This window comes from Syngnathus floridae, chromosome 3, assembly GCF_059516105.1.
Source record: "Syngnathus floridae isolate MCC-2025c chromosome 3, RoL_Sflo_1.0, whole genome shotgun sequence".
NCBI lineage: Eukaryota > Metazoa > Chordata > Actinopteri > Syngnathiformes > Syngnathidae > Syngnathus > Syngnathus floridae.
The window spans coordinates 5,834,166-6,107,435 of record NC_142415.1 but is presented as its reverse complement, the minus strand read 5'-3'; the positions used below and the strand labels follow the sequence as shown (position 1 = coordinate 6,107,435).

The 273,270-nt window shown below is 41.4% G+C and overlaps 15 protein-coding genes, 5 long non-coding RNA genes and 2 other non-coding genes across 42 annotated transcripts; 17 read left to right on the top strand and 5 right to left on the bottom strand.

Annotated features, from left to right (window-relative positions):
- Window positions 1–10,661: 10,661 nt before the first annotated feature.
- On the top strand, window positions 10,662–14,607 carry LOC148400193 (beta-1,3-galactosyltransferase 1). The gene is made up of 2 exons (XM_088371236.1): window positions 10,662–10,916; window positions 12,732–14,607. Exons 1-2 carry the CDS (start codon window positions 10,882–10,884, stop codon window positions 13,921–13,923), a joined length of 1,227 nt encoding a protein of 408 aa, XP_088227362.1. The 5' UTR covers window positions 10,662–10,881; the 3' UTR covers window positions 13,924–14,607.
- A 771-nt stretch (window positions 14,608–15,378) lies between these two features.
- LOC148400192 (uncharacterized) lies at window positions 15,379–22,424 on the top strand. The gene is made up of 3 exons (XM_088371023.1): window positions 15,379–15,389; window positions 15,474–19,029; window positions 19,124–22,424. Exons 1-2 carry the CDS (start codon window positions 15,379–15,381, stop codon window positions 16,873–16,875), a joined length of 1,413 nt encoding a protein of 470 aa, XP_088227149.1. The 3' UTR covers window positions 16,876–19,029; window positions 19,124–22,424.
- A 227-nt stretch (window positions 22,425–22,651) lies between these two features.
- On the top strand, window positions 22,652–29,088 carry nqo1 (NAD(P)H dehydrogenase, quinone 1). Of its 2 annotated transcripts, XM_088371237.1 has the most exons (6): window positions 22,652–22,896; window positions 26,144–26,311; window positions 27,444–27,574; window positions 27,849–27,962; window positions 28,334–28,435; window positions 28,605–29,088. In XM_088371237.1, the coding sequence occupies exons 1-6, from the start codon at window positions 22,806–22,808 to the stop codon at window positions 28,971–28,973; spliced, it is 975 nt and encodes a 324-aa protein (XP_088227363.1). In that variant the 5' UTR covers window positions 22,652–22,805; the 3' UTR covers window positions 28,974–29,088. The 2 variants fall into 2 exon arrangements, with proteins under 2 accessions (XP_088227363.1, XP_088227365.1); XM_088371239.1 differs by lacking the exon at window positions 27,849–27,962.
- Window positions 29,089–38,081: 8,993 nt separating this feature from the next.
- Window positions 38,082–41,021, top strand: gabarapl2 (GABA(A) receptor-associated protein like 2). Its single transcript, XM_088371264.1, has 4 exons — window positions 38,082–38,297; window positions 39,426–39,481; window positions 39,570–39,742; window positions 40,512–41,021. Exons 1-4 carry the CDS (start codon window positions 38,264–38,266, stop codon window positions 40,600–40,602), a joined length of 354 nt encoding a protein of 117 aa, XP_088227390.1. The 5' UTR covers window positions 38,082–38,263; the 3' UTR covers window positions 40,603–41,021.
- Window positions 41,022–48,240: 7,219 nt separating this feature from the next.
- kcng4b (potassium voltage-gated channel, subfamily G, member 4b) lies at window positions 48,241–53,189 on the bottom strand. Its single transcript, XM_088371263.1, has 3 exons — window positions 52,783–53,189; window positions 51,549–52,386; window positions 48,241–51,444 (listed from the first exon to the last, which is right to left on the bottom strand). Exons 2-3 carry the CDS (start codon window positions 52,305–52,307, stop codon window positions 50,626–50,628), a joined length of 1,578 nt encoding a protein of 525 aa, XP_088227389.1. The 5' UTR covers window positions 52,308–52,386; window positions 52,783–53,189; the 3' UTR covers window positions 48,241–50,625.
- Window positions 52,863–61,333, top strand: LOC148400188 (uncharacterized). The gene is made up of 3 exons (XR_015857536.1): window positions 52,863–53,251; window positions 58,738–58,800; window positions 60,316–61,333. It is a non-coding gene; the product is annotated as an uncharacterized LOC148400188 (long non-coding RNA).
- Window positions 61,334–63,383: 2,050 nt separating this feature from the next.
- On the top strand, window positions 63,384–65,774 carry rpl12 (ribosomal protein L12). 2 transcript variants are annotated; one of them, XM_088371974.1, is made up of 6 exons: window positions 63,384–63,549; window positions 64,263–64,336; window positions 64,657–64,755; window positions 64,868–64,949; window positions 65,245–65,331; window positions 65,637–65,774. In XM_088371974.1, the coding sequence occupies exons 1-6, from the start codon at window positions 63,513–63,515 to the stop codon at window positions 65,753–65,755; spliced, it is 498 nt and encodes a 165-aa protein (XP_088228100.1). In that variant the 5' UTR covers window positions 63,384–63,512; the 3' UTR covers window positions 65,756–65,774. The 2 variants fall into 2 exon arrangements, with proteins under 2 accessions (XP_088228100.1, XP_088228102.1); XM_088371976.1 differs by having other exon boundaries at window positions 63,500–63,647.
- Window positions 64,377–64,502, top strand: LOC148400187 (small nucleolar RNA SNORA65). The gene has a single exon (XR_015857801.1). It is a non-coding gene; the product is annotated as a small nucleolar RNA SNORA65 (small nucleolar RNA).
- On the top strand, window positions 65,408–65,535 carry LOC148400186 (small nucleolar RNA SNORA65). The gene has a single exon (XR_015857802.1). It is a non-coding gene; the product is annotated as a small nucleolar RNA SNORA65 (small nucleolar RNA).
- A 12,476-nt stretch (window positions 65,775–78,250) lies between the features above and the next one.
- pole3 (polymerase (DNA directed), epsilon 3 (p17 subunit)) lies at window positions 78,251–81,351 on the bottom strand. 2 transcript variants are annotated; one of them, XM_088371146.1, is made up of 4 exons: window positions 81,002–81,351; window positions 79,908–79,993; window positions 79,397–79,515; window positions 78,251–79,256 (listed from the first exon to the last, which is right to left on the bottom strand). In XM_088371146.1, the coding sequence occupies exons 1-4, from the start codon at window positions 81,065–81,067 to the stop codon at window positions 79,081–79,083; spliced, it is 447 nt and encodes a 148-aa protein (XP_088227272.1). In that variant the 5' UTR covers window positions 81,068–81,351; the 3' UTR covers window positions 78,251–79,080. The 2 variants fall into 2 exon arrangements, with proteins under 2 accessions (XP_088227272.1, XP_088227273.1); XM_088371147.1 differs by having other exon boundaries at window positions 79,397–79,528; window positions 81,002–81,020.
- A 31-nt stretch (window positions 81,352–81,382) lies between these two features.
- On the top strand, window positions 81,383–95,401 carry kmt5b (lysine methyltransferase 5B). 8 transcript variants are annotated; one of them, XM_088371138.1, is made up of 11 exons: window positions 81,383–81,565; window positions 81,840–81,978; window positions 87,600–87,857; window positions 87,936–88,083; window positions 88,294–88,459; window positions 88,545–88,654; window positions 88,751–88,917; window positions 89,452–89,471; window positions 89,585–89,721; window positions 90,012–90,211; window positions 90,398–95,401. In XM_088371138.1, exons 3-11 carry the CDS (start codon window positions 87,689–87,691, stop codon window positions 91,861–91,863), a joined length of 2,583 nt encoding a protein of 860 aa, XP_088227264.1. In that variant the 5' UTR covers window positions 81,383–81,565; window positions 81,840–81,978; window positions 87,600–87,688; the 3' UTR covers window positions 91,864–95,401. The 8 variants fall into 8 exon arrangements, with proteins under 8 accessions (XP_088227264.1, XP_088227269.1, XP_088227268.1 ...); XM_088371143.1 differs by lacking the exon at window positions 81,840–81,978; XM_088371142.1 differs by lacking the exons at window positions 81,383–81,565; window positions 81,840–81,978 and adding an exon at window positions 85,383–85,517.
- A 1,458-nt stretch (window positions 95,402–96,859) lies between these two features.
- On the top strand, window positions 96,860–99,976 carry ccnb2 (cyclin B2). Of its 2 annotated transcripts, none has more exons than XM_088371940.1 (8): window positions 96,860–97,026; window positions 97,131–97,241; window positions 98,306–98,572; window positions 98,654–98,812; window positions 98,882–99,118; window positions 99,234–99,374; window positions 99,494–99,604; window positions 99,679–99,976. In XM_088371940.1, the coding sequence occupies exons 1-8, from the start codon at window positions 96,985–96,987 to the stop codon at window positions 99,784–99,786; spliced, it is 1,176 nt and encodes a 391-aa protein (XP_088228066.1). In that variant the 5' UTR covers window positions 96,860–96,984; the 3' UTR covers window positions 99,787–99,976. The 2 variants fall into 2 exon arrangements, with proteins under 2 accessions (XP_088228066.1, XP_088228065.1); XM_088371939.1 differs by having other exon boundaries at window positions 96,861–97,026; window positions 97,128–97,241.
- A 2,834-nt stretch (window positions 99,977–102,810) lies between these two features.
- On the top strand, window positions 102,811–130,004 carry LOC148400181 (CD82 antigen-like). The gene is made up of 9 exons (XM_088371647.1): window positions 102,811–103,037; window positions 117,748–117,820; window positions 119,379–119,451; window positions 125,737–125,858; window positions 126,070–126,144; window positions 127,974–128,072; window positions 128,317–128,490; window positions 128,561–128,644; window positions 128,764–130,004. The coding sequence occupies exons 2-9, from the start codon at window positions 117,758–117,760 to the stop codon at window positions 128,839–128,841; spliced, it is 768 nt and encodes a 255-aa protein (XP_088227773.1). The 5' UTR covers window positions 102,811–103,037; window positions 117,748–117,757; the 3' UTR covers window positions 128,842–130,004.
- A 966-nt stretch (window positions 130,005–130,970) lies between these two features.
- LOC148400179 (uncharacterized) lies at window positions 130,971–153,691 on the bottom strand. The gene is made up of 3 exons (XR_015857696.1): window positions 153,599–153,691; window positions 131,576–131,634; window positions 130,971–131,268 (listed from the first exon to the last, which is right to left on the bottom strand). It is a non-coding gene; the product is annotated as an uncharacterized LOC148400179 (long non-coding RNA).
- Window positions 131,117–147,151, top strand: LOC148400180 (tetraspanin-18B-like). Of its 2 annotated transcripts, none has more exons than XM_088371840.1 (6): window positions 131,117–131,285; window positions 142,976–143,166; window positions 144,021–144,119; window positions 144,275–144,451; window positions 145,183–145,266; window positions 145,523–147,151. In XM_088371840.1, the coding sequence occupies exons 1-6, from the start codon at window positions 131,177–131,179 to the stop codon at window positions 145,568–145,570; spliced, it is 708 nt and encodes a 235-aa protein (XP_088227966.1). In that variant the 5' UTR covers window positions 131,117–131,176; the 3' UTR covers window positions 145,571–147,151. The 2 variants fall into 2 exon arrangements, with proteins under 2 accessions (XP_088227966.1, XP_088227967.1); XM_088371841.1 differs by lacking the exon at window positions 131,117–131,285 and adding an exon at window positions 142,810–142,907 and having other exon boundaries at window positions 145,523–147,150.
- On the top strand, window positions 152,849–163,076 carry LOC148400178 (uncharacterized). Of its 4 annotated transcripts, none has more exons than XM_088371839.1 (6): window positions 152,849–153,236; window positions 154,913–155,201; window positions 156,505–156,580; window positions 156,851–156,929; window positions 159,078–159,186; window positions 161,110–163,076. In XM_088371839.1, the coding sequence occupies exons 2-6, from the start codon at window positions 154,953–154,955 to the stop codon at window positions 161,524–161,526; spliced, it is 930 nt and encodes a 309-aa protein (XP_088227965.1). In that variant the 5' UTR covers window positions 152,849–153,236; window positions 154,913–154,952; the 3' UTR covers window positions 161,527–163,076. The 4 variants fall into 4 exon arrangements, with proteins under 4 accessions (XP_088227965.1, XP_088227964.1, XP_088227961.1 ...); XM_088371838.1 differs by having other exon boundaries at window positions 152,852–153,236; window positions 154,913–155,348; window positions 161,113–163,075; XM_088371835.1 differs by having other exon boundaries at window positions 152,854–153,236; window positions 154,913–155,348; window positions 161,110–163,074.
- A 2,693-nt stretch (window positions 163,077–165,769) lies between these two features.
- On the bottom strand, window positions 165,770–254,309 carry herc1 (HECT and RLD domain containing E3 ubiquitin protein ligase family member 1). 5 transcript variants are annotated; one of them, XM_088372257.1, is made up of 79 exons: window positions 254,107–254,309; window positions 250,170–251,146; window positions 248,274–248,369; window positions 243,840–244,034; window positions 242,564–242,875; window positions 242,175–242,271; window positions 241,421–241,564; window positions 240,547–240,674; window positions 240,019–240,163; window positions 239,693–239,864; window positions 238,870–239,004; window positions 238,444–238,609; window positions 237,776–237,901; window positions 237,427–237,648; window positions 236,352–236,504; window positions 235,184–235,316; window positions 233,870–234,061; window positions 232,506–232,730; window positions 232,183–232,356; window positions 230,749–230,863; window positions 230,560–230,680; window positions 228,541–228,712; window positions 227,005–227,347; window positions 225,753–225,873; window positions 225,146–225,197; window positions 222,133–222,404; window positions 220,518–220,733; window positions 220,234–220,354; window positions 218,918–219,155; window positions 218,655–218,827; window positions 217,098–217,253; window positions 216,920–217,026; window positions 216,564–216,674; window positions 216,317–216,487; window positions 214,507–214,746; window positions 212,413–212,496; window positions 211,566–212,104; window positions 207,087–207,690; window positions 206,602–206,869; window positions 205,476–205,686; window positions 203,401–203,567; window positions 202,544–202,660; window positions 202,169–202,412; window positions 201,886–202,010; window positions 201,564–201,793; window positions 200,039–200,307; window positions 197,496–197,548; window positions 196,715–196,915; window positions 196,202–196,376; window positions 195,741–196,008; window positions 195,269–195,482; window positions 194,610–194,866; window positions 194,420–194,547; window positions 193,849–193,985; window positions 191,284–191,484; window positions 191,019–191,149; window positions 190,714–190,931; window positions 189,142–189,262; window positions 188,916–189,062; window positions 188,573–188,674; window positions 187,666–187,839; window positions 187,018–187,317; window positions 186,863–186,928; window positions 186,640–186,765; window positions 185,040–185,178; window positions 184,641–184,822; window positions 181,790–181,945; window positions 181,593–181,715; window positions 181,388–181,490; window positions 181,074–181,243; window positions 180,771–180,909; window positions 180,246–180,415; window positions 179,964–180,133; window positions 179,712–179,877; window positions 179,554–179,630; window positions 178,174–178,426; window positions 169,481–169,633; window positions 169,045–169,350; window positions 165,770–166,450 (listed from the first exon to the last, which is right to left on the bottom strand). In XM_088372257.1, exons 2-79 carry the CDS (start codon window positions 251,118–251,120, stop codon window positions 166,265–166,267), a joined length of 14,865 nt encoding a protein of 4,954 aa, XP_088228383.1. In that variant the 5' UTR covers window positions 251,121–251,146; window positions 254,107–254,309; the 3' UTR covers window positions 165,770–166,264. The 5 variants fall into 5 exon arrangements, with proteins under 5 accessions (XP_088228383.1, XP_088228386.1, XP_088228385.1 ...); XM_088372260.1 differs by having other exon boundaries at window positions 194,610–194,815; XM_088372259.1 differs by having other exon boundaries at window positions 201,585–201,793.
- Window positions 184,149–186,503, top strand: LOC148400177 (uncharacterized). The gene is made up of 2 exons (XR_015857794.1): window positions 184,149–184,593; window positions 184,665–186,503. It is a non-coding gene; the product is annotated as an uncharacterized LOC148400177 (long non-coding RNA).
- Window positions 195,669–196,402, top strand: LOC148400176 (uncharacterized). The gene is made up of 3 exons (XR_015857795.1): window positions 195,669–195,815; window positions 195,972–196,052; window positions 196,209–196,402. It is a non-coding gene; the product is annotated as an uncharacterized LOC148400176 (long non-coding RNA).
- Window positions 253,938–257,543, top strand: LOC148400174 (uncharacterized). The gene is made up of 3 exons (XR_015857793.1): window positions 253,938–254,699; window positions 255,146–255,285; window positions 256,394–257,543. It is a non-coding gene; the product is annotated as an uncharacterized LOC148400174 (long non-coding RNA).
- Window positions 256,262–261,210, bottom strand: dapk2a (death-associated protein kinase 2a). The gene is made up of 8 exons (XM_088372262.1): window positions 260,831–261,210; window positions 259,131–259,352; window positions 258,566–258,704; window positions 257,874–258,003; window positions 257,712–257,787; window positions 257,234–257,386; window positions 257,103–257,148; window positions 256,262–256,983 (listed from the first exon to the last, which is right to left on the bottom strand). The coding sequence occupies exons 1-8, from the start codon at window positions 260,890–260,892 to the stop codon at window positions 256,330–256,332; spliced, it is 1,482 nt and encodes a 493-aa protein (XP_088228388.1). The 5' UTR covers window positions 260,893–261,210; the 3' UTR covers window positions 256,262–256,329.
- Window positions 260,321–268,546, top strand: sh2d7 (SH2 domain containing 7). 2 transcript variants are annotated; one of them, XM_088372263.1, is made up of 7 exons: window positions 260,321–260,391; window positions 261,946–262,099; window positions 264,856–264,945; window positions 265,313–265,478; window positions 267,173–267,415; window positions 267,693–268,301; window positions 268,382–268,546. In XM_088372263.1, the coding sequence occupies exons 1-7, from the start codon at window positions 260,355–260,357 to the stop codon at window positions 268,421–268,423; spliced, it is 1,341 nt and encodes a 446-aa protein (XP_088228389.1). In that variant the 5' UTR covers window positions 260,321–260,354; the 3' UTR covers window positions 268,424–268,546. The 2 variants fall into 2 exon arrangements, with proteins under 2 accessions (XP_088228389.1, XP_088228390.1); XM_088372264.1 differs by lacking the exon at window positions 260,321–260,391 and having other exon boundaries at window positions 261,906–262,099.
- Window positions 268,547–273,270: the final 4,724 nt, after the last annotated feature.

The following is a 273,270-nucleotide window of genomic DNA, read 5'->3' as shown; positions in this document are numbered from 1 at the left end:
CGTCGCAGGCAGTGTTTGGAAAGAAATGTTAAGGTATGTTATTAAAGCTTTAAAAAAAACTTTCTGTGTCCAGTCTTTCTTTGCTAATAACTCGCGTGCACACTTTCGCGTTGCTGCGGTACTACTGCTGCGTCACAGGCAATGTTTAGAAAGACATGTTCAAGTATGTTATTAAAACGTTAAAAAGGCTTTCTATGTACTGTCTTTCTTTGTAAAAAAAACTCGTGTGCAAGTGCGGCTTATAGTCCGGTGCGGCTTATGTAAGAAAAAAAATGAAATATCCCTGAATTTTAGCTAGTGCGGCTTATAATCCGGTGCGGCTTATAGTCCGGCAATTACGGTATATTCACATATTATATTAAATAAATAAAAGAAACATTTTAAGCATATAATTATACCTACACATCAAATCAATAAAGAAGACATAACTAGACATTTTTGATAAGTGGTGATGAGAAAGGTTTTTATAACTTTATGATCTGATATATTTCTGAGCACTTTGAAATAACAAATGACTTTTGATATATTGCCTAAATAGCTTAATGACCCTTAAGGAACTGTGTAATGCATGCCTGATGTTTTTTCTCTGAATCATGGACACGGCCAGAGTCGTCTTGACCGTTCAGTACTTGATTGTATCTTATGTTTTGACTAATGCTAGACGCCAGTTTTTGATTACTACTGAACGTTCTGCACAGAGGGAAATAGTTTGCCTAACAAAGAAAAGATAACGGTTGGAAGCATGATTAAACTAAGAATAAGCAAAGACATGATGTATCAAAAGAACAGCAATAGATTAATGATGTCACAGCCAAAAGCTAACATAATTTCGTACAAAATGACAAAATTAAAAGAATGAGGTACGACAGTGTATGTCCAAGATTGGAGAAGAATGTTCACAGGAAGGTCACGTAGCGATAAAACCAGCAGGTGCCAGAAGGAGCCACCCAAAGACTCGGCCAAAGATGATCGCCAAGGCCAAAAGACGGGAGGGAAGACAACAGCCCCCACCCGAGAACTCGGCCAAAGATGATCGCCAAGGCCGAAAGACGGGATGGAAGACAACAGCCCCCCTCCACACACACACACCAACAGCCCCCCACCTACACACCGAATCGCCCATAACCAGCACCACTCCCATGGAAGCAGACTCTCCTTCGAACTTGCCCCACCCCGAAGACTCATCACCCATCAATCTCGGCCCACAATGTGCTACTGAATATAAAACTGATCTAACAACCTTGGACTTTGCCTTTTCTGAATGGAGACTTTCTGCTCTTGAAGGGCCCAGCGCTGTATTGTACTTTCCTGAAAACAGAGCTTTTTTGAACAAGAATTGTGATTGAATTCAACCAATCTGTGTAAGTCTAATTTCTGCTTCAGTGTCTTTGCATTTTCCTAAATCTGAAGAAATCAAACGAGCACACAGTGAGTAAATTGGATAACAGGTGATTGGCAAAGGCTTTTGCCGTGAGGCGCAGATAACGCGCTCCCTAAATTGTGGAAAGAATCCAGCAGTACACATCTCCAATTCACAGGATGCAACAATGAGGAGAAGATTGACTGTAAATGAAGCTTTGGATAACATCTTTGCTGCAAATGAGGGGGAGGACACAGGATTTTAGCGATGGAGATGAGCAGATCTCTGAGGATGAAGATGATGTGGAGTACCAATTGTTCCTCCTGATGTGCATGGAAGGACAGCTGCTGGAAACATCATCGAAATGACCCCAGGGGTCACGAGGTTTGCTGTGACAAGAGTAAGTGACATCAAGACGTGCTTTGATCTTTTTTTGCCATTGTCACTAAAAAAAGTCATAAAGACGTGCTTTGATCTTTTTTTGCCATTGTCTATAAAAAAAGTCATAATTGCTATGACAAACCTTGAGGGGGAAAAAGTCTATGGCAACACGTGGAAAGACATTGATGAGATGTTCCTGGATGCCTACATTGGTGTTCTTCTCCTTGCTGGAGTTTACAGATCCAGCAATGAGGCAACTGAGAGTCTCTGGGATATATCAACGGGCAGAAATATTTTCCGGGCAACAAAGTCTCTTCAGACCTTTCACATGATCTCAAGAGTCCTCAGATTTGACAATCGAGACATCAGAGCAAAATCTGACAAGCTTGCTCCCATCAGGGATGTTTGGGAGAGATGGGTGCAACTCCTTCCACTGATGTTCAACCCAGGGCCAGAGGTGACAGTGGATGAATGTTTTCTCCTTTTCCGAGGAAAATGCCCATTCCAGCAATACATGCCCAGCAAGCCAGGCAAATATGGCATAAAAATCTGGGCAGCCTGTGATGCTAAAACAAGCTATCTGTGGAACCTACAGATTTACACAGGCAAATCTGCAAGCGGCATCCCTGAAAAAAAAACAAGGAAAACGTGTAGTCCTCGATTTGACTACTGGACTGCAGGGTCACAACATCACTTGTGACAATTTTTTTACCAGCTATGACCTTGGACAAGAACTTCTCAGGAGGAAACTCACCATGGTGGGCACAGTAAAAAAAAAAAACCTGAGCTGCCTGCTGAAATGTTGCCGGTGAAGGACAGGGCTCCACTTTCCTCCAAATTTGTTTTCACAGATACCACCACTGTTGTTGCATATTGTCCAAAAAAACAACGGAATGTGATACTGATGTCCACTCTTCACAAAGATGCGGCTGTGTCATCAGGAAGAGACTGAAGGAATAGGGTCGAAATACAAAAAGTCCTGCCTAGCTACAAAAACAGATATGCTCAAACCTCATTGAATAAAGTACATACCGTATTTGCCGGTGTATTGGTCGACCTTTTTCGATCCAAAATCGACCGAAAAAAATCGACCTCGACTTATACACCGAGTCATAAAATTTAACTTCGTATTCATCGCTTCAAATGTGATGGTAACCAAGGCCGTTTCTCATGCATCTCATTGTGCGTTGCACTTAGAAAATTTGAACCGGGCGGCATGCGCGAGTGCGCGGCCCGCTGGAAGTCGAATGAGGCTCCGCGATCTCCTCCGCAGTGCTTATAAACAGCCGATCCGCTCGGCGGGGGCTATTTTCGGCCACTTGGCGCGTGCGCACGGCCTCCCGGATAATGCATGCCTGATGTTTTTCTCTAAATCTCATGGACACGGCCAGAGTCGTCTTGACCGTTCAGTACTTGATTATATCTTGTGTTTTAACTAAACGTCATATGTCGCCTAATGCGAGTCGGCAGCTTTTCGATTACTACTGAACGCTCTGCACAGAGGGAAATATTTTGCCTCTATATTATTTAGAAAAGATACGGTTGAAAGCATGATTAAACTAAGAATATAATGACGTAGGCAAAGACATGGAGTATCAAAAGAACAAACTTTGCATAGTCAGGGAACGGTAATAGATTAATGATGTCACAGCCAAAAGCTCACATAATTTCGTACAAAATGACAAAATTGAAAGAATGATGAAAGCATGAGGTGAGACAGTGTATGTGCAAGAATGGAGGAGAATGTTTACAGGAAGGTCACTTGGAGATAAAAACCAGCAGGTGCCAGAGGGAGCCAGCCAAGGACTCGGCCAAAGATGATTGCCAAGGCCGAAAGCCGCGATGGAAGACAACAACCCCCACACACACCGAATCGCCCATAACCAGCACCACTCCCATGGAATCAGAATCGCCTGCGAACTTGCCACACCCCCTGACTCATCTCCCATCAAACTCGGCCCACACTGGCATGTGCAAATGAATATAAGCTGACCTTGAATGTTGCCTTTTCTGAATGGAGACTTTCTGCTCTTGAAAGGCCCAGCGCTGTACTGTACTTTCCTGAAAACAGAGCTTTCTTGACAAGAATTGTGATTGAACTCAACCAACCTGTGTAAGTCTAATTTCTGCTTCAGTGTCTTAGCATTTTCCTAAATCTGAAGAAATCAAACGAGCACGCAGAGAGTAAATTGGATAACAGGTGATTGGCAATGGCTTTTGCCGTGAGGCGCAGATAGCGCACTCCCTAAATTGTGGACAAAATCCAACAAGACAAAAAGCCCATCATCCTGGACTACATCAAAAACAAAGGAGGAGCAACAGCCACAATGCCAGTGAGACCACCTTGCTCAAAAAGAAAGAGGTTTTCAGGTCTGCCCTAGCAGTATGGACAGAAAAACCTACATAGTGTGCTTCACCTGCAAGAAATACATCTGCAAAGAACACACTAAAAGTGTCACTTTTTGCAACACATGCATCTAAACACACACAAGCACGCGCGCCCACACACACACCTACACACACACACACACACACACACACACACACACACACACACACACACACAGGCATGTTCTTTGCACATAGTATTTATAGAACAAGTACTTGATTTCTTTTGGTGTGATTTTCTCGATTGGTTGTTTATGACTGTTCTGTTTTTCATATTGTTTAATATTGTATTAAAAATCTATTGTGTGGAAAAAAGAGACTTGTTTTTGCCCTTTCCTTGAAGTAAATATAAACGGGTCCAAAATGACCCGAAACACCATAGATGTTACTATATTTGATAATATTAAAATGAAAATCTTTTTTTTGTTGAACATTTAAGAAATGTATTTTCATATATCTCAGTTACACTCAGGTAACAGAACAACTGATTATTTTGTTGCCTTCTTCTCTTAAGGTTCATTTGACCACTTTTTAGACATTGAAAATGAGGGGTATGCTGTTAAAACAAAGGCCCAGGGGGCCACAAAAAATATTAAAACCAATCTTTTCATGGATAAGGGAGCCCAACCAGCTAAAAAAGAGTTAAGAAAAACATTGGATGATAAAAGATTGTTTTTAGGGTATTTTATGGCTGATTTAATACACGGGTCCAAAATGACCCGCTAACACCACAGATTTTAGCAGAAAGCTAACAGAATGTGAAGGTTAACTAAGGAGTTGCATTTTTGGGAACTAAGATAAAGGCCATGAAATCTGGTGGTTGTTGGGGGGGGGGGGGGCAACTGAGAGTCTCTGGGATATATCAACGGGCAGAAATATTTTCCGTTTGCCTTTTGCATTGCTAGCTAATTGTTTTGCATCAACCTCCAGCCTCTTGACAACTAATACTCTTTTAAGGACAGGTAATGTCACTCTCGCATGCTGCATTTGCTGTCCAAATAAATCCCAAGGTTAATTTTGTCACGAAAAAAGGTAAATGAGTTTGCATAGTTTGTAGCACAATGTGGTGAACCCAAATAAAGCAAAGCTGGGAGGGAAAGCAAGACAGGTCTCAAAATAATTTTGGGGGGAAAACAAAGAAAGCAATGTACTTGGAAGAATAGAACCAGTGAAGTAACAAAATCAAATTACAAAGCAAAGAAGAATCTCGTGGAAACAAAACAATACTACAAAGTACAGGGAAAACTTGTCATGACATGGGAACACAACAACGACGACTGAAACAACCACAGCATATCAAGGCACGACACGAGTGGCTGGGAGTAGCTAATTAGTTGAAACAAGAAACGGGGCGGATGAGAACAGCTAGAAATGATAAACTAACAAGCAGGATAAGGCATAGTTATGGGACACGGGATAAAACTGTCAAAACATGAAACAAATCTAAAACTAATCAAAACACAGCTCATGACAGTAGGTTCCCCATTCCTGAGTTGAACGACTTTCTGTTCCTGTTTGCCATCATGACCAATAAGCAGGCAATACCTTTTTATTATTTGTTTAGTCCTTTTGAACATGTAAAGTATTTCCATCCATTTTTTTGACCACTTCAGGGTTATGGGTGAGCTTCAAGCCTCTCCTGGCTATACCCTGGACAGGTTGGACTGGTGCCACAAGGCACATATCGCAACATCAATAATTCACTCTCATTCAAAGCTTCATTGAGTGGGAACTGAACCCACACTGCGGAAACACAAGTCAGGCAAACGTACCATCCGACCATGAGTCATGATGCACTTCCCCTTTGGAAGATTTTTTGTTTGTTATTTTATTACATTTTATTATTACTTTTTATTTTATTTTAATAAACATAGTCAGGGCCCAAGATAAGCTACTAAGCATATCATCCATCCATCCATCCATCCATCCATCCATCCATCCATCCATCCATCCATCCATCCATCCATCCATCCATCCATCCATCCATCCATCCATCCATCTTCTTCCGCTTATCCGGGGTCGGGTCGCGGGGGTAGCAGCCTCAGGGGGGACTCCCAGACTTCCCTCTCCCCAGCCACTTCATCCAGCTCATCCCGGGGGATCCCAAGGCGTTCCCAGGTCAGCTAAGAGACATAGTCTCTCTAGCGCGTCCTGGGTCGTCCCCGGGGTCTCATACCGGTGGGACATGCCCGGAACACCTCCCCAGGGAGGCGTCCAGGAGGCATCCTGATGAAAATGCCCGAGCCACCTCATCTGGCTCCTCTCTACGTGGAGGAGTAGCGACTCTACTCCGAGTCTCTCCCGGATGACCGAGCGCCTCACTCTATCTCTAAGGGAGAGCCCGGACATCCTGCGGCGAAAACTTGGTTCAGCTCTCTCTTTACCACGACGGACCGGTACAGAGTCCGCATTACTGCCGACGCTGCACCGATCCGCCTGTTGATCTCGCGCTCCATCCTCCCCTCACTCGTGAACAAGACCCCAAGATACTTAAACTCCTCCACTTGGGGCAGGATCTCGTCCCCGATCCAGAGAGGGCACTCCACCCTTTTCCGATCGAGGACCATGGACTCGGATTTGGAGGTGCTGACCCTCATCCCGACCGCTTCACACTCGGCTGCGAACCGCTCCAGTGAGAGCTGGAGATCACGGCCTGAAGAAGCCAACAGCACCACGTCGTCTGTAAAAAGCAGAGACGCAATGTTGAGGTACCCAAACCGGACCCCTTCAACGCCTCGGCTGCGCCTAGAAATTCTGTCCATAAAAATTATGAACAGAATCGGTGACAAAGGGCAGCCTTGGCGGAGTCCAACCCTCACTGGGAACGAATCCGACTTACTATCGGAAATGCAGACCCACCTCAGGCATCGGGACCAAACTGCCCTTATCAGTTGGTTCGGCACCCCGTACTCCCGAAGCACCCTCCACAGAACCTCCCGAGGGACACAGTCAAACGCCTTCTCCAAGTCCACAAAACACATGTGGACTGGTTGGGCGAACTCCTATGCACCCTCAAGGATCCTGCTGAGGGTGTAGAGCTGGTCCACTGTTCCACGGCCAGGACGAAAGCCACACTGCTCCTCCTGGATCTGAGGCTCGACCTCCCGATGGACCCTCCTCTCCAGCACCCCTGAATAGACCTTACCAGGGAGGCTGAGGAGTGTGATTTCCCTGTAATTGGAACACACCCTTCGGTTCCCCTTCTTAAAGAGGGGAACCACCACCCCAGTCCGCTAATCCAGAGGTACTGTCCCCGATGTCCATGCAATGTTGTAGAGGCGTGTCAGCCATGACAGTGCCACAACATCCAGAGCCCTTAAGAACTCCGGGCGGATGTCATCCACCCCCGGGGCCTTGCCACCGAGGAGTTTTTTAACTACCTCAGTGACTTCGACCCCGGAGTTCGAAGAGTCCGCCTCAGAGTCCCCAGGCCCTGCTTCCACAATGGAAGGCGTGTAGGTGGAATTGAGGAGTATTCTCTTCGAAGTATTCTCCCCACCGACTCACGACGTCCCGAGTCGAGGTCAGCAGCACGTCATCCCCACTGTAAACAGAGTTGACGTTCCACTGCTTCCCCCTCCCGAGACGCCGGATGGTGGACCAGAATTTCCTCGAAGCCGTCCGGAAGTCATTCTCCATGGCCTCGCCAAACTCCTCCCACACCCGGGTTTTTCAGCAACCGCCGAAGCCGCGTACCGCTTGGCCATCCGGTACCTGGGAGCTGCCTCCGGAGTCCCGCAGGCCAAAACGTCCCGATAGGACTCTTTCGTCAGCTTGACGGCATCCCTTACCGCCGGTGTCCACCAGCGGGTTCGGGGATTGCCGCCACGACAGGCACCAACGACCAAGCGGCCACAGCTCCGGTCGGCCGCCTCAACAATGGAGGCGCGGAACATGATCCACTCGGACTCAATGTCTCCCGCCTCCCCCGGGACGTGGGAAAAGCTCTGCCGGAGGTGGGAGTTGAAGCTCTTCCTGACAGGGGATTCAGCCAGACGTTCCCAGCAGACCCTCACAGAGCGTTTGGGTCTGCCAGGTCGGACCAGCATCTTCCCCCACTATCGGAACCAACCCACCACCAGGTGGTGATCAGTTGACAGCTCCGCCCCTCTCTTCGCTCGAGTGTCCAAAACATGCGGCCGCAAATCCGATGACACGACTACAGTCGATCATCGAACTGCGGCCTCGGGTGTCCTGGTGCTAACTGCACACATGGACACCCTTATGTTTGAACATGGTGTTCATTATAGAAAATCCGTGTCGAGCACAGAAGTCCAATAATAGAACACCGCTCGGGTTCAGATCGGGGGGGGGCGTTCCTCCCAATCACGCCCTTTCAGGTCTCACTGTCATTGCCCACGTGAGCATTGAAGTCACCCAGTAGAACAATGGAGTCCCCAGAAGGAGCGCTCTCCAGCACTTCCTTCAGGGACCCCAACTATATCTAGTCGGAACTTTTCTGCCTCACACACCAGTTCGGGCTCCTTTCCAGCCAGAGAGGTGACATTCCATGTCCCAAGAGCCAGCTTCTGCAGCCGGGGATCGGACCGCCAAGGTCCCTGCCTTTGGCCGCCGCCCAGCTCACAATGCACCTCACCCCTTTGGCCCCTCCCACAGGTGGTGAGCCCATAGAAAGGGGGACCCACGTTTCCTTTTCGGGTTGTGCCCGGCCGGGCCCCATGGGGAAAGGCCCGGCCACCAGACGCTCGCCTTCGAGCCCCACCTCCAGGCCTGGCTCCAGAGGGGGGCCCCGGTGACCCGCGTCCGGGCGAGGGAAATCTAAGTCCATATATGTTTTTCTTCATAAGGGGCTCTTTGAGCCGTGCTTTGTCTGGCCCCTCACCTAGGACCCTTTTGCCATGGGTGACCCTAGCAGGGGCATAAAGCCCCAGACAGCATGGCTCCTAGGATCATTGGGACACGCAAACCCCTCCACCACGATAAGGTGACGACTCACGGAGGGGTAAGCATATCATATACCAAAATATTTAACACCAAAATTGCTGCCATAAAACAGATAAGGTGTTCAGCAAAACCATCCATCCCTCCATTTTATGAACCGCTCATCCTCATGAGGTTTGCCGATGTGCTATAGCCTCCCCTTGCTGTCTCAAGACGTTAGGCGGGGTACACCCTGAACTGGTTGACAGCCAATCACAGAGCACATATGTATAGACAAACAACCATCCATACTCACAATCACACCTACAGACAATTTGGAGCGGTCAATCGGTCTACCTTGCATGTTTTTGGAATGTGGGAGGAAACCAGAGTATCCAGAGGAAACCCACACAGACATCGGAAGAGCATGCAAATCCCACACAAGAAGGCCAGAATCGAACCCCTGTACCCCTAAACTGTGAGACGGATGTGCTAACCAGTGCCCCACCGTGCCGCCCTGACACATACTAACTGGCAAACACTAATCAAAACAAATGACAAAAGATTCATTCTGTTTAACAGAGTAAAAAATGAAATGTGAATGGCCAGTTGAAGCAATGTCTTAATGTTCCTTGGTGTGCTAGATGAGAAACCAGAACCAGAGGGATAACTAATATTTAGTGTAGGAGCTGGCTGAGCATGAGAGAGCAGATAAATGACGTAGAAGTCAGGCAGAGGAATACGAATTTTATTACTTTGCAAATGAAAACACCCCAATAAAAAAGAAAGACTAGCATCAGTAACACATTGTGCAAATAGAATTGAGTCAGTGTGTTGCAGATATGGTGATAAACAGAACTCCACTCCTGAAAGTAAATAGACGCACGCCGCAGGTGCGTTATTTTAGTACACGTAACCCTTTTTGGGTTTAAAGTACATTTACTATTCAGCTTATCTCATATACAAAGTGTGGAGGAGTATCAGAGCAGCACAAGGGGAAAATCTACATATAGTTTACTATCACCTTTAAACCGTTTCCTGATTAGAGTGCATTAACGAAATTTGATTCTACCCTTAAAAATAAGAATTTAAATCATGAAAGAAATTAAGAAGTTAAGAAGATGTCTTTCCACCTGTCTTCAGCAGCACATCTACTTTAACTTGAGCATCCTACAAAAGTCACAGAAAGTGTTTTGCCCTTCTATTTGTTTTATTTTTGAAAACAATAGATGATACAGCAAAATGTATTTGTGTTTTTGTGACTTCTGGGCTGAATTGTTGTCTTTTTCTAACATGAACAAGTCTCTAAATACTGTCTAGTTAGTCCACATTGTTCCTGCGTGAGAATACTGACTAACAGTCACTTGGGCACCCTTGCGTCATCGTCAGTCTGTCCATAATTATAATATGATCATCACGTCCGTCCCCGCCTCCGCCAAACTAAAAATAAGAAATCATAGTCCAAAAGAGCCCAATTCAATTAATAGTTTGTAATAAGCCAACAAGCCGTGGTTTCGGGTGTTGCTCATGCTCTAACAAAGTAACAGTTTAACCGCAGAGTGGACTTTTTTTCCCCCCGAGAAGAGACGATGGCAATGCAGCAAGAAAGGGTGGAGCAAACAAAGGTGTGGCTTCACCAGGTTAACAAAAACCTGTGGAAGTTAGTGAGTCACGCGGACAGAAGGAATGCTTTCATTTTACAATGCTTGGTGATTACACCCTGCATGATTCACTGTCAGCAGCCTTGCTGAAAGACCTGTCCACGTGTTTGACACCATTCCATTTTTCATTTTTATCTTTCAGCGGAGATTTGTTCAGCTTCCCTTTTGGAATGGATATAGACACACCTTCATTGTGAGGAGAGGATAAAAATGATAGAGATTGACTCGACCACTTGTGGAAAAAGGTATGTATACACATTATCAGTGAAATGTTGTCCGTTGTCCTTTTGTGGAATTATGAACACGGAAAAATATAGACAGTATATTTTTAAAAAAAAGACAGGATGTAGAAGAGTACAAGTTTGGTGTAATGTGTAATGTCAGAAGATAAATAAGACAAAAATAATGATGTTGTAATCTAAATGACACATATGTTCAGTCATATCAGTGATCACTGATTATATAGCAAAAAAAAAAAGACAGGCTAGTCAGTCCGAATGACCAGAATGTAGATTTTTTTGTTTTCATTCATTTTCGATTGGTGCGTGTAGGTGGTTGCATCAGACGTAAAATATCACAATTGTCTCTTAACGCCTACCAATAGCAAATCCAAATTCGGCCCAAAGTTCCTTTGCTAGGTTTTAAAGATTTTTTACCTCATATTTACTACAGCAAGGAAAATTATGCGTACAGAGCGTAAATTACTGTTTACCGTTGAGGACAATGAGCAATTTTATAAAATTATTACTACAAGTAGATAAGGCTAAATAACAAGATTACACTGTAATACATTTACTATGCAGTATTTATTGATCATCAAATGAAATTGTGTGCCACAGATAGTTTCACCGGCTAAGTGAAAAAGAATATATAACAACATATGATATTTCAATAAGGTGCAAGAGCTGCCAGCACTAAAACTCCCACCGCCGTCATTATAACACTCCTCAACGATTAATGTTATTTCTCTGTTCTTCCTGGCCTTTTGGTTTTTTCCAACTCTGTAGTATAGTGGATAGTTGCTGCAATTTCAGAATTGCAATTTTATTGTGACGTAAAACTTATTTAAATTATGCGTACAGTACAGGAGGAAGATAGGTAGATTTAGGTGGCTTCTACGAAGCTTTTAAGCTAAATAAGACTGTGTCCAACCTCTTTTAATAAAACATGATCAATGTGACCATCTTGATTGGTGTGAAGATACTGATATGCCTCAGAGCTTTTGAGATTGATTATTGACTTACAGCTGAAGCAACGGAGTCCAGTTCAACATGTGACTGAACTGAACCTTGCTGCTGACTCCTTCTTTGTCATACATTTTTAATAGTGCTACATTAGCAGGAAGCGGGATTGAAATGTATTCTATTATAAAATGCAAGAATTGGTGTTCTCACATTGTTAAAATCTGTGGCCCTCTCTCCTCCATCTGTTATCTCGATCTACACATTTGCCCTCCCATTTTTAAGTGCTCTCAAACTAATAAGTTACCCAGATAATCTGTCTTAGCTAAATTCTTTCATAAATGAGCAACATTTCAAAATGTGCAAATAATTTGAAATCCCATCAATCTGGCTTCTGACAAGGACACGACAGTTAAAAATTACATATTACAAGTTTTGTATTACAAGATGTTTTGTTCTGCTTCACATGGGGGCTAAAGTAGCACTGTGCTAAGATGGTTTGATTATTACCTGAGTGGTCGTATGTGGCTTTGGACACTTGGACAGTACCTCATCATTGCTGGAAATTATTCAAATGTGTGACCTAATGGTAATGTGTCACTTTTGCTCTCCCTGCTCATTATTATAATCCAGAGTTAATGTTTACGTAGACGATAAGATACTGTACACGGCTACGTCATGGAGTGAAGCAATTACTGTACAAAGTCTATCATTGGCGAAGCGCAAGAATCTCTGATGGGGTCAAGTAAATGCTACAAAAACGACAGATTCTGATCCGTTCACGCTCGCCATTAGAAGTTGCTGTCAATTCATAATGGCACTACAATAGAGAGTGTAAAATACTTGGGTTTTTTAATATTTGTCTCTCTCATCCATCAGGCAGGGAATGCTGGATGGCAGGCAACACAGGCGATGTTGCTGTACTGCACGACCTCACTGCCTTCTCTTCATATTGGCTCTGGCAATAGTTTTGTTTTATTACAGTGTAAACATAAAGGACAGTGCAAGTGACTGGGGACCTCATTGGTGGATGCAATATAATGCAGGAAAATGGTGGACTGGGCTGGAAGGTCTACGCAGTGGCAACATTTCTGTCATAGGAGTTGATTGGAAAGTTTCTCCATTTGCCGCAGTTTGGGCAACTCAGAGAGAAGGCGTCAAAACTGGACTATCAAGTGAAGGAAGTCAGTTTGCAATTCAGCAGGTTGCAGAAAACCAACCGCTGGCTGAAGGCCAAATCCAATACGTCGTAGCTTACCCTTCTGAGTATCACTTTATTATAAACGAGCCAAACAAATGTGCAGAGCAGAAACCATTTGTGACACTGATGGTTCCCGTGGCGCCCCACAACAGACGTCATCGAGACGTTATCCGCAGCACCTGGGGAAGGGAAAGTGTGGTGTTGGGGAAGGTGGTCAATGTTTTCTTTCTGCTGGGGCTGCATACCGGGGAGCCTGTCAAACAACTTGAAGAAGAGTTGCAGCAAGAGAGCAAGGAACATGGAGACCTGATCCAGAGCGATTTCCTCGACTCCTACAATAATCTGACCATCAAAACCATGGTGATGCTCGAGTGGCTTAACTCCTACTGCTCCGGTGCCCCTTACGCCATGAAGATTGATTCTGACGTGTACCTCAATGTGCCAAATCTCATTTCCATGTTGTTAAATGCACCAAAAACAAGCTACATGACTGGACATGTAGCCAAAGAAGCAGAGGTTCTGCGAAATCCCACTTCCAAGTGGTATGTCCCAGTGGATCTTTACCCAAAAGCAACGTACCCACTTTATGTTCTTGGCCTAGGTTATGTTCTTTCTATGGACCTGCCTAAAAAGCTTGTGGAAGCTTCCAGATATGTGAAATCCATTTACCTTGAAGACGTGCACTTAGGATTTTGCATGGAATACCTGGGCATTTCTCCCACAGACCCTCCAGATTGGCAATACTTCCAGTTCTCTCCCGTGCCATATGATCCTTGTGTTTATTCCAGACTTATCGCCATCACCTTAGATGAACATATTGATCTCAAGTGGATTTGGAAAGATTTACAACAAGCAGGGAAGGCCTGCTGATATGATGAAGTATGACTTAAACGATTACATTCCAGAGTGGGACGTGTTTTTTGTTTTTACCTCTGTTTGCTCAACATGTGTTACATTGCGCACGTTAAAGAGGAATCGGTATTTATTATCTGTATCACCTCAATTATCTTTCCAAGAGAGATATTTACCACACTGCACTAATTGTATTGTACTATTGCCGTTTAAATTTCATTGCTGTCACTCCAAATACGGCAAACTAATTAACCTTTTACATTGCATCCACCTTCCCTCTCTTCACACCCGCCAATTCACTAACATTTGATAATTCTGTCATGAATATGCTGCATTTGCTGGTCAGATATGGAATGGCCTTGGTTTTGCCAGTCCTATTAATATCTCATTTTTTTGGATGAGTCTGGTCCCTAGTGTAGTGCAGCAAATAGTTATTGGCATGTGTGTCCTCATCGACTGAGTTAGTGATAAATTTATCCTAGAAAATAATGTCCTGACTACTTTATGTGTTGACAGTCTAAAAGTGTTCATCACAACATTTTGTGAAGAAATTTGCCAAATATGCACTTTCTATGACAAAAACGTACTGCTAACTTTGTGTGGAAATGTACAAAAGTCACTCCAATGTAGATAATGAAAATACATTCCTGTAGTGTGACTACATGTAAGTGCAGCAAAGAATAAAGGACGTTTTATTAAACACCTCTGACTTTCACTACGACAACCACAGTCCTCATGACATCGAACAAAGCAGTTTCCTTTTGTGAATTTTAAAAATGTGCTTCAACTCGTCTTTAACTTGATGAACCGGCATGTCTGTAAATCAGGCAAGAAACCTCATAACTGCCATTGCTTTGCTAACAATCACTGAGTAGCAGGCAGGTAACTATGTTGACTGTTTACATGCTGAACATGATCATCATCGCCAAGATGGGGGGAAAAAAATCACAAATGAATACGTATATTGGTCAGGAATAGTTTTTGTTTTTTTATCTTTATGTTTTTCAGCAGACAAGCAGTTCTGTTATCTGTTGGAACCTCTTGCACGTGCAACTCGACATGTTTGTTTGCATCCCATGAACAGCTATGAGGGAGGAGTGCAGCAATGAAGAAAAGCTATTTATCACTTGGCACAAAATGGGAACATCATCTATATTACTTTGCTGAATTAGAATAAAGGAGAACATAAATTTAAATGATTTAGTGTCATGGATCAGAATGGAGCAGGGTGACCAAATGCAGCTTGGACCAGGGTTTATTGAGGGAAAAGGTAGTTGGATGGGAGGCTGAAGGGAACAAGACCAACAGAACCGGCAAACTAACATAACTTAACGGACTGACTGACAGACTGACTGACAAGGACTGCAAACAGAAAACAACCAAGGTAAAAACAGAAACACAGGAACGACAAGAGACAAGAAATAATCCGACAAGGTTGTGACACGCCTACGGGATTTAAATATGCGACAGGTAATGAGAGGCAGGTGAGAATGATCACACTGATCATGGGCACACAGGAGGGGAGGGGCGAGCACACAGACACACGGACAGAAACTATGACAATACAGACATCTGCCGAGGGAATTTACCGCGATTCTGCTGGTCGCGGTATACATCCCGCCTTCCAACATCGAAGGAGACAGGATCGCGGCGCTTGGTGAACTATACCAGGCTGTCAGTGAACAGCAAACAGCGCACCCTGACGGTTTCACCATCTTCGCTGGAGACTTCAATCATGCCAACCTGAAGTCTGTTTTCCCGAGGCTTCACCAGCATGTTCCTTTTCCGACACGTGGAGACAGCTTCCTGGACCTAGTCTACTCGGCGCAAAAGGGAGCTTTCAAAGCCACCCCCCTCCCCCATCTGGGGCTTTCTGACCATCTCACCGTTTTGCTTTTGCCCGCATACAGACAATTGGTAAAGGCATCCAGGCCGGTTCGGAGGCAGGTTCGAGTGTGGCCTGAGGGTGCCTCCGATGCGCTTCGTGACTGCTTCGACACCACTGACTGGGACTTGTTTAAGCAGGCAGCCACCTACAACGATTGGACGGACATAGAGGAGTATACTGACTCTGTTACCTCTTACATCACGAAGTGCATCGATGATGTGACTTGCTCGAAATCCGTCGTCACTCGCGCGAACTGGAAGCCGTGGCTGACAGGGGCTGTCCTCAGACTGTTGAAGGCCAGGGACAAGGCTTTCAGAGCGGGGGATGAGGCTGGCTTGAGGACAGCGAGGGCCGACCTGTCCCGAGGCATCAAAGAGGCGAGGAAGGTGTTCTCGTGCAAGGTCTCCACCCACTTCAAGGACAGCAAGGACGCACGTAGCCTTTGGCGGGGCATTCAGACCATCACGGACTACAAGCCCGCGCCGAGGAGCTGTGAGGGCGACGTCCGTCTGCTGAACGATCTGAACCGCTTCTTTGCTCGCTTCGACGCCCAGAACAGCACTTGCCCGCTGAAGACCACTCCCCCCCCACACGAGCAGCCCCTGCGCCTCTCTGCCGACGGTGTGAGGAGGGCGCTTGCCGCTATTGACACCCGTAAGGCGGCGGGCCCTGACAACATCCTGGGTCGAGCGCTGAAGGACTGCGCTGGGGAGCTGTCGGGTGTCTTCACGGACATCTTTAACGTTTCCTTGCAGCAGGCCATCGTCCCCTCGTGTTTCAAGGCTGCCGCCATCGTTCCTGTGCCGAAGAAACCTGCACCGTCCTGCTTCAATGACTACCGCCCTGTGGCACTGACGCCCATCATCATGAAGTGCTTTGAGCGGCTGGTCATGGAGCACATCAAGTCCGTTCTCCCCCCCGCCATTGACCCTTTCCAGTTTGCGTACCGTGCCAAGCGGTCCTCTGAGGATGCCATCTGCTCTGCCCTCCACTCGGCCCTAACCCACCTGGAGAGAAAGGACTCATATGTGAGGTTGCTGTTTGTGGACTTCAGCTCTGCCTTCAACACCATTGTGCCGTAGCGACTCATCCGCAAACTCGACGAGCTGGGCCTCAGTACCTCCCTCTGCAACTGGATACTGGACTTCCTCTGTCAGAGGCCTCAGGTGGTGCGTGTTGGCGACAAAATCTCCGCCAGCATCACGCTGAGCACGGGGGCCCCCCAGGGCTGCGTGCTCAGTCCATTGCTCTTCACCCTGCTGACGCATGACTGCACTGCGACCTACAGCGACAACCGCATAGTGAAGTTTGCTGACGACACGACTCTGGTGGGTCTCATCACGAAGGGCGACGAGACTCGGTACAGGTCGGAAGTTGACCTTCTGACCACGTGGTGCAGGGACAACAACCTCCCGCTGAACGTCAATAAGACCAAGGAAATCATTGTTGACTTCCGGAAGGGTCGCACAACACACCTGCCGCTGATCACCGACGGTGCTGTGGTGGAGAGGGTGAGCTGCACCAAGTTCCTGGGGGTGCACATCAGTGAGGACCTCTCCTGGTCCGCAAACACCTCGTCACTGGCAAAGAAAGCTCAGCGCCGCCTGTACTTCCTGCGGAAGCTCAGGCGTGCATGTGCTCCTCAGGCAGTCCTGTCTACATTCTACCGTGGCACTATGGAGAGCGTCCTCACCAGTTGCATCGCTGTCTGGGGTGGTAACTGCACTGAACAGAACTTGAAGGCCTTGCGGCGCATAGTGAATACGGCTGGTAAGATTATTGGTGCTTCGCTCCCCTCCCTGAAGGACATTTACACCTCCCATCTCGCCCGCAAGGCAACCTCGATTGCCAGAGATGTGAGTCACCCGGCTCACTCTTTGTTTGACCTTCTGCCCTCTGGGAAGAGGTACAGGAGCCTGCGCTCCCGCACCACCAGACTCGCCAACAGCTTCTTTCTCCAGGCTGTTAGGGCCCTGAACTCGCTACCCCCTTCTGCGTAGCGTGCGGCACTGTTGCGCTATTTTCGGGAATATCTGCTGCACCCGCACTTGCTCCTTTTTTTCTGCTCCTCTTATTTATTTATTTATTTATTTATTGTTGTGTTATTTATTCATTATTTATTCAGCACGCTTTTGTTATACTTGTTTACTTGTTTGTCTGTTGTGAGCCATGTCTTGTCACCATGGGATAGGGGGGAACGAAATTTCAGTTTCTTTGTGTGTCTTTGGCATGTGGAGAAATTGACAATAAAGCTGACTTTGACTTTGACTTTGACTTTGACACAATTGGGGACGAGTCGTGACATTTAGAGCAGGGGTGTCAAACTTATTTTTGTCGCGGGCCGCGTCGTAGTCATAGTTTCCTTCCGGGGGCCATTATGACTGTCAACAAACTGATGAATAACTAAGTTTGAAACTGGAGACTAGTAAAAACTGTTCAAATATTTTTAAAAGATCAATGGTAACAAAAATTGCTAGCAATATCTGTATGTTTTAAAAGTGAAGACAATTTGTAACTTTAGTATTGAAGTTGATGCACAATTTGTCTTCGGGTCACGTAACATGGTGGGCCGTATCTGGCCCCCAGGCCTTGACTTATGAAACAGCAGTGTCATAGATAAATAGCTTAAATGGGCCTTTTGGAAAGACCCCTACCCCCCCCCTTCTTCAAGGTATTCCCTACTGTGGCGTGTCCACTGATGGCAGCAACCATGGAGCAGTAAAATTGTTCCCTCTACTGATCCAATACTACAACTGGAAGAATGGTGGTGTGCAAAGCAAATTAATCGAAATTAAAAGAACCCCAAATGAAGCAGCTGACACAATTTCTCAGTGTAGATATGTTTTTGTTATTTTACTTATGTTGTTTTGTGTTATTCGGGACAATAAATGCAATTGCTATACGGACACCCAGTCATTTGTGTCATAACATGCACAGATACACCGATTGTTAATATGTTGTATTTGATTGTGATACGCGCCATTGTCATATTCTGTTTGTTTGACACAGATGTTAAAAAAGTATTCGCTCTTGCTCTTCCCTGCCTCTGTGTCGCACAATCGCACAATCAGCCATTCACTGTCACCTGTTAGTTTTGTTAACATTGTGTATTTAAACCTTCACCCGCTTGTCACTCCCTGCCAATTCATAATGTTGTGAACAGTCATGCTCCTTTTGTGCTCCTGAGCCTCCCGTCTTTCCTGATCTACCCGCTCGTACTGGTGCTCATGCTCACGGTAGTGTGCTTTTTGATCCTGGATGGCTTAGAACTTTCTCCAGCTCAACCAGAACAAAACTGAAATTTTCATTATTGGTCCTTTTATCCCAAAGGTCAGGACACACACTCACACACACGGCAAAGCATCGTTCCAGTTGTACGGCCCCTGTTTGTGGAATAGCCTGCCGAAGAACCCCAGGCCCGCGGAGAATGTTTCGAACACTTTGTCGAAGGTACTCTTTAATGCTGAGTAATGTAAGAAAACACAAGGTACATATCTTAATTTTAAATGTTTATATGCTGTAATACTTCAGGAGTCTTAAGTCACACAGATTTATAAAATACATACCTTACATTAGATATTGGTCGATTGTTACCATGGTATTACATTAAACATGTTAGAAATATAAGATTCTTTGCTTACTGACTCTCACCATGCTAACCGCTATCGAGCCTTGATGCAAATGTTAGCCAAATTCACTGCAGTGTTGTTTAAGTCAAGCTACCAATGAAGCAACACAGTATCGGTTTGGTTTCAGCTTGTCTTTGCACACATTTGTTTGAATGGTGTAGGGCTCCTAGTTGTTTACAACCGCGGCATTGACAGTGTTGTGTCTTTGCCACTGTATCTAAAGTTACTTCATACTATGACAGCTTTCAGTTTATGTTTAGCACATCCAAGGAGATAGGAAAATTTACAACATAGCTAATATTATAATCATTAGGGCTGTATTGTAAAAACAAACATGAAAATAAACACAACTCAGTCTACTCGTCTTTCCATTTCAAGTCTGCAGTGGTCATCAGTGACGCAGTCTGGAGCTTATCCCAGCTGACTTTGGGCGAATATCACTTTAATATATAGTTTATGCTCTATCAGAACAATATACAGTATAATTATCCAATTTGATTCTATTTCAATGCAAATTGTTGTAATAGTATTCAGTTGGACTTGCAGTGGAAAACTTGGACGTGCATTGTCGTTGATTATAGCGTCGCCATGTGGACAACATCGGTAATTTTTGGCCTGACGCAGGGGTTTTCAACTAGTAGTTTTGTTCAAGGGACCACCATTATAATCAAGAAGCAACTCGGGGAGAACTGCTTTGGCAGAATACTATTTTATTTTGCACAGAAGATGCATAGACCTATTCAGGCCATTTATTTACAATCTGTATGTCTATTTTGAGTATCTCAGCTACATTTGACATAAATTGGATGGGAAAATGATTCACAAAAATAGCTGGAAAATGAATCAAGTCTAAACAATAAATCAATTTTATTTTTAAAAAGTTACAATTATTTTCCATTTCCAATTTCGCGGACAACCTGCAATAACGTCACGGACCACTAGCTAGCCGCAGACTACCGGTTGACAATCCCTGGTTTAAAGTTAAAGTTTAGGTGAGGAGTTAGCATTTTAACGTGGTTAAAAGCTCAAAAAAGCGCCGTAGAACATACTGACGTCATGACACTGCTGCAAAACACTCATTAATTTATATGTTTTTGTCATTTACACACACATTCACACCGTCACTCACACACAAATATTCGCACCGTCATACGTGGGAATCGAACTCAGTGTTGGCACACAAGACAAGCAAGTGGACCCCTGCAGCACATGTGTCAAACTCCAGGCCCGGGGGCCAGATACGGCCCGCCACATCATTTTATGTGGCCCACGAAGACAAATGGTGCATCAAATTCGTGTCATTACTGGAATTGCAAATTAATATCTTTTTTTATATATCTGACCAGTTTTTACTCGTCTGATTTGAAAATGCGTTATTTCTCAGTTTGTTTTGTAGCTTTTACTGTGTATAATGCGGTGCTCATACATTTATTTGGGTTGAAAGTCATAATGGCCCTCCGAAAGAACCTATGACTACAATGCGGCCCGCGAAAAAAAAGAGTTTGACACCCCTGCTACACCATCAGCAACTCCCCACTCATTGCATAGTGGCATATGTAACAGTGGGAAATTACAAATGCCGTATTTTCATATTGTGCAAGTGGCTTGAAACGTTTCGTTTCTGGGAGTTCGAAAATGAATCCTGACGCCAAGGTGCATCACTGTTTTGCCGACAAGAAGAATTGAAATGCCCCGATATTTTCTACTAATTGTGTGAATGGAGGCCTCTGTTGTTGTTTTCTGGATTGGAGGTTTGGATAGTGGCCATCATGAAAAGGCCATATGTATGTGGTAGTTGGTCTGTTTAGTCACAGAAGAATGTGCACAAGATGTCCCCTCCCAACCTCAGTTTTGGAACACACAAGATGTGTACGCCGATACCAGAAAACACAAAAACAGTTGTAACAAGTAGTAATTTTGGGGTTGTACAGTTTTGGCATCATCTCTGTTTTAGTTTTACAGTCTGTTTTTTGCTGTGACGGTTTCTTTTTCAGATTAATTACACAAGTGTTTTCTTCCAATTCAATGCGTAAAATCTGTGCTCTTTTAGAGTAGCTTGGTATTTTACCAAGCTGTACGGTCTTTTTTTAGGATCATTTTGTATTTTATTATGTATAATCAATTACAATCATGCCATTATCCTCTGTAGGATTCCATACATTTCTTTCTGAGGGGGAATTGTGAGCAAGGGTTGATCAGTAGATGGCAGATGTGACCAAGTAACATTCCTGCCACATTCCAGGCTGCCAGGCTAAAGGCAAATGTCTGACAGGCAGGAACCTTGACACCCAGTAACGTTGTATGAGTGGCAGCAATACAGCAGTTTTCGGAAGAAACGGAAAATACATCATGTTGAAAAATGATTAGTAGCATTTATGCCACTTGGTTATTGTCATTGTTCTTGATATTTCATAAACAAGCTTAAGAAAGCCACATGATAAGAAAATAATGTTTGTTGCACTATGATTGGCATAGGTTCACACATTACTTGAAACCGAATTTACAAATCAGAAACATAACTTTTAGATTATTTCAATGTTTGTATTCCATTATGACAACTGTAATTTACTTGAAATTTACCAAAGTGTGATGTGTTAACATCGAAAAAGGCTTTCAAATATTCATGTATATGTATTTTTGTATTATCTGTATTGTTTTAGTTGGTCATATCCTTTATTTGCGTAATGTTCTACAGAGTAACTATACTATTTTCATGAATCGATTTAGTTTGTTTGTTGGTGTGGAATGTAACATGAAATCCTCAGAAATTTAAAATATTGATCATTTCAGTGACAACTGCAGTATGGCCAAACTCAAAGTAGTTTGCCAGTTTCTGCAGACCGGTGACATTATAGAAAGCGACTTGTCTGAATTACTTCAGCTTTAGCAAACGGACACCCTTCTTCAATTTTACTTCACACAAAGTAAAATTAAGTCGGATTAAAGTCTTTCAGCCCACATGATGCCTGTCGGATAATCAATCCCTTGAAAGTGTCCCATACATTCTTTTCCAGGCCAACTGAAACCAATCTTATTTACCTGCACCAGTGACTCCACAGCCAGACTAAATTGCGCACACACACACATGCACACACACACACACACACACACACACACACACACACACACACACACACACACACACACACACACACACACGCACGCACACACACTTTAGCTTCCTCCTCCCTTAAGAATAAGAAAAAAAAACTAAACCAGTCTTGCAATGTTGTACTTTGCGCTTGTGCATGGCTCCAAGTCTGGGGTACGTTTGCTCCACCTCATCTCCAATCTGACCACATTTGGCACGCAAAGAGGGCTCGAGGGTGTATAAAAGGCACAAGAAGCTGACCCACAGGACAAACTGATCCAGCAAACACAACATGGACGTTGCCTCTGAGGAAAAGAATTTGGCGGATGAACAGAAACAAGCAGCAGAAGACGATCACGTCTTTGAAGCAGAAGCGCTTGGGCGTAAGTCATTATTACCTTTGTTGGAGCAATCGTCAATATCATTCTTCCAAACACTGAAGTTGAAAATAAGTGAAACTGATCACTTCACTGGTTCTTTTATCTCAAACAAATTAATTTAAGTTGCATTACCTGACATGTTTCGGCTTACCGTAATTGCCGGACTATAAGCCGCACCGGATTATAAGCCGCACTAGCTAAAATTCAGGGATATTTCATTTTTTTTCTTACATAAGCCGCACCGGACTATAAGCCGCACTTGCACACGAGTTTTTTTTACAAAGAAAGACAGTACATAGAAAGCCTTTTTAACGTTTTAATAACATACTTGAACATGTCTTTCTAAACATTGCCTGTGACGCAGCAGTAGTACCGCAGCAACGCGAAAGTGTGCACGCGAGTTATTAGCAAAGAAAGACTGGACACAGAAAGTTTTTTTTAAAGCTTTAATAACATACCTTAACATTTCTTTCCAAACACTGCCTGCGACGCGGCAGTAATACCACAACAACACGGAATTAACACAGCAAAGTCACTGAGACGCGGCGGTAATGGCGGCGGTTACACAGCAGCAACACGGTAGCACAGCACGAACAGGGCTGGTTAAAAAAAACATACCAGTAAAAGTACAAAAAGAGCCGTCTTCATCTTCCTCCTGTGCACTGAAACCAAGTCTTCCTCCTTAGTGTCCGATTGGAATGGCGTTAGATATCCTTCGCCTCACACTTTCTCAGTCTCTTTCGTCGTCGGTTTTATGCATTTCTTCGAGTGTGAAGAGGTTCTGTTCATGCTAATCTTATTCATGCACGAAGTGCTACATTATATTAAACTAGCGAGCGACACGTATAGATTAAAAGCGGCATCATATTCATTTATTTTATCCCCCATAATGACGGTTTATGTATAAAAGCTTCCTGTCTTTGTGTTAACGTGGGTGTGTGCGTGATGCGCGAGACGATCACGTCTTCTTCGGCGCATTATCTCTTCTTCGTCTGTCTCACTCTTGCTTCCTGCTAGAGCGCCCCCTGGAGAGCGGAGGCCGTAAAAATCCATAAGTACGCTCCAGAGTAGACACAAGATAATGTCATCAACATCGACTGCCTTTGGCTTAAAAGCTGCATCATATGCATTTATTTTGTCCCCCATGATGACGGTTTGTGTATAAAGGCTTCCTTTCAGTAATGTCCATCTTGATCGCGTGATGCGCGAAATGTAAACAAAAATTAGCACGTCTTCTTCGGCGCATTATCTCTTCTTCGCCTGTCTCGTTCTTGCTTCTTGCTAGAGCGCCTCCTGGAGGCCGGAGGCCGTAAAAATCCATAAGTACGCCGCGCCGCCGTTTAAGGTTCAAAGTAACCTTCTGAATAAAATGCATTAAAAGTTTACATTCATTACAACCTGTTTTTGGTGAGCAAAATGTCAGAAGAATTGAATTTAAATGCTGATTGATTGGGTTTTAATACAATGCAGATTACTTCACTGGTTTCTTTTATATCAAACAAGTTATTATCAAACAACTTGTTTGATTTAAAAGAAACCAGTGAAGTGATTAAAAAAAGGAAAAACAAGATGAACTTAGTACAATTACAATGCAGATTGTCCAAACAGCGCCACTGCTTTGTGTAATCTCTGAGTGATATGGCAGAGTAAGAGAAAGGGTTTAGAGCACAGGTGTCAAACTCAAGGCCCGGGGGCCAGATACGGCCCACCACATCATTCTATGTGGCCCGCGAAGACAAATTGTGCATCAAATTCGTGTGTCATTACTAGAATTGCAAATTGTCTTCACTTTTAATAATAGCTTTTTTTAGAAATATTTGACCAGTTTTTACTCGTCTGATTTGAAAGCGAGTTATTTGTCAGTTTGTTTTGTAGCTTTTACTGTATATAATAGTGTTAAAAGTAAAAGTGATCAAGTCATCACAAAAATCACGAAAAAAATCTTATATAAGCCGCACCTGACTATAAGCCGCAGGGTCCAAAATTTTGGAAAAAAGTCGCGGCTTATAGTCCGGCAATTACGGTAAGTACAAGCCGAAACATGTCAGGTAATGCAACCTAAATTAATTTGTTTGAGATAAAAGAACCAGTGAAGTGATTAACACGTAAAAACAAAATGAACTTAGTACAACTAAGTGAAACTGATCATTTTAAAAGTATGAAACTGGTATGACACAACATAAATTTTGGTTTACACGTGTTATGGTTTCAACAGAATTACTGGGCATGTTTGTGTGGGCTGGTGATACTGTGCAATAATGTCGCGCATTTTATTGTTATACTATGTCTGGTGAACACATTTTGCTTCCATGTTTTAACAACATATACTTTTTAAATACAAAAACCCAAATCAATGTGCTTGTCTTAATTAGTAAATAAAACATGTAAGAAAAATGTAGCTTTGGTGTACAGCATGATATTCAGATGTCGATCATGTGCTGTGCCCACAAAGGAATGTTTCTTCATTCTGACGCCTGTGAGATAAAACAAACGCAAAAACAAACTCAAATTAATCCTTTGGAAATGGGGCATCTGTGGGGTTTTGCTTTTGTAAACTTACTGCACAAGTAAGCCCTGCAAGTTGAGAGAGAGTTTATTTTTGTTGTTGTAGTTTGCAGTCGCCAAGAAAGGCAGCATATGATACTGGCACTTGTTCATAAAAACTCACCATTTCATGTATTTCAGCCAAAATACTGATTAAAAACTCCTCAGTATGGTGCAGTTATGCAAATCATAACCTCGATGAACTTATTCCATTTATATTGTAACTTGCCATCAGTGTCAAAATTTTCAATCAAATTTGCATGTGAAGAAAAGCTGTGCAGTTTGGATGACTCCAAAGAGGTGCAAAAAAAATCTCTAAAACAAAATGTCATATGAATTGAAATCATTAATCATTAATAAGCCTAACAAGAATAAAGGGTAACTTGAGCAAATATATATTATCTCAGAAGTGTGAATCAAATTTTGCAATAATCAGTACCCAAGTCTCAGCCTCAAAAAGGTTGCTGACCCCTGATCTGGATACACACAATATAAAGAGATAAAATATAAACCTAAGGACCAACAGAAATGATGGAAAGGTTGTTGTTTTTTGGAGGGGGGGGGGTGTATTCTACTACATTTCAGTGTCAATTTGAATTCTATTAATTGTTCAGCCCACATCCAGGGTGAAGTCCAGTTTACCGTAACCTGAAAAGAAAAAGCACTACCCAAGATGGATGCTTGTGTGTTCGTGTGTGTGTCACAGCTCAGAAAACGGTACTGATCGTGTACGCCCACCAGAGCTTGGGCTCATTCAACGAAGCAGTCCGGGATGAGACTACTAAGGAGCTATCAAAGCAAGGCTACCGGGTCATCGTATCAGACCTTTATGCCATGAACTTCAAAGCTGCTGCCACAAGGAGCGATATAATTGGTGAGCTCTCTTCAATGGAATGTCAGAGTGACAACTGTCAGTGAGCAGAAGTAAGAATTTGTCCAGCAATTCATTTAATTTTAGTCTGCAGCAAGATGTAAATTATGACCCTCAAAGTCAAAGTTCTTCTTACAGGTTGAGATAGCCTACTGCCTCTGCCCTGTTTCATTTGCACCCGAAAGATGGCACAAGGAGTGGCTTGATAATCTTTGCCATACCCCTTTCCACATCTTGCCACCTTACAACAACAATTTTTAACGTCTTATTGTAATTTTATGTGATGAACCAACACAAACCTAGCATACACACTGTAATTGTTTAGTGGAACGGATATCAAAATTTTAAAACTGTGGTGTGCATTTGTTTATGCTTTGCAAGGTCATCGTTTGCTGTCATTACAGCTGCAAATTTTTTGGGTGATGTCTCTCCCAGCTTTGTACATCTTGATACTGGGAATTTTTTGCCAGTTATTTGCAAAAAAAGAAAGTTTTAAGTTCAATGAGTTCAATGGGGTTTAGGCCTGGAGTTTGACTGGACCATTCTAACGTGCATATTCTTTGATTCTAAACCATTCCATTGTAGTTCTGGCTTTATACTTTATGTTTTGGAGATTCTCCTTGAGATGTTAAAAGCTCGAGATATTTTGGGGGAATCAAACCATGCTTTAAACTACACAACTTTATCGCTGTGCCATGAGTCCCTTGGTCGGCGTGATGCTGTTGTTCACCAGTGTCATCTAAGAAACCGGTGATGCCTTCAAAGAACAAGTGTATTCACAGAGAGAGTAAATTGCACACAAGTGGACTCTATTTACTTTTAATATGACTTTGGAAGGCAATTGATTGCAGTGAATTGTAATTAGGGGTCTCAGAGTACAAATGCACACCACACGTTTCAAATTTATATTCCTTTGAACTTTGAAAACTATAAATCATTTTTGTTGAGCTTGACTATTTTGTTTTGGAATATCACATATAAAGTATTCACGTTTTTGATAGAAAGATCAAAATTGGGAACAAGTTCAAGGGGTATGAATGCTGCTTGACACTATCGACACATTCAAAGTAATTGCAGCCAGAACAAATAAAACCTATCACTTTAATACAGTATTGACAATGATGTTATTGTGCAGGTGATTTAAAGAACTCAGAGCTTTTCCAATATGGAGAGGAGACAATGCACGCCTTCAGGGCAGGTTGCCTAAGTGACGACATCGTGGCCGAACAACGCAAAGTAGAAGCGGCTGAGCTCATCATCTTCCAGGTCAGGGGTCACTTGAAATGACTCTCACCAACTCGATCAACTATTATCACGGGGGATCTGTGGTTGTTTCATTCTTAATGGCAAGAGACAGGACCAACCCCTAAATAGGCTAATGCAGGCGAGAAAATTTGGTTTTGTTATACAACATATGAGTGCAATATTCTACTGATCTTGTAATATTTTGACAAAACATCCTGCGAAGTGTTTTAAAAAAATTTTTCTTTGAGCATTTTGCAAAAGGTAAGAAAAGTGATATTGCAATGTCTTTCTTCAGTTCCCTTTATACTGGTTCAGTGTACCTGCCATCATGAAAGGATGGATGGACCGAGTGCTAACTCAGGGCTTTGCTTTCTCCCTGGAAAAGATGTATAACAATGGTGTTTTCAAGGTGTGTCTCAGAGGAGTTACTAGAGTACTGTACATAGAATTGTGAATTTAGAATCGTACGTGTGTGCGTGTGTGTGCGTGCGTGCGTGTGTGTGTGTGCATGTGCGTGTGTGTGTGTGTACGTGCGTGTGTGTATGTGAGTGTGGAAATACATAGAGATTTTTCAAATGTCTTTTTTAATATAATTACATAACAGCATCTGTTATCAACTTTAAATCCGTTACGACAATCACATTTCGTAGCCTATTGTGATAAACTCAATAAATTAAGATGAAGATGCATTTTCATGATTTAAGTGAGTTTCTTAGAGATCTGGTCCTTGCTATCAGCGCAACTGTCTGCCAATAAACATGATTTGATGTTTCCCCTAAGAACAAGAAAGCAATGTTATCTTTTACAACTGGAGCTACAGAATCAATGTTTCGCCCCGATGGCATAAATGGAGACATTAACGTCACACTGTGGCCTCTACAGGTGAGGATGAATTGCAGTTAGTGCTACTCACACAGCATGTCAAACATAATACAGTAATTTTATATTTTTTTGTGTTTTTAGGGGAATTTTTAGGGAGTGCATAGTTATACGCACTCACCCTGGGATTCCTGTTTCTGCTTCACCTCTTTTTGTTTTATTTCCCCCCCAGAATGGCACACTGCACTTTTGTGGATTTCAGGTCCTTGCTCCTCAGATTTTCTGGGGTCCAGCTCACTGCCTTGCTGTGCATCGAACGGCGATGCTAAAAGAGTGGCGTATGCGTCTCAAAGGACTGCTGGCTGAAAAGTGTCTGACTTTTGCCCCATGTGAATGGTTTGATCTCAGCTTTGAAAAGGGGTTCTTACTTCAGTCAAAGGTGAAGGAGGAGCAAAAGTCTAATGCCTATGGAATCACCACAGGACACCATCTTGGCAAATTACTCCCACCTGACAACCAAACCAAAGCACAGCTCACAGATGAAGAGCTTGTCAGTACCTGCCTTCGCACACAAATGGCTGTAACTTCTAACAAAATGTGAATGTGCGAGAGAAACAGAATCACCCTAATCAACTTGCCGAACCATCACTGTAGTGAAACTACTTACTTCTTTTTAATATATTTCATTTGAATAAACATAATAAATGCAATTATCACCAGCTTTCACTTTTTTTTCTCAGCTCTATGAACATTTTGTATGTCTGTGAAATGTTTCATGTGAAATGTTGTTTCACGCTTTTTTAAATTGCATATTTCACTTTTTTTTAATCACTGGCCACATGGTAACTATGGCGCACTTGGTAGGCCATTCAAGAATGAAACCACAAATATAAATGTAAAGGTACAATTAATTATGTTTAGTTATGAGCGGAGTAACAGTACGCTAAAAATCCTGGATCAGTTCATATCTTGGTTTGAATTTCACAATGATTTGTATTTGGTATGGTAAAGAAATAAAATGCAAATACAACATATTTTTTAAACACTAACTTAGTATTAATGACTTAATTTTAAAGGGAACAGCATTTTTTTTTTTTCTTTTGAGGAAAGTGCAACAGTAATAGTTTGTAGCAGGGATTGTCAACCGGTGGTCAACGGCCCTGTAGTAGTCCGTGGCTGTATTGCAGATGGTCCGCGAAATTGGAAATGGAAAATCATTTCAAAATAGGATTGATTTATTATTTAGACTTGATTTATCCATCCATTTTCTATACTGCTTGTCCCCACGGGGATCGCGGGTGTACTGGATTCTATCTCAGCAGTCATCGGGCAGTAGGCCGGGATTACCCTGAACCAGTTGTCAGCCAATCGCAGGGCACGCAGAGACGAACAACCATCCGCACTCGCACTCACACCTTGGTGCAATTTGGAGTGCTCAATCAGCCTACCAAGCATGTTTTGGGGATGTGAGGAAACCAGAGTGCCCAGAGAAAACCCATGCGTGCTCAGGGAGAACACGCAAACTCTACACAGGAAGGGCCGGAGGTGGAATCAAACACGCACCTTCCTAACTATGAGGCGGACGTGCTAACAACCAGTGTGCCGCCTAGACTTGATTTAATTTCCATCTAATTTTGTGAATCATTTACCCATCCAAATTATGTCAAAGGTAGCTGAGATTCCCAAAATAGACATACAGATGCAAATAAATTACCTCTATATGTCTATCCTCATTCGGTGCAAAATAAAATAATATTCCTTCAAAGCAGTGGTCCCTGAGTTGCTTCTTGGTTATAATGGTGGTCCCTTGGACCAAACTAAATGTAAACCCCTGGTTTGAAGGATGCAGACAAGTGTTACACCACACATTACTAACAGTCCAATTAATATGCCATAAAAACACAAATACTGTATTATTTAGATGCTGCCGCTTGTACTAAACTATTTAAGCTTGACATCCACTTGCCAGAAGCTGAGCTACACTGTGTTTGTTTACGAATTGGGCGTGTGGCTACAAAGCGGAGAAATTTACATTTACCTAATCTGTTGGCTTCCGTCAGTCTCGAGAGACTATGGATTATGTGCCTTGGTGGTCATTGGTTACTGAACCTGCAGTTCCTTCTGTGACTGAAGAGTCCAATTCTGGAGCCGCATGCCCTGTTGCAGATGTCACAGCTAAAGGCAGTAGAGTTTCGGGGTAGCTGAGCATCTCTTCTGTGTCTTTGAGCCCTTTTCTCTTCCATTTTCTTCTCTCTGTTCTCTTCCGTTTTCTTGATGACTGATTTGGTAACAGCTTTCCACCCTGAGCGATCTGCGGCCAGTGTCTCAAATTGTGCTGGTGCGATGTTGCCCCCCTTCAAGCTCCGTTTACAAACATTTTTGAAGCGGAGAAGTGGTCTTCCGAGTGGTCTAGAGCCAGAGGCGAGCTCACCATACAATATGTCTTTGGGAAGTCGACCATCTTGCATACGGGATACATGGCCAATCCACCGCAGACGTCTGTTTGTAAGGATGGCAAACATGCTGGAAATTCCTGCTCTGGTCAAGACCTCTTTGTTGGAGACGTGATCCTGCCATGAGATGTTGAGGATTCTCCTTAGACAGCGCTGGTGAAAACTGTTCAACTTGCGTGCCTGATGACTATACAGCGTCCAGCTCTCGCTCCCATATAGAAGTGTATTCAGCACGCAGGCCTGATACACTGAGATCTTGGTTTTAATGGCGAGCGAGCTATTTTCCCACACCCTCTTTGCTAGGCGGGCTAGCACCGATGAGGCCTTGCCGATTCTGACATTGATCTCTTTGACGAGGCTGAGACTGTTAGAGATGTTAGAGCCAAGGTAGGTGAAATCTTCGACCACATCGAGGCAACAGTCGTCAATTGAGATGTGAGGGGTAGAGCTGACACCTTGGGCTAAGATGTTCGTCTTCTTTATGCTGATTGTCAGACCGAACTCTCTACAAGCAAGGGCGAAGGCATTTATAAGGTCTTGGAGGCCGGCTTCGGTATGTGATGTCAGTGCCGCATCATCCGCGAACAGCATTTCACGAATGAGAACTTTGCGCACGCGTGTTTTTGCTCGAAGGCGGGTAAGGTTAAATAGGCTGCCATCACTTCGGGTGTGCAGGTACACCCCTTCTTCGGATGTCTCGAAGGCATATCGTAGCAATAGTGAAAAAAAGATGCCAAAGAGAGTTGGGGCAAGGACGCAGCCTTGCTTTACCCCACTTGTAATTAGGAAGGGTTCAGATTTTAATCCATTGCACTGTACAGTACCTTTCATATCCTTGTGAAAGGAGACAATCAGTCTCAGCAATTTAGGAGGACAGCCAATTCTGTGCAGGAGTGTGAACAGACCCGTTCTACTGACCAAAATCAAAGGCTTTCGTTAGGTCTATGAAGGCGATGTACAGTGGTCGCTGTTGCTCACGACACTTCTCTTGCAGTTGCCTTAATGAGAAGATCATGTCGATGGTGGATCTCCCTGTTCTAAAGCCACACTGGGATTCTGGATAAATCCGTTCAGCCAGTGGATAGAGTCTGTTTAGTATAACTCGGGCAAATGTCTTTCCCACGACAGAGAGTAGGGATATTCCGCGATAGTTGTTGCAAACACTTCTATCGCCTTTGTTCTTGTATAGTGTGATGATCTTAGCATCTCGCATGTCTTGAGGCACGTTTCCTTCATCCCAGCACTGTAAGAGTAGCTTGTGGAGATGCACGAGGAGGCTGGTTTGTTTGGCTGCTTTGATGACCTCTGGGGGGATGCCGTCATTTCCTGGGACTTTACCGCTGGATAGGGAATCGACAGCCTTATACAGCTCCTGAATAGTGGGCGGTTCATCAAGCTCTTCCATGACAGGTAGTGGTGTTATGCCTTCCACAGCATTTACTGTGACTTCAGTTTCCCTCGTTAAAAGCTCTTGGTAATGCTCAGCCCATCTCTCCATTTGTTTGGTTCGATCTGTAATGATTGAACCAGTGCTTGACTTCAGAGGGGAAGTTTTGGTGACAGTGGGGCCGAATGCTATTTTCATCCCATCATACATTGCCCGGATATTGCCACAATCAGCAGAAGTTTGGATATTCTGGCATATACTCTGCCAGTATTTATTTGCGCACTGCCTGGCAATCTTCTGGGTGTCAGCTCTGGCTTTCCTCAGAGCTGCAAGTGTTTTGTCACTGGGATTGGCTTTGTAGTTGAGAATGGCTGATCGTTTACGTGAGATGGCCGGTTCAAGATTCATGATTCCCGCTTCAAACCAATCTGGGTTCATCTTCGTTCTTATTCCAAAGGAGTTGAGAGCAGTTGTGTATATTGCACTTCGCATGTGATTCCATTTTTCTTCTGCACTGCCAGTTGAGCATTTGTTAAGGGCTTCTTCGATGTTAACAGCAAAGCTTTTAATTAACTGAGGGTCCTGGGTCTTGGTTGTGTTTATGCGAGGCCAAAGGGCGGCTTTGATCTATGAGCTCGTTTGGGTTGGAGGCATACTTTACTGGCGACCAAAGCATGGTCTGTATCACAGTCTGCGCTGTGATAGCTGCAAGTGATGTTGACGCAGTTGAGGAAGGATCGTCGAGTGATAATGAGATCCAATTGATGCCAGTGACGAGATCTAGGGTGCCGCCATGCCACTCTGTGGCTGGGCTTTGTAAAGAAGAACGTATTTGTGATGCAGAGATCATGAAAGGAGCATAGTTCCAACAATCTTTGCCCATTTTCGTTCACCTTGCCAACTCCAAACTGGCCAATACAGCAGGGCCAAGAGGAATTGTCTGAGCCAACACGAGCATTGAAGTTTCCCAGCAGGACCAGGTGCTCAGATGCAGGTATTTCCCTGATGAAAGTCTCAAGCTCGTCGTAGAATTGGTCTTTTTCCTCTTCTGATGAGGTGAGTGTTGGGGCGTAGGCGCTCACGATGTTTACAAGGCCAGACGTGGTTTCAATGCGCATGATGAGGATGCGGGCGGTGCCCACTGTTGGGGGCGTGCAAGCAGGCAGGAGGGAGTTCCTCACTGCGAAACCTACACCATGCATACGATGTTCCCCTGGGGCCTTTCCTTGCCAGAAGAATGTGTAGTCTTTCTCTCTGATGCTGCCGTTGGATAATAGCCTGGTTTCTTGCAGTGCAGCAACGTCGATGTTCAGACGTGTCAGCTCGCGGTTGATGACAGCTGTCTTTCTAGCATCGTTTATCTGTTTCGGGTCATTGGTGATCCCTGGACATAAAGTTCTAACATTCCATGTTGCCAGTCTAAGCGCTGGCGGCTTTGATTTATTTTTATTATTGCTTGGTGCATGGATTACAGTCCGCCGTTCGGATTTTATCCTAGCTCCAAGCACCCATTGAAGCAGACGGACTGTGGCGGGTCAGCACCTAATTGGCTAGGGGCTGCCCAGCTTAGGCGGGCGGTAGCTGACCAGTGGGATGCGATGATCCCTCCCACCGTTGGAGACAACCCGTAGCGCCTGAGCTGACGCCAATTGGCTCAGGCTTAGAACTCGTAATAGCTGTCTCCCGAATTGTTTCTGTCACTAAGACAGCGACAATGAGTGACCTATCCAAGGCACAGGCCTGGGCACAGTGTATGGAGACCTTGGATTGCCCAGTCGTCACGATCCCCCTCTCGGCTTTGTTGGTGTGGTCCAGAGGAATGCAAGCAATACATTTGGCACCAACTTGGCTGCAGGAGCTGCCGGAGTCAGTGAGCGTTCTACACTGGTCCGCCTTCGGGGCCCCACTCCTGATTTGTGAGGTTTACTCCTCTACACTTGGCCGTTGGGTCTGGGACCTCCTCCGCCCTCTGGCCGTTGGCTGCTCATGTAGCTCCTCCGCCCAGTGTCGTAATGCAGTGTAGACATTCCGTAGGCTGGTTATTGGTTTGAGCGCCAATCGTTCGCTTTCGCACCTAGCTCATTTAGCGGAACCAGTGTCGCTACGAGGAGGCAGAGCTGAGGAGCTTGTCTGGCAGAGGTGATCAAGTTACACAAGCCTTATGGAGCCATTTTATAGGTCCCCGGGAGCTTATCCCCGAGAGCCCAGCTCCGGCATTACCAAACCATTTGACACCATTTACCTAATAGTTACCCCATAATTATGTAACGCCCTCATTTGTGGTCAAGAACGAGTCTTGCAAGGTGATGATCACAGCAAGTTGAGAGCTGTGTTGTAACGTTATTGAAACTTATGCTTTATTTGTATATTGATGAAGCGGACGTGAGCGATCCTGTGGTACAAAATATCAAATAAATATAAGCCATCAGGGAGAATTTATTGATTGATTGATTGATTGATTGATTGATTGATTGATTGATTGATTGATTTATATATTTTGATTGAACATATAAACATTACAAAATAAAGATATTTTCAAGAAAAGAAAGATTATCAGTAAACGTTTCAGTTCAACAGTTTACATGGTCAATGAGAGTAGGAAGAAGTACAGGAACTTATCTAGTCCTACCCCTTGTTTTCTATATATTACTGTCAGTTGTTACGCAATTAGTTATTTATGGAAAGAATGATCCAAAAATAAAAACAAACAGAAACAAATAACAAGCGTCACAAAACACACTCTTAATCACAGGTATAAGCATAGCTTGTAAATTATTTCAATTATACATGCTACATAAAGGAAAGCAAAAAAACAAAAGAATGATCAGAATTTAATTGTGATAGACTGGATTATGAGAAGAACAGTTCAAGAGGGAGATAATGGAATTAGATGGAAGCTGATATCAAAACTTGATGATTTGGACTTTGCAGATGATATAGCGTTACTCTCTATAAAACATATGCAGATTAAAACAACCCGAATGGATGCAGAAGCCAAGCGAGTAGAACTCAAGGTCAATACACAAAAGACAAAAACAATGAGGATAAATGCAAAAAAACAGGAACGAATCAAGATCAATGAGCAAGATATTGAGAATGTAGACCAGTGCACTTACTTGGGAGCAATAGTATGTGAAGAGGAAGGCGGTATGAAAGATCTGAAGAATAGGCTGTCAAAAGCAAGAGGAGCATTCATCAAACTTAAAAAGACCTGGAGCTCCAATGACATCTCAAGAAGAACCAAGCTAAAGCTTTATAAGACGCTAGTAGTGCCAGTAGTACTGTATGGATGTGAAACGTGGAAAATGAATGAAGAGGACAGCAAGGCAATTGATGTGTTCCACAACCGATGCCTATGAAGAATACTCCACATACAGACCACATCAGCAGTAAAGACCTACTAGGGAGAGCTGAAATGGAGCCATTGAGTGAAAAAGTTAGGATGCGTAAATGGAAAATGATTGGACCACAACAACGACTGCAACACAGCCATGACCTGGGCAGCAGAAGGAAAAAGAAGGAAAGGAAGACCACCTGGAGGCGTACTGTCGAGAAAGAAAGGAAAGAAGCAGGATGGAAGTCATGGTCTGAAGCGAGGACTGCAGCAGCTGACCGTGACAGGTGGAAGCGCTCTGTGAAGGCCTTATGCGCCACAAGGCGCGAAGTGAATACATAGAGATGATCAGAATCAGAATCGCCTTTATTTTCACTGTACACAGTACATGGAAATTTGAGCGCTGCTCCCTTTGGTGCAAAAAGTTAATTAAAAATAAAAGAGCATTAGAGCACACAAGATAAAATGTAAAAAGCATATAAAATATGTAGAAAAGGCAGTAGTATGTACAGGCAGTAGTATATGCATTGTTGGATTTTGTTCACAATTTAGGGAGCGCGCTATCTGCGCCTCACGGCAAAAGCCATTGCCAATCACCTGTTATCCAATTTGCTCACTGCGTGCTCATTTGATTTCTTCAGATTTAGGAAAATGCTAAGACACGGAAGCACAAATTAGACTTACACAGGTTGGTTGAGTTCAATCACAATTCTTGTTAAGAAAGCTCTGTTTTCAGGAAAGTACAATACAGCGAGCGCTGGGCCCTTTGTGCGTCCATGCTCAAGAGAGAAAGTCCCCATTCAGAAAGGCAATGTTCAAGGTTCTTTGGTCATCTTATATTCAGTTGCACATTGTGGGCCGAGTTTGATGGGTGATGAGTCTTTGGGGTGGAGCAAGTTCGCAGTAGCGTTTGATTCCATGGGAGTAGGTGCTGGTTCGGTGAGAGCTGGTTCCGTGGGGTTGGGTGCTGATTATGGGCGATTCGATGTGTGTGGGGGCTGTTGTTTTCCTTTCCGTCTTTCAGCCTTGACGATCATCTTTCCCCGGGTTCTTGGCTGTCTCCAAGTGACCTTCCTGTAAACATTCTCCTCCATTCTTGCACATACACTGTCGCACCTCATCCATTCATCATTCTTTCAATGTTGTCATTTTGAACGGAATTATGTGAGCTTTTGGCCGTGACATCATCAGTTTATTGATGTTCCCTGACTATGCAAAGTTTGTACTCACCACTTACCATGTTTTTGTTTGTTTGTTCTTTTGATACTCCATATACTTGCTTACGTCATCATATTCTTAGTTTAATAATGCTTTCAACCATATCTTTTCTTTGTTAGGCAAAATATTTTCCTCTGTCCAGAACGTTCAGTAGTAATCGAAAACTGGCGTCTAGCATTAGTCAAAACATAAGATACAATCAAGTACTGAACATTTTTAAACGACTTTGGCAGTGTCCGTGATTTAGAAAATCATCAGGCATGCATTAAACAGTTCCTTAAGGGTCATTAAGCTATTCAGGCAATATATCAAAAAACATTTGTTATTTCAAAGTGCTCAGATATACATATCAGATCATAAAGTTATAAAAACCTTTGTCATTACCCCCTATCAATAAAGGTCTAGTTATGTCTTCTTTATTGATTTGGTGTGTAGGTATAATTATATGCTAAAAATGTTTCTTTTATTCATTTAATATGTGAATATACTTGTCTGCCTATGTACTTTATTCAATGAGGTTTGAGCATATCTGTTTTTGTAGCTAGGCAGGACTTTTTGTATTTCGACCCCATTCCTTCAGCATATAGTGATATGGGAAACATGATTATTGCACAGGAAATAAAAAATATTGCACAGTATATTGCAATATTGCAAGTACTTGTGTACTTATAATTGCATCACTTATATAACAGATTCTCATAAACATGCATATTCATATTACCTTGAACTTTTTTGTAGCACCATATTTTGAGATGTCCTTTTAAACCAATCTTCGACCTAATAAAACTTCCAAACACATGTACCTCTCCTTCTCCTAACCTAGTTCTACTTTCTGCTTTCTTCGACTGGTTTCACCGATATATATATATATTTTTTGTAATTAGAAATAAAAGATAAGTTGAACTTATTTTGAGAATTTTGCACTATAGGGGCCTTTTGGCAGTTTATTTGGGGTTAAATATATACTCTGGCAGTGAAAATACATTATATGTAAGTGATGATAATGGTTCATTTTTTCACCCCTCTTTATACAGTATACCAACAAATAATCAGACGGGCATATGACGATAACAGAATGATGACGTTAGAGGTTTGCTTGGGACAAAGCAGTAGGGATTTACGATGTATTTCAAGTCAAACGTAACTTTATTTTTCCGACAAATATGAAGATAAATATAAAATTTGACTAATACTGAAAAAAAGTGCATTTAAAGTATAGTCGCCCATTCCCAACCTTCCTCCAAAAAGTACAGCCGAATGACAACCATCAGCAATTACGTCATCGTAAAGGTGGCTCCCGGTTGGCTGACAGTGAGGGGGTGGTGCTTGTTTGTTGTTTTGCTGAAGTGTTGACTTTAAATAGACGGCCGAGGACCTGCTTTACCTCTATTTCCATTTTAAACAATACTAACCAGGAACGACACTTTCCTCCCACATCTAACCTCGAGTTACCTTTACAATCATCTCTAAAGAACAGAGAGCGCCCGAAAACGGCAACCATGAAATGGATGTTCAAAGAGGATCATTCTCTGGGTAAGGGAGGAGGGAGGTGTCGTTAATTTGACAAAGGCACGGGAAATGTTTTAAAATGTCGATTCAGCTGAACCATTGAAGAAGAAATTCCATGATGTGTTCAAGTAAATGTTATTTCCGATCACTTATTTCATAACCTTGTTTTATAAAGGACGGGGAGCTTGGCCTGCCCTCAAATGGCTCGACAATCTTGGGAGGCTTAAGCTAACCCCTTCAACAGGACATACTCTAAATACCGCTGTCACAAAAATATATGTGTATACATTTCTCCAATGGATAATAATGTTGTGATCTAGTATTTGCGAGGAAAGCGTCGTGCCTTTGTTAATACGCAAACGACGATTTTAGTCAACTGGACTTGTTGGCAAAATGGTGGTGAAACGAAGAGACGCGAGACTGTCAAGTCTTCGATTTTGCACGGTTGACAAATGCATGATTTGCCTTTGAGTTCGTTAAAACAGCCTTGTGCATCCGCAAGAAATTGGAGCGCAGTGTTGTTAGCAGGGAGGAGACCGTTGTTTTGGCAGATCCTCAAGAGGCCGGGGGGGGGGGGGGGGGGGGGGTGTTAGAAATTTGCATAACAACTTCTCTGATCAAAATGGTGTTAATAGTTTCGCTGACACTGTTAAATGAAATGATTATTGCCTCTAATCGCTGGCCAAAAAACGGGGAAGACGCTCGATTATTTTATCAGAAAGCTCAACTGTATAATAACGGGAAGACTTCCATTTACACCCTTACGTCAATCAGAACAAGAATGATTTATTCAGAGTATAGTCTGGTTGTTAATAATTCATAAAAGAAAACGTTGCTATTTTAAAGTATGCCGTAAGAAGACTACATTACCCAGAAGCCTCCTCTTATCTTGCGTTATAAAATGCTGTCGTAAAAACAGTATACTACCTTTTGGTATACATCTATTGCCGTAAGTTTCCAAAAGATATTTAATTATGAGTTGTAACCCATTTTATTGCAAATATTTCAATACAAAGCAAGATGTGTTAATAAATCTACAAGTCTGTTGAATCAGTGCATCTCTCCAACTACTCTACACACAAAAATAAGTACTTTGTGAGTCAGCTTTAATTCTACAAATGAATAACACATATTTTACTTGATATCCTGCAGAACATCGGTGCATAGAATCTGCCAAAATCCGCAACAAGTACCCTGACAGGGTCCCAGTAAGTATAAAATTTTCTCAATTACTTTTCTTAATGAGCCTTTTTTTGTAACCCTGACTGTTGGCCAACTGTGCACTGTGTGTGGTAGGTAATTGTGGAGAAAGTGTCTGGGTCCCAGATAGTGGACATTGACAAGAGGAAGTACCTGGTCCCTTCTGACATCACAGTGGCTCAGTTCATGTGGATCATCAGGAAACGCATCCAGCTGCCCTCAGAGAAGGCCATCTTCCTGTTTGTGGACAAGACAGTCCCCCAGTCCAGGTCAGAGTGACAATATTTGACTGATATACTAGCTTGTCCTCAACAAGTAGTGCATGATATTTGACCAAAACTGATCACTTATCGAGATATAAATTGTTGTGTGAATGGGATTTACTGCTACCCAGATAGCAAAATATAACTGGGCTTGATATGCTATATAGATCTGGTTTGAAAAAAAAAGTCACCTGTTAAGGCCTATTGTATCCCCAAAGCTAATAGTTTTTAATTGAAAAAAAGGAAGAAAAAAAACAGCAAATTAGCCTTTTTGTGTAGATTTTTAAAATTAACATCACCTTGTTATCATGTGCCATAGAGTCCATCCTTGGTATAGAGATCACTGAATGCTATCCAATTCGAGCTGTTGCAATGTCCTTGCTTACCGTTAGATGTCACTAACTTCACACTGTTTCAGGAAGGTCTATTTTAGTATTATCATTTAGCTCGCCATCAAAAGAATGCCACAGCTTTTCTACTGTTATGAATGTGAACTAACATTAAATAAAATGATAAACTAGGTAATGACAACAGACAAAATTACATTTGCTCTCGGAATCTGTTAGAGCATTGACGTTAATACTCACTGGTTCATGTCCTTTACATATCATTCAAATCATCAATATGTATCATTCTGTTAGTTTGAGATATTTCGTTCTTTTTGGTTAAATCCACTAACCCTGACATTTAGTTGCTATTGCTAAACCTAACAAATAGGCATCGTGCGTAGCAGAGGAGCTGACAGGATTGAATGGGTGTCTATTTCATGTTTCAGCATCACAATGGGACAGCTGTATGAAAAGGAGAAAGACGAAGATGGCTTTTTATACGTGGCTTACAGCGGCGAAAACACATTTGGCTTGTAAAAGAAGAAGCCATGATAGTAAGCTGACCTTACCTGCTGACATCTAATCATAGCCCTCATTTGGCCCCTGGAGAAAGCCTCGGGAAAACCCTTTGAAAACACAGAAAGATGGACTACCTGCTCACCAGCTTGGATAACAAAACAAGTGTGCCAGTGTCTTTTTATTTTATTTTATTTTTTTGGGCCCATGTTACACCTGTCCATAACGATTCAAATATTTAGTTGTCTATTGTGTGGGAGCGTTTGTCTGTTTGTTTTCTTATCTCTTGTGATTTGAAGTTTTTCCAAACTCCTTGTGTGTGAATGACTTTAGTTTTGCTTTTGTCTTTGAAGACAATATTTATGAAATTGGAATATTTTAATTTAATTATGTGGAGGTAAGGTAGCTGGATGACCTAACCAATAAAAATGCTAAGTAAACACTGTCACGTCATCATTTTGAAACCAAATGCATGACTCGGCACCACAAACGAAGTTTAAAGTCTTTAAATAACAAATGAGTAATATGTGGGAGAATCCTTTTAATGGTTTTTACTTTTTAGATCATGCCATTTTATTTCCCATTGCTTTGCCATTTTGTCGATCTCATAATTTACTTCGACCGTGCACTGATTTGCTTGCTAACATTCATTCAGACAGATCAATTGTCACAGACAGCTGACACCATTTTGCATACTGCAATCGATGGCTCGTTGGTACAAAAGGGAAATCAACTCAAAAGTTCTCTTTATGTCCTATGCTAGCTCACTAAATATTGTGCATGTAGGATATGAATTAAGCAGCAAAATACACCCGTTTTTATCCATCTCAGGGTGAGACAGCCATTTTGCCACTTGCTGCCAACTGCCGCCGGGAAATGTCCTCTGGCGGACGCGCCGTTGTAAATGAATGGGCTTTCACACTGCATTTTCAATGAGAGGGAAGGCAATTTAGGCTGCGGTGCTGTGCACGGCCGTTGACCCCCCCCCCCCCCCGACCCAACTTCCACATTCTGTAAAGACGGTTGACAGGGAGAAAATGTCTTGATGCAAGGTCCGGAAGATCATTTGTTTGTGTGTCATGAAAGCAATCTTTCAAATTGCATCATCGCAGCATGACGGATATGAAAGTGCAATTATTAAGGGGGGGAATGCCGTTTTCATGAACTGAAAAGTGAGATGATACTTATGTCTCCAGAGGAAGATAGAGTTGCTAACAGAGTTGCCGTTTTATTTGCCTTTGCCATCTCACTGGCGACCAATCCAGGGTGTATTCCGCCTCTCGCCCAAATGTCAGCTGACGTATGCTCCAGTTTCCCACAACCTTTATGAGGACAAACGGCAGGCCAAAGGGAATGACTAGACTAATTGAATAGAATCGACTTATGAATCTGTCACAGTCGTTTTCGCTTCCTCATTTCATTTCCCTTCTCTGCTCTGCAGACTTCTCATAAACATTCTCTACTTGGTAATTGATACAACTTCTTGAATTTCAAATTCTGGGAAAGAGCTGAGGGACATTCAACATTTGAATATTTTCAGTTTCTTAATTTTTCATTCCAATGGGTAACATTACAGTCTCATACATCAATCATGTTGTTTAACGAAAAAATAGACCATTCCAAATTGTCCAAAGGTGCGATTGGGAGTGTGAATGTTTATTTGTGTATGTGTGCCCAACGATTAGCTGGTGACCAGTGTGTACCAAACCAACTGCCCATAGACTGCTGGGGTAAGCTCCGGCAGGAGCCTCGTGATTAGAAATACTACAAAAGATGAATGAATGAATGAAGCAATGAAGCAATGAATGAAGCAATGAATGAATGAATGAATGAAGCAATGAAGTAATGAAGCAATGAATGAATGAAGCAATGAAGATAGCAATGAAGGAAGCAATGAAGGAAGCAATGAAGAATGAATGACCATCATCATAATACAGGTTTACTCATACCCCAGAATATGTTCATTATGAAAGTGTAACACCGCAACCTCTGAATGAATGAATGAAGCAATGAAGCAATGAAGCAATGAATGAAGCAACGAATGAAGCAATGAATGAAGCAATGAATGAATGAATGACTATCGTCATCATAATAGAGGGTTCTCATACCCCAAAATTTGTTCATTAAGAAAATGTAACACCACAACCTCTGAATGAGTGAATAAACGAATGAGTGAATAAACGAATGAATGAAGCAAAGAATGAATGAAGCAAAGAATGAATGAATGCATGAAGCAAAGAACGAATGAAGCAATGAATAGAGGGTTTTTCATACCCCAGAATGTGTTCATTCAGAAAATCTATGAATGAATGAATGAATGAATGAATGAATGAATAAATCAGATGAATGAAGCAATGAAGCAATTAAGCAATGAATGAAGCAATGAATGAAGTAATGAATGAATGAATGATCATCATCATAATTTTTACTTAGAATGTGTTCATTAAGAATGTGTTCATTATGAAAATGTAACACCGCAACCGCTGAATGAATGCTCGTCGTCATCATCATCATAGAGGGTTTCTCATACCCCAGAATGTGTTCATTCAGAAAACCTCCGAATGAATGAATGAATGAATGAATCAATGAATCAATCAATCAATCAATCAATCAATCAATGATAATCATCATAATAAAGGGTTTCTCATACCCCAGAATGAGTTCATTAAGGAAATGTAAGGAAATGCCGCTCATAAATCTGTAATTATAGTATTTACTGTTATGCACTATTTAGAGATGACAACCTGATTGGATACAAAAGAGGAATGTGGTAGCAAAAATAAGTTTTTATGATTTGAATAATAACTTCAAAAACAAGGTTGATGTGAAATCAAAATTTATAATGCTGGTTTTTGTAGAGACTTCTTCCTAATGAATGAGATCCCCTTAATTGTGAGACATTTTTGTCAAAATTATTTGAAATTCCTCCTGATTTTATGACTTGCAACTTATGCAATCCATATTATATAAGTAGTGATTACTAAACCTATGATTATATTTTAAAAAGTACATTGATGTGGTAGAACATTTATTTTTTGTTAATAAATTGAAATTGATTTTAAATGGATTTTTAAAACGATAGAACATTGAAAAATCAAACTTTTTTACACACTTTAAGCATTAAAGTGGAAGATAGTTAAGAACATTGTAAAATACAAAACATGGAGAAAAAGGGTGTTAGATCACACACAATGGTCATTGGCCATACTTCTCACAACTGACAATAATTCTGGTTACGTGTTTGTTTGTCAAATACAGACTTTTTTTTTATTCTCTGAAATGCTCTGAGTAGAATTGTGTTCTTTTCTCAGTAGCTCAAAGCAGAAGGAAAAGAGTAGTGTGGGGCGATAGAAACCGCAGCTGCTTTCTTAAAAGGACACTGTAAAAAAGAGCAGCAATACCAGCTGCATAAAAAGAAAAGCCAGCACAGGTCACCCACACCAGAACATCCTGAAGATCAGAGGCACAGCTATCACTATGAAGACGCTTGGCCCTTTCATACTCCTCATGCTGTTCTGTATTGCCACAGGTTAGTTGCACTTCTGTTCTCAACAAAACTAATTCAGTTGTGAGTGAAATTATTTCAAGTGTGCATTTGTTTGCAGGCATGGTCAGCCAGGCGTTCATGTTTAAGGATGGGTGTTGTTCAAAGAGTTTACGCATGCTAATCCCAAAACAAAGAGTGAAACACGTGGCGACGACGCCAGATGGTTGCCATCGTAAAGCGATTGTGTAAGTATCAGACATTTTTGGAAAGTGGGTTGTTCAATTCCACGTTGTCTATATGAACATATTGACAAAATGGAAAGTATAGTTACACCATATCGACAGCCACGTAGCATATTGGCCTCATTTTGATATTTTGAGAAAACAAGAAAAAAAAATTTTTTGTAGAACATACAATGGGCATTTTTATTGGGTCCTTTTGCTTACTTGTTCAACCACCTGACTGAATTTTTCTATCAATTCAAATTTCAATGTGTGTTCTAGGAATGGATCCTAAAAATTGTTGGTATCGAGAGCATAAACAAAAATCTTTTACAAGTACAATAATTCATGATTCACGATTAGCAAACTATTCAAAACATTGTGTTTGATGATATACATAACTAGCAAGATTACAAGATTACATTTCACAATTGCATGTGGAGTATATAAAGATGCTTGCATGAAATAATGAGCCTATTTGGTGTTCCAGAGTCACAACGGTGTGTGACAAAAGATTTTGCATCGAAGGCAGATGGGATTGGGCAGAAGAACTGCTGAGACACTTTGAGACGGTTTCTGCCAACAAGACATCTGTACCTGCCCCTTTCAATCAGACCATCTGTGAAAATTATATTCAACTGACATGAGGAGAAAGTTCCTTTATCTATTTTACTATAGATTTGTACCTTTTACATTTGTCTTCTTTTTTTAGATAGCTTTTTTTGTTTGATAGTGATACCACAAATGTATGTGATATTGAAAAAAGATTTATCCATCCATCCATCATCCATCCATCTATCTATCCATCCATCCATCCATCCATCCATCCATTTTCTGAACCACTCGCTTCTTGAATGTATTTTTATTCATTTCAATTTTGAAGTCCCTATGTTGCAAATGACATGTTTATACAATATATCGTATGTTGTTAATAGCTTTCTTTTGTAGTTACAATTTTAATTACGATAAGTCAATAAATCAGCTTGACTTCCACATTCCAAAATCGTGTAATATTGCCTGGTTAATGGTTAATATTGTCTTATCCTACGTAAAACACACAATGCACAGCCTTAGTGAAAATATTGTTCAGCAATACGTGTTGATGTGCACGAGTGCCGCACATTTTTCAAAGTGAACCTGTAAGTTTTTATGTGTGGCATTGTAGAGTTTGGCATGACACGTCTGTAAAATGTGAAACTATAACGAAAATCGATGACACTCGCGGTGGATTGACACATGAGACAGTCTACAGTAAAACTCAATAAAGTGTAGGGAAAGCTTCACATCTACTTTTACAAATATTATTTTATTGGCAAAGCGTTTTCCTCACTAAACGACATAAGCTTCTGTAGTAGTGAATGCCTGTATGGAGATTGGAGAGGAAAACGCCAAATCCATAAAATCGGTAATAACGGGGCAATCCTTCTAGAATCTAGATCCTTATCATTCCTGTTTTTTGTGCTTGCACCCGTCTAATTTAAGTGCTCGCTGAGGCAGCAGCTGGAGTTGTATCTTAAAATCTTGGGCATTATTCAAATCTCCAGGAACTCGTTTTTTAAACAGTAGCTCACGCTCACACGAATGTGCAAGTAGCCACAAGGCGACGCAAATGCCCGCAATCTCTTGAAATGTCTCGCATGCAGGTCAACTTGCCGGGGAAATTGCACTTACTCGTGTTTAACAGTGTTTAACACTGTAAAAAAAAAAGATTGATTGATGGATTGATTGATTGATTGGTTGATTGGTTGATTGATTGATTGATGGATTGATTGGTTGATTGATTGGTTGATTGATTGGTTTGTTGATTGAGTGATTGATTGATTGATTGATTGATTGATTGATTGATTGATTGATTGATTGATTGATTGATTGCAGTTTTTGGATATTAGGTATAGTTTTCATACATTACACGTTAAGATGGGACCTGGCTCAGTTACAGTACAGGCACCTTTACAAATCACCATCAATTTGTGTTGTCTAGAGTAATACCTATCAATGGTTGTGACAAAGTACGCCATTCAAGGCTGGGAGCGGCAGTGCTGCGCCAATGGAATACAGTGATCCCTTGCTACTTCGCGTTTCGTTTATCGCGGCTTCACTACATTGCGGATTTTTTTTTTCCAAATGAAAAAGCAATTTAAAAGTCAAAATAAAACTTCTAAATTGAGGTTACCTAACCTTTAGGACAGTGTAGCATTGCTCCAAATGTTCGTTTACATTCCTTTAGAAGTCCGTTTTCGCGTGTTACCACGATCGCAAATTAGCATCTTTCCGCTAACTCGTTAGCCTGTCCAGTACTTCTTGTTGGTGACCGTACTTCACGGATTTCACTTATCGCGGGTGGATTTTGGAGTCAATTATCTGCGATAAAAAAGGGATTACTGTACATTGAAAAATATCTGGAACAAAATAAGGACCTGTCTGTCCGTAGGGTATTAATAATAATACTTGTTTTTAACAGAGCAGCAGGTTGGTGCCGAAGAGGTGGGAGAGAAAAGGAACAAAATGATTGCTGGAGTTTTTTTCATTGTTGTTTGAGTAAGAAAGGCTGCCAGACTTTGAATTAAATCTTTGAAACAGTCCATCTGCCTCGAAACACTCAACAAATGTTGTTTTGATGACAATTACTGAGGGAAGAAAAAGACATAAAGGGTGAAAGTATTTTTTAATGTTCATGAGAAAAAACATTATATAATGTTTTTCTTCAGGTCATCAGGTGCAAATGCAATACATGCAAATGTTTTTGAATAGGGGGAATCATTAACTCAAGGTTGACAAATATACAGTCAATTCATCATGATCACACATGACAAAGTAAAATGCCGAGCAAGGCAAGGCATTAAAATCCAGAACCCCGGGCTGGGTGACATGGTGACCTCCAGTCAAGTCATCAAAATTCACTTGCACTCTTTCTGGATGGATTTTTTTTTTTTTTTTTTTTTTTTTTACTGCACTTTTGCAATTTACCAATTGGGATTCCTACACAGGGCGGTGCGGTGGCGTACTGGTTAGCCCGCCTGACTCACAGTTCGGAGGATGCGGGTTTGATTCCACCTCCGGCCCTTCCTGTTTGGAGTTTGCATGATCTCCCCTTGCCTGCGTGGGTTTCCTTCCACATCTTAAAAACGTACGTACATGGTAGCCTAATAGGGCACTCCAAATTGCCTGTAGGTGTGAGTGCGAGTGCGGATTGTTGTTTGTCTCTGTATGCCCTGCGATTGGCTGGCAACCAGTTCAGGGTGTCCCCCGCCTACTGCTCGATGACTGCTGGGATAGGCTCCAGCCCGCCCGCGACCCATGTGGGAACAAGCGGTACAGAAAATGGATGGATGGATGGATGGATGGATGGATGGATGGATGGATGGATGGATGGATGGATGGATGGATGGATGGATGGATGGATGGATGGATTTTGTCCACAATTTAGGGAGCGCGTTATCTGCGCCTCACGGCAAAAGCCATTGCTGTTATCCAATTTACTCACTGCGTGCTCATTTGATTTCTTCAGATTTAGGAAAATGCTAAGACACTGAAGCACAAATTAGACCAGTGGTTCCCAAACCTTTTCAGGCTAGCGCCCCCTTGGCTCCCCAGTGAATTCCTAGCGCCCCCCCCCCCCGTCGACTGACTCGTCCTACCGCACATGTTGTGTACAAATCGTCGTCCCCCCCCCATCGACTGACTCGTCCTACCGCACATGTTGTGTACAAATCGTCGTCCCCCCCCCACCCCCGTCGACTGACTCGTCATACTGCACGTGTCGTCAAGCAAACGTTCGAACTTCTGACTTCGACTTCGACTTCAGACTGCTGCCCCCCTACCGCCCCCTTTGTCCTCACCGCCCCCCTACCGCCCATTTCGTCCTCACCGCCCCCCCAGATCTTTCCACCGTCCCCAGGGGGGCGGTACCGCCCACTTTGGGAACCACTGAATTAGACTTACACAGGTTGGTTGAGTTCAATCACAATTCTTGTTCAGACAGCTCTGTTTTCAGGAAAGTACAATACAGCGCTGGGCCCTTCAAGAGCGGAAAGTCTCCATTCAGAAAAGGCAACGTTCAAGGTTCTTTGGTTAGCTTATATCAGCTGCACATGCCAGTGTAGGCCGAGTTTGATGGGTGATGAGTCTTTGGGGTGGGGCAAGTTTGCCATGGGAGTGGGTGCTGGTTATGGGCGATTCAGTGTGTATGGGGGCTGTTGTCTTCCATCCCGTCTTTCGGCCTTGGCGATCATCTTTGGCCGAGTCCTTGGCTGGCTCCCTCTGGCACCTGCTGGTTTTATCTCCACGTGACCTTCCTGTGAACATTCTTCTCCAATCTTGGACATACACTGTCGTACCTCATTCTTTCTTTGTTAGGCAAAATATTTCCCTCTGTGCAGAGCCTTCAGTAGTAATCAAAAACTGGCGTCTAGCATTAGTCAAAACATAAGATACAATCAATTACTGAACGGTCAAGACGACTCTGGCCGTGTCCATGATTTAGAGAAAACATCAGGCATGCATTACACAGTTCCTTAAGGTTCATTAAGGTCATATATCAAAAGACATTTGTTATTTCAAAGTGCTCAGAAATATCTATCAGATCATAAAGTTTATAAAAACCTTCCTCATTACCACTTATCAAAAATGTCTAGTTATGTCTTCTTTATTGATTTGGTGTGTAGGTATAATTATATGCTTAAAATGTTTCTTTTATTGATTTAATATGTGAATATACTTGTCTGCTTATGTACTTTATTCAATGAGGTTTGAGCAAATCTCTTTTTGTAGCGAGGCAGGACTTTTTGTATTTTGACTCCATTCCTTCAATGGATGGATGGCTGGCTGGCTGGCTGGCTGGCTGGCTGGCTGGCTGGCTGGCTGGCTGGCTGGCTGGCTGGCTGGCTGGCTGGCTGGCTGGCTGGATGGCTGGATGGATGGATGGATGGATGGATGGATGGATGGCTGGATGGATGGATGGATGGATGGATGGATGGATGGATGGATGGATGGATGGATGGATGGATGGATGGATGGATGGATGGATGGATGGATGGATGGATGGATGGATGGATGGATGGATGGATGGATGGATGGATGGGATTCCTACACATTTTCTATTTCTTATCCAAGTGCCACCAATGTAGTGGGTTTCCTGTGATTCACAGCATCGATCCTTAAGGGTACCTTGGGGGAGTTGAACACATGAAAATGCATGTGCGGAAATCCCATTACACACTTGCCAATGTTACAGAGCAGTAGTTTGCTGTACACATACATGTCTGGAAGGTAATCGACACCAATTTGAGCATTTTAAAATATATATATATAAAAAAAAAACTTTTCCTCACCCCCCGTGGGTGGTCTCTTTTTCCCTTCAAGCTCGGGTCCTCTACCAGAGGCCTGGGAGCTTGAGGGTTCTACGCAGTATCTTTGCTGTTCCTAGTACTGCACTTTTCTGGACTGAGATGTCAGATGTTTTTCCTGGGATCTGTTTCAGCCACTCCTCCAGTTTGGGGGTTACTGCCCCTAGTGCTCCAATGACCACCATCTATCTCGCCCTATCTCGACAAATGGGCGATATATATATATATATATATATATATACATATATTTAGATGCAAGTTTCCCAAAAAAGTGGAAGCTTTAAAGACCCACACAGAAAAAGTAAAGACGGCTCCAGTGAAGGTCTGGCAAAGCGGCTCAAGGGGTGACACTCAGAATTTTTGCTTTCTTTGTGCTCTAGACTTAATACAGTCATTGGCTGCATTTAACTTTATCCAGGTATGGGGCAATATAAAATAATAGTCTTATTTATTTATTGTCATTTTTCTGCTTTAGATAATCACAATTGTGTTTGTGACTGAGGTTCTTCCACATCAAAACACATCCACATATATTGGATTAAAATGTCTACTGAATGGTTACAAATTTTACAAACGGTCAGTCCTAAATGGGTCACTAATAGATAAAGAGATGTATGATGTCCAAACTTTGGTTAGTGTCTATAACCTTGCAAATACGTAGTGCCAAATATCAGTGACATGACTAGATCCAGGTATGCACATAATAAATGTTCCCGGAAGCAATAGGCAGTTACAAGCTGTCACAAGAGACACACGGTAAGCTGACAAAAGGATCATTTATAACAGAACTGAACAGAAAAAGGCGTACAGTTTATTTCAGTCATATCTTGATACGTGACACCGGGTACTTGCTGATCTACAACTGTGATGTTCTCCAGTTGTACTTGTTCTGATTGGTTCAAAATGTGGCAGAAAGAAGAAACAATCGTCCAAACATCTGTCTTGCTAAGAGAATGTTTTTTCTCAAAGCATTTCCGAGATTACTGTTTCGTTAGAAAGCAGTACTTGGAAGAGTCGAATGATCATCTCTGTCTGTTATCAGCTCCAAATTGTGAAATAATGTCAAGTCGACCTTGGTGCATCTCTCCTCTGACTCTGCTGCTATTTCCTCGCCTCTCTCCTCCTTCCAGAGCCTCTCGTACTCCTGCTTTAGCTCCTGATAGGAGCGGGAGAAGGTGTGGAAGATGGAAGTGGCAGGGAAGGCCATGATGAGGATTCCACTCAGGATACTAGTCAATGCCACCATCTGACCAGGGATGCTGCGGGGGACCATGTCTCCATAACCAACAGTTGTCATAGAGATGATTGCCCACCAGTAAGTGGCCGGGATGCTGCTGAAGCTGTGCTGCGGATGGGTGGCGGCGTACGGCGCCAGTTCGCTCTCTGCGAGGTGGACCAAAGGTGAGAAGAGAGTAACGGCCACGCAGACAAATAGCAGGAGTAGGCCAAACTCCCTCATGCTGCGCTGCATAGTCAGCCCCAGCGTTTGCAAGCCAAGGGAGTGACGAGCTAGCCGCATAACGTACAGGATGCGCAGTGCGCGCAGCAAGCGCAGAATGAGACTCAGTTTGTCCAGGTAGCCCCTTCCAGCACCCATGACCACTTCCTCCTCGGACTCGTCTCTGACATCCACCACCAGCGACACGTAGTACGGCAGGATGGCGATGGCGTCGACGATGTTGAGGGGCCCACGAGCAAAGGCCAACTTACTCTGGGCGTTGATAAATCGCAGCACAAATTCAAACGTGAACCAGGCTACACAGATGGACTCCACCACAAACATGCTGTGACACTTCTGGGAACACTCGCCCTGCAAGACACAGTTTGGAAATTACACTCAAAACGGGGGTTCCACCAAATGCATGAACATAAAAGTGTAAAAATGTCACTGCAGTTGTGATGTTACATACGCACCCTGGTCTCTTCATCTCTGAGGTCTGGCATGGTGCTGATACACAGGCTGACCACGGTGACCAGCACCATCATGACAGAGAGGCAAGCAAAACTCTTTCCTGCCAATCCTGAGTGAGGGTTTTCCACCACTTCCCGCAGCATCCAGATCAGCTTGCAGTGACCTCTCTCCACCTCTGCTATGTTTTTCTTCAGCATCATCCTCTTCTGTCTCCATTCCTCTTCTTTGCGCTCTCGCTCGGCTACCTCCTCCACACGGGTTATCATGCGACGACGGCAGCACCGCTCCATGTGACCTGGGTCAACGCCCCAGTAGTCAAGCTCGTCATGCAGCGATACGGCACACAATTCCCTGAGTAGACGCAATTTGCCTGCTGCGAGGAAGTTTAGGATGACCCTGAAAGCTGTGGGGTTGCGGTCAAAGAAGTATTCCTTGCATGTCTCATCATAATCATCGCAGAGGTGCGCAATCTCCTCCGGGGTGGTGCAGAAGCGCAGGCGTCCCAGGCGACTCTGGGGGAATTGCTCCAGTGTGCTCCAGGGGAAGGTATAGCGATTGCCTCCAACATTGACAAGGACTTGAAGGGTGTGATCTACCACATGCGAGGCCTTCGGCTCACGTAGAAGCTGGGCCCGCTGGAAGTACACCCCCTTGATTGTCTCTGTTTCAGGGATCTCTGTGAAGAATCGGTCAAGGCTACTGTCGTCACTGCTAATTGAGTAGGTGCTAAAGTCGTGGTTGGCATTGCTGATAATAGGCATTTTGTCTTCACTGTATGAGGAAGGACTGTAGGAGTGGCTGAGTGGATACTTTGGTGAACAACCACAAAGAAACCAAAAGCTGAAATGATAAAATAAAAAACACAATTTATAGTGCAAGTTCTTGGTCGTTTTTACCTTTGTGCCTTTTATTGACTTGTGATTAGTCTAGGCACGTTTCAAAACAGACACACTCTGGCCTGCAAAAACTAATACTGAAACATGCATGGTGACACAATACTATACCCATGCACACCTACTGCTCATGACCATTGTCATATTTTCAATACTTGCTGCTCATAATTTGGGCTATGGGAGCAATGTGTCTCCACTAGTCACAGTAAATGTACACTGTAAATATCCACTGAAATGCAAATTTTCATTGCCATGCGAGGACAAAACACATCCATGTAATATAAATACAAAATAAAAATGATGTGTGTGTCGGTAGATAAAGGAGTAAATTATATTTACTCACCTTAGAGGGCGTATGTGGTCTGTTGGAGCTCAGTTACATTTCTGTTTAGTGTCCAGCACATTTCCCAAGCTGTTGCGCAAACAAACACGCATCTCGCCCACGAAGACCGATTTTTTGGGGGACGTATTTGTGTCCATTTACCTTACAGTTTGTTAGAAATCCTACCGCTATATTGATAATCCCCGAATGTTTCTAAATGGTCTCTGAAGTTTCCATGGTAGACGCTCCAAAAACTGCACTACGCCAGCTTATGTGTAAAGCCAACATCAAGCTGTTGTGCCCGGCTCGTGCTCGCGTATCCACTGTTCGTCTGTGCTTCCAAGGAGGGACGAAATACGATTATGTGCCCTCCTCAAACCTGCTGCTGTATTTTCATCTGTGCTTGACAGCAGGACCATCCTCCCTCCTTTTTTCCTCCTCCCCTCCTCTATCTCAACCTTCGCCAGCACCAGCTCACTTTTCATGCACAGTGAGTACAAGCGGAAAAAAAAGACTGGAGATGGAAGTTTGTTTCTCGAAAATTACTCGTCTTTGTTTTTTTGCAGATGTTGCTATGGTACATACATGTTGCATCATTGGAGGACAGTTTTTGCCCTATCCCCCGCTTCCACAACAAATTTAATTATTCAAAATATAACAAAATGCAGTCACTTGATATGTAAATTAAGTTGTCTCGAGACATTAGTTTCATGGATTCTTGATCAAATAGAGCACCCCTAAAGTAGCTTTTTTCTCTTGTCCTCCCTTTTGAGGACCAATGCGTCACAGATTAAATACGTTTTAAACATATATGTAGATATGTCTTCCTTGAAATTGTTTTATACTTTTGGTTTTGTCATAGACATACTTGAAATAGTAATTAGGCTGAAGTTATGTTTCAGTCTCACCATACTCACTCAAACAGTCTAAAGCAGGGTTGTCAAACTTATTTTTTTTTCGCGGGCCGCATCATTGTCAGTTTCCTTCGGAGGGCCATTGAAATCCAAATATGTGTGGATGTCTCATATTATATATAGTGTAGACTGCACAACAAACTAGTGAGTAACTAGATGAATAACTAGTTTTCAAAACAGAGACTAATAAAGATTGTTAAAGTATTTCAAAAAACATGAATGGTAATAAAAATTGCTAGCAATATCGCTATTATTTAAAAGCGAAAACAATTTGTAATTTTAGCATTGACATGAATTTGATGCACAATTTGTCTTTGCGGGCCACATAAAATGATGTGGCGGGCCGTATCTGGCCCCCGGGCCTTGAGTTTGACACCTGTGGTCTAAAGGAAGAGAAAGATCCTGAGTCCTATGCAAGCACATCCGGGTGTCCTTGAGCAGCTGCTGTTTATCAGTAGGGGCAAGAGAAATATTGTGAAAGCGCTTTAACTACCTTGAAAGTAGAAAAGTGCTATCCAAGTGGAACCATTTTCAAACCTGTAAAATTATCAATTTAAGCACTTGACTTTCTTTCTATTAATCTACAAGTAGGCACAATATCCATACTCATCACTGCCCTATATACTTTAGGTATCAACTGTGTTTTGTTTTGATGTAGCCAAAGCCAGACTGACAAAGTTTGTGCAGTGAATGTCCAAACCGACAGGATTAATCTCAAAATAAAGCAGAGCTCTTCCTGTATCTGTATATGTCTCTCTCTCTCTCTCTCTCTCTCTCTCTCTCTCTCTCTCTCTCTCTCTCTCTCTCTCTCTCTCTCTCGCTCACTCACACGCACACACACACACTGGCATGATTCACATACCCGAATTACAAAACGCAGGTTGTTTTGGTCCATATCTAATCAGGCCATCAGCCTCTGTGAAGATGACATTCCTCCATAATCCTGTCCATTACATTAGTACGTAAAATACATGCTTATTACACACAATTTGGTGGCATGTTTTATTTGACCAGGAAGATTCAAATTACAGTATATTTTTGACCAGAGAGATTCGAATTACAGAATAGTTTGGATTACGTAATATAGCAAACAGCAATTACTTTACGACATTTGCAGGTTCATATATTTTTTGTGAGTTTAAATAGAACAACATTTACAGAAAGAAAAAAAATAAGAATAAAACTTGCCATGTTGGTGTTCCATATTAAATTAAAAAGACAAACCGAGGAAGCGTTGGGCACAAACATCGTCGAGATAAGTGTGCCATATTTTTACACCGTATACTTTTAGTGGTAGTGCTCAGAATGTTAATATTAAAATGTGACATCCAGGTTTAGTTGGAAAAAATGTGATTATCCCGATGCAACCCTTTTGCCCCACAATGAAGTACAGATTATTATCCGCCCTGAAGAAGTGTTACATTGTAATAAAACAACCTCTGACCTTTTGGTTGATGAATAGTGGGGATTACATGATAATCCACTCGCAGGAGGGACATAAAGGGGAGGCAAATTAGATCATGCTGGCACACAGCCAAGGCATCAGTAGCATGAAACTTGTACAAAGGTCGTAATTATTGCCGTATTTGTATAATCGTGAAAGCTACAAGGAATATGGAGATTTTTATTAAATTATTTTTGTAGTCAAGTTTATTGTATGTTTTTATTTTTTTTCAACGTATTGGGCTTGGATATGTGATTTTCTTGTCTAAACGTGTCTGCAACCACTGTGAAATGTTAATATATTTTAAATTGCAACATGAACATGCACATTTGTCTTAAAATAATAGTCCAACTCATTTCCTGACTGGGGTTGTGCAGATCGATACAAGTATTGATGAAATCGATACTAATGTAGGTATCGGTTTTACATCGATTCCAACAGGCTAGTATCGATCATTTGTTTACTTCTAGGATTTCAGTTATTTTCAAATAATTATTGCATGCAGCGACAGACATTTTATGTCAAGAATTATATTATGCTTTGTTTGAGCTTTTCTATCTACCGATGGGGTGTCAAGCTCTGGCCCGTGTGTCAAATTTGGCCCGCAGTGTAATTACATTTCGCCCACAAAGACTAATTGTGAATCGACTTTATGTCAATACTAAAATTGCAAATTGTCTTCACTTTTAAAAAATAGAGATGTTTCTAGCAGTTTTTATTATCATTCATCTTTTTAATAATTTGAACAGTTCTTACTCGTCTCTGATTTCAAAACTAGTTATTCATCAGTTTGTTGTGTAGCCTGTATTCCATATAATATGAGAGGTTCTTACATTTAGTATTTGGGTTGACAGTCATAATGGCCCTCCGAAGGAAACTATGACTACGATGCGGCTCGTGACAAAAATGAGTTTGACACTCCTGATCTACCAGCTAAGTATTTATTATTGTGGTACAGCATAAAATATACTGTCTGAGTGAGAATATCTTGAGGTTATCTGAGGTATGGCACAGCTCTAATTATGACCCAGAAAATGTTGTTTTTTGCCTAAAACATCTCCTCAGGATGCTGGCCACCTCTGCTTTAATTTGTTACATCTTTAGTTAAACAGATCATTAATTTCTACTCTTGAAATGAAATTATTAATACTCCAATCAGTGAAAAAAGACAAAAAAATGACGGGCAATTATTTTAGGAGGGTGACAATTTTACCACTAAAACGTGTTTATCAAATTACCATTCCACTAAGATGAGTTAAACCTGTTTATCAAACAGCTAGTAATTGCAGATAGGAAGGTGTGTCGGTAAAGGAGATACATTAAATGTGGCTAGAAAAAAGATAATCACACTTGACACTGACACACAGAGGATGTGGTTAGATACATCAGGGATTGCATCGTTGAGCGCAAAGAAAACCAAAAATAGTTTTTGTGCTTAATCCATTCAGCAGTCCATTTCCAGCACACTAGTGAACTTTGTAGGAGCTAAGTGAGATCCATTAAAGGGGTTGCTTTCAGAGGAAACCCAACGACAGTTATTATGTGAACTTTTCTAAGAAGCTGCCCAACTACAAGACTTTTAAAATTATGATTGTTTGCACTGTTTTCATGAACACTAAAAATATTGATCCAATTAGGTCTTGCGTGATAATGCTTCACACTTTCGAATGGAACAAATACTTTGACATGCGCAGATTGACCAAACATAACAGAAATAGTAGAAGAAGAAGCCGTGGTGACATCCATGTACACAGAACATTGGTCTATCCATTTCTACTTTAGATGTTTACGTTACTTTACATATTTTTCTCGTTTGTGCTGCAATGTATCCTCCAGAGCACACTTTTGTGTTTGATAGTATTGATTTTTAAGACATAAAGCTAAGTCTTGCTCCGAGCTAGCCTAAAGTCTAGTTTACTTTCAGTGCTGGAATTTGAATTTAGTTTTTGGGCTGAGCGCACGAGCGCTGTCTACAAAAAGAGAGCCCTATTAGTATAAAGACACTCCTCACTCAGCGATTACATTCATGAATAATTCAAACTTCCAGTCATCAATATCCGGTGTCAAATCAACTTCTGTCTGAAGGTAAAGAAAAGGTATAAATGTGAAAGAAAATATGTAAACCAATCTGTGAACAGTGCAAAGCACAAAAACCTGTAAACTCTAAAATCAGGCCTTGAAGGAAACATTCAATCAATGAATTTGAAACATTTTGTGAGCTCAATCACCAATATAACATTGAAGCGACAAGTGATAAACGTTGTATTCATCCATCCATCCATCCTTAACTGCTTATTCTCACAAAGGTTGCATCGCACACATAGACAAACAATCATTCACATTCACACCTATGGACAATTTGGAATGTTATAGAGTATTTATTTATTTATCTATGGGTTTTTTACTTTTCACTTCCTTATTTTTGTTTTGCCCTTTAAAAGTGGAGCAATTTATTTGCTCTGTGAAGCAGTCTGATGACGACTACTCCCAGTGTAGCTTGTTTCATTTGATTCTGTTTGGAAACCTTAAGCCTCTTTTGCAACTTAATTTCCTGATGGAGCTGGAGGTTAACATGGTTCAGTGGAATCAGTCTGTCAGAAGAAATTAAACTAAACTCCTGGGGAATTGCTTCAGTCTCTCAATTTGTGCCGAATCACCTGGGAGCTGTGCAGCGAGGCAACTGATAATTCACCCTTGATTCAGCACAATCAGTCTTCTCAAACATTGGTTAATTAACTACTGCATGCTTCCCATCCCAGCCGCATCAAGGCGGCTGAAAGTCCAGTTCCACACTTTAACATGTTGTGCAACTACAGTACACTTCATTAATATGTAGCAGAGCTTTACTTAAGCATTCAGGCTTTGTTTGTGTTGTTTTTCTGTCTCGTCTTTCTCATAATGTAATTAGGAGATGCTGGTTGCAGGAGGAAGAAACCCTCAGAAAGAATCAGATTATTTAGGCCAGAGGTCATATTACAATTATTGACAAAGCTGCTCTTGGAGCCACCGACTCATTTTACAAACTCTTCAAGTGCTGAACAAAATTAGGCAGTCTTGTCACCAAGACTGAGACAATTTTACCGCAAAAAGATTTCAGTCCCTGGGTGGTCTTCATATTCATATCAAGCAATAATAAAGTGAAATTACCAGAATTACATTTTGAGGACATGACAGAAGGGACATTAAAACATCTCAAGTATCAGCAATAAAGGACAAAAATACATAGAAGGGTTTTGCAGCAAATAAAAATCATTGAAGCAATTTTAGTCTGATTCAAAACAGATTGCCTTTCTGGCTATTTGGCAGCGACAGTGAGAACAAGTCAACAGCGAATGTCAACATCCCTCAGCATGGCAAACAGGCGGCTCAAAATACCACATAGCATCGGTGGTGCATGTTTGCTTGGGGTGTAACGGAAGGCTGACAGGAGTTCTATTTGTTTGTCAAATATTTGGAATTGAAAGAGGGTATTTTCCTTTCCGACCCTGAAGGCCCATGTTGCTATGAAAAAAAAAATACGTTGTGGGACATGTTATCTTTGTTTATCTCAGCAGGTGTATGTGTTTTTTTCTTTTTAACAAAAATTAGTCCATCAACACTCCATACTTTCTGTTCCAGTTAACAGCAACACTTCTTAATTTGGCAGTCGTGGACCATTAAAAGTCTATATACACAGCACAGGTAATGATAATAATAATGTATACTAATAATATTTGTGATATCATGCAACATAATAATACTGTGCATTACATATATGAAAACTAGTCTAACAACACTTTTGTGACGTTTGTGGCGATTGTAACGCATGGGAAAATGAGAACTATTCTGACTGTCCTGACTGTCACTGACATCAATAAACATTTAAATTCACTGGCATTACATTAAATATCCAAGGAAATGGTGCATGAAATCCTTTGAGATTTCCTGGTCAGAGATGGATTGAACTAAATGAAGAGAAGATTAAGTTTGGAACATTGATTTATGTCCTGTGAGCTCAATCACAGCCAAACGAGTCAGATGTACTTGATCAATTTGTAAGAATTGATTGCTAGGGGTTTTTTTTCACCACTATAGACCATTTTTCCCATTCTTTTAAATGTAAGGTTCCCAAGCATATAGTACCATCCATGCTTGCAAAGGGAAAGAAGATAGCTAAGCCACCAAAGTGCGCAATATCAACATTGACTCACTGACTCTGCTTCACACTTCCAATTTATGCAAAGAGAGAGGCTCACACCTCCCATCCATGTTGTTTTCCGCCTGAGCACACATTAAAAGCAGGGAATGCAAATATAATTGCGTCACATGCTGTCTTTTCCTCTGCAAGACTGAAATATTGGATATGATGTACAGCATGTATGCATGATGTCTCATTTGCTGATTACAATGTGCCATAGACAACGACTACTACTTCGCCATAGTAGCATTAGTAAATCAAAATTATATAACAAACGTGCAGGAGCATGAAGCCTACAAACATCCCAGATTAAAGTGAGAGAGAGAGGTACAGTATATCTGTGTAAGATGGTACACAACTGAGTAACATCTAGTTAAAATGTTCACATTCAAGGACATCCATTTAAGGTTGTCCTGTATACAACAATCAGTCCTGATTTGTGTGTATGTATGTGTGTGTGTGAGTGTGTGTGTGTGTGTGAGTGTGTGTGTGTGTGTGTGTGTGTGTGTGTGTGTGTGTGTGTGTGTGTGTGTGTGTGTGTGTGTGTGTGTGTGTGTGTGTGTGTGTGTGTGTGTGTGTGTGTGTGCGTGTCTCCTATTCAGTTCTGATTTGTGCGTGCGCCTGTTATTATTATTCATATGGCAATAAATAGAGAAAAGAGCGCTATTATTAATCAGAGCATAGAATGATGTGACACCAGGCTTATGCAAATTGGACATTTTCAATCATTGTCTTTGAAAATAGACAGATAATGTTGTTTCATAATATTGGATGTGAATTTCTGACCATCACTGATTTTCATGATGCATATTAAACAGCTCCACAGTGATGATCTCTGCTTCTCACCCACTTACTCCCTCTTGTGCTCTGTTGCTATTCATGTGGCGCGGCACTGAGTCAAAGAATGAAAACATGTTAACATCTATGTTCTGCATGTCATTCTACAAAAGTATGTCAACCGAAAGCAGTTCCATGCAGTTTTGAGCACTGTAATCCGATGCCATGTTATGCTTCTACAGGGATACTTGACCAGAAAGTGGCCCATTATCCTGCTACAGAAGATGTTCACCCACTCAGCACCCCCACGTGCACCACTCAGGCCACCTCACACACACACGCACACACACACACACACACACACGCAAATGTGCATGATATAGTAAATTCCTGTGATGAAATTAGACTCCAAACAATTACTTATTAGTCTTATCTGGTTGTTGTTATTGCAAAACAAATGTTTATCATATACTATGTAGGTTGGGCTGATACAGCAGTAAAACATCTAAACAACTGTCAGAGAGGGAAAGGATTTGCGATCACAAATATTTGACTTCATTCGTGTGGTTGAGTATGTATCATGATCAAGTTATTAAGAAAAATTAAGAAACGGGTCTTCATAATGGAGACAATTTATTTTAAGCACATATTACTCATTATCTTTTATTGTGTCTTAATAATCATTCTCTTATCTCACTTAATGCTGGTGGTCTCAGGAACGATGTTAAAAGAAAATTGTTTTTTATTTCATGAAAGCACTCAAGCAAACTGTATTCTTCTCCAAGAAACATACTCTACTATTGATGAAGATGAAAAATTCTGCTCCAATTGGTGGGGAGATAAAGTTATTTTATGTCACGACTCTTAACAGTCTGTTGGGGTGGCCATTTGATTTCACAATTTTGATGGAAAAGTAAATAATTTATATAAGAATAGGAATGGATGCTGGGTGTTTTAGAAATTAGTAGCTGCTTCTTAATGATAGGGAATGTTTATGTTTATAATTGGTATTTATAACAGCTCAAAACAGAAATGTCTTACTTGAAATATAACTCAATATAATCATTGTGTGGCGGCTGTGGCTCAGGCAGTAGAGCGGGTCGTTTAGGAGGGTTGGCGGTTTGATCCGAGCTCTGTCACATGTTGTTGTGTCCTTGGGCAAGACACTTCACACACCTTGCCTCCAGGTTGCCATTGTAAATGAGAAAGTGTTCTCAATTGGCTCACCTGGTAAAACATTGAATTAAAAAAAAAAAAAATCAAGCAAACAGTACTGCAGCTAGAATATAATCTTTGACATGGTTTCAGATGAATGGCTTAATACTGTAAGCACCTGTCCAAATTTATTACTCATCTTCCAAAGCCTATCTTGAATCATTTCTGCCAGGAATTCAACATTTTGTATCCTTGTAGGCAAGCAAACCAGGACAAGCAAATATTCTCTTGGAATAAACCAAATGGTTCTTACAAATCATTACTTGATTTTAAATGCTTCTGCTCAGTGGAATTGGGATACTAGTATTTCTGCTGTGCCTCTAAAATTGATGCTAAATCCTATCTGAATTTCATCTCTCATCCATCCATTTTCTGAACCACTTACTCTCACGAGGGTCACGGACATGCTGGAGCTTATCCCAGCTGACTTCACGCAGTGGGCGGGGGACATCCTGACCTGGTTGCCAGCCAACCATGGGGCCCACATAGACGAACAACCATTCTCACTCACACTTACACCTACGGGCAATTTGGAGCCGTCAATTGGCCTACCATGCATGTTTTGGGTATGTGGGAGGAAACCGGAGAATCTGGAGGAAACCTACGGAGGCAAAGCAAGACCAGAGCTGGAATCGAACGCACAACCTCTGTACTATGAAGCGGACGTGCTAACCAGTGCCCACCGTGCTTTCCTTCATGATCCCTCAAATAAAAAAAAATTGGTTGATTGAATTGATTGAACATTTATTGATCCCCGGGGGTTGGGAAATTCAGGCCCCAGCAGTATTCATACCACAGAGCGGGTGTATAAAAGACACACAGATGGCATGAGCGCAACTCAATGGGCTCTTATAAGGCTTGCCACACAACGGCGCCACAAAGAAAACCAGTAAGTGTGAAAATTAAAAGCCATCAAAGCAATGCAACAAGACAAAGGAAAAAAAAGGCCAACCAGCCCCCCTAAATATCAAAGAACACCCCAAAACACACAAAATAGCCTCCACGGGGTCCATAAACAGGTGTAAGGGCAGTCAAGTTCAACGGCGCCCAATGGACCGTGGTCGTGAATCGGTGAAAACATCACAAAACAGGCAAACGTGTGAGCAGCGTCCTGGGCAAAATCACTTTAGAAGAATCTCTTGATAAAGCCCCAAGGTGTGACTGTTTTACACACAGTCTGGATTCATAAAAGGCCGATCCTTACGGAACAAGATTCATTTAATTTGAGATCTTATTGATTAGAACCGTTTAATTGAAGGTGAAGCATTCCTTCTGTTCCTTGATTTTGACAAGGCAATTGATATGGTCAAGCATGGTTTTAGTATTTCTAATCTTGGAAATTTCTTAATTTTCTAATTCTTGGAAAATATTGGATGTAAGTTTAAAACACACTAACAGCTCGATGTCACTGCCTTATTGTACCTCCCAAAGATTTAATAGAAATAAGGGTATTATACAAGGATGTCCCACAAACACTCTCTTGTTCATAATGGCAATTCTTTCTATTTCAAAATCAAAACAGCGAGTTTGGTAAGCTATGGGTAGTGGGTCTGCAGCTATCAATCTGCCAACTCGCAATGACACTACCATTTTATTCTTTAACACTGTCAACAAAATCCCTCAAATTCTTGGCATTGTTGAAAGCATCTAGTTTCTTAACATTATAACATTTATTTGTTTTCTAATTTTGAAAACAATGCTCTATAACATCGACATTTAATATTCCTATTGAAAATACTGTGAAATACCTACATGTGTCTACAACAAAGAACAATCAAGAATTAGATTACTTAAATTCCTGGAACAACAAAAATGATTTATTATTAAATGTCATTATTATTATTGGTCAATTAAATGTACAGTAAGTATATGAAATGTAAGGTCCTTTTTTACTGTGGAAAAATCTCCAATCGTACTTCTCCATCCACTTCATGGAAAGCAAGAATGTAATTTTGAAATAATTTATAATAAATTAATAATAATGTAATAATTAATAATAAAAAACGAAATGAGGAAACGATTCCAGTAGTATTATGGCTCCACCCACACGCTACTAACGTACATCTCGCGATATTTGGTGCATTTAAATAGCGCGATCGCCCCGCTTCACTTCCTTTCTTTCTTCCCTTATCTGTGAAGGTGCAACAGTAATCGGTCGTCCCGAACAGGGTTCATCCGACACCATCACCAATCAAGCCGAACTGAGCTCAACCTCGATACCAATATGCCTCCCAAATTCGACCCCGGCGAGGTAAAAGTTGGTACGTTTATCCAGTCAAATGGTATTTAAAGCAGACGCTTGTTTGACAATCAAGATGGACTCGCGCTCTGTCGACCTCACCGCTGCACATTCACCATGGTAATATTTGGATTCGACCTGTGACTGACGTCCATGTGATTGATCGCAACTTTTATTGTAACTTAATCCCGTTGATGTGTTAAATTTAGCAACGCGAACGACGCACGACACGACCGACCCATTCGTGCGCTGCACGTGGGCTAACTGCTAGCGGCTAACTGGTAGCTGCTTTCGATAATGGCGGCGCAATGGTGTTCTAACCATGTTCCAACATTTAACAAATCTGACACTGATAGTACTGGATAAAATATTGTAGTGGGTGCAACAATGTGGGTGAAAAAGGTTGAGCCATTGGTTTAAGGTAAGATTATCCCTGCATGGTGTTTGATTGACACGTTATTGTCGCAGCAGCAATGCATATGCAAGCTTTTATGCAATTCAACAGTGCCCACATTTTTGTTTAAATGGATGCCATGCGTAAAGGCAGTTGAGCCATGTGATTCTTTATTTCTAATTAAATAGATATATTATGTAAATGCAAACAAAGATATTTTGTTGTACTAAATATTAGACACAAGTCACTCAACGCAAACGTTGCCCTATACAGTTTGCACTAATCGGCTTGATTCGACATGAATTTTTAAATCACATTTTGGAAACTGATATGTCTTGCAGTGTACATGAGATGCACAGGAGGAGAGGTTGGTGCCACATCAGCCTTGGCCCCCAAAATTGGACCCCTGGGTCTGGTAAGTGTTTTGCCAGTGCTCTACACAAGCCAAACAGCCTCCCGCCACTATGCCTGTCTGTCAGTGACCCGGTGTAATCCAGTGGAGGCTTAGAGTGACCCAGCTTTTAGGAAACAGTGCTGCCCCAAACAAGTGGTCAACCCTGTGCCAAAAGTCTGGAACACTCCTTGTACTGTCAAATATTTCTGTGCCTTTGTAACATTTATCAAAGAGGAAGGAGTTGACATTTTCATTCCCCACCCTGTTTAAAAGAGGCAAGTTGTCACAAATATTTCATACACTAGATAGTTTGTGTGAATTTGCCTTTTGTTCTCTTGCAGTCTCCCAAGAAAGTTGGTGATGACATTGCCAAGGCCACCAGTGACTGGAAAGGCCTGAGGATCACCGTGAAGCTGACTATCCAGAACAGACAGGCAGCGGTATTGACACTTTTGGGTTCATTGAATTGAGGACATGCTTCATTCCCATTCCTTTTTTTGACTTGTGAGGATTCAAGCATAATTGATGACCAAGTCTTGCGCTTTTCTTTAGATTGAGGTGGTTCCGTCTGCCTCTGCGCTTATCATCAAAGCGCTGAAGGAGCCCCCTCGTGACCGGAAGAAGGTCAAGAACAGTAAGTTACTGCTATTGAAACAATTATCGTTGCTAATATTTAATGAAATATCTATAACCTCTATGGTGTCTTGCAGAGCTCTAGCACTTGGCAAAATTCACAGGTTAATGACCTACAGCACACTTGATGTGTACTAAACTCTTGTCTAAATTTGTTGGAGGGGCACAGGAATGGCAACATTTGGAAATAAGTCGCACACTAGAGCTGTACTTGGTTGTGAAGTGTCAGAATTCATGAACTTGTATGCAATTTCCACCCCCCTCAACATGTCTTCTTAATCTTTGTTTTCCCCCAGTCAAGCACAGTGGAAGTGTGACCTTCGATGACATTTTGGGTGTTGCTCGTGTCATGCGGCCTCGTTCCATTGCTAGGGAGCTGTCGGGTGAGTTGAATTTTGCTGGACTGGACTCGTATATCCAAGGCCCTGTATTACTGCAATTGTTTGTGCGACTTAGCCTCCCGCCACTATGCCTGTCTGTAACAGTGACTGAGTATGATCCAGTGGAGGCTCAGATTGACTCAGCTTTTAGGAAACAGATTTGCCCAATGTAATGGACAACTCTGTGCCGTAAAGTTTGGAACACTATTATAGGATTCATACAACTAAATGCCCCAATCGGTGTCCAAATAGCTAAGGTTGAAAGAAATTTGATTTGTTTCATTGAAATGGCTGTTTTGTTTTGCCAGGAACCATCAAGGAGATTTTGGGTACAGCTCAGTCTGTTGGCTGCACCATCGATGGTCGTCCTCCTCACGATGTCATTGATGACATCAACAGTGGCAAAATCGAGTGCCCATCTGAGTAATAAAATGTTGGAAATTGAATCACTTTGCCTCTTTCACACATTCACAAATAAATCATGAAATAGCCTGGTGTGAGAAGCTCAGTAAAAAATGACTAGAAAATGTTCATTTTAGTGGGGAAAAATTTTATATCGGTCAGCTATTTGCTTTTGAGTCCACCTGTCACATCACCCCCGTTCTTCACAAACTGCACTGGTTTCCCATCAAGTACCGCATAGTCTACAAAATCCTTCTCAACACATGTAAAGCAGTCCATAACCTGCTGCTCTTATTATCAAAGCGCTGAAGGAGCCCCCTCGTGACCGGTATGCTTTTCTTACTGCGCATGTGCGAAATGATTCAGTCACTTTAATGGGGTCACGTTGAGGTGTACAAGTAAAGTCTAGTGAGCCACAGTTGTCGTTGTTCAACATCACATGTGGGTAGCAGAGGATGGTTAACTCTTTACCTTGCAAAAAGGCTGCTTTAATGTACATAGAGTTCAGCTGCCAAGTCTTTGGAGATGTAACATCAACCCTAATCATTTTTGAAGACCCTGAGGCACATGTGGGTGAGTCCTTTGGGAGCTTGTCTGTGTCCATTTCCTCAAAGCCTTTTGCAACTAATCTGGCTTTAGGTACGACCCCCTGTGGTCTTTCCTTGGGTGTGCACACCCACCCACCTTGTGGAGATGCATTTCTGACCTTCATCTTTGACCTCTTCAAACACATTGTTCTGTTTCCAGTTGCTGAGTTCAGCATGTTTGGCAGAAATGAAGGCATCATCATTCACAATCAGTATGTCCTCAACATGGCAGTCTGTACATAAATCAGCATGCTCAGTTGGATCCAGCTGAAGATTGTCCACTTGTCCTAAGTCCACAAATCCAGTCGTGCCAGCAATTTCCTCAGGTTCTATATACTGTAAATTGTACCAGTTTTTGTATGTTCCAGTGGACTTTCCTGTCCGGCTGAGGATTTTTCCGGTTTGTGCTTGGCCACTTACACTGTCTGCATATGTGACTACCTGTCCAGTTTTCAGCTTTAGTCCTTTAATAGTATTTGAACGTGCTGATGTGTGAGGGGGCTCAATGTTATCCTTAGCATCTTCATCGTTTGAGGGTCCCTCTTTTTCACTTTCATCTACAGTGTTATTTTCAAAAAGTCCTGTTTCTGGTAAGGGGGCATTTTCACTTCTCATTAACGGCTCATCTCTTTCCCATCAACCCTTCGAAGTCTGGATTGATGCACACGGACATAAGTGCCCCCCTGGCGAACAAATATCACCAACACCATCTTGGCCGATGACCACACCTGGACCTTTCCACTCTGTCGAATCCACCTGTTTGTAGTCATCTTTATCCCTTGTTTCATATAGGTCATCAGTGGGTCGCTGTTGTTTATGAAGGGCTCTTTGGATCCACTCAGAGCATTCTGCTTCTGTGAAAGCTTTCCTTGTGGCATGCAATGCTGAGATGTGCTGAGCTATCCATGTAGACATGCTTGTCTCTTCCAGAGCTGGCGGCTTATCAGTGAGAACTGACAGCAGATTTTCGTTCTGCCCGAACACAAGTTGGTTAGGACTGTAGCCATGCACATTATGCATAGAGTTTTTTGCCATCAGGGCCCAGTCAAGGGCTGTCTTCCAATCACATCCGTTGTCTCTCTTGACTTTCAACAGGATTTCAGTGAGGGTTTGATTATGTCTTTCTAAGAGGCCATTGATCCATGGGGCTATACGCTGCAGTTGTTTTCACTTCCATGTTAAAGCTTTCAGCCAAGTCCCTCATTTCTTCATGACTAAATTCACCCCCATTGTCAGTGAACAGTCTGCGTGGAGGGCCATGAAGACTTACTTATCCAGCAGTGAATAAAGTGCTTCACAATTTCTTTGGGGTTCTTTCTTTGTGGTAATAATGCTCCCTGCACTGAATCTTGTGAAGTGGTCAATGGTATGCAAATACCACACCCCTGGCTCTAGCTCATGTAAGTTCATAGCTACAGTTTCATTGTAGGCTGAGGCCATGGGTAGACCTACTGCTGGCTTTTGCTTTGGCTTACTATACCTGATACATGTCTCACAGTTGTATACAATTTCATGCAGGATTGTGATGCATTCCTCGTCAGTATTACCTGAGCAGGTCAGTAGTTTTTTCAGTCCGTCAACTGAGGCATGTCCAAACTGTTTCAATAGCACCTTTTGTTTCTCTTGTTTTGTCACGATAAAGATGTCGTTTTCATTTAGGATGTTACTTCCATTGGGGGTATTTTTGTCCCTCAAGTTCACACAATAATGTCCTGATGATGTTAATTCAAGTTCCACTGGTTGCTTTAACATTCTATGGCCTTGTCATTCTCAATGTCCAAAACAGCACCAGCACTTTTCAGTGGAGTGTTGCTTAAAAGCAAAGGGATATCTATCGATAGGCTGGGACAACTTCTGTCTCAATTTGGCATTTAGTTTGTGCTATCACAGCTGGGATCTTCACTTTCTTTGTAGAATGGACAATTTTCCCATCACCAAACTTGAATTGCACTTTTCACATCTTTCATTTTCAATAACTCATCCTGTGGTAGTTGACTAAAATAATGATCAAGCCATTTTTCACCACACACTCTTCTGGTGTAAGCTGTATCAATTACAGCAGATACTATAGACTCCACCATGAAAATCTCTGTGTTAGTCAATGCATCTTTAGACAATAAGGTAATGTTGGATTCATCAACCTCCCTTTGTCTTTCTTCTTCTGTTAGTTTAGCATGTTCCTTTATGTGGGGGCAGTCTTTTGCCCAGTGATATAAACTTTGGCAGACTGCACATCTCGTTCTTCTACCATATCTGTCAAATGGATTGGTACCTTGAACAGCTGCTTGTTGTCGCGGATTTGACCTACCGTATTTTCCGGACTATAAGTCGCTTCGGAGTATAAGTCGCACCAGCCATAAAATGCCCCAAAAAGTGAAAAAAAACCATATATAAGTCGCTCCGGAGTATAAGTCGCATTTTGGGGGGCAATTTATTCGACAAGATCCCACACCAAAAACAGTCATGAACGAGCAACAACAGGCTAAACGATAGCAACAACAGGCTAAACGATAGGTATGCTAACGCGACAACCACACAAACAAAGAGCTGAGAACGGGCCTGACGTAACATGTAGAGTGATTAAGGACAACTATTACATGAATAACATGTTTATAAAACCATCGGTGTCACTCCAATTCATTAAATCCATCGATCTTTCGATACGATAGCAACAGGCTAAACAATAGGTATGCTAACGTGACAAACACAAACGAGGAGCTGAGAACGGGCCTGACGTAACATATAGAGTGATTTAGGACAACTTTTACATACCGTATTTGCCGGTGTATTGGTCGACCTTTTTTCGATCCAAAATCGACCGAAAAAAATCGACCTCGACTTATACACCGAGTCATAAAATTTAACTTTGTATTCATCGCTTCAAATGTGATGGTAACCAAGGCCGTTTCTCAGGCATCTCATTGTGCGTGGGTGTGCGTCCGTCAGGCTCATCAAACAGCGAGAAACTGAATCATTATAAAGCGTTCGTCGCATTAACACGCATCCTCAGCAACAATTTCAAATATTCTCACCTCAATAACGGACATCGAAAGCCAGACAGCGACGATGACTGTTAGGGGGAAGTACTGGGTATTGAGCGAATGTGCGAGTCATCGCGTGTCAAGCAACGACAATAACTACCGGTACGTAAACATTCAATCGGCATGTCTAAATGAATGTCGTTGGCACTTAGAAAATATTCGCCAAACTTGGCCAGACTTCCAGGGGAAGAGGCCGAATTTTCACTTGTTCTGGCCGACCGGAGGAACCAGCCGAGGCGGACACTTTACGGCGGTTGAGTCGTTGGCACTTAGAAAATATTCGCCAAACTTGGCCGGACTTCCAGGGGAAGAGGCCGAATTTTCACTTGATATGGCTGACATGGGGAACCAGCCGAGGCGGACACTTCACGGCGGTTGAGTCGTTCGCACTTTGAAAATATTTGCCAAACTTGGCCAGACTTCCAGGGGAAGAGGCTGAATTTTCACTTGTGGTGGCCGACATGGGGAACCAGCCGAGGCGGACACTTTACGGTGGTTGAGTCGTTGGCACTTAGAAAATATTCGCCAAACATGGCCAGACTTCCAGGGGAAGAGGCCGAATTTTCACTTGTTCTGGCCGACTTGGGGAACCAGCCGAGGCGATCTCCGCGGTGCTTATAAACAGCCGATCCGCTCGGCGGGAGCTATTTTAGGCCACTTGGCGCGTGCGCACGGCCTCCCGGATGTGCCGGGCGGCGTGCGCGAGCTCGCTGGCCGCTCGAAGTCGAATGAGGCTCCGCGATTTCATCCGCGGTGCTTATAAAGTGCCGATCCGCTCGGCGGGAGCTATTTTTGGCCACTTGGCGCGTGCGCACGGCCTCCCGGATGTGCCGGGCGGCGTGCGCGAGCTCGCCGGCCGCTAGAAGTCGAATGAGGCTCCGCGATCTCCTCCGCGGTGCTTATAAACAGCCGATCCGCTCGGCGGGAGCTATTTCCGGCCACTTGGCGCGTGCGCACAGCCTCCCGGTGGTGCCAGGGGGCGTGCGCGAGTGCGCTGGCCGCTGGAAGTCGAATGAGGCTCCGTGATCTCCTCCGCGGTGCTTATAAAGTGCCGATCCACTCGGCTTGGAGCTATTTCCGGCCTCCCGGTGGTGCCGGGCGGCGTGCACAAGCTCGCCGGCCGCTGGAAGTCGAATGATGCTCCGCGATCTCCTCCGCGGTGCTTATGAACAGCCGATCCGCTCGGCTGGAGCTATTTCCGGCCACTGCGCATGCGCACGGCCTCCCGGAATTTGAACACATTTCGTCAATAAATTTCGCATATTTCTGATTGAATTTTGAAGTTTAATATAATGCAACAATTGAGCTCGACTTATACAAAGGATATATCATAAAATCGTAAATTTCCGTCGAATTTTAGGGGGTCGACTTATACACCGAGTCGACTTATACACCGGCAAATACGGTAAATAACATGTTTATAAAACCATCTGTGTCACTCCAATTCATTAAATCCCTCGATCATTCTATACATAGCAACAGGCTAAACGATAGGTATGCTAACGTGACAAACACAAACGAAGAGCTGAGAATGGGCCTGACGTAACATATAGAGTTATTAAAGAAAACGATTACATGAATAACATGTTTATAAAATCATCGGTGTCACTCCAATTCATTAAATCCATCGATCGTTCTTTGTCAACAATGGGTGCGCGCGGCTGAGGGCGCTTGCACTTCAAAATATTCCACAGGCTCATATAACGATAGATAAACTATATTTCAAATAACTATAATATAAGCAATAATATTATCAAACCATTCGTGCACTTTAAATCCATTAAATCCATTGATCAAATTCCTCGGTTAAAACCTAATGACCTGCTGCCACTTAACGAGGCCTCGCCTCCAAATTTTGTGAGCTCGCATGTGGCACGTCCTCGAAAAAAGGGTGGGGGTGTCGCCCTCATCTCAAATTCTGAGCTTAGATTTAGGTCTCGCTCAATTCACGTATTTAAAACATTTGAAGTTCTCATTGTGCGATCCACTGCTTTACCGTCATTCTATCTTGCTGTTATTTACCGTCCACCCGGGACTTACTCTGGCTTCCTGGATGAATTTTCAGAATTTGTGGCTGATCTAGTGACAAATGCAGATAACATAGTTATCATGGGTGATTTCAACATCCACATGAATTCACCGTCAGAACCACTATCTTCGGCATTTCAGACTTTAATCAATACGTTTGGTTTTACGCAAGCCGTACAGGCAGCAACGCATAAGAATGGAAATACCTTAGATCTGGTATTATCCCGGGGACTAGCAACCTCAAATATAGCAGTACTGCCATACACTACTGTTCTGTCTGATCATTTCTTAATAAAATTTGAAATTTTAGTTCCTTGTCAAAGACAAGAGAGCAATCAGAATTATAGCAGCCGTAATTTTAACTCCATGACTGCAACTGCGCTATCTGAGTTACTGTCGCCGGCAACCGCCATGTTTCCCGCATACAGCGGCTCTATTGATAATCTTACAAATGAATTCAATGCGACATTATTAAAAGCCATCGACTCTGTGGCACCGCTACATCTGAAAACCCGCCGTAGATGGCCAACTCCGTGGTTCACAGATGAAACACATACGCTTAAACAATTATGTAGAAAGCATGAGCGCAGATGGCGTTTAACCAAACTTGAGGTTTTCCATCAGGCATGGAAGGACAGCCTCCTGAAATATAAAGATGCGCTTATCTTAGCAAAAACTCGTTATTTTTCGCAAGTCATTAATCTCAATAAAATCAATCCTAAATACCTATTTGATACAGTGGCAAAGCTAACTCTGCGCCAGCCGACCCCCGATAGCTCCTTCCAGTCAGCTGACGAGTTTATGAAATTTTTTGCGCAAAAGATTGAGTCCATTAGGGACGAGATCAAGAATACCATTCCAATCGCTCAGCCGGTTACTAGCGCTGGGGATCATGCAATAACCCTCTCAAATTTTAAAAGCGTGTCCCTTGAAATGCTTACAAAATTGGTTAGTCCGGCTAAACAAACAACAAGTTTACTCGACCCGCTTCCAGCCAAACTACTTAAAGAATTATTTCCAATTTTAGGACCGTCCGTCTTAAATATAATCAATCTGTCTGTTTCCTCTGGGATAGTGCCAACAGCCTTTAAAACTGCTATTATTAAACCGCTACTTAAGCGAGCAAATCTTGACCCGGACTGTCTCAGTAATTATAGGCCAGTTTCAAACCTCCCATTCATAGCAAAACTTCTTGAAAAAGTAGTAGCGCAGCAGCTTATTGATTACATGGTCGCTAATAATCGATATGACTCTTTTCAGTCTGGCTTTAGAGCTAATCATTCCACAGAGACAGCACTTGCTAAAGTGACTAATGATCTCCTCATAGCTATGGATTCAAATACGTCGTCTGTATTGTTACTACTCGATCTTAGTGCTGCCTTTGACACTGTAGACTTCGATATTTTATTAGGGCGTCTTAAAAATTGTGTTGGTATCTCAGGGTCAGCACTCAGCTGGTTCAATTCCTATATATCAGACAGGACGCACCGAGTGGTCCATGGCAATACGTCCTCTGAGCTCTATAATGTTACATGTGGTGTCCAACAGGGATCGGTACTCGGACCGATTTTATTTAATATTTATATGATTCCGCTTGGGGACATAATACGTAAATATAATATTAGTTTTCAATGCTACGCGGATGACACCCAATTATATATGCCGTTATCGATGACAGATCCGCGGGACTGTTGTAATCTCAAGGCGTGCCTTGCAGAGATCAAGCAATGGATGTCTCTCAACTTCCTTCGTCTTAACCCAGATAAAACTGAGATGTTGATAATTGGTCCTACTCGTTATCAACACTTATTTAAGGAAACCACTATAACTATAGATAACCGTGCTATCACTCAGAGTGATACGGTAACTAATCTCGGGGTAATATTTGACCAAACGCTCTCCTTTCAAAAACACATTAAGAATATAACCAGGATTGCGTTTTTTCACTTTCGTAATATTGCTAAGATTCGTTCGATCCTCTCGACCGGGGATGCGGAAACTATTATACATGCGTTCGTCACGTCGCGCCTGGACTACTGTAATGTATTATTCTCTGGTCTTCCTAAATCCAGTATCAAAAGTCTACAGTTAGTGCAAAATGCCGCTGCGAGGCTGCTCTCACGGTCAAGAAAATTTGATCACATTACCCCAATATTAGCCAAATTACATTTGTTCCCGGTCCATTTAAGATGTCACTTCAAGGTTCTTCTACTAACCTATAAATCACTGCATGGCTTAGCGCCTTCATATCTTGTCGACCTAGTCGTTCCTTATGTTCCGTCTCGTAACCTTCGTTCGCAAAACGCTAGTCTTTTAGTTACACCGAGGGCCAAGAAAATGTCTGCAGGTTCTAGAGCATTCTCTATTCGGGCTCCAGAGCTTTGGAATGCCCTACCAATGGATATTAGAACTACTACCTCAGTAGAAACATTTAAGACACGTTTAAAGACACATTTCTATGAGATGGCCTTTAACTAACTTGTAGTGGCCGATTTGGCCAGAGTTTGTTTTGTTCTCTCTGCCCACCCCCTCCCTGGCTGGGGAGGGGGTTAGGTGGCGCAAAAGCTGATAGCGGCTATCTGGATTCTCGGGGACCAATTCAAGATGAAGAAACTGCAGCTCAACCTCCTTGAAGACACTGCCAGGACAATCGAGGGCACGTCCGACATCCATTTTTTCATTGATTTTCATATTAGGTTTTACTTGTGCCCTCTCTGCATCCATTACAACCTGGTGATCCTGAAAGGGGGATCCTTCCATCTGTGGTCCCTTCTCAAGGTTTCTCATTTTCCCCTGGCAGGGTTTTTTTGAGTTTTTCCTTGCCCTTTTGGGAGCTTAAGATCAGGGGATGCTTTGAGAATAATTGTCAATTTTGGCTATGTGAAGCCCTTTGAGACTGTTTGTGATTTAGGGCTATACAAATAAACTTGACTTGACTTGACTTGACTCGTCCTTTGTCAACATCGCCGCGCGTGCGCCCTGACGTCAGCCTCGTCTTTATTCCACAGATCTAGTATATATCTATATTGTAGCGTTAACAAAGTACAAGGATAGATGTGGGTTTGGCAAATGGCTCTTTATTAAACAAAACAAACTTCCAAGCGTGTGGTGGCGTGGACTTCCAGACACGAGAGCTCCATGGCATAGGACCGGGCGTGCGTAATGGCCATGTCCGAGCCCCGTGCATCGTTCGTGGACAGCCACTTGGCCGAGCGCCGGCCCCCGACTCAGTAGAGTAGGACCGGGCGTGCGTAAAAGCCATAATAATTTTTCAAACCTTCTATGTCACTCCAAATCCTTAATTCCTTCAAACTCTTTGTCCTCCGTGTCACTTAGAAATGATCACCGCTAATGATGCCGGTAGTCCTTACGTGGGTACGTTTGTCCTTTATGTAAACAACCGCCGCGCCGCGCGGTGCCACTGACGTCACTTGAAATAGTAATCCATTGGTACATCACGGTTCTCCAAACTTTCTTTCTGCTGCTCGATTACTGTTTTCAGCTGCATATTTTACAACTTGAAGTTTGTAACCTGCAAAATATGAGTTTCTTTTTGGTGCCATTTTTCTTAAGCCCACCCAGTTGATGAGTCACGGCCTACGGTGAAATTTAGAGCGCCCTCATCCAGTTTCGTCTGAAAATATAATTTTTTTTCAGATGTAGTTTTTTGTTTTGTTTATTTGGTTGTTTTATCAAAGTCAAAGTCTGCTTTATTGTTGATTTTTTTTTCATATACCAAGACGCACAAAGAGATTGAAATTACGTTCCCACTATCCCTCGGTGAGATAGTACACATATGCATACAAGCAACACAAAAAACCCAAGAAGGCACAAACAATGAATAAATAAGAGTGTTGAATAAATGATAAATAAACAAATAATAATAAATAATAATAATAAATATAAGAGGAGCAAAAATGGAGCAAGTGTACATACAGCAGACATGGTGCTTTAAAGTGTTAATTGCTTTATTTGATGTTTTCTCTATTTTTTATGTTTTGAATATGTTCAAGATAAAGATATAATAGCATGTGAAGTGATCAACTATACTAAAAATAACATGGGAAGTGGTCAACTATACTTGTAAGTAAGTGATGTCTTAATGATCAAGTAAAAATTTGTGAAAAAAACATATATGTCGCTCCTGAGTATAAATCGCCCCCCCACCCAAACTATGAAAAAAAAACTGCGACTTATAGTCCGGTAATTACGGTACTTTCTCTCCTGCCAGCAAACCTTGTGTAGTAGGCATTGTCAGTTGCATCTCCGCTCACCTGCAGTGCACCGACTCCGCCTTGTGGCGTATTATCGCTAAATATCCTTCCTCTTCAAATCCGCAGTCTAGCACAGTGGTTCTTAACCTTGTTGGAGGTACCGAACACCACCAGTTTCATATGCGCATTCACCGAACCCCCCTTTAGCAAAAGAAAAAAAAAATCCAAAAACAAGACATAGATGTTTTTTACTGGTGCACAAAATAAGCCGTGCATGATCATCACCTTGTTCAAAGAAACAAAACCAACAGAATGCATGAACTCAACAAATTACATACCTGCAAATCAGTGTGCCTCTGCGAGACCATTGCAGGTATGCGTTATCACAAATTTACGCAATAAATCAGGTGTGTTCGGACCTCCCCAGTGGAGGCTCTGCCGAACCCCTGAGACCGACTCACCGAACCTCTAGGGTTCGATCGAACCCAGGTTAAAAACCACTGGTCTAGCAGCTTGAAAGCTAACACCGCATCTGGTAACTCCATTTTGAACTGGCCTCTAATTCTGTTGTACCTCCGTTCAAACTCGACAATGTAGTCCGCCATTGAAATGCACGTGTCTTTCGTTATCCGGTCGAACTCCGTATATGCCTCGTATAGATAGATGGTATTGACAGTGCAGTCTTCTTAACCACACTGTATTCAGAGCTCACCACAGGTGACTGACTGTAAACGAAACAATTTGCCTATTGTTTGTGTAACTGACAACCACTCTCTTTTTGACACCATCAAATCCACCAAATCTGTAGCAGAGAAAAGACTCAGACTCGAGATCAGCAGTATGAAGGAACTCCTCAGCTCTGGGACTATTCAGCAGCAGATCCTGTGGTACAAATAAAGTCTAGTGAGATGCACAGTTGTCGTTATTGTCGTTATTCAGCTTCACATCTTGCAGAGCTCTAGCACTTGACAAAATTCAGAGGTTAATGACCTTCAGCACAGTTGACATGTACTAAACTCTGTCAAAATTCATTGTGGGGGGTGGGGGTGGCGGGGCACGGACGGGAATGGCAACATGACTGACATTTTTGGAAATAAGTCACGCACTAGAGCTGTACTTGGTTGTGAAGTGTCAGAATTCATGAACTTGTATGCAATTTCCATCCCCCTCAACATGTCCTCTTAATCTTGATTGTTTTCCCCCAGTCAAGCACAGTGGAAGTGTGACCTTTGATGACATTTTGGGTGTTGCTCGTGTCATGCGGCCTCGTTCCATTGCAAGGGAGCTGTTGGTCGGGTAAGTTGAATTTTGCAGGACTGGACTTGTGTATCCAAGGGCGCCCTGTATTACTGCAATTGGTTATTGTGCGACTTAGCCTCCCGCCACTATGCCTGTCTGTAACAGTGACTGAGTATGATCCTCTGGAGTCTCAGACTGACTCAGCTTTGAGGAAACAGATTTGCCCAATGTAATGGACGACTCTGTGCCGTAAAGTTTGGAACACTATTATAGGATTCATACAACTAATTGCCCCAATCGGTGTCCAAATAGCTAAGGTTGAAAGAAATTTGATTTGTTTGATTAAAATGGCTGTTTTGTTTTGTCAGGAACAATAAAGGAGATTTTGGGTACAATTCAGTCTGTTGGCTGCACCATCGATGGTCATCCTCCTCATGATGTCATTGATGACATCAACAGTGGCAAAATCGAGTGCCCATCTGAATAAAAAAATGTTGGAAATTGAATCACTTTGCCTCATTTTTCTATGTCACACATTCACAAAGGTGAATATTTGTTTAACTTATTTGCCACACAAATCATGAAATAGGCTGGTGTGAGAAGCTCAGTAAAAAATGATTAAAATTATAATTTTAGTGGGGAGAAATTGTATAACAGACAGCAATTTGCTTTTGAGTCTGCAACAGAAGTGACTTTCTGATCACTTCTACCAATCTGTGACGTCCATCCATTTTCTGTACCGCTTGCACCCACGGGGGTCGTGGGCATGCCGCAGCCTATCCCAGTAGTCATCGGGCAGCCAATCGCAGTGCACACAGAGACGAACAACCATCTGCACTCACCTATACCTCCGGGCAGTTTGGACTGCTCAATCGGCCTACCACGCATGTGTTTTGGGATGCGGAGGAAACCGGAGTGCCCGGAGAAAACCCACGCAGGCACGGGGAGAGCATGCAAACTCCACACAGGTAGATCTGTGATGTCATTTAATCAAATTAGAATAAAGCTCCCCCAGTAGGGTTATTGCTCAAATAACTTGTGGCAGCAGATGTAAACTTTGCTAGCTCGTACTGTGATAGGCTTAAATCTAAAGCAGTAGTGGCTGTTAGCTACCCCGCTTTTGCTTTTACGTTTTCTAAGGTGAATAAAATAGTGTGGCCTTTAAAAATTGCAACAGGGCTTCTGGCGATGTTATTTTTTGATTATTTAACACTGACTTAATGTTTACTGGCTTCCACAAAAGAGGGCCATGAAACGAGAGATTACATTTTGATGACTGCATACACTACTGCCACCTATTGGTGACAGTCTTTGACCTATTTCCGCACACAATTCTCGCTTTGGCTAATAAAAAATGTAAAACCCTGAACAGGGCTTGCTTGGGTCGAAGCAGAAAACTGTTTTATACAACTACATATTTGGAGCGGTTTTATTTAGAATTCAGTAAAAACATATTGAAAAATTCGATTCATGAAAATCATACAAAAGTATAAATTGATTTTACTATTAAAGGAATAGACCAGTAGTGCAGCAAAATGCAGTCTAAAACATCTCCATTTGTAAACAAGTGTATGATTTTTTTTTCTTTTACTAATACACCCCATGGTGCACAGTATCTGACATTGACATGTTAAAGGTTCACCAGAAAATTCAACACCTTGCGATCAATCTCTGAAGTATCATCTTCACCCAACGTGGCAATATACGCACAACACTATTTGCCCATTCATGATTATCACTCTCAATTTAATGTTTTTTTCCTTACTGTTCCTGTGTAGCTCACATCAATCGTGCAGTAGATGTATAAAACTATACCACCATGTGCTTTTAAAATTCAACTGGAGGATGGAGAATATTGGACCCATATAGTCAATGTTATCAATCCCACAAGAATAATTTGTGACTCAAGTTTCGAAGCAATCATAGCATTAAAAAGTAATACCACATCACTATGCTGGGAAAGAGCGATTTTACTTTGGCTATTTTTCAAACCTAAACCATCCAAGATGGACTTCAGCAAGGAACCAGGTCAACACCAGTTAGTCAAGGTGTTTTCCAATTTGTCATGGCAGAAGGCCAGACACTTGAAAATATGCTGTGCTTTGTTTTCAATTTTGGATTTTAGGAATTACGGAAACAAAAAGTAACAACCCCTACGACTGGGATCTGTGATGACCTCACAGCAGCTGACTTGAGTGCATTTCATCCGTTTAACAGCGCTCCAGAGAATGGGATTCGTCCTCAGTTTTCCACCTCCTCTTCCTCCACCTCATTCTCTGCTTCAGGTTCTTCATCCATGTGTTCCTCCTCCTCTTCCTCCTCCCGACTCTTATCATTTTCAGAGTCTGTTTTCTTTTCTTTATCTTTGCGCTTCTGCTCTGACACCTCCTTCTTTCCCTTTTGGCCCTTCTTATAAACTGTTAAAGAAAACAAACAGCACCAAATGGGGAAAAGAAAATTCATGGTTAAGTGCAACATGTCAAAGTCTGCTGTGACATAAGATGCAAACTTTCAGACATGGTTTAGTTATGTTCTATATGAATTGATTGAGGCAAACCTTCCAAAGCTTCTCGAAGAGGCTCCATAAACCGTTCAAACTCCATTTCTTCCATTGCAGCTAAGACGTCCCCTGCATTCAGAGTTTTTCGCTTGGCTTTCATGGCAAAGTTGTTTGCACTGTAAGATAAATCTTTGTAAACAAAAATGTTCTTTATTTTCATTAGGTGGCTGTGGGAACATTGGGGTCGTAGGCCTCTTTTGGTGATGAACATGAAATTATAATGTGTTACTCAAACAAGCCTGATCTAACAGCATGTTTTAAATTAGCTGTCATGTTGAAGACAATGGATGTGATCCAGGGTTGTTATGGCAATGACAGAATTGATATTCTCCTTTTCATAAAGCAGCAAAATGAATTTGAAGCTGCTGTTTACAATGTCAAATTACTGCATAATGAATTGGAAATACTTTCAAATATGCATTCAAGCAAAAGGGGAAGTTAGTGTTTGCACACTTGACATTAACTGGAATCTAACAGAACTTTGTGAAAGAGTTGTCTCTCTCCTTACCAAGATGTTGCATACAACACAAACACACTGGCAGCTTGGGATATTGCTCTCCGTGCTTCTTTTGACACATTTACCCCATCTGGGAGCTGTTGAAAACAAACGGTGCGGGGGAGTTATCTCAAAGCTACAAACATGTTCAGGACTACACAAGCTGACACTTAATATTTATGTACACAAGGACCACAACATATTCCTGCAAAATGAACAGTGATACTTGTCAGAATGTTCATTTGTGTTCTTGAGTTAAATCCAAAGGAGGATAGAATTCTTCAACTTTGTAATTTATGTACCTCACATTCTCAAATTGTATGTGCTTGGAATCACTCTCAGTCCACTACACAGTGCTTTAAATGCAGCCCATAATGCATTTTAAAATGCAGTAAGCAACAAATCAATCCAATTTCTAGGTAAATTAAAACCTTGATGGACATTTTATGCTGTGTATTAATTTTTGTAAAATACATGAAGCCTACAACAGCATAGTGTTATTATAATTTCAACATTAAATTTGCTAGTTAAAAACGATATTTTTTGTACGAGATTTGCACAAACTGGCGTTGATGTGTCATAATTATGCGACAACAATGACGTAATTAAAGTCGCGCCTGATAAGGGTTGGAATTTAACGGAACTTGAAAATACACTATTTTGCGAAAAAAATAAAAATCCCTATGCGGTTCTCGGAAAACACTTAATGATAACACTGACTTTATGTCCAGAGCAGCAGATCATATTTGGAGCAGGACTTCCGAGTTTATGTTGCTAGTGCATCCTTATGCGCTCAACAACTATTATTTTACCGTTATACTACTTTCCTAATTCGGATATTACTAGTATATTAATACATAAGTGACACTTTTTTTTTAATGCTGTGTAGTATATTTGGAATTCATTTAAACGATATTTTGTGAATTGTTTGTTGCATCACTAGAGAATGCACTGACGTACTGAACGCATTGTATGACTTAACATGAAAAAAAGTACTTTTACTAAAAGAAAACTAATCAATTTCAAAAGCAGTGGACCCACTCATGAGAGACAGTGATGAATTTGCGTGAAATGTAAGTGGACAACTGAACTACTTTGGCACTCACCGCCTCTTTGATGATTCGGGTGATGACCGCGTTGGGAAGGTTGAGATCTTCTGGCCTTTCTGCCATTTCACTCACTCCAGGACAGTATTCACAACCGTCCCAAAAACTCCGTTGTGAGCTTCGCTAACGCGCGATCAGAAACTGCTCAACTAGCTTAAAAGCTATTAGCATGAATACATTTAACGCGATATTTTTTTTTACACTTACAGACGACAGAGTGTTGAAATTCTGTTCGTTAGGACAGTCACGTTGAAAAACTTTGTGGTCTTCCGAACCAATTTGTTTTGAGATGTTTCCCGCGAACCGCCCCGTGTATTTCAACTTTGACCTCTGGCGCATGCGTGACGTCGAATGCGTTACATTACGTGCGCAATACCACAATGGCTGCTACTCCCTCTTTTGTCTTGTAGTACAAATAGCGTCGGTCTGCTAAGTCACAGTCGTCATTGCTATAATATGAAACTTTATGTATTCAAGAATACAATACCAACTGCAGTTGGGGAAGGAGGACGAAATGAATGTTTATTATAGAGCCAAAGAAAGTCGTAATTACTGAAGTACAGGGTAACGTAAAATGTATATTCCTTGCAATTAATACAAACAAAAGTTAATTTCCATTTTAATGTGAAATCAAACTAAATACTGGAATTGAATTGGACACACTAGGAGATGCTGATTGTACTGTGAGAAAGTTCACTCAGTGTTTTCAAATTGTTCTGGTTTGTTTCTGTCAATTTGTTGAATAACAAGTATGTGAGCTGCGAGCTGTGAAGTAATATTTCCCTACGCGTATTAGTGATGGTAGACTTTCAGTTCAGTTTACACCTTTCTCTCACAGAGATCTATCGGCCTTCAAAGCATTAGTTTCCATGGCAGCTGGCTTCATTATTAATGGAGCAGCATGATGCAGCCCACACAGTGTAAACCACTCAGTTTTGGAGACCATAGGACGAGTATCTACACCCACTTGTTTTAAGGTGCTGTATCTTTTTTTCTGGGCCGTGCTCCAGGACACTAATGCTGACTTGAATCACAAATAATCTCTGTAGTTGGATATGAACAGGATACATTTTATTAAATTATGTTCTGTCAATCACAGGGTATATACTAAATGTATTTTAAGATGTCACTTTTATTGTAAGCACTAGATACATACATACATACATACATACATACATACATACATACATACATACATACATACATACATACATACATACATAGTACAATAAATGGCTGTAAGAGTTATGGGATGCACACTATCGTTTTTATTTTTTTATTTTATTTCAAACATGTATAAAATAATGGGAATAGGGTTTTTGAAAGTACAAGAAAACAAATATACAAAACCAATCATTACATGAGAGTAGCAAGAGAAATAAGTAAGAAAGTAGTGAGCCCAGTCATTGCTAGTATTTTAGACATAGTACAAGGAGTAAGAAGTATAAACTCCTTGAAGAGCATAGTGGACATATTTGAGATTGGCATCCCTCCACCAACTAGTCCCAATTTCTTAGAATTATCATGGATTTACTGATTTAGAACTAAATGAAATAACTTTATCCATAGAAGGTTTAAAATGTGACCAGCTTCACAACCGTCAGGCCACCTTTGTACAGCTTAACAGTGCCATTGCTTCTACTGTTTTTATTTACAGAATGAGGAAACAATCGATAGAATACAAGAACATAAAATACAAACATAAGAGCTGGTCCAATTTTAACATTTCAATGTTTAAACACTCATACCAACCAATAGTGTACACATCTAAGCCACATGGTTTGATGTTAAATTTAAAATAGTTATTTTTCACTGTGAGGGGACTCTTGTCTTCATCTCAAAAATATAGTTTAATGAAACTCTTAAATGTAACTGCAAATCACACATCAGAGTTTCTTAATGCATGATGCCATTGTAGTGTATTTGTTTGTCCGAATCATTGTGGTTACTATGGTATGGCTCCTGTTATTCATCAATAATAAAACAATGTTACCCTAAGGACAGATGGCAAAAGAAAAGTGTATTATAGAACAGTAATTTTAGTCTTCTAAAACACTTGCTCTGCCAGTATGCTTGTAGTAAGCTATAACATTTCAGCACTTCTATTATAAAAAAGTCAACAGTGTCATAAGTTTAATTTTGACACCAGAAGATATCAATGGTAATCTTAAACGGGCAGTCAAGTCAAAATGTTTTTTGACAATAATCAGTTATATGTGCCTCCACTTGTCCAAACACGGTATTCTGATTAACAATATGTTTGTGGAATATTAATTACCGTAATTTCCGGACTATAAACCGCGTCTTTTTTCCAAAATTTTGAACCCTGCGGCTTATAGTCAGGTGCGGCTTATATAAAATTGTTTTCGTGATTTTTGTGATGACTTGATCACTTTTATACACTCGTAAAAAGGCTGTGGACCACTGTTGTGCGGTATCTTGAAAAAAACAACAACAACAAAAATACTATTTTGAAACACTACTATGGCTCCTGCTTATTCTGGCTGTGTTGCTTGTGACTATTATGAGCTTTAGTAGGAATGCACACTAGGTGACCTGCGTCAAAGGGCTCTAAACCCTTTCTCTTACTCTGCCATGTGACTCAGCGATTACACAAAGCAGTGGCGCTGTTTGGACCATCTGCATTGTATTAAAACCCAATCAATCAGCATTTAAATTCAATTCTTCTGACATTTTGCTCACCAAAAACAAGTTGTAATGAATGTGAACTTTTAATGCATTTTATTCAGAAGGTTACTTTGAACCCTGAGGCTTAAATGGCGGTGCGGCGTATTTATGGATTTTTACGGCTTTCTGTGTACTGTCTTTCTTTGTAAAAAACTCATGTGCACGTGCGGCTTATAGTCCGGTGCGGCTTATGTAAGAAAAAAACTAAAATATCCCTGAATTTTAGCTGGTGCAGTTTATAGTCCGGTGCGGCTTATAGTCCGGAAATTACGGTAAGCAGAAAAATCCACCTCCTTATATCCATCTCAGGCGGTGGCCATTTTGCCACTTGCTGTTGACTGAAAATTACATCACTGTGCCTAAAGTCTGCATTTGGGGAAAGTGGGAAACTTCCAACAAAAAAATGTGCACGAGAACACCCCCTTGAACTGGGAAGTCCGAGTTGTGAAGTCGGAAGGAAAAAACGCACCCCGAATTCACCGACTGACTACAATGTGACGTCAGTCAACCACGGCGACCGCATGGAGTCAGTGAATGGCAAAACGTAATTTACTATTATTACATTGATTTAGTTATAACTTTACATAAAAGAGCGTGATTTATATTGACTGCTTGAAGACGTGCCTGCATGAAGTTATTTGGTAACGTGAATCAAATGCGATAGATACAATATTTATTTATATAAATTAAGGAAATTATGAAGACGGTTTGCTGGGGGTCAAAATGTTTCGTGATCAACGATAAACTATCGGAATCAGCCATCTTTGTTGTTGACATTTGGCTCGAATGCATTGAGGTCGGAAGTCACGGAACTTGGAAAATCCAAGTGAGATAATTCTGATTTCCGACCTTCCTCGAGTACAAATGTCACATGACCAAATAGACAGGTGAGCCATGATTGGTCGCTACTTGTGCGCCATGATTGGTCACCACTTGCAACCTTAGGCACTGTGATGTAATTTTCATTATTGCAAACCTTCAAAGATAAATGGCCACTGATCTTAGGGTGTTAACTACTGTCATTGGCATGTTGCTTGAGATTGGACTAGCCAAAGCTCGTAATTAAGCATGTACCAGTCGTATTTATTTCATGCATCATCCTACTGCAGCCAGGTTGGTTCTGTGATAAGTATTTTGGTCCAAATCTGAAAATGTACTTTTTGGACATTTTCAACACCCAAAGGTGTTCAGTCGGGCCATAGTGTCGGAATGTGGTCTGACACTGGCACACTGGCCACGGACCACCAATAATGTCAAACCATGGCAGATTTGAAACCATGACCTGTGAATATGCTAACCACTCAAAGACCATGCCACCAGATTGTCATCCATCGTGTAATTTTTCTCTTCAGTTCCATGTTAGAAAACAAGCGTAAAATGTACTGAAACATTGTGACATTTGCATTATAAAGTTTAGAGAAGGTGAAATAAAGTTCACCTGTTATTGTTACAGTGCATCTTATTAGGTGTCTGGAAATTTTACTTTACCTAACCTTTTGAGTAGTGCATAGTAGCAGACAAAATGAATTCTCCCTTTAGATTGTAATCTGTAAAATAGATTTCATAGACGTTTCGCCCACAAATCAATTTTTTTGTCTACCTTTGAAAACATTTAATTTTGTGTTTGCTCTATTCCAAGCTATCTTAATGTGTCTTAATTATAAAGTTAATTTGCAAGCACAAACAAACAAATGACAGACATCCTACAAACTATTTTGGTACAACTCGTCATTCGGGGGATAGTAGACGAGTAAAGTGTAGTTAAGTTGACAGCTACAAACTGGCAAGTTTGCCCATCGTGGCGTGGTTCTGTCTACGCCGAAAGCAGGTATAACAGAACCCACTGCCGTGTGAGTCTTTGGGACGCGTAAATAGGTTTGTTTATGCAGCAGCACTTGTGTGTGCATCCGACCATCGCGGCCTCAAAGACAAGATAAATATGGTCGCCCATACGTGATAAGGATCGAAGAAATGCCTATCGTAACGAATAGTTCGGTCTTTGCTGTCCGTTCTTGCCCCGTTAATCGTTTTGGGTCCGGACAGATGAGGACTGAGTATACCTTGGGAACTACTTTGTGTCGGTTAGCCGTGCTGCGCCTTTCTCTCACACTTGCCTGTGCTAGTCCGCCATCTTGAATTTTAATGTTAATTTTTCTTTTTTTGAAACTGTGTTTCCTGTAAAATTTACGGTGCCGTTTTAGATTTCGAAGACTTTTATGAAGGGTTGTTTTATTGCACGCTTATTCGAGGGCGCCACCCGGTGAGTAAAACGTAATTTATTCCGTTTCCGATTTCTTCACTCGGGGCATTTAACGATACTATCGCGTGAAAAATATTTTTCTTAGTGTAATATAAAGTGGTCGTTAACATCATAAATAACTAACAATTAACCAATTACGTCTCTGCCTTAGATTATATGTTGCATGATGTAAAACCGAAAACGAGCTGATTGTTTGCTCCCAAATCAAACAAGCAAGGCTAATGGTAGTGGATTAGCGTCCGTTCACTCTGCTATTGCTGATTAGTGGGGCTTGTAAGTGGGTATTTTTCCCGTTTCTTGTGATGTATGTCGCTAAGTGTCGTCGGGTTCCTCCGTGGATTCAATTCACTTTCATCGCTGTCATACGATAACGGTAAAGGTAGTGTGTTTTACCGACTGATCGCTATTGCCTATGTTAGCTTACCATGCTATGTGCGCACCCTGATGAAGTTTAATGCTAGCTGTCTCAAGTGTTCGCTAACAAATAGCTGGCCTAAAACGATAGGAATCTTTAAGTTGAGTCACCAAAGGACCATTGTTCTCTGAAATGTACATGTCGTTTCTTGTGTTTACTGATTTTCATGCAAATGTGGACTTATTATTTTGCGATGCTGCACTAAATTTCTGTCAAATCACCGTGAAAATTCAACCCTAATCAAGCGTCGCAGTGTCAGAGTCTTTTGGTTTGTTAAGGTGTAACGTTCGCGTTGGCGGCAAACATCCAATAATTGTGAGGCATCACGTCAGCCTTGTTTATTTCGTTTTGTCATGACATTCTGCCGGCGTCTGCCGTTGCTACAAAGCTAAGCACCTCGGCCGAGCCTATCAGACGTCGTCTTGGTGGCTAGCTCCATGCTAACCAAGGCAATGTGTGGAGCGGCACCTGTTAGCAAACAATGCAAGCTAATAGCCGACAGACAATCTTTAGCCTCGAGGTGGCCTTCCGGGTTTTCACCTCGGTCAACTTTGTGCTTGCGTGCGCGCGCCCGCTTGTTGCATTGCAAATTAACGTTTAGTCGTCATCACGAATATCGAGCGTAATGTGTCCAACGGTGTTCAGTTTGGAGCCATGATTTGGAAACTGCTTCTCATGCCACTGTCGTTATTCCATTCTGTTGCGATTATATTGTCCATGCGTTGCTGTTCAACATTGATATGATTAAGTACGTTACTGTTGCACTGACAGCAAAGCCGTGCATTATTTTAGGTTACCACTAAACAGCGCTACAGTTCCGTTTTGAAATGCTTTTCTACCGGTCTGTTTGGTCAAGCCTGGCTTAATACGGAAACTGGCAAAAGCTTGTTTTAGTTATATGCACTCAATTCATGCTGCAAACGCCCGTTAAGTTCAGAGGGTCCAGAATTTTTTTTACTCGGATGTCATTAATAACATCATTAACATTTGACCAATTGTTATTTATTTGCAGCACAACCTACATACATGAATGAGTTCTAAACGTATGCACCTGTATGCTCATTGACGATCACAGTTTTCTTGAGAATTTCTTGTGAACTGCGAAATGCTCTCAACATATTAGGATATAATAAGATGAATATGTCATCATTCTAAAAGGTCTCCGGTTCATTTTTGTCAAAAACCTCTTTCACACTCTTTATTTGTAGTTGCATTATTTTCTGCTGTGTTTCCAGAATTCTTATTCAAGACCCCAGTCTTCCCTACTTGAGAGTGTTTCTTCATCTCAGAGACTAAATGCAACTGGATCAGGTGGCTTGTGGGCATGAAGTGGCTGGGCGAATCCAAGAACATGGTATTAAATGGCAGACGACATGGAAACAAGTTGACCAGCGAGCAGCCCGTGAGCCAGAGCCAGTCTCGGTCTCAGCATTCACAGCGAGTCTCCCTGCGACACAACAAAACCCACCCCAGAAACCGAAGATGTAGCCGTAGTGAGTTGAATGCGCTTTTAGTTCCAAGAGAGTAGTTTAGTAGCAGCTCCACATTCTGATTCTTGTTTGTTTTTGCAGGGTTTCATGCAACCAGTCTGGAGGCTGAGAGGCGATATGTGCCCTCCTCAGGAATGACTGCTAAGGAGCTCTGTGAAAATGATGACTTGACCACAAGTCTCATATTAGACCCTTACCTGGGCTTTCAGACGCACAAAATGAACACCAGGTCAGCTATTACTAAGGTGGAACTGAAGGTTGAATATTATTTAGTTTTTGCTGTAGGAATACAATACGCATCTGTCTGTGTTCTTAATTCAGTCAGTCATTGATTCCTTCATTGATTCCTTCATTCATTCATTGATTCCTTCATTCATTGATTCATCTCCCGAACCACTTATCCACACGATTTGTATTTGTTGTTCATTTGGCTCTACAGATTTCGACCAGTAAAGGGAAGGCAGGAGGAGCTGAAGGAAATCATTGAACGCTTCAAAAAACATGATAACTTGGAGAAAGCTTTCCGAGCGTTGACATCAGGAGACTGGTCCCGAAACCTTTTTCTTCACAAGACAAAATCTCAAGAAAAGCTCTTTAAACAACATGTAGTGTTTCTTTGTGATCACAGTCCACTTTTTCTTTCTCAATTGCTCCTGTCAGTAGATGATTAACTGTAAGCTTTCCCCACAGGTATTTGTCTATTTGCGGGTGTTTGCTACTGACAGCGGGTTTGAGATTCTTCCATGTAATCGCTATTCTTCAGAGCAAAATGGAGCCAAAATTGTGGCAACTAAAGAATGGTAAGTTCATGCCACTTTGGTAATAAATTCCCTCAGTGCACATTTAAACTTTTATTGTGATGTTCATAACACACCTTTGCACCTGATGGGTTGCAGGAAGAGGAACGATAAGATCGAGTACTTGGTGGGATGTATTGCTGAGCTGTCAGAGAGTGAAGAAAACATGCTACTGCGGCATGGAGAGAATGACTTCAGTGTCATGTATTCAACACGCAAGAACTGTGCACAGCTCTGGCTGGGGCCAGCTGCTTTTATTAATCATGGTATTAGTCTTGATCACTCCCTATTGAGTTTTATGAGTAGTCTAGCAACATTGCTGTCGTTTGTCTAAAGGCTGCCATGCTTTTCCCCCCCCATCAAGAAAATAACAGTATTGACTTGATAGTCGATATTATTCACAGATTGACATGGTTGACAATGACAGGTTTTCTGGCGGTCACTATTCTGCCTTTAGAAGACTTCAGCCCAGTCTGCCATGACTTTCCTGTGCAATTATATTTTGCATTAAAAGTTCACGTTCAATAACAAAACAAGTCATAAATACTGTACTATTAAATGAAAAATCAAATGAGAATTGAGAACAGTCAAAATCATTGAATGTTCCAATTTGACTTTATCAATATATTTTTTTAAGTAAATAGATTCCACAAAAAACCTCTTACACTTACTAGATGCCTGCCACTGTCTGCTGCCTTTTTTGCTATGTGAGGCAATTGTGAAGTTATCTGGTGAATGTTATTCCTATTTGTTTATGCCTATTCAGAGGATTAATTTTTGTATTTTTCCTGCTTTTTTAGATTGTCGTCCAAACTGCAAGGTGAGTAAATCTCCAATAGTTACTTGTAGGGTTTAATAGTACTTTTGGATCATTTGTGAATAAGGTTAGAACGCTCTCCATTCATATCTTTATTTTTTTTATTTTTTTTAAAGTTTGTATCGACAGGGCGGGACACTGCCTGTGTAAAGGTGCTGAGGGATATTGAACCAGGCGAGGAAATCTCTTGTTATTATGGAGATGGATTCTTTGGGGAAAATAATGAATTTTGTGAATGCTACACCTGTGAACGGTAAATTGAAAAATGTCTTTTCATACACAGTATCATCACATAGTACGTCTGAACTTGGTTTATCTATTGTTGGTGTCAATAATTTAGTGTCATGTAATATTTAACAGAAACATCACACCTTTTGAATGATACACAAAACAATGCATTTAGATATAAAGCATTACGATTGTGTTCATAGATTCAATTTATATCACAGAAATAGAATTAAAACACTTGATGAACTTTTCAATTGTTACTTGAAGTTCGTCCTATTGTTTTAAATTCAAATTTTTTCATTTGTTGTCGTGCAGACGCGGCTTGGGAGCTTTCAAATCCAAAGCCGGACTGCCTGTTGAAGTTCCAGTGATCAACAGCAAATACGGGTTGCGGGAGACCGACAAACGTCTGAACCGTCTGAAGAAGTTAGGAGAAGGAAACCCAAGTTTGGACTCTCACTCCGTAGGCTCCCACACCGATCTAGACTCTCAGGAATCGCCAAAAACACATCAATGTAAGCGTTTGTGCCGTTTATTTGCCCCACTGAGACTGCAAAGCAATGTTATGAATGAAATGTAATGTGTGGAATACATAGTATGCATTCCAACTGGAATAGGGTAATCTATGTATACAAGGTGGAGAATAATCCTTTTAATTTTTTCGACAATCTGCTTATATGTGTCCTTTTGTCTTTGTGTAGCTGCCAGAAAAAGATCTTCTGGCCTCAAGTATAAAAACAGGACTCAAACAAGACAGACTTTGTCAAGAGCCCTCACTACCTCATGTTCAAAACAAGGACGTGTAAACAATAATAGGGTACCAAAGAGACTAAAATCCCAATCAAAGCCTTCACTAAGTAAAGTCCAGTTGCGGAGTCGCAGAAGGGGTGCAGAGCCCAAGGCATTGGCAAAAGGTGAGACTTGCCAGCTGGGTCTCAGGGACTCAAAGGTGTCACTGTGTCAAGGTGTCTCCGTAAAGAAGGAGAAGGATGGACAGGAGCTGGTCCAGCAGGCGCTTACCCAGCGGGGCTGCTTGACACGTCACGCTGCAAAGGAAAACGTGAATTTAACGGTTGTGCAGCACGGTAAGGGTTGCCTCTCTTCAACATACAGAACTCGCAGGTCCACCAGGACACTAGTCAAAGCCCAAGAAACAGCAGGTGGTGTCAAGCTGAATCCCGGTGCTATGCACAACTTGAGCCCAGCCCCTGGTGCCGTGGTCATTAAATCAGAGCCATCGGACATGGAGGAGTATCTCCACCACGGGATCGGTTTGGAGCAGCCACAATTAGATCCCAGCTATGCCCAAAGGGGCTCATGTGCAAGACTAAAGCGGCCGACGCGGCTCGGGACAGAGCGAACAATTAAATGTGAGGACTCGTACGGTGAGCCGTTCATGCCAATGGCATCTGGTCATCCCGCCAACTACTCTGACTGTGGGAAGGTTCTGTTGAGCTTCTCTGACCGGCACAGGGACTACAACGGGATTGCCAATGGCCGAAAATCCCTCCGCAGGCACAAAGGTAAGAGTAGCTGTCACTCACAGGACAAGGGCAAGAAGAAGCGCAGGATCACGCGTTACGATGCCCAGTTGATCCTGGAGAACACAACGGGTCTCCCCAAACTGACGCTCCGTCGACGAAGGGACAGTAGTAGCAGCAAGACCAGCGATCCCAACGATCTCATTGGTTCTTCCAGTCTTTCTGCCTCATCGGTGAACTCTGCTTCTTCCAGCAAGATTAGCATCAAGTTCAGCAAGGAGCACGACAAGGACAAAGGCAGTTCTTACATAGCCAAACTTAATAACGGCTTTGCTCCAGTCCACACTAACTCAACAAAGCTAAAGATACAGCTGAAGAGAGAGGACGACGCACGGAGAATCACCCCGATGAAGGCGGATCAGGTGTCATTTCACGGTGACGTGTGTCCGGGTTTTGAGGCTAGAAGTGCTGGTCATCGGACCCAAAAGATTCTGGCAGAGCCGTCGTCTGATGACAATGATGCAGATGCTGATGATGACGATGACTACTTTGACAATGATTTTGAAGACGATTTCATTCCACTTCCCCCCGCAAAACGTCTGCGACTCATTGTGGGTAAAGACTCCATCGACATTGATATCTCCTCCAGGAGGAGAGAGGATCAGGCTCTGAGACTCAATGCATAGCTTGTGGAGCTCATCACTCCTCTACTTGTAAATAAAGAAAACAAGCTAATCAACTCTTGTGTTGATGTAAAATAAGTACAGTAATTTAAAAATAAAAAAATCTCCCAAAAATTTACATCTGGGCCAGTATTCATGAAGATTCAAAAGTCACCAGAGAACCCCCAATTTTTTAATAAAAACTAAGTTGAAATGAAATGTAATTTTATTTTGACTTCTAATTGGGTGTGCTCCTCAAAATACACCCTCTCGCTCCAAAGTCATCTTTGAATTTTTCGATAAAATCCCTCACAGGGCTTAACAAATTTCTTTGGCCACTTATTACAATCAAAGAAGAAGATATCACAGCATGCTTTAAAGCAGACTTGTTCAATATCATTGAGCTTGTGAAGATGAAGTAATTTGGACCTGTTGTGTCCATTTAGAAGACTGAACAAATTTCACCTATTCTGAGGACAGGATTCATTATGAATACTGGCCTAGAACATTACTAGAAGGGGCCGGTAACGTAAAACAAATCTCTACTTAATTTCAATTGCATTCAGTACCTAATGTGATTTTTTTTTTTTTTTTTCTTCCACCACTGGTTTACATCAACACGCTGTATCCGTTTTACCATTCACAGACAATTTTATAATCAATCGTCATGGTTCTCACTTGTGATTTTGAGAATGAGGCCAACTGGAACATCATTTATGTGTTGCATTTTGTTGATTGCCTGTTGTAATGAAATGGCCGTGTTGGTTGAGCCTTCCAAACCACATCCTATCAACTGGACAATTAAAACTGCATCAAAGTCAAGTCAGCCAAACCACATAAAATACCAGGTATGGTGCCTTGCGATAGTATAGCCCCCTATGATTTATTTTACTTTTTGCAGCATTTCAGGTGTCAAAACATAAAATTTGATTTTTTTGTGTGTTTTTATGTGTGAAAAGGATTTGAAATTATCTCCCCCACAAGCCGTACACAAGTATGTGTCACTTTTGCACATTGAGTGGTGGAAATTTCTGCCCATTCTAACGTGCTAAACATGTCCAGGTCAGGTCGAGTAGCTGGATAGCATTTGTAAAAAGTTGTTTACAATTGGATTCAGGTCTTGACTTTGACTTGGTCATTTAAACATCTGGATATGTTTCGTTTTGAACCATTCCATTGGCGATTTTGCTTTGTCAGGAGATAAACCCTGCATCTTCTCAAGTTTTTTTGCAGACCCCAACAGATTTTCTTCTTAAATGGCCCTGTATTTTGCTTCATCCATCTCCCAGTCCCTACTGAAGAAAAGCAGCCCTAGACCATAACACCAAATCTTTAACGTTCCAGCATCCCCGATGCGGGACAGCTGCTTTGTATTGTTTGCCAGGGAAGGCCAAGGCTCTACCTTGTAGCTACTTGTGATACACATTTATATTAAAACCAGATAACACACAGATGGACTTATCATCAGTCAATTTGGTCAACATTGGATCAGTCAGAAATCAGCCACTGGGCTGCAAAAGAAATAGGGGGTGAATAATTTTGCACATCCTACATTTATTTATTATTATTATTAAGCCTTAAATGTTGCAGAAGTTCAAGGGGGAGTGTTAATGCTTTCTCAAGACACTAGCTACTTTAACTGTTATCGTTTTATATCAGATGGCTTTCTGTCCTACTTACATCCTACCCTTTTGATTGGGAGCTACATCCATACATATTTTTGTTTAGATCACGGGTCGTCAGCAACAAATAAACTTCTGAAATGACAAACTTGCTAAAATGACCTTTATGGTTGCAACCAGAGCGCGATACAGAAAATGGATGGATGGTATTCATGTGTGTGAAGACATGTTCATGATTTTTCACAATTACAAACTACACTTTAGTAATGTAGGAAACTATGCAACATTTTAGTCCTATTTTCAAATAACTGACAACATTCCAAGGAAATCACAATGCCCTGTCACTGGTTAGCTATTCTTAGAACAAGGCTGCCGGCTACTCATGCAAAAGGTTGAGATCAATGTTTGTTACGTACATTTCTTTTGCGCAGTGGGATGGTTATCTTAGAAATTCCTCATTCCTTATGTCTTTTGCTTGGAAGGCACCCCACATGACAGGGGGAAAAAAAATCTCCCTACGCTCCCCCTCAAATTATTTCTGTATTTAGGAGTCGTTGATTTACCGGCAGCAAATGTTGGACTTGGTTACTTTCACAGCAAAAGTTGCACTCGCCTTGTGCAATTTAGAATGCAGAAAGATCATCTTGTTCTTGAATAGTCTTGGTTGCAGAATTGAAATTTGAGAGAATTGTTTTATGTTCAACTATTCCTTTCAGTGAGTGCACTTGTTATATTCATAATGGACATCAATATTGTAGAAAGTGTACAGTGACTATCCACTCTGTCTTATAGGCAGGTTTTTATTAAGCTTTTTTTTTTTTCCCCCGTCATAGTTTGTATTTTTTTTGTATGTAAGAAACCATGCTGACTGTTCAGTGTGGTGCTGTTGGTCCAGAAGCATTATAATATTGCTAAGTCACTTCATTTGGATTAATGTGCCATGTTTTAATTACTGCAGTCTCTAAACCTGGGACTTTTCTTTCATTACTATCAGCATTTATTTTGTAAAATGTAAACGAGTTCGTCAAAACAAATCTAAGCACATGGTTTTGTTGTTCATGACTATTTAAATGAGCCAATGTTTCTTTCGTTTTAGAGTCACTCTGTAATAAAAACATGGCAAATCAGAGGAAGTTGTTTTGTATATGCATAAAGGTGACCTTGACTTTAAAACCTCTCATTTAAAAAAAGTAATTTACAGAAAGACTGGCTTATGTTGGATAACCACAGTTAATATTTTTAAGAGCAGACCCTTAATTTTATTTTTCTTGAGTCATTTTGAAATGCTGCTAATCAGCACAGTTTGAGAAAGCACATTATCTCAAACAAACTTGTCATTTTACTTGGAGTGCTATGCTTTCCTTGCTTGTGATTTCTTACCTGTCTCATAGTGTTGCATATGGCAGCATAAGGTCAGACTTCAATTCACTCCAAATATTTGTGTCATTTTCACAATTTCTGAAAGTATATTCAGTCGTATCAACAGGTGCCTTAAGCAATTTGACCAAATTTAAAGACGAAATCATTCAAAATGCTCTGCTTCCCTCTTGAAATTGTTGCATTTACTAGTCAGTCTTTCTGTCTATTATTTTTCTTCTCACTGGAAGTTAAATAGCCCAATAGCTTGAGGGATCAACTATAAAAAAAAATGTTTACCTACTTTTTGTGTCATGTACTGTTCATATCACCAGCAGCTAATCATCGTTTTCCAATGGGCTTTGTCCGTCCCCTTTGTCAGATTGTCTGCATCCTACTACACTGTTCCAGATGTACCATTTGTGTGCTCTTTGTCCAATAGACAGCAGTCAACTTTTCCTATTGATTCAAAGAGGAAACAAAAAATGTAAATAGTTTGCGAACATTTAGCGTGTTGCGTGGTTAGTGGGAAACCTGTAAAGTGAATTAAAACTGGGCAGTGCATCTATTGTCCAATATGTAAATCACGTGAACACGCCTTGTACTTATTTAACAGTTTTGAATACTTGAAAACTATATAAAATTGCTTTGTGACTCATTTCTTGAGCCTCGCTTGAACATAAGTATTGCAAAACAAGAGTCACAGTTTGTTTTTCGAAAAGCACTAACTCTGATGGATGGATGGATGGATGGATGGATGGATGGATGGATGGATGGATGGATGGATGGATGGATGGATGGATGGATGGATGGATGGATGGATGGATGGATGGATGGATGGATGGATGGATGGATGGATGGATGGATGGATGGATGGACGGACGGACGGACGGATGGATGGACGGATGGACGGACGGACGCACGGACGCATGGATGATACATGGACACATGGATGATACATGGATACATGGCTGATACATGGATGTATGCATAGATGATACATGGATGGATGCATGGAAAATACATGGATGGATGCATGGACGATACATGGATGATACAAGGATACATGGATGGATGGACGGATGGATGGATGGATGGATGGATGGATGGATGGATGGATGGATGGATGGATGGATGGATGGATGGATGGATGGATGGATGGATGGATGGATGGATGGATGGATGGACAGGTAGTTAGATAGGTAGGTAGATGGATATATGGATGGATGGCCTGTATTTTCAGGCCATCAAAACAAAATCATCTAAACAAAACATCATGCATTCCAGTTTAATTGCATCATAAACAAAAAAATACAAATTAACACAACATTCAGGTAAATATAGTATAGACATATTGCTGACAGACTAAGTAAAAAATATATAACAGTATATAACAATATCAAATCAAAAAGAGTTTCAAACATGCAGTGGACTTAGAAAAAAATGATGTTACGTTATGTAATATCTTTAGCTGTATTTAGAAACACATTTTAACTTTTACCACAGTGTTTACTCGAACAAAATTAAATTCCTGTGCTTTACCAGAGAATTTCTTCTCTCTAAGAAAAGTATCATAGGTGATGAGTTGCCGATTTGAGGTAAACAGATCTTTTACCAATAATATATTTGTCAACGCAAGACTTGTTTTTTCTTACAGCGTTTTTTTTTATTGAAAAAAAATTTTTTTTTAACGAATAACATTTAAAACAATACATTTACAGATAGAAAATAATGAGACAAAAAGGAAAAGAAAAAAACAAGATAAACATAAATGAATAAAATAAATGAATAATAATAAATAATACTTTTTAAAAACTGCCAGGGATCCGAAATAAAAATTAAGAAACGTTGAAAACATTGAAATGGTAACATACTTTCAGCTTTAATGTTTTTAGAACCAGGTACAAAATGGGATTACAAGTATTGCTACAGCGCGTTTCGTGTCAAAGGTTCCTTATTTCTTTTCGTAGTCGGTTAACCTTTGACTCCATATCATCGACCAATAAGAAGAGTTGCACTCATGTCGTCTATCCAATCAAATGTGATGGAGCTACATTTAAAACCTGCTGCACCTCTGGTAACATTAGCTTTCGACGAGAGTAGCCTGTTTGTGTTATATTATTTTATTTTTTAAACTTGCTGGGTTAAATTGGGAGTTTGCGTTGCAATGGTGTCTGTAGCCATGTCGTCAATGGAAGCACAAAGTCTGGTAAGAAAAACAAAATATTTAAAAAGATTAGCGAATGCTTTGATTGTCGTGCACGCACTTTAGTAGTAGTTTAAATTGAACAGTCTTTAAATTTATTTCAGCAGCTTCCAGAGATTGATAACCCCTTAAAGATGAGTAAACCATCAGGAGTTGTTACGAGACGAGTTGCTCTTACCGAGGTGACCAACGCGTCAGCGTCAGGAGTCAACACAAAGGTAAGGTCGCACATTAAAAACAAAAGAAATGGCCACTGCACTTTTAAGTCCAGTCCATGGGCTTTCTACTGGTTTTGTCCAAGGGACCACCATTATAACCGAGAAGCTAGTGGGGAACCACTGCTTTGGCAGAATATTATTTTATTTTGCACCGAACAAGGATAGATTTATACAGGCTGTTTATTTGCATCTGTATGTCTAATTTGGCAATCTTAACTACATTTGACAGAATTTGGATGGTTAAATGAATGACAAAATTAGCTGGGAAATAAATCAAGTGCAAAAAAGAAATTAATTTTTTAGAAACGTCACAAGTCACAATTTCGCGGACCATTTGCTATACCGCCATAGACCACTAGAGGGTAAAGTCAAAGTCAGCTTTATTGTCAATTTCTCCACATGCCAAAGACACACAAAGAAACCGAAATTTCGTTCCCCCCTATCCCACGGTGACAAGACATGGCTGACAACAGACAAACAAGTACAACAAAAGCGTGCTGAATAAATAATGAATAAATAACACAACAATAAATAAATAAGACGAGCAGAAAAAAAAGGAGCAAGTGCGCGTACAGCAGACATTCCCGAAAATAGCGCAACAGTGCCGCACGCTACGCAGAAGGGGGTAGCGAGTTCAGGGCCCTAACAGCCTGGAGAAAGAAGCTCTTGGCGAGTCTTACTCTTTAGCGAGTAAGATATCAGATCAATCATTTTAGCCAAGTACGATGTAAAACACAATGAATTTGTCTACGGTAGTTGGACTCTAGTTTTATAGTTGAAAACCGACAAAGATAAAATGCACATTTAGATTAAAAACACAAATGTATCCATGTACAGTGTCATGAAGAAATATAAAGATAAGACAGCCTTGATTTGTCCCAACAAATGGCCCATAGGTCGTATTTATCAACAGCATTTAATACAGTAATAGTAGTACGACAGATGTCCCTATGAAATTGAGTCAATTGACTGTCCGATGCAGGGTATTTTTTCCCTTCTATGCGAGTTATTCTTGTAATTAACTCGCATCTCACTACTGCTTTATTTCAAACCTTTGTCTACAGAAAAGGGGACAACGCAAAGCACGTGGAGCTCACCAAGCTAAAGCGGTGGAGTTGGTTCAAGTTAAAGCAACAGCAACAGATGCCCTTCTTCCGCTTTCAGACGCATCAGAAGATGTGTCCATGAAAGATGAAGAGGAGGTGCAACTGTGCCAGGCTTTCTCCAACGTGCTGCTCCCTGTGGATGATGTAGACGAGAACGATGCTGACATGCCCCAGCTGTGCTCTGAATACGTGAAGGACATCTACAAATATCTGCACCACCTGGAGGTACTCTTTTTCTCACTCAGCCTACCTAGCTTGTTGCTAGATGAAACGCATGATATACTCTCTTGTTTCTCCGTTGCATAGGCAGAGCAGCCTATACGTTCAAACTACATGCTAGGTTACGAAATCACTGACTGCATGCGAGCACTTCTCATCGACTGGATGGTCAAGGTTCATTCCAGGTTCCAGTTGCTGCAGGAGACCTTGTATCTCTCTGTTGCCATCCTCGACCGGTTTCTCCAGGTAAGAACCATCAATTTATTAGTTTAGTTTATGGGAAAAAAATTAAAATAAAAACTGGTTTACCTGCAGATCCAGCCAGTTTCTCGTCGAAAGCTGCAACTTGTGGGTGTGACTGCAATGCTGGTTGCCTCAAAGTATGAGGAGTCGTATCCTCCGCTCGTGGGAGACTTTGCCTACATCACGGACAGCGCGTTCACCAATGCTCAGATTTTGGAGATGGAGCAGCTGGTTCTGAAGACCCTCAACTTTCAGCTCGGTCGTCCTCTTCCGTTACACTTCCTCAGGAGAGCTTCAAAAGTGGCTAATGTGAGATTTGAATTGACTGCTTTGCTTAATAGTCTTGTCCAAACTGCAGTAAGAACAGCTAACTAAGAAGTGTCCACATGCTTTGATGCGTCCTTGGGCACTCGTTACCACCCAGTGTGACACGGAAAGGCACATGCTGGCCAAGTATCTGATGGAGCTGACCCTCATTGATTACGAAATGGTGCATTATCGCCCATCTGAGATTGCTGCTGCGGCTCTGTGCCTCTCTCAGCTGCTGCTGAATGAACTGCCTTGGGTGAGCCTCATGATACTCTGCAATATTGCTCATAAGAGTAGAGGGCCTGAGTCGTGTAGGTATATAGGCTCACTTGATATGAATGGAATTGTTTGTCAAAAGTATTTTTGTCTTGTCAGTCACCCACACAAGAACACTACTCGACGTATGACGAGGCCCACCTGAAGCCCATCATGCAGCACATGGCCAAAAATGTTGTGAAGGTAAATGGTGGCAAAACTAAGTTCCAGGTGAGTGAGTGGCTGATGAGCACAATGACATCAACAGAAGAAGCGCAGTTCACAAAGTGCTTCTCTCTTTACAGGCTGTCAGGAACAAGTATTCAAGCAGCAAGTTGATGAAGATCAGCCTCATTCCGCAGCTCAAGTCGTCACTAATCAGCAACATGGCAGCTGCTCTCAATGCCCCTTGAACTTCCAATTTTTTATTTTATTTTTTTACTTTCCCTTGCACTTTATCTTAATTTTAAAAATCCAAATCCTTTTTATCTCTGTTTTTTTAAATAACTGAGTCATTGTTTGGGAGTTGTCTTGATGATGATGATGATGCATGATTATGTAACATTGCCCTGTCCTTTTGTCATTAAAGTGACCTGTTCTCTATGCACTTTGTGTTCTTTTCCGTTTGTGTTCCACAATCTACCCGAATGTCCCTTTTAGTCATACTTAAAAAAATATAATAATAATAATTGCGTTTCAGATTTGGCATTTGAATTTGTGCCAAATGTGCAATTGAAATCTGTTCAAACATTTTCTCCAGCTTCAAAATGAAAATGGGTCCTCTCCCTCCACTCACACTGGGAGTTCAATATATATCTCTTAACACTGGTGTGTCATGGACAGCAGTAAAACATTAGTTGTTTTGTTTTTTCCACTTGCTGTTGACTGAAAATGACATCACAGTTGCCAGGTCTCAGGTCACAACCAATCACAGCTCACCAGTTTTCTGAAGCTGCATCATCAAGGACCCCCCACACACACACACACTTTTCCATCCTCTCCTCACAGGCAGACAGACTATGGGGCATCCGGACATGACGAGTTTCTTTCTGGCAGTTGTTAGACTGTAAACTCAAGTGGCCGCAGAAACACGCATGTTGACCATTTTGTCTAAGTACATAGACCAAGCAGGTAATATGTGCGACTCAAATTTTGCATTTTTATTTCTGCTGCATTGCATTTCCCTTTCTCAAGCATTGTTTTTTGTTTAGATATTGTTTATTTTATTGTATTGTAAGCCTTGTGACTTACTTGTGTATCTGGGACCTCAGGTATCTTAATTTATGCAATATGTGTGTGCTTTTATCATACAATTCCTTGATTTCTTGAAAATGTTAGTTGGCCTCAGAGTGCTGTATGTTGCCAGGCATCACCAAACCAGGTGGACTTTAGGGGAGGAAAAAAAAGCAGAACAACTTTCCAGGGGGAACCAATTCCTGTGGCCAACTCAGTCCTCTGTATGGCCAGCCTCAAATGTGGTGCCCACTCACTGATTTTCAATGGAGCCAATACAATGAAGAGACATGGCGGCCGCAAGATATCCACATATCAGTAACTACCAGTCAGAGGAAAGCTGCTTGGCTTTTATCATGAAGGAGAAGAAATGAAGGAGAGAAATAGTAACCCAATCAGAACAAAGCTTATTTACATATCAAATATAAATGTCAAATTCCATTGTTATACAAGCCAGGCGTTGCAGACCAGCTGAAATAGCTAGAAAAATCTAATCATGGGAATTTGCAAACCAAATTCTTTTGCAAAGATTCATCTATCCGACAAAGGGACATCAAAGATTATTTTTGGAAAATTGTGGCATGGGACATCCACAAATGGATTGATCTTACCAATATTGAACATCCAGTAAACGTCCATTGTGGCCATGATGCAGGAGCCTATGCATGAGCGCAATTACTAAATTTTTGGTACAACCTGAGTCGTGTCTCAAATGTAGATCAGCAAATATTCAACAAATCGTTTGAGAGAGTAATCCTGAAATTTACAGGTAGGTTCTGAGTTATTCCCAATAATTATTTGTCTACCAGGTGGATTTTCCCAAAATTTCCTCCAGCATGTAGAAAGATGGGAGATGTGGGTGTTGACAGAGAAACGTCTCATACTTGCTCTTCTTAATAATTGTGTGATTTTGCATAATCTAATTGGTGTCACAGCTTTCTTTTCATTGTGTCCAATTCTAGCATTTCATCTGAGCTGTTGTCAATTTATCATTTTTTTTAATTCATTTTTTCAATTGTTTACCGGAACTCTCACAGTGCTGAAAGATGATTCATAGGTGACAGCTCAGTTCATCCTGTGGATCTGAACTATGAATTCATGACACTGGCATTGAATCTAGCAGAGTGAGTAAAAAACTGGAGCTGAGGTCATTAAGTTCAGCCCTCATTTTACCAGCTCAAGTCATTCAGTCATTAATCTAGAGCATTCCTTATCTGTTATACAACTCGTATGAAGCCGGGACCACAGCGCAGAAACTGTTATTCGCTTTGTTTGTTGTCTAACTTGTGCTGTTAGAATCTAAACAATGATTTACTGTAGCTCTGTGATCTCAACTTTGTGACATTGGAAGCTACAGAATTACACCATTTAGAATGTGACTGTGGTTCATGTTTTTTTCTGTCGCTGACTTATGTGGCATGAGGGGGCCCATTGTTCTGTTCTGACTGACTCTGACTTCACCACAACAATTACCACCACACGCCTCTATGCAGATGCAGACAGGTCAGTCAATATTGAATGGTGTGAGCTGATGTAGGAGAGTGATCATACAATATAATGCACAGGTGTCAAACCCAAGGCCCGGGGGCCAGATACGGCCCGTCACATAATTTTATGTGGCCCGCGAAGACAAATTGTGCATCGAATTCATGTGTCATTACTAGAAGTGCCAATTGTCTTCACTTTTAATAATATAGTTTTTTTAATATTTGACCAGTTTTTACTCGTCTGATTTGAAAACGAGTTATTTGTCGGTTTGTTTTGTAGCGTTTACTGTATATAATATGAGGTGCTTATACATTTATTTGGGTTGACAGTCATAATGGCCCTCCGAAAGAAGCTATGACGACAATGCGGCCCGCGAAAAAAATGAGTTTGACACCACTGATATAATGGGACAGACAGAAAAGTATGTACAAACACACACGCGCACACACGCAAACACACACACACACACACACGCACGCACGCACGCACGTAAGCACGCACAGACGTCGTAATCAATAATTACATTTTCCCTTTTTTGACAAAATGAGCGCAGCGAATTGTACATTTGGAAGTGTAGCACAAATGCTCCCAAAGTGGAGGTACTGTGTGCGTTTTTATGCCAACAGACGTGTTTTTAATCCGCCTCGTGCTTTGAGGTGATGTTGCGGGGATTTAGGGGTTAAGGGAGGGTGTTCGACTTGCTAATACCCATATCTGCCACATGGGGTGGGGGTGGGGGTCACTGGAGGAGATTCCCCTGCTGTCTACCCATCTTGAGCCTCCCTGACTGATTGCGGTTAGATTGTAGTTGTCCGTCGCAGTGGTGGAGGAGGTCAAACAGTCCAGCCAGCAGCCCGCTCAGAACAGGCAGGAGCCAGCCGAACATTGTGCTCAGCGACACACGCACTTTACTGCAACTTTTCTCTGCACTTCTTCCCAATCAGTAAGTAATCAAGCCTCTTCGCCGACTTTGTGTGGGTCTTGAACACCGAAAAGTGTCTTTTTTTCCTCTTTTAAACGCACGAATAATTACCACAAGCACGGCGATTTAATTTATACAGGTTATTTGATCTGGTCAGCGCCTAAAACTGAAAGTTTCTTCAAACTACCTGTGTTTCGCTTAATGGCGTCTTCTTTACGAATGGTGATGTGGCGCGTGTAGACTAAATTAATAAACACCAGTATTCAGCGCTGTCTATCGCATCATCTCATCGGTCTTGAGAAGACCTCTTTCGCCATTTCAACTTGAATTTTGTAAACTGTATGGCAAAAACCGGAGTTGTTGACACATAAATGACCACAGAAGCATAAAGTGTATCTGATCATGAATGTTAAACACGAAACAAAACATTTTAATTGGTAACAAAAATTAAGTAAAGGTACAAACGATTGAGTCGAGGAAATCTGCTCTCCTGTTTCCCTGTCCCTGACACCTTATCAACAATTTAGTGAGACATTTACAAGCAAAACAAATGCCCATCTTAACAAAATATTTACTACAAAGAGGTTGCATTCCGTAACTGTGAAACTAACAATGGTAACATTTTTCACCATTATTTATTTCAGACACCCAATTCCCCCACAGAAATCCAGACGAGAAAAATAGTGTGTGGCTGACCGTTACTGAGTGAACACATTTGCTAAAACAACAATAATATTGTGGTCACACGAGCAAAACCTTTTGTCCTATTGACTGATTTGTTGCTCCCTTTAATAGCTGAGTGCTTATAAGGAGCAGCTGGCTACAGATAGAAATGTGGGTCAGCATCAGGAATGATGGCATCACAATTAATACAAAATCTTCCCCTTCAAGCCCCTGGGCCTCCTATGGCACCCTCTCAGCCACAGCAACTTTCTCCCACAAAATTTGAGGCTATAAATCAGGGTTTCCTTCCCCCCAATGTGACCTTAATTACCTTCCCATATCCTGCAAACTGAGATGTTGTTTGGATTATGCTTCGCAAGAGTTCACAGCTGTTACCAGTTAGGTTTTGGATGTAGCCAAGCACCCGCTGCACTCAAGAACGATGAGTTTAACTTCAATCTAATTCCTAGTGTAAAATTTCACTCCAATAGTCTGCAAACTACTGTTCTGCTTAGCCACTAAGAAAAAGAGCCTTGACTGTGGCATTGCACAAGTCCATAACCTGTTTCCCCTGTTCGGTGGAATTGCCCTGAAGCTGTTAGTGACTTTAACGCAGCTCAAGCTGCTCTTCACAGTTTTTCTCCTCAACAAACAAGACAAATGTAAGCGGAGAATTTTTTTCAGTTGTTGGTGTCAACTGTCATTTGTTTTTATAATATAGTAGAGAATGAACGTTTTTATGAAGTCAAATAGTATCAATTACTGGTGTTTTGTCAACAAATCAAGTTAAATAATTACAGTTTGAATGATACAACAACTCATTATTTGAATACTTAGGGAATGAACGTTAGTAGTGACACATCAGGTAAAAAAAAAACAATAAAAAAACAAGCCCTAGCAATTCTTCCAAGTTTACTGATAAACATTAAATACAAATGTGTTTTCCATTGCAAAATGCATTGAAATATCTAAATATACCTACAAACAATTTGAATGGGGATTCCTTTTTACAAAAGTAAGTGGTTGCCTATTGATATGTCTGTTTCCTAATTATTGTGAGAAGGTATTAGTATGATCCGTGTCTTCTCATCAATGAATATCATCAACAGGAACATTTTGTCAAATAATAATTTTATAATATTCTAAATATTATATATCATTTCACAATAATTTTCAAAAGTGTGTCTCAAACGGGTAACCCTTCGTATATACCATCTGACACCAAGAAGTAGTTCTCACTTTAGAAAAGGTCGGTGAATCCTAATCAAGATTGTTGCACTTAATCTGTTCCTATAAGACAAAGCTACTATCTATATACTATTTTCCAAATATATTTTTATTTTCCTTTTGCCTGGTTGCATTTCAGGTCTTATTTTCACTCTGTGAAATGGTTTTCCTAAGCTGCTGTCCATACGGTGTCACCGAATTGAGTAATTGTAGCCCCCATGAGGTTTACTGCGGGCTTTAAAGGTCAAGTTCACTAAGCGCACAATCATTCTGAGCATTTTGCCTATTCCTGGATTTCAACATCCTTCATGTTGCCATCGTGACACAATATGGAACTACAACACAAATTAAGGGAATCAAAAGTATTCGCTTAAAAGGAAATAAAGCCTTCCAATGAGCCCAATAGATATTAGTATTTGTATTCGAGTATAGCTATTAGTATTATTCATCAGCAAGAGAAGATTAGTCAATAATAAAACATTTATCTTGTATGTTTTAAATCAGATAATGTGTAAGCAAAATGTAATTGCTGATTTGGGGTCAGTGATTGCCAAGCTGCTATCTTAATGATAGTACAGTCATCCCTCGCTACTTCGTGGTTCATTTATCGCGGCCTCAGTACATCACGGATTTCTCAAAACAAAAAAAAATCAAAATTGAGGAATTCGGCTCCAAAGTTGCCTGCACGCCAGCAGAAGGCAGGAAGTGCTCATGCAATCGTGAATTAAAAAAAAAAAAAAAAAACGATATACCGTAATTGCCGGACTATAAACCGCACCAGCTAAAATTCAGGGATATTTCAGTTTTTTTCTTACATAAGCCTCACCGGACTATAAGCCGCACGTGCAAACGAGTTTTTTACAAAGAAAGACAGTACACAGAAAGCCTTTTTAACGTTTTAATAACATACTTGAACATGTCTTTCTAAACATTGCCTGTGACGCAGCAGTAGTACCGCAGCAACGCGGAAGTGTGCACGCGAGTTATTAGCAAAGAAAGACTGGACACAGAAAGTTTTTCTAAAGCTTTAATAACATACCTTAACATTTCTTTCCAAACACTGCCTGTGACGCGACAGTAATACCGCAGCAACACGGAAGTAACACAGCAAAGTCACTGAGACGCGGCGGTAACACGGTAGCACAGCACTAACAGGGCTGGTTAAAAAAAACGTACCAGTAAAAGTAAAAAAAGAGCCGTCTTCATCTTCCTCCTGTGCACTGAAACCATCAAAGTCTTCCTCCTTAGTGTCCGATTGGAATAGCGTTAGATATCCTTTGCCTCACACTTTCTCAGTCTCTCTTTCGTCGTCGCTTATATGCATTTCTTCGAGTGTGAAGAGGGTCTGTTCATGCTAATCTTATTCATGCACGAAGCGCTAAATCACATTAAACTAGCGAGCGACACGTATAGCTTAAAAGCGGCATCATATGCATTTCTTTTGTCCCCCATAATGACAGTTTGTGTATAAAAGCTTCCTGTCTTTGTGTGAATGCGGGTGTGTGCGTGATGCGCGAGACGATCAAAACACAAACTGGCACGTCTTCTTCGGCGCATTATCTCTTCTTCGTCTGTCTCGCTCTTGCTTCCTGCTAGAGCGCCCCCTGGAGACCGGAGGCCGTAAAAATCCATAATTACGTTCCAGAGTAGACACAAAATAATGTCAGCAACATCGACTGCCTTTGGCTTAAAAGCGGCATCATATGCATTTCTTTTCTCCCCCATGATGACGGTTTGTGTATAAAGGCTTCCTTTCAGTAATGTCCGTCTTGATCGCGTTTTGCGTGATGCGCGAAATGTAAACACAAACTAGCACGTCTTCTTCGGCGGTGTAGCTCTTGCTTCCTGCTAGAGCGCCCCCTGGAGGCCGGAGGCCGTAAAAATCCATAAGTACGCCGCGCCGCTGTTTAAGGTTCAAAGTAACCTTCTGAATAAAATGCATTAAAAGTTCACATTCATTACAACTTGTTTTTGGTGAGCAAAATGTCAGAAGAATTGAATTTAAATGCTGATTGATTGGGTTTTAATACAATGCAGATGTCCAAACAGCGCCACTGTTTTGTGTAATCTCTGAGTGACATGGCAGAGTAAGAGAAACGGTTTAGAGCACAGGTGTCAAACTCAAGGCCCGGGGGCCAGATACGGCCCGCCACATCATTCTATGTGGCCCGCGAAGACAAATTGTGCATCAAATTCACGTGTCATTACTAGAATTGCAAATTGTCTTCACTTTTAATAATATCTTTTTTTTAAAATATTTGACCAGTTTTTACTCGTTTGATTTGAAAACGAGTTATTTGTCAGTTTGTTTTGTAGCTTTTACTGTATATACTAGTGTTAAGAGTAAAAGTGATCAAATCATCACAAAAATCACGAAAAAAATCTTATATAAGCCGCACCTGACTATAAGCCGCAGGGTCCAAAATTTTGGAAAAAAGTCGCGGTTTATAGTCCGGAAATTACGGTATTTTTTTTAAATTCAGGAATTATGGCATGAAAGTTACCCGCACGCCAGCAGAAGTGATAAGACTTCTAAAAGCATATTTACAGTATGTACACATACTTTGTTATAAAAAAGTTGTTATAATAATAAGAGTTCTAAAAACATATTTACAGTATGTACCTTGTGATAAAAGAAAAGTTGTTATAATAATAAGAGTTCTAAAAACATATTTACAGTATGTACCTTGTGATAAAAGAAAAGTTGTTATAATAATAAGAGTTCTAAAAACATATTTACAGTATGTACACTTTAGTTAACTACATATGTTACACGCACACGTATCATATTTATATTTGTTATTTATAAATTATTTCCTGTATGTTATTTATACTATTAATATTTTATTTACATGTTTGAAACGATTCTTTAATGTTCTAATGATACCATATGCACTTACGTATATGGTTTCATATACACTTATTGATACACAAAAAATGTACGTATGTTAAAAATGAAAGGATGACACTACTTTGCGGATTTTCACCTATTGCGGGTGGTCTTGGAACCAATTATCTGTAATAAACAAGGGATTACTGTACATAGTACACACTGTTGCTTTAAAAAGGGAAAGTCAACCCCAAATTTTCATTGTACCGTATTTTCCGGGCTATAAGTCGCTCCGGAGTATAAGTCGCACCAGCCATAAAATGCCCCAAAAAGTGAAAAAAAACATGTATAAGTCGCTCTGGAGTATAAATCGCATTTTGGGGGGCAATTTATTCGACAAAATCCCACACCAAAAACAGTCATGAACGAGCAACAACAGGCTAAACGATAGCAACAACAGGCTAAACGATAGGTATGCTAATGTGACAAACACAAACAAAGAGCTGAGAACGGGCCTGATGTAACATATAGAGTGATTAAGGACAACTATTACATGAATAACATGTTTATAAAACCATCGGTGTCACTCCAATTCATTAAATCCATCGATCATTCGATACGATAGCAACAGGCTAAACGATAGGTATGCTAACGTGACAAACACAAATGAGGAGCTGAGAACGGGCCTGACGTAACATATAGAGTGATTTAGGACAACCATTACATAAATAACATGTTTATAAAACCATCGGTGTCACGCCAATTCATTAAATCCATCGATCGTTCTTTGTCAACAATGGCTGCGCGCGGCTGAGGGCGCTTGCACTTCAAAATATTCCACAGGCTCATATAACTATATAGATAAACTATATTTCAAATAACTATAATATAAGCAATAATATTATCAAACCATCCGTGCACTTTAAATCCATTAAATCCATCGATCAAATTCCTTGTCCTTTGTCAACATCGCCGCGCGTGCGCCCTGACGTCAGCCTCGTCTTTATTCCACAGATCTAGTATATAACTATATTGTAGCGTTAACAAAGTACAAGGATAGACGTGGGTTTGGTAAACGGCTCTTTATTCCACAAAACAAACTTCCAAGCGTGTGGCGGCGTGGACTTCCAGACACGAGAGCTCCATGGCAGAGGACCGGGCGTGCGTAATGCCCATGTCCGAGCCCCATGCACCGTTCGCGGACAGCCACTCGGCCGAGCGCTGGCCCCCGACTCAGTAGAGTAGGACCGGGCGTGCGTAAAAGCCATAATAGTTTTTCAAACCTTCTATGTCACTCCAAATCCTTAATTCCTTTAAACTCTTTGTCCTCCGTGTCACTTAGAAATGATCACCGCTAATGATGCCGGTAGTCCTTACGTGGGTCGCGCCGCGCGGTGCCACTGACGTCACTTGAAATAGTAATCCATTGGTACATCACGGTTCTCCAAACTTTCTTTCTGCTGCTCGATTACTGTTTTCAGCTGCATATTTTACAACTTGAAGTTTGTAACTTGCAAAATATGACTTTCTTTTTGGTGCCATTTTTCTTAAGCCCACCCAGTTGATGAGTCACGGCCAACGGTGAAATTTAAAGCGCCCTTATCCAGTTTCGTCTGAAAATATAATTTTTTTCAGATGTAGTTTTTTGTTTTGTTTATTTGGTTGTTTTATCAAAGACAAAGTCTGCTTTATTGTCGATTTTTTTTTCTTTCATATACCAAGACACACAAAGAAATTGAAATTACTTTCCCACTATCCCTCGGTGAGATAGTACACATATGCATACAAGCAACGCAAAAAAACCCAAGAAGGCATAAACAATGAATAAATAAGAGTGTTGAATAAATGATAAATAAACAAATAATAATAAATAATAATAATAAATATAAGAGGAGCAGACAGTGGACTTGGATATGGTCCTTTAAAGTGTTAATTGCTTTATTTGATGTTTTCTCTATTTTTTATGTTTTGAATATGTTCAAGATAAAGATATAAAAGAATGTTAAGTGATCAACTATACTAAAAATAACATGGGAAGTGGTCAACTATACTTTTAAGTGATGTCTTAATGATCAAGTAAAAATTTGTGAAAAAAACATATATAAGTCGCTCCTGAGTATAAGTCGCCCCCCCACCCAAACTATGAAAAAAAAACGCGACTTATAGTCCGGAAATTACGGTAATAATTTGTTCTGTGCAGCCCAACTAGTCAAAACACGGTGTTGTGATTAATGTTTCATTTGTAGAATAGGAATCAAACAGGCAAAATCTATTTTCATCCTTCTCATGGGGTGGCCATTTTGCTACTTGCTGTCGACTGAAAATGACCTCACAGTTGCTAGGTCTCAGGTCACATCCAATCACGGCCCGCCAATTTTCTGAAGCTGAGCCTTGGTTTTGACTTGAAACATGGCAGTTGTGTTGTAATTTTCCATTAACAGCACGCAGCAAAATGACTGCCCTCTGAGATTGACAAAAACGGGTGGATTTAGCTGCTTAACAACACATAGTCCACAAATGCAATAAATCTCAATGACATGTTTAGACTAGTGGGGGCACATATAACATTATTGTAAAGAAAATCTGGGGGTTGACTACCCATTTCAATGGTTGCAAATGCTTGCTTTAAATCTTGAACATATGCCATATCACTTTGTTAATTTCCAAAAGACTAAATGGACCATCAGGCGGTGTCAGGTCTCACAGTGGAAAGTTGCGTCTTTCAACCATCTGCTGTTGTTTTCTCAAGAGGAGGAGATGAAATGATGAAGCAGACCTCTGCGTCTCAAATTCTCTCTTTTGTTCCTTGAGAGACAGAAAAGTGTGTGAAAGCTGCCTTTGTTCTGGTGACCATTCAGGGTGGGAGGGAGACTTACTGTACTATTGAATGTGTGTGTGTGTGTGTGTGTGTGTGTGTGGGGGGGGGGGGGGGGGGGGGTTGCCATCACGTGGAGAAAAGACATGACTGGTTGTTTAGCGTTGTTTTTGTATACTGCGTATACTGCCTTGTTCTCGTCTGGGACAAGTTGCAAATTCTGCACATATATTAAAATGTATTGATCTTACTATGATAGTTTTATTGATTTGTGAGTACCAGTTAGCTCAAGAACTCAAGATCTGATTTTCTAAACAGCAACTTCATCTTTAAATGAAGTCATCGCATAGCTTTTTTGTCTAACAGAAATTGGTGATGGTCCGCATTATAAATATAATGAAGCCAAATGTTATGCAAGTTTTATATTTTTTTATGGCAGAAAGTTGCAAAACAAATTTGCTTTCAAACAGTCATTGTGCGTAAAGTCACACCAGATGACAGAAATGGACTTCAACACGCATTGTGAGATTTGGTTGGATTAGCATGCAAATTAGTCATCATTATGAAGAAAAAAAAAAATCACAAGTTACAGGTTAATATGAAGAGGGCCGCCTGCCTGAGATGCACAATAATCACCCCACTGCATATTTGTCATTGTTTGATTACAGTAGGTGGCTATGCTTTGTAAAATAACAGTAATTCAATGTGTACATGCGACTGTACACCCAGTTTGGGTTAACCTAGTGTTATTTATCTTTAACTTTAGAAAGGAAAAAAAACTAAGCTACACATAAGGAAAATGTGTATCTAATCGGTCTACAAAATGAATTATGTGTATGTATGTATATAGTATGCTGTAAACTAGCTGGACATTTGCGTTTGTATGTCGATCCACTGTTAGTTAAACTTGCTGGGGCAATGTTTGCATTTGACATACTTACCCGAATCTGACTGGTAGAATGTGACAGGGTGGGCTGAGCTTTATGTGCAAAAAAGGTGTGATATTACATGACTGATATCCTGATTTTTCAATGTTAAAATCTTGAATTTTCATATCTTGATTTGTATACAATAGTATGAACTTCAGAGTGACAAAAACAAATCTGGGTGGTATTTGCCTCTCGTGTGAATCTAGTCTTTGGAAAATAAAGTGAATGGGTTTATTTATTTCTGTACTTTATTATAAAACCAATTACTTTGGGAATTATCATTTATAATGGAATGCTTTTGTTGGTATGCGGTAGAGTGTTCTCCTGCTATATAGCAGTTCACCTTTTGCGGACTTGCTGTTTTACGGATTCTTTTTGTCAGTGCATAATGCATTTTTTCTTTTGACAGTGTAGAAAGGTTTCTTTTTGAAACAATAATTGATTAAAATACAATACATTTTCATCACATTTGGAAAATATAATCCCATTATCAAATATTTTTACTCTGTATCAACAAGTACTCATTGTCAATGCTTGTACTTATAAACTCAGTCAAAAAAGTGATGTCGGTGCATCCCTAGTATTGCTCCACTGGCTATATAGAATCTTTTATTTATTAATTGTATTGTTTTCCATTTAAAAAAAAAAAAAGTTTTGTGAATGTGGGGGAAAATGAGAGGAACTTGCCATCAATTTCATACAATTTTAAGGAAAAATACTAAATTCTAATATTTATTATCCGGGTATAAAATTACCTATATTTGTATAAATAGAGCTTCTACATCATCTGAGGTAATGTATGTATTAGAAAGGCGGATGACTTCCAGTATTGTTACTTTAGTATTACATATTTAGCCGCTCCTTGTAATGGTGTGTGAGTCACTGTTTCCTTAGTGCACTAAACACAACAAAACATCAACAATTCAAAATCTCAACTAATGTTAGTTCAACTCGTATGGCTGGCTTGTGTGTTAGTGTTCTGTCGTAACGCAGTGGATGTAAACAGTAATGCTCAGAGTTAATAGGATGTCATTTGTTGTGTAAATACAGTCACTGCAATTATCCTGATTGAAGAAAAAAGACAATAGATAGCTATGATGTGCAATGTATGAAATTTAACTTCTTGACCTACCCCTCCATCCATGTCTCACTATTGAAAAATAAAGACCTGAAGCTAAAGGGCTGAATCTTAATACTTCTATTTTATTACGTAACTTTAGAGGTCAACACAACCATGAAAAAGTCATAAACTGGTTAATATAAAAATTAAATAAATGCCTTTTTGAGCATAATGTGCTTTGTCAGGCTGGGCTATGTGGCTGAAAAATGTAGTTCACTACGTATTAATATTTATAAGTGTAGTGAACTAATACTCTCTTAATACTCTCCGGACTAATTTATTTATTTGGTGGGCTCATTATTGACGTACTCCAGTCATATTTTGATTTTTGTTATCTTCTGGTGGAATATGATATAGTTTTTTTGTACATGTGTATTTTCTACCATGGTCACACATTATTAACGTAATGCCAGAGGCTGCAGGCTGATGGAAATTTGAACAGGCTGGGCTTGACTTTGGACATGCCTGCTTTATGTTAAATATTGCAATAAAATAGGGAGAGCAATATTCATCACCCATATTGCATGTTTTTGTAATATCGTGCTGTCCTAGTATCCAGGGGCCCCTACATTGATTTGCTTACACAATCCAAGATCCTGTATAAGGGGTGCAAAAATCTTTTGACCCTTATGACCTGCTCATAAAGCTAAATAAGGTGACGTCCAGACTAGCTCTCACTAATGTTGTAGTCAATTGGTGTGTGTGAACCTTTGGCATCCGTTAAATGAGCAACACATTTTAGCATTGTTATTGTTTATAAACTGACAACGAATACTGTTGCAATGCTGTTGCAAAGTATTTTTTTTTGTATTGCTAGATTTCTGCATAAAGAAGCCACCAAAAATTCGCTGTAGCAAGTAAGTGGGAAACTGCTAGGAACCAGATGGATTAAATTGATAATTTATACACTCTGCTTGATCGGAGGAACATTTTGACCCAAAATGACCCACAAATGAAGTTAGTTCATCAGTTGCAGTTGGCTGATAAGAATTCTCCATCTCAGGGCAAGTAATTTTAGTGAGCCATCTGTCAATATATTTTTGTTGTATCCCACTAAGGCACAGGTGTCAAACTCAAGGCCCGGGGCCAGATTTGGCCACTTCACATCATTTTATGTGGCCCGCAAAGACAAATTGTGCATCAAATTCATGTGTCATTACTAGAATTGCAAATTGTCTTCACTTTTAATAATTTCTTTTTTTTAATTTTTTTTATTTATTTTTGAACAGTTTTTACTTTTACCCTCTGAAAGAAGCTATGATTACAATGCGGCCTGCGAAAAAAAAAGAGTTTGACACCACTGGTTTAAATCTAGCGTTAGGGTTTCAAAGTAGGGTTTCATACTAGAGTTAGGGTTTCAAAGTAGGGTTCAAAGCTAGGGTTAGGGTTTCAAACATGGGTTTAAAGCTATGGTTAGGATTTCAAACTAGGGTTTCAAACTAGGGTTAGGGTTTTTTTGAGAGTCTTGTTTGCCTGCTTGGTCATGCAGTTGGTTGATCTATGTATATTCCTTCTTAGTGGAGTATGTTCTCAACGTCGATTGCCTCTCGAGGTACTGGCTGGGCCCGCGTGGGTCAGGGATGGAAAGTCGGGTACGGAGGACAATGCCCACCTATGGCCAACACTTCTGAACAGTTTGAGTGCAAATGGAAGGACAGTCCAGGAATTTAACATGGGGGGGGGGGGGGGGGGGTGTATTGCAGATTGAGAGCAGCACTATAAATACTGAAATCCCACAGGCGTGTCTTCATGCTAGTGAATCAGCACTGTCACGCACACAAACACGTCAGTCATCAGACGTGTTCAGTTATGTTGATCAGGCAAGCACATTGAGTATAGGTGGAATCTGCCTCACCTATTCAAAATGGACCTGACCTGATTGTATTTACATCCCATGGAATTTACTTTCAATAACCATCAGTCAAAATAAAAGTAGCACAGTGGTGCAGCGTAACAGTAACCCATTTCCACTGATGAGAATTTGGGTCATGTCCGTGACCCTCACATTGACTGCTGGAGGATAACTGAATATGAGGCTCCATATTTCACCCAGATTTTCATAGATTTATTGACGAGTGGCCATTACGATACAGAGAGTGTAGTAAGAGATGATGGTGTGATGGTGACACGTTTTGGAAAACAGACTGTGGGTGTTGATGTTTTGCTGTCAGAGAACAAATCAATACTTTCCCGTTAGAAATCTTAAGCTTTATATCAGGGGGTCACCAATGTGGTGACTGCTCGTGGTCAACAGGTAGCCCTCACATTATATGAGTAGCCTGCGAGCCTGTTCCAAAAGTAGCTCACCAGTGATGGGGCATTGTGATTTTATAGTTGCCATTTGAAAATGTAAACTGGCAGAAATTGACTGTATAGAAGAAAAGGTATTGCACATTGATAGTTATATATTACCTAATTATTGGGAGATATTAAGGATAAATTTCTGTTTACCTTTCCACGTTTAAATAACTCAATCAGCAATACTTGATTTTTTACACTCACAATTGCACTCAGGACTACCAAAAGACTCAATTAATAATGTGATATGAATTTCAAGCTATCACTAAGCTGCTTTTTTTTTAAGCGGTTAAGTCCAGTCTCAGATTTTAACATTTTTAACTGTATGATGTCATTTTCTGCCACATTTCTAATTAATGTTACTGCACATTGTGACTAGCCAACTGTAACATGAAACATTTCAAGAAAATCGCAAATTGAATCCAAATTGCAATATCTGTGTGTGTGTGCGCGTGTGTGCGTGTGTGCGTGCGTGCGTGTGTGTGTGTGTGTGTGTGTGTGTGTGTGTGTGTGTGTGTGTGTGTGTGTGTGTGTGTGTGTGTATGTATGTATGTGTATATATATATATATATAAATATATATGTATAAAAATATACATATATGTATACCGTATTTGCCGGTGTATTGGTCGACCTTTTTCGATCCAAAATCGACCGAAAAAAATCGACCTCGACTTATACACCGAGTCATAAAATTTAACTTCGTATTCATCGCTTCAAATGTGATGGTAACCAAGGCCGTTTCTCATGCATCTCATTGTGCGTTGCACTTAGAAAATTTGAACCGGGCGGCGTGCGCGAGTGCGCGGCCCGCTGGAAGTCGAATGAGGCGCCGCCACCACCTCCGCGGTGCTTATAAACAGCCGATCCGCTCGGCGGGGGCTATTTTCGGCCACTTGGCTCGTGCGCACGGCCTCCCGGATGTGCCGGGCGGGTGCGCGAGCTCGCCGGCCGCTGGAAGTCGAATGAGACGCCGCGACCACCTCCGCGGTGCTTATAAACAGCCGATCCGCTCGGCGGGGGCTATTTTCGGCCACTTGGCTCGTGCGCACGGCCTCCCGGATGTGCCGGGCGGGCGCGCGAGCTCGCCGGCCACTGGAAGTCGAATGAGGCGCCGCCACCACCTCCGCGGTGCTTATAAACAGCCGATCCGCTCGGCGGGGGCTATTTTCGGCCACTTGGCTCGTGCGCACGGCCTCCCGGATGTGCCGGGCGGGTGCGCGAGCTCGCCGGCCGCTGGAAGTCGAATGAGGCGCCGCCACCACCTCCGCGGTGCTTATAAACAGCCGATCCGCTCGGCGGGGGCTATTTTCGGCCACTTGGCTCGTGCGCACGGCCTCCCGGATGTGCCGGGCGGGTGCGCGAGCTCGCCGGCCGCTGGAAGTCGAATGAGACGCCGCGACCACCTCCGCGGTGCTTATAAACAGCCGATCCGCTCGGCGGGGGCTATTTTCGGACACTTGGCTCGTGCGCACGGCCTCCCGGATGTGCCGGGCGGGTGCGCGAGCTCGCCGGCCGCTGGAAGTCCAATGAGGCGCCGCGATCTCCTCCGCGGTGCTTATAAAGTGCCGATCGGCTTGGAGCTATTTCCGGCCTCCCGTTGGTGCCGGGTGGCGTGCGCGAGCTCGCCGGCCGCTATCTCCTCCGCGGTGCTTATAAACAGCCGCATGCGCACGGCCTCCCGGAATTTGAACACATTTCGTCAATAAATTTCGCATATTGAATTTTGAAGTTTAATATAATGCAACAATTGAGCTCGACTTATACAAAGGATATATCATAAAATCGTAAATTTCCGTCGAATTTTAGGGGGTCGACTTATACACCGAGTCGACCTGTACACCGGCAAATACGGTATGTATTAAATGAAGTTTGACATTTAAAGATACAGATTTTCTTGCACTGAAAAATGTATTTACACTGTGACATTTGATTCTTTTTACAAGGATATTCATTTTAATCCACAACCACCATGAGTGAAGAGTAAACTGGTTGTAAGCAATATGGACACGCCTCCTTCCGTGCTCACAGATTGAGTTTAAACTGTTTTTTCAAATTTAATCCTATAGATTTGAGCCACCCAGTCCTGACCAGACAGGCTTGTTGGAGCCCCATTAGAATGGGATTAAAATGACAGTTGGTGGGAATTACATTTTTGCTATCCTCCTCTGCAATTTAGCTTGTTGTTGCAAAATGTTTTCACATTCTGTAAATGCAGTAGCAGTAAGAAGAACCAAATGTGCTACCTTTAGACAACTCTGTCAAAATGCTCTCAAAACAAAGACTAAACCAATGTCCTTGGTGGTTGCTGCACTTGCAGTAGCCTACTGCAAGTGCAGCAACCACAGTATTTTGGTTTTAAAATGCCTACACAGTATTGCAAATAAGATTTGGTTACCAGCTACAATGAGTTGACTCTAAGCGATCAAATGAACTCATCAGTCCATTTGAGGTTACTTATATTAGAATCAATCTTATGTCTAGTGGCCTGTGTTGGTTGTTTGCATACTTCTATCTCGCAGACTGCTACAGACGTGTTGAAACACAAAGCAAGTCTAAACCAAGTGAAGCAGGTCCACCCCTAATTAATTTGCAACTGTTTTACATGAATAGCATTTTCATTCATGTGTATACCTTTTATACATCTTTATATGCTAAATTGCTTTCCTCTCCTTGAATGCTCACACTACTTGTACAGATAACATGATACAAGTTGTGCGTGATTGTGCGTGTGTGTATTTATCAGTATTTATCAGTGCAGGAGCTTTACTGCTCTGCACCTCTATATCACTAGAACAATGTCAGCCACATTTCCTGTGGAATTACATTCATGCCCTCTCACCTTTACAGATAAAACATCATGGGGAAAGGATGCGTGACGGCGACCAAGTACTTCCTGTTCATCTTTAACCTCATCTTCTTTGTGAGTACAGTATCATTATTCAAACTTAACAATATGTATTGATTTAGATGTAGAACGATTGCCAAATTATGTCAACAATGATGTGACTAAATCCTCATATTAACAAGGCAATCTGAGCTCCGATAGAAATTAAGTTATACTCCCGACTATTTTACCATTGTCTTGATAAAATATATTGCAAGATCAAAATAAGTCAAAAGACACTATAAACACGTAATAAAAGTGTTATGTTTTTAGTTATTAACTTTATCAGTGGAGTGGGGAAAAGGAGAAGAGGACTACTCCACTGAGAAGTCTTCCCATAAAAGTTTCCTATCATGCATGTTTATTTTTTTTTAGAGATTGATTTTGGCATACCAATTAAGGAAACCGCACTTTCAAAAAAAAAAAAAGTGAAATGTCACAAGATTATTTTTCTACCATTTTAATTTGATCGTTTTTGTATCTTTTTTGATGACCTCACTTATGCTATCACCAGTGAGTTTGTCTGTCAAAAATCAAAGCAGCAACAACATAGCACAACTAGCCTGGTTAGAAAACGCGAGTGAAACAGCACAGGTCTTTCTGCTCGTGTATAGGAGCCATTCTGACTGTTTAGTGCTTTATTTACGTGTTTGGCAAAAGTTCAATGTGTCTGTCAACACGAGACTGGCTTCCACATTCATTCAACGCAGCAGCATCTGTGATTGGTTGAATGAATTGTACGTAGGTGGAACGTTACCTTGTGACAACATTGTGACAACATTTAGCGGGAGCTATTGTGATACATAAAGATTAGCCGTTTATTCTCTTAATCAAAGAGCTGCTACATTTAAATAACATTCACTTTAAATAAATGCTTTGGTTTTCAGACATTATGCGATGGCGATTTGTGAATGGATGATCATGAACTGGAAGGTTGAACTTCTGCCTATATATGCAATGGCTTCGGCCTTAAGCCGCAGCGGGATATCACTCGTTTTCACCGCAATGTGTTGTGTATGTTGCTAATTTGCTACACAGCACAAGAATTGAAACACAGATTCATCTGCTCATCCATGCCAAGACCATACATGGAAAATAGAATGTAAACAGTGGTGATTTTTCTGTGAAAATTTTGTACCTAACTTAGGGAAAATATTGATTACCCAGGCTTGACCTAGCAACGGATAAAATCTTTTCCAGCATACGTGTATAGTGGTGAGCACATCTTCCACAAAGGGTTGAGAAAAGCCTGGTTCGAATCTCGTTACTGTGCAAACGCTTCACTGCACATTTCCAAAAATATGCATGTTGGTTCAATTGAAGACCAAATTGTCTAAAGACGTATATGTAAGTGTAAATGTTGTTTGTTTTGTGTGTCCTGCCTGTCACCTGAATTCTAGGATAACAAAACATTTGATAACCATGAAGCCGATTTATTGTGTTTTCAGATTTTGGCATCATTCTTTCTCATTTCCTTCCATGGAACAATATCTACAATAGCAACTACATTTTGCTGTTATTGCATATGACTAAAACAATGTCCACAGTTACAGCATGTAACTATGTCTGACTAACGTTTTTTTTTTCTTCTCAGCTTCTGGGTGGCGTCATCATGGGCTTTGGATTGTGGCTCCTCTTGGACAATCAGAGCTTCATAGTTGTGCTTAGTAAGTCCCAAATTCAAAATAAATATTTTCACTTCAGTCGTAGTGAAAATAAACGAGTGCTTCTTTATTTAAAGTGAGTTATTTACCATATTCTCTTTAGTTTATTCAAAAAGTTAAGTAATATGTAATATTAGTGCATGAGATGTGTGTCTTTCTCATATCATTTGATAACCCAGTAAAGGGGTTTGAGTCAAACCTTTAAACCTTTAGAATATTGGAAAATCTATCACCTAACTATCGGCGCTTCCCAGATGCTGGTAATATGCACATTGTTTTGCAATATTGTGTTTTGTTTTATACCTTTACTGCATGGCCTATCTTGCATGTCTTTTAGTTTTCTTTTGTTTTGTGAGTGTATGTGCTTGCTATGCGTTCGCAGATAGTACAGCAATTCTCATTGGTCAAGAGATGTATTGCCGTCTTAACGGCATCTTTGAGTGGCTAATCTTTACAGTTATTTTATAAAACGAAACTCGATATTGTGAAATATAGGGCTGACGTCTGCGAGTCGGTTAGTCGGTCCATAAATTTTTGGCCGACCAAATTCTTATTGGTAGAGCAATCGCTGATGTCAAGTCCAGAGAAAGAAAATGACTTTGGGTTAAACCATTATTATGGTTGCGAGAAGAATATAAACAGGCTGTAAAATTGATTAGAAATTGAAATATTATAATTTAGTGAATCAGATGTATTTTTATTAATAAATATAAGTCTGAAAGTCATAGGAATGAAATTTGCTTGCCGTTTTTTACGTCACAATTGTGAACTCTGCAACTGACAGGAGAGACCACTTAACCTTGCCTGCAACCTTGCCACAAAAACATGAGACTCTATCTTTTCCCAAGCCTTTATAAGACCAATCACTAAGCCACCATATGTTTGCGGGTAGGATACGAGCTGTGATCAAAATAAGAAGGCCGGGGGAAACATGACATCACGAATGCAATTGTCGAGTTTATTGTGAGGCCCATTAATGTTGTGGAAGGTGCTGTTAGAGAGCACACAGTGCACTTTAGCCGATTTAATTAATCTTGGGATAACGGTTGACTACTGCCCAAGTAAAATGACGTACACATTACCAGCATGTGAAAAGCCAAGTTAGTAAAGTCATATGTTTTCCTAATATTTTAACAAAGTTTGATTCCCACCCCTGATGGTGGTCGCGGAACCTAGAAAGGGAAACTATCTTTACCCCGCAGCCCAAGGTCTAATTAGCTCTCTGAACAAAATGAACTGTAAAATTAATGTAATTCAAACTTAATAAAAATCATGCCAACTATAAAAAACATATCATGCGGCAAGCCCAAAAAGTTTATAAATGAGTTTCTGTAATTTAAAGTTTGTATTCCTACCCATTGCTTAGACTGTTTGTTTCTAAACTACACTCCCTCCCAACATAAGATTATGTGGTGTGATCTAGAGCAAAAATGGACTCTCGTGTTTGTGGTTATGTTCCAAAGTCAGCATTTTTATTATTGAACTTAACAGCGAAACATTACTGAAAATGCCAGACAAAATCAATCTAGGATTCAGAAGGCACAACATTAAAATATCTCAAATAACAGAGTACAAAAAGATATGTTTTTCCGTTGTATAGTTTTCACTGATCCGGTGAGTTGTTTGAAATAGAAGAATGTAGGCCAATATAAATGGAGCCAGTATTAACAGAATGAAAACAGGCCAAGGTCTGGCCGCAGGCTCTTGGAATGTTTAAGTATCATTGAATATCTATAAGACAAATGAGAAAAAAAAGGGTTCAGCTTTTGTACATGAGGATACAAACTTTTTTTTTTCCATACACAGTGACCTTGAAAAAGGTTGATGAAAATACTGAAGTCCTCTCACAGGACGGTGAATATTTTGTTATGGCTTGTAGCGTCTTGTAGAACTATTAAACACATGTGTGGAGCAGATTTTCATTTTTGTGTCAGTGGTTTTAAACAAGAAATGCATTGTCCAACACAAAGACTCTTTCCATTCTTGTTTGAGGGCTGTCCCTTTAAAAATAAGCGGTGCTCCTCTATTTAACGCTCCGTTTTCAAATTGGCTTCAATGAACCCTTTTTTCCTGAAGCTGTTGTGATTTGATGTTAAGATTACTGCTCTTGTGTGCGCCATCTGGCTACAGTGTGCAGCTTTTTGCGGCGGTATTTCAACCAGATCAGAATCAGACCCAGATTGCATGTGTCCCTGTATTCTCTTCATGACAAAAGAACAATGAAATTTGGTAATATTGTATTACTACATGTTTCATTCTAAATCGGTTACATTTAATTGGCTAGAGATTCTTACTGAAATGTGCCTTTAATGGAGTGTGTAAAATAAACACACTGTATGAAAACAGGTTGGTTCACTTGATGTTGAGCTGAAAGTGGTATATTTTCTGTTAAATGACTGGAAGAAGGAAGCCAATTTTACAGCAGACATGGATGAAATTATTACAATTAGAATCCACAGCGGGGGGAAATATGACCCCTTGATGGACAAGAGAATGAACATTTAAAAAGTTTGCATGCAAATAGTTCAAAAGTTCCAAATACAACCAATCTGGCGGCTGCAAAGAAGTTCCTCCCCGTTTTCTTTAAGTTCACACATATACATACACCAACATGAAAAGACAGTTATCTTTTCCGTTTGCCTCAACTGTTGTCTACAAAAGATATAGTGTCTGTTTTGTAATCCTATGATAGGAGAGCAACAAAAGGAGGCAGGAGAAAAGGGACCTTTTTTTTCTTCAGCGTTCATATGATGCGACAATCTAGATGGCAAATAGAGTGCAAATAACTCAAATTCTGTGAGTTCACTGTTTTCCAAAAGCACAATTTTGCCATTACTAGCTGTTCAATGTCTCGTGTGATAACTGCTGGGTTTTTCCCTTGTACCAAAATATTGTCCGCTATTCTCATAATACTTCATGCGGTATAATTCCGTCAAGAAATAGATTAGCCAAACTTGTTTAATAGCTGTCTTGGTTACCTTCGTGTCATAAATATCCTTTTGTTATACCTAAAAAGGGCATCTGTCATCGCTTTTGTCCGTTCGACAATCGTCACAGGGACGGAATGCCGACCTCTGGAAATTACCGTATTTGCCGGTGTATTGGTCGACCTTTTTCGATCCAAAATCGACCGAAAAAAGTCGACCTCGACTTATACACCGAGTCATAAAATTTAACTTCGTATTCATCGCTTCAAATGTGATGGTAACCGAGGCCGTTTCTCATGCATCTCATTGTGCGTTGGCACTTAGAAAATTTGAACCGGGAGGCGTGCGCGAGTGCGCGGCCCGCTGGAAGTCGAATGAGGCTCCGCGATTTCATCCGCGGTGCTTATAAAGTGCCGATCCGCTCGGCGGGAGCTATTTTCGGCCACTTGGCGCGTGCGCACGGCCTCCCGGATGTGCCGGGCGGCGTGCGCGAGCTCGCCGGCCGCTGGAAGTCGAATGAGGCTCCGCGATCTCCTCCGCGGTGCTTATAAACAGCCGATCCGCTCGGCGGGAGCTATTTTCGGCCACTTGGCGCGTGCGCACGACCTCCCGGATGTGCCGGGCGGCGTGCGAGTGCTCGCCGGCCGCTGGAAGTCGAATGAGGCTCCGCGATTTCATCTGCGGTGCTTATAAAGTGCCGATCCGCTCGGCGGGAGCTATTTTCGGCCACTTGGCGCGTGCGCACGGCCTCCCGGATGTGCCGGGCGGCGTGCGCGAGCTCGCCGGCCGCTGGAAGTCGAATGAGGCTCCGCGATCTCCTCCACGGTGCTTATAAACAGCCGATCCGCTCGGCGGGAGCTATTTTCGGCCACTTGGCGTGTGCGCACGGCCTCCCGGATGTGCCGGGCGGCGTGCGCGAGCTCGCCGGCCGCTGGAAGTCGAATGAGGCTCCGCGATTTCATCCGCGGTGCTTATAAAGTGCCGATCCGCTCGGCGGGAGCTATTTTCGGCCACTTGGCGCGTGCGCACGGCCTCCCGGATGTGCCGGGCGGCGTGCGCGAGCTCGCCGACCGCTGGAAGTCGAATGAGGCTCCGCGATCTCCTCCGCGGTGCTTATAAACAGCCGATCTGCTCGGCGAGTGCTATTTTCGGCCACTTGGCGCGTGCGCACAGCCTCCCGGATGTGCCGGGCGGCGTGCACGAGCTCGCTGGCCGCTGGAAGTCGAATGAGGCTCCGCGATCTCCTCCCGGTGCTTATAAAGAGCCGATCCGCTCGGCGGCAGCTATTTCCGGCCACTTGGCGCATGCGCACGGCCTTCCGGTGGTGCCAGGCGGCGTGCGCGAGTGCGCTGGCCGCTGGAAGTCGAATGAGGCTCCGCGATCTCCTCCCGGTGCTTATAAAGAGCCGATCCGCTCGGCGGGAGCTATTTCCGGCCACTTGGCGCGTGCGCACGGCCTCCCGCTGGTGCCGGGCGGCGTGCGCGAGCTCGCCGGCCGCTGGAAGTCGAATGAGGCTCCGCGATCTCCTCCGCGGTGCTTATAAAGTGCCGATCCGCTCGGCTGGAGCCATTTCCGGCCACTGCGCATGCGCACGGCCTCCCGGAATTTGAACACATTTCGTCAATAAATTTCGCATATTTCTGATTGAATTTTGGAGTTTAATATAATGCAACAATTGAGCTCGACTTATACAAAGGATATATCATAAAATCGTAAATTTCCGTCGAATTTTAGGCGGTCGACTTATACACAGAGTCGACTTATACACCGGCAAATACGGTACATATCTAGTAGAAAAATAACGACGTTTGGTAGGCCTCTGTCCAGAATGCACATCACCGAGTTAGTCAGAAAGGAGAAGTGGAGAAAGACAAGATGTAAAATAAGTTTTTATTTCTCAAGTGTTAACGGAGCAAACTGAGAGCGAGAAAAAGCGAGTGGCTGCAACAAGACAGGGGAACTGAAGAAGATGATGCATACACACAGAGAACGTCTCACTATGCAGTAGGGGGGGGGGGGGGGGAGTGGTTGTGTTGGAGGAGATGAGGATGTTTGTCTCTTGTCAGTGGCAACGCTGCAGGTGTCCTGCGCTCAGACACTGGGCCCTTTCTCCTCTGTCCAGCATTAACATGCATCACATCAGCCTAGTGTGCTCACTGCCTTAGTCACACACGCTCGTCACCGGTCTGGCGAGGGTGAGTCTGTCCCCCCTTTTCTCAGCGGCGGTCATCAATGCAGTCATATCTTGGAAAGAAACGCAACCAGCAGAGGGTTTAAGTACAGTAGACTGATTCGCTTTGTATGGGGACGTAATTGAGAAGCTGCTCAATGGCACATTTTGAGAGAGTCAGATGATCACAGATAATCGCAGTGTGCATGATGAATGGCGGTAAAATCGTCAGTGTATCTGTGTCCAGTTAAAAGCATCAGCATAGAATTTTTTCTTTTTTGTCAGCACCGTAGATTAAATACTTCCTAATGTAGTTTTTAGTTTTTGTTAAAATTACACTTTATAATTGCAGTTTGTGATCTTTTACGTAGTATGGATTAATACCATTTAAATTTAATCCTTTATAAGGCACACAAAAAGTCATATTATTACACTTTACGTGGAAGGGACTTCAAGTCAAATTGCTACACAGCACAGGTTGTGAGACGAAAGAGTTTTTTTTTTTATAATGGATGAAGTGATATTTTCTGTATTAAATATGAATTAATGATATTGTCAAAGTGATCATCTTCATAATGTTTTTATCATAAATAAGATTTATTTATTTAATTTTTTTATTTCACCTTGCGAAGAAATTGGAATTAAGATTATACAGGTATAATTTTGATGTAGAAGTAAATGTCTGAGCAGAAAGGCATCGCATGGTGTAAACAAAATCTGCCTTTAAAGAAACAATTACTCTACCAAGGTAGCGCTTTCAGAACTTCAAAACAAGAGGGAATAACATCTGTTTTGCTACTGTATCAATTAGACTGCCCTGTGTTTGTCGTTGTACCTTCTAAGTAGCTGCAAATGTTCAGGTATGAGCACATGCAGTTCGTCATTTTTTATTTTGATGTGATTAGCCTGCACAGATAATGATAGCTTTGGTGCTTGCACTTTCTATTCATCCCCCCCCCCCCGTTGATGTTACACTCAAACATGTTGGTTTTGCATTACCCGAATGCTAAAAAGTGTGGGGATTTTCTTTTAGCATTGTTACCAAACTTTGAAACAATGTTACTGCCTCTAAGTTGGCAGTATCTTTCGGTCAACAAGGACTTCATCGATTTGGAGGACAGTTTAAATTTCAGATTCACTTTCCTTTTGTATTGGTAACTTCTGACCTCTGCACTTGTTCTTTCCTTGCAGATGACTCCATAGCTGTCAAGGCCGCGTGCTACATCCTAATTGGAGTTGGCACTTTCGCCATGCTTTTGGGCTTCCTCGGTTGCTTGGGAGCTATTTATGAGATCCGCTGTCTGCTTGCTCTAGTGAGTGAATTTGAAAAATTAGAACAATCCCATAGTGTTGTGATAAGTCAGAGCAGAAAACACACCCAAAATATTACACCTTTCAAGCTCTTAATGTTCATGATAAAATGTGTCTGCAAAAAAAAAAGACATTGATGGTAAAATGTGTCTGCAAAAAAGTAGTCCAAAAGCTTGATGTTATTTTCCATTGATTGTCCTCCTTTCTATTCAGTACTTCACCTGCCTCTTGTTGATCCTCATTGCTGAGATTGTAGCTGGCGCCCTCATCTACTTCCAGAAGGACGTGGTAAGCGGCATATTATTATGTGGTCTTCACACTCTACAAACAACAATCGTCCTGAATAGAAAGCAAAACCTAGCAACACAGTACAGACGAACCCCCCGTTTCGAACGTCCCCAGGTTAGAACAAATCGGAGTTCAAACCAAAAATTCAAAGATTTTTAACCCTCAAAACCAAACGAAACACCGGACTGCGAACAGCTTTCCGAGTCGAGGCTAGCCAACAGCGTCTCCGCGTCTCCGCGTCTCCACGTCTCCGAAGCAACAGTTCGGTTTGGCTCGACAAGCTAAACTGCGTCTTGAGATTGTAAAGCTTCGGAGAAGACATGACTCGGAACAAAAATACTGAAAAGGGTGACGCAACAAGATGTCATCATCAATAGCTCAGTGCTCTCAAGTGACCGGAAGAAACCTCTACAGTAGATGCAGCAGCTCTATGTTCTTCGATAAGAGCCAAATCGACTGCCTTTAATTTAAAAGCAGCGGCATCATGTGCATTTCTTTTGTCCCCCATAATGAGGGTTTGTGTATAAAAGCTTCCTTTCTCTAGTAATGTCCGTCATAATCTCGTTCTGTCTCTTTTTCGTATCATTTGTGCGGCACTATTTGCCTGGGGGACGGACATGGGCTTAACACACCACTCGTCATATCCCTCTGCCCAGCAAAGCGGTCCACAACTTTTTTAATAACGAGTGTATAAGTGTGTTAGACATCACAAAAGTCACTAATTATTACGCAAAACTGTCCATTATTGCTACGTCAGAACGGATTAATCCGTTTTCCATTATTTCTTATGGGAAAAATTTAGCCGGACTCCAACCAAATCGGAGTCCGACCAGTTTTCTGGAACGAATAATGGTCACAGTCAGAGGTTCTACTGACATCAAACTCAGTGGTTAACCCACCCTAATTGAAATAGAAAGAAATTGGTTTGCAGCGCCTCCTAGTGCATAGTATTTCCAAATAAAGAGCTCGGGAGTGTTCCAATTGAAAGTTACATAAATGCATCTGCAAATTGTTGTAACACAATAATATAACTTTCAGTTGTGTATTCAACACAAATTTTTACAGACTTTTTTGGGGCTCATTTGGGTCGCTCTCAATGGGAAATGCTGGCCATTTGTTTAATGACTTTGTTCTTATATTTGTATTGTTTGCATCCAAGTGGAAACACTCTTGAAACAGAAGTTGTCCATAGTCCTCAGAACATTCAATGGATTCTTTCTCTGAAATCTCACATTTGGACATATCAGCTCCCTCGCCACAAAATCTGCCTCTCTTCTCATAGCGCTATGTTTATTTATTTGTCTCAATTCTCATTGGATTTATCAGGTCTGAGGCTACTAAGAGTTTAAACTTTTACTCAAATTACCTACAACCCCTACAAAGGTGAAAATACCGTAAAAAAACAATAAAAAAAACAACTTTCATCAAGAAGTATAGTCGGGTCAATGGAGGGTGATCTTTGACAAACATAACATCAGTTTGAACAGAGTGAAAAATATCAAACATTAATTATATCATTTTGTCAGCATCTAAAAAATCATGGCCAAAGTTTTATTTAGCACCCACTGAAAAAAAATATTTTATACATCACCTCAGGATCCTGGCCATCTCTGATAAAATCAGCTACATCTTTAGTTTAGTTAAGCACATCTTTTATTTCTTTCTATTTCTTATATTATTATTAAATGTAGTCGAACTGGAGTTTGATTCTGTTTTCTGGAAAAAAAGACATTATTTTAGGGGGGGGGTGACGATATGGAAATTTTCTTTGACATGTTGCGTCATGTAGAACAATTTGTGTTTGACCTCTGTGACCTGTTTTCCCATAGTTAAATGAAGAGATGTCTAAGATTGTATCCAAGGTCTTGGACAACTATCCAGGCAACTACTCAACCACAGCGCAAGCGTGGGACTTCATTCAGAGAAATGTAAGCCATTAAAAGTCACATCTCAGTCAAATTTGACAGATGAATTTTTCAAATGATTCTCCTTTGGTTGGACTGGTGGCGGGTGCATGACGGCTTGGTACAAGGAGAAAAACACCTACTCATTAAAAAAGGTGGTTTTGACAATAGTTGTAAAATATCTGATTTGGGAAATGGGCCTACGTGAGCATCACAAAGAGAATCTTGAAAATCCGTTTGAAGTTGTATTTTATTCTCGCTCTTGCAGATGGAATGCTGCGGCTGGAATAGTCAAAGCGATTGGAACGGAAACATGGTGATCATCAACAGTTCTCAACTTCTGTTTCCCTGCTCGTGCTACAACATGTCCCTCGCGACTGGAAACGTCTCAGAGAGCGGCTTCTGCGAGGCTCAGACACCAGAATGGCCCGTATACGACACGGTAACATGATTTTGGGAATTCTCACCTGAAATGAGAGCAGTGAAATTTCATCTTCTGGCGTATTCTTCAGGGTTGTGCTCTCAACGTGGAGAGCTGGCTCCTCACCAACATCGGGGTTGTTCTGGGAATCTGCGTCGCAATCGCTTTGATTGAGGTACACAACAACTCTCATGAATTCAATTCAAGTTCTCAGCGGGAGTTTTAAGTGAAGTGCTGCTCAAGATGCATTGCCAAGCAGTTTCTTCAAATAATAGCTTTTTGTGTTTCTGACAGCTGCTGGGGATGGTTCTCGCCATCTGGTTGTGCAAGAACATTCACAGGGAGGACTACACCAAAGTGCCAAAGTACTAAGTTCACCACACTGAGTTTGGCTTGAACTGAAGCTAATAAGGCATTTTTCCACTTAATTTTTGGTTAAATGTTTTTTCCAAATGTAAACCTATGTGTTAGCTTTACATTTAGTTGATAACCTCTTTTGAGGTAGTTTTTTTTTCAGACCAGTCTTGCTCGAAGCACTTTAAAAAGGTTTTGAAACTTTTGATCCAAAAGTGATGTTGCAAATGTTTTGACTGGTTTAGAGGAACCTGCAGGAGTTGGGGAGGGTGGGTGGGGGTTGAAGAAGGACGGGTGAAATTTCAGAAAGTTGTGGTCCTTTATTAGTTTTTACATTCTTAAGGTTTTAGTTTTTCCCTGAGATTCTGCGACCAATTTACAGAGCTGTCAAATCCCCCAATTCTGGTGAGGTTTTTTTTTTTTTAAAGATAGTTATTCTAGCATTATATATGATTTTATGACTTTGTATATAATTTCATTTATTATTTCTGCAAACCTGACCCTAAAGTACTTCCATGTTTATCAATGCAAGCTGGTTGCTCATTGTACTTTCAAAACTGTTTTCCTTCTCTTATTGTATAACTTATTGACTATAACAGAAGTAATGTAATGTTAAAGAAAAACTTTTGGAATTGATTTCCAATGTGGGTGAGCAGGTACATAAAGGTCATGCACAGACATGTTTACTTTAAAATGTTGGGAAACAAAGTGCCAAGTGGGCTGATTTGATTTGCTTTTTTAAAACACATTTTAAGTTTTTTTATTCAATAATTATTTTGTAATCCAATTTCAACTTTTACCTGAGAAAATTTGGTACTTTTCTTATGTATAAATGTGTTGTCTATTCTGTACAGTGAGTATAAAAACACCCTACATTAACCCTTTAATGGTGTTCTAAAAGGTATGACTTTTTTGTAACAATGTACCATAGACAGACTGGGAAAGAAGATGGCTTAGTAATTTCGAACTCACAACATTAATTCTATTCTGTTTCCCTTGCCAATAAAGTCATTACAATTGGATGAAGCCGAACATCCCGATACTCTGTAACATGTCCAACATAACCCATAGACAGTTTTCCTGCGACTTGACATGCTGCCATCTTGGGGCATTATTTTCTAAGTTTATTGTTTTGTTCTGTGCTTATTGAGTGTTTGAATAAAGAATTCTCCTGATCTCAACTGCTGTCATTTTTCTGTATGCGGAACTCTGAGAAAAACAATTGTATGTACTCCGATTCCCCCCCCCCCCATTTTTGCTCTTTCAACTTAGTTTGGCATGAAATATGAACTTCAACCTCACAGTGGCATCATAAGTTACTAATGAAAGATTAGAATCAAGTCAATTTTTTTCTCAAAGCTCAACCTTTGAGAAGAATGTCCATTGATAATGTTTGGATGCGTTTAATGTAAAAAGTCATGAATATGATTAATTCTTTAACATAGATGTAGTAAATGTTTAACATGACTTAAGGCTAATTTGATCTTTTAGAAATGTGTATGAAACTTGTAGCCCTTTGTATTAACCAGTCCCCAAGAAGTAGCTTTTGCTTTAAGAACAGTTGGTAAAAATGTTGAATTTCAAAGGAATTCCTGATGCAAAATTACAGTATATTTATTTAACAATGAGTCTTTACACCCAATAAGCTTATTTTCAACAAGAATTTTGTACAAATATTGTGAGGACTTTATGTACAGAATGCTAAATCTAGGAAAGCATTAGTTGGTAAAAAGTCACATTTATTTTTTTTCATAATCTACATGAGTCCAGACAGATAGATCCCTAAAATTGTGAAAACAGTGAAATTATTTTTATATGACGGTAGAAAAGCATTTAATTTCACAGAACATTTTGCTTTATCTATGTCTTTAAAATGGTTGCCCAAACATTTTGTTTGGAGCACACGCCAAAGAGATGCAAATGTGGTGAATTAAATTCCACCTCTTGCATTTCAAATTCAACATTCTCTGGGGTGGAGTCAACTCAAATTCCTCCACTGATTTCATATCTTTGTTGGCAGACACCAAGCCTCAGAAAACAGAAAAAGAAAGGTCATGAGTAAACACTCAAAATGTCCAACACACAGCCTAACAAACCAAGATCACTCAAAGTAGTAAGCAAAGTACAAAAAAAGGGGGCTTCTCACACGCTCACAGAACAATCCAGATGGGTGATATCAGCCAACCGATTTTAGAGTCTGTACATTTTTAAATCCACTCAAATTTCTAGGGGCATGGCTGAGGGAAGTTGCCGGCTGAGTGTCCTGTGGCACGGGCACGTGACAGGTCCTCAAGGCCAAGTCAGATGGACTTATCTTGTTTTTCTCATAGGGCAATACGGTGACACACTGGTCATGCACTGGGGTTTGATTCTGGCTTTCCTTTCTATGTGGAGTTGCATGTTCTCCCCGTGCCTGCATTGGAGTCCTCTGGGTACTTCAGTTTCCTCCAAAGACATGCATGGTAGGTTAATTGAGCATTCTAAATTATCATTAGGTGTGTGTGAGTGTGTATTTTTGTCTATGTGTGCCCTGGGCTGGCAACCAGTGCAGGGTTTCCGAGATAGGGTCCAGCACACCCGTGACCCTTGTGAGGACAAACAAGTCGAATAATGGATGTATGGATGTTTTTCTGATTTTCCAAAAATATTAAAAATGCAAATATATTAAGTGTATTACAAAATGAAACAATGTCACTAAGAAATAACTTTCCAAAATCTTTGGTAGACATGTTTAAGGACATACAGTACCTACCATAAATCCCTCCTTTTGGAAAACTTCCCATCCATCCGTCCGTCTGTCTGTCCATCTATCTGAGAGTGAGATATAGTGAGCAAAATATTCAAAAATGTACAACTTTTTCTATGTACACGAAAGGTCCGTTTCTCTCAGATATTATTCATAAACCCGCCCAAACCCAAGTTGTGTTGGTGAGTATTTCTCTTTTGCCAAGATAATTCATCCACCTCACAGGTATGGCATAGCAAGATGCAGATTAGACAGCAAGATTATTGCACAAGTGCGCTTTAGGCTGGCCACAATTAAAGACCATGCAAAAATGTGCAGTTTAAGATGTTTTGCCAGTCAACTTTCACAAGAAACCTGAAGCATACGTTCTTTTCTGAATCCTACCATTTATTATAACTCAAGTTCATTGTTCTCACACGTTTTCCGTCACTACAGCTAAAATAAACTACCCGCTCCCACCGCTACGCTCATCTCAAGGCACAAAAGGCGACCTTTTGCATTCTTAAGTCTTTCATGCTCAAAGTACCTACCACAAAAGGCCCAACGGGGTTTATACATCAAGCACCAGCAGCGATGAACATTGTGCAGATCACTTGCAATAGGAAACACACTGCGGTAATGGACAGAGTCTGCGGGAACTGACTTAACTCACCACTCTCAGTTCACTGTTCCTCAAGCATGTTTTGGTTTTTGACTAGCATTTATTTCAGTGTTTGTAAAATAAAACTATTGTCGTGTATACGTGCAGCACATATACACTATACTGCTCTTCACATATTTTCTTAATTATGGTGTGATTGACTGTGTTGACTGTGTATTATTGTTTTTTTTTTTACGTTGTATGAATAATTTTGGGGATGTTTTTTTTTTCACTTGAGCACGTGCCCCCCAAAATGTTTGTGCGCATACCTGATGGGCATAATAAAAGTCAACTATTTAAAAAAATAATCCCAATTTCCCTGTGAGTGACATAATATTGAACTATTCAACACTATGGCTATGTGGTACATTTCCCCATTCAAAATATGTCATCCTTAGGTTTACTCACTACACATGGACTATTATTATTATTATTATTATTAATAAAATATTTCACATCAATCTATAAGTTAGATGAAACAGCAGTGACAAAAAATGTGATTTCAGGCTCAAAACTGCAAAAGGAACAGTTTGTGGCAATATCAGAAAGAATGGAAATTGTTATATCACAAGGATGGATATGAAAATTATACACTTATTCGAGATGTAAAAAATAAAAAGAACCCAACATAACTATAAATACCGTATTTGCCGGTGTACAGGTCGACTCGGTGTATAAGTCGACCCCCTAAAATTCGACGGAAATTTACGATTTTATGATATATCCTTTGTATAAGTCGAGCTCAATTGTTGCATTATATTAAACTTCAAAATTCAATATGCGAAATTTATTGACGAAATGTGTTCAAATTCCGGGAGGCCGTGCGCATGCGGCTGTTTATAAGCAGCGCGGAGGAGATCGCGGCCGGCGAGCTCGCGCACGCCGCCCGGCACCAACGGGAGGCCGGAAATAGCTCCAAGCCGAGCGGATCGGCACTTTATAAGCACCGCGGAGGAGATCACGGCGCCTCATTGGACTTCCAGCGGCCGGCGAGCTCGCGCACCCGCCCGGCACATCCGGGAGGCCGTGCGCACGAGCCAAGTGGCCGAAAATAGCCCCCGCCGAGCGGATCGGCTGTTTATAAGCACCGCGGAGGTGCTCGCGGCGCCTCATTCGACTTCCAGCGGCCGGCGAGCTCGCGCACCCGCCCGGCACATCCGGGAGGCCGTGCGCACGAGCCAAGTGGCCGAAAATAGCCCCCGCCGAGCGGATCGGCTGTTTATAAGCACCGCGGAGGTGCTCGCGGCGCCTCATTCGACTTCCAGCGGCCGGCGAGCTCGCGCACCCTCCCGGCACGCCCGGGAGGCCGTGCGCACGAGCCAAGTGGCCGAAAATAGCCCCCGCCGAGCGGATCGGCTGTTTATAAGCACCGCGGAGGTGGCCGCGGCGCCTCATTCGACTTCCAGCGGGCCGCGCACTCGCGCACGCCGCCCGGTTCAAATTTTCTAAGTGCAACGCACAATGAGATGCATGAGAAACGGCCTTGGTTACCATCACATTTGAAGCGATGAATACGAAGTTAAATTTTATGACTCGGTGTATAAGTCGAGGTCGATTTTTTTCGGTCGGTTTTGGATCGAAAAAGGTCGACCAATACACCGGCAAATACGGTATTGTCTTGTGACACGATCTTCAACCAGTAGTATAACAAAGTGGATCCCAAGACAATGCCAAACTACAATAGTGGTGAAAAGGAGATGAAGAGATGGAAAAGTCATCTTGCCAATGTACATGAATACAGTATACATACCGTATTTGCCGGTGTATTGGTCGACCTTTTTCGATCCAAAACCGACCGAAAAAAATCGACCTCGACTTATACACCGAGTCATAAAATTTAACTTCGTATTCATCGCTTCAAATGTGATGGTAACCAAGGCCGTTTCTCATGCATCTCATTGTGCGTTGCACTTAGAAAATTTGAACCGGGCGGCGTGCGCGAGTGCGCGGCCCGCTGGAAGTCGAATGAGGCGCCGCGGCCACCTCCGCGGTGCTTATAAACAGCCGATCCGCTCGGCGGGGGCTATTTTCGGCCACTTGGCTCGTGCGCACGGCCTCCCGGGCGTGCCGGGAGGGTGCGCGAGCTCGCCGGCCGCTGGAAGTCGAATGAGGCGCCGCGAGCACCTCCGCGGTGCTTATAAACAGCCGATCCGCTCGGCGGGGGCTATTTTCGGCCACTTGGCTCGTGCGCACGGCCTCCCGGATGTGCCGGGCGGGTGCGCGAGCTCGCCGGCCGCTGGAAGTCGAATGAGGCGCCGCGAGCACCTCCGCGGTGCTTATAAACAGCCGATCCGCTCGGCGGGGGCTATTTTCGGCCACTTGGCTCGTGCGCACGGCCTCCCGGATGTGCCGGGCGGGTGCGCGAGCTCGCCGGCCGCTGGAAGTCCAATGAGGCGCCGTGATCTCCTCCGCGGTGCTTATAAAGTGCCGATCCGCTCGGCTTGGAGCTATTTCCGGCCTCCCGTTGGTGCCGGGCGGCGTGCGCGAGCTCGCCGGCCGCAATCTCCTCCGCGCTGCTTATAAACAGCCGCATGCGCACGGCCTCCCGGAATTTGAACACATTTCGTCAATAAATTTCGCATATTGAATTTTGAAGTTTAATATAATGCAACAATTGAGCTCGACTTATACAAAGGATATATCATAAAATCGTAAATTTCCGTCGAATTTTAGGGGGTCGACTTATACACCGAGTCGACCTGTACACCGGCAAATACGGTATACAGTCAAATAAAAAATGTTACCAATTAGATTATATTGTGGTTCATTTTGTTGACAGATATGGATTATGTTGTTTGTCTGTTGTGGGCCATGTCTTGTCACCGTGGGATAGGGGGGAACGAAATTTCGGTTTCTTTGTGTGTCTTTGGCATGTGGAGAAATTGACAATAAAGCTGACTTTGACTTTGACTTACTCAATTTCATTTATTGAAGAAAAAAAATATTGGCCACTAACAAATAACACGAAAATTTGTTTTCAACTCCTTCTCACGTGTTTAGTTTAGCCTGTTGACATTTAGCTGTGTGTTTACGTTGCAGGTGGTTTTCTCTTAACTTGAGCAAAAAGTTGTATCATTTGCAAATGATTTTGCAACATACCTTGTGTACATCAGAATGGACATGCTCATGATGTTACCGAATACATCTTTGCGCCGTGTGAATTTCGTGACATTTCAAATTTTTATCAGCCCCTTAAAAATACACCAGTAATATTGTAGACGGTATGATATCTAATCTACACAATGTCACATTATTTTCTACATGTCAAGTGAAACAATGGATATACAATAGTTTCTGAAATGCAATTTGGCAAAAAGGTAGAACTTCTTCAATTATGATAATTTTGTGTACGTATAGTCTTCTCTGACACATGGAGGGAATCAAATGTCAATGCCCAGGCAGTCTTTCAAGTTTCTATGTTTAACAACATGAAAGACGCAGTAAAAAGAAATACAAGGCAGATGTTCAACCCTGCACACTCCCCTGTGACCCATTCACTAAGCTATGCTCGAACACTGTAGGTCTTTCCTCGTGTGGGTGGTCTTTCTTCAAATGTTTTGATTGTGTTACTGTAAATTATCAAAGAAAATGTGCTGTTCAACTGGTTAGTATGTCTGGTAGTGGCAAAAGCAGATGACAAGATCAAATGAGAGAAGTCAAGGCTCAAGCTCCCATATGTTGCTTCTGTTTCATGTAATACTGGTAGTATTATTACAGTCCACTAAAAAAAAATCTGCAGAAGATCTTTCTAAAGTAGTATGTCACTATAGTATGTGACTATTTGTTTTACAAGCCATAGCCAATAAGCTTTTGTTGTTAAAAAATATTTCAAGAGATCACAATCTGTAAACAAATTCACCCCACAATTTTCCAACATTAATATGATTGATTGTATGAATATATACAATATATATATATATATATATATATATATATATACAATAGATAGATAGATAGATAGATAGATAGATAGATAGATAGATAGATAGATAGATAGATAGATAGATAGATAGATAGATAGATAGATAGATAGATAGATAGATAGATATCTGTCAGTAGCTGTAATAATGGTGACATGCTTTTCACAACAAGAGGACTGCCTGTGTGGTCTTCATTGGAGACTTCCATCCTCTGAGTGCTCGTGCAAAATGCTTGAATTTGAACAATAGCTGTGGAAAGAATTTACTTTGCTAATCTAAAAACTAATAACTGTCACATTCCTTAAAAACAGCATTGCATTGCCAACGCACACATCCAATATAATTATTTTCTGAGAACAAAAAGCTCAACTGAGAAAAACATGGCATGTAAAGTAGGATAACTACAAATTAATCCTGTCTACATTTTCATTTGTAAGCTTACATTGAGGTTTTTCTTTTTCACCATTCTAGCAAAGCAGCTCCTCTTGTTGCTGTTGTCATAGCATTGCCCTTATGTTTGACGACCTCTGAGCAGAATAATTGTATTGTGAGTGGTTGTCAAGTTTTTGTTTTTGTTTTTTTTTTTTTGCTGTCATTACTCTTTTTTTCCACTGCACTCTTTGCCTGTTTGTTTGATTCTTTGTCATGATAACAAATTGCTCTACAGATTTGAATCACAGCTTAGAAAACTAATACAAAAACATGAATCAAAAACATGAATCATGACCCATGCACCTACATGTTTATTTTATTAATTTTTATTTTTACTGTTTTGTCTTTTACAGGAATTTCATTATTTTGTTTACAGGTTTTATTACTTTATTATTATTTTTGATTGACCACTCCAAATTGTCCTTAGGTGGGATTGTGAGCGTGGATAGTTGTTCGTCTATGTGTGCCTTGTGATTGGCTGGGGACCAGTTCAGGGTATACCCCGCCTATTTCCCAAGGTTAGGCTCCAGCACAACCGTGAACCGCGTTAAGATAGCTCAGTTCAGAAAATGGACAAATGGGTATTTGTTTTAAACTGAATTACTTAATATATTTTTATTTAATTTTTTCACCTTTGTTATCTCTCTATACTGTTTCCTCACTTTGAAGTGGTGAGTGTTTGATGGCGTTTTGTCAGAATTTCTCTAGAGTTCTTAATTTCTCTGTGTTTTTAAATTTGCATGTGTGTGGGAGATTGGTTGTATAATATTTTCTTATTATACATTGTATTGTTTTTACCGTATTTGACGGTGTATAAGTCGACTCGGTGTATAAGTCGACCCCCTAAAATTCGACGGAAATTTACGATTTTATGATATATCCTTTGTAGTCGAGCTCAATTGTTGCATTATATTTAACTTCAAAATTCAATCAGAAATATGCGAAATTTATTGACGAAATGTGTTCAAATTCCGGGAGGCCATGCGCATGCGCAGTGGCCGGAAATAGCTCCAGCCGAGCGGATCGGCTGTTTATAAGCACCGCGGAGGAGATCGCGGAACCTCATTCGACTTCCAGCGGTCGGCGAGCTCACGCACGCCGCCCGGGACCACCGGGAGGCCAGAAATAGCTCCAAGCCGAGCGGATCGGCACTTTATAAGCACCGCGGAGGAGATCGCGGAGCCTCATTCAACTTCCAGTGGCCAGCGCACTCGCGCACGCCGCCTGGCACCACCGGGAGGCCGTGCGCACGCGCCAATTGGCTGGAAATAGCTCCCGCCGAGCGGATCGGCTCTTTATAAGCACCGCGGAGGAGATCGCGGAGCCTCATTCGAATTCCAGCGACCGGCGAGCTCGCGCACGCCGCCCGGTACATCCGGGAGGCCGTGCGCACGCGCCAAGTGGCCGAAAATAGCTCCCGCCGAGCGGATCGGCTGTTTATAAGCACCGCGGAGGAGATCACGGAGCCTCATTCGACTTCCGGCGGCCGGCGAGCTCGCGCACGCCGCCCGGCACATCCGGGAGGCCGTGCGCACGCGCCAAGTGGCCGAAAATAACTCCCGCCGAGCGGATCGGCACTTTATGAGCACTGCGGATGAAATCGCGGAGCCTCATTCGACTTCCAGCGGCCGGCGAGCTCGCGCACGCCGCCCGGCACATCCGGGAGGCCATGCGCACGCGCCAAGTGGCCGAAAATAGCTCCCGCCGAGCGGATCGGCTGTTTATAAGCACCGCGGAGGAGATCGCGGAGCCTCATTCGACTTCCAGCGGCCGGCGAGCTCGCGCACGCCGCCCGGCACATCCGGGAGGCCGTGCCCACGCGCCAAGTGGCCGAAAATAGCTCCCGCCGAGCGGATCGGCACTTTATAAGCACCGCGGATGAAATCGCGGAGCCTCATTCGACTTCCAGCGGGCCGCGCACTTGCGCACGCCGCACGGTTCAAATTTTCTAAGTGCCAACGGCTCTTGCGCCATAAAGAGTCCGCCTCGGCTGGTTCCCCATGTCGGCCAGAACAAGTGAAAATTCGGCCTCTTCCCCTGGAAGTCTGGCCAAGTTTGGCGAATATTTTCAAAGTGCGAACGACTCAACCGCCGTAAAGTGTCCGCCTCGGCTGGTTCCCCGTGTCGGCCACCACAAGTGAAAATTCGGCCTCTTCCACTGGAAGTCTGGCCAAGTTTGGCGAATATTTTCTAAGTGCCAACGACTCAACCGCCGTAAAGTGTCCGCCTCGGCTGGTTCCTCCGGTTGGCCAGAACAAGTGAAAATTCGGCCTCTTCCCCTGGAAGTCTGGCCAAGTTTGGCGAATATTTTCTAAGTGCCAACGACATTCATTTAGACATGGCGATTGAATGTTTACGTACCGGTAGTTATTGTCGTTGCTTGACGCGCGATGACTCGCACATTCGCTCAATACCCAGTACTTCCCCCTAGCAGTCATCGTCGCTGCCTGGCTTTCGATGTCCGTTATTGAGGTGAGAATATTTGAAATTGTTGCTGAGGATGCGTGTTAATGCAACGAACGCTTTATAATGATTCAGTTTCTCGCTGTTTGATGAGCCTGACGGACGCACACCCACGCACAATGAGATGCATGAGAAACGGCCTTGGTTACCATCACATTTGAAGCGATGAATACGAAGTTAAATTTTATGACTCGGTGTATAAGTCGAGGTCGATTTTTTTCGGTCGATTTTGGATCGAAAAAGGTCGACCAATACACCGGCAAATACGGTATGTAAAGCGCTTCAAGAGGCTTTGTTGTATGAAAGTGCTTTGTAAATCAAATTTGATTGATTGATTGGTTGGTTGGTTAGTTGGTTGGTTGGTTGATTGATTGATTGATTGATTGATTGATTGATTGATTGATTGATTGATTGATTGATTGATTGATTGATTGATTGATTGATTGGAGTGAGCGAGTGAGTGAGTGAGTGAGTGAATTTGACACGAGAATGATTGAAGTAAAATACAATGTCTGACCTAGTTAATAAAATGTTTGACGAACAGGCAGTATTTTCTTGCAAGAGGCTTATAATATCCTCATGTGAACATTCTTCACACTAAGCAACCGGGAAAGTGGAAAACTGTGTGTGGTATGTTAGGTAAGTGATTAATAGCATCTCCAGATAAATGTTGCAGATCGCCACCTAACTGGAGCTCGTAAGAGAGGGAGCACATAACCCAAATTCTGCAGTTTCTACTTTACCAGACATCGTGCCTGCTACAACAAAGGGACCTAGAGGACTAAATAATGCCTTTAATTGTAATGCGAAATCAATCAAGAAGGAAGTGTCGTTGATTGCATGTGGATGTGTAGGTTTAAAGGTTAAAAAAAAAAGTAAGAATTTGAGAACAAATCTGAATGTAATTATCACCTTTAATTTCTTATTTTGAAAGAGAACTACATTTCTTAGTTCTATGCATATGTAATTTGCCTCAACATGTTTTGATGATGAACAGATGCTCATGAATCTCAGTTCTACCTTGTGTTCGGACTGACCTCACCCAGAGTACGCAATTTCCCAAAGTGCACTGGCAGCCATAAAGCCAGCATGTGATCGCTGAGCATTTAACATTTTACTTCATTCAAATAAGAGCCGCACACAAAATGGTCAAATTCGATAAACACAGAGCGAAAAGCTTCAGTCAGACAAAGAACCGAGGGGTAAAAACCGTTGTGCTGCCGATTGTAAAAGGCAACACAAAATGAAGGATGGTAATGATGTTAAGCTTGTAGACACAACATATAGCCAGTAATTGTGAGATTCACTAAAAATTATCAACACCTGAGAATAATGTTCCTGATATTATCATTCCCTGTATGTGAATTCCCTCAATGGAGTCAAATTTGAAGTTCTATTGTTTTTTTCATTTTTTTTAGACCTTTTGACTGCACGGTTTGTTATGATAAGAAATGATAAGAAATTTTAGCATTAAAAAGAAGTCTCACATTGTCTCACATGAGCCCCGAGAAATAAATTGATTCCATCCAAACTTTGTCACTGACTTCAATGAGCCAGGTGGCTGGCTTTATGTCATTTCCAACTGGTAAACACCATCAGGTACCTTTCGTGCACAGTTGGTCCGTTTCACACCCCCACTGAGGGCCCCAACTCACATCAACATGCAGCCAATGTCCCTCCATGTGTGATATGATCCCACAGGGACACACTACCATCTTCACAAGTGACAACAACTGTTGCTGCCACTGTGTCATCGTGCATTTGCCTGTCTCGTCACATCAAGTGAACAGTGGAAGTCTTCTGTCATCCAAGCAGCAAATTCTAAAAGAAACAATCTGCACCACACTCAACTTAATCATTTTAGATTTTTTAAAATCAGCAAATTCAGCATCTTTAAGCAGAAATGTTTTTGACATTGTTTCGGTTATCAAAATGTATGACAATGAAAAATGTCACCTTGCACCTTAGAGTTTTGTATTGAATACTGTTAGATTGCTTCTTAAGGCTTCATGTTTTGAACCATAAAAACATGCAGAGCTCATTAAATGAGACCACTCAATTTATTAATGAAAAGCAATTACAATTTTTAGTCAAGCATTTCGCTCTTTGATATTTACTCTTTTTACATAGTCGACAGAATGTTTAGAAAATATTGTAGCAATGCACTTCCAGCATGCTTTGCAGCACTCCTAGTAGATATTTGATGACAAATACTGGGACATGTCGGGTACATCGAAAAGGGCAAGAAGGACATACAAGTAAAGCAATCAAGTGTGTGGCGTTGCTGGACGGGAGTTGTTGCCCGATAGCAGCTCTTGAATGAATGTGCATCTGTGACTGCTTGGGGAAAGAAAGCGGCTGAACAGCTTCAGTGACTTTGTTGTCCTTTAACTAGAAATGAGGGCATTCTTTTGACCAATTGTGGAAATGTATGCCATAAAATATATTGATTCTAAAAGAAAATTTCTAACAGGTCTGCTTGGCTGGACTTGTTTATGTGTTTCACTGTACAGTAGAGCCCAGAGGAAATTTTTATTGCTGAGCTTGCTCTACTGGCTCAGAAGACAAATTTGAGAATCTCACCTCAGCATCTGTTTTGTCTCTGTTTCTCAAGTGAATGTCCTAAAATTCACTAAGGGAAATAAGTGAGACCTATTAATAATTTCAACCCATTCATTCTAAACATTTAGATAATGTGCATTACAATGAAGTCAGACTGAGGATTAAATTTGTGCCAATAGAACAGAGAGCTCTTCATTTGCTCTGTCTGAGATTACTAGTATAAAATGCATGAAATGAAGATCGCATGAGCGTGTTATGGTCTTTGTGGGCATTAATAGTGTTTTGAATATATTTTGTTTTGTTTCATGTCTTGTCTGCTCATTAGGTTTTCATCTCCACGTGTTCTTGTCAGCCCTCTTACTCATGTTTCAGTCAGCTCCCTTCAGCCACACTTGTATTGCCAGGAGAGGTGGACTACGAACCGAGATTAATGGTGTCGTGAGCGTGATGAGTCTAAACTCAGGATTTCCAGTGTTATGAAGGTGGCTCTCTTTCAACCTGGCTAGATCACTGCTGTTTTAATTAAAAAAAAAAAAAAAAAAAAAAACCATTGTGATCTAGCCAGGTTAAAAGAGAGCTACTGATGATCTGAGGTTCGGATTAAATCAGCCACGATATTTCATGGGTGGCGTAAATATCAGTCTTTGTGCTTCGGCTATGTTTCAGAGGTTTTTTTTTTTTTTTTGCAACACAAAAGCACTGCATTGTGCAGCAAGTCATGGCCATTCAGGGCTAGCAATAACCACTGTGAACATAAACATTACTGTACTTGAAAATCATGAATTGTGTTTTCACCTATCAGTGTATTGCACATCATTTATTTTTAACCACACATTAATAGAAAAATAAAATAATACGTCATTCTGCGGCTGGAACAGATTCCAATCACTTTAATGGGAACCATGACCTCAGTTCACAAAGGTTTCGGTTCGTGGAATAAATTAAATTGATAGTCCAAGGTTTAACTCTATAATAGCTCAATGTACATTGTGTATTAAAATCATTCAAATTGACTGAAGACCAGTAAATCTTGCATTTTCAGTTTCATGACAGAAATAGTTATAATTTCATCTCGACACATTTGTAACAGAAACAAAAATATTTTGCAGTCCTTGAAATAGTTGAAAAGTTGATATTTTTTCTGTTTTGTATTTTTTGTGTGCAACTCTTTGATTTAAGTAATTTCAGGTATTATGTCATGTTCGACTAATTGGGCTACTTTCTATCAATGCGCCTGTATGTGCATAGTTGCTCAGCAATGGAGGGTGACTGCCTCAGCTGCATGAAGTACCTGATGTTCATCTTCAACTTCCTCATCTTTGTAAATCCGCCGAGATTATTAAAAGAAAGGCGATATACATTTTAATACTGTCTGCCGCTCCCAACTAGGAGGCTCCTTCATGCTGGCTCTTGGTGTTTGGGTGCTGGTGGACCCGATGGGCTTCAGAGAAATTGTAGCAGCCAAGCCCCTTCTGTTCATGGGCACCTACGTCATCTTGACCATTGGCGCAATGTTGTTCCTGCTGGGCTTCCTGGGCTGCTGTGGAGCCATACGCGAGAACAAATGTCTCTTACTTATTGTGAGTCACACTTTGTTTTATGCACTTAAGCTACAATCATGAGTGAGACTTCATTTGGGGATATTTGAAAAGGGATTGTTGCCTAAACATGACTGATATTTTAAAGTAATGGTTGACAAACTGCTTCTCTCCTCATTCCTTCAACACAAAAGCCTGCCCCTTATTGTTGCCTCCTATGACGTCAGTTATGTCACTGTGTCACGGTTATTTATGGCAACTCTTGTTGAAGCATTTCTGTTTCTTCTGTCTGTTTCTCATCTTCATGCCTTCATGTCTCAATATTTCTCCCAGTTAATTCTACCAATGTAAAGTCGAGTTTAAATGTTGGCCATTTGCAGAAGCAAAAATGTAGTAGTTACAGTATTTCATTTTGACATCGCCCCGAATTAACCTCCCTCCTCACACACACACTCAAAAATAAAAATGACATAAGACCATTTGGGGATGATACAATAGTGCCATCTCGAGGAGCTCTGAAGGTTTATTTCAGTCTCCCGGGAATGAAACTATCAGCATTTTCTGTCTGCATGAAATATTTGTTGAAATTTATGTGCTCATGAAGCAAACAAAACTAGCATAACACTCAGTGACATTTCCCTCCCCCCTGACTAGTTCTTCATGTTCATCCTTTTCATCTTCCTGGCTGAGCTGGCAGCTGCCACACTGGCCTAAGTAGTAGTGATAACTTCTATTCAGTTTTATGCTGAAGTTACACTGTAACTACACATTATACGCAGTTTAAATGCACATATTGGAAGTGTATTTATTATTGAGGTTAAAAGGCCAACATGATTTTTTTTTGTTTGGTTTTGGTGGTTGACAATCCATACCTGTTACTTTGTCTGTTTGTCCAGTTAACCAGAGAGTATTTCACTCGGGAGCTAAAGCACCATTATCAAGGTTATAACACCACTGATGTCTTCACCTCTACATGGAATGCCATCATGACCACAGTAAAGCTTTTTTTAAAATCGCCTCTCTCTTTTTTGTATTCTTAATTACGAAAGTTAACTGTCATGAAGCTCTATATAAATAAAGATGCATTGTATTGTTTTGTATTGTACTCTGACGCTCATCCTTCCCCCTGTATGTCTTGATGTACGTATAGTTTGACTGTTGTGGAGTAAGCGGCCCTGAGGACTTTGAAGTGAGTCTATTCAGGTTCGTCAACCCCAATAAGATGACGCCTGATGCCTGTTGCCAGGAGAGCAGCTACCAAGGACACATGGAGTATATCAGCATGTTGCAGTGTGTTCGTGGAAACCCTGCCTTTCAGAACAACAAGGTCAGCGTATGTAAAAATGAAATAAACAGTAAAATACTGGAGAAATGAATGTCTTTGCTTAGCCACTATTTGGTGTATCATTCTGCTACACTCAATTATTTCCTAATCATACAGTACTATATAATTACAGCAAAGTTGCAACATCACTAAAAGTGTAGCTTGATTTTGTACCGCGAGTAATTGACACGGACTTTGCAAATGCCTAAAGATGCGACCAGGTGGCAGAAAGGTCTTTCAGGTTATAGAACACAGACTGATATAGAACACAGATATTCTTTTTGGATTTATGGATTATTCAATGTTTTGTGAAATATCACAGATATAAAGAGCAAAATCAACACAATGCATCGAGCATGGCCATATTCAGTTGTTAAATTATTCACCACAAACAAGCCAAAGGAGTATCATTGATAGTTTTAGTTAGCCACTGTATATAACTAGAAATGTGACAAAAGTTGCAGTGTATGCCCACCACCACCACCACCACCAAAAAAAAAAGCGAATTTGCAAATGCTGAGCCACAAATGTGTCACTATAATTCTTTAAGGAGTGATGCAAGGAAATTATGCATTATACATTTAGATCATTAATACAATTATTGATATTATAGTGATGAGTAATATAAAAATTTATTTAATTTATGAATACGTAGTATATTGTTATAGTTTAGTATCATTTTTCATTTTTACTCACTGTCATCATCATTATTATTATTGTTGTTGTTATTTCAGGGCTGTTACTCTGCAATGATGGATTCCTTTGAGACATATCTTTACACAGCAGGAGCATTCGCCATTGTGGTGTTGACAATCGAGGTATGTGTTCTTTCCATAACAATATGGGGTGGGTCACTCGCTTTTCAAAATTTAGACAGACAATAGACAGGTACAGTTGTTCACAGACAATGACAGGTGAGTCCACAATGCATTCTAAGTCTGATGCATTTAGTAGCGTCATCTTGTCAGCTGTTTGTTGTGGAAATTCAGGTTCAGTGAGATTACATGTGTTTGTGGCAAAATGTCAGTCCTTTTCGCAAGACTGAGCTCTCTGTTTTTCTCCTTGTCCCTACAGCTCCTCGCCATGGTGTTTGCATTGTGTTTATATTACGGCATCCGATAGTGCACAGAGACCCAAGTGCACAGCAAACACGACAAGGCCACAGGCTGATGAAGGAAGAAACAATTGTAAAATATCCATTCATTCATTTTCAAAACTGCGTACCCCGTTCAGGGTCATGGGGAGTGCCGGAGCCTATGCTAGCTGACATCAGGTGAAAGGGAGACTACACCCTCGCCAGCCAATCAGAGGCCACACAATCACACCTACATGCACACCGCCACTGAACGGGAATCGATCCCATGCTGCCTGCACACAAGTCAGGCTTGTGTTCAGCAACCTACAGTAAAATTTGACGTGTTTATCCAGTGATTTTCCGTGTGTCTCAGCGATTTTGTGACGTCATTTTGCAGTTGACAAATAAAGGCTTAGAGCACAGGAAGTAGTAGGTAACTGTCCGCACATTTTACTGTAAAGTAATGCTTAACTCTTATGCCTCTGAGTATTAGTACAAACTCAACTTTGGAACATAATGTGAATTACAGATGTGATTCAAATCAGCGAAATGACAAAGGTCAAGGAGGATGTTTTGCCTGGATACAAACCCACACAGACTGGCTCATGGACCTCAGTTTACCACTGGTGGTGTTTTCAGCACAACACACTTCACACTTATACAATATGTGGCTTACAAGAATGTTCTATGATAAACATAAAGTTTTTGAGGGATGACAGGCAATGTAGTGGTGGTTCACTGTCTCTGTCATTCTATTGCTGCACATTGAAACCGTGTCTAATTTAAACTTTTCATTTTTGTTGATATTTCACACCTACTCAGATCAAAAGCATGTTTTTGTGAACAATGGAGAAATAATTTAATGTTTTTTTTATTACTTTTATCATTATATTCTTTATTATATATTTAGATTTTTTTGTATTATTTTTATTATACTTTTCATCATTATATATTTCATTTAATAATAAGATAATCATTAACTTGATGAAGGTATAGTACAGAAAAAATTGTTTATGGAGATTTGTAAATGAGTTGGAGTTTGTGTCAGGACATTTAGGTATTTTTTTGGTTTAATTCTGATAAAAATTTAAATTATCCTGATAATGCTGGTGTGCGCACGTACAGTATCTCTGAAAGCCTGTGTATCTTTCTGCAGGGTGTCTTGAGTTAAGTATTGTACTTTCCAAGGAGCTCTAATCACATTTGTCCATTTTCTATGCATGTTTAAACTGTAAGTTAATGCAGCATTAAAGTGATGTGTTAGAGCGGTTCATTTCTTACATGCCCAAAGGGGAATTATAGCACGAAATGGACTGCGTTCAACTTAATGTTTTTAAATACCTGCACAGTGATGAGGAAAAGTGGGGCTTCAACAGCTACATTGATTTTGAGTTTCAGTCATGTTTCTGGGAGTGTTTTTCAAGCTTGATTTGCTTGCATGAAGCTTGTAAACTGATCCTACACAGTAAAAACAAAAGTGATAGATGGATATACAGTAGCTAGTCCCATTAACTTTGTGCTCTAGTTGTTTGATTGTATTAGCCTTTACCAAATGTGGAAAACGTCTTTTCAACTGGCTTGGAAAGGTGCACTCTTCTATGTTTTCACACGCTTACTCTTGATGGGTGAAGGTAAGTTCTGGGACACAAACTGCACTAACTGCTCTTTGTCTTGTATTTCTGTTTTCTCAATATACTGGCCATTGAGCTGATTCCAATTGGCTATGGAATTTGTAAAAAGTCATCACACACAGCAAATAGATAAATGGGATATAATTGTGAGTATCACGAGGAATAATTACTTTATTGAGATTTGGCTTGTGAGATAAGTCCATCCATCCATCCATCCATCTTCTTCCGCTTATCCGGGGTCGGGTCGCGGGGGCAGCAGCTTTAGGAGGGACTCCCAGACTTCCCTCTCCCCAGCCACTTCATCCAGCTCATCCCGGGGGATCCCAAGGCGTTCCCAGGCCAGCTGAGAGACATAGTCTCTCCAGCGCGTCCTGGGTCGTCCCCGGGGTCTCCTACCGGTGGGACATGCCCGGAACACCTCCCCAGGGAGGCGTCCAGGAGGCATCCTGATAAGATGCCCGAGCCACCTCATCTGGCTCCTCTCAACGTGGAGGAGTAGCGACTCTACTCCGAGTCTCTCCCGGATGACCGTGCTTCTCACCCTATCTCTAAGGGAGAGCCCGGACATCCTGCGGAGAAAACTCATTTCGGCCGCTTGTATCCGAGATCTCGTTCTTTCGGTCACGACCCATAGCTCGTGACCATAGGTGAGGGTAGGAGCGTAAATCGACCGGTAAATTGAGAGCTTTGCCTTTTGGCTCAGCTCTCTCTTCACCACAACGGACCGGTACAGGGTCCGCATTATTGCCGACGCTGCACCGATCCGCCTGTCGATCTCACACTCCATCCTCCCCTCACTCGTGAACAAGACTCCAAGATACTTGAACTCCTCCACTTGGGGCAGGATCTCATCCCCGATCCGGAGAGGGCATTCCACCCTTTTCCGATCGAGGACCATGGACTCGGATTTGGAGGTGCTGACCCTCATCCCGACCGCTTCACACTCGGCTGCGAACCGTTCCAGCGAGAGCTGGAGATCACGGCCTGAAGAAGCCAACAGCACCACGTCATCTGCAAAAAGCAGAGACGCGATGCTGAGGTCCCCAAACCGGACCCCCTCAACGCCTCGGCTACGCCTAGAAATTCTGTCCATAAAAATTATGAACAGAATCGGTGACAAAGGGCAGCCTTGGCGGAGTCCAACCCTCACTGGGAACGAATCCGACTTACTGCCGGAAATGCGGACCAGACTCTGGCATCGGTGATACAGGGACCGAACCACCCTTATCAGTTGGCTCGGCACCCCGTACTCCCGAAGCACCCTCCACAGAACCTCCCGAGGGACACGGTCGAACGCCTTCTCCAAGTCCACAAAACACATGTGGACTGGTTGGGCGAACTCCCATGCACCCTCGAGGATCCTGCCGAGGGTGTAGAGCTGGTCCACTGTTCCACGGCCAGGACGAAAGCCACACTGCTCCTCCTGAATCCGAGGTTCGACCTCCCGACGGACCCTCCTCTCCAGCACCCCTGAATAGACCTTACCAGGGAGGCTGAGGAGTGTGATTCCCCTGTAATTGGAACACACCCTCCGGTCCCCCTTCTTATAGAGGGGAACCACCACCCCAGTCTGCCAAAATGGGATATAATTGTGAGTTTCACGAGGAATAATTAATTTATTGAGATTTGGCTTGTGAGATAAGTTAAAATTGTATTTTCTTGCCATTTAATAAAAACAACGAAGCTCACCATAAGTTACATCCAAATAGTGCAACTTGAAACATTATCCACGTTATTTTCTGTCTACAGGTAGTTTTGTCAAAGTGTTTTGTAAACCAGGACAGCCCATTACACTGTTGTGTGGCCATTACCATGAAAACAACCTCGCCTCTCAGCTGTCTGTACAGTGGAGGAGTCCTCACAATGAGCTGCTGTGTCACTACATCAAGCATAAGACCTTTCAAAACTGCATGGTCGGCTACTCCATCACCGACACGGACGGTGGCATCGTACTCTCCATCCAGCGAGTGAAAACAAAGGATATTGGAAGTCACGTGTGTTCTGTCAGTAAACCTCACGAGTTCTCAGACCACATCATTGAGCTGGCCATGGTGACAAGTGAGTCTGTCTGGATTGTGTTCTACATCAAGGCAGGAGTAACACTTGTGACTAACGGACCACTGTTTCTCATTAGAGTCCATCACCTCTCCACCTCAGAGTGGGTTGAGCCGCTCAAGTAAGCAGATATTCGAAGACTTCATTTCGACCAGGGGTGACCAAACCTTTGCCTTTGCTTCCAAAGGCTGCATACAAAACATCATTGGATGTAAAGACCACATTCACATTCTTCACCTTTAAGTATTGGCACAAATACCAGTAGGGGTCAGTATGCCGACACGTCTTACCAAATGATGTGTGATTGGTAGAAAACAAGGAAGTGAGAGATGAGAATGAACTTCTTATCTTCTATTGCATTGCTGCCTGCCCAATGTAAAAACTAAAACATTGTGCGGTAAAATAACAATAGTCGTGCCAAACAACAGCTGGTGGGCCTCAAGCTGCACCCCAGGCCATAGTTTGGGAACCCCTGTTTTAGAATGTGTCATTTATAAAGGAATACACTCGTATCTTAGAACTAAGCTTATCCTGCACATTACTTTCATTCAGACTAATTGTGCATATTTCATTTCAGGTCCAAACTGGAGGCTCATTCTTCTTCTCATCGTTTGTTTGGTTGTAATCTACTAGTTCAGTATCTCTCAATCTTTATTGAGCCAACAAGGCACATATTCCACATTGGAAAACAAAAATTATGGCACACCAGTTAGGAAAACAATTCACAAAAAGTGGATACCCAGGATAATTATGTACCTTCAGTCATCCAATCGAAGAGCATTTCAATATTTTGTCTGCTATTATACATGGTTGGGATAAATTGACAAAAACTGGTTCGTATATATAAATTATAAAATAATTACTTTATGTCAACATAACTGATATTGGATTATTTTCACTCTCTCACGGCACCAGATTGTGCCACATGATACTGGTTGAGCGTTGCTGATCCAGTACGTAAACAAGAGAGCTGCATGAATGCACAAATGAATAAATAAATATTACAAAATGATTTCCAGTGTTTTATCTTTCTGACACCCTGTGAAATGTTTATGGAGGTCAATGGAAATCTGTGCATCCATCCATGGGTGCAAAAGTAGTTGCAGTAAAGAGAATTAATGTACTGTTCACCTTAATCATCATTGATTGATTGATTGATAGAACTTTATTTACCCCACAGTGGGGACATTTTCTTGTCACAGCAGCATACAAGAGTGCAAGAATACAAGAAACAAGTGCTAAATGTAAAAATGGATGAATAACAGACAAACAAGGACAAAGACAAGTGCCGCTAGTAGCGGTAGAGACAAAACAGAATGCAAAAACAAGTGAAAAAGGAAAGAGAAAAAAATACATTCATTATACAATGGCACTAATTTTGTTGATGTAATGCAACGTGATTTTTGCTCCACCGTGTGTGTGTGTGTGTGTGTGTGTGTGTGTGTGTGTGTGTGTGTGCGTGCGTGCATCGTCAGCTGCATATGTTAAGTCACAAGTCATATTTCACAGTTTTTCTTTAAAACAAGGTAACAAAAGAAATTTTAGAAATGTTGGGGGTGTTTTTTTTTGTAAGCAGTTAGCATTTTGACACAGCTAAACGCTCTAAAATGTTTATTTAACATGATGTGGCTGCTTTAAAAAAAATAAGTGGCCCTTTTGAGTTGGAGGTGGTGCAATTTTGCAGCAAATTTCAAAAGAAATCACACTGCCTCTGTCCTTGTGTGACATTTGCAAATGAAGGGTTTTAGCCTGTCGGATGATGTGTCCTCATTTTTAAATCCAAACCTCTTGTGGTTAAAGCCGTTTCACTTATATTTGTCGGTCTCTTTTTACATAAAACAACCCTTGTTTGTACTTGTCTGGTCATAAACTTCATTTCATATATAACTGACATTTTTCTGATGATTGGATTTATCCTTTTGCCTACTTGACCTCTTTAGCAAATACCAGATTTGATGCAATGCAAATATGACCGCATATCTCAATTCGGAGCCTGCTTTTATCTGGGTTGGTTTTGTCATTTTGTAAACATAGTACACCTTACACTAACTTTGAATATAACCTTACAATGTTTATTTAAAGTTGTGATGTTGCTACAATGACACGTTTTATTGGAGAGTAGCGTGTGCTGCATATTCATTTTCTTACAATATTCTATGGCTGGTTTTCTACATCCTGCACAAGGTGTCTTACAACAGTGTATGCAGGTTTAATGAAATAGTAAGACCACCTTTCGAGGCATCAGATAGCATAAGGTATGTCGAATGCCGAATATAATAATAAGGTATGCAGAACATGTCATGTTTGGAAGGAGCACTTTCTCGCAAAACGAGGGCGTTTGCAGTGGGATGGATTTGTCTCCTGACCGGCCAGCCTTGGATTACTTGACTTGCTTAATGTTCAGCCTCAGGAACTTAATGACTGTCTGTAAAAATCCCAGTGTTTCACTGCAAGCCTTCTCTCTCACCATATGATTTTGATATGGTTCAAAACACTTATGTAATCTCTCTCTCTGTCTCTCTGTCTCTCTCTCTCTCTGTCTCTCTGTCTCTCTCTCTCTCTCACCCCCCCCCCCTGTCTCTCTCGCTCTCTCACTCTCTCTGTTTAATGCGAAATGTCCACATATGACATCATTTACTATTCTGGTTATGTAATTCAGAGGTTGGGGAAACTCATATCAACTCATATCCCCTGAGGGTTTTGTTGTTTATCCGCTTAGTTGCAATAGACAGCACAGCAATTAAGTCCATTTAGTCCAGCATTTAGTCCAAAATACTGAAGATTCTAAATTCTCATGACACTCAGGATAGGGTAATTGAAACAAATGCAGTTTAGCAGAAAAACGTAGAATTTGATTTATTAAATCTGAATTGGACTTCAGTTCTATGTTTTGGTTTCCTGTTTTGTGATGCCACCACAATAGGATCCCGGTGAAGGCAAAGATGACTAATTCTCAACACCGCTTTTTTTAAATTGATGGATGGGTGAACCTCAAAATAACAATATTTCTCCTTTAGCTATAGTATTTCCTAGACGAACAGAGACTTCTGTAATTTTTGTCATTTTTATTGTAATGCTGCTACCATTGGGGCCAGAACAATTTGAAGAGCTTCTTAATATCAATTAGCCTCGTCCTGGTTGAACAAGTTTATTTGAGCATCAACAGAACAGAACATTGAGGAAGGACTGAGTAACAAAAAAAAGCAAAAGTTAATGTTCAGGTATTTTTATTTTGGTTTTTAAGTGTTCACACGTTTTTAGATGGTTTTGAGACCTAATTATTCAACTTTTGTGAACTTTACATTTTATTGTTAACTTCATTTAACAACGTTTTAAGTGATTGTTTATTATCAAAGTGATTGTATTGCTGTACATTGTTGGAGGTTTTTTATCTGAGAGGATTTTCAGTATCGCTTTCCCACTTGGAATGTTGCCAGTCGCTTGTTGTGTCATTTAAATTTACACATTATAATAATTCAATGTAACAATTTAATATGAAGTTTATGAATAATCAGCAACTAATATGTAGAAGTTGAGGGCTACTGAACCAATTTTTGCTCAGGGGCTCGGCTCTGCGTTGTCTTGCGCTGAGCTGCTACTGACCAATAGAAGCCCTGTGCTCATGAATATTAATTACCTGTCCGTCCTGCTTATTCAGTGGACAATAATTACGCTTAGTCTTCGTCACGTTTTGCGGTGGTTGTGACTCAGTCGAAGAGTTGGATTAAAAAACAACAACATCCAGACTGGTCACGTGTTCACTTCAATTTTTGTTTCCGCCGAGCTCCGTGTTTTGTTTTATTTTTGAAGCAGGTACGCAACGTGCTGGCCCCTCCCCTCTCGGACACGTTGCCCGAGGAGAGGCTCCACGGGCTGAACGGGAGTCACCCGCCCTGCTTGCCTACTTACCCGCCAGCGCGACGCCGGCCTGACTGAGATCAGTCTGCTGCGCTCAGGCTGCTTTTTCCACCCGACTGTCCGTCCGGGAACACGGCGTACCAGGCGGAGGGAACACGCCTCACTCCGGGTAAGCTTCGACGCTCTGCCTCCATCCTCCACCGACTCACCTGCTTCTGCTCGTGAGTTGCGGGTTTGTTTGGAATATTGTAATACCCCCCCCCCCCCCCCCCCCAAGAAAATAAATAAATAAATAAATAAATAAATAAATAAATAAACAAAAATATTGCCATCGATTCACGGGGTACCGTTAAGTACAGGCGCAGCAGTGATTATTCAGTCACACAGTGATGGTGCAGTTCGGCATTGGCACTGCAGCAAGGTACTGTAGTTGTCACAGCGTAAGTGGATGATCGTGTCCACACATAACGTTGCATCAGCACTCGGCATGTGAAAGGGAGCAAGCGCAAGTGTTTGCTCGTTTTTACTTACATACTGTTGGACGACCTGCCCATTTGGAGGAGAGGACGAATAGGCTGGAGAAAGGTTATTTAATCCACTGATATCATATTCAGTCTCATATTGGGCACAGGTTGGATGTTGAATTAACTGAGTTCAAGAGTCAACATTTCCTTGACACAAGGTTATTAATTCACTAGGCACTTGTTAGTGAATAAATAAAACAGTCCATTTATTGTTTGTTTTCTGTGATATACTTTCAAAGAGAAGTTAGTTCATCAAAATGTTATGTAGATAAATGCGTAGAGCTAATTCTGGAACTTGACCTTAAATTGGGAGCAACGCAAACAATTATGGAATATCTGGCTTTTTAATATATTTTGAGCAATGTATGATGTAGTTAAAACTCTGTAAATCTTCTGCAATTGCTATTTATATATTTTCTAGGAAATTTGGCCGGTTATTTTTTCTTTGACTTGAGATACCAGCTCTACATGGTGGCAGATTTTTCAATTACTATTCACTTCACAATAAACAGCATTTTCCTCAATGAACAATTAACCAAAAAAGAGGCTTTTTGCGCTACTCATAGTTGGTTTACTCTACAACTAAACATAAAACAGAGAATTACACATAGTGTATTTAAAACAACCACATAGCTGTGCCTTAGGAAAGTCCGCCCAGCATAATGCTAACAAGCAATGCAAAACACAACCTGCTAACAGTTAGCATTGGTACTTTGGTTTTAGAAGAAGGGAATACTTGAACACCAATGGTGGAGCAACACATAGAGAAAGATAATATAATTATACTCACAGGCATAAATTCCTTATCATCTACAACAGTGGTTCTTAACCTTTTTCCTTGTTCGCACCCCATTCAATTCACCAACCAGTTCTCGCACCCCTAACCCTAAATAAGTATTATAATAATAATTGGTTTACTTTACAGCTATAAGGCTTAATTAGCATTATCCCTAATCCCAATTAACACAATGACTTCTTGATTTCCAGAATTTTTCACTTTTTTAGGTTACCCGACCAATATCCCCGAAAAATTGTAAATTTCCCCCAGGGTATCCTCGCACCCCCTAGGAAGCATTCTCGCACCCCTAGGGGGTTAAGAACCACTGATCTACAAAAAAACGACTACTACATCTTACTGAGTCAGTAGTAGAAGTACTATTCTTCTTTTTTGTCTGTCTGTCTGTCTGCCTGCCTGCCTGCCTGCCTGCCTGTCTGTCTGTCTGTCTGTATTATACTACATCCTTGTGGCAAGAAGGAGCAGCACAATGATTTGGACCAAAAAATCTTTTTTGTAATGATATTTGTTGTTTTTGATTGACAGTTCAGTACTGCTCTCTACTGGCTGAGAGTCTGCTTCCATCATGTCATCACCCTCAGACTCTGGTGATGAAAACAGCTGTGACTGCATCAAGAGATTGAGTCCTCAGAATGCAGAGGCCCTAGTGGTGCAGACCAAAGCATCATCCTCATCGTCCTCAACTGCTACTTTCAGGGAATCTCCCAACATCCTACTTGACTTTGGTGCCTTCTGGAGGAGGAATAGGAGCTGTGATGATCAACACGACTGTGCGTGCTCCGCAAACTGTGAAGCTCCCCAAGTGACCGCCATGGTATTTCCATTTAAGCGAGATACCCCAGTTTGCAAACAAGAGACATCTTATGTTGTGCCGAAGAGCCTTTCAGTCAGGAAGAGAACTTTAGATGAACATGGTGCTCATCCTCAACTGTACATTCTAAATGAACTTTTCTCATTGAAGGTGAGACCATAGCATGTATTTAATGGAAAAACATGTTGCATAATACATATAATTTAGAGCCAAAATGCTTGTTAATTTTCTAAACACTTAAGGGGGAATTTGAGGTGTTTTTTTTTTTACAATATTAAGAATAAAAGGAGAATGATTCCAGAGGCTGCCATTTTGATGCTCCACTTTCCCATGCTGATTACTGTATTTGATGCCAAATTATTTGCATTGAGAACATCACAACTCACAGATTTTCTGGGTTTGCTCACATGCCGTTTGCAATGTGAGCCAGAAGCCACATCCATTTCAGTTGACTGCAGGGGGTGGTACAGAATAAATGGTAGTCCTCTGAGATGGTTGAAAACAGGTTGATTTATCTTCCTAATTTTTATTCCACCAACGCAATATTAATCAGAATACCGTGTTTAAAGTAGTAGGCGGACACACTGAACACATTATTGCAAACATACTCCTTTACATACAGTGCAGGCACCAAACCCTTGCCCAAATAGGGAAAAAACCCAAATAATTGACATGCCACCCCAAAAAGGTTTTTAATTGCCTGGTGACAAAGCACTACTTTTGTCCTAATCCAACTTCTCAACTCACTTCAAGAGTCCCTTTGCTAACAAGTTGACACAAGATCTCACCAAAGTATTGCTTCCATTGCTTTGGCCTGAGAACAAAAACAGTAACTGGTGAGTTTACCAGTGAGTGAAAGAGGATGTGGAATAAAAAATAGGACAAAAATGGGAATAGTTAAATTTTTGCCATGTGCCAATCCGGTAAGCGACACGTGATGTCATTGATTGCTATTATTGCCTACTGCTATTATTGGCTCCTGTCAGCTGTTAATGGAGGCCCCTCAGTGAAGTACTTGCATTCGTTCTCGCCATGTTAACGCAGGGCTAATACCTCTTAATGGCAGCAGTTGTAAATGACTAATCAATGACATGGAGCTGGAAATCAATATGCCTTTGACATTAAGCCACAGATTGAGCCCTACTTAGGTGCAAATGACTAACTAATCCCATAGTTAGGTGTGCGAAGCAATTAATTGGGCTCTGATGGGAATGGGCCCATATTCTCCAAGCAGCTATTACACAACCCTTCAAATGGTGCCCTCCAGAAATGCTAAGTTGCTAACGGGGTTATCTTCTCCACCTAGTGCATGGACTTGCAGTGTTATATCCAGCCTCTGTCATCCATCCTACGAGGTTTGAAATCTGGCAGATACTCGACACGTAAGTGTCTCTTTTTTAATATGGCAGATTCGTGACTAATTGAAAACTGTGAAGACAACAATGACGTAAAAACGTTAGTGCTGCAGAAGCTCCAAAGCATGTTGTTGATTTGATAGCAAAATCTTCTGCTTCTCAACGTCACTAATAAGTGAACATAGGGATTAGTTGTTCTTAAATCCACCCTATTACACAGGAGAAATTGTAGGACAAAAAAAACAGCTGTTGATACTCATCCTCCACGCTCACGGCACACTTGTCTTCTCTCCACAGGTTTTAGCAGTTTCCAGGAGAGGGTTGCAATGGACCGTATCCAGAGAATAATGGGGGTCCTGCAAAATCCTAACATGGGGTAAATCCAACAGATTAACAAAATTAACCACATGTAATATTAGGTTGGCCAAATGTTGAGAAGATTGAGTATGGTTCCATGCAGAGTTGCAGGAGCTATATTGGAATCTCACACTCTAGCCCACTATTACTATTAAGTCTGGTAAACATTGAATTCTTTATGCTTTGTGGCCATTGTCGATGACATTTTAGTTAGTCTGAGCCACAGAAGCATCACCGGTAATCGCAACCTGTGGAATTCAAACTCCAGTCAACACAAACTGAATTTAGATGAGTTCAAGTGCTAAGTAAGAGTCATTTTGTTATTTTCATTTAAACACGAATGTGTCAATTGCAATGGTTAATGGTAATAAAATGTCTCCTTCATTGTTGCTTACGTCAAATAATACTTATTGGCTATTTTATAACCTGATCAGGGCTGATATATAAATATAAACACATTGTGCAATAACTAAGTAAGGAAAATGGGAGGAGGGCTACAATTCTTCAATCGAAAAAAAAGTCTCCTTTCATAGTAAAATGGGGGAAATTCAGATTCAAGTGTTTTTTGTCTGTTTCCTTTTTTTGGGGATTGGTTGATTTTGGCATACCAGCGAAACTTGTAATCAGTTACAGTTAATAGTAGCAAATACTTTACCATTCTTTCACAATTCTAGTGGTATCAGAACGTCGTATCAGTGACTACTCAGTACTCATACTGGTATTGGTCTGAAAAAAAAGAACATCCCTAATTATTAACCTTAAAAAACACACAAAGCATCCCAGGGTATTATATACTTATCTTCATGTAGAATGAATATTAATGAGGACACAGGAAATAATTGCATGTCTGCATTTAATATAAGCTTTACAAACCAATGATGATGTGCGTTCCATGCAGCAATCGAGCTCTGGATATTGACAAGAACTAACACATTGTAAGTGAATGGCAACTACTACAGGAATGTGTGTCTGTGTGTGTGTGCATGTGTGTATGGAGATAACCGCAGCCACAGTCACATTATTTATGTGGAACGGAACATGCGCTGTTCTTGCTGTATCTGCTACAATCATGTGATCAAAGACACGCTGAGGAATGTAGATGTCGAGAACACATGCCATTCGCCCCCATGCAGCCTTTATTTTTTATTTTTTATTGAGTCAGTCTTTGTGCGTTTTCTTCTCATCCACCAATCAGATAAAGCCAGAGAGCCTGATGTTATGTTAGAGGCTTTAGGAGGCTTATGTAATCATGATTGGCGAGACATCCCAAGCCACTCGATCCTCGCCCACTCTCAGCTGTTGCCACGAGGTGTAGGGGTTTTGTCACCAGGACACCTCTGATAGGGGCGCATTTGATTGGCGGGAAGAAGCTGGCGGTTTCACTATTTACTACTCAAAACACACACACGCACACACACGCACACATGCACACACACACACACACACACACACACACACACACACACACACACACACACACACACACACACACACACACACACACACACACACACACACACACACACTTTAGGAATGATAGGCATCCAGTCATTGAGCGAGTCAGTAGTCATGCCTTGGCATTCAAAGTACCGTAATTTCTGGACTATAAGACGCGCCAGCTAGAATTTGGGGAAAATCCTGTTTTGTTCATATATCAGCCCCACCGGACTACGAGCCGCAGGTGTTTTAAATGAAATGTCCTCATTTTTATTACCTGTGTTATCAAAACAAATCCTCTTACAATATCATAAAAATCATAAAAGATCTATAGATAAGCCGCACCAGACTATAAACCGCAGGGTTCAAGGCTTGTGCAAAAAGCTGTTTATAGTCTGGAAATTACGGTACTCCGTTTGAAGGGAAGACAGCTTGCCTCATTGAGATTGGATGGGGTGGATCAAACTATTTTGAGGCAAAAATGGGGTACTAAACATTTGTTGATTAAATATTGTTCATTGTTTTTAAAGTGTGTGGTTTTAACACGTTATAAAGAGATGTACAGTAAATAAAATCTGAAATTTTGATGGTGCTTGGATTTATTTTGGGAGTGCTTACGTACTCCTAAAACTGGGCTAAACACGCCTATGGGCTACAACATTAGCAAAAAAATAAATAACCCCAATACTAAAATATGTCATCGTCACTCATTGTATTTAATCTTTTCTAGAGGACACTTTCTCAGCGTCATTATGAAAATAGAAGAGATGCTCCAAATTTGGTTCCCTCGTATAAAACCAAATCAGGTCCATTACAGCCCACCATCCAAGAAGCAAAAGGTATTTGTTATATTTGTTACATAGTAACATATGTAATTTATGTAATTTATTGTCAGAGTTGTAAGTCTGTCTGCATTGAATTACCGTATTTTCCGGACTAGAAGTCGCTCCGGAGTATAAGTCGCACCAGCCATAAAATGCCCCAAAAAGTGAAAAAAAACATATATAAGTCGCTCCGGAGTATAAGTCGCATTTTGGGGGCAATTTATTCGACAAAATCCCACACCAAAAACAGTCATGAACGAGCAACAACAGGCTAAACGATAGCAACAACAGGCTAAACGATAGGTATGCTAACGTGACAAAAAAAAACAAAGAGCTGAGAACGGGCCTGACGTAACATATCTCTATATTAAGGACAACTATTACATGAATAACATGTTTATAAAACCATCGGTGTCACTCCAATTCATTAAATCCATCGATCGTTCTTTGTCAACAATGGGTGCGCACGGCTGAGGGCGCTTGCACTTCAAAATATTCCACAGGCTCATATAACGATAGATAAAGTATATTTCAAATAACTATAATACAAGCCAAAAATATTATCAAACCATCCGTGCACTTTAATTCCATTAAATCCATCGATCAAATTCCTCGTCCTTTGTCAACATCGCCGCGCGTGCGCCCTGACGTCAGCCTCGTCTTTATTCCACAGATCTACTATATAACTATATTGTAGCGTTAACAAAGTACAAGGATAGACGTGGGTTTGGTAAACGGCTCTTTATTAAACAAAACAAACTTCCAAGCGTGTGGCGGCGTGGACTTCCAGACAGACCGGCCGTGCGTAATGGCCATGTCCGAGCCCCGCGCACCGTTCGCGGACAGCCACTCGGCCGAGCGCCGGCCCCCGACTCAGTAGAGTAGGACCGGGCGTGCGTAAAAGCCATAATAGTTTTTCAAACCTTCTATGTCACTCCCAATCCTTAATTCCTTCAAACTCTTTGTCCTCCGTGTCACTTAGAAATGATCACCGCTAATGATGCCGGTAGTCCTTATGTGGGCACGTTTGTATGTAAACAACCGCCGCGCCGCGCTACTGACGTCACTTGAAATAGTAATCCATTGGTACATCACGGTTCTCTAAACTTTCTTTCTGCTGCTCGATTACTGTTTTCAGCTGCATATTTTACAACTTGAAGTTTGTAACCTGCAAAATATGAGTTTCTTTTTGGTGCCATTTTTCTTAAGCCCACCCAGTTGATGAGTCACGGCCAACGGTGAAATTTAGAGCGCCCTCATCCAGTTTCGTCTGAAAATATAATTTTTTGGGGTTGTTTTATCAAAGTCAAAGTCTGCTTTATCGTCGAATTTTTTTTAAATATATTCTAAGACACACAAAGAGATTGAAATTACGTTTCCACTATCCCTCGGTGAGATATACATATGCATACAAGCAACACAAAAAAACCCCAAGAAGGCACAAACAATGAATAAATAAGAGTGTTGAATAAATGATAAAAAACAAATAATGATAAATAATAATAATAAATATAAGAGGAGCAAAAATGGAGCAAGTGTACATACAGCAGACAGTGGACTTGGATATGGTGCTTTAAAGTGTTAATTGCTTTATTTGATGTTTTCTCGATTTTTTATGTTTTGAATATGTTCAAGATAAAGATATAAAAGCATGTGACGTGATCAACTATACTAAAAATAACATGGGAAGTGGTCAACTATACTTGTGAGTGATGTCTTAATGATCAAGTAAAAATTTGTGAAAAAAAACATATATAAGTCGCTCCTGAGTATAAGTCGCCCCCCCACCCAAACTATGATTAAAAACCGCGACTTATAGTCCGGAAATTACGGTACTTGTGAATGGGGGTCATAATAACATTTCAATGAACAGTCTCATATAAAAGATGATGGTGGACACCGCTCAACGTGTGACAATCTTTTTGCTTAATTGTCCAGCAGAGCCACAGCAGTGCTACGTCGTCACCGGTATCAGTTTGCTCTTCAGACGGGTCGTGGGTCACCTGCGACTCGTGCAACCAGGTTGGACGTCTGCACATTTCACCCGTCTGCTACCTAGAACGCTTAGAGTCAACAGTTGGCCCTCGAAGCCTGAGTCAGGGCGTCACCCAGGACAATTTTGTCTCCTCCAGTACTGACTGTCCGCTGTTGTTGAGAGGTCCGCCGCGTCGTCTCAGTCAGGTGACACTGCCCTTAAATATGAGCTCTCCTTGTCTGGAAAGACTACTAAAGGCCAAGAAGAGCAACCTCACTTCAAGAAGAGACAGCAAAGAGGCTGATTGCCATGGATACTGGCATGATTCAAGACACGTGAGGTGCTGCAGTTTGACATCCCAAAAGAGCAAGAGGACTTAATTTTAGAAGCAACTAATTCAATCTCATTTTAGAATCTTTTGCTTTATTCTATCATGAGGTTGGAAGAAACATAAAGCACAGTAACTGGAAGCTAATGCTTTATGTGGCTCAAACCTGCATTATTTTCACAACCATTAAGGGGCAGGTTAAAAAAAACAAAACATCTAGAATCCCCCCATTGAAGGAGTAGTAATTTTAAAATATCGGGTACTCAAGGAGGATGCCGATGCCAGCCGATACAGACCAAGACAAATTCGTCATTAAGGCCTGCTCAGCTGCAGTTCAAGCTATACTGTTTGATAAATCAGATAATGCGTGAAGAAAGTTTCACATCTTTTGTTAGTATTGTGTTAAATGAAAGTTTATACATCAAAAGAACTACAGGTACAGAATCAAAGAATGAAGACTTGTAGTGAAAAAAAGTGCTATCAAACCTTCCTAATCTCTACCTCTGTGTGGTCATTGTCAAAACCTACTGTGTATTTCCAATGTTGAGGACAAAAATCAAGTTTTTGAGGATGTAATAGCCGTTCTAAAGTCACTAATAATATACTTTAAATATCACAATGAAACGATGAGTTGCTTCCTTGGTTGAATTCTGTGTGGCTTGTGAATACGTTACAATTTCAGTCTGCAGCCAAGTGTTGGCCAATCAGTCTTAATAAAATGTCCAATGCAAAAGCAATGTGTCTTTTAAACTGAAAAACAATTAAATGGTTTTTTTTTGGTGTTTCAGGTTAAAAAAAAAGAAAAAAGGATTTAAAATGGAAAATGCATGTTTTTAATTGAACATCAATAAAAGCATGTTTTTGAGTACAAAACTCGGCTGCAGGAAGTCAGTGGGCTACAAAGGTCAAAGTTCAACATGGTATCCCTTTAATTTGCCCGTTAGAGAAGTCTAGGTTGAATTCTCACCATGATAAAAAAAACAACAACATATGCTCGGTTCATGAGTCTGTATTGGAATGAAGGCACATTTACTTTTGCTAAGTCCTAGGATAGTTTTTCGAGCAGAGTGCAACGACTGTCACCTTATGTCCTCTTCTACTCACTGCTGAACCCACAGCATTACAAGGCAGAATTGAATCCAAAAAATTGAAGAAAAAAATGCTATGGTGATCAACAGATTCTCCCTAGTTATCTAGTAAGTCTCTTCACAAATACAGGACTAAGAAGGCACATAACAGAGATCCGTTCTGTCACCAGTCTGCAAATTGAAAGTATGTACATCAAATGCCTCAGTTTATTTTATTTTTCTCATTCCTTTAGTACTAACTGTGCAACGTCTGTCAAGTTCCATGAACCAGTTATGTATATTTTTTGACTCCTCTTGAAGGTACTGTTGGTTTAATAAGAGGATTAATAAATGCCAAGTCAATTTGCTTTCAGCCTAGTGTTGAACAGAGTGCCATCTGGTAGAGTCAAAAAATACAACTGGTTCATTAAGCAAATTTGAAGCTTCATTTTCCCCATCACTAGTGCTGTGACATGTGCATGCATTGCAAATGCTTCCTGTGAATGAATGACCTCTGCAACATAAAGTTGGGAAAGAAATTCACAAATGTATTCAAATACTGTACAACACAATAAAAAGCTCCATAAGATGTTCCACTAATTGGTGATCATGAGGCTTCAGTTTGCATTTCATCCACTTTCTTTTGTTCAAGTCAAGGTCAAGGTGCAGCTGGAACCTATATTGCATGAGTTATCAGCAATGTGGCCACAGGCTTAGAAAATGAGCCCGTGATATTTAGGAATTGACAGTGGCAATCTGTGTAATTTAATTCAAGGTCGCAAACGTTCAGCAAATGTTTGTACTTTTCTTGATGCAAGTGAATTTTGAGCATGTTCATAATTTTCTTGCGACAACAAAAATCAGTAAATTCTTGGCCAAATTCTGGCAAACTTTTGTGAACATTTGGGACCTTGAATGAACCCTGACAAACTCTAACATGAACACATTCTCTGCCGATGAAAACATTTGTAGTGGTTCGCTGCTCAGTGTCAGGGCTTAAATATTAGTTATTCAGCCTGATTTTTTTAGCTGGATGTTTTAGCTTTCATATTGTCTCCCCGCTTTTAACATTTAGTTTTAGATAGTTAACATTTAAAGGACTTTCAACTCGTATGACAGAAGATTAGAAACATTTTTGGAATGCTGTGACGTCAAGTGTTCAAATTAGAGCGTTCAAGTCTTTCATCAGTCTTTGAAAAGTGGATGAGGAAGTGGATTTTTTTCCAACAAAAAACAAGACAGGCCAAATGTTTGAGATAAGTTTTTCTTTACATTAATGGAACTCTTTTAGTTTTTTTTTTTTAAATATTAATTTAATATTCAAATAGATTATTCTTCCCCAAAAATGCGGCCTTTGGGATATTTTGTACTTTAACCATGTTAATAAAAAAAATCTTTCATAAATGTGTGTAGTACAGAAAAGAGTAGCATGGATGCTACATGCTGTGGATCTAGGTCACCGGTGTCAAACTCAAGGCCCGGGTGCCAGATACGGACCGCCACGTCATTTCATGTGGCCCGCAAAGACAAATTGTGCATCAAATTCTTGTCATTACTAGAATTGCAAGTTGACTTCACTTTTAATAATATCCTTTTTTTTTTTTTTTTTTAATATTTGACCAGTTTTTACTTGACATGAGTGCTGACCATCATCGCTCTTTGTTTTGTTGGCATTCTATAAGTACATATTAGTAGCCATGAGGTTGGAGCAGTTTTCAAAGTTAGTTTGGGTTTTTGTGCCGTACGAAGTCATTTGCGATTGTCTTTTTTTTTTGTTCATTTCAAAAAACGAGTTATTTGTCAGTTTGTTTTGTAGCTTTTATTGTATATAATATGAGGTCCTCATACATTTATTTGGGTTGACAGTCATAATGGCCCTCCGAAAGAAGCTATAACTACAATGCGGCCTGCGAAAAAAATGAGTTTGACACCCCTGATCTGGGTGATGGCAGGCACAGTAACGATTTACCAGGTACGCAGAGCAGAAGAGTGGGGACCAGGTTGATTGACAAAAAAGGCAATACATTTAAAAAAATTGTAATCAAAGATTATGAACAAGGGCAGCTCGGTGGTGCACTGGGTAGCACGTCCGCCTCACAGTTAGGAGGGTGCGGGTTCGATTCCACCTCCGGCCCTCCCTGTGTGGAGTTTGCATGTTCTCCCCGGGCGCGCGTGGGTTTTCTCCGGGCACTCCGGTTTCCTCCCACATCCCCAAAACATGCTTGGTAGGCCGATTGACCACTCCAAATTGCACCAAGGTGTGAGTGCGAGTGCGGATGGTTGTTCGTCTCTGTGTGCCCTGCGATTGGCTGGCAACCGGTTCAGGGTGTCCCCCACCTACTGCCCGATGACGGCTGGGATAGGCTCCAGCACACCCGCGACCCCCGTGGGGACTAAGCGGTACAGAAAATGGATGGATGAATGGATGGATTATGAACAAAGAAAACAAAAAAACCACAAAGGCTCCACTAAAAGCAAAAATACAACTAAATGACCGCTCAAGGCAGCCGAGGACCCACAGAACAATGGGCGTTGTCATCTACAGCAGAGGTCCCCAACCACGGGGCCGTGAACCGGTACTGCTATTGTCAAAAATATGTTGTTTTTCTTTTATCGACAATCCATTAATTCAGGTCAAGACGCTCGTCCTGGTCACGTAACTTGTTTCCCCAGTCGAGCCTGCAAAGCTATGGAGCAGATATTTAATGGTGAGTTTTATTTGTATGCGTTTTTTTATTATAAATGTATTATTTATTCATATATTGATATAAAGGCCGGTCCGTGAAAATATTGTCTGACATGTAATCGGTCCGTGGTGCAAAAAAAGGTTGGGAACCGCTGCTCTACAGCCTCATAGCAGATCTACCCATCGGTCGAACATGTTCAAAACCTAATGAGTGGCAGATGGAGAAGGCAAACAAACATCTTAACAATTGATGAATTAGTTGGTGCAAGCTTAGCATTTTAACATGGTTAAGTTTAAAAAAGTTGACTGATATGACAAGTTTTAAAAGATGGACAATTTTTAAGATATTTTACAACATTGATGTTTTACAACCTACTTTGTTTCAACTGTTGTGCTTAATATTTTGGATACCATTGTGAGAAGCCAATATGATTGATTATTTAAAAAAATACATATATGACTGTAAATTGCATTGACTAATAAGAGACATTAACAAATATTGCATATATCTAAGGCAGGAAAAAAGCTCAAGATTGCAAAAATCCATTTTGCAGCATTTATTGTAGGTTTGGATGTTTTGAAAATAGGTATAGGCAATAAAACAATAAATATGGATGTTACAGCAAAAAATTTGTAATGAAGCATTATACACAATGTACACAATATATTTGTCCTAACTTCCTTCTTCAATATCCTATGCACATTTTCAAACAAATAAACAACTCAATGCAGTGCCCCAAAAACGGGATGCGGAGTAAAGGAAAAAAACAAAAAACACACACACACACACACTAAATGCACTTGTGAAGATTTTTGTGTCATTAAAAGATAGTTCCTAAGCCACACAGACCAAATAAACTTTGTGCTGTTTGAAAATACATAAATGAATGTAAAATGTGGCCTATCTGCGCTGGAGTTCCTAAACTGGTGCAGTGATGATGATGATGATGATAATGGATCTCAGGCTTTGTGAGGCACTCAGCAAAATCTGTGCATGCCAACTCATTTGTGGCGCTCAGATGTGTTTTAAATGAGCATCAGTAGTCCGTATCAGAGCCCTCAGCGTTGTCCACGTTCCGAGAGAGCATGTAGTTGTCCATGTCGATGGAGCGGCAGTTGTTAATGGCGTAACGCAGCCGCTCGGCCATGACGGCCTGGCTGGAGTATGGAGGCAGACGTAGCTGGAAGAAGCAAGTCTGAGAGGTGGGCAGGCTGTCGTACGGCTGTACAGACGACACAAAAGACAGCCATCAATCACCCAACTGACACCAAACGTTAACATACACACTGAGCCTGAACAATTAATCAAATTTAAATTGACATTGCAATGTAGTAGAATGCTATTGTCAAATTGCAAAGGCATAATTGGGGAAATTTAAGAAATCAATTATTACCGTATTTTCCGGGCTATAAGTCGCTCCGGAGTATAAGTCGCACCAGCCATAAAATGCCCCAAAAAGTGAAAAAAAACATATATAAGTCGCTCCGGAGTATAAGTCGCATTTTGGGGGCAATTTATTCGACAAAATCCCACACCAAAAACAGTCATGAACGAGCAACATCAGGCTAAACGATAGCAACAACAGGCTAAACGATAGGTATGCTAACGTGACAAACACAAAGAGCTGAGAACGGGCCTGACGTAACATATAGAGTGATTAAGGACAACTATTACATGAATAACATGTTTATAAAACCATCAGTGTCACTCCAATTCATTAAATAGCAACAACAGGCTAAACGATAGGTATGCTAACGTGACAAACACAAACAAAGAGCTGAGAACGGGCCTGACGTAACATATAGAGTGATTAAGGACAACTATTACATGAGTAACATGTTTATAAAACCATCGGTGTCACTCCAATTCATTAAATCCATCGATCGTTCTTTGTCAACAATGGGTGCGCACAGCTGAGGGCGCTTGCACTTCAAAATATTCCACAGGCTCATATAACGATAGATAAACTATATTTCAAATAACTATAATACAAGCCAATAATATTATCAAACCATCCGTGCACTTTAATTCCATTAAATCCATCGATCAAATTCCTCGTCCTTTGTCAACATCGCCGCGCGTGCGCCCTGACGTCAGCCTCGTCTTTATTCCACAGATCTACTATATAACTATATTGTAGCGTTAACAAAGTACAAGGATAGACGTGGGTTTGGTAAACGGCTCTTTATTAAACAAAACAAACTTCCAAGCGTGTGGCGGCGTGGACTTCCAGACAGACCGGGCGTGCGTAATGGCCATGTCCGAGCCCCGCGCACCGTTCGCGGACAGCCACTCGGCCGAGCGCCGGCCCCCGACTAAGCGGAGACCGGGCGTGCTTAAAAGCCATAATAGTTTTTCAAACCTTCTATGTCACTCCAAATCCTTAATTCCTTCAAACTCTTTGTCCTCCGTGTCACTTAGAAATGATCACCGCTAATGATGCCGGTAGTCCTTGTGTGGGCACTTTGTATGTAAACAACCGGCGCGCCGCGCTACTGACGTCACTTGAAATAGTAATCTATTGTTACATCACGGTTCTCCAAACTTTCTTTCTGCTGCTCGATTACTGTTTTCAGCTGCATATTTTACAACTTGAAGTTTGTAACCTGCAAAATATGAGTTTCGTTTTGGTGCCATTTTTCTTAAACCCACCCAGTTGATGAGTCACGGCCAACGGTAAAATTTAGAGCGCCCTCATCCAGTTTCGTCTGAAAATATAATTTTTTTTGGTTGTTTTATCAAAGTCAAAGTCTGCTTTATCGTCGATTTTTTTTTTTTTATATACTAAGACACACAAAGAGATTGAAATTACGTTTCCACTATCCCTCGGTGAGATAGTACACATATGCATACAAGCAACACAAAAAAAAACCAAGAAGGCACTAACAATGAATAAATGAGTGTTGAATAAATGATAAATAAACAAATAATAATAAATAATAATAATAAATATAAGAGGAGCAAAAATGGAGCAAGTGTACATACAGCAGACAGTGGACTTGGATATGGTGCTTTAAAGTTTTAATTGCTTTATTTGATGTTTTCTCTATTTTTTATGTTTTGAATATGTTCAAGATAAAGATATAGAAGCATGTGAAGTGATCAACTATACTAAAAATAACATGGGAAGTGGTCAACTATACTTGTAAGTGATGTCTTAATGATCAAGTAAAAATTTGTGAAAAAAAACATATATAAGTCGCTCCTGAGTATAAGTCGCCCCCCCACCCAAACTATGAAAAAAAACCGCGACTTATAGTCCGGAAATTACGGTACATTTAATTTATTTATTTTGTTGAAATCTGACTCATGACTTACTGGCATATGTTTATACACCACCAACCTATTGTTGCATTGGTTTTTATGTTTTTGTGTAGTGCTTTGTTAAGGCGAAAGCTGTTGTGAAGGCGGTACATTTATAAAGATGTATTGAAATTAACTTCCAGAATAATTGGTCAGATTTTCCATTTTCTTAATCTTTTGTCAAGAACAATATTGAGGGATCACGTTGCCGCAGTATATTTTGCGAAAGTAAACTATTAAAAATGTCAGCAATTTCATTGATGATTTCAAAAATATTATTGATGCAATACATGAACGTGCAGTAATTTCTGCAATAAATAATTGGACGTTTCATAATAAGTGGCAGCCCTGTCTTTGCCACACAAATGGTATAACATTTGAAAAAAACTGAAAAATACTTGGGAGGAAGAACATAAAAAAAATAATCACATATTAAATTGAAATATTGACGCTACGGTGCAAATAGTAAAATATTTTACAGTCCTAATTGACAATATTGATGCACTCACTCACCCTGTCCACTTTCATTATCTGAAACCTCTGCGAGATGTCGGCCGTGTTGGCGGGCAACCTGGAGCGCCCCGACACGAAACGCATGAAGAGGACTCGCTCCTCGTTGGAGAACTCCTCCAGGGTTTGCCAGAACCACTGCACCAGTGAGTGCTGCTCATCCACCTCTCGGTAGCGCACCACCTTCTTCAGCACGTCGCAGCAGATCTCGGGCATCCCGCACACCATCTGCTCCAGCTGTTTGGCTGTCAGCAGGGACAGCAGCGGCACTGGCACGATCCAGGACATGCCTTCTCGCACGGCCGCCACCTGACAGGAGCAGTGGTTGCACCTCATTAGGGCTTGGTGACATGCTTTTTACACTCATTTCTGAACGTTCAGGCATGATCGTTCAGGCATGATCGTTCATGACGTTCAGTCACCAAATGAACATCCGCACCTGACGATTAATTTCATGCAGCCGGTAGTCGATAGCTCTTTCCACATATTCCTTTCTGTTGGAGAATGTGAGAGGGATGCTGTTTCCTCCAGGGATGATGGGCACCATCTTGCCATCTGCACTCTGACCGACAAAGGAATCCAGAGGAATCATCTGAAAGGTAAACAAGAACCAATTTTCCTCGATACGGCGGTGCAATCCTTGACTTGTCAATTTAATTTCTTGTGTGATCCTGTAACTTCACCCTATTGAAAGGATAATTCAGTTATTGTCCCCCCCAAAAAACACCAATTGTTTTATGTTTCAGGATAAATAGCATTATATTGGAAGGTAAGGTGACATGGCATGACTGTTTCCTGTTATTGGCTCCGCCTAAGACCTTGAATCAGAAGTACGTCAATATAAATCAAAGGTCCATTTATTGCGGTTAGTCAGGCAAAACACAAGAGTACTCTCACTAAAAACAACAACAAAATGTGAATTAAAATATGGCATTTTCCATTCTGACATATAATAGTTGAAACAAAGCTGACCCTGTCATGAATCCAAGGCAAACTAGAGGTGTCAAAATTAATTCAAGAATTGACAACAAAAGGATTATCAAATTAATTGCCTATTTTAATTATTGAGTACCGGCTATAGGTCGCAGTTTGTTCATAGTTTGGCCAGGGGAGCGACTTATGTGTGAAATTATTAACACATCATATCATTTCACATGTTATTTTCACACTACACAGCATGAGGGCGCTCTAGGCCTGTGGAATAAGTGGAACAGCAACTGACGATGAGTCTGGCGTAAGCGACGTAGAAGAGGAAGCGTCACATCTTCTAATTCCAAAGCTAGTTGGAGTTGTTTATAAGTGACACAGAGGATGAAGATTTCGTTGGATTTAATGATTTGGAATGACACGGATGGTTCGATAAACTTGTTAGCATGTTATTTATGCTATAGCTACTTGAATAACTCTTGTGTTACATCAGGCACGTTCTAAGTTCCTTGTTTCTGTGTTTATGTAACGTTAGCATGCCGTACCTTCAGCCTGTTGTTGCCTATTATGTTTTTATTTTAAATTGCCTTTCAAGATGACATGTCTGTTCTTGGTGTTGGATTTTATCTAACAAATGTTCCCCAAAAATGCAACTTATACTCCGGTCCGACTTATATATATGTCTTTTTCTTTTTTATTATGCATTTTATGGCTGGTGCGTATTATAGTCCAGAAAATAAGGTATATACATGATTTTTAAATACAGTAATCATTTAGAGCCATTGTTTACCTAAAGATTGTTCAAATCGGCTAAATTCAGGCTCTCTAAAGTAACAATTCTCGGATTTCTCTTGTCCTTTAGGAAAGTAGACTGTTTTATCTTTTGTGCTTAATCCAAATAAGACATTTGCAAACATCTGCTTTTACTTTGGAAAACAATGAGCATAAATAGCTCTTGCTTTTTTTTTTAAAAAATCACTAAACAACGTCAGAAAACAAAAACAAAGTACCGTATTTTCCGGACTATGAGTCGCTCAGGAGTATAAGTCGCACCAGCCATAAAATGTCCCAAAAAGTGAAAAAAAAAATATATAAGTCGCTCCGGAGTATAAATCGCATTTTAGGGTCAGTTTATTCGACAAAATCCCACACCAAAAACAGTCATGAACGAGCAACAACAGGCTAAACGATAGCAACAACAGGCTAAACGATAGGTATGCTAACGTGACGAACACAAACAAAGAGCTGAGAACGGTCCTGACGTAACATATAGAGTGATTAAGGACAACTATTACATGAATAACATGTTTATAAAACCATCGGTGTCACTCCAATTCATTAAATAGCAACAACAGGCTAAACGATAGGTATGCTAACATGACAAACACAAACAAAGAGCTGAGAACGGGCCTGACGTAACATATAGAGTGATTAAGGACAACTATTACATGAATAACATGTTTATAAAACCATCGGTGTCACTCCAATTCATTAAATCCATCGATCGTTCTTTGTCAACAATGGGTGCGTGCGGCTGAGGGCGCTTGCACTTCAAAATATTCCACAGGCTCATATAACGATAGATAAACTATATTTCAAATAACTATAATATAAGCCAATAATATTATCAAATCGTCCGTGCACGTTAAATCCATTAAATCCATCGATCAAATTCCTCGTCCTTTGTCAACATTGCCGCGCGTGCGCCCTGATGTCAGCCTCGTCTTTATTCCACAGATCTAGTATATAACTATATTGTAGCGTTAACAAAGTACAAGGATAGACGTGGGTTTGGTAAACGGCTCTTTATTCCACAAAACAAACTTCCAAGCGTGTGGCGGCGTGGACTTCCAGACACGAGAGCTCCATGGCATAGGACCGGGCGTGCGTAACAGCCATGTCCGAGCCCCATGCACCGTTCTCGGACAGCCACTCGGCCGAGCCGTGGCCCCCGACTCAGTAGAGTAGGACCGGGCGTGCGTAAAAGCCATAATAGTTTTTCAAACCTTCTATGTCACTCCAAATCCTTAATTCCTTCAAACTCTTTGTCCTCCGTGTCACTTAGAAATGATCACCGGCATCGGTAGTCCTTACGTGGGTACGTTTGTCCTTTATGTAAACAACCGCCATGCCGCGCCGTGCCACTGACGTCACTTGAAATAGTAATCCATTGGTACATCACGGTTCTCCAAACTTTCTTTCTGCTGCTCGATTACTGTTTTCAGCTGCATATTTTACAACTTGAAGTTTGTAACCTGCAAAATATGAGTTTCTTTTTGGTGCCATTTTTCTTAAGCCCACCCAGTTGATGAGTCACGGCCAACGGTAAAATTTAGAGCGCCCTCATCCAGTTTCGTCTGGAAATATAATTTTTTTTCAGATGTAGTAAATTTTTTGTTTATTTGGTTGTTTTATCAAAGTCAGTCTGCTTTATCGTCGATTTTTTTTCATATACTAAGACACACAAAGAGATTGAAATTACGTTCCCATTATTCCTCGGTGAGATAATACACATATGCATACAAGCAACACAAAAAAACCCAAGAAGGCACAAACAATGAATAAATAAGAGTGTTGAATAAATGATAAATAAACAAATAATAATAAATAATAATAATAAATATAAGAGGAGCAAAAATGGAGCAAGTGTACATACAGCAGACAGTGGACTTAGATATGGTGCTTTAAGGTGTTAATTGCTTTATTTGATGTTTTCTCTATTTTCTTTGTTTTGAATATGTTGAAAATAAAGATATAAAAGCATGTGAAGTGATCAACTATACTAAAAATAACATGGGAAGTGGTCAACTATACTTGTAAATAAGTGATGTCTTAATCCATCCATCCATCCATCTTCTTCCGCTTATCCGGGGTCGGGTCGCGGGGGCAGCAGCTTTAGGAGGGACTCCCAGACTTCCCTCTCCCCAGCCACTTCATCCAGCTCATCCCGGGGGATCCCAAGGCGTTCCCAGGCCAGCTGAGAGACATAGTCTCTCCAGCACGTCCTGGGTCGTCCCCGGGGTCTCCTACGGTGCCCGGAACACCTCCCCAGGGAGGCGTCCAGGAGGCATCCTGATAAGATGCCCGAGCCACCTCATCTGGCTCCTCTCAACGTGGAGGAGTAGCGACTCTACTCCGAGTCTCTCCCGGATGACCGCGCTTCTCACCCTATCTCTAAGGGAGAGCCCGGACATCCTGCGGCGAAAACTCATTTCGGCCGCTTGTATCCGAGATCTCGTTCTTTCGGTCACGACCCATAGCTCGTGACCATAGGTGAGGGTAGGAGCGTAAATCGACCGGTAAATTGAGAGCTTTGCCTTTTGGCTCAGCTCTCTCTTCACCACAACGGACCGGTACAGGGTCCGCATTACTGCCGACGCTGCACCGATCCGCCTGTCGATCTCTCACTCCATCATCCCCTCACTCGTGAACAAGACTCCAAGATACTTGAACTCCTCCACTTGGGGCAGGATCTCATCCCCGATCTGGAGAGGGCATTCCACCCTTTTCCGATCGAGGACCATGGACTCGGATTTGGAGGTGCTGACCCTCATCCCGACCACTTCACACTCGGCTGCGAACTGTTCCAGCGAGTGCTGGAGATCACGGCCTGAAGAAGCCAACAGCACCACGTCATCTGCAAAAAGCAGAGACGCGATGCTGAGGTCCCCAAACCGGACCCCCTCAACGCCTCGGCTGCGCCTAGAAATTCTGTCCATAAAAATTATGAACAGAATCGGTGACAAAGGGCAGCCTTGGCGGAGTCCAACCCTCACTGGGAACGAATCCGACTTACTGCCGGAAATGCGGACCAGACTCTGGCATCGGTGATACAGGGACCGAACCGCCCTTATCAGTTGGCTCGGCACCCCGTACTCCCGAAGCACCCTCCACACAACCTCCCGAGGGACACGGTTGAACGCCTTCTCCAAGTCCACAAAACACATGTGGACTGGTTGGGCGAACTCCCATGCACCCTCGAGGATCCTGCCGAGGGTGTAGAGCTGGTCCACTGTTCCACGGCCAGGACGAAAGCCACACTGCTCCTCCTGAATCCGAGGTTCGACCTCCCGACGGACCCTCCTCTCCAGCACCCTTGAATAGACCTTACCAGGGAGGCTGAGGAGTGTGATTCCCCTGTAATTGGAACACACCCTCCGGTCCCCTTTCTTAAAGAGGGGAACCACCACCCCAGTCTGCCAATCCAGAGGCACTGTCCCCGATGTCCACGCAACGTTGTAGAGGCGTGTCAGCCATGACAGCCCCACAACATCCAGAGCCTTTAAGAACTCCGGGCGGATCTCATCCACCCCCGGGGCCTTGCCACCAAGGAGTTTTTTAACTACCTCAGTGACTTCGACCCCAGAGATTGGAGAATCCGCCTTAGAGTCTCCAGGCCCTGCTTCCTCAATGGAAGGGGTGTAGGTGGAATTGAGGAGGTCTTCGAAGTATTCTCCCCACCGACTCACGACGTCCCGAGTCGAGGTCAGCAGCACGCCATCCCCACTGTAAACAGTGTTGACGTTGCACTGCTTCCCCCTCCTGAGACGCCGGATGGTGGACCAGAATTTCCTCGAAGCCATCCGAAAGTCATTCTCCATGGCCTCACCAAACTCCTCCCACGCCCGGGTTTTTGCCTCAGCAACCGCCAAAGCCGCGTTCCGCTTGGCCATCCGGTACCTGTCAGCTGCCTCCGGAGTCCCGCAGGCCAAAACGGCCCGATAGGACTCCTTCTTCAGCTTGACGGCATCCCTTACCGCCGGTGTCCACCAGCGGGTTCGGGGATTGCCGCCACGACAGGCACCCACGACCTTACGGCCACAGCTCCGGTCGACCGCCTCAACAATGGAGGCGCGGAACATGGTCCACTCAGACTCAATGTCCCCCGCCTCCCCCGGGACGTGGGAAAAGCTCTGCCGGAGGTGGGAGTTGAAGCTCTCCCTGACAGGAGATTCTGCCAGACGTTCCCAGCAGACCCTCACAGAGCGTTTGGGTCTGCCAGGTCGGACCGGCATCTTCCCCCACCATCGGAGCCAACCCACCACCAGGTGGTGATCAGTTGACAGCTCCGCCCCTCTCTTCACCCGAGTGTCCAAAACATGCGGCCGCAAATCCGATGACACGACTACAAAGTCGATCATCGAACTGCGGCCTAGGGTGTCCTGGTGCCAAGTGCACACATGGACACCCTTATGTTTGAACATGGTGTTCATTATTGAAAATCCGTGTCGAGCACAGAAGTCCAACAATAGAACACCGCTCGGGTTCAGATCAGGGGGGCCGTTCCTCCCAATCACGGCCTTCCAGGTCTCACTGTCATTGCCCACGTGAGCATTGAAGTCACCCAGTAGAACAATGGAGTCCCCAGAAGGAGCGCTCTCCAGCACTTCCTCCAGGGACCCCAAGAAGGGTGGGTACTCTGAGCTGCCGTTTGGTGCATAGACACAAACAACAGTCAGGACCCGTCCCCCCACCCAAAGGCGGAGGGAGGCTACCCTCTCGTTCACCGGGGTGAACCCCAATGTGCAGGCGCCCAGCCGGGGGGCAATAAGTATACCCACACCTGCTCGACGCCGCTCACCGTGGGCAACTCCAGAGTGGAAGAGAGTCCAGCCCCTCTCGAGAGGGCTTGTACCGGAACCCAAACTGTGCGTGGAGGCTAGTCCGACTATATCTAGTCGGAATCTTTCTGCCTCGCACACCAGCTCGGGCTCCTTTCCAGCCAGAGAGGTGACATTCCATGTCCCAAGAGCCAGCTTCTGCAGCCGGGGATCAGACCGCCAAGGTCCCTGCCTTTGGCTGCCGCCCAGCTCACATTGCACCCGACCCCTTTGGCCCCTCCCACAGGTGGTGAGCCCATGGGAAGGGGGACCCACGTTTCCATTTCGGGCTATGCCCGGCCGGGCCCCATGGGCGAAGGCCCGGCCACCAGACGCTCGCCTTCGAGCCCCGCCTCCAGGTGATGTCTTAATGATCAAGTAAAAATTTGTGAAAAAAACAAAACATATATAAGTCGCCCCCCCACCCAAACTATGAAAAAAAACGCGACTTATAGTCGGAAATTACGGTAAATAAAAAGTAATCGAGGAAAATATTTTAATAAACATTAACGCGAATAAAATTGTATCCAATTAAGCAATGGAATAATCGATAGAATAATCGATTCTAAAAATATTCTATAGTGACAGTCATGACGCAAATATCAGGGAGACAAGAACAATTCTATAATATAAAGAAGGAAATGATGTATTCAGGCTTCATACTTCCCCTCCCTGGGCCATTATTTTATGGCAGGAGAGGAGTTTATGTGTCCCAATCATTCAAGGAGCTAAGTTATCTTGTGCCCCTGGCAGGGTCACCCATTATAAAGTGGTCCGAGTTGAAGGACCAGACAAACCATGACTGAAAAGATCCCTATCATAAATAACAAAAATGGAATACGTCTCTTGCCCTGACCCAGGCCACCGTGGTCGGGTCTGCACCCATGGGGCCTGGCTGGGCTCAGCCCGAAAGGACAATGTACTCATTAGCTCACCACCTGTGAGAGGGGGCATAGGGGTCTGGTGCAACGTGAGCTGGACTGCAGGCAAAGGCAGGGACCTTGCCGGGCCCCATCCCTGGCCGGAGGTGACAGAAGCTAGCTCTATGAATGTGGAAGGCCATCTCTCAGGCAAAAAAGAAGTCCAAGCTGATGTGAGAGGTTGAGAATTTCCAATTAGATATAGTTGGGGTTACCATAACACATGGTGAGAATCGCAGAGCAAATGTGGGAATACTTATTGTGGTGTTCTGTGCTTATCACAGATTATCCATAAGGAACACCATGCTTAAAGATAAGGGTGGCCATAAGTGCATTTGGGAGCCGACATTATTTAGATATTTGTAGCTATTAACATTGCATGAAAGGACTTTATTCTAAGTTTGAAATGTTTGACTGTACAGGGGGTCCTCGTTTTACGACGTCCTTGAGTTACGTTGTTTCGTGTTTGCGACACACGTCTCATATTATTTTTTATGCTATATTATTTTTTCATATTTCATCTCATATATTTAAAGCCTTTTTTTTTACCTAAGCGGTTTTGCGTTGTAAGCATTGTAAGATTCATAACGGCGGAAGAATACACCAGAGGCTGTGGACTGAGGACGGACGGCATGACCCACTCACATGGTATATGCCATTTTGGACTGTTGCGTCTCACTTGCAACAGCCCTTCGAGTGTGCAAGCCAACAACAGAAATAAAGGTAAGGAATTGTTTTCGCTTTTTTTATTACTGTATTGTTTCATTTTATTACTGTTCTGACCTGCACCGAAATTCGGTTAACGTTGCCACGTAGGAATGGATCAACGTCGTAAACTGAGGGCCCCTTGTATTTGAATGCACCTCACATCTCGCCAAACATGAGTTTTCAATCTTTGATGTCATGTTCTTGTTATGACTCCATCTGTTTGGAAAGGGGCAGTTTAGCAGCCACCTCATCAGTACGCAGTATCGCAATTCAGATAGAGGCTCGACAATTCTTGGAGGCCCTCATTTTATCTGCACCTCCTCTTTGTCGTAATAATAGAGTCATGAATTTTCACAGTTGTGCATTTTGCACCTGTCGTTCACACTTGGCATGAAAAGATGCAAAATCAATCACCGCAAATCATCGGAGGCTTGATCAATCACATTGCACGTGCAAAGAATATGCATATAATTGCTCTCAGAATGCTCAAAAAGAACGACAGCAATTCTGACACGCTCATTGAGTATACCAGCATATATCTTCAGGAAATCTATTCTCTTCCTCTCTTTAGTTATTGTTTTTGTCGTATCTGATGTTTATATTGTCGATCTGTTTACTTATGTGTTCAACTCGTGGCAACTGAATTTCCCCCAGGGATCAATAAAGTGTTGTCTGTCTGTCTGCCTGTCTGTCTGTCTGTCTGTCTGTGAGAGTGGTTAAAGGATGGAACGGGAGCGAGGTTGAGGGCAGGAGGGAGAACTTGTAATTAAAAAGCAAATCCCCATCCACAGGATGTGCACAAAAAGTGTATCACCTTTCCAGAGGGAGCTGTTGGGAACCTAAATGGAAAACAAGCTTATCTGTTTTCCAGTTACCAAAATAACATGCATACGTAGAGAGACAGTGAGGCAGAGACGGAGAGACACAGCAGCGCTGGCTAAGAAATTGTAAGATTCGAGTTTCCCCACATCACCTACCTCGTGGAAATTGTCCTCGGTGATGCCGCTGTCTTCGATGTGAAGAATGCTTTTCAGCGTCTGCACGTAAAGGAGGTCCACTTCCTCCAGATCTTCAAGGAGCAGTGGAATACAACACAGCTGTTTCCACACCAGCGGCGCCAGGTGAAGGTCCAGGGGTTTCTTAGTGCGAATGGCTACACCCATCAGGATACCAAGAAATTTAAATTGGAGCATGTGCTCATCCAAGCAGGACGATGGATTGAGGAGAAACCTTGGGAAAAAAATAAACATGTTGAACTCATAACCTTATTCAGTAAAATCCATTTGCACTAATCATATACCTAGAGCAGTGGTTCTTAACCTGGGTTTGATCGAACCCGAGGGATTCGGTGAGTCGGTTTCAGGGGTTCGACAGAGCCTCCACTGAGGAGGTCCGAACAAACCTGATTCATCGTGTAAATTCTGATTTGCCAGTATGTAATTTGTTGAGAGTTCAATCATTGTGTTGGTTTTGTTCTTTGAACAAGGTGATGTTCATGCACGGCTCATTTTCTGCACCAGCATAAACATCTATGTCTTGAATTTAAAAAAAATAATTTTTCACTAATGAGGAGTGAATGCGCATATGAAATTGCGCAAATCACTAGCGCTAAGGTTTATGGGCTAGTCATTTAGCTTCGTAAGGTCCTCATATCATCCATTTAAAATACTACTTGAAAATGTATTTATGACAAAAAAAATTTGAGTCCATAACCAAACCTTGTTAGATAGTCACGTAGGATTGAAGTGAGTAAAATCAAGAGTTAGGTGTACTTTTTCATTTGACACATTTCAAATATCTACAATACTACAAAATCTGCACATTCACTACCATGGACAGCTATAGATGTCAAATATTCTTTTAAAAGAGATGGCAGTGAATGGGTTAGTATATTGTTTGTTCCAATTATGCTTCAGATTGTCTGGTTAAGTCTGTTGACTGTCATACTCTGCCATGATAATAAAGTGCCCATACCCCTACTGTAAACAGGTAGCAAAAAAAGTGCTTGCAATTTAAAGGGCAATTGCATCAGACCCATATCAACCCCGCCCAATGAAAAAACATGAAGAGCCTCTCCCCCAAAAATTGTTCAACAAATTTACCCTTATTTCGATGTTCATTTTGGTCAAATCGGAAATCCACCGATCAGCGGGAAATTCTCATCTTTCCATGACTCATATATTGAATATTATACGAATTTGCGTTGATGTACAGCACATAATACTGTGTATCGTATAAATGTTCTTGTACATCTATTGGCCGACGTATTGGATATCATGATTTGGTTTGGCCTCCAAGATTGATAATGCATCAGCACCAAAAATCCCACATCAATCTGGTTCTGTTGTTTGCCTCACCGGTCTCTGTTATAGCCAACCTCTGCGGTGGCATTGGGGGAGGGGATGAGCAGGTCTACCACACCGGTCTCCAATTCCTGTTAACACAATTGCAGAACCACGAGATTAACGGGGCCACCAATCACACAAGCAACAAGGGATTAATGATTGCTCCATACCTGACACATTTCTGTAATGGTATCATCAAAGACCCCTCCGGCGTCATCAGCTCCTTCGCCCACCAGCTTCACCTTCCAGGCTCTTGAAGGAAGACGGAGATCTGAAGCATTCAGTTTCACAACCTGACGGGCAATCTGCACAAAGATGGGTTTGCATTTCCGGCCCCTAACAAAAACAAAAATGGAGGAACAAAATTAAATGGTGAGCAACAAAGCAAGAAGTTGGATTCTTCTACTCCAAGTGAAAGGTACCTTGTGGAGATTCGTTTGACAGTGATCTGGGGACCATAGTTCTTGCCTTGCACCATAGTTTTACCAATAGAGCGCACCATGGGAAGAGTGTATACTCTGGGGGCGAGCAAGGGTCTTAATTGGCCCTGAACGATCCCCCAGGTACCTGCGTTGTAGCGGGAGGTGCAGCTCTGCAAAGCAGACATCATAATTATCAAACATTATTGTGTTTGACTCATACTAAAAATTGGCATATGCATGAAGGTTTCATGAATGTTTGTGTGTGTGGGTGGGGGTGAATACCTGGTTGTTGGGACTAAGGTTAAGAAGTCTCCAAGATGAGTACATGAGGTCGGAGAAGTGATAAAGGAGGCGTAGGCGAGCCCTCACTGCCTCCATGCTGACTTCCTTGAGCACGCTGTACTGCGGAGGTACAGCCACAGGCAAACCGAGCTGGAGAGGGACTGAAGAGCCTGAGGACGGAGCAAGCGTCAGTCGAAAGAAACTGTACACAGGTCGGACTGACTGAATTATAAAAGTTAGTCAGTGCTTACATTCTTTAGGCCAGTGGTTCTCATACCTTTTAAACAAACTATCACCAAAAGCAAATAAATGTGGTCTTTTATGACCATGAATTTCTATATGGTACTCACAAACACAGTATTTTGGTAGATTCATAAACTATTTGGGGAAATGTGCCTCTTGTGCACATCTTTAAGTTCAGCTCATGAAAAATGGGATCAAAAATAAAAGAGTTGCATGTAGACTTTTCGTCAGTGTATTTCAAACTAATGTAGTGTGAGAGTCAGATTGTGAGTGTATGTTGACCTGGGGCTCGGGGTGGGACAGATGGAGCGGTCCATGCAGCACTATGGCAGCGTCCAGCAGTGATCTGGTTGATGCCTTTGCTCTGCAGCACTGTCACCAGAGTTGGTTCTCTTACGTGGTTGGTGTGGCCCAAACCCAACTAACATAAGAAAAAGTGAAAGACACCCATTAAAAAAAGGAGCAATGCAAGATTACTGTATACATGAATAAAACCTTAAATGCAGATACAAACAATGTATTTTCTGCAATTCAAAATGCTTTTGGAAGTTCATGTGGGTGTTTCTTTGGCTTCCAGTGGGTTACCTGGCCCTCTAAGTTGCTGCCCCATGTGTAAACGTCACCCGTGGAGGAGAGAACCAAAGTGTGCTCAGCCCCTGCAGCAATATCCTGAATGTGGATCCCTGACAGAGCCGGCACCTGTTGGGGACGGTTGTGGTTCCGTGCCCGGGCTTCTGGCAAACCAATTAGGCGGTCTAGAGCAGATGATTAAAACATTTTAGGAAAAAGAAATAGACACCCTTTACACGTATTTGGATACATATACGTAATGTTAATTGTACTTTACACTGCAATTATTAAAATATAAGTTGAAAATGAATATTTCTATTTGAACCTACCTTTACCAAATGTAAAAACTTTTCCATCTTTTGATAAAGCCACAGAGAACTGTGTTCCACAAGCCACTTTTTTTATGCCAATTCCACACAGCATTTCCACTTTCTAGGGATTGAAAATTCAAATGATTACCAAGTACAACAGGAACTGTACTGTAAACAGGAAACTAACTGACACGTGCTGCTCAGATTATTCAGTAGGCCTAACCTGAGGTGAAGATTTGGCTGTTGAATTCCCAAGTCCTAGTTTTCCATAGTCCCCATCACCAAAAGCCCACACCATCATTCCATCAGCAGAAACCACCAACGTGTGGTTCAAGCCACATGCAACCTGAACAATGTAAGAAGCAGTGTTGACACGGGCTGCGATCAACCGAAATCAAATTTCCCTTCAGTAAATCTGACCTGCCCAACTTGATATCCTTCCAGAGCCGTGACCTTCTCTGGTAGTTTCTTGTTGGAAGTGTTTCCCAAACCAAGTCGACCATAATCCCCATTTCCAAAAGTGAAAAGCTTTCCATCACCTGTTACCACAGCTGAATGTTTGAACCCACAGGACATCTACGGAGAAGGGGGGAAATAAAGCATGTAATCAATGACATATATGGATGAATTGATTATGTCAGACTTATAAAATCTTTCAATGAAATGATGCATGACATTTGGAAATACACTAGACAGGAAAAAAACAAAATTGACTGGAATGTGCGCCAGAAGCATTGAGGAGGAGTCCCCACCAACCCACAACGTCCTGAGTTGAAGTGAAGCACTCAATTCCAAAGAGAAATCACCACTTGGGTTCAGGTCAAGGTGAGGAAGTTCTATTCATTTTATGCCATTCCAGGTCTATGTTATACTATTATAGGTGCTCCTACATGAGCAATGAGGTCCCCCAGCAGACTAAGGGAGTACCTAAATGTGTTGCCATCCATGTCCTTAAAGAACAATATCTTCACAAAATACAGTAGTTGTATCAGCGTATCAAGTCTTTGTAGTTTCAACCAACTACAGTGCTGTGCCTGTGGTTGTCCGAATTGGTGGTTGTTAGAGATTTGCTCACTCCAACTTATTTTGCAAGAACCACACAGGAGACAAGTAAGTCCTTTTAGACACCTGCAGGTGGAGAGTCCATTCGTCGCTGTGCGTGCAGCGATGTTCGAATGGAGGTCTGAACCCTCCTTCCTGCAAGAGGATATTTATTAAGAGAAACAGAGTGGGGGTATGAGTAGGGTGGCTAGAAAGCCCTTGTCCCCTAGTCTAAACATGTCAGGGGATGTTTTACGACCTTGTGATAAGGAGGACAAGGTAAGGTATTTATTACCTGTTGCATTCCAACATAATCCTATGATAAAGATAACCTGGAAAACCCTAATAGTGGTCTCAGTGTCACATCTCTGCTTTCCACACAAGATATGATTCCATTGGCTATGATCCTACTCTCGCTGGAGGGGTTCACAGCAAAGTGAAGATTTTGGGAAGAGAATCAGCACGGTCAAGACTGAGACGGGTTCTCCCACAAACAGCCTGGTTCCACCCTGTGTGGTCCCTTTTCCATTACAATGTTTCACAGCCAAGGGAACTGTTCCTCAAAAGCTTTTCCAACATGATTCTAGTTAGCGAGACAGAGCTGCTCCCTAGACAAAAGTATAAAGTACAGTATATACTATATATCATACATATGTGTTTTACAACAAATTTCAAATTTCATGTAAAAACTTTTGCGAGCTGCGAGCACCTGCCAGGTCCATTGCGAGCTGCGAGCACCTGCTCGATCCATCACTTGAATGACAGCGAGCTCTCCTTTCAAATGAATGAGAGGTCAGCAGGTCCCCAAAAAGAGGGTGAGGCGTGTCCCATGGAATCTTCAGGTGGTCTTAACCATAATGAAGACATCTTTGCAACCGCACTCCACAGTCTCAGTGGTCCTGATGGTCGTGGCCTGTGGCGGCCGCCAGAGGACTTTGGATGCCGGAGGGTGACCACGACAATCTGCCTGAGGCAGTAACTCTGAGCAGCGGCCCAATGAGAGACGGTGTGGAGTGAATGGACCTGGCGATGTGCGTTCGGCTTGTGATTTACCACGAGCGTTACTATTTCATCAGTTGGTACATATGAATTTGTAAATATTGTTGAACTCATTGTTTTAAATACAACACGTCCTCTCCAGTTGTATCGCTGTTTGGGGTGGTAGCTGCACTGAATACAACATGAAGGCCCTGCAGCGCATAGTGAATACGGCAGGTCAGATTATTGGTGCTTCACTCCCCTCCCTGAAGGACATTTACACCTCCCATCTCACCCGCAAGGCGACCATGATTGTGAGTGATGTGAGTCACCCCGCTCACTCTTTGTTTGATCTTCTGCCCACTGGGAAGAGGTACAGGAGCCTGCGCTCCCACACCACCAGACTCTCTAACAGCTTCATACTCCAGGCTGTTAGGATCCTGAACTCTCTCCCCCCTTCTGCGTAGAGTCCTGTACTTTTGCGCTATATTCTGACTGTCTGCTGTATGCACACTTGCTCCATTTTTGCTCCTCTTATTTATTATGTTATTTGTTTATTTATTATTTATTCATCACTCTTATTTATTCATTGTTTGTGCCTTCTTGTTTTTATTTTTTGTGTTGTTTACTTGTTTGTATATTGTGTACTATGTCTTGTCACCGTGGGATTGTGGGAACGTAATTTTGATCTCTTTGTGTGTCTTGGCATGTGAAGAAATTGACAATAAAGCAGACTTTGACTTTGACTTTGAAATACACGTGTACTACATATACTGTTGTCTTTATGCCCTGGTGGGAGCCAGCCAGCAGCAGCTGTCTCTCACTGGCAATTCACATTTTTGAATCGCTGCAAAAAGAGTGGCTGAGACTTGCCACTCGTGAAATATGGCAGAGCCCCACACACTGTGAATGTGCAGCCGATGCTGGCACAAATCAGTTGATCCCGTCCCAATTGATTGGCACCCGCTGAAATGGAAAAACAATAAAGGCCAGGCCTGGCCAAGCGAAGGCGTGGCAATGCGGAGCCAGACCGTTTTGGATTCTGGAACGGAAAGGTGGCTTATGTCTCCTGGCTGGCCTGGCAATGTTTTGGGATCTCCCAGGACGCGTAACGCGGCAGGGGAGAGAGAAGTCTGAACTTTACAGCTAAGGCTGCTGCCCCTTCGAACCAATCATGGATAAGCGCAAGATGTGAGCGATTGGTGGTGAGTGAATACAATGTACTCCATGGGATTTTAGGAACATGACTGACCTGCACCACCTCTTCTCCTTGAAGAGCTTCAATCTGTCTTGGTCGGCGCTGGCGGTCACTGTTTCCATGGCCCAGCTTTCCATAATCACCATCACCCCAGCTAAACACCTCACCACTCTCTGTCAGCGCCATGGAGTGGCCGTCGCTACCACATGATGTCACTAACTGAGTCACCACAAAACCTGATGGAACACCAAAAAATTGACACAAAGATAAAAATGACTAATGATAACAAGAAAAGAGACCTTCTCAGTAGTCCTGACAAACGCCCCTTCTTAAAACAATCATAACCAACTGCAGACATTTGAGTCTTTGTCATTTGTCAATAATCTTACAATTTCTTCAAAGGGCCAACAGAAAACTTGAACATACAGTATAAAATGGATAATTCAACACCACCTTGAAGAGCTGAGATGACGGTGAGAACATGCAGGTCATCAGAGTTGCCTTGACCCAGACGGCCATAGCTGCCCTCTCCACAAGCCAACACAGTCCCATTTGGCTGCATAACAAAGGTGCAGTTCTGACCACACACCACCTGGTGAGCGAGAGATGCTGAGAGACTGACCCAAAAGGAATTGACTAAAAGCTGAAGAGTTCAAATTATGCAAAAAAGATACATTTAACTTTGGCTAAAATAGTTAAGATACTACATAGCAAAACATCACCTGACCAGTTCTTCAATCTGGCCCATTAAAACACTAAAACCAAGATGGCAGCTTATATCCTAAAACTGGTTGTTTATAAAGTATTTATTCATTTGTTTTGTTTTCAAAATCAGCTGGGATACACGTGGCCCTCATGAGGAAAAGCAGTACAAAAAATGGATGGATTGATGGGCAAATTATAGTAGAAAAAGTTTTAGGATTTACTTTATTTTATTAATAAATGAATTCAAATTATATAAGTCATGTTAGTTACAAAATGGGAATGAATAATTTCGTTCATACGTTTTAGATATTGTCACACTGGTGGACTGCTTGGCACATCCGGCTCACAGTTTTGAATTTATGGGTGTGAATGCAGGCTCTCGCTTTTGTTAATTTTCTCTGGGTACTTCCACCTGCATTCAGAAAATATGCATGCCTCTAAATTAATGTGAATTTGAATGGTTTGTTTGTTTGGGTGCTCTGGATGCCAACCAGTTCAGGGTGTACCCCGCCCGAGATGACATGCATTTTTTACATTCATGTTTTGATTACTATAGTGTACGGAAATGGCTTGAAACATTTTTTGAATCACATATGGCCTACGAGCATAAAATGTCTCCCACCTCGGTTTAGACAAATTGAACCTTGCTGAGATAATTCCTTCCAACCTGAAGTTGCAACAACCTGATCCCTGGCCTTGACAAAGCTGATATTGTGATAGTCACAACATTAACATGTCTGAAAACCATTTTTAACAGTCACAGAATTACTATATTTTCCGGACTATATGTCAAAGTTTTTTTCATAGTTTGGCCGTGGGTGCAACTTATACTCAGGAGTGACTTATGTGTGAAAGTATTAACATATTATATCATTTCACATGTTATTTTCACACTAAACCGCATGAGGGTGCGTCTAGGCTTCTGGAATAATTTGAACTACAACTGACGATGAGTCTGACGTAAGCCACGTAGAAGAGGAAGTGTCACATCTTCTACTTCCGGAGCTAGCGGAGTTGTTTATAAGTGACACAGAGGATGAAGATTTCGTTGGATTTTTGCTGCATCTTCTACTTCCGGAGTTATGTAACGTTAGCATCCCGTACCTTCAGCCTGTTGTTGTCTATTCTATTTTAAATTGCCTTTCAAGATGACATGTCTGTTCTTGGTGTTGGATTTTATCAAATAAATGTTCCCCAAAAATGCGACTTATACTCCGGTGCGACAAATGTCTTTTTCTTCTTTTTTATGCATTTTATGGCTAGTGCGACTTATACTCCGCAGTGACTTACAGTCCGGAAAATACGGTATACTAGAGTTGTCTTTCACAAAAATGTAAACCACATGTACCTGTTGTGCCTGTGAGAAGGAAGGTGCAATGGTTGGTAACAAGATATTTCTGCCTGCCTCAGCCAATTGGCCATGTCGTCCAGCACCCCACAAATACACATCGCATTTCCCTCCAAGGTGCCAGTCCTGGAAACAGCCGACAAGCAGATTTTGTGAATATGGACATAAAAAGTCTTATCACCATTAGATGTTTTGTGTTATGTACAGGCAACAATTTACTTACTTCAGGTCGAGAGGTAGCCCAGGACATGATTTGTTCATCCATACCAGAGATCCATTTAGAGTTGTCCTGTAAAAGGACACAGCAGAAACAGGATGACTTGAGACGTTAATTACAACAATTTGAAATGTAGAACAAACATTAACACCATCCCTCACCATGAGCAAAGTCATTTCATGTTTGGGAACAGGTTCTAGGTCAGGAACAACAAAGGACTCAGGAAAGCTAGCACCTCGAGCCAGGGCCTCTGCTGCCTTCACTGTTGTCGAGAAGCAGTCCAGCCAGGCCCATTCACTGGCACTCCAGATCGCAGAACCAGACTCAGGCAGGCAGTGTCTGAGAGAAGGTGGCACTGGTGGGAAGCACAGGAGCTGGTCCAGGTGGAGTCCCACTGCCAGAGAAGCGAGGCACTGCATGTAGGGACTGTGGATAAGCTGCTCCCCACACACGACATGAGGCTAGACATTCCAAAAACAATGCAATGAATGAAACTAGAAAGGATGTTTTGCATCAGGCAACAGCTGAAATCACTATATAAATACAGATGCATTGCACTGTATGTGTTCAAGTATGTCAACTGATAGCTAAGAATGTTGTTGAGTGTACAGAATTTGATCAATCTACATATGTACAGGAGAGGTTAAATTGTGTGCTCCTTGATCAGTGCGCAATTGAAATTGAAAGTAACAAAGAAAGAGAACTCGGTATCATTTCTTGTTGGAACAAAATATTTAAATTTGGAAGAAAACAATGATGTACCTTTACATTCAATTAAAATATCTAGCAGGCATATTAAATGTCCATACCTTCTCATATGCATATTGCTCCTGCAACATGACAGGTAGTCTCTCCAGGAAGGCCCTCATGCAAGGTGCCATATTGAGGCCAACGACACCCTGCTTTTTAAGAGCTGTGCGGCAAGTGGCCAGCACGTGGTTGCTTGCCATGAACTCCTTTGAGCAATTTACAACCAACACATCCTAAAAAAAACACACTTTAGATTAAAACAATGCAGAAGATAGTATTTTAATAATTAAAAAAAAAAATCGATGCCGTTATAATCTCGAGTGGAATTTGCAATGCACACCCTGCTGTCTTTGTTTATTGCTAAGCACAACGTGAATTTTTAAGAAAAAAAATTGATCAGTATATAAAAAAGAAGACCAAGTGTTCATTCGTTATACTGTTATATTTTTATTGTTTTAAAAAAAAAACTTGCTGGGATTCATGAGAAATAAAAATTGCTCCTCAATATAAGGAAATTGCTCCTCAAAAGCACCTCGTACGGCGATGGCCGATTTCCTGTCTGAGCCGTGTAATTTCTTCAGCTTCATGAAAATACTCATGCGGTATCCGAAAGAAATAGAAGGGTTGCGGAAGGCTTGCGAACCACATCCAGTGTTAATTGACTCATCCACTCCAACGCTTTCTATTGCTTGCGGCGTTCCGGAGAAGACCGCAAAGCAGCCGTTTTGCACCCGGTGTGAATTAGGCGTGACACTGATATTTGCTGCTTGGGCCCTGTCTTATACTAACTCGATTTTCGCCCAGCCCTCGTGTTTCTATGTATGTTTGTTTGTGTGCACGTGTGTGTATGAATGCATATGTAGGAGGTGGGATGACTTCTGCTCCTGCAACTCAACCTACTGCCACCCCTCTGCCACCTCAGGTAAAGCTTCCTAAAACTGCCAGTGGACAGGACACATGCTTTACCTTTGATCTGTTGGAGCAGACAGCAACACCCACATCTGGGATCCACACAATATTCTGAATGGCTCCTGAACCAGCAACAACAGTTTGAACCACTGACCCATCCTGTTAAGCACACAAAATGATTTGAGTTCATGCATAGCCGACTGCAGACACCATACATGACGTAAGCTTGGAGGACATGTTTTACACAGGAACAAGATAATATATATTTTGGGGCCACCACCCCTATCCCCCCCTCCTTAAAAAGACCTGCTGGCTCTGACATACATCTTTGTGCCGGGAACTTGTTGTTCTTATTGATTAACTGGGGCTACAACTTCCAATTCCAGCATATATTTCTTACTCTCAGCGACCAGATGTTCATGAGGCCTCCAACTCCCCCCGAGGCCAAAGCAAGACCATCAGGACTAAAGGCAACCATTTTCACTGGAGTTATGTGGCCCTTCAGTTGGAAAACACACGTTGCGCCTTCTTGAGACCATTGTGATGACTGCAACACAACCACAGAAAAAGCATATGAAAGTAAACTGTTTTGTATTAATACGAATATTTATGAAAAAGAAATGTACCCTGCGTTTAGAATTTGCTTCTTTCTCCGACCACCCTTCTGAGTCTGAGGAACTGCCATCTGGGGTGTTTGAGATGACCTCTGGAATAGTCCAGACTGTGACCAGACCATTCTGACAGCATCTGAAAAACATGGTGACAATCCAGTTGTGATCGCGTTTATATGCACCAACTAGACACATGAATGAATAAAAAAAATATGAAAAATAAAAAAATATGTACGTATATATAATAAGAATAAAATAAAAATAAAATAGATATTTATAATTCAAATTTTGCAAGCTTGTTGCGAGAACAAAACGAGAAATTTATTCTGGGTTCTGACCGATACACAATAATTGGTAAACTACATTGCAATAGATGCTTCTGGAACAGGAAGCTTCAAATCAACTTTGTTTGCCTGACGTGCTTGGCGATTTGCATCTGCATGGTTTAATCAATTATAAATTTATTTGTCTTTAAATGGCTTTGGTTTCTAGATGCTCGGGAAGGCCCAAATCCCTAGCTGTGTCCACCAAACATTAATTTGGGCACAATTGAAATATTTAAAAATAATAACGGTTGTCTGCACCTACAGTTACGACCTACCCTTTTTGCTTTTTAATTTTTTTTCATGTATTATACATTATTTTGCTTAAAATAAGTTTTTTGTTTATTATAAAGTATTCTTTGTTTATCATAAACGTTTAAAAAATCATTATTAAAGTTTATCCATTTACAGACCTGGATTTTTTTCAATTATACATCCGTCCAGTTTCTGAACCGCTTCTCTTCATGAGTCACGGGCGTGCCGCAGCTGACTTCGAGCAGTAGGCGAGGGACACCCTAACTGTATTAACTTATATATGTTTCGTTTCATTAGTTTTTTGTTCATCATAAATGCTTTTTGTTTATCGAAATGTTGTTTTTTATTATTAAATCATACATGTTTTCCCAGTTATAGATAATTACTTTTGCCATTTTTATAGATATGATTTCATTTATTATAAATGTTTTAACCACAGTCAATAATTTTCTCAGACAGTCAAATGGGTATGAATGGGTGGATGTGAAACTTTAGGCCTTAACTACATACACAGACAGACTGTTTTGCAAACAGGAGATATTTTTCACTGGTTGCCCTGTCATCCAGGAACCAGGACGAACCACCCTTGTGTCCCTGCAGCACAAACTGTTTCTATGCTGCCACTTCTCTTTTTGTTCTGACTCCATGATGACCACATGAGTGACACGTACGCTCCCAGAGTCAGTCAGTATTCATGGGACATAATAGAAAAGTTTTTAGATTTCTAGATAATAATTAGTCATTAGGGAAAGTTAGAGAACTGTGCCACTACAACCTTTCTTTTCATAAACCACCATCAGTTTCAACACAGCTGTTGCAAGTAATAGAGGGCGAGAGACAAAGAGCAAGAGAAAGACACTGTGTGTGAGAGAGAGAGAGAGAGAGAGAGAGAGAGAGAGAGAGAGAGAGAGAGAGAGAGAGAGAGAGAGAGAGAGAGAGAGAGAGAGAGAGAGATATTTAGGAAATGATTCACAGTGTTTGTTTATATAATTTCTTGATAATGACCTACATTGCTAGCATGTTGAGGGGCTTTGGGCCACTTCCAGGTAAGCTGCACCAGGCAACACCATTAACCAGGGAGGGTTGTTTTAGACTTATTAAACAATGCCATCCAGTGCCCAGTTCAGAACCTGAGTCAGCATTAGCCCAAAGCTTCACAGTCTCTTCTTTGGCACATGTCATCAAGATTTGTCCTGTTGGACTCCACTTCATATTAGTGATTGATTCCTGAAAAACATGCATAATAATTTCTTTGATAACGTGCAATGTGTAACCTGACTGTCTACAATTACGACTTGTTGGGATTTTCTTTACATTGTGAGCATCAATGACCACAATCGCTCCTTGTTCTAAAGGCTCTTTGGATCCAATCAGTAGCCTGCCATCTGCGTATCCCACTGCAAAAGGCTTGTCTTCTCTGTACCAGGCTATGGCCATCACTGCCACTGTTAAAAATAAGTAAAATCAAAACGTCAATTGTATGTTTCACTCAAAACAATGTTGTGGTTTTGTCATTCACAATGCTGCCAAAACCATTATTATTACATTGACAATAAAATATATAACACATCTGCCATACCATCTTTCCTGTAGCAGTGCTCCAGTTCAGTGCGGTGCATACTGCAGGAATCCAAAACTTCAATGAGACCCAGGGATCCATCCATTCGACCCACCAGGAGCATGTCGGTGGGCTCCCCAGACCACAAGGACTCTGCTTCATCTTCAGGCCAAGTCAGTGCTGAAACCCAATGAGGCTGTACATCCAAAAGGCCTTTACCACCTTCAAGGAAAAATAGAATAGAATAGAATAGAATAGAATAGAATAGAATAGAATAGAATAGAATAGAATAGAATAGAATAGAATAGAATAGAAAGCTTTTACTGACATTGTACAAGAACAGACAAACTGGAGGAAACAAAATTGCAGGTGGATTCACAATAATAATAAAAAAATTAGAGGCTAATCATAAAACAAAGAATTGTTGCTATGACTTTTAGCTTGTCCCGTAAAGGATTGCCTTAGTGAGTCACTTGCATGATTTGTGTGGTAAAGCTTGTGAATAGGTACGATTTTGCCACTAACTGTAATGAATGTCATATCTTCAATAGTATGTCAATGGTTGGAAAAAATCGGGACAGTAATTTACTCTTCAAACACTATGTACAATGTATTAAATGAACTCAAGGATGGTCAATGGCTTAGCCAGAGAAAAATGTCAGTAAACTACGTAATTTTCCTGTGTAATAAAAACATTTATATAATACTTTGTCCAATTTATGCTCCACTAGTCCTCATTTGGGATGTGGATCAGCTGGAGCAGATGCCAGCTAACTCCTCAAGAGGCAGGGAAGACCATGGAGTGGTGAGCCGTCAATCGCGGGGAACAATCATTCACTCACTCATGGGCAATTTAGTCTTCAATGAACATACAGTTGTGCTTCTAAGGGTATGTAACGTCGTGAGCACAACTGTATACCGTATTTTCCGGACTATAAGGCGCACCTAAAAACCTAAAATGTTCTAAATAGTCTGGTGCGCCTTATATATGGATCAACTGATGAATTTGTTGATCCATACTGGTTGTACACAGTGCTCTGCCAAAATGTTTCAGTACGACTAGTAAATTACAAGGTCGCATCGCTTCCCAGCATTACGGCAACTGTGGTCAGGGGGCGTCACTGAATAGCTGACGTACCCGTGAGGCTATTTCATTTCAAAATAAGCTGCTCCGTTAATGTTTCGACTAAATTTACGAATCGATATGGAAGAGAAACATAGGTAAGCAATACCAATGTATTAGATCGAACTTTAGTCAGTTCCGATCATTTTATAGGAGATCGTTTGACAAACGCGATTGTTTACACTTTGCTGAGTCTCATGTGAGTCTGCGAGCTGAGGCTCATGGGAGTTTGCGGGTGGCTGATGCTATAATGATAGCTGCTATACGCACGAGGCTATTTCATGTCAAAATAGGCTGCTCTGTTAATGTTTTGCTTAAATTTACAGATCGATATGGAAGGGAAACATAGGTAAGCAGTACCAATGCGTTAGATCGAACTTTAGTCAGTTCTGATCATTTTATCGGAGATAGTTTAAGAAACGCGATTGCTTACAGAGGGCTCATTGGTTATTGGCCTGTGGATGCATACCGCAACCCTAGTCAACCTCAGTTTGTTGGAGTATAGCTTCTATTTTATGCGCCTTTTACTCCGGTGCGCCCTATATATGAAATAATTTCTAAAATAAAAAATTTAATGAGGGTGCGCCTTATAATCCAGTGCATCTTTTGGTGTGAAAAATACGGTATATGTATATGTATATGTATATGCATTTACCACTAGATGGCCGAGATACAGTTGTGGTCATAAGTTTAATTATCAGCACAACTGTAACAATCTAGAACCTCTGTCCATGATATCGACAGGCTCACAACAACCCACTGAGCCACAGTCATTTAAACAGAGCACAACAAGTAAGGAAAGTTGTGAGATAGTATATTATTTCTTTGTTGTAGTAATTCTTATTGGAAAAACAAATTAGACTGTTAGAAAGCCTGCTATTTCCATTTTAAATATTGCTACATTTGTAAGGAACATTTATTTGTGGGATGTGCAGCAGACCCGACAAGTCTATAGGTTGCAACCATGAAAAGACAAAAAAAAAAACAACTACAAAAACCTGACCTTGCAACATCATGAAAGATTTTTTTTTGCACGGAAACATTGTTACATAAAAGAACACAAATGACAATAATTTGTTCATATAAATTCATATTACAGAGGCTCAGATTAAGAAGTCCTAAAAGAATGTATTGTAATTCAACTTTTGTGGACTATCTTGCAAGCAGTGGCCAATTAAAATAATGCAGGCTGAAGGTTTGTGATGGGAGGAAGTTAATTACACCTAGTGCTTAAATGGACTGCATCTACTTTCTGTTAATGCAAGCAGTGAGTGTTAATAATAATACTGTGCCATTTATAGATTGTGAGAAAATACAATATGTACACCATTTAATAGTTTATTGGCAACTAACTACATGTTTCGCTCCCTTACATGCTCTATTATGGAAAAACACTAACAACTGATTAATCCTCATTTTAAAAATAACAGATAGACAAAGTTAAGAGTAGCTTGAATGTTTACCATTAACTTGCCAAATGTTGATCATTTTCTCCATAGCAGATGCCAGATATTTTCCAGTCACACTCCAAGCCAGCGGAGACAGGCAAAAATCACTGGGTGATCCCAAAGATGTCCGGCCCTCCGGAGAGGAACCATCACTGGTAAGAGAACGGAAGAAAAAAAATACATCACTTAGGTACATTTATCATGGCCAATACTGAAACAAGAATACTAAAGTGGAAAGTGTTGCTTCTGAACTTTGGTCTTAAAGAATTATCAAACTGAATGTGCAATAGACACAAAGGAAAGCATTTGAATAGATGACTCTAAGAAAGAAATTTTCTGGAAAAATGTTTAGTGGTTGATGAGGAATCAGCAACAAACAAATTCCATTATGCTTTCATTGGTTTGCTTGCTATTTTTCTTTAACCTGCATCATTTTGGCCAGTAAATTAACATCCGTATGCAAGTTACTGCAAGAATTTTTGCAGCACAAAAATCAGAATGATAAAAAGTGAGCATGTTAACATGTGAAGCAATTAGTTTGTCTTGTACTGCATGTAAAGGTTACTGATTGCATGTGTTGTCTCACTCCTTATTGAAGATACAGGTCTGCTGGAGGGTGTACTGGCTTTTGGTAACATTCCACACCCTGACTGTGCCATCATTGCCACTAGTTGCCAACAAGCCTTTCCTTTTGCACCAACAGCATGTGAGGACCTAAGAAACATGTGTCAAATACAGTTGGAAACCAGCAAATGTGCATTCATATGACAACTCACCCTACTCTGATGAGCTTCCAGCTTGATAAAAGAGCACTTTCTCAAGTCCCCCGCCATATCGGCAAAGGTATTTGGCCTGCTCTGATTGTCGCGGTCATGGGCGGCTAGTGTGCGAACCAGCTGCTGGGCAGCCCACTGTCGATGTTGTGAAGAAAGCCTGGAGGACAGGCAGCAGGCGGCCAGAGAATTGGCCAGCTCCAGAGGTCCTACAGCGGAGGGATTATGGGAAGGATGGGCATACAAATGCGCAATTAGACCTGCTTGACATGAAAAACAAGATGACAGGGAGTGCCCGTGAGTGAGAGAATGCACAAAATAAAAAAGACAGAAGTATGTAAAACACAAAATGTGACATGAGAAAGATGAACTAAAAAGGTGGCAAGCTCACATAAATAACCAGTCTTATCTGATGAATAGGACATGACCTTTTACTTTTTATTATAACTACATGATAAGACCTAAAATCCATACATCAGATCAACATACAATAACTGCTAGATTGAGTTTTGGTATTTAACATGTACTTGTATGCAACAATATAATTCAATAAATACATTGTGAGAAAAACTACGTAGTGTAAAGTTGAATCAAATGCCATAGTTAAAGTAACTACGCTAACTCTCAACTCTGAACATGTCCTCCATGCAAACACAACACACCTCTTTTCTCCATATCAGCCTTGTCATAAGCAGGCCTTAGTTTTGCCACTTTATCTGCCAGGAGAGCTACCAGAGCCTGCGTTACAACAAAGTTGGGAGAGGTAATCAGCTTGTTTTCCTCCGCCACACCGCGGAGGAAGCTGGGTAGGAATTTCCTCTGGACTGGATCGTCCACTGTTGTCAGATTCATGCCTGTTGCTGCTGAGATCAGATTCTGTAAATGAAAGAAAGCCTCAACAATGACAGTAAATCCAATTTAGTGAAATGTAGCAAAAGAGATGCAAACATTCCTGCATATGACAACATAAGGTATTTTAAAGCACCTAAAACATAGACGTTTATGTAAATGTAGACCTTTGATCTTGCCTGGTTGTCTCTTCAATTACGCCAAAGATATAAATTAAAGACATAAACAAACAATATTTGCTTTTCAGTTCTAAGAAGCATTTTAAATTTGGCTCACGTAAAATACCTGTGTACAGAGCTGCACCAGCAGTTTGGCAGCATTGGGGCTGTTAGAGGCCAAACAGCCCACTGCTGTGCTGAGGTAAGCTAGACAAGAAATGGGCTTGCTGGGCTTGGCAGCTCCACGTGTCCTTTCAGCATGGCTCGAGGCTGCTGTAGGACCGGTGGAAAGCCCGGCACGTCCTGCTGCCGCTAGGCACATGAACCTGACCAGAGTCCTGATATCTGTTAAACCAAGGGATTCCAGGCCAGCTGCAAGGCTACAGCTTGAACCACTGGGTTGGAGGGAAGAAGTGATGGTAAACATAGGGATGAAGAGGTAGCGTACGAGACAAAATATGCACTTTATACATATATATTGCATATCATTATTGTTATTATTATATACACATTAAACTGTGGTCTATGTTTGATTCAGTGAATGCATGAACAGTATAATAAGGGGCTTTGTGTGTGGGTGAAACCTACCTGACAGAAAGCAGAGACAGGGCTCTCATCACCATGGTCCTGGCAAGCAGAACCTGGGCTGCAGAAGTCACCCTCCTCAGGGCCATCACTCGGTCATGGGGGTTGTGCAGGGCAGCTGCCTGCTCCCCAAGCGTTACCCTGCCTGAAGAACTCTTATCCACTGATATCTGACAACCTGCAAATAAATGCACCTGATGTTAACTGTCCTTACAGCACAGACTGTTGGGGTTTGAGGACTGCTTCACTTTCTTGGGTCTCTGGCATTGCGCCTACTTATTTCTGAACAGAGTGGTTGTATGTCCACAGTTAAAACTATCCCCGAGCTTTCTTTGAGAAGGCCACATAACATGGTGATCGCAATTAAAAGTAGCTCACAGAATATCCCTCATCTTGAGAATGGAAATTATCAACGCTTGGGTTTGTAGATCTCTACTAAGTAAAACAAGAATTAGCCAACAGACTTATTTTTAAAGACACCGCTACATAGCTGCGGTTTTGAGCGAACACACTCACCGATCTGAAGCAATGTCTCCTCCATACTGTTGGTGGCAGTCACCATGGCTGCAGAGGCCCCCAAAGGGTCACTATCAGGGAACTGTACAGCCTCTGGAACAGTCCGCCGTTCACTCAGACCCAAAGGACCTGCCAAAAGCTCAAATTCCTCTTCCCCTGTAAGCTTCTCATCTTCATCAACATCCATCATGTCCCAGTCCTCTGGAGTGTCACGAACAAACAAAAAATGTGAACTCAAAGAACTAATGTGAAACATACTTGGGGTCTTATTTGCTGAAGGTTTTTGTCATGCAAACAGATGCAAACAAACTTGTCCACTAACTAAGTGGGCACACTCAGAATTGTGTCTGCCAAACACACAAAACCTATGTATAGTTAATTTTGCACGTAGTATATGCACATAGATTCATTTCACATGCACAAATTATCCGACAAATTTAAGACTAACTGCCTGATTTTGCATTTTTAAACCCCGCAACAAAAGGACTGGTGCATAAAGCAGTGCCAAGACAGCACAGACAGACTGAGAGGCGACAAAGAAAACTTTCCTACAAGGAAAACCTTTCTGTAACATTTTTTAAAAAATCTTAATTTAGTGTGACATATTGATCAGCAATGTAATTTGGAGGCTTCGACATGACCAAAGGGAGAATTCCTTGGACTTGGAGCCAGTCACAGTGATGCAATCGGTTACGAGTCAACAGACATTTTCGCAGCCACTATTTCAATTTTTACCAAATCAGGCCCTCATATTTTTATTATGTGATCAAGAAGACTGTACCTTCATAGACACTGTCTTGCTTTCCCAGAAGGTCAGGTGCCTGACCTTTATATCTGAAATAACAAAATCAAAAGATGTTACAGAAAATATATTTTACCTCCAAAAACAAATACCGTATTTTCCAGACTATAAGTCGCTCAAGAGTATAAGTCGCACCAGCCATAAAATGCCCCAAAAAGTGAAAAAAAAAACCATATATAAGTCGCTCCGGAGTATAGGTCGCATTTTGGGGGGCAATTTATTCGACAAAATCCCACACCAAAAACAGTCATGAACGAGCAACAACAGGCTAAACGATAGGTATGCTAATGTGACAAACAAACAAAGAGCTGAGAACGGGCCTGATGTAACATATAGAGTGATTAAGGACAACTATTACATGAATAATATGTTTATAAAACCATCGGTGTCACTCCAATTCATTAAATCCATCGATCATTCGATACGATAGCAACAGGCTAAACGATAGGTATGCTAACGTGACAAACACAAATGAGGAGCTGAGAACGGGCCTGACGTAACATATAGAGTGATTTAGGACAACCATTACATAAATAACGTTTATAAAACCATCGGTGTCACTCCAATTCATTAAATCCATCGATCGTTCTTTGTCAACAATGGCTGCGCGCGGCTGAGGGCGCTTGCACTTCAAAATATTCCATAGGCTCATATAACGATAGATAAACTATATTTCAAATAACTATAATATAAGCAATAATATTATCAAACCATCCGTGCACTTTAAATCCATTAAATCCATCGATCAAATTCCTCGTCCTTTGTCAACATCGCCGCGCGTGCGCCCTGACGTCAGCCTCGTCTTTATTCCACAGATCTAGTATATAACTATATTGTAGCGTTAACAAAGTACAAGGATAGACGTGGGTTTGGTAAACGGCTCTTTATTCCACAAAACAAACTTCCAAGCGTGTGGCGGCGTGGACTTCCAGACACGAGAGCTCCATGGCAGAGGACCGGGCGTGCGTAATGCCCATGTCCGAGTCCCATGCACCGTTCGCGGACAGCCACTCGGCCGAGCGCCGGCCCCCGACTCAGTAGAGTAGGACCGGGCGTGCGTAAAAGCCATAATAGTTTTTCAAACCTTCTATGTCACTCCAAATCCTTAATTCCTTTAAACTCTTTGTCCTCCGTGTCACTTAGAAATGATCACCGCTAATGATGCCGGTAGTCCTTACGTGGGTCGCGCCGCGTGGTGCCACTGACGTCACTTGAAATAGTAATCCATTGGTACATCACGGTTCTCCAAACTTTCTTTCTGCTGCTCGATTACTCTTTTCAGCTGCATATTTTACAACTTGAAGTTTGTTACTTGCAAAATATGACTTTCTTTTTGGTGCCATTTTTCTTAAGCCCACCCAGTTGATGAGTCACGGCCAACGGTGAAATTTAAAGCGCCCTCATCCAGTTTCGTCTGAAAATATAATTTTTTTCAGATGTAGTTTTTTGTTTTGCTTATTTGGTTGTTTTATCAAAGACAAAGTCTGCTTTATTGTCGATTTTTTTTTCATATACCAAGACACACAAAGAGATTGAAATTACTTTCCCACTATCCCTCGGTGAGATAGTACACATATGCATACAAGCAACACAAAAAAAACCAAGAAGGCATAAACAATGAATAAATAAGAGTGTTGAATAAATGATAAATAAACAAATAATAATAAATAATAATAATAAATATAAGAGGAGCAAACAGACAGTGGACTTGGATATGGTCCTTTAAAGTGTTAATTGCTTTATTTGATGTTTTCTCTATTTTTTATGTTTTAAATATGTTCAAGATAAAGATATAAAAGAATGTTAAGTGATCAACTATACTAAAAATAACATGGGAAGTGGTCAACTATACTTTTAAGTGATGTCTTAATGATCAAGTAAAAATTTGTGAAAAAAAACATATATAAGTCGCTCCTGAGTATAAGTCGCCCCCCCACCCAAACTATGGAAAAAAACGCGACTTATAGTCCGGAAATTACGGTGAAAACAATTTACAAGAAATACACATGAAATAAAAGGTCTAATTCCATCCTTCTATAATAGTGGGGCAGCCCCTCCGCCATGTATTTTTTTGGCTGTACTAGAATAAAGTGGCACTCTCTTTGTCAAGTGTCTGGACAGTTATCTTAAAATGTAGAAAGTTTTTTTTGCTCTAGGCATGTGCATCCAGCACAGAGCAGGAGATATGAATGATGAGGATGAAGTTATTCTTTGTTGTAAGTTATATTTCTTTCATCTTTAATCAATCATTCTTCTCAATTGCATAGAATATAATCGAGGGCCACATTAACATTAACCGGGCAGTCAATAAGACACATGAATGGACGAACAACTATTCACACCTTTGGGTGATATAGTCTACAGTGTTTTTTGGAATGTGGGATGGAACCAAAGTATGCAGGGGAAACTCATGCAGGAATGAGGGAAAAGATAAGCAATTTGTATCTGAAAGGCCAGAGCTAAAATTCAAACTAAAAACCTCTGAGTTTATTCATGTTTCCAACGAAGAAATTTGTACCTACCTTTCCACAACTGGAACTTTTGCCTTGCTTTTGATGGCCAAATATTTATCTCGACAGGCACCACAAAGAAGGTAGTAGGGGTTTCCGCTGCCACACTCGCCTCCAAACCAGCCATCGACGTAGGAGCCATTGCTACGGTAGCCTTGCCGGTTGGCACTACGACCACAACCAGGATGACTTTTCTTCATATGTTGATTGAAGTTGACTACATTTGCTTCACATAGTTCGCACACCACCATTTCATCGCGGTCATCTGTCTCGCACACGTGCTGTGATGTATGGCAATGTGTCAAAAAAAGAAATGCATTTGCATACATTAAACAATCATAGATTAACATATCAGAACACAATACAGTACTGAATTGAGCATTCATAAAATGGGGTTTCAGAGACATTATTAGTTCATGACAGCTGTTAGTGGCAGTGTAGTATCAGGCTTAGTGAATTATCTTCCCACATTTTGAAGACTGAGAATCGTAATTAAGTTCATGCCAACTAAGTCAATCTGATGTCCTAAAAAGGTGCATCATAAAAAAATTAGCTACCGTATTTTTCGCACCATAAAGCGCACTGGATTATAAAGCGCACCCTCATTGAATTTTTTATTTTAGAAATTATTTCATATATAGGGCACACCGGATTAAAAGGCGCATAAAATAGAAGCTATACTGCAACAAACTGAGGTTGACTAGCGTTGCAGTATGCATCCACTAGCCAATAACCAATGAGCCCTCAGTAAACAATCGCGTTTCTCAAACTATCTCCTATAAAAGTGATCGGAACCGACTGAAGTTTGATCTAACACATTGGTACTGCTTACTTATGTTTCCCTTCCATATCGATCCGTAAATTTACTCGAAACATTAACGGAGCAGCCTATTTTGAAATGAAATAGCCTCGTGCATATACATAGCAGTTATCATTATAGCATTAGCCACCCACAAACTCCCATGAGCCTCAGCTCGCAGACTCCCATGAGCCTCAGCAAAGTGTCATGGCGGCCCCCTGTAAACAATCACGTTTCTCAAACTCTCTCCCATAAAAGTGATCGGAACCAACTAAAGACTGATTTAACACATTGGTGTTGCTTATTTATGATTCCGTTGGACATTGATCCGTAAACGTACTTGAAAACATGAATGGAACAGACTATTTTTAAATAAAATAGCCTCGCGGGTACAATAGCTATTCAGTGATGCCCCCTGACCACGGTTGCCGTAATGCTGGGAAGCGATGCGACCTTGAAATTTACTAGTCGTACTAAAACGTACTGAAACATTTTGGCAGAGCGCTGTGTACAACCAGTGTGGATCAACAAATTCATCAATTGATCCATATATAAGGCGCTCTGCATTATAAGGGGCACTGTGTTTTTTTTTTTTAGTATAGTTTAAGTTTTTAAGTGCGCCTAATCGTGCGGAAAACACGGTAATTTGACTAGATTGTTTGTGAGGGGTAATGCAGGACAACTAAGACCTGAACTCATGATGGCAACCCTCTGTTCATAGCATAAAGTCACACACACCCATGTTGGCCAGTCCAGTACCTCCGGGATCCACATTCCCAGAATGTCAGTGTCACTTGCAAGGTCCTGGCCAAACATGACCTCCATCGCTTCTTCATCTAGGTCCATCTCGAGCTCTTCATCCAGAAGGGTGAAGTCGTAAAGGGCACCGGGATCTTGTTGCGGCAAGTGAGATGGAACCTCCCTGCGCGACTGGCTGTGTTGGGCCTGCACTGACCGGTACAAACCAGCTAACAGAGTGGAGACAATTCAAGTGGTTTCAGGAAGCCGGATCTTCATTCAGATTCTGATTTTAATCACTGTAAAGATGTGTAATTCTCACCAGCACGGGCAAACAGTCTGCGTGCAGCCAGGTCAAAGTGGTGCTTCCTGGAAACAGCAGAACGTCCTCTCAGGGAAACGCCACTAGAGGCATTAAGAGCATTATCCTGCTCTTGTCCCTCTGGACTACAGTGCGCAGAAACAGATTAGCATTTAAACATTGATCAGTTGTTATACTTTTTCACAGGTAGGGGAGCACAACTCTTGACTACCACAAAATCCGTTCCAGTATAGTCCATCCAATTACAACACACAACGGATTACGCATTTCAATGCAGTTGTACCTCTCACTGAAGCCCTCCTCCATTTCGGAAACATCCGCAATGTCTCCAGGTGAAGAAACATAGGTGTTTCTGTCCCGAGACTTTCCTCCAGCAGATGCTGTTGCACCTGAACACATGGAGTCAGACACACCACCTCCACTGCCTCTTGTGTTAGGCTCATCATGTCCGTCATCTGTACCAGGATGTTCTATCATCCACATTGCGAGCACTGTGATGTTTTGGGCATCTGCTTCTCCTCTTGCACCTGGAAAAGAAGAGACATCTAACCATTCAACACAATCTAATTTGGATTTTTAAAAATCATGGTTACTCTGCTGTTCTTTAATGACTGTGATTCTATGTAAAATAAATAGTGCTAATTTAGTAGAGACGGACCAGTTGCTTCCAAAGCTTTGGTAATTTGGCGTAGGGAGAAGCCCATCTCCAGTAAGGGTACAGCAATTGCGGGAGGTGGTGGAGATGTTGACAGTCTGCTGCTCGGGTCTGACAGAGCTAAGGCAATAAAGAGCCATGGTTAGTGAGTAAAATATAGTAAAGAAATATCAATATTAGGGCTGTCATTCAGTTAACATTTTTAATTGTGCCTTAATGGCAAGCTTTTCATTGTTAACAAGCAATTAATGACAAAGTAATTTTATCATTTGTTTAAAACAAACAAACTACAAATAAAAAGTGACATAAATGAGTGTAAACATGACACATTCAACTCCTGGTAATAACACAAACATACAAATATGATAAGGAGTGACATTCTTATAACTTAATAACATGTGTTTTGCGCGAGGACCGCAAGTGTGACACATCAGTGGATTTGCACTCCTGTCTCATCCCGCTCCCACAGAAAAAAAATCCTGTAAAGTCCCATACAGGATCATAGTAAAAGAGAAAAAAATTCCTGCCCTTTCCCAGTAAAAGACTCCTATCCTGCCATGCCCCCGTTCAGAATGACTCCCATTCCCGTACTACTGCCATTTTGGATGTCAGCTGTATAAAAAAAAAAAAGTTTGTTTATATGAAAAATAATGAAGTTGTCAAATTCATTATAGACAAAATATTAACTTTCTTAGTATCCCTTCAAGACAAATTAGCAGTTCTAAAATTTAAAATGTTTCCATCTAATCTATGTAATCGCGATGGGCCGATCACATTCATGGTATCAGCATCTTAAAACATCGATGATCAGAACCGGGCCGATGACATTGTCAGGCAAGGTATAAGTATGGTATACTTACAAGTACCAGATCTGTTTTGCAGTCGATTGGGTTGTGAGTCTGGGGAAGTGAGACTCTGCCTGCGACCAATATCATCAGAAGGGGATGTTGGCAGAGATGACACTGGGGGTGTTTGTGCCCGCCGAGCTGGAACTAAGGTGGTTGTTGGGTAGCTGGAGAACATTTGTCTGTGTCAACAGAAAATCACCACAATTTCATGAATAAAATTAAAAACATTCCTCAATCCATACATTGATAGAATACCAGAATTCATTTGTTGCTATCATTTTGATTCTGCTTGCTCGTGAAAATTGTTATCATTAATAATCAAAAATGCATCTATTAGTACATATGAAATTGTAATACGGCTAAGCATTGTTGCCAAACACTATTATGGTTATTTTAAATTATATTTTTATGACTTCGGCGACAGCCAGAGGGCGGCTCGTCTACAACCAGAAATTGGGCACTTTGGACAAATTAAATTTCCTATTCTACCGTAATTTTCGGACTATAAATCGCGTTTTTTTTTCCATAGTTTGGGGGGGGGGGGCGACTTATACTGAGGAGCGACTTATATGTGAATTTTTTCACAAATTTTCAAAATTCAAAAGAAAAAAAAAAGAAAAAAACAGTTAAACTGCGATAAACAAAACGTGATGTAGCAAGGGATTACTGGAATTTGAATTTCAAGTGATGTCAGTGGCGCGGCGCGGTAGTTGTTTACATAAAAGACAAAGATTCGATCACGGGATGACGAAGGGCCCCACGTATCATTAGCGGCTTTGTTTGTAAGTGACACGGAGGACGAAGAGTTTGAAGGTTTTAATGAGTTGAAGTGACACAGAAGGTTTGAAAAACTATTATGGCTTTTACGCATGCCCGGTCCTACTCGACGGAGCTCTCTTTCACCTCCGTGGATTGAAGTCGGGGGCCGGCGCTCGGCCGGGTAGCTGTCCAGGGATGGTGGATGGGGCTCGGACATGGCTTTTACGCACGCCCGGTCCTATTCTATGGAGCTCTCTTCCACCTCCGTGGCTGGAAGTGCCACCTCTGGAGATGGAAGTCCACGCCGCCACACACCTGGAAGTCCACGCCGGTGCTTGGGGCCGTGTGGTGGTGAACTATTTATGTTATAGTTATTTGATATATTTTATTTCAGCAACTTGTATATGTTTTTATTGTTACAGTTCAGTACTTGTTGGCTCATTGAACTCTTGTTTTGTTAAATAAAGAGATGTTTACCAAACCCCCGTCTTTCCTTGTACTTTGTTAACGCTATAATATAGTTATATACTAGATCTGTGGAATAATGATGAGGCTGACGTCAGGGCACACGCGCGGGGTTGTTGACAAAGGACGAGGAATTTGATCGATAGATTTAATGATTTGGAGTGACACAGATGGTTTGATATATTAATATTGTTTATATGATAGTTTTTTGATATATACTTTATATATCGTAATATGGGTCTGTGGAATATTTAGAATATTTTGACGTCAGCGGCGCGGCGCATAGGCGGCATCGTTTCCATAAAGGACGATCGATGGATTTAATGAATTAGAGTGACACAGATGGTTTTAAACGTGTTATTTATGTAATAGTTATTTGAATAACTCTGAATGTTACGTCAGGCCCGTTCTCAGCTCTTCGTTTGTGTTTATGTCACGTTAGCATACCTATCGTTTAGCCTGTTGTTGCTCGTTCATGTCTGTTCTTGGTGTTGGATTTTGTCGAATAAATTTCCACCAAAATGTGACTTGTACTCCGGAGCGACTTATATATGTTTTTTTTTTTACGTTATTGTGCATTTTATGGCTCATGCGACCTATATTCCGGAGCGACTTTTAGTCCGAAAATTACGGTAAATTATATATAGGGATTTATAAGGATCCATCTTATACAGGTATGGAAGCCATGACCAAAAGGGATAGACTGTTGCAGAACAGAATATTGGTTCTGTGCAGTACTAAAAGGCATATCAAGAATGATGGACTGACATCTGTCATACTACAACATTAAAAATCCAAGGTCATTGTTTTGAAATCATGCTAAGACTTGTAAAATGACTAATGTGCACAGCACATGACCTTACCTGAGAAGGCTGAGGGGCATGACGCCTGGAGACTCTGAGGCAGGGACAGTTTCTGTGTCCGTGACAGGTGTGGTTGCAGTGGTGGTGTCCTCTAAAGAGGAGCTCATGAAGGAGGTGGTACTAGAGGCAGAGGGGCTGGTGGTGACTGGGGTCTGTACCAACTGTTCACCCTCTACACCCTCGCCTTCACTTTCTGGCTCAATTCGCACACCTAAAACAAACAAAATGAAATATCCCAGTTATTTAGAGTATTTGCACAACAATTGTAGACAAAATTAAAGCAGTGGCAATAAAAGTTAGATCGACATCAGGCTAACTGAGGTGGCAGAAAATAGCAGATGTTTTGCAAATATAACAAAAAAAAATCTACAGATTTTGTTTTTGTGTTGTTTTTTACGCAATGCATTTTGCATACATGATGATCGTATTTTTCGGACTATAAGTCACAGTTTTTTCATAGTTTGGCCGGGGGTGCGACTTATACTCAGGAGCGACTTATGTGTAAAATTATTAACACAGTATATTATTTCACATGTTATTTTCACACTAAACCTCATGAAGGCGCTCTAGGCCTGTGGAATAATTGGAACTGCAACTGACGGTGAGTCTGCCGTAAGACACATGGAAGAGGAAGCACTGCATCTTCTACTTCTGAGGTTAGCGTTGTTGTTTATAAGTGACACAGAGGATGAACATTTCGTTGGATTTAATGATTTGGAGTAACACGGATGGGTCGATAAGCTTGTTAGCATGTTATTTATGCTATAGTTATTTGAATAACTCTTAATATGTTACGTCAGGCACGTTCTGAGTTCCTTGATTATGTGTTTATGTAACGTTAGCATACTTGATTATGTCTTTATGTAACGTTAGCATACCGTACCGTTCTGCCTGTTGTTGCCTATTCTATTTTTATTTTAACTTGCCTTTCAAGATGACATGTCTCTTGGATTTTATCAAATCAATTTCCCCCAAAATGCGACTTATATATATTTTTTTCTTCTTTATTAAGCATTTTATGGCTGGTGCGATTTATAATCCGGAGCGATTTAAAATCCGAAAAATACGGTATATATGCACATGATTTTTTTTCTTTTACATATGATATTGTTTTTAATTTTCTCACCAGGTTTAGCCTTTGCCCCATTGGATTCCTCCAGCAGGCCATTGACCACAAGCTTGTAGATCATGGCCTGTGCCCTCTCTAGGTCTGACAGCCCAAGAGCACGCTTGATGGGGGAGCGCAAGACTGCCCGCTTCACCATATGACGCATGAGAAATTGAAGAGCAGCCCTCATCTCCACCTCTTCTTGGCATATTGGAGATGTTGCAGTTGTGCTTGCACTGCCGTTGGCATTAACATCAGCATTGTGCCCAGTGGATTCTGGTAACACCTTAAGGGAGATAACAGGTTTGAATGATATCACAGATTTGAAATCAGAATAGGAGTCAGGGAGCAAAAGCCACATTTGAAATGAAGGCAAACTGTATTTACTTGTCTTTCAAACTAATTTTCTTACACAACTAAGCTTACCAGATTACAGTGGTTTTACTAAACTAATTCTTTTATCAATCAAAATCTAAATTACAGAGTTGCTGTATTATGAGTACCTTTGGTATAAGCAGAAGCTCAGCATACTTGCTGCAGCTAAGCAGCACACTGAGGGTCTTCATAGCTCCCAGGTACAGATAGGAAAGCTGAACCGCATGGATCTCCGATTGGGTGGCAGTAAAAGTGGGATAGGGCTCATGACTGCGGGATCCATGCTCGTGGCCTTTCTTCCTGTTCCCCTCAACGGGAGCATGAAAAAGAGTGTCGTTTCCGCCTACTCCACCACCACCAGCTGAAGAAATGTCACTCTCTGACTTGGGTGTCACATGTGCCTTGACTTCATCCAGACTATGAGACACACGCAGATCACAGGTAACGGTATTTGGAACGGCTCCAGATCCAGTGCCAAGATTGTCCCTTAGTTCATTATGGTTGGCCACTTCATTGTCTGCTTTGTCTTCACTACTGGTCGGCTCATGCCCTGTCGAGTGTGCATTGCGATGCTTCTTTTCGTGGCGCCGTGCACTGAGCTTAGCAGCTGTGTCCTCATGGATGCTGGTAAGGTATGTGATATCCAAAAGGAGCGAGGCTGTGAGGCCACGGAAACGTGTGACGTCGAAGGGCAAAGGCTCACAGGGTTCCAGGTTGTACAACGGTGTGTCACTAGGCGACCAGAAAATTGAGAAGCTTTAATGACGTGAGTCAAGAATTAAAACAGACAAAGGAAGGAAAAGGAAAGCGAGGGAAAAGGGCCAGAGAGAAAATTTGGAGGGATGGAAAAAAAATGCCTGGGTTAGGAACAAAGTATGCCACGAGACATGCATGTAAAATAATAGATTATTAATGACGTGAAAGGGTAAAAAGTGGAAGTCTCATGCACAAAGGTTATGACAAGAAGCAGCTTGACAGAATAAAACACACAAAAATATTATTTTAAAAATCCATGGTGTTACTATATATACATGTCACTACTATTGTATAATATATTTTTCTTTAACCATTAAACATGCAATTATTTCAACAGGGCATATACTGCACTTGTCAAGATCCCTGTAGTTACAAAACATTAAAGATGGGCGTTAAGGTAAAACTAATCATGTGATTTACTAAATATGCAGAACAAGTCAAATATAAACTAACCAGCCACAACAATGTAACTTGCACAATCAAAAATTAGACAAACTGCTTTCTAAATGGTAAATGGACTGCACTTATATAGCGCTTTTATCTACACCACAGGGTACCCAAAGTGCTTTTCAATGCCTCACATTCACCCACTCATTCATACACTAATGGAAGGCTGTTGCCATGCAAAGTGCTGCCAGGTCCACGCTGGGAGCAAATTGAGATTCAGTGCTCAAGGACACTTCAACATGATCACCAGGGTTGAGGATCAATCCTTCAACCTTAGAGTTGAGAGGCCAACACTCTACCATTGAGCCACGGCGCCAGAGCTTTGTGATACACATCATTCTATTAAGTTGCACAAGCACACTCATACAAAACTTTACTACAGTCACTAAACTGTTCTCAAATGCAGTCCTGTAACAGCTACCTGCTCCGAAAGTTACAAAAGTTGTGAAAATGAGGACGCCTGGGTGATCTGATTACCGTAATTTCCGGACTATAAGCCGTGACTTTTTTGCCAAAATTTTGAACCCTGCGGCTTATAGTCAGGTGCGGCTTATATAAGATTTTTTTCGTTATTTTAGTGATGACTTGATAACTTTTATACACTCGTAAAAAGGCTGTGGACCACTGTTGTGCGGTATCTTGAAGAAAAAAACAACAACAAAAATACTATTTTGAAACACTACTATGACTGCTACTTATTCTGGCTGTCTTGCTTGTGACTATTATGAGCTTTAGTAGGAATGCACGCTAGGTGACCTGCTTCAAAGGGCTCTAAACCAGGGGTGTCAAACTCGTTTCTTTCGCGGGCCGCATTGTAGTCATAGCTTCTTTCGGAGGGCCATTATGACTGTCAACCCAAATAAATGTATGAGCACCTCATATTATATACAGTAAAAGCTACAAAACAAACTGACAAATAACTCATTTTCAAATCAGACGAGAAAAAACGGGTCAAATGTTTTTAAAAAATAGATATTATTAAAAGTGAAGACAATTTGCAATTCTAGTAATGACACACGAATTTGATGCACAATTTGTCCTCGCGGGCCACATAAAATGATGTGGAGGGCCGTATCTGGCTCTTATTATTATAACAACTTTTTTATAACAAAGTATGTGTACAGACTGTAAATATGCTTTTAGAACTCTTATCACTTCTGCTGGCGTGCGGGCAACTTTCATGCCATAATTCCTGAATTTTAAAAAATACCGTAATTTCCCGACTATAAGCCGTGACTTTTTTCCAAAATTTTGGACCCTGCGGCTTATAGTCAGGTGTGGCTTATATAAGATTTTTTTCGTGATTTTTGTGATGATTTGATCACTTTTACTCTTAACACTAGTATATACAGTAAAAGCTACAAAACAAACTGTCAAAAAACTCGTTTTCAAATCAGACGAGTAAAAACTGGTCAAATATTTAAAAAAAAAAGATATTATTAAAAGTGAAGACAATTGGCAATTCTAGTAATGACACACGAATTTGATGCACAATTTGTCTTCGCGGGCCACATAGAATGATGTGGCGGGCCGTATCTGGCCCCCGGGCCTTGAGTTTGACACCTGTGCTCTAAACCCTTTCTCTTAGTCTGCCATGTGACTCAGAGATTACACAAAGCAATGGCGCTGTTTGGACCATCTGCATTGTATTAAAACCCAATCAATCAGCATTTAAATTCAATTCTTCTGACATTTTGCTCACCAAAAACAAGTTGTAATGAATGTAAACTTAAACTTAAAATTAATGCATTTTATTTAGAAGGTTACTTTGAACCCTGAGGCTTAAATGGCGGCGCGGTGTATTCATGGATTTTTACGGCCTCCAGGGGGCGCTCTAGCAGGAAGCAAGAGCGAGACAGACGAAGAAGAGATAATGCGCCGAAGAAGACGTGCTAGTTTGTGTTTTGAACATTTCGCGCATCACGCAGAACGCGATCAAGACGGACATTACTGAAAGGAAGCTTTTATACACAAACCGTCATTATGGGGGACAAAAGAAATGCATATGATGCCGCTTTTTAAGCTAAAGGCAGTCGATGTTGATGACATTGTGTTGCGGCACCCTTTTCTTTATTTCGTGGTCCAGCTACTCTGGAGCCATACATGTCGCTCGCTAGTTTAATGTAATTTAGCGCTTCGTGCATGAATAAGATTAGCATGAACAGACCCTCATCACACTCGAAGAAATGCATAAAAGCGACGACGAAAGAGAGACTGAGAAAGTGTGAGGCGAAGGATATCTAACGCTATTCCAATCGGACACTGAGGAAGACTTCGATGGTTTCAGTGCACAGGAGGAAGATGAAGACGATGAAGCTCTTTTTTTTACTTTTACTTTAACCAGCCCTGTTAGTGCTGTGCTACCGTGTTGCTGCTGTGTTACCGCCGCGTCTCTGTGATTTTTACCGGTATTTTATTTAATCAAACCCTATTAGTGCTGTGTTACTTCCGTGTTGCTGCGGTATTACTGCCGCGTCACAGGCAGTGTTTGGAAAGAAATGTTAAGGTATGTTATTAAAACTTTAAAAAAGCTTTCTGTGTCCAGTCTTTCTTTGTTAATAACTCGCGTGCACACTTCCGTGTTGCTGCGGTACTACTGCTGCGTCACAGGCAATGTTTAGAAAGACATGTTAAAGTATGTTATTCAAACTTTAAAAAGGATTTCTGTGTACTGTCTTTCTTTGTAAAAAACTCGTGTGCACATGCGGCTTATAGTCCGGTGCGGCTTATGTAAGAAAAAAAGAACTAAAATATCCCCGAATTTTAGCTGTTGCGGCTTATAGTCCGGTGCGGCTTATAGTACGGAAATTACGGTATATTCACCTACTTCCAGTCTACATTATACGTTTTATACAACATATATGCTGTACAATGAAAATATATTTTTAATTTGAAATGGCCTTGCAACAAACTTTGGTCTCTTACTTTTAACTTGGAAAAGAATTTGAGTAATGTTTCTCCATTGATCATAATAAAACACCACTTTTGAATCTTAAGCATGTGGGCAGCTTGGGCACGTTCTCCATTTTAGAAAATGTTCATAGTTTAGAAGAGAATGATAATGTGAGTTTCTTTACAATAAAACATCCATTTGGAGATCATTTTCAAAACTTTCATTCTTCACCAAAACAATGCTATTGTACAAATGAACGGCAAAAGTTTTTATCTCAAAATCAGGTCTGTGTTAGGTACCCCTCTGCCAGTTGCTGACACACTCGGTCTGTATCCAATGCATCAAGATATATAGCAATTTGAAGAAAATAGCCCTTTCAATGACAATTTTAGCTTGATCACTCCTAATTCTGCTAACACTTGACCATGCCCATCCTTAACATATCCTAACAAATTACTATTTTTTATGTAAGTCAAAATAATCATACATACTTAAATAAATAATACAATACCTGATGGTGATCTCAGCCTCATCCCACTGTACCTTGGCTGAGGTGCTGCCTTCTTTTACCACTCCAAGCAAAGTTGCATGCCGTCCCGTCTGCTTGTGAACACATCGTCCACCAACACGGAGACCTGCATCCGCACCCCCGATTACTGCCAACACTGGCCATACCTCAGTGCAGAGTGTCGTCAAGAGGTGCTCCGAAAGCTCGCCTAAGCCATGTTGTCGTCCGTGGCTAATAGGTGTTTCGTGACTTTCTCGCTGGGTGTCATGCTCTTCGCGACTCTGCACTGAGCGACTCTTTTTCAATCTCTGACCACTACTGCTAGCAGAGGTACATGCTGTCTCTCTGAAGCAAGGCTTGATTTTTTGAAGACGTTCAACCATGGTTTTGTTAATTCGATGCGTCCAGTCATTAGTGCGGTGTAAGATTCGTATTAACTGTGTTGTGGCCTCCGCCAGGACGGTGGCCATCGGACTACAAACTGGATCTCCGGGCAAAAGGTCTCGAGGTGTACCCCGCATCTGCATGTCACAGATCTTAACCTAGAAGGATTGCACAGTGTAAGATCAGAAAATATACACTTGCCTTTATAAAACAAATATATCAATAACAAACACGAAGGCAAGTGACTATTTGTTTTCTCATTGCACACATGAGATGAACACCTAAACTAACTTTATCAGAACAAATTCCAAGCCTGACTTCCCCAACTAACAAACTACTCAGGCAAATTTGGTCATGTAAACCAAAATTATATTGGGAAACATTTAATCATCAGGTATGTAATACTTTAGTGCTCAGTGAAACACATCACTTTTCTCTTGTGGGGTGTACACTTTTTTTCTCTTACCTTTTCCCCTGGGTTACTGCTGTAGAACATCACACAGGGAAATAGTTCTGTGGCGTCCACATCTTCAAAGGCTAACTTGGGTTCCTGTGGAATCACATATTAGCAGTTAGGGTGAAATAGACAGTTATTTTATGCATTCCTTATGCATTTGCATGAGTTAATCATTTCATTAATTTCCCAGAACTAATACTGTAAACCCGGGGTGTCAAACTCATGTTGTTCGCGGGCCGCATTATAGTCATAATTTCTTTCGGAGGGCCATTATGATTGTCAACCCAAGTAAATGTATGAGCACCTCATATTATATACAGTAAAAGCTACAAAACAAACTGACAAATAACTCATTTTCAAATCAGAAAAGTAAAAACTGGTCAAATATTAAAAAAAAAAAATTAAAAGTGAAGACAATTTGCAATTGTAGTAATGACATGAATTTGATGCACAATTTGTCTTCGCAGACAACATAAAATGATGTGGCGGGCCGTATCTGGCCCCCGGGCCTTGAGTTTAACACCCGTGCAGTAAGCTTTCTTTAAATCTGATAAACATCAACTCCAGAAACTGTCTACGCTGCAGTTTAACAAATATCTTGTTTCCTACAAATTTAATGGTCAACATGAATATTAAACAGCCAGAAACTTGATTAACATTTAATTATGAAGTCGCATTTTTACAAATAAATAATGGTTGATTGCACAGACTATGCATTATTTTATTACTGACTCATTAACAAAGCTAATGAAAACCAATAGAAATGCACTATTGAGGATACAAAATAACCGTGATTTCTCAACAATAATTTACACTAAAATATAAAACACCCCCCTGACGTTGGTTATGTTGGCAGCTAAATGCTAATGCTATTTTAGTTGAACAGTAAAACAGTCACTTAAACAGTCACTTAAACTGTTTTCTCTCCCCTAAACAGTCGTAAACAATACAATCCCCTAGCAAAATAATTTAACTTCGGTGTTGTAAATCTGTTGCTCCTTTTTTGTATTGGTTTCAACAGGTAAAAGAAGCTGCCTGTGCTGTACTGTATACCTCTCGGTCCCAAATACCACAAGTGATGTTAGCAGACCAAGCACTAGCTTCCGAACCATCACACCGGAAGCGGCGAATACAACGGACCAGAGCAAGTACACTGACGCTAGCATGTCGCATACTAAGTGTCCTTCTCTATTGCTGGAGGAGACTGACGCTGGGGACTACAAAAACACAAGCCTAATGTGTGTGTGGGGATACATGGATATGTGTGTATGTGTGTGTGTTTGGGGGGGGGGGGTTGGCGATTGACAGACAAACGGAATCGATAACGGAAGCCCTTTTTAAATAACGAGGTTGGACAGATGTACAGAAGATAATGCAACGGTGCCCTCATCAAGGACGAAGGATGAACTGGCAAAACTTGTTAAATTGTTACATTTTATTGCAAATATGTTGGAATCAATTACTAAATAAATTACTGAATAAATTAAAGATAACACTTGTAAATATGTGTGTTTTTAAAGCCATTACAACCAGGGCTGTGGACTCGGTCGGATTTTTGCACCGAGTCCGAGTCCGGCCTCTTGACCACCGAGTCCGAGTCCGGCTGTCCATTTTTTCTGTTAATTCATGTGACTGCTTAGTCTTTATTCAAGGTTAATTTAGATCAAAATCTAAATAATTACAACAGTTTTGTGATGGCTTTGTCTTTATTAAACATATAAACGAATACAATAAACAGATACTTTCAAGTTTCAATTCAACGACTTGAGTTTGTTCTTAGGAACAAAATCGCCTCAACCAAGTCAGCCTTCATCGCGCCGCGCTGATCAGACATGATAAACTTGAGCCCGGAAAACAGGCTCTCTACGCTGACTTGGCTGATTGGCATTGCTGTTAGTGTCCGAGTCGCTGCCTTGAGGCCGGATGCATTCTCAGCAGCATGATGAAAATAAAATTGAACGTATTTTTTTTATTGTCGGACTCGGTGGACTCGGTCAAAATCAGCACCGAGTCCGAGTCCGGCAAAAATGACCGAGTCCGACCGAGTCCGAGTCCCCGAGTCCGAGTCCACAGCCCTGATTACAACCCATGTCCAGCTCTTACCTCTCCATTCTTCCCAAACGAGACGGTTCTAGCCTCCATGTCAAGGACACAGGTGATGAAGTCTCCCTGGGTAAAGCTGCTAAGAGTCATGGTTTGTTCGCCATTGTGATAGAGGTTTCCACTGTATGCTCGATATAGCCACATATCTGATGTAGTGCGGTGGTTGAAGTCATGCACGGGCCATCGTGAAACACCGACGCACGTGCCCTCATTGCCCCGATTCTCCTTCACAATGTAAAACTATGGGAAAATAAGAGCAACAATCAATCCAAAGAGGCACCGAATAATAAAACAGTTTTGATTAACGCGAAACATTCAATCACAAAATCAAACACCGTAAATATATCGTAATTGATTGCAGTTTCTACAGTATTCAGATTAAAATGACTATCAGACAAGGCTGACTATCTGTTGATTGATTCAAATGTATATTGATGTGGCCTTCTTATGAGTAATTTAAAATTTAATTCACCTTTATGGACCCTACGTACCAACTCTTGAAGCCCTTCTGATCTTGCTAGAAATGCCGTACTATTGTTGTTTGAACAAACATAGGACCCCCACCCCCAGACATACACACACTCACCCCCCTGAAGAGCTTGGAAAGCTGCAGATGTAATTTATGATATGGAAATCTAGTTTACGCTGATAATGTTAACACAAGCATTCTTCTCTTGTGCTTGTCAAACTCGCAAATGTATTGACATGGCGACAACGCTGTTGTGTAGCTATGCCATTCAAATAACAATGGTACTACACACGTGACTAAAACCCCTACCGGTAAAATCAAATTTACTTTGAATTTTGTTTCTGATGCATGTGGAGGACGGTATCCAAAGCCAATTTTCCAATATCATTGTATTGTTCGATATTGTGCAAAATGGCACGCAACAATGTCTACATACAATTGAGCCACCCACCGTTTCATAGAACATAAGAATTCCTCATATTATGTTTAATCATTTTATTAATAGTTAAATAACTCAAGTTATTCAGTCTGTTCATTTTGAATAGCGCAGGAAGCTAATGAAAATTATTTTTGTCGATCACTGGTGAGATGGTAAGTGCTGCTGTACGCTGGTGCACTTAGTTTATATACCGTATTTTACGGACTATAAGGCACACCTAAAAACCTAAAATTTTCTCAAAAGGCAACAGTGGGCCTTATAATCCGGCGCGCCTTATATATGGACCAAATTCCTAAATTTAAACTGGCCCCAAGCATTGTGTCATGAAATCAATCATAAGTGGCCCGCTGAAGACTATGAATCATTAATCAAAAAGACTATGGATCATTATTTTGTGATTATAAAGTAATTTGTTGCGTCTGAAGTTGAAATAAAAAAGATAAAATGGAGAATGATTTGATATGGATTAAAAATCTGACATGATGCATTAATGGTGCGCCTTATAGTCCGGTGCGCGTTATATAAGGACAAAGTTTTAAAATAGGCCATTCATTGAAGGTGCGCCTTATAGTCCGGTGCGCCTTATAGTCCGGAAAATACAGTACCCAAATTTGAGCCGATTTACAAGGCTTCTATGCAAAGTTCAAGTTTGACCACAAACCTTTTGTCTGCTCATGAATGCAAATAATAATTTGGGATATTTTTATTCATTTAAATATTTTAAAATTTAATAACTACAATAATATTTTAGCACTACAGATGTAATTTTGGTTCAATATACAAGTGTGATAATTACAAAAATGAGTTGCACATGTGTTATACATTTCATATTGGCTGGTGGTCTAATACATTTTCTACTCTTTTCATATTAATAGAAATCAGGGCAAATCATAGCATTGTACCTTCCAGTGGTAGCAACCAGAAGAGATTCCAGTGGAGGCCAAGCCATAGCCTTTACCCCCACTGCCATGTGTCAGCCCTTGTCCATTTTCCACCACACAACACTGAGCCTTCTCTGGGTCAAAGGACACTTCTTGGATGGGAAGGTTTTCCTCTTCTTCTTCGGCCTCTCCCTATCAATTAGATGTACGTCAGGGCCACAAATAGACATTGACTCATTTTATGGAAATAACGTGCTTTCTTTCCAACCTGCAATTTCAGTTTATGTATTTTTTCTTTTATCTGGACAGCGTGCCGGGCTTGAGCAATGGGAGCTTCCCACATGCAGTCAGACAACAGTGAGAATAGCCGCTCAACGACCTGGAAGAGAATATTATCAAGTCAGTGTGCGTTTTAAATATTTTAGAGCATACAAACTCAGCATCCATCCTTGCTAATCCTAACCCTAAAGTTTCAATACATCATCATTCAGTTTCCGTTAAATAATCAACATTGTCAAGAAGTGAGTGAGGAATGAGTAAAAACAAAATAGTACATGTTTAAGATAGAGAGAGTAATCATTCTGCTGCCCATTGCCTATTACCAATACTCGTGGACTTGTATACCTGTGTCATTTGTTCATCCTCCATATTGGCCTCACATGCAGGTAAGACAGCTTCCAAAACATGGAGCGCTAAAAGCCGGGTTCTTAGGTTCCCAACCAAAGGGACCCCTACAATTCAAAGAATGTAAAGAATGTAAATGTCAGGCCAACTCCCAAACCATTAAATAACATGATCTTACCAGAGCAGCATTTCTGTGCGGCAATATTAAGCAACACTTCAGTCCATTTTGGGGAGGCCATCTTAGACTGGATGGCTTTTGAGGACACTACTCTCCTTAGGAATACTAGAAAGTCTCCCAAGTGTAGCTCAGCAGTGTGTTGCTTGCGTAGTAAAGCTGAAAAACAACACAATTACCTTCAACAAAATGTTCAACCTTCTAAATGATTGTCTGAGTTTTGAAACACATTCCTACAGCTGAATTCCAAAGTTTATGCATTATATAAAAAGGCAGACATACTCATACGTCTTCCACTGTCTGATCTGGAATCGACAAAACATTTCTTGTCATAGGTCAACTGGGATTACCAAAATTATCTCTATTTCCTCAGTTTCCATGGTATTCATATTTTTATATGAATATGACAACTCCAAGCATGTGAAAAATGCACCCAATGATGAACCAAACATGTACATGAAAGCCCACTTCCTGATGTTCTGACTGATTTGTTTTGACTTTTACATGATGTTACACAAATTAGCACTGCTTCAGGTGTGCCTTCAAATACATCCACTGGTGTGTCTCTAATTAACTCAAACAATGTCAAGAAAACAATGAAAAATTTCAAAAGACATTACATCATCTGAGGTTTCCCAAATTGCTTTAAGACAAACTAATTTTATTGTATGTAAAATTCTGACTAAGAAAGAAATTAAAGTTTGTCTTAAAAATCCTTCTCTGGATTATTGTAGCAAATAGAAATGAATGTGGTATAACTAAATGACCTAAAACAGGAAAAGATTACCGTAATTTCCGGACTATAAGCCGCGTCTTTTTTCCAAAATTTTGAACCCTGCGGCTTATAGTCAGGTGCGGCTTATATAAAATTGTTTTCGTGATTTTTGTGATGACTTGATCACTTTTATACACTCGTAAAAAGGCTGTGGACCACTGTTGTGCGGTATCTTGAAAAAAACAACAACAACAAAAATACTATTTTGAAACACTACTATGGCTCCTGCTTATTCTGGCTGTGTTGCTTGTGACTATTATGAGCTTTAGTAGGAATGCACACTAGGTGACCTGCGTCAAAGGGCTCTAAACCCTTTCTCTTACTCTGCCATGTGACTCAGCGATTACACAAAGCAGTGGCGCTGTTTGGACCATCTGCATTGTATTAAAACCCAATCAATCAGCATTTAAATTCAATTCTTCTGACATTTTGCTCACCAAAAACAAGTTGTAATGAATGTGAACTTTTAATGCATTTTATTCAGAAGGTTACTTTGAACCCTGAGGCTTAAATGGCGGTGCGGCGTATTTATGGATTTTTACGGCTTTCTGTGTACTGTCTTTCTTTGTAAAAAACTCATGTGCACGTGCGGCTTATAGTCCGGTGCGGCTTATGTAAGAAAAAAACTAAAATATCCCTGAATTTTAGCTGGTGCGGCTTATAGTCCGGTGCGCCTTATAGTCCGGAAATTACGGTAGTCTGATTTAATGTCAGACAGTAAGAAAAAAAAGCATGCCTTTTTACAAAGTCCGAACTTCTGGTTTCAACTGTAAATATTTGATCACCTCTGAAATCTTTCTTCTCTGAGTCAGTAGAGTCCCCTTGCTTGATTTCATCGTGGTCTTTTCCAGAAGACAGGACACTAACTCCTGCCTGAGATAGAAGGTTCTTCAGCTGGCTGCAGAGGAGGTCCAGCAATGACTGCACAACTTTTGGACTCAATTTGTCTGCATATGTCCTGTAAAATCAACCATGTCATTAAAAATGTAATCTCCACCATACCAACTACAGTCAGTATATGATGTTCTTTATGTTTACCACAAATTACCCAGTGCTGATGGCCAGTATCTGCAGCAACCGTGTTGAGGCCACCTTCAGAGCAGTGCTGAGCTGGGATATGCCTGGTTTGTGCAACAGTTGGAGAGGCTGTCCCAACATGGTGTTTGTGCCACATAACTGGGACAACACATTGAGCAGCCCGCTAGAAATGGCCAGGGAGACATCTACTGGTTGGTAGCGCACACTGAGTGCAAATACTGTGACCAGCAGAAGGCGCTGCTGAGCTTCTAAAATGAAGACAATCAAAACAGAAGTACGTTTAAGGCTGGGAGCTGACAAAAACCTTAATTATTTTGGGTGGGTCCTGAGCCACATGTAACTTAATAGCGGTCCCCAAACGTTCGTTGCACCAGACATACAAACAAATAACAGCGGTAAATTAAAGTACCACTCATCATTAAGTCAAATGGATTTGTTGAAATTAGTAGGAGCCCTGTGCTTGTTTGTTTTGTGGTAATGGGAGCCAATGACGTTTACTTGGAAATTCTAGGCTCTTGATGTGTTTCATAATTTGGACTTTATCACTTTGAAAAGCACATCCCTAATTTTTTGTTTTTACTAGCTTGTGGGCTTACTTTTTATGCGTCATACCATGTGACTGAGACGAGTGGTTTGACATGTGACATGAGGCTCAGGTAAATGCACGTGATTATCTGAATATTTTTTTTAGACACGGACTTTGTCTCAGTCTCGTTGCTTGACCAATTAAGGAACAGACCAGGAGGGTTCCGCAGCTCGGTTGGATGGAGACCACTGAAAAACTAGTTTCAAATCGGAAAGCAGGGGTGGTGCAAAAGAATGTTTGGGAACCACTATCCTAACCAATGACAAACGAAATTTTCAATGCCATTTTAAATATGGACAAATGCATGTTTGTTTTTTAATCGAACAAATGTACATTCCAGAATCTAAATGTATTTCATGCTGAAATGGTCAGCCTTCAACAACAAAGGGTTTGAACAATAAAAAAATAAGCAGAGATTATTGCGATTTATACTCCGGAGCGATTCATATGTTGTTTTCTGTTGTTGCTTTTTTCACGTTACGTGCATTTTATGGCTAATGCGACCTATATTCCGGAGCGACTTTTAGTCCGAAAAATACGGTATAAATTCAGCCATTGGGTGAATGTGCTCGAGTATGTGGTAAAGATGTAGTATGTTGTATCTATGAGAGAGTAGAGAAAATGTGTTTATAAATGCCCACCCCCTCCATATGGCATTTATTTAGTAAATCAAGGGCCACTCAGCGTATGGGCACATGGCTACGGGCCGCCAATTTGCCCATCCCTGCTTCGGAGCTTACCTATGTGGTGTTTGTTTGCCTGCAATGCTCGCTCTAGTGTTACAGATAGTTGTTGGTAAATCTTATGAACTGCTGTCTGGATTTCCAACTGGAGGCTTCTCTTGGCTGTTTTAACACCATCCTGAAAAAGAATGAACAGGCAAGTTTTATTCAGGTAAATAACAGCTTTCAACACAGAATCCAGCTAAATACTAAAAAAAAAAATGTTTCGCATGTCATACAACTAAGGTCACCAAAACCAAATCACCTTCCTCCAATCACTGTCAGGTTGCTACGTCTCATACCTGATAATGATGCAGCTGCACGCTCTCTCGCTTCAGCCCTCCATTCCCAATAGTCCCAAGGCCAAAACAACCAGCCAGGAACTGCAACCTGACAGAGGTCAGTAGGGAGGAGGACTGGAAGGCACTGCATGGCCGATCGGTATTCCCTGGCAGACAGCCCTTCTCCTCCATACCAGCAATCAACACCACGATTTGATGAAGAGCTTCTAACCTCAGCTGCAGACAAAAAATATTACATTAGAAAAGGACACTGATAAGGTGATATAAATATATATATATATATATATATATATATATATATATATATATATATATATATATATATATATATATATATATATAGGCAACACAACAGTGTACACATTGCAATAGCAATAGCAATATTTTATATATTATATATATATATATATATATATATATATATATACACACGTATACGTATATATACATATATATATATATATACACACATATATATAGTATATATGCGTACCTCATATTGCTTTCTAAGTCAACAATGGTACAGCATCATAATGCTCTAAGGCACAGGTGTCAAAGTCAAGGCCCGGAGTCCAGATACGGCCTGCCACACCTTTTTAGGTGACAAAACAAATTGTGTATTGAACTTACATGTCAATTCCAAAATTTCAAATTGTTTTCACTTTTAAAAATAGAGATATTTTTAGCAATTTTCATTACATTCATTTTTTTAAAATAATTTTCATTTTTAAATATTTGATTTGATTTCAATATTTCATTTTGAAATATTTGAACAGTTTGTTTTGAAAACTAGTTATTCATCAGTTTGTTGTGTAGCCTATACTATATATACACAATATGAAACGTTCATACATTTATTTGGGTTGACAATTTTAATGTCCCTTTGAAGCAAACTATGACTGATGCGGCCCGCAACAAAAATAAGTTTGACGCCCCTGCTCTAAGGGAATCTGTACAGTAAATCTGACCCTCTGGCGAAACAGATCACAGAATTTCTTTGATAATGCTAAGCCAAGCATAACTTTTATAAGAGAAAAGCTACCTTTTAAATTTCTAATTTTAAAATAGGACCCACAACTAGGACTGGGCAATATATCATACCAAAATCGAGATAGTAACATTGAAATTAGACTAATATCAGTTAGGTGACCTTGCCACGCTTTTGTCGCATTTAAAACTCATACCAACCAACGCTTTCAAGTTTGCTATTGGCTAAATACAGCTGCTAAAAATCATCGTGCGGAGGTAACGAAGGAGAGACAGACATAGGGATGGAGCAGAGCGGAGGACACGCTGCCGCCGGGTGACAGCACATACAAATGAGTAATCCACCTCCGTGTTAGCGTGTTGCGAGACACTCGTATATATGGCGCAGATAATACTGGAATATTACATCACCATCTTTCTAAGATATTTCTTCACATTTACCAGTAGTGGAGCTTGTTAGAATGCCTTTTTCACAAATAAATTGTCAAAAATGCTCCCTTCAAATTTTGCAGGTGGCAGTAAAATGTGGCTGAACACTAGTGAACAACCATTTTGTTTGCTTGTCTGTAACAGGTTGTGTAACATAGTATGTGCCTGTATTACAGAAATACATATGTCAATCTCTCACCTCTGCCCTGCTTTGTTGCTGTTCCATGGCCAGGATAGTGGCCTGTGGACTGGTTGACATACTTTCCTCTGGTTCTTTGAAGGCTGGAGTGAGGCCGACGTCACCATTGATGAAGCTGATCATATTGTCAATGAGAGCATGAATACCAAGAGAGCAGTTCAGGTCTAGGTCTGATTCTTCATATGAGTATGCGGAGCTGTAGCTGCGCTGACGGCTCAGCTTTGCACGAAACCAAGACTCAGCCAGTGAGTCTGGAGATGTATAAAGTAGACCTGAGGAAATGGAGAGAGGAGAAATGCTTTCAGGAGATAGTATAACAAATTGTCATTTGTTTGATGGATGACATACTATGTTCTTATATGCACATACCAATTTCAGTGCAAAGCATGATTATTCCACATAAACCCATATTCTAGTTGTTCATGCCTGCACATGCCTTCATCAGCCAGAATGATTGTATTTAGAATGGGTGCACTGAATTTCCAACAAGTGCAGAAGACAATATGCTGTGGAATTCTATACAGAAGCAGTTTCCATCCACCAGGCTGTGGATCGGTCTATGGGTTAAATGGCCACACAGATAGAAAATCAAGTACATCCACCTGTTTCTCTGTAGACATCTAACACTTTGTCTCAAATGACACATTATATAAAGTAGGCCCACAAGAAGGGTCGGAAACTGAGAAGCATTAGTGACGTGAGAATACATTCAAATTTTCCAAGCAATTTTAACACTGCAAATTCCCCCTTCAATTTGTGTCAGCCTCACAAATAAAGCAATAACTGCTTTAAAGCAGCCCCGCCAAAGAAAGCACTACCTTCTTCCATTTCAAATGTTCTATTGTTGTTAAGCAGACGTTTCTGCAATGACAGCGAGCAACACAAAATTAGAAAGTAGACTGGAAATACAGTTTTGTAAGTAACACACTTGTGTTATTGCGTCATTGCCATTGTCTTCTTTCTTTTAAAGAGGGAGTTGGAATTATAATAATTTGTTTCGATTTGTATTTATGTTGTTCGGTCAAAATTTTGCTTTACATGAAAACATTTGTGCCTGTGGTGCAACAAAAGGTTTGGGACCACTGCTAATAAGCTAGTAATTCATATTTCCATTTCCATACCACCACTGAAAGTACTATCATAACATCAGGGAAAAATTCTTTGTGATTGCAACTCTTAATTACAGCAATTCAATTCTGTGTGACAAATCCAATTTTTAAAAAAGGATGAGAAACTCCCATCTGTTCAAGCAGTATGTATCCTGTCATATAAAAATATGAACCGAAAAACAAGCAACTGCTTTACATTTTTCAATCAGTTCCTACACATAAATAAAGGTGTTAGCGAATTCAAACAAAAATGATCATTATAATGGATTTTCAATTAATTGTACAACAAAAATATAATCCAATCTTTAGGTGGAATAATAACTTAAAAAAGATTTCTGACATACTTAAGTGGATAAAAGGACCATCAAGTCCCTCGACATAAGGTGCTATTGATTAAAACTGCAGATATAATTGGTCTTTTAGATTATCAAGCTCTGTAAAGCTGAATCCTTGGTTTGATAGTAAGATAATATCTAAGATGTAAACCACAGACACTTTTTGTGAAAAGAAACTCATACAAACTATTAAGCAAACTACCTTATCAAGCTTGCATTCACTGATTCAAATTCAACCACAGGGCTTTATTTTACATTTCAACCCCAGTGAAATTATCTGGCAGATAAAAGTAATGGTAAACATCGCCATCATGCCAATCTCATATTTTGCGCACGTACGCGCGCATGTGCACACACAAACGCACGCACGCACGCACGCACGCACGCACGCACGCACGCACGCACGCACACACACACACACACACACACACACACACACACACACACACACACACACACACACACACACACACACACACAAAGTTTATGAATAGTTTCTTCATGATAAATGGGCATTCACTTGTATAGCGATTTTCAAATTTCATAGAACTCAAAGTGCTTTAACGCTGTCTTCTCATTTGCCTACTGATGATCCAGCATCAGCAGCAACTGGGTTCGTATCTTGCTCATGGACACTTGGACATAGTCACAAAGGCACAGGATCGAACCCATAACCTTCTGGTTGGGAGACGACCACTCTACCACCAGAGCCATGCCGCCCATTCAACATCTAATACTGAAGTTAGCACCAGTTCATAACTGAAAGCGCTAAATCAGTGGTTCTTAACCTTGTTGGAGGTATCGAACCCTGCCAGTTTCATATGCGCATTCACCGAACCCCTCTTTAGTGAAAAATACAATTATTTTTTTCAAATTCAAGATATAGATGTTTTTTACTGATGCACAAAATGAGCTGTGCATGAACATCACCTTGTTGAAAGAACAAAGTCAACACAATGCATGTACTCACAACACTAACTTCTGTGGGTGTTCGGACCTCTGCAGTGGAGGCTCTGCCGAACGCCTGAGACCGCAGCGAACCCCTAGGGTTCGATCAAACCCAGGTTAAGAACCACTGCGCTAAATGAATGGGAGGTGCATCACGGGGATGGAGAGTCAAGCTAATTAGAGAAAGAAACATGCCATCGTTTACGTGCTTGCAGCTCCTCTTGTGCTTGGGACTCAACTGCCCCAAAAGTAGCAAATAAACTAGGCATGCGGGAATTAAAAGACAGAGAGACAAGAATAACTTGGGATGCATAATGCTAGCTGACAACTTTGGAGTCATTCATGTATCAAATTTTGCCATTTGTATACCTCCCATTTGGTATGAATTGTTCATAACGGAATGTTAGGCTAGTGTTTAATGTTGGCGAACACCAGGCATACAGTAGTAACTGCTGGATCAATGCCTTAAAACATATTGGATATTGACTCTTTGGTGGCTGAACGCTATCCGAGGTAGTTTAGTAGCACTGGGTAAAATCTTAAGGTTTGTTACCAAGCAAAGATGACAGCATAGTGCTGAGGAAAAGACGTTTCTACTGGACATGAAAGACTCAGCTTTACCTCTCTTTTTGTGAGAGAACGCCAAGTCCAGGTCAACATTTCTCCTTCCACTCTGAAAGGAAAAAAAATACATAGTAGCGGTGCAACAATTCATCGACAATGAATCGATTATCAAATGCGTCAACAAATATCTTGATAATCAATTAATGATTAAGCGCCCTTATCTATTTGAAATTGTCCAAATCATCTGAATTTCAGCCTCTCAGATGTATATATTCTAAGATTTTGGTATTCCACCATGAAAGAGAAATGAAAAGAAAGGAAAATATTTGGAAACATCTGCATTTCATTTGGAAAACTATTTACACACCAAACAAGTGAATTACAATTAATATTTGTGCATAATATGCACTATCAATTTTAAACGATGTTCTGTTTTTTAATAAAGAGGTTGGAAATAAAAAAATGTATTTTAATCTCATTCATCGATGAATAGATCCACACATTAAAAGATTACTGCACAGCAGCACCTCTGCTGAGGATAAACATGTAAAACCACTGTGAAAACAGATACTTTTAAGATCAAGACAATTTTCACATAAACATAAGAGATAAAGTATAAGAACATGTTAGTATGATGTACATTGTCTACTGAGTGATTATGTACCAGATTATATCCCTCTTCATCGGATTCGGGCTGGGAGAGGTCAGACTCGCTCCTTGATTTCATCAGCCTGTAGCTAGGACTGCTTTGCACTGAGCGGCTCTCTGCACTCAGACTCTCACTCCTGCAAAAACAAAAAGTAGTTATGCCATACATATTTTTTTAAATAAAACAACAGTGCCGTGTTTACTGGTTTGGCAAAAGTACTTGTTAATTTTAAATTTAATATTTAATTGCTAACTTCTTACCGTATTTTCCAGACTATAAATCGCAGTTTTTTTCATAGTTTTGGGGGTGCGACTTGTACTCAGGAGCGATTTATGTGCAAAATTATTAACACATCATATAATTTCATGTTATTTTCACACTAAACCTCATGAGGGCACTCTAGGCCTGTGGAATAATTGGAACTGCAACTGATGATAAGTTTGCCGTAAGCCACGTAGAAGAGGAAGCGCTGCATCTTCTACTTCCGGGGTTAGCGGAGTTGTTTATAAGTGACACAGAGGATGAACATTTCGTTGGATTTAATGATTTGGAGTGACGCAGATGGGTCGATACACTTGTTAGCATGTTATTTATGCTATAGTTATTTGAATAACTCTTAATATGGTACGTCAGGCACGTTCTGAGTTCCTTGCTTCTGTATTTATGTAACGTTAGCATACCGTATCGTTCCGGCTGTTGTTGCATATTCTATTTTTATTTTAAATTGCCTTTCAAGATGACATATCTATTCTTGGTGATGGATTTTATTAAATAAATGTCCCCCAAAAATGCGATTTATACTCCGGCGTGACATATATGTATGTCTTTGTCTTGTATGCTATGCATTTTATGGCTGGTGCGATTTATACTCCGGAGCGATTTATAGTCCAGAAAATACAGTAATTTTAATTCATAAAGTTATTTGTTCTCAACTTGAAATAGAGATTATTCACAGCTAATCAATCAATTGCTCTCAGGCAATATACAGTATTTGCATGTGTACGTACTGCAGTTTGTTTGCATTTCGTAGAATTGTGCGTGCATTATGACAATGAAAAAAACATTGCCATCATGCTGTATTATTGTCATTCATGGCCTAGTTTAAAAGTTTCACTACATCCACAACACTGATTACTATACGTGTGTATAGGCACATTTGGTGTATAGGCACATTTGCTAATAAGTTGCTTTGGTAAACCATGTTTTGCAAGTGACACTTGATTTCAAACTTCTCAATATTCCACCTATCATACCGACTGTACTCAACCTGGTCATGAAGCTTAGACAGTCCTGTGTTCCAGCAGCGGTTTGGCCCTCTTCTTGGTTCTGCTTGGTCAGTTCGCCCAATACAGGGCTAACCCCCAATATTAGCAAGGCACAGCGATGAATCACAGAGTTACAAGCTGCTGTGTACAAGTCCTGTCCTTCAGGGAGAATCGTACTGCGCCTTCTTCCATCTTGGGACAGAATCAAATCCTCCTCTCCTCCTCCATTGGTTCCTGTTCCTCCACTCCTAGAAACCAAACTGGATCCAAGGCCTACGCTGGCAGCTCGCTCTCTGTCCCGACTGCGTGCTACGTCTCGTGCTGAGAGGAAACACTGAAAGATTTCTGCGTGAGACACACACATAGAAACATAAAACTAGGTTACGCAAAAAAACAAAAGACATAAAATGCACTATTTAGACTTAGTCATGCGCGGTATCAGTCCAATGGTGTCACAACACCCACATGCGCAGGTTTATAGTAGATGATAATCACAGACTTATGTCCTTTGTTTTGTTGTATACTGAAGCCATTTGAATATAAGACTGAAGATCACAATTCCACTTTTTGATTTCTGGTATTTATATCAAGATGTATTTGACAACTCAAGACAAGGCACCTTTTGTTTGAACCCACTCACCTTTCCAGTCCGCAAAAGTATTGGAATGTGACTGGTGGGTGGTTGTAGTTGCTCAGGTGTTACTTTTCAGAATGACTGCTTGAACATTAGCGCTTGTTTTGGCTTTGGGTTTCACTACATTTGTTGCTATGAAAAGTTGTCTATGGCAGAAAAGCAAACTATTGTGAAGCTGAGAGAAGAAAATCTATCAGACCTATAAGAAACATTGTTAATCAGGACAACTGGGATGTCTTGAAAAAGAAAGAAGTTACTTCTAGTGACTAACAGACATTGAAATAGATTCAGCCAAGGTTATCGACGAGAGATAATCACAGCACCACTGTGAGTGTTGTGAAAAAATACTTAAAGATGACAGGGCAGGGCAGAGGGGAAAGTATCGCAATTCAATGTTCGAAGGCTTTGAGAGAAGAAATATCCAGGCCATACCGTAAGATGCAATTGACTCTTCAGCAAAAATAATTAGAAGGCCAGATTGTGCAGAGGTAAAGAGATGAGCCACAAAAGTTTTACAGCAAAGGTTTATGGACTGATGAGACCAATAAGAACCTCTACCAAAGTGATGGAAAGGCCAAAGTAGAGCAAAAGCAAGGATCTGTTTATGATCAAAAACACACACGCTCATCTGTGAAGCATGGTGGAGGTAATGTCATGGCTTGGGCTTGCATAGATGTCTTTATTGATGATAGGTCATGCTGATACCAGCAGAACAAATTCTGGTGTATAAAAATCATTTTGTCTGTCAGGCTGTACTATGACCAAGTCTGTACTAGAAGCTAGTCATGTCTACAAGATGCGGAGATTACCATCCCATACTTTAGAATCATTTGGTGGCATTGCACAATCTAATAAATTCATGATTCTGCATTTTAATATCATGATAAATGTATGATGTACTTACTTCCAGCCGTCATGACTTCATGTTCCCGGTATTCGTCTTCATCATCTTGCTCCTGATGGCCCTCTTCTCTCTCACGGTCAGCTCTCTCCTCCAATTCAGCCTCCTCATCAATGGTGCGGGTAAATGAATGTTCTTGTGGATCCATGTCTAAAGAGTCCTGATTGTCTGAAATCTTACCAGATTAAGAATGTAACATGTTAGTCTTCAACCTTTTGTTTTAATACATAACTCAGTGAACTTTCACAAAGACAAAAAGACGATCCACCCGATTCAGAGTACCGTATTTTCCGGACGATAAGGCGCACCTAAAAACCTCCAATTTTCTCAAAAGCCTTATAATCAGGTGCACCTTATATATGGACCAATGTTGAGCCACTACAGCAGGCGTGTCCAAAGTCCGGCCCGAGGGCGGAATGTACCGTAATTTTCGGACTAAAAGTCGCTCCGGAATATAGGTCACATTAGCCATAAAATGCACAATAACGTGAAAAAAAAACATATATAAATTGCTCCGGAACATAAGTCGCATTTTGGGGGGGAAATTTATTAGACAAAATCCAACACCAAGAACGGACATGAACGACAGGCTAAACGATAGGTATGCTAACGACACAAACACAAACGAAGAGCTGAGAACGGGCCTGACGTAACATTCAGAGTTATTAAAAAAACTATTACATAAATAACACGTTTATAAAACCATCTGTGTCACTCCAATTCATTAAATCCATCGATCGTCCTTTTGTCAACAATGGGTGCGCACCGCTGACGGCGCTTGCACTTCAAAATATTCCACAGGCCCATATAACGATATATAAATTAGATATCAAATAACTATTATATAAGCAATAATATCAAACCATCTGTGCACTCTAAATCATTAAATCCATCAATCAAATTCCTCGTCCTTTGTCAACAACGCCGCGCGAGCGCCCTGACGTCAGCCTCATCGTTATTCCACAGATCTAGTATATAACTATATTGTAGCGTTAACAAAGTACAAGGAAAGACGTGGGTTTGGTAAACGGCTCTTTATTTAACAAAACAAACTTCCAGGCGTGTGGCGGCGTGGACTTCCAGCCACGGAAGTGGAAGAGAGCTCCATAGAATACGACTGGGTGTGCGTAAAAGCCATGTCCGAGCCCCATCCACCGTCCCCGGACAGCCACCCGGCCGAGCGCCGGCCCACGACTTCCATCCATGGAGGTGAAAGAGAGCTCCATAGAGTAGGACCGGGCGTGCGTAAAAGCCATGTCCGAGCCCCATCCACCGTCCCTGGACAGCCACCTGGCCAAGCGCCGGCCCCCGACTTCAATCCACAGAGGTGAAAGAAAGCTCCGTAGAGTAGGACCGGGTGTGCGTAAAAGCCATAATAGTTTTTCAAACCTTCTGTGTCACTCCAAATCCTTAAATCCTTCAAACTCTTCGTCCTCCGTGTCACTTAGAAACAAAGCCGCTAATGATGCCGGTAGTACGTGGGGCCCTTTGTCATCTTCGTCGTCCCGTGATCAATCTTTGTCCTTTTTGTAAACAACCGCCCCGCCACACCGCGTCGCGCTGCTGACGTCACTTGAAATTCAAATTATCAAGTAATCCCTTGCTACATCGCGGTTTGTTTATCATGATTTCACTTTTTTTGGGGGAAAATTTTTGAAAAATACCACATATAAGTCGCTCCTTATTATAAGTCGCCCCCGCCACCCAAACTATGAAAAAAAAAAAACCGCAACTTATAGTCCGAAGATTACGGTATGTATCTTATATATGGACAAAGTTTCAAAATGGGCCAATCATTGAAGGTGCGCCTTATAATCCGGTTCGTTTTATGTATATGGACAAAGTTTTAAAATGGGCCATTCATTGAAGGTGCGCCTTATAATCCGGTGCGCCTTATAGTGCGGAAAATACGGTACCGGTAAACTCGAGCATTGCTGAGATCTGTGAAACATGTAATTTCAGAGACGCTAATGAGGAAATACACACGAATCATCGACATGCAGCTGTGTGATGGCAACTTACTCTCCTCTCTCGAGATGAAGAGCGTGTCTGAATGAAGTCCATATTCTTGCATGCGAGCAGGCGATTTCGAACGATATAAACACTGCGATAGATCTCTGCCAAGGACTTTGATGGCTGGTCTCTATAGGAAAGACAAAATGTAAGAATTTGACAATACAAAATATATTTATTTTGGGCTTTTTTTATTACCTTTCCTCTCCATGTGCTTGTTTGAGCAACCCAGTGTGCTTCAATAAGGCTGCTAAAACAAACCTGGAAACAGTGTCTAACAGGGATTCATTACTAAGAGAAGCGTTGTCCCAATCTGCAAAATAATGCACAACGGAGTCAGCACAATGTGATACATCACTTCACTAACATGCAGTTATAGCTAAATTCATATAATCTCAGGTCATCAACCTTTTTAAAACAGCTACATTGTGATGATTGAATAATGCCAAGGACTAACAGTCTGATACATGCTTCCGAAATAACACATTGTAAGCTTTTACCAATACATGTATTGAATTTGAAACCAAAACCACGCTACTTGTCACCTTTGACATGGCAGAACTGTAACACAACTCTTCTGTGCCTCCACCCAAAATACAGACGTGACAAACTATGATTTGTTTTATTTTAGGTTAATTAAAAAAAACATAAGCCTACATCTAAGCTTTCTTGAGCAGGTCTCTTCCAATTAATTGCATGTCGCTTTTTTTGGGTAACAGGCACTTGACCAGAGTGGTTCGAATATGTGGCTACCACAACTTATTAATGCTAGTTCAACCAAGCGAAGTGGAAACGAGGAGAGGAATAAGCATGGCTAATAGTGATAAGAATCCAGAAGTGGACCCTCCCAATCATTTAGGTCAGCAGTATGGGAGTATTTGGTCTGCCTGACTGAGAATAGAGATGTGAATAGAGAAGTCAAGAAGACCCAGACTATTAGCCACAAGCCAAGTGACATCAAATATGTTGATTCACCTTCAAAGACACCATCCTGAAATTAATTTAAGTGGTGCATGGAAGAAAACACTTTCACAAATGTGTTCATTATATTAATAAATTATGAATTTTCAGCATTGTGAATTAATATAATAAATGTGTGTTCCATTATTTTACGCAAAGAAACAAGAATCATCTTGAGGGGTTTGATTTGGTAATCTTAGTATTGGATCTTGTGGATGATGTGGCTCTTAGGATTCATCAATCACGTTAGATGGGTCAAAAAATCAAGATACAAATCAAATCTTAAATTTGGCGCAGTGTCTTAACCAATTTGCTCACTTTTTTGGGGAGTAAATTGTTTTATTGCCGTTGTGCCCCTACGATTATTTTCAATATAAATATTTAATATATTGTCACTTCCAAATTTACATCACTGTAATTTAAATATCAATATCCACAAAGAAAGTTTGACGCATTAGACCGGTGAGGATTTTTAGAACAGGCCCACAAGTATCGTGACCCTTATATCGCCACTAAGTAAATTCTTTTTTTTTTTTAAACACCAATAAAAACAATGACATAATGAATATATTCATCATGGATGATAATAAATATATTATTATACATTCATTATATTCATAGATTGCCATTATTGTACAGTAGGAAGGTGACGACATGGTTAATCTGACAGACCTTTGCTGATGGCATAGTCTTGCATGCTGATCCAGAGGCTGTTGGCAGGTTCTTTGGAGGAGCCTAAAGCCAAATCTACCAGGATACTTAAGTTAGGATGCACTGTGCAGTCAAAAGGCTTCTGTTCTTCATTGTCCGACAGTGCAGCCTCAAGCAATGAGCTGATAGAAGCATCTTTAAGGACCAAAGTAAAAAAAAAAATAATAATAGTAATAATCATTTGGCATAGAAAAATACTAAATGTAGCAACATGGCTAAGAGAAACAGGATGATTACCAGTCAAGAAAATATATGTAAATGAATAAATGTAGATCTCTCTTTACCCAGCTGTGGGATGTTCATCTCCAAGCCGTTGCTGAAAATAGGTGTTTTGAGCCAGTAAGCAGTATCCTGCTCCTCCAAAGAAGCAGGGGCACCCTGCAGCATCCCACCAAGACAACGACCTACCAGCAAGGCTACTGTCCTCTCCAAGTCAACAAGCCACACCCAGGAGAGTGCTGGCTGCGGAAGAGACATTCCTGAACCTGGCTCTGCAAAGTCTGACATACCTAGGAAGTTGGAGAAGGCAAAGTTGTGCTGAATAGAAAAATTATACTAAGACAATTACATTTTCTTAATTTGTAGTGGTCATTCTCTAATGGTTTGATCCAATTGCATGGTCAAACACTGACTCACTTCGAGTTTTCAGTACCTTCCCTTTATTTTATTTCACTGCTTACAATATTGCAGACATACTGCAGGGATAAAATAAAACGCAACTGAGATTTGTGCTGTCGTTGGTGTGAATGTATTTCTGGTGGAGAAAAATAGCTGTCGCAGCCACTTCCTGTTCGTGACATCACAGCCGGTCAATTACAACCCCATTCTACCTGTAAAATGTATCAGGTACAATAATAGTTGTTACAAATAAACTGGCAGTGTCAATGCAACACAATACTGTTTAATTGAGTACCATGCTGATCATAAAGTGATGATACGTTGCCATAAAACAATAGGTTATGATTATTACCTCATTGCTTCTATGAGGTGGCACTCACATTCTACTATTGTAACTTACTGTATACTTAACACAAGACATCTTGAGTATATTGACACAAAAGTTCAATTTGTTCGCAGAACATTACAATGTTAACCTTTTTAAAAACTTATTTTTATTTTATGACGACCAAGTTGTGTGTCAAGCATGACATTTTTATTCAAGGAATGTAAAACAAAATATATAAATGATTTCACGCTAGTTACACACGCTATTTCAGTTCAGAATGATTTCACGCTAGTTACACACGCTATTTCAGTTCAGATGGTGGGATTCCATATTTTGCGACGCAAACACTGATAACGTTTGTCTACTGTGCCTCTTAAAATGTACCTATGGAGGTCCCACATTGAGGTCTTGCTGGGGAAAGGGAATAAAGCAAAGATTTGTCAATATTTGTTGACCCCATTTTTGTGTCGAGTCTTGTATTTGCCGAAATAATCCCCCTCTCGATCCTTTAATGCAGGCGCCATATTGGAACGGGTGACGTTGACAGGGCCATTACCTCTCGAGCGATCTTGTGCTGTGTCTTCTGAGGACTTATTTGATAGTGCAAGAGCATTCTACATTACAGTCAACATTTAAGCTCGGCCTACCATAAACAGTACAATATAAGTGGATCGTATGAAATGAGTTGGTGACATTTTGTACCATGAAGAGGCCATTGCAGCTCCTGGTCCTCCAGAGGGAAGGCAGCAGGCAACAGCCTGTTTAGCCGGTCCAGTGGAGGGAACAGGTCAAGGAGGTAGCTTAGCAAAGGCCTCGCCACAGACACAGGAAGAAGCAGCAATGAGTTGGTTATCTGGCACAGCATACTGCCTGCCGCTGACACAAAAATTACATCTGGAAAGGAGAGAGATGCGTTGAAATCAAGAACGCTCATAAGTACATTTCTAAAGCGCTTCAAAACTTTGCCTAATTTCATAAAACTCCTAGTGATATTATTTTAAGAAAATTCTAGAAAAGTGTAGGGCATGAGTGTCAAACTCATTTTTTTCGCAGGCCACATTGTAGTCATAGCTTCTTTTGGAGGGCCATTATGACTGTCAACCCAAATAAATGTATGAGCACCTCATATTATCTACAGTAAAAGCTACAAAACAAACTGACAAATAACACGTTTTCAAATCAGACGAGTAAGAACTGGTCAAATATTTTAAAAAAATATATTAAAAGTGAAGACAATTTGCAATTCTAGTAATGACACACGAATTTGATGCACAATTTGTCCTCGCGGGCCACATAAAATGATGTGGAGGGCCGTATCTGGCCCCCCTGGCCTTGAGTTTGACACCTGTGATATAGAGTGTGTGGAATATGAATTAAGCTTCAAAAGGCAAGCAATTTTATCCATCTCAGGGTTGGGCTATATTGTCCTTGCTGTCGACTGAAAATGATATCCCACGATCAAAGAAGCAATAGAAATCAGAAAATGGCGTATGGACACGTTCAACAGGCATGAAGGAACTTTTATGCTATCGCACATTTGGGATTTACTTCTCCAAAGACCACCAAGCGACATACAAAATCATCAGCTGATAAAAAAGACAAGTGCTAAGCTGAGAACTTCTGAGGAAGGTGATAGAACGAGCCGAAACAAAGTAAATGAAACATTTTGCCACATTGTCTTAAAACAGGAAAAGGAAAACCATTGTCAATAAGAGAAGATGAATTTTGTTAACCAACATCAAAGTGCTCGGTAACAACCAATCACAGCTCACCTTTTTTTCTAGGTCTGATCATGTAACATTCGCAAGCCGAACCATTAGGCACAGTGATGTCAATTTTAGTCGAGGGGCAAAATGAGTGGATTTTGCTGTTTAATTCATATTCCACAATGCAATAGTAATCAGAAAGCCATTTTTGTATTAGTGGGACATATTAGATCATATTATTAAAAAGAACATTTTTGACTTGACTTTCGCTTCAACCTTGTTGTAAAAGTGATTGATTACTCGGTTATACCTTGTAACTTCTCGTGTACACTGCTATTCCAGGAACTCTCTTTAATCAAAGTGGCTGAACGGGAGAAGATATCTGTGGCGTGAGGTAGAAGAAGTTGCAAATGCTTATGGAGCAGAGCAACACTGCTGGAGTTCTGGAGAATCAAAATGCATACAGCGTTATTGATATATTTATGGCACCAGATGTGCGAAGCACTATTTAAATGTGTACACAACCCAAAAAGTCCCAACCTATTTACAGTAGGAGTTAAATGATTTCTGAATTTTTGTCGGCGCGAGTACGATCGAATACGATTAATAGATGACAACCTTGCTGACTCACTCACTACTTCATCTTTGGCTGCACAGGCCCTGTCCCACAACTTATTCACCCAATCACATTAAGACTGAGCATGGGTCGACAATTTTTAAGATCCACATGTTTACAAAGTCGATCCATCCAACCATTATTTGAACCACTTTTCCTCATGAGAGTCGCGGGCATGCTCCAGCCTATCCCAGTTGACTTTGGGCAGTTAGCAAGGGACACCCTAAACTGGTTGTCAGCCAATCTCAGGGCATACATGGACAGACAAACAACTATTCATTCGTTCGTTCGTTCGTTCGTTCATTCATGGGTCCCACAGCAATATGATGGATGCTTGCAAAGACCCAGCCTGTCAGCAGGGTCTTTGAAGTTAACGAGGATTTTTTTTTTCACTTCCCGGCTGAGTAGAGGGTGGCAGTTAGACATACGTACATGGCTGCACACAATCGTAAGAGATGAATGTGTAGATAAGGAATAGTAAAGAAAGAGAGTGGCAGCAGCAAGGGAGAAAACTCAAAATAAAACAAAACAAAATTAAATTTTAGTGGCAATACAAAGACAGAAAAATATATTAACAGAGATGCGTGTATGAAATGGAGAGTTGCTGTCCTGCCTATTATACGTATACATGTGTCCCTGTTGCAACACACCTGATTCAAATGGGACAGCAGACCTCCAGTTTGGACAACCCTGATGTAAAGGAAATATTGCTAACTTGCTGCTGATGCTAGAGAGTGAAAGACTTGTGTAATTACCCAGCCTTACTTATATTGCCCTTTGGAGGGTAATCATAAGAGTGGGGAGTTTTTGGGGACCACTGGCATAAAGAATGGAAAAAAGCAAATTTGTTGAGTATTAATACCTCAGTTACGTGGTTGACGTGGCAGTAGGCTAATAGTTGCTTCTGCAAGGAGCAAAGGAGTTGGTGGAGATGAGCTGGTTGGCTGCTATCAGAGGAGGACATGTCCTGCTGCAACTTGTCACTGTTTTTCTCCAGCTCACCAAAAGCTTGATCCTGCATAGTAACAAATGATCACAAATGGGGCGTTGTGTTTGTTTCAGGTAGAAACGATACCTTGAGCACACAGTACTTGCCAACTTTCCCTATTCATGTGGGACACTCCTGAATTTCAATGTTATCTCCCATATGGTTCCGGATCAGTCACTCTTCCCGCCAATCTCACAAATTTACAGTGAAGTAAACAATTTACATTTTGGGGAATATGATGCGACACGGCTCGCAGTCTCGCAGCCAACCGCAGTGTTTCCCTTCATTCATGAATTTGCATGTGAGTTCATTTCTTGCACCTAGTAAACGTAGACTGGGCGTCAGTGAAATGGGCGTTCGTCAGAGATTGACTGAGAGGTCTGTCGGCATTTCACCCTGTTGGCAACAATTACACGGATGGACAAAAACCCACTTCCGTCTGTCCTCAGTCCATCCTTTCTTTAACATTCTCATCCTTTGTACGCAAAATGGGTGAACCGTGTGACCACGATGGACCACTGAGTCGGAATGTTTACCTCTGCAAAAACGTATTAACCTTGCTGTATGCTCCGCTACACAATTTGTGTGTATGCGTGCGTGTTTCTTAATCTATGCGATCTGGTACTGGATGGTCCACAGACTGGTACTCTGCTGCAGACCTGTGGTTGCAAACCACTGTATGAAAAGGCCTCTGCATCAGTAGAGCTTTATGCCTAGCAATGCCCCTGCTTGGGCCGATATGCTGATGAAAAAAAAAAAAAAATCCCTATTTCTCATAAGCCAGAGTTGGCAAGTATGTTCCTTGAACCACAATTCATTCGAATGTCAGAAAAGTGGAAATTTATTATGCTTTTTTTTTTTGGTGAACAGTGTCATATATATCAATGTTCTATTGCGCGTTAAAGAAATCTAGCTTTGTTAAACATACCCTACCATCTCCACTACTTACAGTATAGAAACCAAGATTCCTCAGGAGTGTCTTCATGAGGATTTCGGCTAGATGGGTGTCAGGATGGCCTGCTGTGCCATTGTGATTTGGGTCTGGGGATGCCGTGAATCCCAGACCAGAGCTAAGCACCTCAGGACCATCAGCAGGAGAGCTATAACCCAGAAGTGAGGCTACATGCGTGTGGTCTTGGAGACTGGTCAGGATGATGTCAAGCTGCATTCTCTGTGGCAATAGACAAACTTGGTTAAGAGCTATACTGAAAGATGATATTTCTTTGATCATCTTATTGCTGTCTTTTGTTGACATCAACTGGTGTCAAACCATCTGTGTATTACGCGGCATAGGGTACCTGTCCTTTGGACAGACTCTCCCATCTGTCAGGACCCTGAGGAAGCAAGGAATGAAGAAGCTCCATCCTCTCTCTTAGTGGAGGCAGCAGCATGGTTGCACCCACTGAAAGTGTCTCAATTACTGCCTGATGAGGAAAAATGCAAATAAGGGGTATCAAATATGATGAAAGGACTGAAGATGAAAATATGTATAGATATCATAAGTGACTTAAGAAGTGTGTCAATTTAGCATTTGACCCCAGTCACCTCAAATATCTCTAATTCAATATCATTAGTACTATACATGTTGAATTGTAGACAACTATGGGAGAACTGTGTTGAATATACCTTCAACGCAATAGACTGCGTGAGAGCAAGAGAGAGCACATGTGAGAAAGCGAGAGTGAGAGCACAAGAGTGTGAGAGAGACAGACATGAATATAATGAGTTGTATTGACGGTGAAAAAGAACAAGCGGAAATGACGTTTATTGGTGTTTGCGTGTGATGCTGTTCCAATCGGGATATTTAAATTTGTGAATGAATTTGTCCTTTCAGGTATGCAAACGAGATATACAATCTTGAGCTTAACCTGAGAATTGACTGCATGTAAATGTAGTCAGAGATAGTGAGTTGTTGAAATATATATTAATAAACAAACAAACATGTCATGTTTTGATCTTGTTTTACCTCTTGAATCTCATCTGGAACAGAAGAGTCCATCAGTCTGAAGAGCAGATTCCGCAGTGGCCTGGCTTGTCGACCTAAAATACTTGTAGCTACTCCCCCGGCAAGCGCCAGAGCCAGATGATTGGATAAAAGCCGAAGGCACAGCTTAAGAAAGTTATGATGCTCCCTGAAAATAGAATTTTTTTTCAGAGGAGAGTGTATATTATTAAAAATGTGTTCCTCAAATTTTCGTTTACATAGCCGCAAATCACAGTAACTCAATATAACTGTAAAATAGAGCGTGGTTGAGCCATTTTCCTTATCTTGTTAGCGATAGCATGTGTAAGGCAGGAGAAAACCTCAGGCACAAAATAAAATCTAGAAGAGTAACTTCCCTACAAGAGTATGTCAAGACTATTTGTCTGATTGAGGTTAAGTCATATTTACCTAGATGAAGGGAAGGGGAGAGGAGGAACTTCACTGTTGATACCATCACAATAGTGGTCAAGAAAGGAGCGCAAGTGGGAAAAGGTGCTTTCCTCGAGGTCGACACAATAGGGTCTGTGCCAGGCTACCACTTGCCTTAAGTGCAAAAAACACATTTGTCATGAATTTCAGGCAGAGAGTCAGCAAATGCAAATGAAACCCAAAAGAGAACCAAGTCTAATAAACCACAAACTGACAGGTCAGAAGCTTCAGCATGCTATACAATTAAATTAATTAAAGAAGTGCAGACCTGAGGTATTGTGTTATGAACACTTGTCATACCCAAAAGTCAATCCATTAAAGGGTCTCTATCATACTATTTTAAACTTTCCACAGTCAATTATAGGTGTACATATGATTAGATATTTGCTTTGGCAAAGTGGCAATCTAATGTCTTACAAAATGTGAGGTATTTTAATGGCTCTTGTTCTAACCCGGAAGTAAGACGCTGCTGAGTTTACGAAAACCCCGCAGCCACTGTATTCACACACGTTTGTCAGTAGACTCGAGGTGCATCTCAAAACTACATAGAAAATACTCATTCAATATACCAAAAATCAATTATTGAGCCCATTGCAGGGGCTACGTCAAAACCTTTTATAATTTATTTGATGCACCAAAATCAGAACAGCCACGAGTAAACTCAAGTTGCAGGGGTAGCTGCTCTGAGAAAATGAACATGTGTTTAGTTTGCAGTGGCCGGATCCTCACTTTTTGACAGGAGTGGATAGAAATGCTCCAACATGAGTAAATACAGGAAAGGTATAAAAAGTTGTTAGCCCACCTGTCTCTGGGAAGAGCTGTCCAGGCCAGACTATGGGAAGTTCCTGCTGAAATCTGCTGCACAGTCACCCCATCCAAGCCTATAATCTTTTTAGGCTTTGTGATTGGTCCTGTGGAGTTTCCCTGCCCACACTGGCCCATGGAGTTGTTCCCCCATGCATATACTTCATTGTCTATAGATGTCAGTTGGAATGAAGAGCAGGAACAAAGTTTAATTTCCAGAGATGCTCCTGTATTACAGTTAATTTATTTTATATCATTTAAGTGCATTCAAAAGGCTCAATTATCTGAATATGGTGTTTGGATTTCGTATTGCTTCACACATACCATGCGACAGGGCCAAACAGTGGCTGTCCCCAATGGAGATGTCCACCACCCTGGTGGTAGCCAATTCCTCGATAAGTTTTGGTCTGAGTGCTGTTGCCTCTGAGGACCCACAACCCAGGCAAGCTCCACAACCCCAGGCATACACCTATGATCACAGTGACGCCAAGGAACAAGATGAACAAGCTAAAAAACTAAGAATTTGAGAAGACGGCAAACACTTTTTCACAGGACTGGATGTCTTGGCCTGTAATAGCTCAAAGACTTCAACCAGACCTTTGGGTGGCAACAGCTGCCATTTTTGTGCATCACAATGTTAATTGTATTTTTAGTACGATTGTTAAATGCTATCTCACAAACCTTCACGAAATTCTGTGGAAATCAATTGAGTAATTTTTGAGCGATGCTCGTTACAAACATTTTTAAAAAACCTTTTTACCCATGTTGGTGATTTTGTTGCTCAAAAGAAACATTGTAAGCTCAGGCTAATTTGAACAAGAACCTACTACCCCCACTGTATGTCCACATTACCTGTCCAGTTGAAGTTAAGGCAAGAGACGACTGGCTTCCAGCACACACTTTTCTGACGAACATCCCTTGTAAGGCTTCTACCACTTTTGGTTTGTAAACACGATTAGTGTCACCATGGCCAAGTTTCCCTGCAGAAAAACAATTTAGATTTTAATAATAAATGTATTCCTCATCCAAAGGATTTGTTTATAGTATCCAATTGTGTACTGTATTTTCCGGACTATAAGTTGCTGTTTTTTTCCATAGTTTGGCCGGGGGGGTGATTTATACTCTGGAACGATTTATGTGTGAAATTATTAACACATTATGATATAATTTCACATGTTTTTTTTCACACTAAACCGCAAGAGGGTGCTTTAGGCCTGTGTTGATAATTGTGTTGATGAGTCCGAAGTAAGCGACGTAGAAGAGGAAGCGCCGTATCTTCTACCTCCAGAGTTAGTGGAATTGTTTAAAAGTGACACAGATGATGAAGATTTCATTGGATTAAGTGATTTGGAGTGACACGGATGCTTTGGTAAACTTATTAGCATGTTATTTATGCTCTAGTTGTCTGAATAACTCTTAATATGTTATGTTAATATACCAGGCACGTTCTCAGTTCGTTGTTTATGTGTCGTGTAACATTAGCATACCGTACAATTATTCAGCCTGCTGCAGCCTCTATTCTATTTTTATTTTAAATTGCCTTTCAAGATGACATGTCTGTTTTCGGTGTTGGATTTTATCAAATAAATATCCCCCAAAAATGAGACTTATGCTCCAGTGCGACTTATATATGTATTTTCCTTCTTTATTATGCATTTATGGTGTGTGCGACTTGTACTCCAGAGCAACTTATAGTTCGGACAATACGGTAAATGTTTTTACACACCATTATCTCCTCCTCCAAATGACCAAACAGTACGGCCATCCTTTGACAGTGCAATCGTATGAGAGCTACCACATGACACTTCTCCCACATTGCTGATGTCTTTGACCAAGGTGGGAATGTTTCGGCTGTTGCTGTCACCATGACCTGCATTTAAAAGAGACAAAATGATGGACTGTATTATACAAGGCAAGTACCATTCTCTTCCACTACTATTAATGCCAGACAAGGATATCTGCGTAAAAATATTTCTTTATGATTGTATCGTTGAATTCATACTTCAAACATATGACAGGAAATTTTCTGAAAAAAATGTAGCGCTGAAAGAAAGACAACAGCTGAGCTGCTCTTGTGCATCAATCCACAATGAAACTTCCGTAGATGAGCAGCTACTCTCCGTCGGTTTGACACTTCACGACACGTCAAGGCAACTCAAAATCGGCTACGACACACTACGTTTGTCTGCGACACGTCTATCAACTCGTTAGCGGGCTACATTTGTGTCGTCTGACAGCATAACAAAACCTATCCGAAACAAACTTGTCAAACGTTTAGAGAAACATAATGCAAAGCTACTAAAAATCTAAACATTCAAATGAAAAATATATAAGTAAAGCAATCAATACAAGAAGACATAAAGCCCAACGCGGAGAAAAAAAATGTGCTGTGTTATTTCTGCTGCAATAATGTGTGGTGTACTTGCAGCAGTTGTTGGAAAAAATCTTCTCTAAATGTGTGTTTCAGATAAATGACATACCCAATCTTCCAAAATCACCTTCCCCCCATGTATACAGCTCTCCATCTTCACTGACTGCAGCACTGTGTCTGTAGCCAGCAGATACACATACCACCACCTCATGTAAAAAAAGAAAAAAACTTCACATGTATTTATCAATGCAGGTCACCATACACAAGTTGGTTTACTTTTCTTTTATGTCACAGGAACTAATATAGAATGCAGCTCAAAACAACAAAATACAATATAATCTGTAATTTTATGTAGCAACTAGTATATACCGTGATTGCATTTGATTCAGTACAGGAATCCAGGAAGTGACCGAGAGGGACGGCAGGATGGTAATTTCAATACGTAATGGGATTAAATTTGTCACTGAAACTGAAGTAAACTGGCTGAAACTCTCCTACCTTTCCTTGTAACGGTCCTTGGATAAGTTTTGGGTATTTCTGTGTTGAGCTGTTCCCGTGACCCAGCTTGCCGTAATCGCCATCACCCCAGCTGAACACTTCACCTTCCGTAGTGAAGGCCAGGGTGTGGCCATCCGAGCCCTTGGATGATGACACCTTTTTGATGGCACGGTGGGGTTCAAAGGTCAACTTCTTCAGTGTGGACTGGTTGTTGGAGTCCCCGAGGCCTAGGCGGCCGTAGCTTCCCTTCCCACAAGCTCGCACAGAACCATCAGAAGAGATTACAAAAGTGCAGTACTGGCCTGCCTCAATCTGTTAAGGAAAATTCTGTGAATGTATTTAGCATGAAAACATATGAACAATCACCTGATCACAAACTTGTTGGATCAATGATTGCAGCATGTGTAACAAACGCAATGCACTTCTTCACTTGAGTGAATACTATGAGTCGTTTATGAGAAAGTCCCAATGATCATCGTCACACACACATCTGGGCGTGGTGAAATTTGTCCTCTGCATTTAACCCATCCCCATGTGATTTTAATCAGTCTCCCGGGGGGAGAGGGGAGCAGTGAGCAGTAGCGGTGCCAGACTTGGGAATCATTTGGTGATCTAACCCCCCAATTCCAACCCTTAATGATGAGTGCCAAGCAGGGAGCCTATGGGTCCCCTTTTTATAGTCTTTGGTATGACCCGGCCGGGGTTTGAACCCACAACCTTCCAGTCTCAGGGAAGACACTCTACCACTGAAGACATTATGACTGAACCTCTGTTGCAGAAATTGGTGGTAGGCTAGCAACATGTGGTCTCTTTGTGGCAACAAAGCACATGCTTCAAAATGCACACACTTCAAACTTAAGTTCTGGCATTCACATATTAGTTCACCACTAGATGGCACAAGATTCTACGTACTGTCCCTATAAGAAGTTAAAAAGGATTGCGCTTTCCCTTCAGTGGCTCCATCTGCTGAGCTCTTGCTAGCAGGGCTGGGTGGGTATCATGTTTGTACGGAATTTTGTCATCTGAAGAAACAAACTTAGCTGCACAGTACAGGGGCACAGAGTTTTATTCCTATGATCACAGCAGGGCTATGGGTCATTACAAACAGAGCAACACATTGTATTGAAGCAAGCAAGTAGCAAAGACAGACCAACAGCCCTTATGATTCCCGAAGCTGAAAAGCAAAATTTAACTCAGCACCAGAAGTCAGTGCAGAAGTCAAGCTACCACTGAGTGTACAAAGTGCACCAGAGCAAATATTGTATGTTTTCCTTACCGTCTGTGCATCAGCAAAACTGGTAGCCAGCTTAGGTTGCAGGATTTTCTCCTGTGTACCCTCCACGAGTTGATGGCTGCTGTTGCTTCCCCACACATAAACCTCACAGGTTTCAGATACTACAGGTGCTTCACCTGTCTGGATGCTGTCTGGACTAACACAAGTGCGAGAGTAGTCGGATGCCATTCGACATACCTGGAAGAAAAACTTTACAATTAGGGGAATGTCCTACAAATAGACTTTCAGAGTAACTTGCATCACGATTTTGCAAAAAAAATCCACGCAAGCTGGATTCATACATACACATAAATGAATATATGTTATGTATGTATGTATGTTATGTACAAGGTTCTAATGAAATTTTCTTTGCAGAACAGTTTTCAGTAGGGTAGAGGAGCTGCACTCTAATTAGGAGGAGCTTTATTTTTTTAATTTAAATGAAACAATCAGAGACCTAAAATGTGGGACGATTATACATTTAGAAAAAGAAAAAACAGACGACACCAACAACTCGTAGTTAGAATATAACGGCAGCAATTTGTCTGCTGATTATATTAATATGTTTTCAGATAAGAATGTTTGGCTTTTTAAAAGTTATGGTGTAGATCAGGGGTGCCCAAACATTTTCAGCTCGTGAGCTACTTTTGAAATGACCAAGTCACAAAAATTTACCCACTAAAAAAAAAAAATTATATATATATATATATATATATATATATATATATATATATATATATATATATATATATATATATATATATATATATATATATATATATAAAAACTTTTCCTCACCCCCCGTGGGTGGTCTCTTTTTTCCTTCAAGCTCGGGTCCTCTACCAGAGGCCTGGGAGCTTGAGGGTTCTACGCAGTATCTTTGCTGTTCCTAGTACTGCACTTTTCTGGACTGAGATGTCAGATGTTTTTCCTGGGATTTGTTTCAGCCACTCCTCCAGTTTGGGGGTTACTGCCCCTAGTGCTCCAATGACCACAGGTACCACTGAAGTCTTACCTCTCCAGGTCTTCTCCAGCTCTTCTCTGAGCCCTTGATATTTCTCAAGTTTCTCATGTTCCTTTTTCCTAATGTTACCATCATTTGGGATGGCTATGTCAACCACAACGGCTTTCCTCTGCTCTTTGTCCACCACCACAATGTCCGGTTGGTTCGCCATTACCATTCTGTCTGTCTGGATCTGGAAGTCCCAGAGGATCTTGGCTTGGTCATTCTCTACCACCTTTGGAGGTGTTTCCCACTTGGATCTTGGGACTTCCAGTCCATACTCTGCACAGATGTTCCTGTACACGATTCCAGCTACTTGGTTATGGCGCTCCATGTATGCTTTACCTGCCAGCATCTTACACCCTGCAGTTATGTGCTGGATTGTCTCAGGACCTTCTTTGCACAATCTACACCTGGGGTCTTGTCTGGTGTGGTAGATTTGGGCCTCTATTGCTCTGGTGCTCAAGGCCTGTTCTTGTGCAGCCAGGATCAGTGCCTCTGTGCTGTCCTTCAGACCAGCTCTTTCTAGCCATTGGTAGGATTTCTGGATATCAGCTACTTCAGCTATGTTTCGGTGGTACATCCCATGTAGGGGCTTGTCCTCCCATGATGGTCCCTCCAGCACCTCATCTTCCTTTGATGCCCATTGTCTGAGACATTCACTGAGCACGTGATCCGTTGGGGCCTTATCCCTGATGTACTTATGGATCTTGGATGTTTCATCTTGGATAGTGGCTCTCACGCTCGCTAGTCCTCGGCCTCCTTCTTTACGGCTAGTGTACAGTCTCAGGGTGCTGGACTTGGGATGGAACCCTCCATGCATGGTTAGGAGCTTCCGTGTCTTGATATCTGTGGTCTGTATATCTTCCTTTGGCCACCGTATGATTCCTGCAGGGTATCTGATTACTGGTAGGGCGTAGCTGTTAATGGCTAGGGACTTGTTCTTGCCATTGAGCTGACTTCTTAGGACTTGCCTTACTCGATGGAGGTATTTGGCTGTGGCTGCTTTCCTTGTTTCCTCGTCAAGGTTGCCATTTGCCTGTGGAATTCCAAGGTATTTGTAGCTGTCCTCAATGTCTGCTATTGTTCCTTCTGGGAGTGAGACCCCCTCTGTGTGGATTACCTTTCCTCTTTTAGTCACCATGCGGCCACATTTCTCAAGTCCGAATGACATTCCGATGTCAGAGCTGTAGATCCTGGTAGTGTGGATCAGGGAGTCAATGTCCCGCTCGTTCTTAGCGTACAGCTTTATGTCATCCATGTAGAGGAGGTGGCTGATGGTGGCCCCATTCCTGAGTTGGTATCCATAGCCCGTCTTGTTGATTATTTGGCTGAGGGGGTTCAGTCCTATACAGAACAGCATTGGGGACAGAGCGTCTCCTTGGTATATACCACATTTGATGCTCACATGTGCAAGTGGCTTGCCATTGGCTTCAAGTGTGGTTTTCCACTGTTTCATCGAGTTGGCGATGAAGGTTCTCAGAGTCCCATTGATGTTGTACAGCCTCAAGCATTCAGTGATCCAAGTATGTGGCATTGAGTCATATGCTTTCTTGTAATCAATCCAGGCAGTGCTCAGGTTGGTACGTCTAGTTCTGCAGTCTTGGGTGACTGTTCTATCCACCAGGAGTTGATGTTTTGCTCCTCTGGTATTTTTACCAATCCCTTTCTGAGCAGTGCTCATGTATTGATCCATGTGCCTGCTGATCTTATCTGATATTATGCCCGACATCAGCTTCCATGTTGTGGAGAGGCAAGTGATTGGCCGGTAGTTGGATGGGACTGTACCCTTTGATGGATCCTTCTGGATCAGGATCGTACGCCCTTGGGTTAGCCATTCAGGGTGAGTCCCATCCCTTAGCAGCTGGTTCATTTGTGCTGCCAGGCGCTCATGGAGAGTTGTAAGTTTCTTGAGCCAGTAGCTGTAGATCATGTCAGGGCCTGGTGCTGTCCAGTTTTTCATTCCTGAGACTCTTCTCTGGATGTCTGCCACTGTGATGGTTACTGGGTTCTGTTCAGGGAGCTTGCTGTGGTCCTTTCCCAGAGCCACCAGCCACTGTGCATCCTTCTTATGTGATGCCTCCCGCTCCCATATATCCTTCCAGTACTGTTCAGTTTCCAGCCTTGGTGGGTCTGCTCTGCTATTATTCCCCTGCCACTGAGCGTACACTGTCGCTGGTTGTGTTGTGAACAACCTGTTTATTCGTCTGGCTTCATTCTCTCTTGTGTACCTCTTTAGGCGGCTGGCCAAGGCTTGGAGTCTTTGTTTGGCAGTTTCGAGTGCTTCAGGTATGGGCATCTGGCTGTATTTCTTGGGAACTTGCTTTTTCATTGCACCTTTCTGGGCCTCTGTCATTTGGCTCACTTCTCTCCGTGCTATCTTGATTTTGGCCTCCAGCCTTCTCTTCCATGGTGGGCACTGTTGTGGTCGCATATGGTCATTCTTCTTGTAGCCAAGCATTTCTAGGATCACTGCTGCTGAGGTGTATATCAGCTCATTGGTTTCAGTGATGGTAGCCGTAGGAATTGTTGTCAATGCTGCATTCACATCTTCTAGGAGACTTTCTGAGGGTACTTCACTTAGCCTCTGCAGTGTGTATCTAGGTTCCCGAGCATTCATTCTCACCGTGATCTTGTTCTTCAGGTCAGTTGCTGCCTCGTTCAGCTTGATTGTGCTTATTGGGGTTTCGTACCCAACCTCTGGGCTTTTACATGGATTTAACTCGTCTCTGACCTGGTGCTCTGGTTGGCCTTCGCTATGGCATTTGTGTTGTATCTCATCAATCTCGAGGTGTGATAGCAGGTGCCGTTTATGGATATTGGAACATTGAGCTACTAGTTGCTTCGCCGATAGTGTTGAGTGTGGGTATTGAAGTTGCCATTGTTCCCGCATTCTCCGCATGTAACCCCTCTCGCTCGGGTTGCTGGAGTAGTAGCATTCCAACAGATCCTTATTCTCGCATCTCGCCCATTTGTGTCTTGTTCCAGTAGCCCATTTTTCATCAGGGTGCTCTGGTTCCCCAGCACCTGACGCAGACCTTGTTTGTCCGGGCGACGTCTGAGCCGGCATGTCTTTCGTTTCTTGTACTCTCATTATCTCTGAGGTAGGCGGTATCATTAAGGGTCTTGCCTAAGGACCCATACTGACTGTTGGTAAGGTAATCGCTCATTGCTCATATTGTGCCCCTGCCGGGAATCGAACCCGGGTCTTCTGTTTGTAAGTCATGTCACTTACTGATTGAGCTAGTCAGCCGTATATATGGGCATTCTGGGAAATACGGATGAGGGTTATACCCTCTCCGAAACAACGGATCCACTCGGACGTGATTCGCTGTCGCCACGAGTGTCGAATGGAAATTATAGGGGTGAGTCCAGGCCGTAAATATATATGTATGCACAGTGATAGACAGGTGAATTAAAACGTATTGTCTTACTTCTTCAAAAAGACAGAGTGCTGCCTCATACAATGAACATAGCCCATCAGGGTTCCGTGTAGGTTCCCTCCATTGACTGCGATCTGCTGAAGAGCCCTGAAAGATCAAATTCACAGATGACATTTTATGATTATATGGATCTTACCACGCTAACAAACAAGGTTATACTGTCCACTTCTAATCTGAGTAAACAGGGCAACTCAGTTGTAGTGGTTGACAAATGGTGTACCTTAAAGAGGCTTTTCAATTCAAAATAAATTAATAATAATAATTTGTAGTATTTGTTAAAAGTCATTATGACTTGACAGTAGAACATGATAAATAATGATCGTCCATTTCTGGCCAGATTTTATGGTTTAAATTGGATATAAAGAACGGCACACCACCAAATAGAACAACAATTTTAATACTCAAGTAATCATTTAGAACATTGTTTAACTTTAAATCTTCCCAGTGCTGTAATTTCAGACTATCAATAGTTATTATTCTGATTTTTGCAGTATTTCATGAAAGCAGACGTATTATCATTGGTGTGTAATCAAAATAGGAACTTTGCAACATCTGCTTTTACTTTGAGAAACAATGACCGAACCAGGAACTGAATCAAATTCAAAAAGGCTGGTGAGTACAACAATAGTCCCTCTTGTGTGACATTGCTTTCTTTTTGTTCAGTTGTGTTTTATCACTTAACAATGCCTAGCCCTAAGCACAAATTAAACGGGAAACAGTAATTGGGCAAATAATACTTTTGTAATACACTTCAATGCAAAATAAGATTGTATCTAATTCTTTGATAGAATTTATTCTAAAATTATTCAATAGTCACAGCCCTAGACGCCTATGTCATCATCATTTGTCACGCACGAACCGACACACCCAACGACTTTGTGCTGACGTGTTACCTTTTTACGTAAGAAAAACACCTAATTCCTGATAGAGACCAACTATAACACTAAATGCTATTTGGTTTAAAGAATGTTTTTGTGAGGCATTCGAGGTATCCCTGCAATGAGTGTACAACAAAGGCTTAACAATTTCTCTCAATGATTGGTTGTTTTTCCTCGGGTAAGGTGAATTCTTGCATTATAAATGTGAAAACAAGATGGGCACAGAACCATCAGATTTTTGTTCACAGATATTTATCAAGTACAGTGATCCCTCGTTTATTGTAGGAGATCCATTCCAGAACCACCCGCAATAAACGAAGATCCACAAAATAGAAACTGTATATGTATTTATGTATGTAATCACACACAACTGGATTGAATCTAACAGCACATAGTGTTTATTGTTGGTCGCTAGAGGGTAAAGTTGTATTGCAGGTTTATTTTAACCATTGGTTTACTTGTCAAGCAATGCAAAGTGTCCACCATTCAGGATTAACACACTACACTAACCCGAGGGAGATCATGCTGAGCGAAACCAAAGTCACAGTAGCACATGAATCTCCTGTTGCATTGTGGTCCTATACACTATATTAAGGCTTTATAAACCCTCCCCGATACTTTTAGGCTACTTAAACCTTTCCCATTCCCTTAGTAACCATTCGCACACTGTTCTGTACATGTATTATACCTTTACAGTAAATAAAAGAACACATAATATTATCACGTGATCTCCTCCTATACCCCCGGCTCTAGTCCTCAGTCAGCACATTGCTCACAGGCCTTCCCTGTGCTATCAGCGTGTATTTAAACGCCGTTCTCCCGTCACGTACAAAGCCGCGAAATAGTGAAGCCGCAATAGGTGAAGCGCGAAGTGGCGTCACTATACTTCTGTCAAGTCCTAATGATTGTTTGAACAAATATGGCTAACTCCCACTTCACTGCTTATCGGTAGAGGGTTTACAACACACTAAAGCCACAAAACAATTATTTTACCCATTAATTTACTTACCAATGAGCGTCTCATCTGCATTAGGATGTTCATGAAACAATCGTAGCCAATGAGACCCTCCTGGCTCTGTAGCACCTTACTATGTTCCATAGTACTAAGCACAGCTGATGCTGCCAGTGCCATCTCAATCCATTCGAGCAAGTAGCGAAGGGAACCCCTCTGGGAGGCGAGTCCTAGCAGTAACTCTGAAGCTAGCCGTTGACCTAAAATATCTGCCCCAGAGTTTGGCATAGTAACTCCTTTGAGAAAAGTTGTGACCTGGGCCAGACAGTCCAGGCCCATTGAAGGGATCTTACTCTCATTGGCCAGAGAAAGGGGTGGCAGGGAACTAACTACATCAATGGCCGTACGAATGACATCATTGCACAAGTTTAAGTTGGCACCGGGTCCCCCACAAGGGCTTGGTGGAGGAGGCATCATCCAGCTCTGTCGCAGCAGCGCAAACAGAAGGCTGAGGCCGGTGCGAACGCCCATCTCAATGAGTGCATCGGTGCTAGAGCGAGGCCGCTCACTGACACAGTGCAGATCACTGGAGCCTGAGTTGTTCTCTGGAGAGTGCTGCTGGTGCTTGACCTTTCCCTTGTCGTGATACTTGTTGGAAAGTGCATAGAATATACGTTGAAGAACCAAGACACGCTTTCGCAGGGCAGCAGCAAAAGGAGAGTCCGAGCAGACCATCTTGGCCAAGGCCAATTGGCTGCCCAGGAGAGCATCCAAGTAGTGCTCCTGTTCATCGCTGGAGAGGGACTCGCGCTCAAAGTCTGGCAGTTGGGGACCCTTTAGACATAGCACCTGCTGGGGTAGCAGTACAACCTCCTTGTTGGCCAAGAGCTTCGAGTAGAGGACAGAAACACCCTCCCGTGTGGCTATCGACTCGCTGTCCTCTGTGATCCATGAGCTGTTTAGGTGCTCCAACCATTTGAGTTTTACTGGCGGGATCATTAACGCCATGGCACGTCACTCTGGAGCCATCAGTCCTGGAAATGTGAATCACATAATGCAAAATGTTAGTGTTGAGTGTAAATCAGGGTATCACTATAACATACAATTGACTCAGGGCAAAGGGTGATCTTGACTGGTTGCCCTCCAATCACAGTGCAAACTTGAAATGGGATTTAAGTGGAAATTGTTCCCATGACACATGTACAGCTGAAAGGATTGGACTAGTGAGCACAATTATTTTATTTTTACTGCTGACTGAAAACAAATGCATTTGAGATCAAATGATAAATGAGCAAAATGTTATCTAAACAAACCCCCACTCTATTCCTGTGAGTATTTGGAACAAATGTGATTAATGGGGTTTCATTTTTCTGGTCGTGAGCTATTATATTGATTATTCAAACAGTAAAGCGATACATGCCTAAGCTCAGTTGTCAATTTGGGTTTTGCATGTGCACTGTGTGAGTGTACACTACACTGAATATTGAGAAAAGATGAAAAATAATTCAGGGCTAAAGCAAAACCATCGGCTGTAGCCAGTACAACAATTTTTGTGATCACGGGATTACCACATAACAGATACATAAACCGATTGGGGGGGAAACAGCAAATGAGATGATGGCAAACATTTACTTTTAGATTAAGATCTCAAATTTGGATTTTAGTAAAAGACCCTAACGTAAGACCCGAAAATAGTAGTGACATCAACAACAACGCCAAAGGGCAAAAGTGAAGCTATCACACTACTGCTTTACAGAGGACATAAACAAGTCATGACCCTAAACATACAATCTCATTGCTTATATATGTAATGTCATGGCTTAGGCTTGTGTGGCATCTTCTGGGAAGGGCTCACTAATCTTCACTTAATAACATGGCAGCAGCAAAAGCATCTCATCTATTTAAAAGCAAGAAATCATGACACCCTTAAGATACTATATGTAAAACGGTGGCCAAGAATGGTGTTCATGGGAGGACTCCATGGAAGGAAGCAACAGCTGTCCTAAAAAAAAAAAAAAAAAAAAAAAAAAAACATTGCTGCATATTTAATGTTGGCAAAAAAAAGGTACTCGACCGTAAAGTAAAGTAAAGTATTCTGTGGACTAATAAAAATTGAATTTGAGAGGAATACACAATGTCACCTGTGGAGGAAAAATGGAACAACACAACAATATCAAAACCTCATCCCAAGCATAGTGGAAGGACGCATCATGGTTTGGGGATGCTTTGCTAACTCAGGGCCTTGCCAACTTGCAATCACTAATGGCAATATTTCTTCAAAAATTTATCAGAATGTTTTGCAGAAAAACTTGAGGCAACCTGTCAGACAGCTGATGCTAAAAATAGGATGGATGTTGCAACAGTACAATCATCCAAAATACACAAGTAAATTAACTTCAGAATGGTTTCAGAGGAACAAAAGAAACATTCTGGAGAGGTCAAGGCAGTGAGTTATACCAGACATCCCACTGCAAAAACGCTGAATGAGAAATGGTCAAAGATTGATCCTGATCAATGTGCCAGGCTGATCTGCTAATATCTGGTTCGAGTTATCTGGTTGAAGTTATTGCTTCCAATGGGGGGGCGGATATTAATCATTTATTCCTCCCCCCCTTCTGTCATTGTATGCAAACATCATTAAAAATATGAAAACCTATACATTAATGCAGGTCCTGTTTTTTCATCTGTGTCATTTTGGACAGAAAAAAATATATAGTTATTTTATGCTGAAACGTGGGGAATTCTAAAAGCTTTTTCAGGACACTATAAAAATGAATGCAATCAGTCACTGCTGGATTTACACTTAATCCTTGCACACTTAAAAACATTCTTTGTTGAATGACACTGGTAAAGTTTCATTTGATAGTTTTATAGATACACCTCAGTCAATTTGTAATTCCATGCACACAGAAACTATTTGACATTATGAAATGATGAAGCAAATTAAAAAATAGCCTTTCACAACCCTTTTCGCATACATACATTGACAGTATGCAGTATTTTCATGTACAGTAGTTCTTCGCCACATAGAACCTCTAAGTGTAACACAGAGAAGATACATTTACAACAGTGCAAATACTCAGAGAAAATGATCCACACCTTAATCGGCAGCCAAAAACTGTAAATATTATCACCCTTATAATTTTTACTTCTCGATTCTTAACAAAAGTGATGCAGAAAAAACGATGCAGGAGACATCATATTTACCTGAAAATATATCTATGGTACTCAAAATACAGTGAAGGTAAACGATTAGCTTTGAGAGACTCCCTGTGATGACACACCGATAAGGTTCCACACAATGCCACAGCTTTGAGCAGTTTAGGTGTTTTGGGTGATAAGAGTACGCCAGTATTTATAACAGCGATTATAACAACAAGGCAGGGGTCAACTTAACAGTAGCAATGGGCCATGCTAATGCTAGCGCAAAATTTGGTTCCAGTGTGGTAAACCCCTGGCTATCGTTACTTAAAGACGCCACAGGTCAGCTATTGAAAAAAAAGCTGTGGTTTTCAGACTGAGAAAGGGTTGCTGACTTTCTTGTTGTATTATGCTCGACATTGTATTATGACAAACAGCTTCATAAACCACGGAGAGCATAAACACAGGACACGTAGGTACTACCAACACATGGATGTCATTACGCGAGGACTGTCAACTTGCTACTTATTACGAGTGAACCACCAGGAAGACTATTGTCAAATAATGCCAATGTTTACGTAAGCTATCATATATGCTAAGTTTCCTTACGTCACTGAGCTAGTAGAGCACTATCGCCCCAGCGATGAGAAAGGTAGCCAACACCCTTATGTGCAGGTATGACGAGGGAATCGTAAATTACAAGTTGTGCATTGAGTTAGTATACATAAATAAAATTCCATGTTAGTAATAAATGATTAAAAAAACAGCCATATTAGTTGTGCTTTCTGCAGTCTCATAGCAGGTTAGCATACTGGCTACGCTTTATAGTTAGCAGGGATAAACGCTCGCTTACCATCAAAAACTGTCAAAGGTCTCCTCTATTGTTGTGTTTAAGAGGGAATATGGAACGGAGTCATATTGTCAACATGAAGAGTTCAAGTAATCTCCGCAGGATTTAAAAACGCTTCTGAGCACAGAGACAGGGCAATGCATGCATGTCCATGCCTTCTACCCGCCTCTTCCGCTGCAGTGAGTGCGGCGGAGCAGACGACCGCTCCTCAGACCCACACAGAGAGAGCCCCAGCCCCACCGAGCCCCAGCCCAGGAGTGTGACGTAGACGCGTGGGAGCCCAACTCCCCATCTCACCCTGCCCAGATCAGTTTTGCCTGGGGCTGGGTGATTGATGACTTTCCAACATGACTATGTGCTGTGGGCTCACTCATTCAGAAAATACAAATACTAGCAATAGTTAAGGTCGTATAGTATTGTAGTCTACAATAAAGATGTATACTGTCAAATTTTATTTATTGGAATTACTATAGCAACAGAAAAACAAATGCACCTCCTGTGCTTACTCCAGTTTACTCCCACAATCAGGGCTGGACTGGCCCTCGGACATATCGTGTCGGTGGGCCGGCATTTTGGGGGGGGCATTGCAGTTTTTAGTAAGTTTCAACCGACTTCACATCAGATGACGTAACGTCACCAGAGCAGGCGTTTTGTTTATGAGGTTTTGCAAGATTTGGTCGTTAACAGTCAATCACAATGAGCATTTTACATAAGCAGTTGATGGCGCAACATTTATTAAAATCACATCTGAAAAGCACAATGACAATGATAAACATCTTCGCAATTTATTTGCTACGTTTTACTTTGGTTTGATTTTGTTTGATTTTGAATGTTTTACATTATCTTCGCAATTTATTTGCTACGTTTTACTTTGGTTTGTTTTTGTTTGATTTTGAATGTTTTACATTTTCATTTCATTACACCATGACAATGATTGATCCCAGAAACAATGAGTTCTTATCTTTGTTAGGTTCAGCCTTCAGTGAAATCTGAGAGTGTTTCTATGTCAGTGTATTCTAACCTGGATTCGATCGAACCCTAGGAGTTCAGTGAGTCGGTCTCAGGGGTTCAGCAGATTCTCCACTGCGGAGATCCGAACACACCTGAATGTCGTGTAAATTCGTGATGACGCATATCTGAACTGGTCTCAAAGGCAACAGCAGAAGTTACACTGATTTGCAGGTAGTATGTCATTTGTTGTGAGTTCATGCATTGTGTTGTTTTGTTCTTTGAACAAGGTGATGTTAATGCACGGCTCATTTTGTGCACCAGTAAAAAACAACTATGTCTTAAATATGAAAAAAAAAAAAAATTTCACTAAAGAGGTGTTCGGTGAATGCGCATATGGCACTGGTGGGGTTCGGTAACTTCAACAAGATTAAGAACCACTGCTCTATGTAATAGCGTCTTCATGTCGGAAAGCTTCAATTTCTTAAAACTGAAGATAATTTATAATTTTATTATTGCTACATGAAGTTGATGCACAATTTGTCGACGTGGGCCACGCCTGGCCCCCCGGGTTTGAGCTCTATGATGAAGATAATCATGATACTTTATTGATCCCAGAGGGGAAATTCAAGAAAGGTTTCAGTCCCTGTCCAGGAATCGAACCCAGGCCACAGCGATGAGAGCACCAAATCCTAACCACTAGACAACCAGGGACGACGACAATAATTTGTAATTAATTAGGCCAACATTTATTTATTTACCGAAAAATTCAACCCAAGGTTCTTGAATGCACTGCAACTGTGGACATGGAATTTTAGTCGAATCAATCCATAAAAAATGGAAATTATCTCAACTGGCTACATCCTGATTTTAAATTTTCGACCCTCGTGAGGATAAGCAGTTTGGATGATGAATGACTGAATTAATTTTATTCATCTCTCGAATCCGATGTCATTAGATACACGTAGCTTTACACAGTTTGCCTTCTTAAGATAGGAATATGTCACCTCTGCCACAAAATATTTTTCATTTTGGTGAATTCCTGTCATGCCAGATTTAGGGGCTGCCAAGAAATAAGGGGGGGAGGGAAATCAAGTTTCAATAACAGCAAGCAAAATGTAATGGAGGCTCAGTTTCAAGGCATTTATTTTCTTACAGTATTTGGAAAGTGTATGAGAGTTCTTCTGGAGGGAAGCAATCATATCCAGTGTACCAGGATACCATCATACATTTATTGTACGCACATACAGAAACATTTTAACTCAAAAGAACGCTCATCTATCTTTGTTGCCCAGTTTCGGTTATATCCAGATTGATCCCAGAGAGTAACTCTCCTCCACAGGGCCGGTTCAGCAAATCTTTCAGGGCTTCATTGACCTCATTGCTGAAGACAGTGGTGAAGTCACCATTGGGGCAACCACCACACCCATCGGTGGGATATGAACCAATCACCTCCTGCAACCACGTCAGCTCATTGCTGAGCTCCCTGTTGAGCGCATCAAAGTGATTCTGTCTCTCCTGGTAGCGGCTGCTGATACCACTGAGGCTGGAGCTAAAAGACTGCATCTCATCCTGCAGACTTCTCTTCAAGGACTCCACCTTACGGAACTCGTAGCGGATTTGCGAGAGCTCGTGGCGCACTTCTTCGCTTTCTTCCTTGTACCAGGCCTCTTTCTCATTGTATATAGAGACCATGGCATCAATATCTTCTTGCAGAGAATCATGGGATGCTGCCAAGCTCATGAACGACCGTTCCATTTGATCAATGTCCTCCACCACCTGAGCAAAGCGCTCAAAGTTTACATAAGTGTTGTTAGGTGGCATGCTTGAATGGGACTTAATAGTGTACTCTTTCAGACGCTTGGTCTTGAGCTGGCGTCTCTCTCGTATCTGCATCTCTTGGCCTTTATTTTCCTCCTTGCGCTCATTTGACTTCAGGGTTCAAAGAAAAGATGTTTGATTAGGCCCTCATAGAAGATGCCATTTCTACATAAACATGGAATCAATTACAAGCAATTATCAAAAAATGTAAACTTAGCATTTCACAGTACCTTGATCCATGGGTGATTAAGTGCATTTTGAATTGTCAGTCTTTTCCTTGAATGAAAAAATACAGCTTTCTAAAATCATTGGAATTGAAGTTCCTACAGTCTGCCTAGGACATTATTAGCCAAGCACTTACTTTTTGTCCCGCTCTAGCAAGTGACTGATGAAATTTTTGGCCAGTTCACTGGTGTTGCAGAAGAACTCCTCATCAAACTCATAGTTTATGGCTGAAATGTTCTTTAGTGTGTCCTGTTTTGTCTCCCCAAGGAAAGGAGAAGCACCACTTAATCTGAAAGAATATGAAACAAACAGGTTCACTTAGTTTTTTTCTGTTTAAGGGAAACAATGTGTGAAATGAATTACAGTACAGTCGACCCCGGCTAATCACGGAGGAAAGGAACCGGGCTGGCCCGTAGTATAATTGATGCTTATTGAAATGCATTGGGAAAATCGCCCCAGAAATTGTTCAAAAAACACTGATAAATATTCTACGAAAATAGAGGGGAAAATTCTGAAAAATAACAACAAAATTGATTAATTAAAAAAAAAAACACAAATATGGGAATCCGCAGGTGGTGAACTATAAGCAACATAACATAACACAGTTCACTTGCAGGATGTAGGTTATGACTCCAATGCTCCACATGTCTGCTTCCAAACCCAACGGCTCATAGTTGACAATCTCGGGTGCTTTAGAAAAACAAAATGATACAAACAGCTAAAGTAGCAGAACAGAGCATTCTGGTCAAGACAATCGAGCAGATAAACAGTCTTACCAACAAACTCGGGTGTTCCAAAGATATTTTTGAATTCCACTCCAGCTTCAATTTTGTGAGCAAGACCGAAATCAATGAGTTTAATCCTTGGCAATGGCACATTCTTATCTAGCAGCATTATATTTTCAGGCTATAGAAAAACAAATGACAAATTCATTAAGTTACACTACTTCAGTATTTTGTACTGTACAGTACTAAATACTCAATATTAAAAAGGTTTGGATTAGTTAAAAAAAAAGCACAGCATTAAGGCAGAACTATACGTTGTGGGGAGGATTTGCCGAGGATTGCCACTCGAGGCAATGTCAGTGAACAACATCCTAGTGGATTCGTCATTTCTGGAGGTGAGAGGATATATTTTTCCCGGAAAATAAAAAATATTGCCTTAAATAATTGCAGCAAACATCTTCAGAGGAATCCCTTTAAAAAATCAGCAAAGTGGTCTAGTGATGGTGAGGAGGGAAGTGAAGCAAAGAAAAGAAAGCCAGAATTGAGTGGAAATGAAAGTGTTAGATATTGTCCCAGTTCTTTATCTTTAATGCTCGCTATGCTAATAGTAAATACCAGGATACAGCTTCTCAGTTTAACATATTGTAATGTCTTGTCTCCTAAAAGTACTAACTAATTGCAGTCGATTAATAGTATAAAGATATGAATAGTATAAATTTTATGGTAATCTTTTCAGGGCAAACCTTGAGATCAAAGTGGGCTATTTTTCTGGAGTGGAGGTAGTTTACCCCCTCGAGAATTTGCTTGATGAACTGGGTTGCCTCGTCCTCGCTTAGAGACTCCTTCTGGGCTAAGAAGTGAAACAGCTCACCCCCAGAGACCCTGGAATACAGACCATTACAGACATACTAAATATTTTTTTTGATCCATGTTATCATACTAATTCCTAACCAAAAACACCTGCTTTCCTTTATTCGCCAAACTTGAAGCATTCTATCATTCCTCCTCTACAAGCACCAGCCCCGCCCAAATCCAAAACGTTACCGGTTCCTCACATTGTGATGTCACGCTGACGTAACAGAAGATAGTTGAGAAGCATTGGCTTATGGAGTACATCTTTATCATTACAATATTTCGAAATGTCTGTCTAAATGTAAAAAAAAGCTGCTATCTCCATAAGGCCATGATAATATCTTTGTGTATTTGACATAACCACAAAGTTTAATTAATTGCTTGAATGCATATTAAATGAACAATTTCCAGAAAAATTAACAATATATTGGAAAAAGTATTGAATTAGTCACTCACAACTCCAGAATGAGAACCACATCAGTACGATTCTCGTAGACATCGTGTAGAGTGACAATATTTTGGTGCTGAATCTGCTGAAGAATTGCTACCTCGCGTTGGATCTCCTCCAGCCGAACTCCCCGCGAGCTGGCAATACTTTGACGCTTTTTGATGAACTTGGCTGCAAATTCCTGTCCTGTATTTTTCTCTCTGCATTGCTTTACGATGGCAAACTGTCCACTAAAACACAAAAAGTAAACAAAAGAATATTTTCATTAATTTGCTTTCACATGTATTAGCTGGCGGCGGCTTGGTGGCGCACTGGTTAGCACGTCCGCCTCACAGAAGAAGGGTGTGGGTTCAATTCCACCTCCGGCCCGCCCTGTGTGGAGTCTGCATGTTCTCCTCGTGCCCACGTGGGTTTTCTCCGGGCACTCCGGTTTCCTCCCACATCCCAAAAACATGCTTGGTAGGCCGATTGGGCACTCCAAATTGCCCTTAGGTGTGAGTGTGAGTGCGGATGGTTGTTCGTCTCGGTGTGCCCTGCAATTGGCTGGCAATCGGTTCAGGGTGTCCCCCGTCTACTGCTGGGATAGGCTCCAACATGTCCGCGACCCCCGTGGGGACAAGCGGTACAGAAAATGGGTGAATGGATAAATTAATGAGGAACGTTATTTTTCACTTACACAATAGAAAGACTTTTTGTTGGAAGATTTGTTGTAACAATTAACCCTGTTGGCCCCTTGTTGGATTTCTGTTTTAAGCACCCAGCTACATAGAAAGGAAGAAACTCTTTTATTTAGTCATGTTTTCTGTTAAACATTCAGTGCCAATTGAACACCTTGACGTGCTTTACCTCTCGTGACGTCGCATTGGAAGTTTAATATTCACAATCGATCAAGTGAATGGCAGGGGGCCACTGTACTTTTAATTCCTGTCACTCAGAGCCAGCCCGTGACCCTGGATAAGCAGTTGAAGAAATCAATTGATTTACCCCAATTAGTAATTGTTTAATCACACATTTAATGATCTGACGGTGAGGGCTTTTGTTTTGTAATTCTTTTAGTAGCCACTGCGTGTACAATTTTTTATTCATTAGTTGACCTGAGTGGTTGCAAGTGAACGCCCTTCCCTATCTGCAGCCAGTCTGACAGCAAAGAAAGTGTGCATCTAAAGATAGAGCACTCCTTTAAAAAGCAGCCTGACATGTCAAGCAGTTGTCTCCTGTCACCTGCCAACCCAATGTTAGACTTGTGCGTTTCGATACGGATTCGATACGGTAGTAAAACAGTTTCTATTTCGTCAAACAACACTAATATTTAGGGGGGGGGGGGGGGGGGGGGGCAAAAAAACAGCATCATTTTCCATGCCAAAAAAAGACAACTTAGTTACTATAGGCTTCTTATTTGAGTGTTTTCATTTGAATGTTTTTATATCGTATTTACTGCCAATACTGTTTTCCCAAAAACATTTATTCTACCAGTTTCACAATCGCTTCACTATTGCGATTGTGTAGGCAAGGGATAGACAACACGGCCAGTTCCGACTTACATTCACAAAATCAATTTACGTCGCTGCCGTTTGGAACGCCGACATAAATCGAGGAGCAGACCTGCCGTTACGTCAGGCAATATTATGCGCGTACCAAAAGGAGCAAAAATTAATTAAACAGACACACTTATGTTTACTCATGCAAAAGAGGTTAGCACGTACAGTACCTTCCCAACTCTTCCCCGATTTCATAAAAATCTTCAACCTTCTTTTGCTTGAAAATATCCATGTTTAAAGCACTAACGTTTGTTTAAAAGCGCAGTTGATCCTTGTAAACACGAGCACGCATGGCCTCGTGTTTCATATAATCGGTGAAACTGGTAAATCTAGTCCCCTTGAAATTCTGTGCTGTGGCTGTCTCTTTTTCCATGCACAACGCGAGTATAGACAAGGCAGTGGTGTTCAGGGGGAAAATGTCTTGCAGAGTTAAAAATAGTCTCAATTGTGAACTCAGTGTGCCCTGTGGGGGGCTCTTGATCGCTCTCTACTATGTCATGACACCGAGTGTGGTCCCGTTACAGACACATGCAACTTGCAAATTAAAGTTAAAGTCCCAATGATCGTCACACACACATCTGGGTGTGGTGAAATTTCTCATCTGCATTTAACCCATCCCCGTGTGATTTTGATCCATCCCCTGGGGGAGAGGGGAGCAGTGAGCAGCAGCGGTGCCGCGCTCGGGAATCATTTGGTGATCTCACCCCCCAATTCCAACCCTTAATGCTGAGTGCCAAGCAGGGAGGCAATGGGTCCCATTTTTATAGTCTTTGGTATGACCCGGCCGGGGTTTGAACCCACAACCATCCAGTCTCAGTGTAGACACTCTACCACTAGGCCACTGAGCTGCAGTGTAGTGTGCAGACTTGTAAAACTTTAACAGGACAGGTTTACGCAAATGTATGAACGCAATATGTCTCATTACGTTTTTCCAAAGAGTCGTTGGCAATGATAATTTGTTTTGTAATTCTACTATGAGTCTGTGTTGTGTTCTTGCATGCACACACGCACGCGCACACACACGCACGCACACACAAACAAACGACATGACTAAGAACTGTACTGTATTTTCTGCCCACCGTGCAAGCACCATGGACACGGAACACAGATAACCAGTGAAAGGCAGCTGAGTGATAATAAAGTCAAACAATACCATTGTTGAAACCACACGGTAGTTGTTTTATAGTCAAATGAGTGCCTGTCCTTTCTTTTGAGCGCTGACCCATGCAGGGAGCATTCATTCACTAATGCACATCTGCGTGTTGGTTTCATGACAAACGTGTAGGAATGGAGACAAAATCATGTATTGATGTACATCTGGACTCAGCTGAAGGAGGCCTGAAGGAGCTAGTGCTTCAATGGTTCATTGGGACACAGGCACAGATCATACTACAAAATGGAAACTTTCCTGACTGGTTTCAAGGATTCACAGGAAGAAAGTAAGAACCAATGATTCCTTTTCACAGCATGGAATAGATTGTACTGTTCCAGTATCGCCCATATGTGCATCAGGAGCGGCTAGCGTGCTATCACTCTTACATGTTCATCTTCTTGTTTTATTTTTCCTGTGTTGTTTACTTGTATGTGCGTTGTGAACTCTGTCTTGTCACCCTGGGATAGTGAGAAACGTTATTTCGATCTCTTTGTGTGTCTTGACATGCAGAGGGATTGACAATAAAGGAGACTTTGACTTTGATCATAACGAACATCTTAACAATATCTGCTAACATGTATGCTTGACATGTGCATGATTACCCACAATAATTAAGAATCAAATACCTGTAAACATAATATGCATAATATTATTTTCATAAATCTGTCATTGTCATTTTCAAGTGATTTCTAGAGCAGGTCACAGGCTACTCATATGGTTCTTGGTGGCGAGCAGGTGCCTGTGGGCACCACATTGGTGACCCCTGCTCTAGTGCAATGGGTGTGTATATGTAATCTATGATGTATGTAAACAAATAGCAAGGAGTTACACCAGAGGGGTATTCCAGAAAGCGGATAATGTGAAAACTCTGAGTAAGTTAACTATGAAATGAAGGAAACTCTGAGTTGTGTGTTCCAGAAGGAGAGGTAACTCAGTGAACATAACCTGCTTGTTGGCAGGTTTACTACATATAAGAGACTCAGGGTTTCATACTGTCTCCTCCCTCACAAAGAAAGTGGTTAATCATAGATTGGCTCTTCATTCGAAATTCGATTGACATCGAAGCTGTAATAATTCGAAGCACTTTACGTCGCGAGAGAATCTTCCGACCCAGATTAGACGTTTTATAATTTATATAGAAGAATATCTTTTTGAAGGCTACTGCTTTTCTATGAACAGTATAATTTATCTCAATAACCTCTGGCGGTGGAATGCCTCATGGTGTTTTGGTACACTCGCTTGTCTTGTGTGCAGGTACCTTGAGTTCGATTCCCGCACACCGCGGACGAGCACTCACATCAGAGCAAACTTTATGCATAGCACTATGTATTTTTTACAAATGGCGTTTTCTTTATAATATCGAGGATGCAGAGCATTACTTTTTTTCTGTTGTCTGACCAGAACTCAGTGTTTGCTTTAAAATAGTATTTTATTGAGTGTTGGTGTAGGCTACAGCATCACATTTTAAATGACTACAATAGGTATAAAACATAAATGCATTTGTGTTAATCTACAAAGTGTAGAATTAACTGAGAGGACATTGGAAAACATTTAGTTTGGGGTTTAAATTATTTGAAGTAGCCACTGAATTGATATTTTAGTTTACATTAATGCTGACTTTGTTTAGTAGCGTAAGTCCACTTGAAATGATTAAATTAAAATCAAAGAGGTGCAATCACAGCCTAGTAAAACATGCCTTACCTTTTTGACTAATGTTTTTGTTTTATTTTGAGCTGCTTCCAAGTTATTTTTTCTCCTGTTGGATTGCACCTATATGAAAATCAGATTTCATCGATCCATCAATTTTCTATACCGCTTGTCCCCACAGGGGTCGCAGGCGTGCTGGAGCCGATCCCACCAGTCATCGGGCAGTAGGCGGGGGACACCCTGAACCGGTTGCCAGCCAATCGCAGGGCACATAGAGACGAACAACCATCCGCACTCGCACTCAAATATATTTGAAATTTGGAGTGCTCAATTGACCTACCAAGCATGTTTTTGGGATGTGGGAGGAAACCGGAGTGCCTGGAGATAACCCATGCAGGCACGGGGAGAACATGCAAACTCCACACAGGGAGGGTCGGAGGTGGAATCGAACCGTCACCCTCCTAACTGTGAGGCGGACATGTTAACCAGGTCGACACCGAGCCGCCCAAAATCAGATTTCATTCGTAATTAAATTAATAACTATAGGCGATGCTACGATCTTATGGATAGATGTTACATCACTGAAATAGTACATTCAAACGTGCGCATCGGGCAGCAATTTCCTCCCATGACGTCTCTCTCTCCTTCGCTGTTGCATCCGCATTAGATTTGCGGCGACAAATATGTTCGTATTAGCCATAGGCTTGCATAAGGACCTCCAACGCCATTGTGGTAAAAGGTGATCTGTTTTTCCTCAGTTGTCATAGTGACTCGTGGTATCGGGGCTCTATTGATGATGGCTTTTTATAGTGGTTGTGCACGTGCTTAACTGTAGGTTAACATACTCAGAGTTGATATAACTAACTCAGATCAGCTTTTCTGGAACCGAATACTCAGTCTCCCATCTCAGAGTAAGTCAACTTAGAGTTCAGGGATAGACTCAGAGTATTTCGAACCTGCTTTCTGGAATACCCCCCTGGTGACTAGAAAATACTACATCACTCTCACATTCACATACTTTGTGTGAACATGTCAACAAAGTCTCCAGAAGAACCAATGGATGACCAATCAAACCCTTCCTATAGTCTGGTAGCATTTTAAAAAGATGCATCACCTCAGCATGTCCACTGTCATACTATTAATGTCAGGAAATACATGTATTGGTATTTGATACTGTCAATTGGGCATTTTGGGCATGTAGCATGCTGAGAGTTTTACTAAAGCCTTTGCATGTGGCCAACCATGAAAAGAAAATAAGGCTCCATAAAGTCACCAATAAGTGTCTGTTGGCAACTGGGATTAAGCTGAAAGATTCACAGTGATAATTGTTTACTCAGTTACAATAAAACTCAGCTGAGATGCTTCTGATGTTTGTTGTCGGCTTCCCTGTCACAGGCATGCAGAGGATCTCCTGGGAGATAAAGTTCTGGGATCTTTTCTCATCCGCCTCAGTGATAAAGCCATTGGCTACATCCTTTCCTACAAGTAAGGAGTAGAAGAGAGAATTTAATGAGTTTTGCTTGGGGGTACAATAAATCAATGAAATTAGAACAGCACAGACCACTACAACTCTCTTTTTATGATTACAGTTGCCCTTCGACCCTTCAAAAAGTGACTTTCAATTCAGTTATTGCAAAGATACTGCCTGTGGATGTATGCAATTTGTCACACCTCATTTTTATGCCATTGGGAAGTTATATGGATTTGGTCCCATTTTTTGTAGTCATAAAAGTTTTCACTGAGATGTTCAACAATATTTTCATGTGTTGTCTGTCAATTCATTGTGCAGAAACTAGCAAGAATAGTAATAATTATTTTAGCAAAAACAATGAGTTGTGCATTTCCTCTACAGGGGCCTTGACAGGTGCCGCCATTTTGTTATAACTCAAAACCAAGAGGAACTTTTTTTCATATCAGGTGACTGTCACACTTTTTCCTGCATCGCTGACCTGATAGATCATTACAAAATCAGCCCCATCCAGCCATTTGGAGAATACTTGACATCCAGCTGTTATGAGGTGAGGTGTTTGAGACCAGTTTTCAGTCCTCTGGTATGTGAATGATTGTTGCTGCACAAATAGAATGATGCTTGTTTGCAAGGCCTTAAAATGATCTATTAGTTTTGTCCACTGATAAATTGCTGTAAATATCCCACTGCAGGGTTATTTTGAAACCATGAAATAAACGAAGAGCCATGTAGTCATTTCAAATAAGACAAATCAGCATTAATTTTTTGCGATGCAAACTGCCATCTCTGGAACATAAAAAAAAAAATCACACTCCTATAATAAAACATACATTTATCAAACTGACTGTTGTATTTGACTTTTTTTGGTTTATGAAACCAATGTAAATGGAAAGTCAACCCTAAAATTTCATTAAAAAACTTACAATAAAAATTACAATTATATGTTGTGTGCTAGTCTAAACACATCATTCTGATGAATATTGCACCTGATATGAGTTAAGGAGCAAAATTCACCTGGGCCATTTTTATCCATCTGTAGGGGTGGCCATTTTGCCACTTGCATTTGACTGAAAATGACATCACAGTTGCTAGGTCTCAAGGTCAAAATCAATTCTGGTGTCGGTACCACATCTACTGGGGTGTTCGGATCAACTCAGCTGCCTTAGTCTTTTGATGACATCACGCTATATGACTGGCTAGAACAGGGGTGTCAAACTCATTTTTTTCGCAGGCCGCATAGTTTCTTTCGGAGGGCCATTATGAGTGTCAACCCAAATAAATGTATGAGCACCTCATATTATATACAGCAAAAGCTACAAAACAAACTGACAAATAACTAATTTTCAAATCAGACGAGTAAAAACTGGTCAAATATTTGAAAAAAAGAAGATATTATTAAAAGTGAAGACAATTTGCAATTCTAGCAATGACACACGAATTTGATGCACAATTTGTCTTCGCAGGCCACATAGAATGATGTGGCGGCCCGTATCTGGCCCCCCAGGCCTTGAGTTTGACATCTGTGGGCTCGAAGGACGTTTTAACGTTTAAGCGTGTGGGTGGTCTATTTTGTGGACATGAGATTGCAGATTATTTGATTTATTGATGCTTTTGATGTTTTAAAAGAAAATTTAACATTTACAGCCACAGCTGGTAGTGTCAGTTTGCAATGAGATTCTTTCATGTGGCGTGGGTTGTAAGTTAGACGTTTTGATATGATGGTAGGAGATTGCCTGATTGCCTGATTAAATATAATACCACAATGATGATGGGTTTTTTTTTCAAACAAGAATAATAGAACTAATTTGGTCTAATAGATGAACAATCCCAGACTGCACATCATGAATTAAATGATCTAGAATTGGTTTTAGAAGTTTTCTTCGCAAAAACTGTGACATCATCAAAAGTCTTAGGCCCCCGAGCTGATCTGAACACCTGAGTGGATGTGGTACCTACATCGGCTCAGCTTCAGAAAACTGCTGAGCCTTGATTGTGTGTGACCTGAGACCTAGCAACTGTGATTCATTTTCAGTCGACAGCAAGTAGCAAAATGGCTGCCCCTTGAGGTGGATAAAAACAGGTGGATTTAGCCTGTTTAATTCATATTTCACAAATGAAATATTAATCAGAATAGTGTGTTTCAACCATTTTGGCTGCTCAGGGCATATTATTATAAAGAAAGGTTTGGTGTTGACTTCAAGTACCAACTAAAAAGCTAATATGGTGCATTGTTGTTGTTTCCAGTCAAATGCAGGTGAACTGTATGATGTGGTGAATTACAACAGCAAAGGGGAATCAGCAGTAAATGTCCAGGCTTTGCGGAGTCTGTGGGACCCAAATGAGAAGAGCGGTGCTGAAAACATTCAAAAGATCCAGGAACAAACTGGTGGTGTATGCACCATATTTCAGCCACCTGCACTGCCACCTAAATCCAGAAATAGAAAATTGACTGCAACCGTGTCTGTAGACTCCCTCTCCCTGTCTCAGGTATGAAACACGCACAAACACACTGATCCTGTTTTTTTACACGAGTTTATATAAGATTGCCAATTTAGTAGACATGTCTCCATAACTGCGGCCATAATTGAGCCCTCCCACTTGCAGAAATGGCCAACATTGGGTGTAACCTAGCTCTGTGCAGTGTTACGCCATGTGCTGCGCAGCAGTTAAGACGGTCACTAAAACAGAGCCCAAAGACTTTAAAATAGCACAAACACAAACTTCTGATCTCAGTGACAACATGTTTTGACATGATTTCTTCCAGACTCCTGCTGTTCCAAAAAGGGGTGTTCCACTGGCATTCTCTCTTAGTGGATCTTTTTTTGATATGAACAGAGCAGAAAGACTCAGGGAGAATACAAGCTCGATAACCGGTCAGACTTCACTTTTAACCACCAACGCAAGCTATCCTGGTGGCCATGTGGCTCACTCTCAGCAGACGCCTGTGGGTAGCAGAAGCAAATCTGTGCCAATGCTAAACAAAAATAAACTGGATCAGCAAGAGGAGACCTATTCAAACCAGTTTGACAGTCAATCATTCACAGTCTCAGCATCTCAATCCCACGCCACTGCCAAGAGGGTAACATGCCACACATATTCTCTTCATGACCCCACAGTGTCTTTGAGACAGAGGGATGATCTTGAATTGTTTAGTGCCAACCCACTGTACTATACCTCTGAAAGACCTGAATGGAGTTCAGGCCCTCTGAGAGCCACCATTTATGCTGAGATTCAGCAAGAGCCAGCAATTGTCACCTTCCCTAACGCCAACTATGAGCAGGTCCCCGGCAAGTCCACTGAAAACCAGGGAAACACTTATGAGTCGTTTGATGACATAAAGACCAAGCAGTCCAAATCTACATGGGGAAAAAATGTAAGTCAGTTATGAAAAGCAGAAAAGTTGACATGATAGACACCATGAAATATGAGCATTTGCATGTTTTTCATTTCCAGAATATAAAATGGAAGAAATTTCTCCCTGATATGAAGAAATAAAGCTGGCATGAGGGACGTCTGGAGTGAAAATACAGTAATCCCTCATTTATCACAGATAATTGGTTCCAAAACCACCCCGCGATAAGTGAAAACCGCGAAGTAGGGTCACTCTCTGATCTGTACATTTTTTGTGTGTCAATAAATATATATGAAACCATTTAAGTGCATATGTTATGTATTGTTACAACATTAAATAATAGTTTCAAACATGTAAATAATAAATTAATAGTATAAATAACATACAGAAAATATTGCATAATTGTTGAAAATATAAATATTACACGTGTGTGTGCGCGCGCGCGTGTATGTGTGTGCGTGGGTCTGCATGTGTGTGCGTGTGGGTGTGTGTAATATGTAGATGTGACATAACCTTGGTTAAACAGGGACCTCTAGCGGTCACAAGTTACCACTTACCATTTTGTAGCTGTATATGTAGATGTAGCTAAAGTATAAATACTTTAAATATGATTTTAGGACTATTATTATAACAACTTTTCATAACAAGGTACAATACTTTAAATATGTTTTCAGAAGTCTTTTATTATAGCAACTTCTTTTATAACAAAGTACAACACTGCAAAGTTTTTAGAACTCTTATTATAAGAACTTTTTTTGGCTGTAAAAAATCTACGATGCAGTGAAGCCACGATAAATTAACCGCGAAGTAGCGAGGGATCACTATACCAATTTAGACAAAATAATAGGATGAAACAGAATGAAACTAATACCACTCATAATGTCCATCCAGCCATAATCTGTACCAAAGGTGGGGTACACCTTGGAATGACCACCAGTCAGAAAACTAACAAATAGCGACAACCATTCACAGCTATAGGCAACTTAAGAGTCTTTATTGAAATTTGTTGAAAAACCTATGTTGCACAACAGGAGTAAGTGAAATATTCCCATATTTAAGAACGCAAAAAAATGTAATAACAGAAAACTGTATTGATCTCACACACATCCCATTTGTTTCCTGTTCGTACCAAATCAAGCATTGTATAAATTTGATCTTCTAATGGTCCATTCATTGCCACTCAGCGGCACTAACACACTAGAGAAGAACCATCATAAGATACCAGACATTTTATATGACTATCCATGTGCCCATTTAATTACATGTACATTAGGGCTTGTCCTCATTAGGGTCACGAATGAACTCTAGTGAGACTATTCCCAGCTGACTGGGTGAGAAAAATGTACACCTTTGAATGGGCACCAGTCAAATCACAGTGCTCAAATAGCTATTTTATGGGCAATTTCGGGTCTTTGTGCCCTCAGATCCAAAGCTATGTTGAGAGGATACAAATGTTGAGAGGTATACCAGATTGAGAACTTAATGCTAGTGTATACACATTGTAGGAAATCAGCTTATTGCTTCCATACATGTCAGTTGGTAAAAAACACATGTGAATCTCTTCAGGGTGTGATTTGACCTTCATTGCACACAGTTGCTCAAACTCTGACATTGTGGAATTGAAATCTTAGCGTTTTATGGGGAGGCAATTTGCTTTGTCATGATAATAAAAACTCCTTCAAATGCTATTTTTGCATTGCAGTTAGTAACCATCCCTGCGGTTCAAATTTGGTAGCAATTGGACAAAATATTTGGACAAGTTTGTTTGACCCTTTTAACAATAACGACCGACTTTGTGTATGTCTCCATCATTTAGGGGAGACCGAGGCTTGTTGTCACGTGACTAAGTCTTGCAATTATTTTTTCCAGCAGTATATACAAATGGGTAGAAAATTATTTAGCCAGCCACTGGTTATGCAAGTTCTCCAACTTAAAATGATGAGAGAGTTCTGTAATTTTACTTTAGCAGAGGATGGTTATGGGCCCGGGACGCTCCCGCTGCGCCACTCTGCTGCTCACCATTTGTCATTCACGATGTCTTCTAATTGTCAAACAACCATTCGGTTCCAGGCTTCATTATTTTATGATCAAAGCTCAGTCGGGCACCACTAACCTGGATGCTATCATATACTAGTCCCTGATCTAACAATTAAGTCAAGTCAAGTTTATTTATATAGCCCTAAATCACAAGCAGTCTCAAAGGGCTTCACATATACAAAACAAATTTACAACTGTTCTCAAAGCTGATCTTAGGCTCCCATTTTAAAGATGAGTCTAATATATTCTATAATGGATTAAAATATAAAAATATTACAATTTTATAAATATATTATATTTTTAAGATTGAGTTCACTGTGAATTTTTTCTGAAGAGATTTTTGAAGGATCAAATTATTGTGAGTCTCAAATACAATTCATTGAGGGGGGCCCCGGTGATCCGCGTCCGGGCGAGGGAAAACCAAACCCAATTTTGTTTGTCATCATAAGGGGTTTTTGTGAGCCGTGCTTTATCTGGCCCCTCACCTAGGAACCTTTCGCCATGGGTGACCCTACCAGACACTTCTGTGCGCGACACGGATTGTCAATACCGAACACCATGTTCAAACATAAGGGTGTCCATGTGTGGACTTGGCACCAGGACACCCTAGGCCGCAGTTCGATGATTGACTTTGAAGTCGTGTCATCGGATTTGCGGCCGCATGTTTTGGACACTCAGGTGAAGAGAGTTGCGGAGCTGACAACTGATCACCACCTGGTGGTGGGTTGGCTCCGACAGTGGGGGAAGGTGCCGGTCCGACCTAGCAGGCCCAAATGTACTGTGAGGGTCTGCTGGGAATGTCTGGCAAAATCCCCTGTCAGGAAGAGATTCAACTCCCACCTCCGGCAGAGCTTTTTCCATGTCCCAGAGGGGGGGGGGGGTCATTGAGTTCGAGTGGACCATGTTCCGTGCCTCCATTGTTGAGGCAGCCGACCGGAGCTGTGGCCGTAAAGTGGTCGGTGCCTGTCGTGGCGGCAACCCCCGAACCCGGTGGTGGACACAGGTGGTAAGGGATGACGTCAAGCTGAAGAAGGAGTCCTATCGGGCCATTTTGGCCTGTGGGACTGCGGAGGCAGCTGACAGGTACCGGGTGGCCAAGCGGAACGCGGCTTCGGCGGTTGCTGAGACAAAAACCCGGGTGTGGGAGGAGTCTGGCGAGGCCATGGAGAATGACTTCCAGACGGCTTCGAGGAAATTCTGGTTGATGGTGGAAACAGGTCCACCATCCGACGTCTCAGGCGGGGGAAGCAGTGCACCGTCAACACTGTTTACAGTGGAGATGGCGTGCTGCTGACGTTGACTCGGAACGTCGTGAGTCGGTGGGCAGAATACTTCGAAAACCTCCTCAATTCCACCGACATGCCTTCCATTGTGGAAGCAGGGCCTGGAGACTCTGAGTTGGACTCTCCAATTTCTGGGGTTGAAGTCAATGAGGTAGTTAAAAAACTCCTCAGGTGCAAGGCCCCAGGGGTGAATGAGATCCGCCCGGAGTTTTTAAAGGCTCTGGATGTTGTTGGGCTGTCATGGCTGACACACCTCTACAGCATTGCGTGGACATCGGGGACGATGCCTCTGGATTGGCAGACTGGGGTGGTGGTTCCCCTCTTCAAAAAGGAATACCGGAGGCTGTGTTCCAACTACAGAGGAATCACACTCCTCAGCCTCCCTGGTAAGGTAAGGTCTATTCAGGGGTGCTGGAGAGGAGGGTCCATCGGGAGGTCGAATCTCGGATTCAGGAGGAGCAGTGTAGTTTTCGTCCTGGCCGTGGAACAGTGGACCAGCTCTATACCCTCGGCAGGATCCTCGAGGGTGCATGGGATTAGCTCAACCAGTCCACATGTATTTTGTGGACTTGGAGAAGGCGTTCGACCGTGTCCCTTGGGAAGTTCTGTGGAGGGTGCTTCGGGAGTACGGGATGCCGAACCAACTGATAAGGGTGGTCCTGTATCATCGATGCCAGAGCTTGGTCCGCATTTCCGGCAGTAAGTCGGATTCGTTCCCAGTGAGGGTTGGACTCCGCCAAGGCTGCCCTTTGTCACCAATTCTGTTCATAACTTTTATGGACAGAATTTCTAGGCGCAGCCGAGGTGTTGAGGGTGTCCGGTTTGGGGACCTCAGCATTGCATCTCTGCTTTTTGCGTACGACATGGTGCTGTTGGCTTCTTCAAGCCGTGATCTCCAGCTCTCACTGGAGCGGTTCGCAGCCGAGTGTGAAGCGGTCGGGATGAGGACCAGCACCTCCAAATCTGAGTCCATGGTCCTCAGTCGGGAAAGGGTAGAATGTCCTCTCCGTATCGGGGATCCTGCCCCAAGTGGAGGAGTTAAAGTATCTTGGGGTCTTGTTCACGAGCGAGGGCAGGCTGGAGTGTGAGATCGACAGGCGGATCGGTGCAGCGTCGGCTGTAATGCGGACTCTGTACCGGTCCGTCGTGGTGAAGAGAGAGCTGAATCAAAAGGCAAAGCTCTCAATCCACCGGTCGATCTTCATTCCTACTCTCACCTATGGTCACGGGCTATGGGTCGTGACCGAAATAACAAGATCCCGGATACAAGCGGCCGAAATGAGTTTCCTCCGCAGGGTGTCCGGGCTCTCCCTTAGAGATAGGGTGAGAAGCTCGGTCATCCGGGAGAGACTCGGAGTAGAGCCGCTACTCCTCCACATTGAAGGGAGCGAGATGAGGTGGCTCGGGCATCTCACCAGGATACCTCCTGGACACCTCCCTGGGGAGGTGTTCCGGGCATGACCTACCGGCAGGAGACCCCGTGGACGACCCAGGATGCGCTGGAGAGACTATGTCTCTCAGCTGGCCTGGGAACGCCTTGGGATCACCCCGGATGAACTTGACAAAGTGGCTGGGGAGAGAGAAGTCTGCGAGTCCCTCCTAAAGCTGCTGCCCCCGCGACCCTAACCCGGATAAGCGGAAGAAGATGGATGGATGGATGGATGGATGGA

Excerpts from the sequence above, each read along its gene's own strand:
- dapk2a (XM_088372262.1), bottom strand. The coding sequence starts at position 260,892 with ATGGATATTTTCAAGCAAAAGAAGGTTGAAGATTTTTATGAAATCGGG. Across the intron at positions 259,353-260,830 it reads ATCGGGGAAGAGTTGGGAAG|TGGACAGTTTGCCATCGTAA; the intron begins GTACTGTACGTG and ends TTTGTGTTTTAG. Across the intron at positions 257,149-257,233 it reads TTGCTAGAGCGGGACAAAAA|GAAAAGACTGACAATTCAAA; the intron begins GTAAGTGCTTGG and ends TTTTCATTCAAG.
- kcng4b (XM_088371263.1), bottom strand. The coding sequence starts at position 52,307 with ATGCCTATTATCAGCAATGCCAACCACGACTTTAGCACCTACTCAATT. Across the intron at positions 51,445-51,548 it reads TCAGAGATGAAGAGACCAGG|GGCGAGTGTTCCCAGAAGTG; the intron begins GTGCGTATGTAA and ends TGTGTCTTGCAG.
- nqo1 (XM_088371237.1), top strand. The coding sequence starts at position 22,806 with ATGGACGTTGCCTCTGAGGAAAAGAATTTGGCGGATGAACAGAAACAA. Across the intron at positions 22,897-26,143 it reads TGAAGCAGAAGCGCTTGGGC|CTCAGAAAACGGTACTGATC; the intron begins GTAAGTCATTAT and ends TGTGTGTCACAG. Across the intron at positions 28,436-28,604 it reads TCACACTGTGGCCTCTACAG|AATGGCACACTGCACTTTTG; the intron begins GTGAGGATGAAT and ends TTTCCCCCCCAG.
- herc1 (XM_088372257.1), bottom strand. The coding sequence starts at position 251,120 with ATGGCGTTAATGATCCCGCCAGTAAAACTCAAATGGTTGGAGCACCTA. Across the intron at positions 238,610-238,869 it reads CTCCCCTTCCCTTCATCTAG|GGAGCATCATAACTTTCTTA; the intron begins GTAAATATGACT and ends TTCTATTTTCAG. Across the intron at positions 225,198-225,752 it reads ATGAAGAGGGATATAATCTG|AGTGGAAGGAGAAATGTTGA; the intron begins GTACATAATCAC and ends TTTTCCTTTCAG.
- LOC148400193 (XM_088371236.1), top strand. The coding sequence starts at position 10,882 with ATGATAGAGATTGACTCGACCACTTGTGGAAAAAG. Across the intron at positions 10,917-12,731 it reads TCGACCACTTGTGGAAAAAG|GCAGGGAATGCTGGATGGCA; the intron begins GTATGTATACAC and ends CTCATCCATCAG.
- kmt5b (XM_088371143.1), top strand. The coding sequence starts at position 87,689 with ATGAAGTGGCTGGGCGAATCCAAGAACATGGTATTAAATGGCAGACGA. Across the intron at positions 88,655-88,750 it reads ATTGTGGCAACTAAAGAATG|GAAGAGGAACGATAAGATCG; the intron begins GTAAGTTCATGC and ends GATGGGTTGCAG. Across the intron at positions 89,472-89,584 it reads ATTGTCGTCCAAACTGCAAG|TTTGTATCGACAGGGCGGGA; the intron begins GTGAGTAAATCT and ends TTTTTTTTAAAG.
- rpl12 (XM_088371974.1), top strand. The coding sequence starts at position 63,513 with ATGCCTCCCAAATTCGACCCCGGCGAGGTAAAAGTTG. Across the intron at positions 63,550-64,262 it reads CCCCGGCGAGGTAAAAGTTG|TGTACATGAGATGCACAGGA; the intron begins GTACGTTTATCC and ends TATGTCTTGCAG. Across the intron at positions 64,756-64,867 it reads TCCAGAACAGACAGGCAGCG|ATTGAGGTGGTTCCGTCTGC; the intron begins GTATTGACACTT and ends GCTTTTCTTTAG.
- LOC148400178 (XM_088371836.1), top strand. The coding sequence starts at position 154,953 with ATGTCATCACCCTCAGACTCTGGTGATGAAAACAGCTGTGACTGCATC. Across the intron at positions 156,930-159,077 it reads CTGCAAAATCCTAACATGGG|AGGACACTTTCTCAGCGTCA; the intron begins GTAAATCCAACA and ends AATCTTTTCTAG. Across the intron at positions 159,187-161,109 it reads CACCATCCAAGAAGCAAAAG|CAGAGCCACAGCAGTGCTAC; the intron begins GTATTTGTTATA and ends TTAATTGTCCAG.
- gabarapl2 (XM_088371264.1), top strand. The coding sequence starts at position 38,264 with ATGAAATGGATGTTCAAAGAGGATCATTCTCTGG. Across the intron at positions 39,482-39,569 it reads AGTACCCTGACAGGGTCCCA|GTAATTGTGGAGAAAGTGTC; the intron begins GTAAGTATAAAA and ends TGTGTGTGGTAG. Across the intron at positions 39,743-40,511 it reads AAGACAGTCCCCCAGTCCAG|CATCACAATGGGACAGCTGT; the intron begins GTCAGAGTGACA and ends TTCATGTTTCAG.
- pole3 (XM_088371146.1), bottom strand. The coding sequence starts at position 81,067 with ATGGCAGAAAGGCCAGAAGATCTCAACCTTCCCAACGCGGTCATCACC. Across the intron at positions 79,994-81,001 it reads CCCGAATCATCAAAGAGGCG|CTCCCAGATGGGGTAAATGT; the intron begins GTGAGTGCCAAA and ends TGTTTTCAACAG. Across the intron at positions 79,516-79,907 it reads GTGTTGTATGCAACATCTTG|TGCAAACAACTTTGCCATGA; the intron begins GTAAGGAGAGAG and ends TTTATCTTACAG.
- ccnb2 (XM_088371939.1), top strand. The coding sequence starts at position 96,985 with ATGGTGTCTGTAGCCATGTCGTCAATGGAAGCACAAAGTCTG. Across the intron at positions 98,813-98,881 it reads TCCTCGACCGGTTTCTCCAG|ATCCAGCCAGTTTCTCGTCG; the intron begins GTAAGAACCATC and ends GTTTACCTGCAG. Across the intron at positions 99,375-99,493 it reads TGCTGAATGAACTGCCTTGG|TCACCCACACAAGAACACTA; the intron begins GTGAGCCTCATG and ends TTGTCTTGTCAG.
- LOC148400180 (XM_088371840.1), top strand. The coding sequence starts at position 131,177 with ATGCACTGGGGTTTGATTCTGGCTTTCCTTTCTATGTGGAGTTGCATG. Across the intron at positions 131,286-142,975 it reads TTCCTCCAAAGACATGCATG|GAGGCTCCTTCATGCTGGCT; the intron begins GTAGGTTAATTG and ends GCTCCCAACTAG. Across the intron at positions 145,267-145,522 it reads TTGTGGTGTTGACAATCGAG|CTCCTCGCCATGGTGTTTGC; the intron begins GTATGTGTTCTT and ends TTGTCCCTACAG.
- LOC148400181 (XM_088371647.1), top strand. The coding sequence starts at position 117,758 with ATGGGGAAAGGATGCGTGACGGCGACCAAGTACTTCCTGTTCATCTTT. Across the intron at positions 119,452-125,736 it reads GAGCTTCATAGTTGTGCTTA|ATGACTCCATAGCTGTCAAG; the intron begins GTAAGTCCCAAA and ends CTTTCCTTGCAG. Across the intron at positions 126,145-127,973 it reads TCTACTTCCAGAAGGACGTG|TTAAATGAAGAGATGTCTAA; the intron begins GTAAGCGGCATA and ends GTTTTCCCATAG.
- sh2d7 (XM_088372263.1), top strand. The coding sequence starts at position 260,355 with ATGTTAGACTTGTGCGTTTCGATACGGATTCGATACG. Across the intron at positions 267,416-267,692 it reads ACTCCCTCTCCCTGTCTCAG|ACTCCTGCTGTTCCAAAAAG; the intron begins GTATGAAACACG and ends GATTTCTTCCAG. Across the intron at positions 268,302-268,381 it reads AATCTACATGGGGAAAAAAT|AATATAAAATGGAAGAAATT; the intron begins GTAAGTCAGTTA and ends TTTCATTTCCAG.